At 35.7% G+C, this 288,358-nt stretch overlaps 1 protein-coding gene across 2 annotated transcripts; it reads left to right on the plus strand.

Annotated features, from left to right (window-relative positions):
- The first annotated feature begins 28,639 nt into the window (after nt 1-28,639).
- KLHL1 (kelch like family member 1) lies at nt 28,640-241,911 on the plus strand. 2 transcript variants are annotated; one of them, XM_086741625.1, is made up of 11 exons: nt 28,640-29,172; nt 96,605-96,787; nt 107,882-108,018; nt 118,439-118,635; nt 157,752-157,964; nt 176,736-176,922; nt 202,128-202,352; nt 216,937-217,099; nt 233,561-233,773; nt 239,686-239,857; nt 241,512-241,911. In XM_086741625.1, exons 1-11 carry the CDS (start codon nt 28,640-28,642, stop codon nt 241,569-241,571), a joined length of 2,283 nt encoding a protein of 760 aa, XP_086597751.1. In that variant the 3' UTR covers nt 241,572-241,911. The 2 variants fall into 2 exon arrangements, with proteins under 2 accessions (XP_086597751.1, XP_086597759.1); XM_086741633.1 differs by lacking the exon at nt 96,605-96,787.
- Nucleotides 241,912-288,358: the final 46,447 nt, after the last annotated feature.

Below are 288,358 nucleotides of genomic sequence, written 5' to 3' on the forward strand. Positions count from 1 at the left end.
AGTTTATTTTAAACATATAAAACAGAAAGGATAAAGTGTATAGATTTATACAGTTTCCATGTGTGGTATAGAAGAATGTCAGGAGAATAAGGATGCCCAGCAGGTGCTGATTAAAAAAATAGCAGAAGATAGTGAACTAGATAACAAAAAAGGAAAGTGTTAATATTAATGAGATAAAGTTGCATATTGACAATGCGACTAAGAGAAATACAGTATCTACGTCAACCAGGAAATTGGACATGGTCAGTAGGAAGCATCTAGTGGTGTAAATTCCCTTTTCCATTAGGGGATCAGAAACTGATCACAACCAACAGCTGAGAGCCCAACCACTGCTCAGGCATGGAGAGTCATACTGATGCTCCAATGGCTTCCAGGTAGGTTTCCAGAAAGCCCCACGGAGTTTCCTTGTTTCATTGGCTGTATATAAGCATAACTATGTTGTCTTTGCCTGGATAGAGTAGCCACTGCCTTCTTGGATGTAACCTGAATTATCCAGCCTGTTGCTGATACCAGTGGGTGCTTGTAGCCCTGAATAGCCACAGCAGATACACGGTGTCCTGAGTTTTTCAGTTCTTGCAGATTCCATAGGCCTGCTAGTCTTGGGAGACTTTCACATGTTACCCCTCAGCACATGCTTTTTCTCCCTTCCCTCAGCAGTTTAATGGGACAAATGTACCCATAGGTACCTATACAATATTTTTACAAAAATAAAAAAAAGAAGGCACTTTTATAAAAATGTACATCTTGGATATGTTAGTTTGCTAAACATGTAGCCTGAGCAGTATATTGAATAAAACAGGCACACAGGTAAAGGATCTTAAATTGAATATTATTTTACATCAGAAGAACTGTAGAAATAAAGAGCAAGAGTTCAGAAAAGACAGAAGCATTGACTGATATCTTTCTACATTAATGATGTGATAAATAATAAAGAAACAATAATGTTTAGTAATAGAAAATAAAAAGTCTAATGTTATTAGAAAGAGTAACTTTCCTTAACTTACCCTTAACCTATTTTTAAAATGCTCTCTCTCTCTCTCTCTCCCTCTCTTCCAGTGTTAGGTCTGTTAAACAGCATTCCTAAGCAGCATATGTCTTGCATTCGTTCGTTTTCCTGCTATGTCTGAGAATACAGAGTGATGATCCTTAACCCCTTCCTTCATTACTTTTAAAATTATTACTTAGAGAGGATGAATTGAAAATTCATATCTGAAATAATCTCTGTTCTTATAAATGTAGACTTGGGAGCCTCTGCGGGATAGATTCTGTGTAATCCTTCCTAATGGATTAGATAAATATGAGATTGAGAAAAGAGTCCCTTGAAAGAATAACCCTGCTAGGATAAACAAACCACAATGTGTTTAATGTACACGGTATCTTGATTGTTGCCTTGATATCCACCCCACTTCCCTTCCTTATAGGGCAAAGTTACAGGCCATGATAGAGTGTGGAATATGCAATAACCAAGAGCTGGCAAATAAATTCTGTTCCGCAAGCAGATCGTTTTAGCACATAACTGATAAACAAGAAGCATCCTTATGTGCTGTTATTCAGTCCTAGCGACTATGCTAAAAAATTAGGAAAGGTCAAAACATTAAACTTTGAAAAATGTCTGAGTGGGGATCCATTTTCTACTTCTCATAATTTTTCTGTAATTTTCAAAACCATTTTATGAGTCTTGGTAAATCCATGTCCCCAGCATTTGCTAAAATTCATGTAAAATGTTATGAAAGCTCTGTAACAGGACTTTTCACAGAAATAAAATGAGATTTATGAAGTTTTTAGATTTTATTTTTGTAACTCTTTATAAATCTTTCATCAAATACTCATGTGAGCACAAAATAAATATGAATTCTCTTTAAAAAAAAAAACATTTTTGGTGAAATCTAAGTTGGTAAATTCCTGCTACTATCCTTGAACAAAACTGGCAAAGGGATTTATATTATTTCGAATTTTATAGCATAGAACCAAAGAAGTGGTTCTTCTATAATATGTGACAATCTGATTTTATTGTTTTTCAGAAAGAAGGTAGTAATCATGTTTTAATACATAATTTAAAATTTAGAAAATTAAGAATAATTTAATCATAGAATCATAGAATGGTTAGGGTTGGAAGGGACCTTCAAAGGTCATCTAGTCCAACCCCCCTGCAAGGAGCAGGGACATCCCTGACTAGATCAGGTTGCTCAGATCCTCATCCAGCCTGGCCTTGAACGTTTCCAGGGATGGGGCATCCACCACCTCTCTGGGCAACCTGTTCCAGTGTTCTACAACTTGCATTGTAAAAATTTTTTCCTAATATCTAATCTAAACCTACCTCCCTCTATTTTAAAACCATTACCCCTAGTCCTGTCACAACAGACACTACTGAACAGCCTCTCCCCATCCTTCTTGTAGGCCCCCTTGAGGTACTGGAAGACCGCTATAAGGTCTCCCTTCTAAGAAAAAATATTAGATAACCTACACTGGTTCTAGGTTCTATTCTGTTACCACTGATGTCAAATTAAGGTTCTGTAAAAGATTATGTAACACAAAAGAGCCCATAAAATCAAGTATTTAAGATATATAGGAACAGTAGTAAATTAAAGAAGACATGTAATTTTTCTTTTTTCAGAGGTTACATTGGTGTGCCTTTAGCTACAGACTAATGTCAAGACAAATATAAATCAATTGCCCTGTAATGCCTCATATTAAAATACTGCAGTTGGATGGGATATGTTAATAATTACTTTGCATTTTTTTTAATTCTAAGAATAACTGTGAATGCAACAACTGTGAACCAACAAAATGTAAAGTGTTTGCCTAGCATTGGAGGCCTTCTTCTATAGAGATTTTCTATCAAGTCAATTAAATAGTCAACATATATTCTATACCTGTCACATAGTTTAAGAAACTGTTACTGTTAGATGCAGTGTCACGTGCATTGTATCAAGATGTCTGAGTTCATGTATTAAAAAAAAAACTCAATTGCTCTATGTGAAGCAGTTTTGCACGGTGTCTGTTTCCTTTCTTTCTGAGTCACCCAAGTTTCCTAGAAAGGCTTAAGACACATGAGCACATGGACTTTCCTTCATCTTTTTTTTGTAAAACTTATTTATATCCTGAGCATTTAAGCTGTGCATTGAAGATGTTAACTCTACATAGCCAGAAGCTCATCAACACTAAAGAAAAGAGATTTGACAAATCCTCCCTACAGAATGACTGTGACATTCTAGTTCTGAAGCTTTACTCTAAGTGAAAAAGTCAGCAAGACATCTAATTTCTAATTAGTTGTCCCCATTTGGGAGATCATCTGATTTTACTGGCAGAATTAGCAAGTGAAATCACTTAAGAGCTGCCATGTAAATGTCCCCTACCCCTAGGGCCTCAGTATATTAAATGAGCACAGTGTTAACCTGGAAACATTATTATTGATTTTAAATGAGGACAGCTCTGAAATTTGGGGGAAATCATTAAATTGAAATAATTATTTTAATTCCTTTCTTCATCACTAATAATGGAAATTTGACATGTAAATCTCTTTTATACATTAAAGAGGACAATTTCGGTCTCCTTTCTTCATTTTACTAATTATAATAAATAATTTAAATTAATTCCAGACATATTTTATAATGTTTTCTGACAAAAAAGATTAACACCTTGCAGGATGTATTGGAGAAGAAACAAGGCTGCAAGTCTTTTCTTCAGCAGATTTTTATTTTGTAACTTCTTTTGCTAACTTACACATAGCATGATGTTTTACTGAAACAATTTAGAAAAATATTCTGAGATTGTGTGGCAAATTTTCCAAGTATCATTTAAGTACTAAAATTCAACCATATTTCTGTGGCCAATTTGTGACATTCAATTTGTTTAAAAATAAAGACCATTTCTGTTTTATCAGTATGGAAGATCATTTACTGCAAAATTTACAATGCCTATCTAAATTGTGAATGACTGCACCCTGGAGCCATACAGACAGCTATCACATACTTAAAGCTTGGCCCTCAAAAAGTTATTGAATAAGGGCCTCAGTCTTGACTGGTCCTATAGAACTGTCATTCTTATCACATATCCTTGGAAACAAACATTGCCTCAAAATAAGCAGAGATTTGAGTATCTATCCTTCTCAGGCCCTGTTACATGAATTGTACTGCTAATATGAAAGTCTCACTTAACAAGAATTATGCATTTCCAGTTAAATATTAAGACTGAAAACTAGTTAGTGTGAAAAAAAATCAGCAGTATACCATGCAATTTTAATATGTATGTGTGTATGTGTGTATATATATATACACACAAACGTATGCATATGCATTCATACATAATAGGTTTTAGCAAGAACACTTGATAGAATAATAAAAAATACATTCAGGCATAATACAAAAGTATAGCTTTCCCAATTCTCTTCCATCTTTTACTGCAAAGGAAAAGATGACACTTGACATCTTAAAATAATTGCACACTCTTACATTTTTAAACATAAGTTCCTGGGAAAAAAAACGAGTGAAAAAGAGGTCTTGATTTCACAAATCCATTCAAAATCAATGAGGACTGCACATTTTAAAATCAGAGAAGTGGTATACAAATCTATCTCAATAACAGAGAAGACTAGTTTCAAATGCAATTTAAAACAATCTGAAAGGGTAAATAACATCATAGAAAAAAATAATATTACATTTATTTAAATAAAAGAAAACATAAGAAATATTTCAAATCTTTAGGAAACTCTGCAGGATTTAGAATGAAAGAAAACTAGACACTTTCATGAAGAAGCTAATCCATTTTTGACAGCCTCAGAGATACATTATTTTCTTAGTCATTAATGATTTTTAGAAGTAATGTATAGAATCATAGAATAGGTAGAGTTAGAAGGGACCTTTAAAGGTCGTCTAGTTCAACCTCCTTTGTACAGGAGCAACAAGGTTACAAAAATGAGAATTAAATGAAAAAAAAAAACAAAACAAAAACCAAACTCATGCATTTTTACTTAACATAAAGATTACACTTTAAAAACCCAGATTCAGTTAGAAACTGCATCACTTTCTTAGACAGCTTTACTGGATATAGTCCAACCAAATTTAGGGAACTGTGCCAATTTGCATCGCAATAGATTTTGGCCTTCTATTATTAATACATTATTAACACCATTAATATTAATAAAGCAAAACACTTGGGGCTAAAGAAAACTTTTTTATCATTATTTTCAGTAATAACTGCAGTTGCTTTCAACTATCAAAACCAACACTTGTCAGTATATAAAACATTATATCTAAAAATGGAAATTGGCTTCTAAGAACTGTCAAGAATTATATGAGAATCCATTATGAGTTGAAAGACTTCTGTTAAACAAAAGCAGAGTACTTGAAAAATGCTTAGACATCAGCCTAACTAAATGAAGTCTGGAAAAAATACATTAGTCAAACAGAGATCCAATTCTATAGTGCTCTTGATCATGCAGTCATTTGCAGCTGCAGAATATGGATATAAATCATTATCATTTTGATATTTCTAAGAATGTAAATATGTATGTATACTCAAGAACAAAATCACTGGAATTTGATTTTTTGCTTCTGAGACGTCCTATTCTTTCTATTATTGGAAAAATTGCTATTTGAAAGGCAACTAAATAAAAGCAACTCCTTTATCAGATTGGCAGATAATTTTGATTTGAAAATAGGGCCCAAAACTGCAATATTTGGATGGCCCACACTAAATGTATATTTTCCTGCACATTTCTCTGACAACATAGTCCCTTTTGCTGCTACTGTCAGGTTCTTCATGGTTCTGTCAGATACGGAATGTAAAGAAGGAAAACATTTTGGTAACTACTTTGCCAGTCAGCTTCTGTGAATAATACCTTGGCGAATAATATCTTGGGAAAGATATAAAGAACTGATATCTGCTCGCTCTCTCTTTCTCTCTCTCTCCCCCAAGAATATTCATTTCAGTACTGACAGCCACAATCTGCCTGATTTATAGGACAGGCAATATGGTTATATACAGAGATGGGTGATGATTAAAAGTCAAGATTTTCCTTTTCACTCCATTCATTTCAAACTTTTTTTTTTGTTTTTATTTTCTGTTACAATTTATCACAAAAAACCCCTTATATCACGTGTCCCTAGGAAAGACTAAATAAGAAAGTATTACCTTAACAGAAAGAGACATTCAACTATGACAAGAAAAAAAAAATAATCTCCAAATAGTAGGAACTTATCAAAGTATAATCAAAGAAATATCTTGAACAGAAGCTGTTTCAAACACTTGAAATGTACAGTACAGTTTGTCACTGCACGTCCTCCACCTTGCTACTCCCTGGTTCCTTTGCTCTTTTGGGTTACTAATTTTCATTCAGATATGTCAAGTTCCAACAGAAGTATACTTTATAAACCATGGCTATGTTACAGGACACAAGTTTCTATAAGCAGACATGTTGTACATACTCACTTAATTACAGACTAGCATATTGATAATAACTATGTAGTGAATTTTGCTTTTCAAGTAAATAATCTAAATCATCTAAACTCACTATGTGCCTCTCTAGCTCTGACTTTCCGTAGAAGTACTTTTCTGTGAGCTCCTGGGGAATCTGTTTGTAGATCAGCAGGTAGATCCTACAGACCTTATAAAAAAAAAAAAAAGTATGGTTATTTCCAAGCCACTGGCAAGACTTGTGACTTTTTAAAATTTAAAGAACAAGTGCTGGGAGACAAACTGGAGGCTTGTTTCAATTTTACATTATTTCCTTACAGTCAGTCTAGGCTGTCAAAGACCTTCATTTAATCCAAATTTTACACCAAGAGGGTAAAACAAACATCCTGGACTTCGCAGGAAAAGGCCTTAGGCATTACACTACCAGATGCTGAATTGGAGCAGATAAATTCTCTTGGTTCCTCCTTTTGAAGCAGTGCTGCTATGCAATAATAAAAACAATATTTAATGTGTCAGTAGAGATACTACAAGTGTGAAAGTAACTCCTGTATCTTCTGAAAGCTGAACAACATGAATTTGGTGCCTCTGAAATAAGAGGGATAAATTAATCATAAGTTTTCAGTTCCTCTAAGCTTTTCAAATACTGCACCATTATTGTGGATTAATTAACTAATACTCTACTGACAATATTTTTTGGAGACCATGATTATTATTGCAATTTATGAAGGACAAATATGGTGATAAAGTTCTTTTGTTTTGGTTTGACATTTCTATATGGCCATTCAGAAGACGTTGGCAGAGTCACTAGATTCCATATGCAGCATCAAGGTTCAAAATCTGGGTTACACAAACAGTCAGAATGAGACTCCCTACAAGCATGAACTTAAACAAAGCATAGTGATACTAGTGATTTTTAAAGTCAAACAGGGGTAGGCTTTATGTATTCTTTTGGCATTACACACCAAATCCAAATTTCGGGCTTCGGAAAGCCAAATTTTCCCAAACCCAAATTAAAACTCCAAAGCTATGTATTGGATTTTGCCTGTAATCACATTTCAGGGGTAGCATTTGCTTCAGGTTGGGTCTATCAGTTACTCATGCAGTTAGTTGTTATTGTTTTGAAAAGGCCTCTGTAAAGTGCCAGTACTTTCCAGCCTGGATACATGGATCTGTGTATCAGCTCAGAATAGTCAAATCTGTATACCACCAAGATATCTAAGAGTGCTCACTGTAGTTAATTTGCACAGTAGATTTTGAGAAACATGATTAAATTGTGTTCAGTATCAAAAAAAATATGAATGGGTGAGAATATAATAAGAGTCTTACCTCTGCTGTTGTAATGCAGAGAAAATATATTGACTTAATTAAAATGATCTACTTATAATCTGATGTGGACATTCATTCATCAAGGATTAATTATAATATACAAATGCTGTTTATAGTTGCAAGTGCATTATTAAGCACAACACAGTATAAAATCCAATGAACATATGGCATTTGCAGAACCAGCAGTGCTACCAAAAAACATAACAGTTGTCAAATTTTATTAATCTTACGACAAACTATTGCTGCATTGTAATTACATGAGCAAGATAGTGAGCCAACATCATTATCTGAGCTCCTGTTCTCTTTGAATCCCTTGTAACTTACAAGTTATATTGTTTAAGAATGCTACATTGTTTTACTGAATGTGAATTATTGTAGGGATAGTGAATTGAGTTATGCTCCAGTAATATTCCAATATAGCAATGATTTATGCTAGGTATTAATTTTGTCATGTTTCATATTGTATCTATTTATATATATAGTTCTTGGCAAGAATACCTAGCCCAATATTCCTTAGGTAATGAGCTCTTAAGTTCAACAAGTGAACTTACAGTGCCCTTAGAAATAAAGCATTCACATTTACCTCTCATTCATGTCAGAGTTTAGTAATTTCACAAGTTAATATCTTCCATGTAACACTAGTAATCAATATTATTCTGTTTCAAAATTGGAATGAACATAAAAATTACCTTAGTAACAGATATCAGTAACATCCAAAATAAAAAAAAAATCCCTTTTCAGTAACTGAGAAACAAATAAGTTTGCAAGAATTAAAATACCGCCGAACAAGCAACTAAAAACTTACACATTTTAAAAATACAGCTCTATTTTCATTACATAAATAAAGCCTGGAGATATAATCCAATAGTCAGCAAAATATCTTAAATGGACTTCATGTTGCATGTTATCATGTTTGAATAAATTATGATTAAAATAACAATATCTAATTCCTATATTACTGATTTCTTCTCAGCAATAATAAAAATTCAAGAACCTTAAATGCGTCAGGGTCATGTACACACCTTGACAGTGCTCATCTTGCATCAACGTGCACTAGGTAAAAGACATTTTGCTTCGAAATGTCTTTGTTATTACTATTTAGACACAGCTAAAAAAAAAAATTACCATTTTATTCTTATTTTAAAAGCCAACAATAGGTCAAGTAGACACTCCAATTAGTTCATTCAGTAAAATGAAGCTAGACAGCTAATTTAGTTAAAAAAAAAAAAAAGTGAAAACAAAAAAACCAAACCAAACCAAAACAAAATAGTTTGCATAAAATGTGTTGATTGGTTTAAATAGAAAACTTATAACAGCTGCAAGAACAGTTTACTAGCAATTCCTGGGAGAAGCCAAGAAATTTAAGCTTACAGGACAGTCCTATACGTTCTTCTTGTTCTCTGCTATTATAATGATATAGGCCAAAATGATATTTTATAAACTTCTTCATTCAAAAATTACAGTGTCCAATCTGATTATTAAATATTAAGTATTTTCAAATGATTTAATTTTATTTACTCAAATCTATCCAACTGACACAAAAGATCAGTTCTCACAGCAGAATCCTTTCTAGAAAGGGCTCTGCAGAGGATTTGCCTGAAATTGAAGGGATTGTAGGAGAAGCTATGGCACACGCATACATAAAGAAGAACAAATCTACTCACACAAATGAATCAGAAGAGTTTATATCAAAAGCATGTGATTTTTTTTTTTGGTCTAAAACTGCATTCGTAACTGAATTATAGAGGAATAAATATGGCTAATCCTTAAAGATGTTTTCATGGGTAGGCAGAGAATTATATCTTAATAACTCTTTGTCTTACACTGAACAAATTAAGGCACTGCAAAGTGTCTTAATAGATAGGATTAATAGGTATGTGGATAAATAAGATCATCTTAAGCTGGTAAGTTATTCATGCTTTTCTCTTTCTATCAAGACAAATACTTTAAATCTTACTCTTCAAACTGGAGCTTTACTCCACAACAATCTATAGCCTGGAGGATAGGGCATATGCAAAATATCAGAAAAAAAGCAGGTTTACATCTTCAAGGAGATGAAGTAATTCGAATGTCCATCTACTATATTCTGATAAACTGCTATGTGAAAGGGAAGCAAAACTCTACTTGCTGTGCTCTGTATCTTAAGAAGAAGGACTGTTAATCTTGAGTGGAGAGAACAGCCTCCCTGGAAACTGGTATTGTCTGAGACTAATGGCTCTGAACAGATACTTCTTGCTATTGGCTAACTATTAGCTCATCATTCAGCACTCCAGTCTTCTAGTCAGCCTCGAATATATAACTTTGTTTAGGAAGCTAATAGTCTAAAAAAAAAATGACTGGGATTTCAGTCTACAATGAACATATCTGAAAAACTAGACTACTGCAATAATATGCTGCAATGCCTAAATTCCTTTCCAGATCTAACCCTCTAATAATTTCAGACAACACTTACACTGTCTGTTTGTATATATTAACAGAGTATGTTAATCACACTGGAAACCTGTTTATTACAGCAATACTTTGTGAGTATGATTTTTTATTGCTTCAAAATGAGCTGTTCGTAAACACAGTATATCTAAAGTAATTATGTCAAACAACAAATTTTAAAACAATGAAGAGATTTTGCTTTTAACATAATGGAACTAATTTGTGTCATGAAATTGGATTGACATATTTGGAAGTAGATAGCCTTAATTGCTTCTGTAAAACCAAGAAAAAAAAAACAAACCCAAACAATCAAGCAAAAATAATTCCTACTTCATCCAAGCTGTCTAACAAAAGAGAGAAGAGAAAGACCTAACAAATACAACTTATCTGTATGAGACCATTAAAAGGGATTTGAGTTCTTTGAGAACTCAGAAGGCAGTCCTGAGTTCTTCTTTGGATTACACAACTTCAGATAAATTTTCTTTGATGGTCATAATGAGAAACGTTTGTATGATAGAAAAATAAGTTAATTATATTATAATATATGTTAAATTATTAATTTAAATCTGTATACAGGCAGAGTAAATCTTCAGGTAGCTCAAACAAGAATTTAAAAAAAAAATATAGAGAATTTGGTGTATTTTTATGATTCTGGGTCATCTTATTAAATACCAGGCTAACATATTGCAAACTATTATGCTCTGTTTTTAATTAAAAAGAAATCCCCAAAAATACTTCTGAAACCTTCTGGCTAGATTTTTTTTGTAGGTTAAACCCTACTCATTAAATTAAATTTAAAAAAAAAAAAGAGGAAAGAATAGCGTTCTATAAATCTTCTTTGGTGAACTCATGCCCAACTCTAACAGACAACATATATTCTGGGAAAACATTTATTCTCTCTCTCACATCTTCTGAAACCTTCTTTTCTTCCATTGTGTTGCCAGGGTACCATTCCTAAAAGTGCATGAAGATTAAAAAAAAAACCCACAACATTATAATTACAGAAAGAACAAAACCATTGCCAAATGCCAATCAAGTGTAGGTTTGTTTTATTTGTTGGTTTGTTGTTTTTTTTTTTAAATTTAACTTCTTAACCATTCTCCATCTCATTTACATCACCATTTCTATAACATCACTGGCTTTCAAACTTACAGGGCTTTCACTTCGTAATTTCACTTGGCCAATAGTCCGTACACGATGTTCTGCACGGCACATTACCAAGTTAGATTTCTGTCCACCCAGCTATATTTGTAACAAGGAGAAATGATATGACATGGCAGTCTAATGACATTAGGCTGTGCTTCAACCATTTATGCTGGACATCAACTTTAATGAATTTTAAATTATTTTTTAAAATTACTACTATTCATGGTTTAGGATTTCTCCAATTTGTCCTTCTAATAGCATCAGAACGCTTCTTTCTTTGACTTCCAAACAGATGGAGATGTGAAACAGGCAAGAAGATATCAACAAAGACTGTGCATGCACATGGGATAGATTAAACTACTAGAAAAAATTTGCCTGAGATCCAAGATACTTCACTTCCAGTATCTGAGGAAGAACTTGAATTACTATCTTGAATTTATTGTGCTCAAACTGCACTTATAGCCTCAATGGCAGTCTCCTGTACACTGCTGGAGACAGGCATGAATGCATGAACAGTGGCAGTGACTTTAGAACTCCTAAACAGGCAATGATTCACTAATTAACTCATGGCCTTGCAGAAGTGCATTGCTAAACACTCTAGCTTACACTTGTTGAAAGAATATAAAACACACAGAAAAAAAAAAATTGAATTACGGGAGAAAACCCAGAAATCAATTAAAAAAGACCTGGACTTACATGTAAATAATGGCTTTTTATGTTTTTCAGCATATTCCATCAAATTTTGAGTTTTGCATTTGTGTTCTTATCAACAAAAATATCCTTGATAAATTGTGACCATCTTAAAAGAAAAAAAAGTTAAACCATAAACTATAATCCAAACCATAAACTATAAGCCAAACCATAATTTGGTCAAAACCTCATTACAGGGCTTTCAGTTTTGAAACTGTCTTTCACAAAGACGCATAACTCATGTTTATCTTGATCTACCTCAAGTCCTTCAGATGATACTTTCAATTAAAACCTTTTCGTCTTAGTAGCTATTTTACATTTCCATTGTCTTTAGGTTTTCTGGCCATCAGGTGGGTGGGAGTCCTTATTTACAAGCATGTGATACATTTATATATACTATAAATGTAACTAAGAGGCTAATTTAACCTTAAAAATTAAATAGTGAACCTGGATACCTAACATAAGTACTGCAGTACTAAGACTTGCACTGCCTTGCTTAACAATTGCTTTGAATTGGAAAACATGAGGCAAATAAAATATATTATTACTTCCTCTGCTACTTATGTAAATAAAAATGAATGCTGTATTGGGATGTTTTCCAACAAATCTTTACTGCCAAATGTTAATGAATACTACTTTACATTTAATCAGGACAGTATTTCATATAAATGTCAATTAATAGGAATATATTTTTCTATTGCCAAGAGATAAGTGGTGTTCAACAAAGTTTAAAGTATATCTGAAATTCAAATTTGATTTTGATGCACACTTTACTAAATAAATATTTAAAAGTATATGAGCCAGTTTATTCAAGAGCTAAATACAGCCTACTTAATAAATAGATATAACTTACAATTAAATGCCAAGCGTTTTGTGAGGGCACCTGTAGTTCCTAAATTCCCTGGCGGTCTCTTGTGAATGTCAGCGGGCCGTCACCTTTAAAGCCTCTAAGATAAATGTTCACAAATAAAAAAATTATATTTAACATTGAAGAAGTTATTTTATTTTTTCTGTTTTGGAAAATGAGTTCTTTCTAACCATTAGAAATTATACCTATTTTAACAAATCAAGCTTTCAGAAGTTTGTGAAGACTAATTTAAGATAAATACCTGAACCTGAAATCCACGTTTCATTAGGCTTGAACATGTGTTCTCTAAATGTTCTAACTGCTTTAACTGAAAAGTATTACAATGTTAATACAGTAAAACTGATACTTCCTATGCAAATGTGCACACAACAAATTACAGTACACTAGTGGAACCCTTGACCTATGGGTTCAGCTTTTTGTGATACAAGGCTTAGCTTCCTGCAGCACAGCTATGTGACTTCAGCATCGTTTTTCTGAGAAAATTATTTTAAGTATGAGAAAGCAAATGGTCTAAAGTCATGAAAGATATTAAAAAAAGGGGAGCAGGAGGGCAAGAAGTGTAGATGTTGACACAGTGATAATCGGCAGGTCAGAGATTCAGTATGAAAAATGCTGACATGAAAAGGTATAAAATCCTGAGAAAAATTCAGCAACAGCAACGACCAGCCTGTTAAAAGAATAAGGAGGCTCTTCCCCATCTCACTATTAATTTCAGATTATCTCTACCTCCCTCCCCTCCTACCCTGAGTGGCACCAGGGAGGAACAGGGAATGGAGGTTGTGGTCAGTTCATCACACGTCACTTTCCACTGCTCCTTCCTCCTCAGGAAAAGAACTCCTCACATTCCTCCCCTGCTCCAACGTGGGGTCCTCTCCCATGGGCTACAGTACTTCATGAACTCCTCCCCTTTTGCACAGGGTGCAGTCCCTCCAGAACAGCTGCCCCAGCACAGGCCCTCCACGGACCACAGCCTCCTTCAGGCATCTTCCTGCTCCTCCGTGGACCTCCATGGGCTGCAGGGGAACAGCCTGCTTCACCATGGTTTTCACCACGGGCTGCAGGGGAATCTTGTCAGGAACAATTTTACTCCTCTGCCTCCTTCTTCACTGACCTTGGTGTCTACAGCTGTTCCTCTCACAATAAATTCTTCACAATCCAGCTCAGGCGGACACCTCTCAGGTTCACTTCACATCTCCTCTCTTCATTTCTCTTGGCTGAGCCAGGCTGAGTCAGACCCAAACAGTAGCCCAGCAGGAGGCCAGAGGGTGAGGCTCGCACCTCCCCCCCTCTGCCCCTGCTTCTGCTTCTTCACTTTTTTTTTTTTTTTAATTTTCCCCTTCTTAAGTATGTTTTTACATAGGCGTTATCACTGTTGCCATTGAGCTTTGCCCTGGCCAGCAGCAGGTCTGCTCTAGACCTGGCCAGGTCCACCAGACAAAAGGGAAACTTCCAGCAGCTTCTCACAGAAGCTGCCACTGTAGCCCCCACTGCTAGCACTCCCATATCCCTTTCTGCAAGGCTGCTGTCTAGCCACATCTCTCCCAATTTATACTTGTGCCTGGTGTTACCCTGTCCTAGATGCAGAATCCAGCATTTGGACTTGTTAACGTTCATCCCATTAACCATAGCCCAATGCTCCAATCTATCTAGATCCTTCTGCAAGGCATCTTGTTCCTCAAGAGAGTCAACAGCACCTCCTAGTTTGGTATTTTCAGCAAACTTGCTAATGGTGCATTCAACTCCTGTATCCAGACTGTTGACAAATATATTGAACAGAACCATCCCTGGAATTGAACCCTGAGGAACATTGCTGGTGACTGGTCGCCAACCAGATGTAGCCCCATTCACTACACCCCTTTGAGCTCTGCCCTCCAGTCAGTTCTTCATGCAGCTCACCACAAACCCACTCATTCCACAGTTGGACAACGTGTCCAGAAAGATGCTGTGAGGGACAGTATCAAAAGCTTTACTAAAATCCAGAAAAAAATACATCCACCACCTTCCCTTCATCTACTAAACAGATGACTTTATCATAGAAGGATATCAAACTAGTTAAACAGGACTTTCCCTTTAGTGAACTGTTGACTGTGCCTGATTATTGCATTATTCTTTAAATGCCTTTCAATAGTACCCAGTATAATCTTCTCCATATTTTTTTCAGAAACTGAGGTTAAACTTACAGGTTTGTAGTTCCCTGAGTCTTCCCTCACATTGTTTTTGTAAACTGGAATTACATTGGCTAGCTTGCAGTCAGCACAGACCTCCTCAGACCCCCGAGACCTTTGGTAGATGATCGAGAGGGGTCCGTCCTGCCATAACATCTGCCAGCTCCTTCAGTACTCTGGGATGAATCTCATCAGGCCCCACGGACTTGTGAGCATTCAGATGATACAGCTGGTCCCTTACAATTTCAATGTCCGCAGAAGGAAATTCACTGTTCCCACACTCGTGGTCCTCCAATTCAGGAGACAAGACAGCCCCAGGTCTAGCAGTGTTATTAAACACTGAGGCAAAAAAAAAAAAGCAGTGAATGCCTCCTCTTTTTATTCATCCCTGTTAGTTAGATAACCATCTTCAACACGTATCTAGCTACTATTTTCTTTAGACCTCCTCTTGCTATTAACATACTTAAAAAAAAAAAAATCCATTTTTGTCTGCGTGTCATTCATAAAATTATGACCGTAGGACATCTCTTTCTTTAGAAGACAAAGCCATGGTAAAAATAATATTGAGAAAAAGATAAAAAAAACCCACTCAGACTTCCAGGATAAATAAATGAGTCATGAGCTACCACAATATAGCTTCAAATGCTTTTTCTTCAAATTTACAATTTTATTCAGATTTTTGTACACTGTACACCTTAAACTCAGAATATTACCCAAAATAATACATCCCTTGAATATTATAAAAGACTCAAGTTTAGCATTAAACCTAAATGAGAATAATATGAATAAAATAACTGAGTTGCATTCATATTTAGCAAAACAGTAGAGGAATGTAAATTTAAAAATGTCATTTTCCAGAAAAGTCTAGACCAGACTTAAGAACTGCAGGTCTGAGGAAACAATACCATTATTCACTTGAAAATTATTGCATTGATCTGAAATGACTGCAAAACAAACAAACAAACAAACCAAAACCTACAAATAAAACATAACTGGTTTTATTAAAATCAGCAGTGCAGATATTTATCTGTCCATTTTCAGACTTTTAAGATCAAGTAAAATGGATTAGAACTGAATGTTATTTCTTCTTCATAATTACCTTCTGTGTACAGCTGAATAAAAGCATTTGCTTTCAGTTACATTAAAATAAAAAAAAAAAAAAATCATAAAGTTGAAATTTTGAATACAATTAATTTTCTTTAATTCTGACATCTACATGTTTAAATAACAGCTCCTCATCTTATTATTGCAATTAACAGTGACAATTTCCAGACATCAGTTCATATCACCCCAGATGTCTGACATAGCTACAATGAACCATCATTTGGAGATGCCATCTTCTTCCCACTGATTATGAGGAAAACACATTGTGATCACTTCAGCTACAATCGGAAAATATTGTAACCTGGGTTGCATGGCTGAACAACGGTATCGAAGAAGCACCTTATGGAAAAGTCAGAGGGCTCAATTGCACTCGTGAATGAAAGAGAACAAGGGAAAGATTTCTGCTCCTGAAAGTCTACAATGCTTAACTGCTAATTTACTACTGGCTCTTCTTTGCACATCTGTCGTTATTTATCTTCAAGACTAATCTGTCATTAAAATGGCTAAGTTTAAGAAGTCTTTTGCTGTTTGACCACTGGGCTAGTATTAATTCCCTTGCCTTCAGTAAATTAACAGTAGCCAGGACAGCCAAGGCACAGGAAAAAAACTAAATAGGAAGGGAAAACATCCTGTCGGTTTATCAGAAGCAGAAGGATAGGCAAGAAAGAGTTAAGTCATTACCTAAGGAGCACCAAACACTATTGATGCTAGGAAGGATGAAGTGTTTACACCTTTCCCATTTCAGTTTTCATTAAGGAGGTTATGCATGAATGGACATCACACCAACACAGAATAAGGAAGAAAAGTTACTTATCTAAGTCAGACGAAATTTCATCAAGTTGATGAAATTTTCTGCAGAATACTTAGAAAAATTGCTGAAGAAATCTCATGTAAGCATTATCTTTGATAACACAAAGAGAACAAATGATCTTCCAGAAGATTAGAAAAGGGTAAACATAATTATTTTTTTTTTGAAAAAGAAGGAAAAAGGCCACAGTTATCTAGCGCCAGTTGATGAAAAAAAATATGTTAGTACAAAGATATGGTAAATCAAAAGGAGTTTATTGTCAGCCAATAAATCATGCCATAACAAACAAATTTCTTTTAAAAGTGTACCTAATCTCATCAATATATTAAAAATAATAGGTATTTCAGATAGTGCCTGGTACTATTTTCTTAAAATGACCTAGAAAATCAGTGAAAAAAACCTGCTGCAAGGTGAGTGCATAAATGGTTGGAAACTGTACTCAGCTGTTATTCAAGAAGAAAAAAAAATGTTGAGCGTGTTTACATATGTATTTGTCTTTACTTCAGTACTGTTCATTATTCAGAATTTTATAACAGAAAACAGAGTACACCATTCAATTTGCAGATGAAGTCAGACTGGACTAGGCTTTGGAGACCACATTAAAATTCAAATGATCTTGAGAAACTGAAGTTGCTTATCTTCCAGAAAAAGCCCAAACAGAATGTTTGCTGACAGTAATGCACTTTTAGCTTAAAAGAATATGACAGATTGTTGTTACCTTCACTTAAAAAAGTACAGCCTGATTGCCAAACAGTACCCGTGAATGTTTGGTCAAATAAAAAAATCACTTCAAAGGTTACCAGAATGATACTGTCAATTAGGTTTATTTTCAACCTCCTCCTTTAGATCATTAGTAATAATAAATTTTCTTTTTTCGTAGGTTTCTTCCTATTATAGTTCAAGTATATCTAAAGATATTATTTTATACTGCTCATATAACTCCTATTGGACAGGTAACACATGTTCTGGTCATCACAGCAGCCTAATTACTGACCTTCTTTGTTAATTATGCCTCCAATTATGCCTTTGTTAATTATGCAATCCAATTGCCAAACGCAGGTTATACCAAAATAATGAAAATTATGTCAGTCCTCATTTCATATACTTGCACCTACAAACAACATATCACATCTCAACTTTACATATATATATATATAGTTTATATGCAACCTTATGTAACTGTTAAAAAGTACTGGAATAAATTAGGAAAAATGTGGACTTTCTATTATAAGTGATTTTTAAAAACCAGAAAAATGTCTGTCAGAAATAGTTATAGTTCATTCAACTTGGAGGAGAAAAGATTAAACATTTTAGGTTCATCTCTGTTCTCTAATTCTACAGTGAAATTTATGTCTACACTTTTCTTGACAAAGTGACTATGTCAAAACACAAAGTTAGAACATACTTGCCATGTCAGAAATTACAGTCTCATGACACTGCAATCTACGATATTCTGCCAATATAAAAAACTGTAGCCAAGGGATTAAAAATATGCTGTAGTTCATTAGGTAAAATACGAGAAAAATACAGTAGGAAAACAATTCTGCATACAAGAACAGCTAGAAGTATATGAAACGTCAACTATGTGATACTATAAAATATTTTTTTTAAAAAAAGTTTCCATACTCTTTCTGCTTTTTTGTTATGTAGTAAAAAAGACAAAATTTCAACCAATCTAGGATCTTAAATTGTGATGTTAACACTTATTATTGCAGATGTTATAGCATTTGGATGGAAAACTATCCTCTTAAATTGTTCAAGCAATTACAATAATCTAATCTGAATGACAAAACATTTTTCAAGGGACAAAAAAATGCAGTATATTCTCTGGAACACTCAGTTCAACGGAAAGCGTGAATAAGCAGAATAAAAAAAAATCTCAAATATCTGATTTATTTTTTAATGTGATCTGACACTGCATGTAAACAAATGAAAGACCATATGTACACATAATCATAAATAAAGCCTCATCTTTCCCTTTCAAAATGAATGACAAGACAAGCATACGAGAGCTTATTTTATTGCCTTATGCTAAGAGATGAAGAATTATTTTAAAGAAATAACATATTTCTGCAAGAAACACTGTAACTTCTTGCTAAAGTTTTGAATGAGTTATGTGATTGTGATACACAACACAAAACAATAATATGCATGGCACAAAAAGATTACAGTGTCATTAACATTTAATTTAAAATTAAAATGACATTCAGAGATCCCCACCAGCATTACTATATGTGTATTTCCTTGTTAGGTTTCCCAGAAAGGAAGCTTCCTCTATTTAACCATGAAGGCAGAAGCTGCCCAAACATCCCCCATTACTTGAGAATAACCAAACGAATGTAAAATTTTCAACTAATCTTACTAATGTAATTATAAGGCACTTAGTACAAGCAACAAGTATCTCATTTGCAACTAAAAAGTTTCATTTTTGTGGGGAAAAAAAAAACCCCAAATTTTCTAAACTGGAAGTATACAAATTTTTCAAGGAATCAGTCTACTGACACCAGAAAATATGGGAAGTATAAGGCAGTAGAACTTATGCTAAATAACAACTCAAGTGACAAAATTGAGCATACCTATGACCCTGTGAGGATAGGGGTCTTAGATATCAGGAGACACACCTGAAAATATGAAATGCCGCTCCTGTAAGTCCATATATTCATGAGAAATTAAAACAGTATGGACAGGAAGATATACCCAAAGGGCAATGAGACTCTGAGCTGGAGAAAAAGTGAGGAGACAGCATGATCATCCTATGATGCTCGTCTTAACACTCAGTCTCAGTAACAAGCATTTAAAGAGCAACAAGATTTACTTCTTATGAGATGTAGAGAAATTTTTAGATTATTTGATTTTTATCTTGACGCAGCTTAATGACAGAACTTTTGCTTATACTTTTCAATGGCAAATAAAAAAAATACAAGTTCACTTTTTCACATTAATAGAAGTTAATTGCTGTTCTGTACTTCAAAATATTTTACTTTAATTGTAGGCTGCAGGAGGAAAATATTTATTTAGAAATGTATAGAACAATAACACTTTTAGATGGTGGTATTTTGTTCATCGCTTGATTTCTGAAATAGCAAAACTTTAATTTATAAGATTATTATACTTATTACTACAAGTGTTAATCTGAGCAATTACATGCTATTCATCTATGTATTCCTCAAAACAAAACTGTCTATTTATAATGTAGTATAGTTGATATTATTCTACTTTCTACTTACCTATTTTTTTACGCTGATTACAAAAGGTAAATTTAAAGGGTAAATACCATTATTGGACAAGATTCCTTAAAAGAATCCAATATCCTGTTACTCATATAAAGCATTTTGATTTTTTTTTGAAGCTAAATTCTGTAGGGAAATAAAGTTTACCTATAAAATAAAGCAATTTTAAAAATTATGTCAGATTTATTAAAAAAAAAAAGAAACATCCCTTTTAAAACAATCTGTCCACAGAGGGACATTACAAAATACCTCATATTGGTTGCGAGTGAATACCAAAAAAAAACCCCATGCTTATTGTGCATCTCAACCAGGCAACTACTTTCCTTCATACTCAGCAACTGGCCTGTATTCACTTTACTACATCCCAGCATCTTCTGACATTGATTAAACTTGCTGCTTATTCAGGTGCTGGAGAAAGACATATCAACTTGGAAAGAAAGTTACTCAAAAGATCACTTCTCCAATGATGTGACATTACAAATCTGCTATTATCCCAACTGATCTTTATACTTAAGACAAGTCTATAAGTCTTCTGTTTTCTGTCAAACACTAAAAGGTTTTCAAGGGTGAAAATCCCCTGAAATATATATTTTTTTTAGCTTCAAAATAACCTATAAGCTGAAATATAAGTATCATAAGGTCATGTCTAGAATACTAAACAAAATTGACTAGTGCCTGTTCTCTATTCAGGTTCTGGGACCCAGGCCAAATGGCATGGCACAACTTACCTCCATATGGCTAAATCCTCTTATCCTCTAAAACACTGGCTATATCCAAAGTGCCTATTGAGTATGTTTCCTGACTTATGCTAGCTTCAGAACTAGTATGCGAGATGCTACTTTGTTCAACCTAAAACATTCCAATGATTGTGATAATACCTTATCAGTATCGACCACCTTATGCCAGTTCCATTGTCTCTGTTTAATTTAATTAAATCTAATTTAATTTACTTGTATATATGTAGTGGTAAAATCTTAAATACTTCTTTTTTTTTTTCATATAACCTATTTTGCAAACTATGACTCCTGCCGTTGCTGTGATTTGCTAATATATAATATTTGACAAAAGTTTTTACTTCATATTGTAAAATAAATGTTAAATAAATGATCATCAGGAAACCGCATATTTTCTGAACAGAACAGGAAAGCAAACCAATTCTAAGAAGGTTCTGAGTCACAGAAAAAATGACAGAAACTATTATGGAATCTAGCTAAGAAAAAACATCCTATTTTCTTTGTATCACCAGAATTTCCACAGGGAAGAGAGAGATTGATAAGATATTGTTCGCAGAAGCACTGCTAAAAGAGTTAGATTTAAATCAAAAGAAAACAGCATAGTGATTTTTAATAAGAAATGCTATCACCTAAAATAGATAGGAACAGCTTCCATGTGAATCAGCAAATGGGATAGATGAGCGGCTTACAAATGGTAATGTCTAAGGATGTCATGTGGAGTATGGCATAGAAGCACAAAGGTGTGTGTGTGCTCTGCCAGAGCTCAGCTGTTCCTCTTGACCATAATTTGAGAAAGAAAGCATGGCATGTTTTTCAAATAAAGGTAGTCCACAGCCAGCTTGGGACCTGCAAGTAAAAACCATGTATTTCTCAAAATAATTAACAACTGTTGCAAATAGAGAAACCATGGGAACTGATTTTGGTTTTGAAGAATCTTAATGTTCTTTAATTTATCTGCTTATCTAAATTTAATATTTATTTCTCTGGTTTCATAATTTTATGTTCTCTAGCCTTAGTTTACTTGTCAATCACAACAAATCATGTAGAATTTACTCTTCTTAAGTGAAATTCTCTGACCATTTAAAAACTGCTTTAGGCTGTGTTTATACAACTGCTTGTGATCATCATGACATGGTTTAAGAAGTGACTGTCCCTCAAGCTAATATAAGATAACTGACTGTGCTCTTCTAGGCTCCTGCAATGCAGAATAAAATATATCTGTTCAAATCACCACTGAGGGCAATTAATATATTGTTATTTTATCCAGCATTACTAAGGAGGCAGTAAACAACAAATATGGAGAAGCAATTTTTGTTATTCCCTGAAATAAAAGTAGCTGGTCATGTCACCACACTTACAGAAATTTATCCTGTGCTGTGCTAACTCACTGTTAATTTTGAGAAATAACATCATTTAACCTTTTCACTTATCAGAAAGCAAACTCATCTCAAAAGTTCAATCTCTGTTGAAAACTTTCTACAAAAAAACATACACAAGAGTTGACAAGTGGTTTACTATTTGTCTGTCTTTGTTATTCCTTTCTTGCATCAGAAAACAATCACAGTTAATAAGTGTAGACATATTTATAGTATTTTAAATATGTCTAAATATACTATTGTGAGAGGAAAATCAGGTCAACAACTTGAATCTCCTGTTCCCATTTACGGTAATGCCACAGCATTATATGTATACATTATATACAAAATAAGTTTAGTTTCCCACTGCTACCATCTTTTTCCCAATGTTTCACAGTTTATTTATCTAAATTGATTCAGATTGTATCTACATTTCACAAAGCTTGTGCAAAGGCTTTGTGCATAACAAAAGTTTTAAAAATAAGCCTAATAAACTATTTATTTGTTCATCACTTAGCACACTGACACTTTCTTCAGTAAGTTTTGATTTCTCAGTGGATGTCCAGTCCCATTAATATACTTCTCTACTCTCTTTAGCTTGAGTATTCTACAGATCTGTTTCACAGCATCTTTTTAACACCCTCAGATTCTTGCTTCTGAATGTATAATTAACCACCCACAAAATCAGCATCTTTACAGCTGAAGTACATGTTCATTCATTCATGTGAGAATTCCCACATTCAAGTGAGAATTGTTTCAAAACCATTCATTCTAGTATCGTCCTTATCTAAAGCATAGTGATGTCTCTTGGATTTTTTTCTGCTTCTTTTCATCAAAATTTAGTGTCTCCTGGATTAAAAATACATAACAGGTTAAAATTCAGTAACAAAATTACTCCTTATACTTTTAATTTGTTTAGAGGTACATCCCTTCTCTTTTTAAAAACTGTATTTCCACCATAATGTGTATGCTCACCACCTTCAGACTCACTTGGTGTATATCTTTTGACTTTACATAAATGTAATGAGGAAACTTGTATAGACTTGTTGTAGTTCAGCCCCGATTGGGACCAGACTACGAAGTCTCTCTCTCACTCCCCTCACCCTCCAAGAGAATAGGGAGAGATAATATAAGGAAAACGGCTTGAGGTTTGAGATAAGGACAGGGAGAAAATCCTTAAAGTTACCGTCACAGGTAAAACAGACTCGACTTGGGGAAAACTATTCATTTATTACTACAAACAGCAGGATAATGAGACAGAGAACAAGATAACCTCCCTCCACCCCTCCCTCTTCCCAAGCTTAACATTATCTCTACTACCTTCCCCCGGCCCCGAGTGGCACAGAGGGGAAGAGGGAATGGGAGTCATGGTCAGTTCATCACGCATTATTTCATGCTGCTGCTTCATCGTCAGAGGAAGAACTCCTCTCATTCCTCCCCTGCTCCTTCGTGGGGTCCCTCCCACAGGCCACATGAAACTGCTCCGGCATGGGTCATCTCTTCCACGGGGTGCAGTCTCTTCAGAACGGCTGTCCCAGCGGGCCCTCCACGGGCCACAGCCTCCTTCAGGCATCTGCCTGCCCTGGTGTGGGGTCCTCCACAGGCTGCAGGTGGATGTCTGCTCCTCTGTGGACCTCCATGGGCTGCAGGGGGACAACCTGCTCCACCATGGTTATCACCACAGGCTGCAGGGGAATCTTGGCCAGGAACTGCATTACTCCTCCCCCTCCTTCTTCACTGACCTTGGCATCTGCAGCCGTTCCTCTCACAAGAAAAGTTCTCCACAACAGGCTGGCAGACACCTCTCAGAATCTCTTCACATCATCCAGCTCATCTCCTCTCCACTTCTTGCAGCCAGACCGGGCTGAGTCCGGCCCAGTCGGCTGCCTGGCGAGAGGCCAGAGGATGAGGCCTGCAAGGCCCATGAGGCTCGCGCCTCCCTCTCTGCGCCTCTGCCCCCACTCAGCTTCTTCACATCTTCTCTTCTCTTCTCTTTTTTTCTGTTTTCCCCTTCTTAAATACGTTATCGCAGAGGTGTTATCACGGAACATTCTGCTACCAATTGGCTCGGCCTTGGCCAGCAGCAGGTCCCCCCTAGGCCCGGCCGAGTCCACTGAACAAAGGGGAGTGACTTCCAGCAGTTTCCTACAGAAGCTACCACCTTAGGCTCTCTCTCACTAAACAAAACCACAACAAGGCTAGGAGTATTCATAACCCTAAGTGTACTGTTAGCAAATTACTTTGCATGATGGTTCCTCTGTTGCTTGTTTTAGCATGATAATTGCAGCTACAACTTAACTTTATTCCTGATCCACCAGTTCTCCCTGGGGTACGGGGTACAGCATCTGAAACATCTGAAACCTAAAAAATAAACAACACTCCAAAGCTTTGCAATGGAAAGAAGGAAAAAAGAGTTAATACAATCTGACCAGTTTGGATACCTACTTCGAGATTTTCTTTGGAAGTGTTTTTTGGTACTTGGAGGATTTATTAAAAGGATACATATCCCTAGGCCATTTTTCCTACAAAACGTGAGCATAAGACTTCCTTAGAGACATGACTATGTGAATTTAATTCATTTGAAGAGCATCAGAAAGACAAAAACACAAAGAGGAAGTGTCAGAAGTCTGACTCACAACAGGGACATCGAGATTAACCTCCTTCATCTCTTTGCCTAACTAAGAGAAAAAGAAAAAAGAGGCATGAGCAATTTCAGCCAAAGTCTATAAAGTTATTCGAGATTTGAGTGGTTATGAAGAATCTGGGGAAACTACAACAGGCGAGGAAGTTCAGAAACATGCTGTTTAACAAACAAAAATACAATGTGATACACTATGTTCTAGTGTGCAACCAACAGACACAGGAACTATCCATGTTTATTATTATTATCTTTGCTACACTTCATCGGATCTGTAAGGTATGCATGGAAGGCTGTTAGGCATCGGAATGTTTCCCTTCAACAACTGAAGAGACATGTATATTTTCAGAATTCTCTTAATATGTTTATGTCAACCCCACATGAGTAGATGAAGACATATTTGACCAGTAAACTAATTAGTTTATTGTAATTCTTATGAGCAAGGTCTCTAGAACTCCAGTAGAGTAGCATTTTTTTTCCCCCCTGCACATTTAAACAACCTATAGAGTTAAGTTAAACTTTTTAGGTACCAGAAGTTTAAACTGAAACTCAAAAACGTTCTGTGTATAATCTAAAATATGTTCTTTGCCTCACTGGCATATGTCAAAAGTGTTTGCAGGGAAACATGAAGAGAAGAAACTATGAAAACCTAAGTAAACCAAACTGTTTCATTCTTTTACTTCATGCTCAGGTAACTCATTTGTTCATTAAGTGTACGTACTGACAATGGCTACTTCTTCAGTGTAGCTTTTTTTTTTTTTTGGATATCTCTTGCTTACTGTACATTGACAAAATAATTCTGAATGTGATATGACCTAAGAAAATCAAGACAGTTTTCTAGATTTCATTCTATGATAGAGAAGTGTTCATGCATCTTCATACATGGAAAATCAGGAATACATACCAAATGAATGCACCTCTTACTTGCAAAAAAAAAAAATTTTATGTGCTAAAATATGACAGACTTAAGTAATATTAAAAAGCATATCAAAGCCTATACATGATATATTGAAGAGTTGAGATTTTAACTATTAAAAAACATCCAAGACTATCTCCATTACTGACATAAATATAAAAGTATCAATAACAAATAAAGTAAAATATTTTTTTTCCTTATAATTGCTTGCTAATTTGTACTGGAAAGCTGCTAAAAAAAAAACAAAAAAAAAACTGGCTCACTTTCTTGGGTGATACTGTAATACATTCATTGGGTGACCGCCGACGTATACTTAGAAAAACAAGTTTGTTGGAATATATTGTCATTTAAATTTACCTGTGTAACAGAAGTGAAGCTAGAAAAGCTATCTACTGTTCACATCAAATGATCAACTAAAATATTAATGCAGATTTTTGAATGTCTGATATTTATAATATGGCAAGGAAATTATGTAATTCTCCTCAAATTAGAATATTTCTATATTTTCCTAATCAGTTAATAAGTATCAAATACAGAACAGGTAGCATACTATCTATGTTTTAAATGATTAAAGCTATTTTATATGTACATAGCCACATCTTTTAGAACTTGTAACTAGACATTAAGTAACCAGGATTTACTATAGATGATTTCACATGTATTGTCGTAAGAGATGCATTTCTGAAGTCTCTGAAATGATGAGAGTTTCATCTGTCCTATTCTAGATTAAGATTTTTAGGCTTTTTTTTTCCACTGCACTCCCAAGCAGCACATATTCAGTCAGATCTGTTCCTGGATAAAAATGAACTGTCTCTTCCGTTTGTTTTAGAATGGTTTTTTGTCTTTTTTCATCACTGAATACTGAAAGCAAAATTGAGGCACTAGAGAATTTGCAGTCCAGCTGTTGTGACATAAATCAATATTTAAAATGCACAGCGGCAATTTTTCTTCCCTTAAAAGTAGGACTTTGTGTCCTGAATTTCTTGTTCTGTTAAATCCAGAACTCTATCAGTGTTAAAAAACAAAATCTAATATTGGTTTTTACCCAGAAGCACTACTTCAGTGATAAACTAAATAAAACTGTAATAAAATTGTTAATTAATGTTTGACTTTGGTGTTTCTCTGGAGAAATTTCCAAGCCATAGTGTTTTATGAATGAGGAGTTAAAACATTCCAGCTTAAGGGAAAGAATTCCTTCAACTTTACTTCTTGAATTCACAAAGAGTTAGTATAACAATCTTTTTATAGCTCATGAGTACATGGGTAAAGCAAAGGAGGAGTATACAATCTTTTTTATAATTTTCCTAGGGATAAATCTTCTAAAATACTTCTTTCTAAGATACAGGTGGGTTGCAGGCATTCTGTATATCATCTTATTGCTGGCAACTTTTCATGCATGTGGATTTATGAGCTAGCAGGTGATGATATGCAGTGTAGTTTTGCCCCCGTATCCCTCTCCTACATTTCATCATGAAGCTCTTAATTCTGTAATTATGTCCCAGATGCACAGTGTACTTCGTGACACCACTCCCCAGTGGGCAGATGTTCTTAAGCTGATCTCTCTGTTGTGAAGGAACCTCCCTTGGGTTTAGCACTGTCAGACTGCATTAAGAGCAGATATAAAAAGTAAGAAGCAGATGTGTAGTGCTATTTCTGTTTGACACACTGTCCCTCTATCCAATATTTTGTACTGGTACAGCAACACTGAGCCAACAGGCTAATGAATGGAGCCTGCAGAATAAATCGTTAACCTGTAACCTCATCCAGTCTACTTGCAGTCTATTAAGTTTGCACTCCTATAATTCACGCTCTTGTGTTTACTGCTGCCGCTGCATTTGTTGTTTCGCTTTATTTTGCTCCCAGTATTACATAGTGGTCTCAGAACCAAAATGCCAAGATGAGAAGACCTGCACTGAAGACAGGGAAGGAGAAGGCTATGAGGGACAGTTAGTGACCTGCGACTTACTTGCATAAGGAAGACTGAAGCATCTTTTTCCCTCTCTCTCTTCACACTGATGGCCCCAGAGCACATCTGCGTCACATGCAGGGAAGGGGGCGGCATGGTGAGAGGCACTGAGATAGATAGAAAACTGTACAGTGAGGACCTTGACAGCCTCACGGGAGTGATTTTTTTTTTCTCCTATGTACAGTGTATATAAAGGGGCCTCGCTTTCTCCCCGTGCCAACTCCCAGGCTTTGCCATCCCAGATAACTGCAGGCATGGGACTCCCCTGAGACATGGGATGGGAAGGCAGGAGGTGGAGACAGGATTCCAGGTGACTTTTCCCTCTCTGACTGCCCTCGGTACCGGAGCTCCGGAGGCTGAGGAAGAGCCTCCGCCGTTCTCCTCCGGGCGGCAGCTCTCCTAGCTCCCCCGTTCATCAGATCAGCGCGCCTTCGCAGCCTCCCGCAGCCGCTCTTCCCTCGCAAGCGCCCGTCTCCCCTGAGAGGTGTCTCTCATTTCTGCCTCTCTCTCCTCCCCTTTTCTGCCGATCGCCGTGCGATTCTCGTCAGCTCTGGGCATCTCTCTCCCTCCCTTCTCTGCCGGGTGTCTCTACCTCCTCTCTCGGCTCCGCGCATCACTCCATCCATCCTCCCTCTCTCTGCGCTGGTGTGTGCGCGCATCTCTCTCCTCCCGGCGGCTACCACCTCCCCCCGCCCTGCAGGCGCAGCGCTGCCCGGAGGAGCCGGAGCCGTCGCCGCCGCCACTGCCGTGAGCGGGGCCGCCCCGCGTTGCCGCCGCCTCCGCCGCCCGGCCCTGCCTGGCCGCCCTGAGTCCCGCCTCAGCCCGCGCCCGTCCCCCGCCCGCCGCGGCACCATGTCCGGCTCCGGCAGGAAAGACTTCGACGTGAAGCACATCCTGCGCCTCCGCTGGAAACTGTTCAGCCACCCCTCGCCGGCGGGCGGCCCGGCGGGGGGCGGCTGCTTGCCGCCCGACAGCAGCTTCGAGCACTGGGGGCCCAGCCAGAGCCGCCTGCTGAAGAGCCAGGAGAGAGGCAATAGCGTCTTCTGGAAGAAATCCGCCTCCTCCGCCTCCTCCTCCTCGGCGGCCACCACCACTGCCAGCCCGCCCAACGGGACGCTGCTGCCCGCCGGCTGCCGGCCGGGCGGGGGGCACGGGCTGGGGCACGGGCACGGGCACGGGCCGGGGCCGCCACCGCCGCCGCCCCGCACCGTCTTCTACGTGGAGTCCCTGGAGGAGGAGGAGGAGGAGGAGGCGGAGGCGGTGCCCGGCGGGATGGAGGTAGCCCGGGATCCCGAGAAGCCCCTGGCGCCGCCGGAGCGGGAGGAGGCGCCGGGGGGCTGCGCGGATGGAGGCAGCCGGGCAACAGGTGACGGAGGCGGGCAAAGGTAGGGAAGCGCAGCGCCCGGCGCAACCTGCGCGGCGTCCGCGGGTCGCGGGTGGGGTCCTTGCTCCCCGGCTGTCGGGTCAGCGCCCGGCCGCGGGGGTTAGTGATGGGCGTGGGGCGCAGATGGGCAATGTGCGGGCCTTCTTGAGGGAGGGTGGTGGGGACTGGGGGCGGCAGGGCTCCTCCATTTGAAATGGCAGCGTCTGGGGGCAGAGGGGCGCCCCGCTGCGCTGGAAAGTGGGCGGAGGGGCTGCCCGAGGGTCCCGGGCGAGACCGGCAAGCCTCAGGGTCGGGGTGCCGTGGGCAGGGGACGCTGCCCCTACCCTTCTCCTACCCCTACCCCTACCCCTGCCACTGTCCCTGTCCTTGCCCTTGTCCTACCGCTGCCCCTACCCTTACCCCTGCCCCTACCGGCGGGGCTGCCCCGGGCACAGGCGCCTCTCAAAGCCGGCGCTCTGCGCGGGGGATCGCCGCCACCCAACTTTCTCAGAAGTTCATTAAGATGCTAGCGGGAGGTGATGTTGTTCGGAGCGATGGGATGTCAGGTGAAAGCTCAAAAGTAGAAGCATCCGCTTTCCTGGAACTCGGCGACTAAATCATGTCACAATCTACCTCAGAGAAAAGTAAGAATTTGTTTTATGAGTCATCAGCTGAGTGACACCTGAGAAGATGCAAGAAAAAGCAGGACACATCCAGGTGCTTGTGTTTCAAATGAAACTTCTTTTAATGTTGAGTTGCTTTCCTTTCTCAATCCTTGCTGCCCTCTCCCTCAGGCCAAACAGAAATTAAAATCATTAGAAGAGGGAAATGTAGCTAACTGAGCTTCCAGAAATACTGTGTTACAGATAATCCTGAGGATAAAATGCTTCATTGGTTTAACTCTGCTAACCCTTGCCTCCCTATGGTTAAAATAATTTCATTTCCATTTCCCTTGTGATTTATTAATTTTTCTATGGAAAGAAATGTATAGTCCTATTTCTAAACAGAAAAGGGAAGAATGATTTGTGTTCTTCACATTGAAAGTAAAGCATATGGTATTAAATACTTTATTAGATAAAAAGAAAGTACTGTACGTTTGTTTAGATTAATACAGCTATAGATAAACATACATGTGCAATAACTTTGAGTATGTTAAGTTTTTTCATAGAGACCTAAAGTACATATTCTGTACTTGAAACTCTTTGTTGTTTTGTCAGCTGGTGTAGTTCATTTCATAGGAACTACATTGTTTAAACAAATGTGGAATAGCTGATGAATTACTTAGGGTACATTTTTAAAGGAAAAAAGTCAGTAATGCTGAAGTTTTCATGAACATCGCACGTTATTATTTTGAAGAAGAAGATGCTTATCATAGGATTCAATACAAAATGTTATTAAGTACACTATAAAGACAGGTTTAAAAAAAAAAAAAAGTATCTTCAAATATCCTGAACTGAATAGAAGAGGTTAAAACTCGGTACACATATCTCATTCTGTAGCTTTTTTAGGTGTGTCACTGATCTAAGAATCTTCAGAGATCTGCATACTGACAGAAGCTTACTGAATTTTAATAGCACCACTTAATTTGTCCGTAAGAGTTGACTTGCTAGAATGAACTTCATCACATATGTACTCTGTGATGCTATAGATCTGATTTATTCTTACTACTCTTGGATTTTTATAATCTATTTATTCCATGTTCTTCATTCATTGCTACAGAAACAACATATCTGGTCATCAGTATCTTGTACTCTTGTTGAAAGCATATGCTAAAATTTGTTCAGATTTAAATAAAATTTGAGATACCGTTTTATTATTAATTAAAAGGCTACCTTTTGAGATACGAAAATGTTTAAGATAGTTTTAGAGTCTGAGATTTTCCTTTCTCTTTTTCCATCTAAGAACCTTTCATTTACATTTACGAATTTTGAATGCTATGGCAAGAGGTGGTTAAGTGCTACAAAAAATGGCAGTGCTGTGCTTGAAAGCCCCCTGGTCCAAGAGTCTTCTAATGCCTTGGCAAGTTATGTCTCACTCCTGTAGGAATTTGTCTTTTTATAAAAATGTTGCCAACTTCTTTACTTTATTATGACTATAGGATATGTAAACTACCATTCAATCCTGAACTATATATACTACCAAATACATAAACAGATGAATACATGGAACTTCAACCAAACCTTTGGGCATACACCTGGATGTTTGGTACAGTGAGTGTAAAATTGTTAACTCCTGGCTCTCCTTAATATTTTTTTCTGTACATATTTAGCAGCTAGTTTAATACTTCAGGACTGTTTGGAAAGCACTTTGGATATGTTCCAAAACAGACCATATCCACAATATTTCAAATGTTGTGAACGGGAGGTCTCTGGGCAGTATTAACTAGTAACCCAGAGGTAGGACATAATGTGAGGAACAGGTCAACAAGGGAGCTTTGGTTTTTTGTTTGGGATTAATACCTTTTTTGTTGTTGTTCCTACTATTAATATGTATGTACAAGTGAAACTTACACTTTTTTTTCCTACGTGAGATCCTTGTAGTCCCAAAAGAGTATGTTTTGTTCTGGTTTTTTTTTTTTTATGGTTGCTGCCTCTGGTTGATACATGACTTCTGTACTGGAATTCTTTTTCAGCCCATCTCCTGTGTGGAATTCTTGGGTTTACTATTTATGGATTTGTAGATAGTCTTTCTTCACATCTAAGTTAAACGTTTAGCTGAATTATCTTGAATTCTTAATTTTACTTTTAATATTCTGTTAGATATTATGAAATTTATTAAATGAAAAAACATGATTGGGTAATAACAAGTATACTCTACTTTATTAATTTGACTTTGTATGTTTCTAAGGACCATTCTGTCATGTTAACTGTACAGGTACTTGTACCTGTAAGTAAGTCCTGTTGGCATTAAGAAGAGTGAAGGGTTATACTTCATGCATTCTATAAAGTACTGACATAACTGCTTGTCGTAGTTCAGCCCTGATCAGGACCAGACTACGCAGTCTCTCTCTCACTCCCCCCACCCTCCGAGAGAACAGGGGGAGAATTGATAAACAAAAGAAAACCAGGAAAAAAAAAATCCACGTGGGTTGACATTGAACAAAAAGTAAATTTTAACAGGAATGACAGAAGAAAACAAAACAGTGATGGAATACAAATACAGTATAATGGCTTAAAACAAAGCTCCACACCTAGTTTCTTCCAAGTAGCAGGAAGCTCCCTTTAGTACCTTCCTCACTTATATACTGAGCATGATGTCAGATGGGATGGAATAGCCCTTTGGCTAATTTGGGTAAATTAACCCCAGCTGTTAGCTAATTAGTTAACTATCCCAGCCATAGGGGCTACCAGCTCCAGTTCTCCACCCAGCTCAGGTGAATATTAACTCTATCCTAGCCAGAACCAGGACACTGCTCCACATTCCATATCTGTAAAAACAAAATAATATTTTGTAGTGAACAATTAGTGTTAAAATACCACTTGATTGCTTGAAATTGTTTGCTTGAAAACTTGCATATCAAATTGTTTTAGAGCTTGCATGTCAAATTTGGCAGTACTTGCAGTAGATATTTAAACATAGGTTCTATTTTGATATTAATTATGTAAGAAAAAGCTGTTAGGAAAAAAAATATCTGTATAATGAATTTGCAATTAACATTTATAAATTGATTGCAAAATGCTTGGAAAATACCAGTGCTAGGATTTCACATATAGCCATCAGCTCCTATGAGTTTATAATGGAATTTTTGTGTGACTGTTAGTTTTTGTTCATGTGACATATTAATCAACCCTGAACATGAATGGTACTCACTTAATAAGCAGAATCAGTGTTTTCTTTCCTCCTTCCTCAGTGAATGGTGGCATGCTTTGCTTGCGTTACACTGTCCAAATCGTATGAAGATGTAATTACTCATGAGCCCTCAGCACTGTTCACCACTACATTCAGTACATGCCTCACAAACTACTTATGAGTTCATCTTTATAACAGCCCTATTTTACAATGGAGTCAAAAAGAGAGAGATAAAAGGGAAAAATAGTTGAATTGTTGGTTTCAAAGCATGTACGATCTTTCTTCTACTACTTTTTTTTGTGTGCTCTGTTGCACCTGTAAATGATGAGACCTTCTTCAAACCAGTCCCAGACTCCTCTGGCTGTGTGCAAGAGGAATGAGGAACATGGGATTCAATTAACTTTTTTTTTTTAAGAGGCAACTCCAAGAAGGATGTGTTAGATATGCCTACACCCCATAAAAATCTTTCATAGAATTCTTTTATAAAATTTAAAAATGCTGAAAATATAGCTTCTGCAAGAAGGTGGCAAATCCTACTACTAATATGTACTGTATAATACTGTACTGTAAAGCAAAAAGTGAAAGGGCTGAGTTCTAGGTCCTCGTCCTACAGCAGAGTTTCCCACTTATATCTTAGTTCACTAGAAGAAGTTAGAAGGAAAGAGCATTTTCTATTATCTCTATCAAATTTGTCACTGGTAAGTAAAAAATTCTGAATTACTGAGTTTAGAAGGTTAAAAAGTGAGAGAGTAATTTTGTAATTCAGATATTAACTGAGCAAGTTTACAAGTCTCTGCACTCAAAAATATTTATTTAAATTAAATAAAATCATTACTTGAGAAGAAATAATAGTAATGCTCAAGGTAGAATCAGGAACATTAAAAAAATGTATTTTTAAACTGTAGAATCAAAACTGTTGGATAAGCATTTATTTTGTATTTTTCTGCTTTGACCCCACAAATCTTGCATTTTGATGCTTTTGCCCTTTAGTTTTTTCCCACTTTCAAGTCTTCCTCTTTCTCTCTTGCCAGTCCACCATCTGTGGTTAGCATGCTGCTGTGGAAAGTTATAAGTTTGAAACTTGTCAGGATGAGCAGGAATTTCAATGCAGCTTTCTCATTTAATGAGAAAATATTTTGATCATTTTATAAAATGTAGATAAAATCATCATCCAAATCTACAGCTTAAGTGCTTGATGTACTGTTGTACACATATCTAGTCTCAAGAAAGGATTCGGGGCTCTGGTTTCTAAGTAGATGGTTTCCCACTTACAGCTGTGACCTCTGTACCAAAAGAGAAGAATCAAATCACCTTCCCGTGTCTTTGTCTATCTTGTGAGCTCTCACACTTTAAAGTACTTTCTTAACTGGCCTTTCTGAGGTGCTATCCTCTTGGTATTATTTAGATATTAAAAGATGAATCTTGGATACTACTGTGATAGCCAGATCCTAAAATTAGATACTACAGACATCAACAGTATAGCTGCTAACATTTTGCACTGACTTGGCTATCTCATATAGACTGCTTTGTTAGGAATGTAATTTGATGCTGGAGGTGGAATATAGATCACACAACTCTGCATTTCTAGGTTATGGACTCAGAAGAGAGTAATTAATTTGTCTTTACCATGAGTTGGCTTTTCAACACGATTATGAAACTTTAAAAAATGGTTATTATAACTTTTTTAGTTGTATAGTTATACTTTTGACTTTCACAACAAAAGGGGCAAGGTCCATACACAACATAGACCACAGACCTTTCTCCTCCAAAGTTCTGATTCATTTTCAGAGGATGTATGTTCTGTGGATGGGATGTAAAAGAATCGGGTGATAAAAATAGTGCATGATCGTATAGCTAAAGATTCTATGTGTACATAGATGGAATTAAAGTTACAAGGAAAAGCTAGTTCTAGAATTTCCTAACTGTGAAGTCTTTGGCTTTGCTACTTCTAGAACAGCATTTCTAATGTGGATTGTTTAGCAGTTTTGTTTTTTAACAAAGGAAGCAGAAGAACACGTCACTTCATGTGCTGTCATTTCTTTTGTCCACCACTAGGATGCAGGACTGAAACTTAAGGATTCACTGTGTATCCCACTGCTGCTTGAACTGATAGAATAACTGACAGCAAAATAAAGTTCTTTTTTTTTTTTCCTCTGTGAATAATGATGATGATGATTGCATACTCTCTCTCTCTTTGCAGAAAGATTGGGGAATACAACAGCTGAAGGATAAGCAAGTCTTCAGAATCTTCTGCTGTGTTTGAGATCCCAGTGGCAAGCACAGATTCATGCACTTTTCTTCCTGGTGCTCCCAAACTTACTTCCTTTTTTTTTCATCCTCTTTAAACTTTTTTTTTGGTCTTAATTTTGTTTTCTTCTTCTGGATCTTCTTCTAGTCTTGTTCTCCTTTCCACAGTCTCCTGGCTGCCTTGTTCAAATCCTAGGTTCCTTACTCAGACAGTGTTACTTGATTTTACTGGCTTCTTTTATGATCTGCCTCCTTGCTTTCCACACCAGATTACTTACTCTAATGCAGAACTGTCCATTCTTTCCTGTATCTTGTCCTAGATACTTTCACAAATCAAGTCCAGTTGTCCCATTGTTCCTTAACAGCTTGTCAGACCTCTCATTCTTTTCTTTCTCTGCCACTACTTCCCATCTTCGAATTTCAGTATCCTTTACACCTTGCTCCAGATCCTATGTCAGTTTTAGTGGAATCCTAATAGAATTCCCATTCCTATGTTTTCTCCCCAGCTCCCAGTTTTACTGTATTCCTCTGACCTGTTTCCTCAGCTAGAGCTAAGTTGATGGTACCATTTCCAATGTTTAATGGGTCAATAAGACACCTAAGTTTGAGTAATTAATTGTGTCAATGTGTCCTGGTTTTATTTAGTGAGGGGGGCTACAGTGTCAGCTTCTGTAAGAAGCTGCTGGAAGTTGTTCACTTTTGTTCACTGGATTTGGCTGGGGCTAGGGCAGACCCGCTGCTGGCCAAGGCTGAACCAATTGGTAGCAGAACGTTCCCTGATAACACCTCTGTGAGAATGTATTTAAGGGGAAAAATAAGGAAAAAAAAAAAAAAAAGATGTGAAGAAGCTGAAGCAGGGGCAGAGAGGGGAAGGTGCGAGCCTTGTGGGCCTTACGGCCCTCACCCTCTGGCCTCCTGCCCAGAGGCCATCTGGGCACAACTCAGCCCGGCCTGGCTGCAAGAAGTGGAAAGGAGAAGTGAAGAGAACCTGAGAGGCATCTGCCTGCCAATTGTGAAGGATTTCTTTTGAGAGGAATGACTGCAGATGCCAAGGTCAGTGAAGAAGGAGAGGGAGCAGTAATGTTGCTTCTGGCCAAGATTCCCCTGCAGCCTGTGGTACAGCCCATGTGAGGCAGGTTATCCCCCTGCAGCCCATGGAGGACCCCATGCCAGGGCAGGCGGATGCCTGAAGGAGGCTGTGGCCCTTGGAGGGCCCACTGGGGCAGCTGTTCTGGAGGGACTGCACCCCGTGAGAAAAATAACCCGCGCTGAAGCAGTTCATGAAGGGCTGTGGCCCTCAGGAGGGACCCCATGCTGGAGGAGGGGAGGAATGTGAGGAGTTCTTCCCTCGAGGAGGAAGGAGCAGTGTGATGAACTGGCCATAACCCCCATTCCCTCTTTCCCTCTGTGCCACTCGGGGGGGAAGGTAGTAGAGATAATGTTAAGCCTGGGAAGAGGGAGGGCTGGAGGAAGGTTATCTCATTTTCTTTCTCATTATCCTGCTTTGGTTTTAATAATAAACAAATAGTTTTCCCCAAGTTGAGTCTCTTTTGCCCGTAACGGTAACTTTAAGGATCCCTCTCTGTCCTTATCTCAAACCTCGAGCCTTTCTTTTTCTTACATTATTTCTCCCAATTCCCTTGTGTGGGGGAGTGGGGGGAGGGAGAGTGAGAGAGAGACTGGTCCCAAGTGGGGCTAAGCTATGACACAGTGATGGGTATTTATCTTATCTCTTTCTTAGATACACGTTTTAGAATAAGGTGAATTGTCTTCCAGACATGCCTATTTCTCTTCATTGAGTGTAACAGTAGTTTAAAGTGGCTAGTTCAGATTTAAATGTTCAATTTAAATGTTTCATGTTCAATTAAATTTGAGAAAATGAGCATCATTTGAAGTCTACATTGCAAATTCAAACTGTTCTTAAATATATTGCTAATTAAATCTTGGTAGATTTTCAGAGGATTAATAAAGAGCTTATCTGATATCTCAGTAGTCGTAAGAGTCCTGCTCTGAAACATGAGCCTACTAAACCCACTAGAAAGCCAGATTTGACAGCTATTTTTGTTGTTCTTATCCACATACTTTAAACAGTGGCTAAACCAACATTTTTTTTTTTCTTCTGGACTTATTTTTAGAAATGCTTGCACTGTTTTGCCAGAATATTTCCAACAAAGTTTAACATGAAGAAAAGATTTGGCAATGGAAATATCAGCTGAGCAGAGAGTTGCTAAGTCACCAAAATATCTCTGAAACTATGGTTGTCTTAAGGGTAACATCAAGCAGCATTAGAAAAGGGAAATGTTGTTCAGGCTTTCCATATTAAAAGAGAAAGCATGTACAGAAAACAAACAAACAAACAAAAGAAGCTATCTCTGGGAAAATCTAATTGATGCTGAATCTTGATAGATAAGCCTCTAGAAATACTGTTGGCTTTAATATCTTCTTTTTTTTTCCCCCTGATACAAACAGTTTTGTAATAATAGTATGGACATATAGAGGTCTAAATGTGCACACAGACATCTAAATCTCTATCATTTGCCTTTTGCCTTTCTCTCTTCATATAAACAATATAACACGCACATACATAAAATTTTGTGTGCGTGTGTATATATGCATATTTAAATATTTATGCATATATGCATACTTTTAATCTTTGAATTCCTACACAGTTATTAATATATGAATTATAGTTGGTTCCCCTATGCTATTTTTTTTTGTGAACAGTGAAGTTCACTTCAATAGTATACATGGAAAAAAAAAATTAGAGCATATTTTTGAAATCTGTGCTAAATTCGTAACAATATTACTGTTGCATATAGGTTAACATATTTTTAGCACATGATCAATGCTTTCTGAAAGCTACTTCTTATTCTTGTGACATTTTTTTTAATACTCTGTTAGAAGCGGTGTAAGAGATTGCTCTTTCCTTTTATATCTCAAAGCTGATTTTTTTTAGGTGAAAACTGCTCATTAAGTATTATGCTATTGTGTTTTGATAGAATGTCCTAGTATACAAATTTCCTAGAGTTGTTTGAACAATTTTTAAGAATACAGGATTGATGACCTAAAATAAACTATTTACACTAGGGGAATAGCTTGATGTATACCCTGAAAAGTTTCCAAAAGGAAATGTATTCTGTAAAAAGTTGAGAACTGCTGCAACTTTCACAGAAAGATAAGTAACAATGTAGTCATCCCTAGTAATATTGAAAAACACCCATCCAAATTACCAAAACTTAAACTTTACAAAAAATGTAATTTCAGTAGTGTCTAAAATTTCCAGTTTTTATTTCAAAAAATCATAGCTAACAAATAAATTAAGCCAAACACAGATCTAAAATATTAAAATATTATTAGTTTTTGTGTTTTACTTAAGATTATAATTTTGTTTGGATCTTTTTCTGTTAATCTGTTCAATCGTTTATTCCAAAATATTAAAAAAAAATGTTAATTTTAACTCTGATAACAGATTAGAACATTTTCATCACTGACACTTTAAAAATACTCTTTATAACAAAATAAGAAATGAAAGCATTTAACTTCAGAATAAACAAAACAATGTAGCTTTCTCCAAAATATATATTAAGATTTATCTGAAAATTTCAATCCATATTTTAAATATAATCAAGTTGTTCTTACCTGTGGTTTTCATTTATTTTATCAACTACAAGAAATACCATATTATCTGTAATGTATATAAATCCATACTCCTGTTTCCAAGTTGAGTATTTGTACTGGCAATGCTGAAGATTACCAGCATTACTGAGTTTAGACCAGCGTTACAGCTATATAGTCATAAAGATATATACTCAGAGCATCACAGGTCATTGTCATTCATAGCCTAGTTTTCCAAACCACATTTCTAATCATACTTCATATTTCTTCACTCTTCAGTCCTTCACTGCCGTTTTTTGGCTGTGTCACGTATACGTTTTCTAGTAGTTAGGATCCAGAATCCATCCTTTCACTTACCTAGGCACATCTCATTTCTAGATTTCCATTTTCAGTACTTCATGTGGAATTTGATCTGTTCTACTTGACCCAACTGTGTTGATGTGTCTGGAGGCTTTAAAGTAAGATTTATGATAAGTCCTAATGGTAGCTTACAAAAATCAGAAGACACTCATTCTAGCCCAATATCTATACAGAAGCTGCTTTTACCTCAGACCAAAGACATCAGTTTACAGGAGTTCATGCTAATGATATTTTTCACATGAAAAATATTTAATTAATCAAATAAAATGGAAAATAAAGGATGAGCATGCATATGTAATTCTCACAAACAAACCAACAGAAATGTGCAGAAAGAATTAAGGTTTAGTTCAATGTGGTACGTATTCCACTCTTCGGAATTATTTGCTTCAGCTTGTTATGTCAAAACTGACTATTAGAAACGGAACATTTAAAATTAGATCTGGTCGAAAACAAGAGATTTTTTTTTGTCCTCTTGGTCTTTGGCATTCTTTCAGCATTTACCATTGTCTCAAAATGAGTTTGAAAGATGGAAATGTCTTTTTCAAAAGGTCATTTAAAAATTATTTCTTGACTCTAAAGCAACAATCTGTATCACACGGAACTAATTGAATTTAAGATATTACTTTCTTACTGTCTAATAAAGGCTGGGTTCACTGTATGGAATGCATCACCCGTCATTCATTCTTTTTTTAAACTGCATCAGTCATGTTTTCTGTTTTACTATGTCTTATCAACATTAAAATGTTCAACCTTTTACAATGCTTGGATTTGCCTGTCATCTGTTTTTACCCTTCCTCCCACTCTAACCATATGGAAAAAGCAGCAGTGCTTTGACCCTGTGGCATCTTGTTTGCTGCTACTGTAGTGTTGCATTGTGCAAAGCTTAGATATTAACCCAAAACCAAATCAAATCAGAGATCCTTTGATCTGAACAGGTATAATTGCACACTTATACCCTGTTTGCTGAATATAGTCCTAGGACTGCATCTTATTTTGGCTCCTAATTCTTTCTGGTGATCCTTCAACTGTGTAAATGGTTCATACCTATAAATAGGGTGGAGAAATATGTAAAGACAGAAAATACAGGATGTATACTTAATGCATGTTTGTTGTGCTGTGTGGTTTTTGTTGAAACTGTCTCCTCCAAGAATATCTTATAGTTCAGCAATTAAGAAGTTATTTCAGGGCATAGAAGTTGTCTTATGTTTCTTGGGCAAGAATGAAGAAAACACTGCATATGTATTTGCAAGAATATGTGGCACTTGAACTTCAGATACTCAGCTTTCTGTTCTTAGATAGACTTCTGGCTGCCTATGGAGGTGTAGTTCTTTTTATATTTTAGACAGGTTAGGTGCATCACTAATCCAGGCCTTCAGGCTGATGTGGTTCACCACTTTTTCTCAAATTCCTTGTTATTTCTCTACTTATAAATCAGAATCTGGAATAATATTAGTATATGTCCATTCATTATTAATCTCCTTTTATGTGTGCAATTGAATGACAATCATTTGTGAATGTCTGAAAGATAATTTTTATAAAATCATTTGTCACAGAATTTTACAGTACTACTCATCATGCTAAATGTACACTTTCTGTGTGTACTGTCTGGGAGCTCCATTTATGGAAGTTAATTTTTTTTTTATTTGTCAGTTGTTTGTCTTAATTTTTATTATTAATTTAATCTACTTTTTATATCAATTAATCTGAAGTTCAGAACAAAAATAGCCCCCCCAAAATACCACCCCCCCTCAATTAGCAATAGTAAGCACAACTTCAAAATATGTAAGATTCAAAACAAGGACAGAAAGAGGGGAAAGAAGGGGAAAGAGAGAAGTAAAGAATATGGAATAAACAATTTTTAATATTTTCGGTTAGTGGGAACAATTTAAAAAAAAATCTTTTTAGTCATCTGTTGACAGACATGAGGACTTCAAATTACTGCCACATTTCAGAAGATTTTTTTTTTAATAGAAAAAGCTTCAATAAATAATTCTTCACCAACATATTTGATTATAATTAATCCTCCTGAATTGAGTTTTGCACATCTTGACTTGCTATTTTAATTTACAAGATTAATGACTTTTGCTTGAAAATATAATAGTCTTTGAGAGGATTGAAATTTAGATGAAAGTGAATGCTTCTGCATACTGTTCATCTGAGGTGGAAATGGAATTTATGAAAACTGCTCTAAAAAGGATGCAAGAGGAAAGCCTTGTTCCCATGCAAAATTACAAGCAATAGTTGTATCAGTTGGAACTCTTCATATGTTTCTTCTGGGCCCAGTACTTTCATTGTAGTCACTAATGACTAAATAATGAAATAAAGCATATGCTTCTTAAAAAATAAAGATGAAAAGAGTATTAGAGGATTCATCAATATGTTGCAGGAGAGAACTAGAGTGCAAAATAATCTTGAAAATACAGACACATCCTCTGAAAAAAATGAATATGGAATAGTTCAACTTGCTATCCTGTCACAAGAAGAATCAGCACAGACACCCAGTGGGTTCAGACATCTTGATAGCAGTTCTGCAGAAGTTTTGCCATTAGTAAACAGCAAATAAAATGTGAGTCAACAATGCCATGCTGGTGCTAAAATGTAACCATAGGAATATATAAACAAATAAATAGCCTGCAAAACAACTTAACAATTCCTCTTCTCTGATAAGTTTTGGTAGAGGCTCAGCTCTACTCTGTCATCCAGGACAGTCAAGAAAGGTACAGATTGTTTGGAGAAATTCTAGATAAAAAATCAATAGAATTTTAGGAAACATATTGTACAAAAAAAAAAAAAGATTGCCATAGGAATTTTTTTTTTTTTGAGATTTGATAACAATACTCATCTACTCTTCCTGTGGAAAGAATATTGGAAAAGACTTAAAGGATTTAAACCACATGGGATGATCATTAAGAAATCAGAATTGTGTGATTCTACAGATACTGAGACACAGGAACAGATTTCCTGGAAGTGGTGTGGACTACTTGATATCAGAGATTAGAAAAAAATATGTTTGACAAATATTTATCAAGCATGTGATTTTTTAAGCATGACAGCCCTTTTGCCTTTAAAAAGGAAGTGCATTAAATAATCTTTCACAAACTATCAGTCAGTATCTATCTATTAAAAGGTTGGCTATAGATGCTGACAAAGAGTTAAAAAAAAATAACCTTTTATATGGGGATTTAAAGCTTTTTGTTATAATCCCATTTTTACAACATTCTTTGAATATATCTTTTATAGTTTAAATATGTTATCTCTTTATATTTTATGGCTTCCTCATTTGATTTACTCTTCCACTGGAGTACTGTGGTGTGCCAAATCTCATGACTATGATTAACAAAAATCAGTCTCCATGATGTTAGGCATTTAACATGCACACATACTCATATCGTAAAAGGTTAGAGTTTAAAGAAATTATACTAATTGGAAGTAAATGCCAGTACTATTGTCTATTTTTTTTAAGACAGAATGTTGAAGTAAAAGTAACTGAATTACATGAGGAAACTTATAAAGTGAGACTAGCTGGTTGGAGTCCAAGTCCTTCAAGGCAAGTCTCTATAACTTCCCCAAATAAATGTAGCAAAATAAATTAATCCACAGTATTTATAAAAACAATGTGAAAGTTTATGATCAAAACTTGTGTCTTTAGTTCCTCAAACTCTAAAATTTTCATTATGTGAAATGTAGTGTGTTGCTTGTGTGCCATCTTCATTGATATCCACTCAATGAGCCCATTTAATTTCATATTTCTCATTGTATCATCTTAAAAAGGTTGTGGAAAATATCATTAAGTTTTTTACTTCCAGAAAAAAAATAGTGAATTCGATACAAAATAAAGACTTGGAAGTAGTTTTGTATAGTTTCCTAATAGCACCAAGTATTCTCTAGTACCATCTGTCTCACCACTGTCTAAGTTGTTAGGTTGACGCTGGTTTTTGTGACAGACTTCAAGCATTACTAAAGCTCACAGTTGAAATAAGATCTTCTTAGGTGCTAGGTTTTTAATACTCTCCTAATAAGAGAGTACATAGCATTCAGAGTGTAACTTGCAGAATCAAACATGGTTGTCTAATCAAGGCAATTGCTGTCTGAAGTGTCCTGTTTCCTTTGTAGTGGTGACTGGCTATTATGTAGCAAAAAAAAAAAAAAAAAGGCTGAGACTAGTTAAGAGGGAAATGCATTTGCCTTGCCTTATGGAACCCTCTTCTAAGAGGCTTCCTTCTGAAAGAGGAATTCATTGGAAGGTTTCTTTACAAATTTCAGAAATGAAGAACTGATACAAATGTTTCTTAAATCTTTTGTCTGAAACTGTTGAAATTAATTCACCTGTGCATGACACAATAACATTTTGAAAAGATCAGTGAAAAAGTTCAAGATCTAGAAAACTGAAAACCAGTAAGATGAATTAATCTCAAGAATGAATCTTGGGAAGAACTCTTAATTTTTTTTTTTGTGCAGGCTGTTACAGCAGAGGCGTATCTAAGCATATGTTATTTTGTAAGGTGAAGTCAAATAACTTCAGTCTTCAGGGGCTGTTTTTCTTTCTTGCCTGTTTGTGTTGTCTAAACAGAGCCGCCCATGATTACTGTGCTGTAGGAAAAGCTCATCTATATTTCAAGATTTTTAATTTATTTTGCTTTTTATGTTAGCATGTGAAAAAAAGCAGTTGAAAAAAAACCCACCCAACAGATGGTTTATGCATTCTGTTACAGGCAGATGATAGGTGTTCTGACTAGTAATACACAGATAACATTGTGTGCTAAAAGTTTTGAAGTAAGTATGATTATGGCCTAAATTAAGCAGAAAAATATCAATCTGTCTTTTTTATGTTAAGAGGTGAAGAATCTGTGCATTTCAACATATGCACATTTGTATCTTTCTGTAAGGATAAATACAGATAGACAAGCTGGGAAACCAGAAACTATGCCAATTTCAGAAGTACTACTGCCTCTCTATTCAAACATCATGTTTTGTTTATATGTCCCAAACTTTGCTGTTGGGGCCACAACACTGTACTAAAACTTACCTCTTGGCACATTTGAGAATACTGAAATGTGAAGTAGATGAGTCCCAGTTTCCTCACTAATTTGTATGCCTTCTTTTTCATATATTTCTTCATTACATATTCATTTTTTTCCTGGGAAAAAATACTGCTTTTTTTTCTGGTTTTTTTTTTGTATTTTCATAAAAACACTGCATTGGAGAAGACTCGATTGGAGCTCAGAAAAAATACATTTCCCCTTCGCATGCAGATGGATCTTAATTTATCTAAGATTCTTTACCATTACCATAACAGGCAATCTTTCTGTCAGAGACTGAATTCTAACATCCATTCAGAGTAAGCAGCAGTTAAAATGACTCCTTTTCCACTTTCTTAGAAGTTTTTTTCTCTTCAGGAACAGAAAACTCTCTAAAAAAAATGTAAGTTAAAAAATGAACCAAAAAACCCCACAAACCTCATGTCATGTATAGCAGACAAGTGTTGGAATATCAAAACTCAGTGTAAAGCTAATCTAATGTGAAGATAAGTGATCTCTCAAAATCAGATATTCCCTCTCAAAATCAGATATTCCTAATGACTACTGCAAATTATATTGCATGCCTTATCTTTGCAGTGCGGATTTTCAGGAAATCATGTAAGGTTAGGTGCATTTTTTGGTAAGTTTCTCTGTAACTTATTCCTCTGTAGTATTAGTCTTCATTTTTATACTTCCGGACATAGTTGAAGTCTGGAAAATTTCCACACTGCTCTGTGGAAGTTTAAGAACATTATTAGGAATTGGAAATATGGATGCAGCAAGAGTTTCAGAAATAAATCTTTAACAGCTTCCAGTAGTGGTATTCTGGACAACTGTTTTAAATATTTGATTTTTTTTTTTTTTTTATTGAGACCAACCATGTGTTGTTAAGTTTAAAAGCACATATCCTGTCAAAATTTGAAACTTAAGATTCATGTTATAATAAATGATAACAAAAGATAAAAACCCCCTTTTTTTTCAGTCTCTGATCTCCTTTATCTTTCACATTGCTTCTCACGTTAGTTTGTACAATAATGTCTGATCTTTAAGTGTGCTTTTTAAATGAGTCCTTCTTACAGCAAGTTCCTTTAGGCTTATTTGAGAATTAATGGAGACCACATTATGTTAAAAAGAAATCCCTGTATATACAATGTGATCATTCTATTCTAATTCAGTTCACTGTGGAAGGGTCAGTCAAAAAAAAAAAAAAGTGTTTCTTTTCTATACACAAAAGCAGAGATGAACATGAATTTTCCATTAAAACATATTTTTAGGAAAATACTGTTTTATTTAAAAAATAGAGGGAAGGAGGGATTCCACTGCATGATTTATTGATGTAAAATTAATAATTTAGAAGATTTTCAAAATTACTGAAGCATCCTGTGTAGCATATGAACAAAAATGCTACAGTCTAATTAAAAAAAAAATATTTTTGCTTCGAAGATTGTAATTAGATGGTTTAAAAAAAGCCTGGAGAGTGTTACAAAAACTAATACTAAATGATCCAAATCATCCAAATGATGTGTTGAATTGAGTCAATTAGGACTTCTTATTTACTAATTTTTGAATTCTGGCTTATGAAATCATCAAAGTTCTGACTGTACTATCAGACTCTTGGAAAATTATTGATGTCAAAATCTCATCTCATTGTTCAAGAGATGGTTACAAGGTTAGTGGAAGAAGGAAAATACATTTTGTTATTAATTCTGAGATCACAGATCCTATTTTTGGGAATTTTGACATCACATGAATGTTTTTAAAATGTACGCTTTTTTTTTTGTTAATGTAAGTTCTTCTCTGTGTATAGTTATCTCACTTCAGTAGTATTATTTTTTAGTGTCTCCTATGTTTACACATAGTTGGTATATCATTGAAAATAGCTAAGGATTTAAATAAAAATAATCACTTTAGATGGATAAACTTTACAGTATTCCTTGCCTTTTAACAAATATACTCAATTAGTCTTATATTAAAGTTTATAGTTTACTATCAACATATTTCAACCTTATTTTTCCATTACTGCGAAGTACTCAGTAAGATGTAATGTCAAAGGGGAATGAGCCATAGCAGTCTTATAGCAGAAATACCATTTTTGTTAAAAGCTTAATAGGAGCAAAAAAGCAGTATTATTCTTCTCCTAAGCCTTTCATTATATGCTGTGTATCACCCCTTCTATATGACATTTTAAAATGGCATTTGTTTTTTTTTAAAATCTCTACATAGAAATTAATTTCTGAGAATAAAAGAATAATCCTTAGGTATTATAATCAGAAAAAATAGGATAAATGGCATGCAAGTAAGAGGAAGAGTTCTAAATTTTTAGTAGCTCTCTTCAGACTACCGTAGATTTTCTTAGTATTATTTTTTTTGTGTATTGGATTATCAAGTCAAAACAATTTAACAACTTTGCCAAATTTCCCTTGCTAAAACTGCAGTCATCATTGATTAAGTTATTTTAACCTTGTTTTTGCATTGATATGTTAGTTTACTAATAGAGGCTTGTCCAATTTAATTTTACTCATCTAAAAGGAAGACATCTAGTCCAGTAGTCTTCTAGCCAACCTAATGGAGTCAACAGTTGAATACAGCTTATCTGAACAAAGATGTGGCATATGCTGCACAAAATGAGTTCCCTATGTGTATAATGAAAGTACATGTATTAGTTAAAGAAGTGAAAGTAGAAATTCATTATACAGTTCAAAGATAGCTTCAAGGCCAAGTGCTGTGTCCTGAACTTGGGTCACAACAACCCCATGCAATGCTACAGGCTTGGAGAAGAGTGGCTGGAAAGTGGCCTGGAGGAAAGGGACCAGGGGGTGCTAGTTGACAGCTGGCTGAACATGAGCCAGCAGTGTGCCCAGGTGGCCAAGAAGGCCAGCAGCATTCTGACTTGTATCAGCAACTGTGTGGCAAGCAGGAGTAGGGAAGTGTACTCAGCACTGGTGAGGCTGCACCTCAAATACTGTATTCAGTTTTGGGCCTCTCAGTGCAATAACCACATTAAGTTGCTGCAGCACATCCAGAGAAGGGCAACAAAGCTGGTGAAGGGTCTGGAGAACAAGTCTTATGAGGAGCAGCTGAGGAAACTGGGATTGTTTAGTCTAGAGAAGAGGAGGCTAAGGGGAGACCTCATTGCTCTTTACAACTACTTGAAAGGAGGTTGTAGGGAGGTAGATGTTGGTCTCTTCTCCCAAGTAACTAGTGATAGGACGACACAAAATGGCCTGAAGTTGCATCAGGGGAGGTTTAGATTACAATATTAGGAAAAATTTCTGAGTGGTCAGGCACTGGAACAGGCTGCCCAAGGAAGTGGTGGAGTCACCATCCTGGAGGTGTTTAAAAAACATGTAGACGTGGCACTCCAGCATGTGGTTTAGTGGACATGGTGGTGTTAAGTTGATGGTTGGACTTGGTCATCTTAGAGGTCTTTTCCAACCTTAAAGATTCTATGATTCAATGAAATAATGATGCAAGTGCCAAAAATGTCTGACATTCAACTATTTGGATTAACTTTGGTTACTAGTACTCAGATGTTACTACTGTTAGTCTGGTGTAGATGCACTACAGAAATAAAAGTGGCAAGATATATTTATGAAATAAAAGTATATGAACATAATACTTTAACGACTGAACATTTGTGTGTGTATATGTTTTAAGTTTGATTTCCTTTCAGATCAAATTTGATACCATCTCAGTATAATTTTGTGTTGTACCTCTTGCATCCCAACCTTTTCTGATTATCATGTCAGAAAAAAAATATGTATTTGGATAAGCACCCAAAATAATTATGTTCCTCCAAGTTTTGTAAAACACTATCATTTGAACATGGCATCCTACATACCGCCACTAAAGTGTTTTGTGAAAGGATAGCATGTATCTCTGAAGGGATAGCACAAAAAAAATTTGTTCTAATTCAACCCAAAGAACAAAAATGCATAAGAAATCAAGCCTTACTAGTTCTGATGCTCACAGAATTATTTGTTCTATTTTATTACAGGGTGATTTTTCCTGAATGTAGAAGAGTGTGAAATTTAAATTAAAATGTTAACAACTAAGTCTTGGTTAAAAATCTAACCTGCCACTGGTGATTGTTAGGACTCTAATATTTTAATTTGTAATTCATTGTAAATTACTGTAATAATTTTTTATCTGACAAAAATAGATCTGAGGAAGTATAAAATAAAACAACTGAAAAAAAATAGTTCTAAGGACAATGTGAACTGCTACTGTCATCATGGCAGTTTAAATCATTTTACTTCATAGCTACATCAATTTAGGAGGATTTGCACTAACAATTACTGTATGTCAGCTGAGAAACAATAAATCTTAAGATACGTCAACATGTTTACTTGCTACATCTGCCTGTATCCTAAGATTGAAAATTTTAAATGTTAAGAGTTTCACTTTATTCAATAAAATAGAAGAATGAAATATGTTAGTTGTCTTATATTATCCAGTATTCTTGATTTACTTCTAGGTTAGTATCCACAGACCTGAAAAGTTATCTGAAAGGAACCGGGCTTAGAATGGATGGATGGTTCACTTTGCTCCAAAACTTGTTGTGAAGGGCTCCACATTATTGGCCTAGAATTAAACCAGGATTTTCTACAGATGTTTATCATATTGTTTCTTAGAAGTTTCTCAGGTCTGAAGTGGAATATTCATTTTGACAAGAGAAACTGAAACTTTATACTATCGTACTATGGAGAGGCGTTTTAGGTTCTCGTACTACAAAGGAAGCAGGATCACAATTGTTGAGTGAGAAGATCATCACTGAGGTAGAGTATCTCAATTCAGTTTAGCCATTTACATGTAGACTACTTATTTTGGTGTGTCTTTCTACGCTCTGTAGCCAATGGAGAGAAATATGTACTTTAAGTCATGGTTCAACTGACATTTGTCAGATGTCTACATTAATATGGAATGGATAATGCTTCAGAATTGCTTTTTAAAATTTTTAAAGCTACTCTTGCAATTTAAAGTGATATTTGCCATCCAATGCACATATTTATTTACCTACAGAGAAAGAGTAAAATAAATTTATTTTTTTCTTTTTGCTTTTTAACATAGCTGAAATATCTGCATTCAGTAGATTTGAATTATTTTTAAATGTGCTTAAGTACTACACGTAAGAATTTCATATGGAGATACTGTTTGGAGAATCTGGGTGACCATTTCTGAATTCAAGCAGAATGCATTCAAATGGAGGTCCAGTCTTACAGAGTCTTACAACTATTCACAATTCTGCTATGAATTTTGACTAAAATACATTTGACCTCTAGTGACCAGTAGTGCCTGATCAAATTTTGGGATTGGTTCAGACCAACTAATTGAAAGTTTTGAAAGAAAGCTTGTAACAACTGATCTTATTTGAACTCAAAGAGTATTTCCTCTTATTTTTTCTCTTATGAATTCACCAAAAATAAATTTAGCATGACAAAAAAAAAAGAAAAAAAAAATCAGAAAAGCATATCTGTAAAGCAGCAATGTAATAAAATGTGCATTTCTTTCCTTTTCAGTAGAGCTGCTCTCTTTTAAACAGAACTTATTATAAGCTCAACTCTTGTTTTAATATTTTATAACCTTAAACCTTATAAAACTTTAACTCTGATCTAAAAGTTTCATACACCAGCAGAAGATAGTTGCTGAATAAGAATGTTTTGAAAGGAGTTCTTTAGCACAAAAAAGGAAGCACTGAAGCCATTTGTGAATATTTCATGTTACAGGAACCAGCTTCAATGTCAACCTTCAGGTTTTTTTTTTTACAAAAAAGACCGTCAAAAGGTTACTGATAACCTTTGGAAAAGGTTACTTTAGTAATACCAAGCATAGAAGCATATGAAATGTTTGCAAGCCTTTGTGTTTTTACTATGCAAGTTTCTGATATCAATTTATAATATCATCACTCAGGGATAAGTATATTTTGAAATAAGCATTGGTAAAAGCTTTACTTTACAGGAAGTATTTTAAAGGAAAATGAATAAGGGGGGGAATAATTGGTGTATATTTCAGATTGAAGTCTTTGCAAATCCCATTTTACTGTGGGAGTTAAATAGTATCAGTTGAAGGAGTTTTCAGTTAATTCCAGCTGGCTATACCATTTTGATTTAGTGCAGTGGTCCCACTAAAATGAAAAAGAAAACAAAACCACAAATTATGACAACAACAACAACAACAATAAACTTCTAAGAAAATCCACCTAAAGAATCATCCCTGAGACTGAGAGTCTTTGGTCACAGTTGTATGGTGTAGTCCAGTTATGCAGAGTTCTGCCAGCTGCAGGTGGGCTGCTTAAAGCCATGTTTGGTGGTCCTATATTAATAAAATCTTGCCTAACTAATATGATTGATGGCTCTCTGATATTTTTGTGTCCAATCTTCAACTCACAAATAGCTTAAAGGACTGAAATGAGGGACATATTTTTTGCATTTCTATTTTGCTTCCTTTCCATGGCCAGGTTGCTCTGTAGTTAACAGCAGTGTGAAATACAGGTCACCTTTCCACTGACTATGCAAGTTGTGGCAAGCATTAATGTGAGGGGAAGTTGTATTCAGAACAAAGGAGACAACTTCCCAAATGATCTTTCCTTCTTTCTTCCTTTCTCTCATCCTTTCTCTCTTTTTTCTTCTAATTCTACAGCATTGGGCTGTACTGCTGTCGTTGCCTCATGGGAATACTACTTTATAAACTGCAAACATAATAAATTCGCTAGTCATGACAAATGACCCAAGTCAGTCTTTCCTATTAAGTCCACATAATTGTTGCAGTGTGTACTGTGCTGTACTGAAGAATAAAAACAAGTATAGACTCTACAGGAACTATACTACCATTTTTTTTTCCCCACAAGTAAATCAGACAACCATGGATTGTCTTCCTGTTTCAGAGTATTCATAAAGTCTCTACTGTGAGTTTTCTGTGGAAGCAGAAGTTACCCAGATTGCTGGAACCCTGCACAGATTCTGTGTACTAGTTTTTCTTTTCTAAAGGTCTGGTTCTGGTTTTATCGCATTCAAATTTTCATGGGGACTTTCAGAAGATTTGATTCAATAAAACTGTATACAAATTACTCTTCATCTAAAAGGAGTGGAGTGGAAAGATATTACCAATAAGTGACTTACTAAAGAAATACATAATACAGGAAAGACAGAACGAGGGATAAGATACTCACCAGGGCATCTGCTCTGCATCATCTTAAATCTATGGCATGTGAGTCAAGAGTTGATTATAAGAAATAGTTTTTTTAAATACAGTCAATGCAGTGGTATGTTATGCATTATAGAGCACACATAGACATGTACACAAAAAAAGATTAATTTTCCATTCTCACAGAATAAAAAAAAATACTGAAAAACTCTCAGAAAGAAACTGTGCCTGTATTTTAAGGTTTTAAGAAAAGAATGATCTTTATTAAGAACATAATATGTGAATGCTAAAGCAAACAGGATTAAAATTGAATCACTACCACATCACCGTTTTGAGAACTTGAAGTAAAAAACCTGCTGCCAGATCAAAGCTCCCAGCATCTGATTTAGGAAGTGGCTACTAATGTCTATTAACATATAGAAAGAGTATCAAATACTTTACTGGATTTCTTAAGAAAAATAAAATTATCCACAATGAATCCAGACTTTTCTTCTAAGTCATAATAGCCAATTTAGAGCCTATTGTTTTTCATGTGTAGGAATTATTTTCCAGACTCTCTTGAGTCTGCAGTTATTAACACTGAATTTAATCTACTTTTGTTAACATTCAAATATATTTCTCAGTCATTCAGAAATGTGAGATCTTTCTTATTACTCTATGATCACGTTAGATTTTATTTTCCTTAATAATGTAAATAAGAGATTTTACATTCTCATTTTTCTTGGGTAAATAATTAACACCAAACTCAGCAACAGAGATTATATACAGAGGGATGCTTCTGTAGAGGTCTCTTTATTATGAAAAATGAGCATTTATTCCAATCCTGTTTCTTCATTTTAGCTAGTTATTAACTAAAGATCTCCTCTTCCTTTAAAACAGGATAGGTTCTTCCGGAGGCTTTCATGGATGAACTTAACAAAAGTTTTATTGGAAAAGTTTCCACATACTTGCCTATTCCTTCACGTGACTCAGCTAAAACTTGTAAGGGCAGGATTTCTTCCATGGAAGCCAGTTTGAGACTTCCAAATATATCTTATGTATTCAAGTATATATGAAGGATATTCCTTATTTTATTTTTTGAATAAATTTCTTTATAATAGAAGAATAGAATTCTGAATAGAATTGTCTGAATAGAATTCAGACAATGACTAGAGTTCTTTTTAAAGTTGATGTCACACCAATAGCGTCTGTCCATTATTCTAATACCAAAGCTGATTTAAGTAAAAGCTTATACTACAGAACTAAGAGTTTAGCATTTTGCTGTGTATTTCATAGAAAATTGGTGGTAAATACCAAATTATGCAGACAATTTATTATTTTTTATTTCGTAAATTTATTCCAGAACCTTTTTTTTTTAAGCAATTTCATTTTGTGACTACTTGTCAGATCTTGTTTCCAGTAAAAAGAAGATGTCTGGTCAGAGACCCTACATGTGTTCCACTGTGGCTGAACTCTTTTGTAAATAGGAATTAAGATAAGATACACTTAAAACAAAACAAAACAAAACAAAACAACAAAAAAAAAAACCCAAACAAAACTGAGTGAAACATAGGATTTTTCCATAGTGTAAAAACCTTGATAAATGCATATTTTTTTGTGTGGTTTCTTTTCAGGTATGGTTCATTTTTTCAGTGGGTAGTATTACAATGGTTTTTTTTCCTGTCAGTTTCTTGTACTTTCCTAGAGTTATTGTATTTACCTCAAACGAGTCTCAAAAAAAACTATAACAGGCATTGAAGTTCATAAAACTGAAAGCTTGTTGTTCAGTTTGTACCTTCATTCTGCCAAGATTTTTCAAATGCCTCAAAAAAAAAATCAGTTAATAATAAGAAAAGAAAAATAGAATGAGAAGGAAGAATTTTTTAAAAAACTTCTATGTCATAGTCAGTATACAAGGCAGAGTGGGAGACATGATAAAAAATAAAGATCTGAATTTTAGTAAGTAAATCCAAAGATTCCTTTTTTTTTTTTTAAGAAACATATAATTGTGAAATTAATTGTATTTAATTTCTGTTATCAAATGTTTAGTAATGACTGTTAAAAACTCAGCAAATAACCTTCTGCATTTGTTAGTACAAGGAGACAGTGTGATATCTCACATATAGATCATTTGATGCTCAGTGAAGCTCATTTGAGCTAATGAAGTTTTACCATTTATTTACAAAAGGAAAGGATTAGCTTCATAATGATTTTACATTACTCATACAAAACAAAGCATTTTTTGGAAAGGAAGAGCAGAAGGGAGGAAAACAGGAGTCATTTAAATGCCATTTAAATGTTATCAGCATCTGGTTTTTCTCCGCATGAAAGGGCTACTGAAGTATACTGACTTCTAAGATCAATGCCAAAGTTCAGGAGACAGTCCAAGCCCAGGACATGCAACCGGAACATATGCATGCCTGTTACTGACTAGATTGCGTTTCTGAATGATCTGGTTTTGGAGTTTTTTTGTTTGGCTGTTTTTTATTTACCTAACTTCTAAGTTACTTAACAGAAAGAAATCTATTTTAATGCTAGAATTCTGGTAGATAGTACTGTTTAACAGTATTGGATCTTGAGTCTTCTGGAAGCTTCTAATTTTTCTTTCCTGCATTTCTTACAAATGCAGGAAAATAGTATGAGAAAGAGATTCTCCCTTTTGGAGAGATCACTTCAACTACTTTGATTATTAATATTTCGATGTCTATGTTTGTATAATACAGTAACTGATAAACAACTGCAGAATTGTAAGAACTTGTAATACGGTGGTGAGTTAAGCCACTAATGAATTTTGTGACCAAGGTTTTGCTGTGTTAATTTTAGCCAAATTTAACTTTAAAAAAAAATCTTTAATAAAAAGCAAGCCCCTATATTTTAATTGAATTTCTTATTTTAGAAAAGTTTGAAGGAATTTCTAAATTATTATGCTGACCAAGGGATTGTATATGCCTTCATAAACATAACAGACCAGATTAAAAGCATAACTAGGTGATTATATAATCACACCTAATTTCCTTTTTTTTTAAATGCACCTACTAGGAAAAATTCAGACTAATTTATAGCAGACATCTTACCTGAAGCATATATTCAGGTATAGCAAATCTCATTAATATAAATATTATTTTTTCTAGGTTAGTTTTGTACATATATGTATGTATATCTGTGTACATCCATACATGTGGAAACTCTGGACGGGAAATAGATTTGGATGCTGTTACAGTAACTGATCACTTCTGTCCACTAGTGATCCTCCCTCCACTGAAAGGGAATCAGCTGGAAGGTTGATGAAGAGGAGACTGAATAACCCTGTCTGGTCCTGTGGAGAATATCTGAAAGTTCAAGTACATCCCGTAACCCATAACTTGAAAAAATGAATCCATTGCAGTCAAAACTACTTCTGAAAACTATGCAGTGCAATAATACTGTAAACTCTTTCTATAGTTGATAAAAAGACTATTACATTAAATGCAAAAAGACCCACGAGCATTGTAAAGTTAAGAATTACGAATTCGTCCCTACAAAGACTTACTTACTTCAAAATAGAGTGTATGCACTGTTATTTCAAAATTGATTTAATGTTTTAAATATTTGTGGGTTTTATGTTATTTTTCTTTTTTTGTTGTTGTTGTGCAGTACTTTATATTAGCATGTTTTACTGAATATATGAAAATACTTAAGAATATTTGTATCGTTAATCATATAAATTTACAACATTTTTTTGAGTCTCAGAAAGATATTATCTTATGAATTTATGCTGGCCAAGCAATGCTATTTGAAGTACCAGTTTGACTTCAAGCTGATAAGCATTGTTACTGCTACAATAGTTCTAATTTTTTATTAATTCATTTATTTTTTAATTTTTTTTTTAAACTTAATAATATTTACACTGAATTAATTGGAGAAATCTACTGTATTTTTTTTTATTTAAGAAAACATTGGGAGAATGGAGATGAGCAAATGTACCTAGGAAAGCTGTGACAGTAGATCTGTGGGAAACAATCTGGGTTTGACTGATATCAATCTCCAGTTTCAAGGATATTTTTATTCCTACCCAAATATTCAACGATTTCTCATTCTACCTATTGTTTCTTAGTTTAAAAGCATACGAATTGTTAATAGTTACTTGAACAGTATAAACTTGGATAAGTCTGCACCACAGTGTTCTGCACTGCATAAACATACTTTGGATTGCTGAAGGGGATATAATCTGACTTTGGTTTTAACTTCAAATTGTTTAAAAAAAAAAGAAAATTAATTGCTATAATTGTCTGTAGTCTGTAGATATTCTTGTGTTTTGGACAGACTCAGAAACTGTGAATTCCAGTAAGTAAAACCTACTTACCTTCTCTCTCTCCTGATGAATATTTACTTGGTATTAATATTAACTATATATACCTTTCAAATCCATCACTGAAAATAAATCAGAAAACAGAAAAGTGCTACGTTTGCCCTCTTTCTGAAGTCTGAGGCTTCATTCAGGAAATGTTTTCCTGAAAACTTAATGTTTAAGTCCCATCAATTTAAATAAGAATGCATTTCCTTTCCTTAATAAGAACTTACGTTGATAAATCTTAATTTCAATTGCTCTTCACCAATACACAGGAAAAAAAAATCATCTATTATTCTTTCTTAATGAGATTCTTACAAAACAGCAGTAGTGTTTTTATTTTTGCCACAAAAACAGCAAATAAGCTTTTCCTTGCAACTTCTGACCTGTGAACCAAACAGAAATGAAAAGTCCTCTTCTTTCATGAAAGCTCTACAGAACAGTAATGTTAAAAAGTGAATAGCTGATTGCTCAACTTTTTAAACAGACACTAATATTCAGAGTGCTGTGTAAACAAAAACCAAAAAAAAGAGAGAGCTGATGAATATACAGCTTGAAGTCCTTATGCTAAAAAGATCTAGGAGCTGTTAAAAGTCAGCAGTGTTGTCAATAAGTAAGATAAAATGTGTGCGTTTAAGTTTGAGGGCCAAAAGGAGTGCTGGTGTTCCTCATTCTGATAAATAGAGAAGTGAGGGCAAAAGATGTTTCCATCCTATGTGTCTGCCCACTAGGTTTGCAAAGGAGCCCATAGGCGGCTCTTAGCCTTGACTAAGCACGCTTAGCTTTAGGCATCTAGTTGCCTCTAGTTGAGGCATAAAGATGAGGAACATGAGAACTTGTCATAATGGTAGTAGGAGAAAAAAAGTTTTTCCAGGTAACGTAGCGCATTTTAGGTCCATTACATGCCTCTGAATCAGTGTGATAAGTTGAATCTTTCCTCATTAGCACCTTCACCATTCTGACTCTTTCAAAAGGAGGCAAGAGAAAAATAAGATAGTAGCATATTGTAGTGTTGCAAAAGGTATGTAATCAGCCTCCATTTAGGAAGATCTGGGAAATCACTCCCAGTACTCCCAGCAGACATTACAAATCTGTTCCATTCTAAGCCATTACCCTCAGGTCCACTATTAGACCATGAGATGGGACACTATGTGGAATTCTACTTAAAGGAAGCATACACGCGTACTTCTGTAAAACCAAAACTCTTCTGGAAAATTGGATTTGCTGTGGTAATAAATATCTTGTAGGCTTCTCTTCTCATCTTTCTTCTGTTCTACATCCAGATTAATCAATGACATGAACATTAAAGGAAGGTGCAAGTAGAATTTAATATCAGGCAGATTAAATAGGGTTTGGAAAGTGTTTTATTTTTATTATTGACAAAAATCCAAATAAGGTATAGATTTTTGCCTTACTAATTTGGAAGCATAAATCTTCTGACCTTCAATGCGACTGTTACTCATAGGATTTCAAGTACCTTTTTGAAAAATGTTTGAGGTTTTTGAAATTCAGAACCAATCAGGTATTTTTCTGCTAATTCAACTGAACAAATTTGGTACATCAGCCACATTTAACTGAGGGTGTTCTGCATGCTTATGGGTTCGATGCTGCAAAGCTGTCATCCATTATGATGTTTATTCTTAGCATAATACTAGAATAAAATGAGTCAGTGTGCCTAATGTCAAAGGGAAAGGTAGGTAAAAGCAAACTGATGTCTTTATACATGCATGTACGCAAAGTGTTCCCAAGAGGGGCACTCTAAAAAAAGGCACTCTTTGGAGATGTACTGAAATGTTGCAATGGTTATTTCTTCTATAAACACGGGCTGGCAAACAAATAAGTATTGTTAAACCAGAGAACAAGTTTATATAGACTTAAATATTACTGAATTAATAAATCTAAACCAAGTAAATCTAAACTGCCATCCCTTCATTTCTTAAAATTTCTATTCATAGATTAAGGCAAATGAACTCTACCTTCCCTCCTATTATTTTGTTTTCCTTAAAGATCAGTCAGTCAACAAGTATTGCAGATACCTTCTTACAATAAAATTTGTATCTAAGCTCCTTACACTTGAGCATTGAGAGAGAATTACACGGTGTTTTTCTCTAGCCTGCTACACGTCAACATGATTTGATAGGCAAGCACTGATACATCTAAGTCTCTTCAAACATCTCTACTGGGAGGCTTTAAAAAATAGCATCACTACTATTTCATTCAGCAGAATTAAATACTTAAACATTTATTACTATTCTTTTACTTCATGGGTTTTTTTTTTTTAAGCAAGAGAATCAGCTTTGTGATTCTGATACGGAGGTTATACTTTAAAAACTTAATTTATTTATCACTCCCACAAAGTGATGCATGAGAAATCATAATATTGCCATGTGCCTCTTAAATGAGACAGTTGATGGTTTGTGTGCTACCGTCTACCAACTATATGCAAATAACTGTTGAGGATGACAGTTGTATTACTCCCACTTAGCAGCTTTGGTGGGTCCCTTTCAGCTTCAGCAGAGAAGGCATCTCATGTCTTAAAGAACATTAATGAGATGTGAGCAGTTAAGAGAATATCTATCCATTGATTACCCTGTATATGGCTACTATAAACCTATACTCAGCAGTTTCCTTAGTTGAAAGAATGAAGTGTGGAATTCCTTTGCAGGCTTTACAAAATCCTAAACTCTGAGTTTGTAGTTCATTATTTATAATTCCTGTTGCATAAATGGATGATCTGATGCATGTACTGATCCTCTTCAATGGTGTTCTTGTTTGTTTATTTTATTAAATATATAATAAAGAGTAAGCTGTAGCAATCTAATTATTAAAAGGAATATAAAACCAAACAAATGTTTATTTTCTATTTAATGGTCAAAATAATACCTACTCTAATTCCTTCTTTATGTATTTTTAAATCTTTCTGCAGGCTTTTTAGCAGCAGACTTTAAACTAGGTTTCATTTTGCCTGACTTCAGTGCCTGTAATGTAGCTATTTGAATGTGGTCTAGTAGTTGAAGCACACAGCGTTGTCAGAAGAAAAAAAAATTAAGGCATCCAGAGAGATAGTCATCTCATTGCTATAGTAAATTCCTGTAGATGTCCAGATGAGTAGTTCTCTAGACTCGAGCCACAGCTTAGTTCATTTCCCCATGCATAGAAATCTAGTGTAATTTGAAATGCCTTAGGATGTCTAAGATATGTTCATGGTGTTGACAGATACTGCACTGGATCTAGAGGAGACAATGCTTTATGTGTTGCCATCTGAAGATGAGACAAGATACCTGAGAGCTGCTTAAATTGCTTCAAGATGCCTGTATGTGGGCAGCTGACCTGATACCTTTTAACGTAAAGAAATCCATAAAGTGACATCTTTACATTCAATGCATAAAGACTTGTCAGTAAGGACTAATTTCAAATGTACAGATGTATCTTGTGTTTACTTCATGTACAGAGTTCACAAGCGTACTGTAGCAAAGATAATTTCATAATCCTGAGTGTAACATTACATGTTTTACTAATTTGTCTATTTTAAAATAGCATGCTAATAGGGTAAAATAATTGCCCATGATACAAAATCCTCATTCCTTCGTTAATATACACATACAGCAGCCTCTGCTGCTAAAAAAAAAAAAAAAAAGATGGACCATGTTATATTCTGATTTATGCCCATATAGCGCAACTCTAGTAATGAAAATCCATACGAAATACCAGAATTAGGTACAATGTTTCAGTAGAGAAAGACAAGTTGTTATTAGTGATGGTGAGAAGAAAAAAAGAAATCTTCCTGAAAATATTTAAAATTCAAATATGACATATATTTCTTATGTTTTTGCCTATGTTCTGAAGTATTTTATGAAGTTTCGTGGCCAGAGAGCAAAGACATAAATTATTTTTTACTATGCATTTATTTAAATGTTTTAAGTTCTTCGTCTTAAATTGGTCACTCCAACCTGAATGAAAGAATTTTCTTTCATTTATTTGAGGGAGACTAGATTGTACATTGTTAATGCTATATATATATATATATATATGAACTTAAGATACCTTGAGATCGCAAATCCAAGAAACAAAATTTTGGCAGGATCCTTTCACTTTCAAGAGACGCTGAACTACACAGGTTTTTTTTTTTAATGGGACATTCACAGATTTTGTTGTTTGAAAGGACTGCTGTCCATTACATCAGGAGTTGAAAGTAGTGAAGTGATGGATTTATAACATCACATTTCAGTCACATAGAGCACATACACAGAATTTCACAAGTACCTCTATGCTGAATAAATAAACACCAATCTTATAAGATTAGGATCAAGAGGTAAAAGCTATCCTCATATAAATCAATAGCTGAAGAATAAATCATGTCTAATCAATCTCTTTATTAAATTGACTGTCCTAATGAATTAAAATGTAGGAAATATTTTGGTACTTAAGCACACTTATAAATGAGCTAATGCCATATGGTGGAGGTATAATCAGCCTCTGGTGAGTGCTCAGCTGTTTAAAAATCACTCATAGACTAATTATTAAAAGCTTGTTATTAAACTGGAAGGACATTTAATACAGTTATGTCCTGAAGCCACTTTCATTCACTATTGTATTTGCTTGTATAATATAATAATAATAAAAAAAACAAACATGCATAGAATCTGCAGGTGAAAGACAAAAGTCTTCCAAAAATGTTTGCAAACCTAAGTCTGAGCTGACATTAATCTTGGATCATTTGGGAGGAAAAGAGAAAAAAAGAAATTGAAATCTAGATGTTGAAACAAATGCTCAGACGCACAAGCAAATTACCCATGGGTACTGCTTTAATAATCACAGATGTGTATATCCCACAGCAAATGCAAGGTAGTTTGAATTAACTACTCATCTTGCAACAAAGGATAAGCTATTTCAGATTTGTAGTATCGGTGGCTAAGAATAGAAATTTTGACCAGCTGATGTTTATTGCCTTTTGGGAACATGTTTAGCTAGAGACATAATTAAACACTGAAAAAAGATTACCATTGATATCTGTGAATCTCATTCACTGAAAAGTTTTGAGTTTTGAGAATTAGGCAGACATCTCTCAGTAATTGTCTAGGTGCACTTAATTCTAACTAGGCAGATGGTTAAATAATTATTTTCAAGATCTATGCCATATTAATATATACATCATTGTTTGGTTAGTTCTTCTTACAATTCCCTTGAATTTCCCTTGCAAAATTCCAGAGGAAAAGGAAGCATAAAAAGACCTAGAGAACTGGAGTCTCTCCCTTGTTATTCAGAGATTTTTATCTTTGTGGCTCCAAGCAGGTCATCACATAGAGCTATAGCTGCAGAGATTCTCTTGGACTTTTCCTCAGGGAACAATCTGTTTTTCTGGAACAACTAGTATAGGCTGACTTTACAGAATCACAGAATATTGAGTTTGAAAGGGACTTCTGGAGGTTGTCTGGTCCAATCCCCCTGCTTAAGCACAGACACCTAGAGCAGGCTGCCCAGAACTATGTCCAGATGGCTTTTGAATATCTTGAAGGACAGCAACTCCACAACCTCCCTGGGCAACCTATACCAGTGTTGAGTAAGAAAGTGTTTCTTGATGTTTGGGAGGAACTTCCTGTGTTTCAGTTTTTACCCACTGCCTTCTGGTCCTGACACTGGGTGTGGCTCTGTCCTCTGCACTCTCCCTTCAGTTATATCATCAGCACAGGCTAGCTCCTTCTGGAACAAGATAGCTAAATTCACACTGTAGAAACACTTACTTTATCAGTGTTCATCCTGTAAACCTTAGTGTGGACTCAGTGGGCCACAAGTGTCTTCAGAGATAATACTGAATACATCCCAGTCATTACATGTCTTTTGCATAACACATGTATATCACTACGATATTTCTCATTATGGGCTTTGATGTAAATTACTTTAGCTGGTTATTTGTTTAGCTTTTCATCCACAGGATTATGTTTGAAACCCTCAGCATGCAGCTGTGCTGTCCAGTTCCTGTCAATTGTCAGGTCAGATTTTTTTTTAACAGTCATAAACTGAACTTAGTTTAAGACAAACTATATTATAACACTTTCACAATAGGCTCAGATTAAACATTTAAGTATGTATAGCATTTTCTACTTTTAAGTGCTTAACTCTGCAATTTTGTATGCCTTTAGTACAGAATGCAATCTGATCAGTTAAAATTATTTCCTTTTGGTTTCTCCTCATGGAAGCCCGAAGTCTCCAGAATAATCCAGTCCTGCAGTTCAGTTGTTAGTTAGAAATAATTTAAACATTGCTAAAGCCCATGAGAGAAGGGAGAATCTAGAAAGTTGTCCCAGTCTCACACTTGTAGTAGTCATAATGGTAACTTCTGAGTTTTGCTATTGTTTTGCCACTTAGGGTATCTCAAGAGAGTAGCTGTCACCAAGCTGTACACTCCTCAGGAAGTTGTGACTGCGTTTGTTTCCGTATTTTCAGTCTTGCGCCATTTTTGGTAACTAGCATCTGAATAATTAAAGAACAGGTTGAATGGAAGTGGCAGCAGGAATTACAACAGCTCTTTGTTAATATTCACTTTCGTTGTCAGGAAGATGGCACTGAATGGTTGTAGTTGGCTTCTCTGGCTCAAGATGCTTTTCAGCTTTATTAACATTTGTATATTATGTATTCACATTTTTTAGACACTAATAGGAGGGAATATTCAAGCAATCTTTTAATAAGCATATAGTTTTTTTCCTTGTAATTTACAGTTAGATACAATTGTAGGCAGACTGCCTATACCTTTCAATTGTTAGTGTGGGGATTTGGGAAAATAAGCAGCATAAAGAAAAAAGCTAGTATATCTTCATTAAATCTTATATAAGCAATAATAAATTGAAGAATTTTTCATAGTACAGTTTAGTTCCTCGTCCCCTGTATCAGAATGATGTATCTTCCCACTACAGTTAAGATAATGAGCATATCTCAAGTCCCCGGCTTGGCCAGATGCATCCGAAGGATTAGCACTTAGCCTGTGCTCCACAACCCCTCGACTCGCCCCTGAGAAATACTCCCTCCCACCTTCATGTAGTGTACAGTCACAGAGTGCACCAGGAATGGGAGTGTCACCCCTGTCACCCCTGTTTTGAATTTGTCAGACTATTTAGTGTGCAGTTCAGCTAATCTGCCATGTGTTCATAAATGACATCTGTGTACAATTACTGTCTTGATGTCAGTGTTATTTGAAAGATATAAAGTCCTCCGCTCCCCTCAACAAGCTGATGCCAAATCTCCTAATCAACCTGTTATGACTCGTTTATTCTACCCGTGCCTTTCATTAGCCTTCACGACCCGCTGTCCAAGGACATTGTGAGTGGTGTACTTCTAAAATGGTACCTCCTGGTGCCTATCTAATGTGCGTGTATGTCTCCTTAGTAATTTCAGGTCAGTTTAGAATTATTCTGTTTACTGATAGTATCATTACACAAAGAAATGGGCTGCAGCAATAGCATATGTGAGAAAATAAGGGAATGGGACTGGCAAAACAAATTAGTATCTTACTGCACCTTTTTTTTGAGATCACAATAGCAGCCTTCCTTTGCGCCATGATTTAGCTCCACATCCCAACTAGGATAACACGCTAGTTTGGTTAGTTGGTGCTGTGAACATCTCACAAGAACTGATCCACAGGTGTCAAACTCACACCTGTCATTATTTTTATTAGCCATCTTCCGTTCTGAAAACTCAGCATCTGTCCTGCAGGCTCACCTTGCTCCCTGCCTGACTGTCTGCTTGTCAGGATTGCAAGCTGCTACTCAGTTGTCCTCTTCAGTAACACTGGCTTTCTATGTGCACTTGCCATTAAATGCATGAAAAGGGGGAAAGAGCTCACCTTACTGGGCAAGAGTCTGACACTGGAACCAGCTGGGATGGAAAGAAGTGGTGGAAAAATGTTTAGTATTTTTATTGTCAGGCTAACGTATTTCCACATAGAACCTCAAAAATGAAAAATGCATTCTCCCTCAAAATTCATACAGCCCTAAGATCATCCTTAAAATTTTACCATCTCTCCCAGTTTAATGTGCAGTTGAGCACATAGGCATATATATATATATGTACACAAAAGTTTGATACAGAGATAGACTTGCAGTGTAGCTGTAACTACCTACAAACAATCTTGGCAAAAATTGCTATCTACATCTGTATGAAGTTTGTACTGTTGCAGATTATTTTTAAAGAAGGAAAAAACTTTGAATTAGATTTTTTTTTCTTTAGGAGTTCAGAACAATCTGACTATGTAACCAAGCTATTAACCACAAAGTGAGAAACTTCTGCTGCAATTTTGACAGTATATTTATTCCTGTCTTTGTCTGCTTTCTCATTCCATGAGGTGAGTGATGACAGAATATATTTATAAAGATTATACTGAATTTTTGTAGTTAGCTTTTCTTATTTATTAACATTTCTTTCAACTTTATTAACATCAGAGGGTTTGATTTTTTTTTGGTTTTTTTTTCAACCCACATCTCTAAAATCTTTGCAAGAAACAACCCCTTAATAAGCATATAGGTTTCTCCTTTTTTTTAAGATACAGTTAGATAGCTAAGTAAACAATCAATCTCTGGATCAAGTGTTTTCTCAGTTCAGCATTTTTTCTCAGGAATCAGCATGATTCCTGCCATAACTGTAGTTAATGAACCACTACTTCAAAGTCCTTCTATTTATTGTTATTTTGGCCACTGGTAAGTAGACCATTGCAACTAAAGCTTAACTGTGGCCAGATCTATCAGAACAAAAAAAAAAAAAAAGTCCATGAAGATGTACATAGACAGCAATGAACTTTACAGAAACTTAAAATCTTTTTCTGAAAAAAAAATCAATCGCAGTGGAGTACACCTGTATTTTTGCCATTGCTGCTGTTGTTAGATCTATGCTGAATGTTGGTCACCAGTTAAGAATGCAGATCTTAACCAGAAATTTAGTTTCTTGTAGCATAAATGCAGTTTTGTTTTAAAATAGGTTATCATTTTATAACTAGATCATATTAACAACTGTAATAGTTAAGTCATAAGTAATTTATGCTACTACCTGTCTTCATAAAACTCATTACTTGTGAAGTCTTTCATTGCTGTCCCTAATGAGGAATATGAAAAATTCTCCTGAAAGGTGCTCCTCATATCTACTCCCTTCCCAACCCCCACCACTGAAATTTTCCTACAGAAACGTAATGAGAACAAGTTCACAGGATGTGATGAGAACAAGCACTGGAGAATAAGCTCCAGCTTTGACTTGCTGTTTCATCCAGAGTAGTTACATTCTCATGGTGAAAATGTAATTTAAGTGTATGAAGTTTCCTGTGAAATAGCAACAGAGTGAGCGTAGGGGAGAGTAGAATGGGAAGAAGGGGACAGTAGAATAGGAAGAAGAAAATAAAAATAAACTTTACTGAACATTATTATAGAACTATCAACTCAAACAGAAAATGACCAGTAAGTTATCTTAAAATTCTCACCTTCACAAACAAGCTTATTGTGAAGATATATCTCATACTTTTGGGAGAAGGGAGATCAGGGACTGCTGCCTATGGGAAGGTGAACAGAGAGCCAACAGTGATCACAGCACATTCAGTGCCCTCACTGATGGGGTACAGCCCTACAGTATCTGAGCACAGCAGGCAGAGCCCAGGGCTTGTAACTGGGACTATTGACATTCGCAACATGGCAAGCAATGAGCCAGGATCAGGGTCCTTCCAGGGAATCAGAAGCAAAAGCAGATTAGGTCAGAGACAGGACTGGAGACAAGGCTACAATATGGACAGCAGTGGAGTTTTTGTTTTAAGACAATAAAATTTTCTCTTTAAGTATTGTGAAATATGAACTATATTCCTGCATACCTGCAAAAACAGCAATAACTCAGGAAACTCAAATCAAGCCTATTTGACCACCAGTCTTCATAGCCGTTAGAGGTAAGAATGCTGCCTTCTTGGTTTTCATTCCCCCATGGTCTTGAAAGATGCTTGCAGGTCCTTCAATTTAGATACAGTCAGAGACACTAGAAAACTGCAGTCAGGAACTGCAGGCATATAAAGGAGGTTAAAGATATCCCTGAAAAAAAAAAATCTGAGCAGGATTAAGAATAAAAGCAGGCATACTTGTAAAAAAATAGGAAGAAATTTAGTTGGCTAGCAGTAGAACTCAGGATTGCATACTGAAAACACATCTTATGCCTCATATGGTGCACTTGTATTTTTTAGTTGAAATGTTTTCTGATCTGGTTTTAATTTGTGAGTATGTTAATAATGAACTATTAAAAGTAAATATTTAGAAAGAAAACATGTTAGCAATATACTTGTTTATTAAAAGTACTAGCTGCATGGGAAGTTCCTGGAACAAATCTCTGAGTTAGTCTAATAAAAAAAAAAAATTAGAATGCTGGGAAAGATCCAGTAGTCTAAGGAAAAGTTTATTTCTTTTAATATTTGAAAAGGATGCCACAGGCTAACTAACCTCACATTAATCCTAAGGAAAGAATATAAATTTGGTGTGATAAGCACTATAAATGAATTAATGCAAAACAAAAGAGCTTTATGGAAGCTTATCAAATCAATTAATTTTGTTTGTAAAAGCAGGAGATGGGTACAATCTTATAACACACTAATACATTTTGACACCTGTTAAGGTTTTACATTAGTCTTTCATGAGATTGTAAGCAAAAAGAAAATAGTTTTTAACCACATAAATGAAGCATAAGTTACATTTATTTCATTAATTTTAGCTGCTCTGGACTTTATGCTGTCAATATGCATACATATTTAATTTGTCTTAAAGAAAATATATAAATAATTTCTTGATGTAATCTGCAAAAGATTCAGAAATTATGGAATCTTACGAAATAATTACCCAGTGATAAAGTTAAGTCATCATTACTACTAGTAATGGGATAATGCAAAGGGAGGGAAGAAGGAGAGGACAACTCATATTTATCTCCGATTCTTGTTACTCGTTTACTGAGGGACTCACGGGCTGCAGGGGAATCTCAGCCAGGAGCAACTTTACTCCTGCTCCTCCTTATTCACCGACCTTGGCATCCACAGCTGCTCCTCTTACAAGCAATTCCTTATAACTGGAGTCAGGCAGACACCTCTCACGTTCTCTTCACATCTTCTCTCTCCTTTCCTCTCTTTTCCTCTCCTCTTCAGGCTGGGCCCAGATAGCTGCCTGGCAGAAGGCCAGAGGGTTAGGCCCTCAAGGCCCATGCCTCCCTCTCTCTGCGCACACTTCTGTTTTTCTTCTTCTGTTCTTAGATATGTTATCATGCTGATTGGGGCCCCGGCCAGCGCTGAGTCCACCCTGGAGCTGGCCAGGTCCACTGGACAAAGGGGAAACGTCTAGAAGCTTCTCATGGAAGTTGCCACTGTGTCCCTCACCCCTGCTACACAAGCCCAACACAGCAATTCAAGACCCACCGAAAGGCATTAGAAGGATATTTAGGGAGGAGGGGTAAATTATTTAGGAGGAATAAAGTCATCTGCCTGGACTGAGAGAGAGAGATGCTTGCAAGTGTTTATAAATCCTTTTCTGCATCTAAATTATTGTTTCATTTGTTAAAGCTTTTTTATTTGTTTGTTGAAAAAAAAAACCCTAGAGGTTTGGCTTTTTGTTTGTTTATTTATTTGTTTAAAAAAAAAAACCAACATTTTTTAATTTAAAAAGGAGATGTATGTGTAATGTAGCAGCTGTGCTGAAGACTAAGTACTAAAGCCATGTCTGCTGAAGGGCAGATAGCTTTGAAGAAAAGAAGTTGGGAAAAAAAGTGTACTTGGTTAAAGGGATTAAAATACATTTAAATATGTGCAGTATATTAAACAATAATATGTCTTTCCAACATTTTTAAAAGGAGTTGGATTAATTGTTTCCATCAAAGGTATGTTTGCTATTGACATGATGGTACAGAACAGCTTAAAGAGCTTTCAGAGATTAATTGTGAATACAAGCGTGAATCCTTTAGAATATACAGCTCATCAATATACATCAAATGAATTCCCCAAACAAACATCTGTTAAAAACTTGAGGAAAATTAACCCAGTCAACTGATGGCTAAGTCATTATTTCTACACAGCTTAAAAGCAGTGCCAGCTAAATCCCAACCAAAACCAGGACATGAAGGAGATGGGAGGGGGAGGGGTGAGGAGGCATATAGTTTCAGGTCCTTGGTCTTGAAATGAAGTACCCCAAAAAGTGTTATTGTCATTGGTGGACAAGAAGCTCAACATGAGCCAGCAATGCACCCTTGCAGCCCAGAAGGCCAACTGCATCCTGGGCTGCATCAAGAAGAGTGTGGCCAGCAGGTTGAGGGAGAGGATTCTGCCCCCCTGCTCTCGTGAGACTGCCAGTAATGGAGTACTGCGTCCAGTTCTGGAGCCCCCAACATAAGAAGGACATGGACCAGTTGGAGAGGGACCAGAGGAGGACTACGAAGATGATCAGAGGGCTGGAGCACCTCTGCTATGAGGACAGGCTGGAGGAGAGGAGGCTCCGGGGAGACCTTATAGTAATTTTCCCGTAACTCAAGGAGGCCTACAAGAAAGATGGGGAAAGACTCTTTAGTAGGGCCTGTTGTGATAGGACAAAGGGTAATGATTTCAAAATAGAGGGAGGTAGATTTAGATTAGATATTAGGAAAAAAAAAATTTACGATGAGAGTGGTGGAACACTGGACCAAGTTGCCCAGAGAGGTGGTGGAAGCCCCATCCCAGTAAATGTTCAAGGCCAGGTTGGATGAGGCTCTGTGCAACCTGATCTAGTGGGGGATGACCCTGCTCCTTGCAGGGGGGTTGGACTAGATGACCTTTGAAGGTCCCTTCCAACCCTAACTATTCTATGATTCTATGATTTTTTGTTTGTTCGTGGTCTGACAACACTAAGCTTGGCATTGTATACATGAAAATCTCAAAACATAATGTAAAGGTAGAATATCTGAAAATGCACTGTAATATAGTTTAATTTAAAAACCTTCAACAGTATTTTTAGGAAGGAGAATTTATGTTGACTCAAGACCATCTTTCAAGTCATTATTGTTAGTGAGCAAATGTGGAGTGAAATACACTAAACTGGGCTTTATGTGCTTTGTCCATTTATAAAGCATTGTAATTATGAATAGATAGCAGTATAAGATTATTCCACGGAACAGATGCTGTTGGGTTTTTTTTTTTATTCAAATAAATATGTCACATATGCATAATAATAAATTTTTAATTTAGGAGTGTATCAAGCCAGTAACTGAAATTCTTCCTCCTAACTGGTCTCCTCTAAAGCCATAACTGACACATTTCAGTTACGTGATAAGGCATAGTCAATGATGTGTGGAGAGGGCCTGCAGCTCAGAATGTGTGCAATCAAATAAATAAAAAGCTTTCTTAGGTCACACAGGTATAGACACAGAACCCAGGGTTCTGGGTAGAGGACCCAGATCTCCCATTGTATGAACCAATTCCACTTACTCTGAGCCATTAAGGACTGTTATTCTTCCCAAAGTCAAGTAAGTAGATGGATAACTCCAGAATCGATATGTGTGTCTTCATCCCTGTTTTATCTTTGTGCTAAGCTGCAGTTATGAGGAAGGCTTTTTCAGTCATATAGTTTAAGGAAATTCAGTCTCATTCCTTTAATTGATATTCCCTGCTGGCTCCCAGACTCTGGTACCTTTGCTATTATGAAACAAACAAGGATTTTTATCTTTTACCACTACACCTATAGGGAAATTAATTCCATTTCTGGAATTAATAGGCATTCTGTTAGGCATCTGGTAATATCTGTGATTGTACTGAACTCTAATTTAAGGCTCTTATTCCTTGGATTCTGTCCACCTCAAGGCAGATTTTACCTGGCACTATTTTCTTCCCAGCTATAGCCCTGTTCAACCAATCAAGGATGAACTGATAAAAGGGTAAAATATCTACTGTCTTTGTTCTTAAAATCTGCTAGATCAGTAGCTTTACAGGTGAATTGGATTGCCTTGTTGGGCACATTTGCAAAATTTAAGAGATAAGTCACTGCTGAGACAGTATTTCCAGGAGTAAAGAGAAAGGATAAATTTGTTTGTTTCAGCAATTGCCAGGGCATGGCAACAAACAGTTGTTAAGATCATTAGGGGTCATTTCATAGACCATGTTTTATCTGTGAATTGCTGTCCATTTGGACAGTATAATAGAGCTTGATGACGAGGCTGTATTGCCTCTGTTTCTTTATCTCTTGTGTTTAAAGCTCTAACCTAGAGAGTATTATAATTTGAGGTTAGGAATCTCTCAGAGTGAACTGGAATTGAATTAAGGTGCAAAGCTAATCTTAAAATATAACATAAATGTGCTTTTCTGTTGCATTTGGTTCCAACAGCACAATAGCCAATGGTTTGGTATGTAAGCATAAGTGCTATACCATGATTAATGTGTATATGTCTTCAAAACACTTTTAGGACAACAGCCACCTTTTCATGGTATGCAGGTTTGGGTTGTTTTTTTTTTTTTAATTGGAATAAGAGAGGGATTTCATTTTTGTTGAGTTTTTTTTAAAAGGCTTTTTTTTTTTCCTAAAACAAATAGCTTATATTTCCAGTCATGCTTTTCGTAGTATAAAAGCCACCAGCAATTAAATGCACATCCATTTTGTTTGAGAATAGAATTTTTTGTGTATATTTGTTTTTTTTTCATGCCAAAACCTTTGAAGAGATTAAGTAACTCTATCATCCTTTAAAAATAAAGTCAAATCCTTCTGCAAGTATACAAAGGGAATTAATATTAAAAATAGAATGTACTTCATAGTACTACAAAAATCTATGTACCCCAGAAGTTATCCTATTGGATTTGCAACTCTGATACATTGGAATTTTGTTTGTTTGTTGGTCTTAAAGTTATGCAAAAAAAAAAAAATCTGTTCTGAGTCTGCTCTTTTTTGAATTATTCCACAAATCTACATGTAAAATATATGTGCTAATATATTATAGTATACTATGCTAATGAGTAAGGACTGACAGTGAAAAATGCGTATTAGATTGTAAAGGAAAACCTTACTAGATGGATTAATGTTATGGACATTGAGAACATGGGAGTCCTTCCTTCTCTCTTACTAATAACTGTAGCATTCTCTTTTTCCCTTCCCTTCTTGAAGAGGCTTCCTGGGTGAAGAATTGACAGTGTGCCTGTAAAGAAGTGTGAACACTCAAGTATCAGGCTATTTTTAGCTATGACAGATAAAATAAACTAAAGATCTAAATCTTTAAATGTGATTTAAATGCTTTGATTTTTTTTTAATGTTGTTTTCCATACATTGTTTGTGCTATTATTCTTTAAATTAACTCCTCAGCTTAATGTACTTAAGCTATTGAAAGCTTGCTTGTAAACTGAAGCTGGTTTGTCTGTAACAGAGTACTCTGCCAGTATTTTTGAACACACAGGCTTTCAAGATTACACAACCTGACAGTTCAGACAAACCCTTTTTCTTTCAGTAAAACACCCTCAAAGAACTTTCAAAATACAATTCATCCTGCTGTCAAAAAAACCAAACTCAAGCTGAAACATGAAGAAGTAGTCAATGTTTAACTGTTACAAGGCTTTGAAAGACAAGACAAATATATTGTTCCAAATATAATTAACACATGAAAGTTTAATACTATAATTATTACATCTGTTCATCAAAATTATGGTAAGAAAAAGAGGCTGTCATTAAAAGAAATACCACTCATCTAAATCTTTTTTCCAAAGGCATCACATGCTAATAAGTTAATTGCTTCTGGGATCTTTCATTTAATGTTATTTTAAAAATCATGTTAAAACATAAAGGCCGATTTGGTAGATAGATATCTTTTTTACTTTCTGTGTGATCTGTGACGAATTTAGGATTTAGTGGGGAATAATAGCATCTGCCTAAGTCTGTGCTGTGAACAACATAGACCAAGATACCAGCTCAAGCAGTCTTCTGTCACTTATACCATTTAGTTGCTATCAAATTTCATTATGTGGGTTTGTCCCAGTGTCTGGGCACAATCTAAGAAATAGCACACCCCAGGGATGGCTCCTAATAGGGAAAATCCTTTGAGGTGGGAAGATCTTAGCACAGTGGGTATCTGCTATGCCAGGGACAGATTCTGATATGTTTTGCTTACTAGTATGGATGAAGCTATTATGATTTATTACATTTGGTTACATAAATTAGATTATGTACATAAAAGACAGCATTGTGCTAAATTCCAAACACCAATTGGTTCATTCTGGCATTTATTGCTTTATCTTTTATTGCCAGGTAGTGGATTTTTGGAAATAGCACTTCATATGTTGATGATGCAGTTTCTCCATTACTAAAATGCAGTTAATAATGACAGGATCCACAGAGCAGTGATGCTGAGTGTGCAAAATATGTCTAGATAACAGTTGAATTTAGTAGAAATACTAGATTGATAAATTAGTAAGAATGACCATATAAAATCATTATGTGTTACACTAGTGTTAATCTTTTAATTATTTTAGTTTCAAGTGTAAGAAAATTAAAGCAGTCAGTTGCTTACATATTTACGTCCTTCCTAAATGTATAACATATGAAAATGCATTACATGAAATTATTTTTTTTTATTTTTCACTAATAGGTGAGCAAAAATCTCGAGAATAGCTTGATATAAAATACAATTCAGATAATGCTACCATGAGTTCTTTAGCTGAACTTGACTGAACTGATTTGTTGGTATCTTCTGAGAACTAATGTCCTAACCATACAATCCTTGTGATCTGTAATAGCATCTTGAGCTGTACCAGGAAGTCAATAGGCAGATAATGCAGTTCACAATGCAGTTGGGTACACTTTGCTTTCAGAGTGTCGTTAAGAATAACTAATTACAGCTATCCAATATAGAGGAGGTCACAAAACCACGCTCTAATCTGACAGTTATGATCATGATTATTGGGCAAAATGGATGAGAAATAGGTGAACTTAGCCATGATTCACTTGAAACTTCACAGATGATCACTGACTTTATTGAAATCCTTCTGCATGTGTAACTCGGCAATATTGTTAGCACTAATAACAGTACTTGATAAAATTTTACTTTCATTCCTTCTTTTTAATTGCACTAATCATATTTTGTCTTAAATTTAAATTCCACTGAATAATGTGCAATACCAATGACAATTAGTAAACAAAAATCTGATATGCAAAAAAAACTTTTGCTGAGTGTTTTATATATATGTGCCTCTGTGTGTGTGTGTGTACATGTGTGTACACATATATACAAACATGCACATGTATATATAAATATTAAAACATGCATAAAAATGTATATGTATTATATACACACAAATATATAAACATACATGTTAACAACATATATAAAATTAACAAGAAATGTGTAATGGATTAGAGTCAATGGAAAACACCAGGAGAGAAAGTATTCAGACTCAGCAGATGCACCAAGGTCTGCTCTCTCCAGTCAATAGTTTGGCACAGGTGTCAAAAATTAAAGGTAGGAGGCTAGATTTCTACCTTTCTTTTAAGAAGATGCAACCTTTAGCTTCCATGTCTCAAGACACTACAAAAGGACTATAAGAATGGTGTTAATGCTGTATTGGTAAATCTTTTCCTCTGTTGCATGAGGAACATTAAGTATAATATGAGGAAATCTGGCTTAGCCTGATGGTTAGTTCATTTGCCCCTGAGGGAGAACTCTTGTGTGGTCATTTTTCCACTAACAGCTGTGGATGTATTTTATCAGTAACTTTTTAATGTGTCTCACATTAAGACGCTCTGAACCGAGGAAAAAAATCAAGTTTCTGTTTCATTGTATGTGTCTATGTGTGAGAGAGAGCGGATCTGTACCAGAAACCGAAGTGGGCTGTGGCCTTGGCAGCATGTATGTCCAAATGCCAGCATTTGGGGAGAGTTTGAGCCCAGCTTGCTGGAGGCATCTGCCTTGTACCCATATATATGTGTATATATATATATGCATATGTATGTATTCTCACTAGTCAGCCTCCATCCCGCTCAGCCAGAGAGGGGAGCAGGATGAGGCCGTTGGTGCTGTCTGTTCTTGCTGTCTGTTGGTGCTGTCTGTGTGGCTGGCTATGCATATATATGTGTGTGTGTATATATATATATATATATACACATATGCATATATAAGTGGTATATGTGTGCTCTCTGTGCATGTGGCTGCTGGGAATACACTACTGGTTGCACCTAGGGGTATGGAGTGGCAGCAACCTTACTTCTTTCAGACTGCTGGATCCACCCAGTATTTTTCACTAACAATAACTAAATAATTCCCCAGTGCCTTATAGAAACACAACCACTACTGCATTTTTGAGCGGCTGCTTTTGTAACAGCTGTTGAAAAAAAATAAAATCACTAGGATCAGGCCAAGAATACTGAAGAACACATGAATTCTAAAAGTTGATGGCTCAACTGAGCTGGGTATGGAGAAGTACCTTTGAAAAACAAATAAACAAACAAACAAAAAGAGGTTTAGAGGCCTAACAGTTTCATCATGTACTATGTGTTTGGATGTCTGCTAGTCTGTTGGACTACTCAGCCAACCCCTCCACAAAATGAACAACTGACACACATCTCCATTGTTAGACCGTTTCCCCTAAAATAGTGACCACATGATCCATGTTTTAGTGTTTTGCATTGTCGTGGTTTTGTTAGTGAGGGGGGGCCTAAGGTGGTAGCTTCTGTAGGAAACTGCTAGAAGTCGCTCCCCTTTGTTCAGTGGACTCGGCCGGGCCTAGGGCGGACCCGCTGCTGGCCAAGGCCGAGCCGATTGGTAGCAGAATGTTCCGTGATAACGCCTCTGAGATAACGTATTTAAGAATGGGAAAACAGAAAAAAAAAAAAAGAGAGAAGAGAAGATGTGAAGGAGCTGAGTGGGGGCAGAGGCACAGAGGGGGAGGCGCAGGCCTCATGGGCCTTGCAGGCCTCACCCTCTGGCCTCTCGCCAGGCAGCTGACTGGGCCCGACTTGGTCCAGCCTAGCTGCAAGAAGTGGAAAGGAGATGAGAAGTGAATAAGATGTAAAAAAAGATCCTGAGAGACATCTACCAGCCTGTTGTAAGGAACGGCTGCAGACGCCAAGGTCAGTAAAGAAGGAGGGGGAGGAGTAATGCGGCTCCTAGCCAAGATTCCCCTGCAGCCTGTGGTGATAACCATGGTGGAGGAGGTTGTCCCCCTGCAGTCCATGGAGGTCCACGGAGGAGCAGAGATCCACTTGGAGCCCGTGAAGGACCCCACACCGGGGCAGGTGGATGCCTGAAGGTGGCTGTGGCCCGTGGAGGGCCCGCTGGGACAGCTGTTCTGAAGGGACTGAACTCCATGGAAGAGATGACCCACGCCAGAGCAGTTCCACGAAGGACTGTGGCGTAGGGGTGGGACCCCACGCTGGAGCAGGGGAGGAATGTGAGGAGTTCTTCCCCCGACCATGAAGCAGCGGCGTGAAACAACATGTGATGAACTGACTGCAACCCCCATTCCCTCTTCCCCCCTGTGCCGCTCAGGGAGGGGAAGGTAGTAGAGATAACGTTAAGCTTGGGAAGAGGGAGGGGTGGATGGAGGTTATCTTGTTCTCTGTCTCATTATCCTGCTGTTTGTAGTAATAAATGAATAGTTTTCCCCAAGTCGAGTCTGTTTTGCCCATGACGGTAACTTTAAGGATTTCTCCCTGTCCTTATCTCAAACCTTGAGCCATTTTTCCTTATATTTTCTTTCCCTGTTCTCTCAGAAGGTGGGGGGAGTGAGAGAGAGACTGCGTAGTCTGGTCCTGATCAGGGCTGAACTACGACAGCATTTAGTCCTGTTAATCCCTGTGTGTTTTACATGACCCTAAAATTCATGAGCAGACAGGATACAATTCAATGAATGGACTCGGTGAAGAAAAGAGTACATCTCTGTCTCTGTTAGGCATGCAGCTTCAGGCCTTTCAGGTGTTTATGGCTACAAAGGTCTTCTCATGAAGTGCTTATAAAGTGAGTATCACAGTAGGCTTCCAGTTTTTGGTCAAGGCATTTAGATAGTATAAGATAAGATATTACTATAACTAAAATAAAGTATACATTAAAAGAATAGTCACCTTCATGTTTTTCACATATTTATGTGTTTAAGTATATTTAAAATATATTTAAGATAGAAGAAGAAGGAAAATAGATTCAAATTTCTGTCAAGTTATTTTATAAAAAGACATTTTTGGGCATTCAAGTTTAAGATAGCTAAAAATGTGTTTATTTAAAAGCATTGAGTGAACCCTATATTCCCGTACTTTTTTTTTTTCACAGAATCATAGAAAAGTAGAATCTTTTAGGTTGGAAAAGACCTTTAAGATCATCGAGTCCAATTAACCTAATACTGCGAAGTTCACCACTAAACCATGTCCCTAAGCACTATGTCTGCAAGTGTTTTAAATACCTCCAGGGATGGTGATTCAACCAATTCCCTGGGCATCCTCTTCCAATGCTTGAAAACCCTTTCAGTGAAGAAATTTTTTGTAACATCCAATCTAAACCTGCCCTGACACAACTTCAGGCTATTTCCTCTTGTCCTATTGCTTGCTACTTGGGAGAAGAGACCAGCATCCACCTCCCTACAAGCTCCTTTCAAGTAGTTGTAGAGAGCAATAAGGTCTTCCGTGAGCCTCCTTTTCTCCAGACTAAACAACCCCAGTTCCCTCAACAGCTCCTCACAGGGCTTGTGCTCTAGATCTTCATCAGCTCTGTTGCCCTTCTTTGGATGTGCTCCTCCAGCACCTCAGTGTCTTTCTTGTAGTGAGGGGCTCCAAACTGAATGCAGTATTCAAGATGCGGTCTCACCAGTGCTGAGTACAGGGGCACAATCAGTTCCCTACTCCTGCTGGCCACACTGTTCCTGGTGAAAGCCAGGATGCTATTGGCCTTCTTGGCCACCTGGGCACGCTACTGGCTCATGTTCAGCTGGCTGTCGAACCACCAGGTCCCTTTCCACTGGGCAACTTCCCAGCCACTCTTCCCCAAGCCTGTAGTGTTGCATGGGGTTGTTGTGACCCAAGTGCAGGACCCAGCACGTGGCCTTGTTGAATCTCATACAGTTCACCTCAGCCCATCAGTCCAGCCTGTCCAGATCCCTCAGTAGAGCCTTCCTACCTTCGAGCAGATCGACACTCCCGGTCAGTTTGGTATCATCTGCAAATTTACTGAGGGAGCACTTAATCCCCTCATTCAGATCATTAATGAAGATATTAAACAGAACTAACGCCAGTACCAAGTCCTGCAGAGCACCACTTGTGACTGGCCACCAACTAGAAGTAACTCCTTTCACCATCACTCTTTGGGCCCGGCCATCCAGACAGTTTTTACTCAGTGAAGGGTACACTCAGCCAGGGCATGAGCAGCCAGTTTCTCCAGGAGAATGCTGTACTTCTAAGAAAAGTATGACATAAATTTTTATTTTCCCCAAATAAAAAAAAATTACTATGTATTTCTGGTTTAGTCTGTTTTATAGTTTGCTTTACTCATATTTGTTGTACTAATAATTAGCACTTTAGCAGTAATAGTAAAAATAATCTTACCCAAATTTTGTCTATTTTTTCAATAAATGTTGTAAGTACAGTAGTGTATTGGTTTGAAATCTTCTTAATAAACTCAGTGTATATTGACAGCTTTCCATCAGAATTTTGGGTTTATCTATTTACTAAGACTGCATTACAATGTAATCAAAACATTTTTCCGAATTTGTGAGCAGCAATCTGATCTTCCAAAAAGTTTTGAATGTGATTATCATTATCTTATCTTTAATGAGCTGCCTCTTGTGAGCAAATAACCTTTTGCTGATTTTAATTACTGTCAGGATTTTGTTTCTTTGAAAGCTAAATTTTTCATTCAAATCTTGTTAAACATTGGAATTTCTCCTAACTGTATTTATTTGTTTACAAATTGGTGGTTTCTCAAGTTTCACAGTTAAAATAATGAAATAATAAACTAATCTCCTGTGCAATATCTCACATGAATTTTATGGTTAAAAACTTATGTTTTCCCCTTCCTTCAAAGAAAAATATGCCCATTTGCTTTGTATTTTTATGTTCTATCTGGTAGGAATTATTTTCTTCTTTCAGTCTAAAATTTAAAACATGTTTTAGTATTAGAAGCAAAGTATTTTCAGATACTGCAGTTGTATCCTAAATGTAACAACAGAGCATTAGATCTGAGAAGCACTTAATTGAAAGCATTCAAGTATCAAGGTAAATTTGTGATGTGTGATTTGTAACATAAGAACATGGAATAGTTACACTTTTGAGTTCATGTTTTAGTTAAAATTTAACCTACTTTGCAGTAATATTGCAGTAGGTTTCCCACAGAATTAAGAGTTCTGTCATGTATAGGAGTGAGTTCTTGCTAAATCCATTAGTGGATTAAATGATTTCCCGAATATTTTTATAGTCTGAAATGCTTGTGAAATTACACACTAAATTGATTTTTCTTAATTTCTATTTCAAAAGTTTTCTAAATTGTCAGCAAAAGTATTCTCAAGGAAATAAATGAACAAATAAAAAAAAAAAACCCAGACAAATACCTTTTTAGTCCTTTTTATTGTAAACAGAATGATATTGCACATGAAGTTTTTTGGTTATGTGCTTATGCATAGCCATACACATATATGACATAATAATACATTTACATTAAATTTAGCACGTAATGGTAAAGATATCACTAATTGCTTAAGGAAGGTCATCATACTATTTAAAAAATAAGGAAAGTGCTAATGAAATGTAATTTTAAGAAAAAATAATTTGATAGAGAGACAGCATATAATGGCAAGCATAACCATTTTAAGTCTGGCTTTTTTTTAAAGTTTAGGTGTTCCGATGGCATTTTAGGGATGAGATTGTGCCAGACAAGCACAAGTGAAATGAGCTTGAGTAAGCACACACTTGGAGGGAGCTCAGACTCCCAGACTAGACTAGGGTTTTTGTTTGATTTATTTTTTTTTTTCCCAGCATAACATGTACCTTTGAAATAACCTCTATTGATGTGTTTTCAATGGTGATGTTTTAAATAGGAAAATTCTGTCCAGGAGGAATGAGTAGTATTTTCTGATGTGTTGAAATTAGGTATCATGATTTAGATATTTCATTTCATGGATGATAAATTAATCCCTCTTTTTGCCAGTGACAAAAAAAAAGATTATGTCAAGCACAGTAAAAAAGTTTCAATTAAATATAATTTCTTGGAAATCTGTGTCCCATCAATAGCATAATGCATACTTGACAGATGTCCAAATACAACAGCTGAGAAACCCAGAAATTAGTGTGCATGCACATATTAATATTTTTAATTGAATACTCCACCATAGCAAAGCTTGGCAGAAATAAAAATCGTTAGCAGGTGTAGTTCATTAGGTAGAGTCAGTCTCATGCAGGACTGTACTTAATTTCATGATATATATTAAGTAACAATTGCGATTATCCAACATTTATGAATAACTGCTTTATTATGGTCTACAGAGGGTTCATTGCCCTGTTTACTAGTAGCTCTTGTTGTAGTTTCTGGCTACTAGAATATAATGATAATTAATATTAGGATTGTCAATATAATTTGGAAATAGAGACATTGTACTCCACTGTAACATAAATCAAGAAGTGCAGGTGTACTGCCTTAATCTTTCATGAGAGAAGAATTAAAGATCTTATCAACTAAGAAAAAAAAAGAGTTTCATTTGGAATTTACTAATGTAGGGTAAAGATTCTTCAATTGTCACTGAAAGTGCAAATGTTTTCTTGAGAAGTCATGAAATAAATTCATAATCAAGTAATTATCATTAACATGACTTCTTGTTGAAAAAATATTGCATAGTGTAAAGCAGTAGACAGTTTATTTTCATTTTGGAATAAGAAGATTGGAGGAGACCTTCGTGTTTGTTTTACAGCACTCCTAATGAAACCAGAGGCATGCTCATAGGTATTGATTTATCTGCTAAGTTTGTGTATGTTAAGTTGCTCAGGTGTAAGAAAACAGCTGTCAATAAAATTCTTTTAGTGTACAGACATCTTTGGCCAAGAGACTAAGCTATACCACTGCCTAATTGTCACATTTTGCTCTGAAGCATGTGTAGGATTGTTTGATGTATTCCAGTTACAAAACCTTATTATACAAGTTAGATTTTTAAGTGACAACTAAATTATATTAATTCCACAGTTAAGGTGTCTGTAACTACACATTGTGTAAGCTAATCATCTCAGGCAACAATTTCACTAAAGAAAAATTGTCACATCTATATTATTCTTAGAGGTAGGCTAGTAGTTATGGCATTAATGCGTTCTCTTTGTCTTGTAGCTGCCAAAAATATGGAACTATTCAATCAGGACTGGAAATGGCTTTTAAGCAAGATAATCTCAACCAAATAAAGATATATGACAGCAAACAATACTTGCGATAGCTAATGAATATTAGCAGTTGAATTAAATAAATAATTAACCTATGAAGGCAGTGCACAGGACTAGAAAGGCATCTGTACCACTGATAAAGCTATTTAAACTATTTCAGACTGGAGCAGTTACCTACAGTTTGTGTTGTGGTTTTTTCCTTTTCCTTTTTTTTTCCTTTTTTTTTTTTTTTAAATTAAACCTTAAACTAATGGCAAGAATTCCTGTTACATATAATTTCCTTCTTCCTCTTCTCCCCTACCCCCCCCACAACTTCTGATGTGGAGTAGTACTCTGGTGACAAAAATTGTGTCACACACCAACAAACTCTGAGGAGCTAAACCCACTGTTGCAGGTTTGCTGAAATCAAATTGCCCTAGAAATATTCTAATTTAAATCCAGAAGTGAACAGTCCCAATGACCTTACAGATGACAAGATTTATCAGAGATACTCTATACTAAAACACTCATTTGGGCTCTATATGAAACATGGTGAGATCAGACATGAAATTATGACTGGTTTTGTTGCTCACACATTGCAATGAATGCAGTTTTGTATTACTGCTGTGTCTGTGGCGTGACTGGATTTAAAGTGATTGAACAAAAATTTTAATTGAGCCTCAGTATTGTTGTTCTACAGATTACGATGTTTTATTTATTGAAAATGCAATTTTTTTTTTGTAGTTCTGTTTGTCCTTTATATGTAGAACAACCGTTTTTCATCATCACTTTGACAATTGTGAAAGAAAAAACAGGTGAAGCCAGTATATATGTATAACTTCAATTTAAACTAATGTAGGCCAACCAAAAAAAAAAATCTAAATATGAACCTAAAAGACTGTGATACCTACTTACTTGTATTCTTCCTGATTTTTTTTTTTACCGTTTTAAGCCCAGAAGGCAGTTGGGAGTAGCTTCCTCAAGAAAGTCTGAGGCATAGAAGTCATGCTCATTGCACTATGCAAGGTTTTAACTTCTGATTCATGTAAAGTAAAAGCTGTAATATATTCCTAGAACTTTACTTATCTAAATAAGATTACTTTCATCTAAGTAAGCTTTAAAATGTCATTTTCCATTTAATTCAGATAATGTGTACAATAATTTTTAGGTTGTAAGATTATTTAAATTGCCGTTATACATCTTTTTGTAATGCACTCAGATGTTTGCTGTTGTATTTGCATTTCATCCAAAGAATGTCAAAGAAATTGATAAAAATCTTTCTTTCTTTCTAATCTGGAGGTGCAGATAGAGGCAGTGTTACAGATGTTTTTAAAATAGCTTGATTAGAAGTAGATTTCTATTCTCTATTTTTATATTAATCTTCACCTTTCCAATGAATACTAGACTGATCAAGAAAGACTAATAAGTTAAAATATTCAAATGCGCTGTTATCTTTTATAACATTCTTATAATAGAAAATAATTAATCTAATATATTTTAGTATCTGGTATAATGATGAGAGGAACATTCATGACTAACAATTGTATAAGATGTTATTGCACATTTCCAGATCTTTGTCTTTTAACAAGTTGTATAACTAGAGAAGTAATTAAAGATATATTCTACAATCAGTGGTAATTTTTAAGCATATTTCCACAAATATTGATTCTGATGGATATCACATTAATTATGTTGAATGAATAACCTATGATAAAACTACGTAATTGATTCCTGAACAATCAAAAGAGTTTGAGAAATTATTCAGAATTTGGCTTTCATAATCATATCTTGATTCTATTTGATAGCTTTATAAAGATTGCAGGGGTTTTTGAAGTTATAATCTTTTTAATCCATCTTAAATGACTGATATGAACTTTAAATTTTTGTCTTTTCAAGTCTAGTTGAACTAGAATTTTATTTTTATCCCAAGGTTAAAGAGAAATATAAGTAGGGAAAAAAAATATGCCAAGTCACAAGTCTTAACTACTAGTTGGATAATAATATAATGCACAGCTACAGTATTCTGCATAGGCTGAGTTTGATTCAGATAATCAGGGAATGGAAGGCTCTGCAAATGAATCCGTGTGCATTGAAATTAGCTTGGCATTTGAAGGCCAAAGCAAACACATGTAATAAAATCAATTGGACTTCAGACTTGAGTAAGCAGGCACTTTTTGAGATGCAAGGACTGACAGTATAGATTAGCCTGTTTTATAGCAAACCTGGTTAAAATAAGTCTTATTCTAGTCATTAATTCTTAAATTTTGAAGTTGTGCGGGGTTAACAGAAACTAGTTGGAAGTGCATGCTTACAATTCTCTAGACCTGAAAAATTACGATATCACATATTTTGTTACAGGAGTAGGGATTTAAAAAACTTTTTATAAACTCAGGAGTGTTCCTTATGGGGCAAAGATAAAATATAGCCAAATAAACATTGCTGACATTCTTTAAAGCTGACCTGAGACAGTAAGGGAATTTGTACATCCACAGTCATATAAGATACGAAAAAAAAAAGAAGTGAGTAGTTTTTATCTCTCTCTCTCTCTCTCTCTCCAACCTGCAGTTTGTTTCTCTTGTCTTCTATGTAAATAAAAAGTGATAAAGAAAACAATGAGAATGGCCTAAAAAAATTTGCTGTGATGTGATAGCCTATGAAAAAAAAAAAATCAGAAGCATAAGCAAGAATCATAGAATAGTTTGGGTTGGAAGGGACTGTTAAAGGTCATCTAGTCCACCCGCCCTGCCATGGTGGGACATCTTCAACCAGATCAGGTTGCTCAAAGCCCTGTTGAACCTGACCTTGGATGTTTCAAGGGATGGGGCATCCACCACCTCTCTGGGCAACCAGTTCCAGTGTTCCACTACTCTCATTGTAAAAAATTTTTTCCTTATGTCCAGTCTGAATCTTAGTGTTGTTACAAAATGCTGCTGAAGACCTCTCTCTTCACATACACCAGTATAGCATTCAATTGAATGTAGATACAAATATAGTTCATAAATCTAGGTGGTTGTTTTTTTTTTTTTTTGTCATCCCTGGAGCTCAGCTTCCAAAGGAGACTTTGTTGCTGAAGTATTAAGTACTGGAATGCCTAAATATTGGGTACCTATGATTAAAAAAAGACACCTAGGTTCCTTAAATGTTTAATGCAAAGGCTAGTACAGCAAAATGGAGATACATAGAAACCATCAACTAACTAATGTAGACCAGGTGAGGAAAATAAATGCCTTTATTTCAATCTTGCTTGTCTATTCCTGGAAGTACCTTCATCTGCATGAGAGTCACAAACAAGTGTGTCTTGTCCCTATATCTCTTTAAAGAAGTTAAACATTTGTGTCTGTTTTAATACTTTGCATATGCCCTGTGCAAAATACCTGATTACAAAGGTGTGCCTTCTCTGTCCTTTTTTTTTTTTGTATTTAGCTCTGTGATCAGGGCACCTGTGCTCTGAACTTGATTCCTCATCTGCTTGTGGAGGGGGAGATCTTACCTTGGGGTCTACAGACTAGTCTGTGGACGAGAAAGAGAGTGAAAGTGTCTCAGCTGCTTCATCTTTCAAGAACAGTTAAGCCAAAGGCAGAGGGGTACAAAGAAGTAAGGTTCCTTTAACAGGAAAAAAAAAAAAATCTGAATTCCAGGTTTTGCTTTTAAGTTTGTGTCACACTTAGGATAAATTTTGTAAGAAAAAAAAATTTTTAAATCACAAACAGTACTGTGGAAAAGTTTTGGTTTTTTTTTTTCTATTGTATAACATAAACACTAATTATGCCGCAGGCTGCCCTGTAGCTCTCTGTATCTGTACATTACATTGTGATTTTGGCCAGAGATTCCACACTTACTAGTTTGCAAATTAAGGGCAATATTTAACCTGAATGTGTGTTTGTACCTACCTTTTTAAGTCAGTGGTCTAGCATATCACTCTTATTGCCTGATTTCAGCTTTTGTAGATAATAATTTTACAAATACTGTGGTAGACCAAAAAAAAAAAAGTGGCTAGGTTTTTATACTACCATGCATGTGTGTGAAAAAAATTCATTAGATCTTTTTCATATTGAACATACCTTGAAGAGCATAGCTTGGGTATCTGCAGAGTTAATGAGGGGTAGCTGTTACGGAATATGTAGTCCTTAATTACTTGCCAGTTAAGTTCCCAGGGTCGTAGTGATCCTGTAGTGTTGAAGATGAATCATTTTAGATAGGATTCACCAAATTGTCAATCTTAATTGCTGTTTTTGAGATTAGCAAAAAATGTGTTGACACTTCAAAGTAGTGTGACAAATTACGTATGATTTGTTCCGTTATTTCAGATGTGTCTTTCCCACTGGTTTGCAGACGCAGGCAAGCATGTCAGGACCATGAAATTTGTGAGCATCACTGAAAGATACAAGACACTCAGTAGGTCTGTAGAAAATAGCAGGAAGAGATTGTATGGTGCATGCTACTGATTACTGTGCAAGCTCCCTAAAAGCTTGTCTTATGACAGGACTTGGGTTGAAGCATCATTCATACAGCTTACTGAATGGGGGTGTGGGGATTGTGATCTCCCACCTCACCAAGTGCAATACTTAAATGAACCAGAATTTTGAGCTGGGATTTTTAAAGATTCACCTTCCCATGGTCTTTGATATGATTTGCATTGAAGTCACAGGGTGTTTTAAGCTCTGACATGCTACCTATGCTGTGGAATATCAGTACATAATAAATAACACACTGAAATTTTATTGAAATGTATGCTAAATGCAATAGTAATAAAATACTTGCTTTACCTTTTCTGTATGCCATTACCATCATTCACATATATGTGAATATAGTTTACATAGTAAAGTGCCTATATAATAAATTAAATGCTGGAAGAAAATGTCTCTTAATAAAAGAGAGATCTTCATCCTTGTATATATTTGTGCACACACTCTGAATGAGTAACTGTGTCAGCTAATTTACTTAGTTTATCCGTATGGCCATTTATCATGACAAGGTAGTTAACACATGACACTAGCATCTCTCTTCGGCATAGTGCAAGCCATCCATTCAGAAAATACAGCACTTTTTTTTTTTTTTTTTTCTCTTTCTCTCTCTTAGCCATCCCACTGGTAAATCCAGTGTTACTCTTTTATAATCTGAAGTTGCATTATTCTTACAGTAGTTGTGGCACTAACATAGAAGAAGGCTATTATGTTAGTTGCAATGGCATCAGTTTTATGAAGTTTTATGAAGTTTATGAAGTGGCAATTTTTGGAGAATTACACACCACTAATAGCAGCAGCTAATGGATTTACAGACAGAGCTGCCGGAAAGATACAGGAGCTTCCCCTCTATAGTATATTAGAGGAGTCTTCCATCTGTTGTTTGCTTCAGCAGTTTCTGAATGTACACTCTTCAGTGCCTGTATTTGTAAAATTCTTGTTTTTTTGTGTAAGTATGTATGTGAATGCTGGGTGGTGATAAAACCACAAGTTGTTTTATGTGCATCACTTCTGAATTAAAATACTAGCTGATGTCAGCTCATTGTTTTACTTAAGTCTGAAACCATCCTCTTTAATTGCTTTGCCTAAGTTAAAGGGAGTTCAAAATTCTACTGATTTATGTTTTTATCATGTATCTGTATAGTATAGGGAACTAAAATTTTTAATAGTTATTTTAATTATAAAAATCAGAAAAGCAAGTCAATAAAATACAGTAGCATTTATCATATTTTAATGATTTGAAAGAATAAAACTGTCAGTGAATGTTATTTTGCATGGCCAGTAAATATTGTTAAGGCTCTATTATCAAAGACAGTTAATGTCTTTTAATTTCTAGACTTTTGTGTTGGTATTCTTTATATTCTCTCTATACACTTACTTGACTTAGTCACACTTAATTAAACTTTGAATCTTGTATATGACTATATAGAATCAGTGAATAAAGCCTATGTTTTAAGAATTATTCTGAAATGCTCAGCAGAATTTATCATTTATTAAATGAACCAAAGTTAGACCATCCACATTAATTTCAATACTGCTGTTTTACTGCTGTTTTTCCCTGCAAAAGTTTTTACCAGCCATCAAAATATCAATTCTAAAAAAAAAAAAATCTTTCAGTTGTAACTAGCCTTACCAGAAGCTGGTTTGTTGATTTTTTTTTTTTTTTTTGTGAGAAGCACATCTGGTACCAGGCATATGACCTGAGTTTCTTTGTAGATCTGGAAGGATAGTCTTTCCAGCTGCTTCCATATTTTTTTTCCCCTCTCCAAAGGGTAGAGAGACAGATTGTGCATAACGATGTCCATTCAGACTTACCTTCAGGCTCAAACTCAGCCAATTTTTTTATAGGTGAGTTACAAAGTGCCAACATGTTTGGCATTTGCAACCTGGTAACAGGTGGCATTGGGGGATAAAGGAATGATATAGAAGAACTATTTTAGTATATTATGTTTGGCTACTTTAGTAATTCAGAACGACTCAGTGCAGATCATCATCTGGAATAAGCCATCATAACAACTGAACATCAAGGAAACTATGAAAGTCTGTACTTTGTGAGAGTGCGGAGTTGGTGTCTTTGCTAGCACTGCTCAGCTGTGCAGCAGTACACAATGCAATGCCATAAATTTCTTGAGCTACTAAGTAAGAAAGGAAAAGGAATCACCTCTCTCTCTCATTTCCACTGTAGCATCTTCTGCTTCTTGCTTTTCCTCCTGCACCTGTCTTCTTATTGCTCCTTGTCAGCCAGAGGAATGTGTAGTCATGATGAGCCCTTCACATCTGCAAGAAGACAGGAAAATACATGTCCAGCCTGTCACATTTAACTGCTCAAGCCAGTAACATTAGCCTCCTTTACAGAGGTCTTTACCCTTTGTCTCAGACTTCCCAGCTAATAACTCCCACTGTAAGCGCCACAGCAGACAAAAAGCTTTCTCAACCAACTTAAACTTCACTGGTGGCTTTGTCTGCCATGGGCAGCTACCTCATGAACTTTTTGTTATTATTTGTATACGTTCATTAATGGATAAGATCGAGGAAAGTGGAGAATCTATTACAAAGGGATTATTGTAATTTATTGTTAAGAAATTATATTATATTAATAATTATATTGTATTTTATATACTATAATTATATCTCATTACTAATATTTTATCATATTATATTATTAATAATGTATTACTATTTTAATAACAATATATTATATGGTTAATGAAATATTGTTATGAAACAAAATATAAAATATAAACTACAGAAAATTGTGTTTAAATCACAAACAATGCAGAAAGGGTATAATTTTAGTGTTACATTTTAGAAATCAGAGAAATTCAACTTTTGTAGGGAAGTAGAGCTTAAGTCAAAGCTGCAGTTTTGAATTTCTGAGTCATAATAATATTTTTCATTCAACTTGTGCTTAGTAGAAATGTGGAATCATATATGCTAGAAAATATTTAACCAAAGTATTAAAAAATTTTATGTTGACAACATATCTTGATAATGGAGAGAGTGTTTCCCTATTGCATTACCAATTGGGTAATTAAAGTATGAATGTACTGTGAATGCATTATGAATGCTTGATGTCTCTTACAAATGCAGGATGCTTTCCTGTTTTATGTTTTTATCTGCCATAAGAGGCTTGGAAGATCATAATTAAACTTTTATTAGTCTATTTATTTATTTATTTATTTATTTCTAAATAATGGAAGCAAGCAATCTCACAAATATGAGGTATTTAATTTGTGCGGTGGCACAGATTTATTTGCTCTTCCTACTTGGAGTCAAAATCTTCATTAACTGAAAATTAACTGGAGAAGAGGAGGCTCTGGGGAGACCTGATAGCGGTCTTCCAGTACCTCAAGGAGGCCTATAAGAAAGATGGGGATAGGCTGTTCAGTAGGGCCTGTTGCGATAGGACAAGGAGTAATGGTTTTAAAATAGTGGGAGGTAGATTTAGATTGGAAATTAGGAAAAAATTTTTTACAATGCGAGTTATAAAACACTGGAACAGGTTGCCCAGAGAGGTGGTGGATTCCTCATCCCTGGAAGCATTCAAGGCCAGACTGGATGAGGCTCTGAGCAACCTGATCTAGTTGGGGATGTCCCTGCTCCTTGCAGGGGGGTTGGACTAGATGACCTTTGAAGGTCCCTTCCAACCCTAACCATTCTATGATTCTATGATTCTAAAATGCATGCTGAATGAGGGCAATGATTTTGGTGGACTTGGGGAGAGAGAGAGGAGTAAAGAATACCTATCTAAACCAGTACTAACCTTACTTCTGGTTTGAGGCTAAGCTGATTCCTTGCAGTAGGAATTTTATCTCCTTCTACAATAGTAAAAGAAAAGAGGGAAGGAAAGGAGAGCAGCTGGATCATATTTTAATGAACAAGGGTCCCTTGAGTCTTTAGCTAGAAATAGGGCAGAACTACTGACAGTAATGTAAGGAAAGGTGGTTTTCCTTCTCGTTTTTTCTCCAATGGCATATGTATTTAAAAATTGAAGTCTCCTGGGACATCTTTCCTGCTTTCAGTTTTCAAGAAGCATGGCTTGCCTCCTTTCAGAAAGGTGATTCACTGTGTAGGTTTACATGCACCTAATATCTACTTGCAGGGCTTTATACTTGTAAGCTCTCTGTTTCCTGTGTCCTCCAAAATGCAAAAATTAATTCAGAGAGCAAGATCCAGTATGACGAAAAGCTCTGTGAGCACTGTGAATGTGGAAGATATACCAGCAAGTGTCCAAGTCATTAAAATATATTTATATGTAGCTAGGAGAACTGTGTGTTCATTTAAGTGTCAGGCGCCTGGTGTGACTGGGATGATGAACCTTAGAAAGTCAGACCACCTTCAAAAGTTTGCTCTGGATTTGAAGAAATGATAGGAACTTGAAATAGAGTTTTTTAAAAAAATCATCTATATGTTGAAATGAGTTTCAGAAGGGATAATGGGACTGATTTTAGGTAGGAAAGAATTTTCCACTGTGTTACACTGCACAAAATTGTTATATTTTGATATGATGAGAAGAAACAGGAAGAAGTCTTAGTTAAATTTCAAAGAGACCTTAAAAAGCAATGTGTAGAATTTGAAAATAAATGCATGCCTCTTTTTTTTTTTAACCTATGAAAATGAATAAAGTAGAAAAAAATTTTAAAAAAAGGAAAAGGTAATATCTTGCTCTGCTTGATGGAGGTCGTGCAGGACATAAATCCTGTGAGGCAACTCAACTGTCAAGAAATTTTTAAAAAAAGTTTTATTTTTTGGTTATCTATTATTTATTAATCATGATTTGGAGATTTTGGATTTGCTAGGGAAAGTAGAAACAATTCAAAATGGTTTAGTGTTGTATCATGCAGGGTGTGTGGTCTCCTTCTGCCTTTTGCCACTGCAACAGCACTCAGGCCACCAGACTTTTCTTTCATTACTCTTATACTGTCCCAATCAGACCTCTTGGAATGGACTGAGGAATCAGGCTTTCTAGTCTGTGCTGAACTGAGTGATTTGACTTTCTTTTTGCATATATTAACTAATAAATTTTCATTGTAATAGCACCACTGTTTCCTTTCAATAGTTTTATTATTACACTGTCTAAATTTGTATTTTTTTTTTCTCTGAATGGCATCTCATTTGAAGCAAAAACATTAACCTTCTAACTGACATTATGTGGACATTACTGAAAGTGTTTGAATATCAAGGTCACTTGATACATTTACAATAATTATAAAATTATATTTACAATTGTTAAAATAAAAATGCTTTTCTTATTTGCAGACAGAGAGGATTTGAAGAAAGATAACTTTTAAACTGCCATCTGTCAATTATTAAAATCTGAAAGATTACATGAACTAGTCATCTTATAAAAAATAAAATCAAGTGTCTAAAGAGCTGTTAAAATGATATGTGACATTCATTTAAAAAAAAACAACAGTGTGACTAAATTAACATATGCAAAACTAAGTGAGATCAGTTCTGCAAACTTGCTGTTTAATAAAAGCATACTTGCTTGGGAATTTTCTATAAGTTGAGCAGAAACAATCACTAACAAGTTTTTTGACTCAAAAGGGTATGTAAAATGGGTATTTTGTCAGTAACGGCACCATTTCTTTCTGGCCTACCTTTCATTTTACTTCTCAGAATAGCTATTTGGGAAAGTAAATGTACCCAGTAGTAGAACAAATCTGACATTTTTCACTGGGGAGCTTCTGTTTCAGAACACTTTTATGTATTACATCTTCACAAAAATGTAATATCTAAAGTTTTTCATGAGTGAATATAACTGAAACAAAGCTTTCCTTAAGAAATAAGTATTTTTATATGCCTTTTAAGAGAGTTTATAGGTATAAGGTAGAACAATGATGTCAAAATGAAACTTTCTAACCTTGCCAAACGGAAGTATTACATTCCTGTATTTTTTTCTGTCTGTAGGGGAAAAAGCCTCACAATCTCACCCCCCACTCCCTTTTCTTAATTAAAAAAAAAAAACAAAAAATCCAAACATATATTTTGTGCATTCTATATTATATTAATATTTTTTCCAAACTTTAATAACAAGTCTATTCATATTTGTGGCAGCTCAATTTCATACTTTATTTGGAAATTCCATTTTTTGACTATCAGTCAGGGCTGTGTTGGACTGCTGAGCTCGTTTAGTTGCTCATCCATCGAAGAACATCTAAATTGCTAGGAGCTGTAAGAATTGGAGGGAAAAGTTGAAAGTAAAATTGAGAGAAGGTAGGACACAATACTGGTAAGCAGGTACTGGAAGTACTACTGAAGAGTAAGCAAAACCTTAGGTAATTTTTAAGACTGGATATAAATGACTGTGGAGAAAGAAGAGAAGAAATAGTAGAAGTCTGAAGTAATTGTTTAGAAGACTGTAGAGGATAGAAAGGGAAGAAAGTGAGAGGATATAAAGGATCAATTGAACAGAATACTTAAAAAAAAACAAATAAACTTCACAAGCATTTAAGTGGTTCTAAGGGCATAGGACAAAGTCATGTCATTAATAATAGTAATAAATTCTGGAAAAATGAAGGAGGTCTGAAAGGAAGATAAAGCATTTGTCGACAATTTAACTGAATTCAGTAAATAGTTTCTTGCAAAATCATGAGATTTTTCACTAACTGTTCATTAATTGAATTAGTTTTCTTTAATTTTTTATTTTTACAAAAAAAAAGTGCAAAAATTAGAAATTTTAAAAAGGACTGAATAACTAAAAAAGAAGCATTTCACGAGCCTACAGAATCCTTAAATATGTTGGTTTCTCACCATTGACATTAGAGAGGCCTATGCTTGTATCTTAGGTTCGATAATTAACTGGTAAAGGGCAATAGATAAGAAAAATTACAACTGAGAGTATTTTGAACTAAACCAAAACAAAAGTCTTGCTTGTATTTTTTTTTTATTAGTAGCCTAGAAAAATCAGGCACTTCTATCTAACTTTCTCTTTTATAAAAGAAATTTATAACAACCTTCTAAAACTCTGGGTAGAGCCTTTAGTTGCAGATATAATTGTTGGCAGCAGCGTGAAAAGCATACCTTTTGATCACAAACAGAACTTCAGCCCTGCTGTTGCTGTGAGAAAGTAGTGTAAAGTCTTTGTAAAACTTTCTTTCTCTTGCATTTTTGCAAGTGATCACTAATGAGAGCCATGACTTTTTGACAGTCCATCTTTATAAGTGCAATTGTACAAGTTATTGATTTCTAAGCATTTAATGAGACACTATTAGAGAGCAAATTGTGTGAAGACTTTTTTCAGTCTTATGTACAGAATATTTCTTATATGCTTTTTTTTTTACCTTATACATAGAAAAACAATAGTTTTTCACTGAAGAACTGGATGTATTTTGTTTCTTGACTATGTACTTTAGATATGTATCCAGCAATATACACTAAATTATGTTGAACTGGTTTTGGATAAGTTTGCATGATCAATCCTACATAAGTGAAAAGTGGAAAAAAAAAGTTAAATACAGCAGTATTTGCTATTCCAGTAACAATGAAATTATCACTTCTGATTATCATTTCGAGACTGGAAACCATTTCTAAATCTAAAACTCTATTTAAGAAGAGAAATGCAGTATAGTTTCAAGTCGCGTGAATTCTCTCACCTCTATTTCAAAGTACCCTTTTTTTTTTTTTTCTTTTGTTACTTTTTCAGGGTATAGTTTTAACTACTGATGTTTGCTATTGCTGTTTTCAAACCTTTGTAGCTCAGGAGTGGCAGTTTTACTAATTACTTTCCCGTTTCCTGAGAAGAAATATACAGGTAGCTAAACCTGCATGTGAGGCTCCTTTTTTCCTATCATTTTCTCTTTAACTCCTGATAGCATTACTGTAAGTTAAGGGTTTTCATTTCTCTATTCTTTATGTTATAGCTTATTTGTGTGTAAAGTCAGTGAGCAAAAATCAAGTCTGAGTAGTACAGTCTTACACTGAACAACTGTACAAGGTATAGAAATGGCAGATTAGAGATCTACGTAACTGTGGGGTGCTAGGTGGTCTGTCAAAAAATATCTTCTGAGGATTAATCTGTATTTGTCTTGCCACACAAACTCAATACATACTTGAATAAATCTAATCTTGGACAAAAAGGCCAAAGGTCGTAAATGTGTCCATTGGAGACCTTTTCAGGAGTGTCTTTTCCTTCTTACACTGGGCTACTGCAAGTACTTACTTAAAAGTTTGTTAAATTGAAGGAAGAATCAGTACACTTAGCTTTACTGGGATTTTACTGCTGTTTCACCCATTTTTCCAAAGAAGTTAGGAGCAGGTAAAAGGTGATTTGAGAATAGCACCCTTGTTCAAATCAAAGTGCTTTTTTTTTTTCTGGGAAAAGAGGAGCACTGTGGTGTCAGATGTTGTAGAATTGTAGAGGTTCAAAGGCTCAATTTTCTCATCAGTGCTTTTGGTCTCATCTTAAAGCATTTCTCTTTTGAGAACAGCATGGTATTCTTGACACTGAAAATTAGTCTGTACAAAGTTTCCAGGATGTTTTTGTTTTGGTTTTTTTTCTTTTTTTTTTTTAATACAATATGCATTCTGGTTTGCCATTTCACAAAGAAACATTTAAGAGTATTAGTTTTTTTAGAATGTTGGTAACCTTTGTGAGCCTTTTTTTGTTTTCTCGTCCTGTAGTGTCACCATTTAGTATCATTGCTGTAATCTTGTGAAAGATTTGGTTTCCTTGTTTCTGTTTTATTAACTAAGTCGTTTAAAGATAAAAAAGTGTTCTAGACTGAATAACCCCTGAATGTTTGAAATTCCCACACTAAGTTCAGGTTTTGGACTTGCCAACTGAGAAAGATTATGGAAAAAGCCCACCTGGAGTCTCTCCTGTTCACTGATTACAGGGTTTTGAGGTACATGAGTGCTAAAAAGGGTTTTGAAAGACTCAGGGAATCTTCCAAGTGAATGTGTGCTGCAGTTCCTGCAGAATGTACTCAACAAGCATCTCACTGCCTATGTGGTTCAAGTTGCCTGCATCTAAACAAAAACAATATATACCAGCAGAAAGTGTTATTTTCATTTTGCTAATTGGTCAAAAGTATCTATACATGCCTTTCATGAACTGGTAGAGAGTAATTGGCATTTGCTGGCTGAGGCTCTTTTAACTAATTTCTGTTTTAACAAGCTGCTGACTGAATTTAAAGCATTGATTGTGAAGAGAATTTGTAATGAAAACAAGGTAGCTCCTAAATAGAATAATTAGCAGACATTTTATCTGGACTTTCTTAGAAAATAAATGAAAGATTAACTTACTGTCTTCTAAGTTTGTTACTTGCGAGTTTTCAGAATAATAATTTAAAATGTGCTGGGCCTTCAGGACTTGCGTTTGAGGAGCCATTTAGTGACTTGCTGAGTGACAGATATACTGGTGAGTTTGAGGGCGGAAAGCATTGTTTATAAATAGCAAGCAGGAAAGAGGGCAAAATTTATTGCAAGCGTTGTCTAGTCATTCAAAAACAAAATAGACTAAGCTCTTTTCAGCGCAGTCTAACTTCATGGGACTAGCACAAATTCAGTCAGGGTACTTCTCTTTTTCTGACCTGGAAAGTGCAGCATGTTTTGAACAGCCGAGAAGAGGCAGGATTCATACCTTATCTGTTCAAGTGTAAACTGACTTAGACCTAAGTCAGGAATTAACAAACAATATGAACCTATTCAGAACTGCCGTTGTTGTCACTTCTGAATTCCCCAGAGGAAGGGAAGAAATGGTTCTGTTTAACCCTAGCAACCTTATTTATTAGGCACTGATTTACTTCTTGTAAATTACTTGTCATTCTAATTCTTCAGCAATAAAACTGAAGAAGTCTCTGTAGGGCTAAATCAAACAGGGGTGAGGGGCGCAGGAAGAAAGAAGCTGAATAATCTACCCACCACCCATACAAATGAGCTTGGCTCCATCATTACAATTTTATGTGAAAGTATTTGTTAATCATCCAAAGACAGGAAAAATAAAGTTAGATTTCTGATCAACGTGGTTGGCAGTCCAGGTTGGATACGAACAGACAACCCAATTATGTCATTCACAGAATAAATATGAGGTTTTTTACCCTTTAGGAGAAATTTGCAAGAGGTAGCTAGCGTAAACTACTTGACTGTATCACAAGATTGAATATAACAGAAGTAAGAAAATGTTCCTTTCTAAATTACCAATTCATAACTGTTTCTATTGAGGAATTATGGTTAATGAAATTTTACCAGTTCAGTTTCCTATGGATAGGCTTGTATATATTTGTAACCTTACCAGCATAGAGATTGCAATAGTGATTAATTTAAGACAGTTGATCGTCTCTCAGGATCCAATTTAATGCTGCACAAGTGAAGCTACTGTGGGTAATAATTTTAAAAGGTAGCTTGTTCTAGTAAGTTAGTACCTGTATATAGCGCACAGTATAGATAGGGGAGTGACATACAAAGATAACCGAGTTAGTTTTCTGTAAAATTATCTACAGGCCACCTTCAATTATGCAGGCTTCCAGCTACTTTAAAGGAACACTCTGAAGCCTAGCAATTACCGTGACAGAAAGATGGACCAGCCTCTCCTCCTTTCACCTGTGGAGTCTTGTACAATGACTGTAGGAGAGTATGTGGAACACTTTCGGACAAAAACTGATTCAAAAGTACATCAGTACTATATTTCAAAAGTAAATACTATTTTTCTGAGCCATATCATAGTCTACCAAGAGTCAATAAAATTACTAGGGTTTTTTTTTGTTGTTTGTTTGTCTTTTTAAAAATAACTATATTTCATTGTAATAGGTGCAGGGGTTTTTTATTATTATATTTATGCAATTTTCCATTTTTTTTTCTATCACCAAGATTGCAGCTTATGTTATCTTACATGTCTATTAATATCATTCTTAGAATATAGTACCTATTGAATTCAAACCTTGTATAATAAAACTGTTGTATTATTACTGTAAATTATCAAAAATACTCATGTGCTCCTTAATATTTATATTTCAATAGAATGAAATTGGTTTGAATTAGTTGCTACTATAATTTCATATGCTGGACTAAAATTTGTCCTCTGATGCTCTTCTATTGATAACGTAAGCTGTTTTGTATATATCTGGTTGAAGTTAAAACATAATCAGCTTCATCTGTGAAATCCTTCATTTTCAGCACCAGACGATATAAAAAATCTTACAGCTTTCATTAGAAACAATCTCATTACATATTTGTAAGACAAGAGGGTGTTGTCTGTGTTATGAGTTATTTGGAAGCATTAGCATTAGTTTCCTCAAGGACTAGTACTTGCTGACATATTTTCTTATTTTCAGTAAAGGTCTGAACCAGAAATACTGAACAGAGTAAATCTGAACTAAGAATATACAAATATATGTATATATATATATATATATATAAAACAAGTATTTGCATTTTTTTCCTGTTTCTATATTTTTAAATTGTAGGCATCATTATCTTTGTAGGCTAAATTCACTTGGTGTTAATGAGCCTTTCGATTAAAAAGTAGATCTGCAATTTATCATTGGGAAATATTCCCAATTCATTACAAATCAAGTCAATTGGGGTTTTATTTTTTTCTTTCCCAGGTGGTGTAAAATGAATATGAATTTGAAGAAGTGAACTAGAGTAGGCATTCTTAGAATCAATAGAAAAAAAAAAAAGGATTTTTTTCAATTATTTCTTTATTTTATGTGTTCATATTAATATTTAAGAAAAATAAATAGTTTAATTCTGTAAAACAAATTTGCTCTAAAATGCTAAAAAAGTTAGGGAGTCTACTTATAGTTTAATAATAAAGACATAGCTGTACTATTGACCTTAACATCAATATTCTGTATTTGTTTGTTGTTTGCATTTATGTTTGTAATAACTTTATCAAAGAAGAAGGAAATGGATTACTTCTGTGTCTGTACTACAAAAAAAAAAAATCATTTCAGTGTGAAAAGACTTATGACTTTAGTTGTCCCTCCCCATACAGTAAGATTTTTCCATCTTGTACTTCTAGTGATGAGAACTGTGAAGGATGTGAAGGATTGCATTGATGCTCTGAGCAACCTGACCTAGTCAGGGATGTCCCTGCTCCTTGCAGGGGGGTTGGACTAGATGACCTTTGAAGGTCCCTTCCAACCCTAACCATTCTATGATTCTATGATTCTATGATTACTTTTATCAGATTCTGGAAGCTTGTGATGAAGTCTGAACAAGTGGTCACATCTTATCAACACGGAGTTTCTCTTATGATTTGCAGACTGTCAGGAGCCAGCCACCCCTTGCCACCCCACTGCGACATGGATTCCTGTAGCTCTGAGGAATTCTACCAGGCTGTTCATCATGCAGAGCAAACCTTCAGAAAGATGGAGAGCTACCTAAAGCAACAGCAACTCTGTGACGTTATCCTGATTGCTGGGAATCGCAAGATACCTGCACATAGGTAGGACATAAGCATAAGATATTGAACGAAAAAAGTAAATATTTTGGATATTCTTCTTAGAACAGTGTTTTCTGTGGCCCCTTATGTCTGCTTCCCTCTTGCTTTAAACATCACAAATGTTTACAGCAGAGGGTGGTATTTCAGGATTGAATCTTTGAAGGGTTTTTTTTTTTGTTTATTTATTTTTGGGGTTTTTTTGGGTGTGTGCAGATTTCAAAAGTTCAAGTAGCACTCAACTAGCAAAATTTTATCATGAGTGTGCCAAACATTTCTCCCTGCTGTGGTACTGTTCATATGTGAGGAGAATGGAAATTTCTGAAATGAGATGCTGTGCAGCTGCACTGAACACATTTTTAGCTTAAGATCGTGATACTCTGATATGTCACTTACAGTGGAATAATACTGAACACTGACTTCCCATGAACTGTTCCTTTGAATGAAATGAAAAAAAAATCTTAATTACTTTTAATGATAATTATGAGTATAAAAGTGGCCAGCAGGTCAAGGGAGGTGATTCTCCCCCTCTACTCTGCCCTGGTGAGACCCCACCTGGAGTACTGTGTCCAGTTCTGGAGCACCCAACATAAGAAGGACATGGGCCAGTTGGAGAGGGACCAGAGGAGGGCCACGAAGATGATAAGAAGGGTGGAGCACCTTTCCTATGAGGACAGGCTGAGAGAGTTGGGGCTGTTCAGCCTGGAGAAAAGGAGGTTCCAGGGAGACCTTCTAGTACCTCAAGATACCCCTTGGTACCTCCAAAAAAGATGGGGAGAGGGTGTTCAGTAGGGCCTGTTGTGATAGGACGAGGGGTAATGGTTTTAAAATAGAGGGAGGTAGATTTTGATTAGATATCAGGAAAAAAATTTTTACAATGAGAGTTGTAGAGCACTGGAGCAGGTTGCCCAGAGAGGTGGTGGATGCCCCATCCCTGGAAACGTTCAAGGCCAGGTTGGATGAGGCTCTGAGCAACCTGATCTAGTTGGGGATGTCCCTGCTCCTTGCACGGGGGTTGGACTAGATGACCTTTGAAGGTCCCTTCCAACCCTAACTATTCTATGATTCTATGATTAAAACAGCTACTATGTGTGTGAAACTATGTGTGATTTTAGAATTTACCAATTTCTGCTTGGCAACTGACACAACTCCTGTGTTCCAGGCTTTTTGCCACTGTTAAATGTATTATGCATCTGGCACTTTATGCACCCCTGGTCTTTCTGGTGTGATGCCATTTTTATTTAAATTACTAAGATCTTCCCTTTATGAGTATAAGTACAGAGGGAATAATTTTAAACTTCAGTCCTTCTGTCCATCAGCATTTACAGTGCTCCAGAGCCACAAGAGTTGCCTTAAGCTGCCTTCCATTAAAAAGAAAATTGGAGGGGTAATGACCTAAGGCCTTCTAATTTGTGTCCAATTTTACATCCCTATACATTATTGAAATCAAATAAAAAGATTTAAAAAAAAAAAAATGAGATTTTTTTTTCTTTCTTGACAGTTACTTGGCCTATTTTTTTTCTTTTCACATTTCTCAACACAGATGAGGTTAAAAAAAAAAAAAAGCAATGACTGAGTCTACATTCTTAAACTGGCAGAAAAAATTCTTACTAGATACATAGAAATATTCCACAATTGGTATAATTTTCCCTGTTTAATATGGATGATACAAAATATACCACTACACTTTTAACCAGTAGATTTTTTTTTTGCCTATTTTGAATAAATAGGCAATAATATGCAGGTTGGTAACCTGCATAATTTATAGACAAGGAGACAAAGGAAACTCTAAGTTTTTTTTTTATTAGTTTAGTTAATTTTCCTCACTATTTTAAAGACAACTGTTCATGTTGTATGCCCACCTTTCAGTAGTAAATTTAATATCACATTTGTCATTTCAATTCTACAGCATATTTAAATCCTTCTGGAGCTTGAAAAAATACCTTAATAAGGAGACTGACTATGAAATAATAGCCAAAGTCTTATTTAGATTCTCTAATATATCTTCAGACAACTTTACATTTGATTTTGCACTTCTCTGTGGTTTGCAGTCAAAGGACTAAATCTCAAAGAACTGGCAAAATCAGCTGATAAATTATGCAGAATTGAAAAGATTATGTTCTGAATAAACTAGAATTTTGTGCAACTAGATAAAATGAAGGGTTTTCTGAACTTTATGGCGTTCTTTTTTTTTTTTAGTAGTATTTGCTCTGTGTTGTTTCAGACAGGTGTGGCTGGACAAGCACAGAAAGAGACTGTTTATTTTCAACATAATCATTACAATCCTAGAATATAATTTAATTTGAAGAGACTTTCTAGAGTCTGATTCAACTCCCACTGCTCAAAGCAGAGTCAAGTTCAAGGTTAGATTAGGCCATTGAGGCTCATACCGAGTTAGTTTTTAAATATTGTCATTTGTTGAGATTCCTCTCTCGGCAGCCTGTTCCAGGTTTTTATTAATCTCACAGTCTTTAGTGATCCAGAATGTGGCTTCTAGGAAAATTTACTCCAGGATCTCCTTGGTGAGGCAAACCAATCTATAGTTACCCACATATTTTGATTATGTCCTTTGAGGATCTGTTTAAATAACTTTTTATCCAGCTGAGATGTTATTGTTATGCCATAAGATGTCTAAAACCTCATACATTTATAGGAAGAATGTCATGTGAGCTCCGATCATAGCCTGAATGCTGCCAAATTAATTTTTGTCATTGGTGATTTTTTGGGGGGGTTTTGGTTTTATTTATTTAATTTTTTTACATTTTTTGTTCCTCACAAAAAAAAATAGGAGAAATTCAAATCAGAAGGGAGATCATAAAATGTAATCCCTGAGCTCTAGTTCCCCACTTGAAGACACCATGCCAAACTCTCAGTCTTATTATAGATGCTTTTCACTGTTCAGATGACTCAAACAGCCTTCAAGTTATAATGTGGTTAAGCTTTTTGTTGGCTTCTGAACATCAAGTATATGTAATCTAATCTTCCACTAAACAGATTACAGGAGTAATCTTTCAAATGAAGGAATAGCAAAAGGAAGTACAAACCAGACAATTGTTGTAATGATGAAAAAGCAACCAAATAGGGCATTGAGAAAGTAGGAGGACCTCTGTAGCAGGCCTTTCAGAGGGGTAAAGTAGATGACATTTAAATAAATGTGAAAAATTAAGTAAACCTCTTATATATATATATAAATATATATATATATACACACATATATATACACATATATATATATTGCTGTAACATATATAGATAACAATTAAATGCAAAAAAAAAAAGTGAAATACCTTAAAGAGAGAAAAATGCTAAAATAATGATTTCTTTTCCCTTCAGTTAAGCTGTTGCGCTATTAACAGTCCATCCTAATTTTAAAATATTATAAACACAGATTTTGTAGTTTCTCCAGTCACTCTGGAGATGCAAGCTGTATATGTTTTTCTCATTTCTGTAGCTCTCATTTTTCTGTACCTCTTTAAGACAAGGAATGTGTTGTAACTTTAAAGTACCTGGAATAGAAGGAACTCAGGCATTGCTGTTACAAAACAAACAAATGGATAAAGCCAACACTGTATTTGACACTTACTTCTTCTATCCAGGTTACAATCAACCAAATGCAACTGTATTGGAAATCTAACTAGACTGCAGTTAGTAAATGTCATCTGAAATACAAAAACACTGGGAAGTAAATGTTATTCAGAACTATAGTGACGTCATCAAAGCACCAATTATTTCCAAGGTAAAAGAAAATTCTTAGTCAAGCAATAATCCCATGGGTCCACATGAAATTAAATATATAAATATATATATATATATATGTATTTTCCACAAATAATTTGGTTGTTTTGAGTGAAAGTAACTCACTGGAATTGCACTGTTTTTAAATACTGTACTTGAAATACTATATTCTACAGCTGCTGCATAAACATCAAAAATGCTGCAAAGAAAACAGCCAAAGTCAGTGCAAATGATAGCAAGACCTTTAAGATATGCACTGGAGAATTCATTAAAACTTCCAGCCAGGACTGTGTAAATGTTGCAGGCTACTCTAAACTCAGACTAAGGTTTAAGCTGTAAATTAGATTTTGACTAGGAGTGGTGCACAAGGCAATACAAGAACTCAATGCTGGAGGAAAAAAAAAGGAAGGAAAGTGATATAAGCATAGAATTTACCTATCTCTATTCATTTAAAACAAAACACTGCCATATAATAAAGACTGAATTACAATAAAATAGAAAATTCAATAAAAACATAAAATAAAAAAAAATATAGGAGGAGGATTATATCCTTAACTTGCAATTCTGACTTTCATTGGACTTGGTGAGAACCCAAGACTGTGAATTAAAAGAAACCAAGAAATCTACCTTTGTTGTTGCCGTTTTAATATTGTCAAGCATAGTTGAGTTTATAATGAGAAATCTGACTTTTTTTTTTTGTTGGCTATTTTCACTTAACATCAAAGGAGTGTAGGCATTTATGTTTTTTTCCGATACTCAAGATGATGATATGTGCATTGCTTGCAGTCTCTGTAAAAAAAGTAAAGGTATAATAGACATTGTACATTTGGTGGAAATTACGATGTCAGATTTATGTAACATTCCTAAAAACATTGTGGCAACTTAAGATATGTAATGAGAGGTAAAAGTGTGTTTCAGTTTATACTGTAGAAAAGATAAAGAGCCACTTACTGTATTTACACTTAAATGTCTGGGAGGCAGTGAAAGAATTAAAAGAAGATTAAACAAAGAAATAAGAGAATGTAACTCAAAAGGCATGGTCCTGAGGGCAAAGAGGGAACATCAGTTAGTGTGGATTACTGGTGTCACTTGTACTTCTAGCTATGTGTTTTTTAAGAGATTAAAATGGAAGAAAAGTATGTTTGAATAACGACAGCAAGGAAACTTTCTTGTTTTAGGCTTAATCTCTTCAACATTCCATCTGCCTCTCTATGGGTTTGGGGAAGTTTTATGGTTGTTCATTTGGCATTTTTTTATTATTATTATTCTGTAGTTGTTCGAGACAAAGTTCCCTTTAAAAAAAGGTTAGTTTATAAATATTAATCAGATGGTCAGGGAAAAAAAATTGTCACGTAGTTCTGTTCCATTTTTCTCCAAAATTAAATAAGCACACAGGACAGACTGACAATATTAACAACTCTGATGGGAAGTATGAGACAATTCTCATTAATTTTAACTGTTACATACTCACTAACCACTTCTTTACCCAATAAATGTGAATTTCTGATATGTTAATAAGCTAATCTGATGCTGCTGAATTTTTAGTGAATTTATTGCACTATGATAATGATTCTAAGTGGATAGTGAATTCCAAATTAACTGTCAGATTATGTCCTGTTTTTTAACTGCACAGGAACAGCTTTCATTTAGAAAGACTGTGGAAAAAAATAAATATTTATAATTTTGCCACATGACTTTTGGCAGATTTTTTTAATGTCCCTTTTCTCTGTAAAATATGTATTTTTTCAATTTTATAGATATAAATGTCAAAGTGTGCCTATATGTATGCACACTGATATATATCCATTCATAAACATGAATTTTTTTTTAAACCTGCAATTTTGAGCTCTGAATTCTGAAATAAATAAAAATTTATTTTCAATGAACACTGGAATGATTCACATAAAGCATGTTTTTGAGAAGTCAGTTGAATGTATCTTACTATTGAGGCTCAGTTGTTTTTATTGTACCGTTTGAACAACTGATCTGTACTCTGAGCTTTTTTGTCCCTACTAATTGGGATCTATTAGTCACTTAGAGCCTACAGATACATCATTTCATCAACTGAAGTCGTTCTACAAAGTTAGAACTGACAGTTCATCAGTTTTGCTTTCTAACTGTTGTTCCATCTTCAGTACTCTCAAAGTTTGCAATGGGATAGCGTATATTAGGTATACCATGCTTTCTTTCTTGCCCTGAGATGGCATAAATTTCCTTTGCCAATTGACTCTGAAAAAGTAAATGATTTCTGCTTTGAAGAAACAAGTAATGAAAAAGTAGAAAATCAAAGTAGCTGATGGTTTGTTGACAAGTAAGTCTGAGATGAGGAAAACTCAGATTCAAGAAGGAAAGGAGTTGTTCATGAGCAAACCAGAAGTGATGGATAGAATAAACAATAATTGGCTGTAACACTCTTCACAGGCAATAGAAAAGAGTAGCACATGTTTTAGTAGCTCCCAATATTCTTTTACCAAAAGTAGTTTTTGAGTTCCACATTTTGAAACATAGCCAGCATAAATATTTCAACACCCACTGGTGACTTGTATCTCAGGGTCTTCCAAACTGGAGGTGATATCTCCCTAGTATTGAATATAATGTACCTCCTCTGAATATATATTTATTCCATAGAGACTGAGTACAATTTTGTGTTTTGAGAGGAGGATAAACAAAATATGAACCCCATAGAAACTGCAAAAAAAGGAACATAGATACTATTTTGACCTAATTGTTATTGTTTGTCTCTTTGGAAATTTCTGAAAATGTCTCTGACAATAAATTTAGTCAACAGAATGAAAAGTGGCTGCTCTAATCCACAACAGAAGGAGGGCAAACAGTCTAGGAACAATGTCTGCTGGAACAAATTAAAGGAAAAGCTTGCAATATATAAGCAGTCAATGGAATTGTTTTTGTTCTCTTCCTAGAGACAAAATACAGAATGTCGTTAGAGAATCTTGTTAGAATTTTATGGGCAAGAATAATTTATGATATATGTATTGGCTTTCTTTACGTACTTACAGATTCAGAAGATGGAGGCAGTTATAGCAGTAGCAAGCCCAAATTAACATTTCAATGTCCTGCAAAAGAAGAAATGTAGATGGCAAAGAATTCCAGATTTGAAATGCTGACTAGATAACAGGTGAAGGTAGAAGGAACATATAGTGGCAAGTTCTTCAATAAAGAAGGAATATTATACATTTAATATTGATTTTAAGTAAACTGAAATAGAATCTAAGGAACATAATTAACAGATTAAGAAAAATAATTTACCATTGATAAAACATAGAATGGAGGTTTTCACAAGCAAAATTCCTTAATGTAACAACAGCTTTTACAGCAAACACCCTTTACTTAATTCTGCATAGTCCATTAAGGAGTACAGAGCAAGAATATTTGCGTTTGTGCTGTATTGTTTAAGCTGAATTAAAAATGACACTATTTTCTACTTCATGTGTATTAAAGCCAATTCTAATAGCGTGCAGGGGAAAGACTGAGTGAAAAAAAAAAAGGAAAGGCACAACATTTCTTGTTCCAAATTATGGACTATATTTTTTTCAAGGCTCTCATAGCTTTTTCTGTATTTAGTAAGCCAGTGAGGGCATCATGAAAGGTAATCACTACCTGATGTAATCCAGAACTGTTTATCTGTTCCAAAGCTTGCTCTTTTGTTGTGTTTTACTCAGAAAAGATGGCAGTCATGATTATATTGACAAAATTTTTCTGGAATTGACAGCCAGTGTCTGCTTTTTTGTTTTTCCTATTTTTTTTTCAAGTGCATGCATTGATATACTGTAGTATATGTTTCACAAGCCTGAAAATTTAGGAAATCATGAAGCCTTGTCTGTATATACAGTAATTGTTTGCCTGTTGTAAGAACTGTAGAGCATCACTATCAGTAAAGACATCCAGTGTCAACGGGCATCTTCTACAAAGCAACAAATCACATTTAAAAGCAATGAATGTTCAGCTCCTATATGAACTAGTTTAATATATATGGAAAAAAAAGTTCAATCATGTTTATGAGTTTTCAGTCCAAGTAACATCTGAGATTTTGCTCAGTTGGCAGTAAAATAGCATTAGAGCTTGCTTAAAGAACATAAGCGATCAAGCTTTGGGGTTTTTGTTTGTTTACTTCTTTTAGTTAATAAATGAACCAACTAAGTTGAGGGAATTCTGTATCAAAGGTGTATGTGAAAACAATTGTGAAAATTGCAAGGAAATGTTCTGTAATAAAAGAAAATAAAATCTGATGCCATAGGACTAAAAAGTCACAAAAATAATCCGGTATTTTCTGTATTACAAAAGAAACTGGAAATATATCAGTCTGAACTTAGTTGTAGTAAAGGTAAAGAAGTACCTTAATCTGGAGAAAAATCTTTGAGTCAACAGACTCGTTTTTAGCCATAAGCTACCTCCTATGATTCTCAAGGATTAAAGAGTTTATTAAATATTCTCATTGCCAGATCAGTAGTTAAAAAGGAGACACCTGACCTTTCTTGATGAATAGGTCTACATGCTTTTAAAACAAGATTTAGAGCTGTTTGGAGCCTTCAGAACAACAAAAAAAAAAAAAAAAAAAAAAAGGCAGATAATTACAAATTAATTGATCCTTTTGATTTCTCTTTTTTTTCATTTTCTATCTCAACACTGGAACATGATTAAGATTTATAAAACATGTCACTTTTCAGAATTAAGTATAATTAGCAAGTTCCTTTCACTTCAATTCAGCCTGTGAAATACTTCCCAAGAAAAAAAGTTCGTGTCTTGGAATCAGTCAACTTTTTGGTTATATTCAGTTAGTGATAAAACTGATTTATTATTTATATTAACTGTTGGTTAACATAAGTGACTTAAAAAAATTATCTTTCCTTATCACTCTCTTCAAAAACTTGTCTTGCTTGTTTAGGAGAGCTGCTACTACACAAAACCTTTCTGCTCATTTAAACTATATCTTTAACACTTGGTGTAAACCAATAGGGATAAAGCTGTAAGTCAAATGGGTAATGCTGAGGGCCTAACATCTGTATTATATATTTTTAAAAATTTTTCAATTTAGACTGGGTCTTGTCTGGTCCTGTAGACTGAATGCTCATTTACAGCTGGAATCCATTAGATAGCTTCTTTGAATTTCCTCACCCCAGAATAATCCATTAGACAAACTGTGGAAAATCACAGATTTTTTTTTTTAGAAGTTTATGAAAGAGATGTAATCGTTATGTTATTTATTTTCTGTCCTCCCTCTGTTTTGTTGGTTTTGAGTTGAGAATACATATAAAAGAAGATTATACAATAAATAATGTCTGAACATAAATGATATAAATTACAAATATAAGAAACTCTTGTTTAAAAATATTTCAGTTGATCAACTGGTGTATTAAAATTTCTGTTCATTAATTTGTCTGTTGGTTTCAATGCAGCAAAGGGTTTTGGCTTTGCTTTTAGCAAGTGATCAAGTTGAAGACTCAGCTGAATTTAAATGGTGGTTAATAAATCTGAACTAACAGCTGATGCTAAATTCTCTCAAATGGAAGACACAATCACAGTCTTAAATTACATCTCTGCTAGCTGTGAGAGATAGTATCTCATAGAAAATAAGCAATTTGTCATTTTTTTCCCCTTTGATTTTTTTTTTTTTTAAATCAAGCATAAGATAACAGTGAACCAAAACACTTATAAATAAGTGGTCAGGAAAAATATTAGAAGAGGGTAATAAATTCCCCTATGCTTTAAAAAAAAAAAAAAAAAAAGTAGTGCACTAGGATTCTCTGAAAGTAGCAACAAAGTCTATTTCTCATTTAATATTTTTGTGGCCATCTATTGCTTTCATTAATGACATGAACATAAATGTGAGCTGTTTGTGACTTAGGATCTTTACTTCTAAAGTTCATGATAGCTAGAGTTGAACACATCACTAGAAGTGATAAAACTACTACACCTAGTTAGTCATTGCTCATCGTTTGAGTGAGAGTAAAGATCATATATACGTGTGTGTATATATATATATATATGTGTGTGTATATATATATGTGTGTGTATATGTGTGTGTGTGTGTGTGTGTGTGTGTATGTTCTCCAGCTGCTGTACTTGCAGGTAAAATCTAGTAGCTTAAAGCACTATAAAATTATGAAGTCAATTCAAACTGTCATATTTTATTTTGCTATTGGGATGAGCTAAGAGAGCAAAAGCATTCCATTACCACACTGGCTGATGAGCGGTGACTTGTTATTCTTCAGTTTGTTCATTTTTTTGTTTTGTTTTGGTTTGTTTTTTTTTCTTGGACACAATTGTTAATTATATACAAATGGCTAAATATTTTTCTCTTGGTTTCCAAGTTCTCCAGTTGTGATTCTTGTGTCTTTTATCAATGTATTTATGTATTATGTTTTCAAATCCATCCAGAAATGTGACCATTTTTTAATGGAAGCATGTGGTACACTATTTGTAGCTGTACTGCATTTATAATTCAAGATCATCTGTGAATATTCACTCCTTAAAAACCCCAGAATATCACTACAGATAGTATTTAGAAGAATGCCTTATCTTAACACCCCAGTAATGACAATCATATTTGGTATTTACTGTGGTTTTGATTTATATAAATCAAATCCCCAAACAAATGATGCACCTTTTGTAAGCATTTTGAATTTATTTTCCTTTGGAAATGTTTCTGTTGTGGTTTTGTTTAGTGAGGGGGGGCCTAAGGTGGTAGGAATTGGTACCTGTTGTTCCTCAGTCTTCAGTAATCCCTGCGTAGTCTGGTCCTGATCGGGGCTGAACTATGACAGTTTCTTACAAAAAACATTGGATTACACAAGGTGAGGGTTTTTTTCATTTGTTTTTTTTTCTTTGTTTGGGTTCTTTTTGTTTTTTTTTTGTTTTTTGGGGTTTTTTTTAGTGAATAGTATGTTAAGCTACTATCAGTTTTACTGAAGGTTGAAGGACTGTGTAAAGTGACATGCTGTTACTAAAGTTTATTAAAAAAAATAGACCTTTTAAGAACAATGAAGAGTACTTCTGGAATATGAAATGTGTTTCATTAATAAGTTATCTTTGATACTGAGAGGTTATCCTGTTAACAATTGGGATACCTGCATGATTGGAAAATTATGAGAAAGACTGAGTGCTAATTTCTATGTCTGTTTTATAGTCATATGCTAATGTGCCACTTGATTCATATCACAGGAAGCAAAAACAAATTAGAATTAAATGCTGCATTTTTCTGCCTACAAGCATTAATAATTTTTTGCTTCTGATAAGTTATAATTGCTATGAAAATATGTTCTTTAATAAGTTGTTAATTTTTTTAATATATGATATTTCTAATACAGATATGAATGTAAATTACACCACTTTTGAACTTTTTTACAGACTTGTCCTCAGTTCTGTCTCTGACTATTTTGCTGCCATGTTTACAAGTGATGTTTGTGAAGCCAAGCAAGAGGAGATCAAAATGGAAGGCATAGACCCAAATGCACTGTGGGATCTTGTTCAGTTTGCATATACAGGTATTGTACTGCATACATTATGCTTCCTGTAGAGAAAGGTGTTGGTAATTTTGTTTGCTACATGCTAATAAATTAAATTTATTTTTCTGAACATTTTATTGGTTTTAATTTCAGTCAATCAAAACAATTATTTACCATTTCCAGGGATTAATTCAGATTGTTATCTCTAATCTCCAAACTGTTAAATATGTCAAGCTTTGTAAGTACAAGAGGACAGTCTAGAAAATTGTATTTTTTCATGGTTTTCAAATAACTAAGACTGCCTCATATGTACATGATTCAGGCTACATGAGATCATTGAAGGAACAGCTGTATTTTTTTTTTTAAGAATAGCCCTGTATTATTGTCCTAGTCAAATTTCAGTTTAAACAATTACATAAATCTTTTAAAATTTGAAATAATTTAACATTTTTAAAAAGTTTTATTATGAGCTGGATGCTGTCAATTTCATTTCCTGTTATAGGCTGATACTCTGTTATGTAATGCAAAATTATGAATCACTCATAACTCAGAGTTAATAACTCAGAACTTCCTTCTGAATAGTTATTACATTTTAATGCATAATAGAGTTGAGTTTTATCCTTCTTGACGGCTCTCTTGCCAGCTAACCTACCCGGCACGCACCAGAGCCCCGCTCCGGGGAAAGCAGGGCATCACACGGATACCGTCAAGCCAAGCCTTCAATTTAATGCTGCACAACACAGGGTTAAATACCCGTACACCCGCTATGCACGCGAACGCACCCGCCCCCTGCGCCCATGAATCTATCCGTGCCCGCCACGCACCTGCCCCTGCACCCATGGACTTATCCGTGCCCACCACGTACGTGGACGCACCTGCCCCCTGCGCCCATGGACCTATCCGCGCCTAGCGCGTGAATCACTGCAGACTGCCCCTCCTGCATACATGCAGCCCTGCTAACGTTACCCCACACCTCTTAAACAAGCTGTATGCACAATGTATCTGAAGTGCATTAATATGAAAGAATACTAAAGTTACAAAATAATTAAAAGAGGAAATGCCAGTAGTAAGATCTGTAGTTTGAATTTGTCTTTCCTTACCTATGAATCATGTAAATACAAAATATAAACTGTTTCCTATTTCTGCTTCCTAAAAGACATCCTCATATTATTTAAATTAACAGTATTTTATCATACTTTATGTATTCAATATTTGATTTTAGCTTAAATTTTAAATGGATAGCCCATATCCTGTGGTTTTAATCCTCTCTAAATGCACATGTATTAGTTTAATCATAAACTTCTGTTTACTTTGATATATTTAATCAGGATATGTTCTGTTTATTTTATGACATAATAACTTCACTATCTTAATAAAAAAAAAAGACAGAAACTGACAATAAACATAATTTAAGTTACAAATGCTCTTTTTGAGAATCACGTTTGAGAAATTCACGTTCTAGGAATGTCAGACCATCTTCATTTATGTAATACTCCAAACTATATAATGTTCAAAGGGTAGTGCCTACTCTCTTCAGTTGTGGTTTTGCTGTTTAGGTATGTACATTATCCAGAGGGTTTCAAGCTAGGGATCGATGAAATGAAGAATGTTTAAGTAGTTCTCATTAAGCATGAGAAGGATACAATCTGATTACTCAGTATGAGGGTGAAATGAATGGCACAGGAATACTAGGACAAAATCAAGAATACTTTGGTGCAGAATAGATAAGACCTTACTGGTAATGTTAAATCATTCTGTAAGAGGAAGATAAGAGGAGGAGGAGGTAAGATGAAGATGAGGGACAATGTTCCCCTTGGAACAAAGCTGTGGAAATACTGAAGTACTGGATGGCTCTGTTTTTGCCTCAGTTTTCACTAAAAGATCACATGCAAACTACAGTTATGCTAGTAAATGAGACAGTACTAGGGAACATTTGCAGGTATTGGAATATAATTATTTATGTTGGTCCTGGCAATTTTAGCCAAATTCAACTAGTAGTCTCTGTAACATACCTTGGATATAGCCTGGATATGCAGACTTGTCATGAATATGGCTATCCTTGTACAGAGGGCAAGAGCATTCGAAAGTGCTATGAACAGTTTAGTGGTAACTCACAGGTGATCAGGGAATTCCTAGAACATGGTCCCAAATTTCCTCAGTTTATTGAAATGAAAGATTGTCTTTGCTCCTTGGTTAATCGTTCTGTTTTCTCATGTTCTTTGCCAGATCAAAACCTGTCCCCTCAAACATTTTTTTTTTCCCTTCTCTTTAATTTCTACCACCTCTCATGATTTACTTAGCTTCATAATTTATCTCTTTTCTTACCCTCGGATTCTTTATTTACCATCAGTCCAGTTCATGTCCCCTTTTTCTTCGAGTCAGTTCACTTTCTTCTTTTTTGCAGTGTGGATGTGAGCAAGGGTTACACTGAAAAGTAAAGGAAATAGCCGCTGTTCTGATACCCAGCAGTGTAGTAGCCAACAGAAATTCCCATTCAGCCTTTTAAACTATAATCTTGAGCATACATAGGCTAGACAGACTATCTGGAGAATTAATCTGCCACATTCTGATTACTGACTGGCCAGTATGTGAAAAAGTTTTCAGCATCTCCTGTCTGTGGCCAATTTAGCTCTTTATTCTTTTACCCTAGGAACAGCAAATAATTTTGACAAATGGGCAGTTATTCACTCTTCTTCTATTTTCTTTTTCCTGTCACTTTCTTCTTAGCTCAAGAAGATGTCGTAGTTCAGCCCCGATCGGGACCAGACTACACAGTCTCTCTCTCTCGCTCCCCCCACCCTCTGAGAGAATAGGGGGAGATGATATAAGGAAAAACGGCTCGAGGTTTGAGATAAGGATGGGGAGAAACCCTTAAAGTTACTGTCACGGGCAAAACATACTTGACTTGGGGAAAAACACTCATTTATTTCTAAAACTAGCAGGAGAATGAGACAGGGAACAAGATAAGCTTCCCCCATCCCTCCCTCTTCCCAAGCTTAACATTATCTCTACTACCTTCTCCCTGCCCTGAGTGGCACAGAGGGAAAGAGGAAATGGGAGTCACGGTCAGTTCATCACGCGTTGTTTCACGCTGCTGTGTCATCACTGGGGGAAGAACTCCTCACATTCCTCCCCTGCTCCGTTGTGGGGTCCCTTCCACGGGCCACAGTCCTTCATGAAACTGCTCTGGCATGGGTCATCTCTTCCACAGGGTGCAGTCCCTCTAGAACAGCTGCCCCAGCAGGCCCTCCTTCAGGCCTCCACCTGCTCTGGCATGGGGTCCTCCATGGGCGGCAGGTGAATCTCTGCCTCTCTGTGGACCTCCATGTGCTGCAGGGGGACAACCTGCTCCACCATGGTCTTCACCACAGGCTGCAGGGGAATCTTGGCCAGGAGCCATATTACTCCTCCCCCTCCTTCTGAACTGACCTTGGCTTCTGCAGCTGTTCCTCACAACAGGCTGGCAGACGCCTCTCAGGATCCTTTTTACATCTTATTCACTTCTCATCTCCTCTCCACTTCTTGCGGTCAGGCTGGGCCAAGTTGGGCCCAGTCGGCTGCCCGGTGGGAGGCCAGAGGGTGAGGCCTGCAAAGTCCACAAGGCTCATGCCTCCCCCTCTCTGCCCCCGCTCAGCTGCTTCACACCTTCTCCCTCCTTTTTCCTTCTTAAATATGTTATTGCAGAGGTGTTATCATGGAACATCCTGCTATCAATTGGCCCGGCCTTGGCCAGCAGCGGGTCCGCCCTAGGCCCGGCCGAGTCCACTGAAGAAAGGGGAACGACTTCTAGCAGTTTCCTACAGAAGATACTACCTTAGGCCTCCCCTCACTCAACAAAACCAGAACAGGAGATTAAAAAAAAAAAATAATTTCACATAGAGTTGCTGCATTAGAGAGGTTCCCCCTGATGAGAACTGAACATTTCAGGCAAATACAGCTGAACATGGAATTGTATGCAAAAACTTAGAAACTAAGAGTATTGCATTGCAAATATTTTCAGATATGGTTTAAAAAAAAAAAAAGGGAACCATGTCCACATTATATTAACTGTAATTCAGTCAGGTTTATATTTTTTAGAATCAAGTGAAATAATTTCATTTTTATTGTGAATTATACATAAGTAATAGTAGTGCAAGAAGGGTAAAATATGCATATCTATGAAAACTATTACTATAGATAAAAGTATCTTTTACCGATAGCAAACAAACAAACAAACAAAAAAAACCCAACAACAACAAAAAGGTGTATTGTCTCTTTGCCACTTGTGTAAAGACAGGATAGTACTTACTTTGCAAAGAAAAATGGACATTTTAAACTCTAATCAACTTCTGAAAGAGCTTGCCATCTATGAGAAATCAGTATATTAAATAAATCCAGTCATGTTTTTTTTTTGAGGCTATACATATGAGTAAAGGTGGACAAATGCTTAAGAAGATACTTTTTTTTTTTAAAATTCACTTTTTAAAAAAACCCTGTTTTTTTCTTCATTTAAAATAGGCAGCACTTTTGGACTTTTTTCTTTTCTTTTTCTTCTTAAAAAAAATACTACTCTGTTAAATAAAGGAAATATAGTTCTTAATTATATTATGAAAGGCTTTATACAATGATAAATTGTCCTCCCTGTATCTCCTACACAGGTAGATGACAGAGTCATGACACACTGTGAAGCTGGACTGTGTTCACTCATATATAAACAAATAGAGTTCAAAATAATTAGCAAGGTAGGATTGCGTGGTGACCAGCAGAGCATGAAGTTCTGTACAGCCTTGATAAGAGCTGCTCCTAAGTGAAGGCAGCTGTCCATCTAAGAGTAGGAACAGGAAGACAGAAAATTAAACTGCCTAAAATACCAATTTAAAGATAGTAAAAAGTGTTAAAGTTTCTGTGAAGATTCAATGTGACTAATTTTAGAGTTAATGTGATAGATGTGCCTATAAAACATAATTTGACTAAAGGTGAAAAAAAAGGAGATATGCTAAAATATGTATTATAAACTCTATGTTAGACGGGCTTTGGAGTTCTTTTTGAAGTGTTTTTGGTTTGTTTATATATATAAGGATTGTGCCCGAAGAACTCAATTTTGTAAATAAACTAACAAGGTAGTGGCTGCATGTTGTTTTATCTGAAATAGGTACAAATTTTTCTAATTATATAAGCCAAATTGTAATGTAATTACAAGTTGTATAATTGAAATTGTACATATTGATTTGTACATGTTGATTTATTAGCAAAATGCTGCAGCAAAAATTATATGCTTATTGTAGTTTGCATAGATTGACAAGGGTAACCCCAAAGGTTTTCCCACAGGTTTTAGGATATATTTGACCAGTAAAAAATAATTGAGTTCAATATAAAGTACAGGTTTAACCTATCCACACTTTGCTGCATTTGATTGTTTTATTCAAATAAACAAAGTATGTTTCATCTGTGATGTAGCAGAACTATAACTTAAGAGGAGACAAAAATTCCTCTTTTGCATATTTCTTCAATGTTTCATGTGAACCAGCTGAGGAACTCTGAAGCCAACACTTAGGTGCAATGGCTATGCAGAAAGTATGTTTCATTTTTCAAGCAGCAAGATGATTTATAGCAGAAAAATAGAGCATTGAGATCCTAGTGCCCTGGGATACATGAGTGTGTATTCTTTGGTCTTTTTAGAATTCAAGATACACAGTAATACAGAAGAGTATTTCTTCACCTCATTTTCTTAGGTACTACTTCTTTCTTGATCTTAAAATTTGAATTTTTCATTATTTGCAATTATGCTTAAATGTTTTGGATAGGACTGGAACTAGAGATTGAGCTTCTGGTATTTTGCTGCCATTGGTGACTCTGGGAGCCTTCCTTTGAAGTTACAACAGAGCTGTGAAGTTACTGTAGATTTCCTCATTCTGCATCAGGCTATCTAATTAGTATGCATTCCCAACAGGGATCAGAAGAATAGGCTGATGCTTTCATACCATTAATGAAACTGAAAAAAAGCCCAAATCAGTTAACTAATAGAAAACAAACAAAAAAAAATCCTTGATTTATTTATGCACATTAAAAAAAAAATAGAGTGTGGATCATACATTGAAGAGGTTCAAGCCCTACCGCATAGTTTTTAATCAGATTTTATTTGGGAGAGTCTTTAATTATAGTACTGTCAAGTGTCTTCTCTGTCAGTGTTTTATCTAATAACACACACAGGGCAGACAGCAGGGATGTAGCAGGAAAGAAAGAAAGTGTCTTTAAGCAGAAGGTCCCTTAAGGTTCCCCCAGAACAGAAGCTTTATTAATTAAATATCCCAGGGAGGTTTGTTTTTTTTTGTTTCGGGATTTGTTTGGGGTTTGGTTTTGGTTTTGTTTTGTGTGTGTTGTTGTTGGTTTTTTTTTTATTTCTGAAACTCAGTTGTCTATACAAATAAGCAGTGAGAATGATTCTTAGCACAGTTTTGGCCTGTGCCAATTTATAGCGTTCATACAGTCCAGGGTCGCAGCCACAGGATCATTTGTGAACATGCAGTTTGGATGCGACTACCATGGTTTGGAGAATGACAGAGTTTTGTGTATAACTGAGGACATTTCATTCAGTTAGCCTCAATGCTAGACAGAAGTCCTAGATAAGCTTAACTTAATAGATACAATGTAAGACTTTATGTGTATTATTAAAGGCATCTACTCAGAAAAACAATCCCTGGTTCTTAGGTGATTGTAGCCTGTTTGTGGTGTTTCAGGCTACTCCTCTTTAGGAGATACTGATCACATTTAAGAACTGGAGTGCCCCATGATGCTGAAGCAGTGAGCGTGGAGGTAGGGGAACCATTAGACTGCAAGGTGCGTTTTTGAAGATGTCCCTTGCTATGTTCAACGTTCTCCATCTCTGGAGAGAAAAATAAACCAAGCACTAAACATCCATACAGGAAATGCCTGAAAAGTGAGAAGGTTCCTTTGAGTGGAGTGCCACCCTGCCGTGTTGTCATCTGGTGCATGCCATGCTGTTGCCTAAGCAGCATCAGACAGGCTGCTGTAGCATGGGCTCTCTCTTTAATGTGGTTCTTTCTGGAGTTCCTGCAGTGGAGATGTGTACCCATACCCACTCTTCTGAGCTCAGCTGCCCAGCTGTGTATCCGCAGTTCCAAAAAAAGAAGCAAAAAATTCAGGAAAACCACAATGGTGGTTTATGAAAGAGGTCCTCCTTAAAAAACAAACAAACAAGCAAACAAACAAACAAAAACAAGCACAGAAAAAACATCTCCGAACTGTCACTTAATTTGGAAAAGGATCTAGCAAAAGTGTAAAGATATCAGGGAATTTTTTAATATATTATCTCTGCTTTACATTTGGTAATGAGGTAATAAAATTTATATATTCATTATAAGGATGCATTCTAACGATAGGAGTTTTAATTTCTGCATAAGAAATACACAAATAGAACTATAAATTAGAATAACAATTAGAATCCATTAAAGTTCTTTTGATTATTTTTTTTTCTCATCTGTTTTTTCATCCTAATTAATGTAATACAAAATGAGATTTTTAAACTTTGGTTAATTTGTTTTGCTAAGACTGAAGTACTTGTGCAAGCTCCTTATTGCATAAAAATGTGAGGGAGAGGTTAATTAAAGAAGCAGTAATGTTAATGCCCCCTTGAATATCCTATTAAACATTTTTAAGTAGATGCTTGGATCTTCTAATTGTCAATATGAAACTGTCTGAAGAGTTGACATTGTATATACTGAGCCTCTTAATAGCTTTTTTTTTTTCAAACTCTGACCATGCTAAACACTTGATATCCCAGAGGAATTTTCATAAAAATGTTATAGCACCCTTCTGAAAAGTGAATACAGCCCTTGTGAACAAGTTTACCAAGTCTCTTGATGTTTTAAAATGAAGATAAGCAAGACTTGGAAAACAGATGGATTAGATACTTACCTACCATTGATGCTAATACTTTGTAAAAGCAGAATCCTGGAGAGATCTCTCTTACTTCTTATCATGCTTGTGCAGGAAAAAAAAAAAAAAGGAAAAAAAAAAAAGTAGGCAAGATAAGACAGTATTGAAAGAAAGAAGCACATTAAACTCCTCTTTAACTCAGGCTGAGTGTAATTTTTCTAGCTCCTATCTTAGATGTATTAGGTAGTAAATTAGTATTTCTGAATTTAGTTAAAAATAAGTCAAGCTATAATATATTCATATCCCCAGATATCCCAGAAGCCATTGTATGTTTGTTCCCTCAATTAATATGTAAGGTGGAAACTTGTTCACACTCTTCCATAAAAAAAATGTGAAGGATCTCCTTCAAAATGGTGATATTGGTTACATAAAGAAATATATAATTTATAAATAAAATAATATTTTCATTGACTTAAACATATTTTAATCCTACTAGTTCCCAACTAGTACCCTACTAGTACTAGTTTTCCTTAAAGTTAACAGAAAATATCTTCAAATTGAAAATAAAATATCTTGATGTGGCTTTAACTGTTTCCTTTGGGTTCTTCTTCTAAGCTACATGTAGTGACAAAAAGGCAAACAGTAACAACATTACCTTTCTTCATAAAGGGTGGTGATTCTTTCAATCCTTATGTCATTCTGCAAATGTTACCTGAATCAGCTTTGTAGGATGAGAGACTTCTTTGAGCTTGTTGTTGAAAAATAAATAGCATGTCAGAAAAGGAGATTTAAAACTCAGTTTTTCTGATTTTGTTCCCATCAGCACATTTCTCAGTCCATCTACTTTTCACAGCTGTTTTGCACATTTCTATTTTTCTTCCTTCTGGTGCTGGGATGATCAGTTTTAACCTGAAAACAACTATCTTTTGACAGTTTCCACATGACATAGTGAAATTATATTCTAGATAATAAATGATACATTGAGACAGTCGTTACCTGCAAGCATGCAGCATAATGTGGGAGTGCAAGCTGCAAGCGTAATGGGGGAGTGTCATTGATAAATATATGGGTCAGCTGCTGAGTGTGCCTTCTGACCACATTGCATAAACATGTGGTGGGTGGAAATGATGATAAAAAGTCAGATAACATAAAAAAGAAACTCTATGTGATATTAATAGAAACATAAAAATAAGCAGAGGAAAACCACTGAAATTATGCTATGTACTTGATCTGATGGTCTAACCATTGCAAAAGGATGTATTATAACTAAATCTAACAAAGTATAAATTCCCAGTTTCCATCTTACATTAAAAGCTCCAGATACAGTGAAAGAAGGAGAAAAAGTCAGATCTTCAATGTTATGGTTATTGTATTTCAGGTTTAGTATTGCAATATAAAGCAGCTTTTCTTTTCAACAGCATTGAGGATTTTATAACTGCTCAGTGCCACGATATAGAACTGTTAAGATTTGTAGATTTCTCTTCATAAAACAACAAATATAAAAAAAAAATTGTGAGGGGAAAAAAAGTGAGTTTATCTAACTGTTGAACTATGTTACTTTGAACAGAAAGATCAATATACACTTAATCCTCTTATAGTTTGAAATTATTTTTCCAAGCACAGCAAAATAAACTCAGAAGTGTAGTTTCTTACAATTTATGTTATATTTGCACGTTTCAATTTTGAATTCTTTTTTTCCCAGTTCTCCAAGACATCTTTATAATCTCTAATTTATAGTTTCTTAAGTTATTAATGTAAGAGATTTATAAGAGATACTAATGTAAAAAAAAATATATATATAGTTGGGAGGAAGCATGACGACAAGAATGACACTCATTCCTCACTAAAAGACTTTTTTTTTTTACATTAATTTTATTTTATTTTACCTTTAATTTTTTAAAAAAGTGTATCAGTCTGCAAGATAAAGATAATGACTTGTGAAATTACAAAATTAAGTGCACTATTAATTAAAGGAAGATAAATATTATGCATCCATATATGTTACTTTAGCTAATATCAAGTCTTTCAGAAGTACTATATGCTCTGAGAGGCCTGCCATGTGTTATTCAGATAAAATTAGTTCCAAAGTCAAGTTATAAATAAGCAACATGAAGTTTGAAGAGTTTAAGCCTGATTTTGAAAATATTTTTATGGTTTTAGTCATACTATGTTAGGTAGTAAATGACTGTGAATTTTGCTCTGTACTACTGAAGATAATGCAAGTTTTATCACCAATTTCAAGGCAAAAAAAAAAAAATCGCAGCCTGGTTGATAGCCAGATATTTACTTAGATTTTAGTTTCATTATAGAGACAAAACTAGTATTCCTAAGTCTTGTCTTCCTTTCCATACTTCACAGTCTCTCTTTCTATCCCTATTAGATAGTTGAATTAATAGTAGTTTAGAAAATAAATTTTTCTAATACTGGAATGTTCAGGTCACTGAGGTGTCCTCCTCCTTCTCTTCACCTTTTCTCTAGAGTTATTTATATAGAGCTAGGATTATTTATAAAAGATCTTTTGATACTGCATGTTTGTAAATACCAAGTAAATAAGTTTACATGTGTTATCAATCTTTTTTTTTAGGCTGTCTGGAATTGAAAGAAGACACCATTGAAAATCTTCTAGCAGCTGCCTGCCTCCTCCAGCTCCCACAAGTAGTAGAGGTTTGCTGCCATTTTCTAATGAAGCTTTTGCACCCATCCAACTGTTTGGGAATACGAGCATTTGCTGATGCACAAGGATGCACAGAGCTTATGAAGGTAGCTCACAACTACACCATGGTACGGCATTTTTAGAATATCTAAATTATGATACAGAATCCTCTATGTCTTCTGTAAATAAAAATGTCTTGTTAGTTTTTTGGCTTGAAATCATTCTGTACTTGTACGGAACTTTATTTTATAAGTGGTCCTTTGGAAATCATAGGAGCTGTGATTCCTCTCATCTTGAGTGAAGTTATAAGAATTGACCTGCTATCATGAATGCACTGGCTGCTATGTCAGAACAGTGGATGCCTTAATTAGATGCATGTTCACATACAGGTGATAATAGTAAAAAAGTATATGTAAGTCCTTAGAATACTTTTTTATCACTGATCCTTTCTGTTTAGCTTTAGGAAAGCTTTGTAGTTGTCATTGTTCTGCATGGGGGGGGGAAAAAAAAAAACAAACCTCAGAGAACCAATGATTCTATACTGGTTGTGGGAATGGGGAGCAAGACAAAGTTTTTCAAATAATCTTGCAAAAATAGATTTATAGACATGGCATATGCTATAAATGTGTAATAATTTTGAGATATTATTCAAGTTAAATCTCATCTTGGAATAATTCTGCCTCTTAGTTAATTACATAGGTGAAATTAAATATTAATTGATTCCTAAAAAAAGAAAAAGATAACTCTCTGACTGCATTGTACCTGGCAAATGTCTTACAGCTTTCCTGTACCAATTAGTTTTAATTAGAAAGTCATTCACAGTTATCTTCACAAGAGCATTTTAATGAAAATCAATTTATTTTCATGAATTTTTTTTCTTCATTGAATCTGCATAAATGTTTTAATTTTTCAAAAGAAATTTCCTGGACTAGTGTCAGACTTGGTATTTTAGAAGTTCCAAATTACACTGTTCATTTAAAATAAATAAATGAGAGAGAGAGAGAGAATGAGAGACAGAGAAAATCGGCTTGATTTCTGCTTTCACATAATGTGTTATGAGGGCAAGACATTTGAGTTTGGAAATTTCTTTATCTTGAAGAAGAATTAAGTGCAAAAAAGCAGACCACTGAATTTAAGAGTCCCATTGACTTCAGGAGATACGTAACTTCCAACACATATGTTCTGTCATGTCGGATAACTTCAGTTTCCCTCAACTAGGAAATTTGTGGAAGCCATCAATACAAATTTATATTTGCATAGTTGAGACAGGTATGTCTAGACTTAATTCCAATGTGACAATTTTTTTTTTAAATGGAGAGTCATTGCTAAGCATGGAGAAAGCTCATAATGGAAGTAAAATTCATTAATTGTACAATTACGTATATCTTTCCATAAACAGAGTTATAATATCCCTGGTATTTACTGAGATATTTAGTCTTCAGTGTCAAATATCAAGTTGTTCTTTCAAAATGCAAAATCTAAGCATGGAAAAGAAAATGTGTACATGGAGGAGGGGAGGCAGTGAGGAAATGAAGATAAGAAAAGCAGTGAAGGAAAACTAGAGAACATTTGAAAAAATCTTTAGAAAATGTACTTAATAAAGTTATGAGATTGGTGGGGAAAGTTATGAACAAGTTATAAAGTTGGTGGGGAAAAAGAGGAAAGTAGACTTCATAGAAAGTTAGTGAACAATGAAAGCTGGAAATTTCTATGGTTGCATTTCATCTACTTTTTATAAATAGAACTTGGATAGCAACATTTTGAATTAAAGCATTAGAAGTAAGAAGATAAAAATAAGAGAAAAAATGCTAAGTTTTGTTTTTTTCTTTCTTAAGGAACATAAAATTTATTATGGGTTGTTTTATTTCTGAGATATGACATTACCCTGCCACTTTTTTTTTCTTTGGGGAGGAGATGTTTTTTCTTTTTAAATGAATCTGCTAATTTAAATGATGGCACAAATATCCATGTCTCTCTTGATTTAAGACTTCTGTACTTCTTAATTACAATTGGATTTTTTACTAGCTTGTAAATTTTTAAATCTGCAAAGCCATATGTCTCATTACTTTAAATTCCTAATTTATTGTCAGTTATAGCACAGTGAAATGCCTGTGTGATGTCTTTAAAAAAAAAAAAACCAAAAGCAGCAAAATGGAAAATATCAATAAACTAAAGCAAATATATTCTAACAAGCATTTTTTTTTTAGTGACAGTTCTTTATTCTTCTAGTCATCAGGATTTCATATGTAGGGAAGCTAACCTCTAAAGTCAGCAATTTGTCAGCTTGTCATACTTGTCAGAAATTAGAGTCATAGTTTATGGTCTTATCTTGAAATTGTGATGGCAACCTTGTTGAGATTCTTCTTAGAATATAGGACTTTTTATTATGTATTTTATTTTGAACCATTATATGTTTATTGCTGAGAGTTTGTAATAGACCATGCTAGTTTAGTGAACTTTGTGACCTTGACATACCATTAGTCTTTCTCATTAGAACTACTTTTCTACGTTAGTAAATATTGAGTTAGGACAAGTACGTCTTATTTTTCCTTAAAAAAGATAATTGCAGTTTGATTTTTTTTTTTAAAGCATGGGAAATTCTTTAAAAATATTATTCATACTTGGTAAGGTTTTGAATACAACTGTAGTTTGCTTCCTCTCTCTCCCAGTAAAGAACATGGTTCTGCTTGTGTTATGACATATAGATAATGCATAGAAATTTAGAGTGTGACATTCCAAGCTATGATACCAGTTTCTTTATCTAAATATCATGCCATTTGACTGAAGACTGATTATTTCAAATGGAAAATTTAAATACCTCATAGATATTAAGTGTTTAATCTGTCTGTGCTTTACCTCTCAGGAGACTTTGCTTAAAGCAAAAAAAAGTAATCACTTTACATCTCAAAACTGCAGTTTGACTATTGAGATGGTAGAGCTTGTTCCACATTTTTATTTCACCATACTCCAAAAATAATTGCTAAACATAAACTTGGAAAATCTTCAAAATACTTTGATGCACTGAGTAGGAGGATGACCATAAGTAAAATTTCCATGACTAGAAGAACATGCATGAATAAAGTGATTGATGTGTCTGTAATCCAGTCAAAATGTTAGCAGTTTAAAGGACTCTAACATATGTTACAGTTCCAAGCCTGGGAGATGCAGAATGTTTGCAAGTGCCTTTGAATAAAGTGGTAAAAGGTGTTTCATCTCTCATAGAGAGAGTCTCTCATGGCAGTTCTGTGCTTCGCACTGCAAGGGTCATTAGTCTCAGCAGAGCAAAACATTATTCAGACTTAATTGTAAGCACGTAAGTAATCCCAATAACATGTGCTGACTCTATATAGACCCTTTAACTTACTGAAAATTCTGATTATACTGCAGATGGAGCAACCATTTCATTTACGTGAAGTGTGTGCCTTAAGCAATTTTTTAAATGATCTTTTATGGTGAAGAGCTTCAGTGATCATGTTATTAGTTAGGTTTATTATCTAAGCCACAACATTTCACAGCTGAAACTTGGTGGGGTGGAATGAGGAAGGAATGATATGTAAAACCTTTCCTATCCAGTTCCATTTACAACAGCTCATCCTGAAGCATATTGAAATGTTGTAACAATACTCCATATTCAAATTAAGAAAAAAATAGTATTGAGATATGGGTAGACAGTGATGACGGTTCTTAATGAGTTGTTGTTGTATATTCAGACATCAGTGGTTTATTTCAGTGTTAATATGGCTTTAAATACAGTCAGATAATGAGTGAGGTAAGCAAACTGTTAAGTACTGAAATTTAACAGTTCTTTAACATAAACTGTTTAACATTTATACACACACACACACACACACACACACACACACACAGGTCCATCAGTTTGCTTTCTAGTTTTTAAAATAGCTGACCAGGAACTGGTTATTAAATACTGACCAGATGACAGCTTTGTTAACTTTATATTGTACATTATTTTGACCACTTTGACCTCATTATCACCACATTGGGGACATATGGATAAAGAGAAAATAAGATGGGTGGAAAGCTAACTGGACAGGCAGGCTCAAGGGTTGTGATCTGTAGTAAAAAGTCCAGCTGGTGACCAGAAATAGTGATGTTCCTCAGGGATCACTTCTAGGTCCAATAATGTTTAACAACTTTATTACTGATCTAGATGGTAGGATGGAGTTCTCTTTCAGTAAGTTTGCGAATGTCACGAAACTGGCAGGGGGAGGTGATCAATATGTTTGATGACAGAGCTGCTATTTAGAGGGCAGATTGGAGAAATGTGCTGACAGAATCATAATGAATTTCAGCAAAGGAAAATGCAAACTCCTGCAGTCTGGAGACAGATAACCCCATGCACCAGCACAGGCTGGGGAGCAACTGTCTAGGAAGCAGCTCTGCAGAAAAGGATCTGGGGGTCCTGATGGATAGCAAGTTGAATGTAAGCCAGCAATATACCCTGGCAGCAGAGAAGGCCAACAACATCCTGGGGTGTATCAGTGAGAGTGAGCAGGTTGAAGAAGGTGATCCTTCCCTGTTTGGCACCCATAAGACCACATATGAAGTAGTATGTCTACTTTTGGATTCCTAAGTAGAAGAGAGACATGGATGTACTGGAGTGGGTCCAGTTGAGGTCACCAAGCTGGCTGGATGCTGGAGCATGTGGTGGAAGAAAGTCTGGCGGAGCTGGGCCTGTTGAGCCTGAGTAAGAGAGGGCTGAGGGAGACCTTACTGGTCTCTACATCTACCTGATTGGAGGATACAGAGAAGAAGGTGCCAGACTGTTGTACGTGAAGAGTGGTAGACAACAGACACAAACTGGAACATAGGAAATCTCGACTGGATATTAGGATTTTTTTTTTTTTTTTTTTTTTTTTTAAACCATGGGGCTAATCAAATACCAGAAAGGAGTTTTGGGGATCTTCTTTTTGGAGGTATCCAAGACTTGACTGAAAATGTTGCTGAGTAACCTGACCTACTTAGAAGTGCACTGAGCAGGAAGTCAGACTTGATGACCTCCAGAGGTCACTTGGAAGCAAAATTATTTTATGAGGCTATTAAATGTATCTCCCATACATTTTCAATGGTCTTAGTATGAACTTTGTATCCAGGAAGAATATGAAGCAAAAGTTCAGAATTTTTTTTTATTTTATTTTTCAAGCAACATGCAACAGATGGGATTATCAGAGCTAACATTTAATTGGCTTTTATTAGCAACAAGCTATTGGTAACATGTTAGCAACAAGTTAGCAATAACACACTGAAATTTTAAAGCATGCTGTGATATTCTGTTTCTTACGTTCTGTCAGGCATATATTTCCAAAATATATTATTGTACAAAATGTCCTATTTGCACTGTAATAGCAAATATAAATCTGCAAGACCTGTGCAGACTGTGTTCAGACTTTATGGCATCCTACACTTAATGGATGATCTGTAAGATGTTTTTTCTTAGGATAGCTAGTGTTCATAGAAATCAAGAGTGACTCCAGGGAGCAACAGGACTTTTTTCATTTGTTTTATTTTGTGTTTTATTGTTACTTCTTTAAAAAGCCCTATTTAAGCATGTGTCTAGCCACCAAACAGGATATTATGACAGATTGCAGTACTTCAGTGACTGTGGAAGACTCTATCACACACTGGAAGGTGACATTGTTACCCATATTGCTGAAAATTTGTTTGTCTAAAACTACAATATATTGTGTTATTAACACTTGGAGAAAAAAAAAAAAGAATAATTTTGAGGGAAAATCTTTAAGAAAAATCTTTACTTCCATATCAGTATTTATTTGGTTTTTAACTTGGAACATTTTATTGCTTAGTCAACTGAAAATGTTGCAGCTTCTGTAGCATAACAAGAACATTAGTTTTAGTGCATATTGCATGTACTTTTGAAAATTAATTGGTGTTGTAAGAATTATTTAAGTTTTTGAGATTTTTTGACTCAAGTTTAATATAAAATAAGTATGTGCAAGAAATCATCCTGGGACATTCTGGAAAAAAAAAAAAAAGTGTAATTTAATTGGAACATAAAATGACTTCATATACCTATGACTAAAATGGACATACTAATCCATTGAATGTATTTTTTTTCAAGGGGAGGGAAGATCGAAAGGAAACTATAGAAAACTGTAATTGTTTGGGGTTTTTTTTATGCTTTTTTACCCTGTGGATTCTAATCACGAATTTGGAATATTCAGTAGTAAAAAGATCATGTACTGTAAAAAGTTACAAATATTCTTTAAAAATTACACATACTCAGCTTACTATTTATTCTTGCACCACTGACAACAGAAGTTCGAATATGCTGTGTCAAAACCTTGCTGAAGCGTCACCCATCATCAAGTCTTTGGGACTCTTTCTAAATTAGTAATTCTCATTCTGCTCTTACACATGGCAGAGTGTCCCTGGAAAAATGTTATACATCTTGTACATTTTGACATATGGACACAGGAAAGTGTGGCTTCCTGTATTCAAATTGCTTATATATTTTCCTTTCAAAGGTATTAATTTTAAATCTACTAGCTTGGAGTAAAAAGTTTAATTATGTCTCTCCTTCTTAGGTCTACATACAATGCTACTTAAAAAAAATCAGATCACTTCTCTAGTTGAATTCTGATAGTTAAAGTTGTTATTTTGACACTCCAGTGTCCTTTCTTCCTCTAACATCCTTTGAACTAGTAAAATTAAGCTGAAAATTTTCCAAAGAAACCAGAATAATTGAAATAAACAATAAAACCAGAGATGCAGAGATGAAAAATAAAAACATTTTGGAGCTCACTGTATCATTTACGCTTACATGGAAGTATATTTTTTGAGGTTTAGCATTTTCTCAGTTTTACCACTTTAAAGCCATACTGGCAATATACAAAAGTGCAAAACATAAACAAGAGTCTCAAAATGCTTGAGATTATCTTACTTTCAACCAAAAACCAAAAATTGTTCTTTATGTGCAAAACCAAGCTGAGACTCACTTATTTCTCTTGATAGCATGACTTTCTTAAAATTTTACAGTATCTTTTTTTTTTTAACTCATGACATTAAACTTCTATTATGACTATTTTTGTGACTCTTACTTCCAATTTCCTGTTTCCTTCTTTTCTTCTTTAAGAAGAAATTGTACTTCATAGATTACTTTTCACACTTCTAGTATTTTTAAGATGCTTGTTTGAAAGCAATAATCAGCACTTAGCACAGTGTGTTGCTTTTTTATAAGTTCTTCTTAATACAGCTGTGACATGACACGTTACAGTACTGCCCCATCAAGACACAGTAGGAGAAGAAGAAAGTAAGAGCATTTCAAGAACTAGCATATGGACAACAAGATAATTAATAAGAAATAGAGAAGACAACTGCTGTTAGTAAAATGCTGTGAAATCTACAGGAACATAGTTAAGCAAATAGTCTATAGTGCATTAATCACAATTTCATGGCTTCTTTATCATCAGGAACTTCCATTTTATTGCCTAAGTGCCACATTAAAAAGGTTAGTACGGCAGAATGCTGTATTATTCCTACAGAGTCCTGGTATGAAAAGTAGGACTGTCTGAATGATCTTTTTGCTTTATACACATGACTCAACAATTCCTATGGTTTTAATTTGTCTTTCAAGTTTATTCTAGTTCTAGAAACCTGAATATTCAGCAGTGTTAGTATCCCATTGAACTGATACTTAACTATGCTTCAGAGTCCTAGCAGAAATATCATTTAATGTTAAGGGTTGTCTGATAGGTCTCTTCTTTCTTCAGTGGGTCTAGTGATGGTTTAGCTGTCAGGTCAGCAGTTCTACATCTCAATCTGTTGAGTGAAGAATATATAAATTTATAGATCCTGCTTCATCTCACTGAACTGTAGGCATAAATAAGTTACTGTCCATAGAGAGGTAGCTCAGAGCAAGCAGACTCTAAACTTAAAAAGCATTAGTGGGTGCCTAAAATCAGTTTGGCACAAACCTGTGTCAGCATATACCAAATGCAAATATCACACTACAAAAGCAGTCCAAAGTCAATGAATTTTAGGGGATTTTCTTGACATTCATGGAAAACAGCAAAGATGAGACTCAAAACTGCTGAATTTTGTAGCTCTAAATTCAAAGCCTTTGAATCTACAAACCAGTGTAAAATCAAATACTTGACATTTGTAACATGTCTTTGACATGATTAAAGTGCATACCCAGTACTGAGGAATAAACATTCTTTCTTTCTTTTCAAGAAAGGATATTCAAGACTGGCTAAATACAGAAAACCTCTAGAATTCTTAGATTGTGTGTGTAGTAGGAAATTAAAAGTAGAGGGCTAAATTATCTGAAAATGTTGTATGTGTTTAAGTTCCAGTTCAGGGGTACCAAGAAAGAATGATATAATCTGTAAATGCATTTCTTGTCTGCTATTCCCAATACTTGAAGAGGTCCTTTAAGGTGGAAAGAAGACCCACTAGCGCTCTCTGTCGTCTTCTCAGATAACAGGGAAGAGGAGATAGCCTAGCTGGAATACATAGCTGGTGGCAGAGGACAAGGAAATAACACTGAACAGGATCCTTGAACTGAAATTAACAATGGGAGCTCCAGTAGGAAAAACAGAGGAAGGGAAAATACAGGAGTGGGACACAATAGAAAAGTAAATCTTCGACATTAGGCTATGATTGAGAAAGTAAACACAAGAGTATATGACCAGTGGAAATCCTATGTTGTAGAAACTCAGTCACCAAGATTCTTGTGTATAGTCATTGCTCTGCTTTCTGCAATCATGAGTGACTCTCATTCTTAAAATGGTGCATCCTGGGAGCTTACAAATTATTTTTAATATGATTTTCATTAAGCTTTGATATACTACACATACCATTTACAAGATTATCTCTTAAGCTCTGTATGGTATGCTAAGGAGTATTTATTGTCAGTCAGGCTGAGACTGTGTAATTTTTATTTCAAAAGCAAAAAAAAAGACATTTTGAGTTACTGATTCAGACATGGTGCTCCTCATTTCCAAGGGTAAGACATACCTGATGGTTAATTTTTGGTGATAACAGCACAGACTTGAGAGTGATAAGATTGATGTATAAATTCTGATCTTGTGTGGCAATGTTTTCAGTATAATGCAGGGCAGATAGCTCGATTTTCTGTTGACTAAGTCGGGAAGAACTTGCAGTCATACATACATTGCATAAATGCATACATACATTGCATAAATGCAATAAATCTCAGAAATTATATCTCTTTTGATACTTTCATTACTGGGGAAAAAAAGAGAACAGTTTAGAGTAAAGGTTAGCCTTGTTCTTCCCTTAAGCAATACCAGAAACTGAAGCTTTACAGTGTTCTGTCAGTGTACCGGTGCCCTTCATTACAATAGTAACAGATGTTAGAGAATCATAACACAGAGATACTGGGAAAAACCTGCAAGTATTTCTTCCTATCTGGACCCAAAGGAACAGAAAAGCGCATGTTCTCACTTACTCAATCTATATTTAAAAAAAAATATTAATTATTAATAGACAAGACTTGGGGATTTCCGTCTCATTGGCATGTTACTCCAGCCTGAGCCTTGAAATTGTGGTGAATGCTGGTTCATAAAACATTTTGTTTTATTCACATGTAGGACATTTGTTATGATATTGCAAACTTTCAGAGAGTTTTAACTTTTGTCATAGGAGCATTGCAACCTTGCCTTAATAGGGAGCTGAGTGACTGAATATAATAAGCCATAGCTGACAATACAATGCAAACAAAGACACAGTGTGACAAGTCTTGGTACAGGCTGTGGGTCAGCAAGCGAGAGGAGAAAAAAAAACTTGAAAGTGCTGAAAAGATGGTTTATGATGTCATCATGGATTGATTTTATCGGTGATCTGTGTAATAGACTGGGACCAGAAGGGCAGGCGATGGGGGATATTGTGCACGTAACCAGCACTGAGCTGGAGCAAGCGTTACATTTCCCCAGGCTCCGCTGTGCCAACTCACATTTAGGGCCAGCTTTGGTAACTGGAATTGTATGTGGGTTGTATGTGTGGGAGTGTGAAGTTTTTCCTGACGCAGCTTATCCGCTGCTTTGGTTCAGTTATTAAACTGAACTTTGCAACATCACACTGTCTGGTGCTCTTTCTCCCCGTCCCCTCCTCCTTGACAACTGTCATCTTGCTTTTTTTTTTTTTTATTGGCACTAAGAAATGCCATATTTTCTTATTTTGACTGGAAATGTTCCTTACCAGAAATAAATCTTTTTTTTTTTTTTTTCTTTCGGTCTTTCTTTTTTTTCCTTTACAGAAATACAGCATGTAAAAACTGTTACATTTTTATAACTCTTTTAGACTTAAAGATGTTAAAGATGTTGTGATAGATTATAAGTTTGACAAAGAGGACTGTGTAAAAAAAGGGATTTTGAAATATTCAGAACCGTGTACTTTTATTTAAAAGTTGGAAAGGTGAATTACATCTTTATTAAAAAGCTTACTAACTTCACTGGATCTGCTTTCATCATGTATCCTGTTCTGAAAAGGAAACAATGAATGTATGCAGCACCAATAAGATCAACATATAAAATACATTAAAAGGGTGTGATGGTTTAGCCCGAATTACCACATGGTTTCTCACTCACCCTCTCCCTCCCCAGTGGGATGGGGAGAGAATTGGGAAGGAATGAGAACTCGTGGGTTGAGATTAAGACAATTTACTAAAATAAAAAGGGAAAACTACAATAATAACAGAATATAAGGATATTAAAATATACAAAGTGAACAATATATGTTTTCTCACCAACCAATGTCCCAATGACTGATACAGCCCATCTCGAGCAGCGATCACAGAAACAAAACTGAACAGCAAGCAAAGGAGCAAAAGGGAGCCAGGAAGGTAGAGGGAATGATGCCAGCAAAATGAGGGAGAAAGATGGATGCCAGGAAGGCAGATACCCACCCTGGCCAGCCCCCACTTATATACTGAGCATGACGTTTATGGCATGGAATGCTCTCTTTGGCCAGTTTGGGTCAATTATTCTGTCCATCTTTCTCCCAGTTTCCTGCATCTGCAAATATGTGAGACTTGGACAGCAGGACCATGTCCTTGGTCTCATTCACAACAACTTGTATCATCAGGATGTTTATCAACATTCTTCACAGATTAAATCCAAAACACACCAGCTACTGAGAGGAAAAATTAACTCCATCCCTGCCAAAACCAGGACAAAGGGTAGACCAAGAATTGTAGCTATATCTAATGAATTACATTTTTTTTTTGCCTCTCCCTGTCTTTTACAATATCATGAACTTGTTTTGCTTTTACCCATCCTTCCTCCCTCCTCCCTTCCTCTGTCCCTTCTTCTCCCTATCCTTCCCTTTCCCCTTCCCTCTGTCCCTTTTCCCTCTCTCCCCGGCTTCCTACCTACCTCCCTGTTTCCCTCCCTGCTTTCCTGCCTTTCTGCCCTCCCTTCTTCCTGCCTGCCTTCCTTCCTTCCTTTCTTTTTTTTTGGTTCCCACTCTTTACTGTCTTTCCATTCATCCTGTATGATTTTTTTTTCACCCCTTGATCACTCAAAGTAGTAAGATATTGTAATAATTGTGTGTTACACAAAGAATATGCAACTGAAACCTTAAAAATCAAGCTGGAAAGGCAGAAAATACAGAGAAATCAATAAGGATTACTGCAAATATCAAAGTATGTTAGCTTCACTGTTCAGGTATGCTGTTGTATTGGGTCGGGGTGACAGTTTTCCCCATGGCAGCCCTTATAGTGCAGTGCTTTGTATTGGTAGCTAGAAAGGTGTTGATAACACACCAGGGTTTTGGATATTGCTGATCAGGCCTCACACAGTATCAAGGCTGTCTCCCCAACGTTCCCTCTCACCAGTAGGCTGGTTGTGGGTGAAATCCTGGGAGGGGACATAGCTAGGACAGCTGACCCAAACTGTAGTTTGGAAATGAATTTTGGAAGCCTCAGATTACTGCTTCTGAACTTCTTCAGAAATTCAGTTGCTTCTTAGAAGGAAATAGCCTGAACTGATTTTGAGATTATTATGACACTGACTAGTAAAAAGTAATTAGAGTAGCAAAAAATAATCTAATTTAAACTGACGTAATTTCATTAAAGTCATTAGAGCTATTGTGGTTTATACCAGCTGGCAATCAAACGTGTATTTCTAGAATCACTCTGTTGTTTAGATTGTTTCAACTTCTTTTTGTGTATTGTATATTCCTTTATTTCTGCATATATTTTATCTTCATTTGTAACCCCTAGAATTATTTGTTCAAAATTATGCTATATTAACATTATACTTAGTATTAACCTGGTTAGGCGAAGTTTTACAATGTTGAATGTATTGGTATAATCTGAGTGTATTCCATAAGGGAAAACATTACTAAAAGCAAGATGTAGAGAATTGTGGGGATATTTCTTGGGGCTTTTCTGTGGGATGAAAATGTTTGGGGAATCTCTCACTTAGCACTGATGGTGCTAAAACCAGCACTTCTGAGGATATTCTGTACCACTGCAGCGCCCATGATAAAAGATTGTCAGTTGAATCTTATGGGTAAACTTAGTTTACTTCAGGGATTACTCAAAAATACTCATGCCACCGAAGATTAGAGTCAGTATCACATAGCTGAATTTCATTCTTCCCTATACCAGTGTACTGGAACACTGCAAATTTGAACTTTGATTTTTTTAAATCTGAAAGCTGAATCCATAATTACCAAACTCCCATTTTCTTGACGTAAGTGTGACTGAAAATTTTAGTGCTCAATAAAAAAGTGTAATTTATTGTAATTACATATTTAAACTCATATTCCAAGCTTCATGTTTGTTATCAATTTTTCTATTTTATTCATAGAACTCCCTCTGGTGGATTATTTAAAATATGAATATACCTAGTTTACTGTTTATCCAAAAAAAACCCCACCTGTAACGAAGATGACTCCAGAGGCTAATTTTATGACTTTAAGTGCTAAAAAGATTTCAGTTAGCATTTTATATATGCATTATGGAAGAGAGGGAACATAACCCCCATTTTTAAAAAGGGGAACAAGGAGGACCTGGGCAACTACAGGCCGGTCAGCCTCACCTCTGTGCCTGGCAAGGTCATGGAGCAGATTCTCCTGGAAACCATGCTAAGGCACATGGAGAGCAAGGAGGTGATTGGTGACAGCCAACATGGCTTCACCAAGGGCAGATTGTGCCTGACGATTTGGTGGCCTTCCATGACGGGGTGACAGCATCGGTGGAAAAGAGACAAGCAATGGATATCATCTACCTGGATTTGTGCAAAGCTTTTGACACTGTCCTGCACAACATCTTTCTCTCTAAACTGGAGAGGCATGGGTTTGATGGACAGACCACTCGGTGGATAAGGAGTTGGCTGTATGGCCACACTCAGAGAATGATGGTCAACATCTTGATGTCCAAGTGGAGACCAGTCACGAGTGGGGTCCCTCAGGGGTCCATGCTGGGCCTGACCCTGTTCAACATCTTTGTCGGCGACATGGACAGTGGGATAGAGTGCACCCTCAGCAAGTTCGCTGATGACACCAAGCTGTGTGGTGCCGTCGACACGCTGAAAGGGAGGGATGCCATCCAGAGGGACCTTGACAGGCTGGAGAGGTGGGCCCGTGCCAACCTCATGAAGTTCAACCAGGCCAAGTGCAAGGTCCTGCACCTGGGTCGTGGCAATCCCAGGCACAAATACAGGCTGGGCGGGGAATGGATTGAGACCAGCCCTGAGGAGAAGGACTTGGGAGTGCTGGTGGATGAGAAGCTCAACATGAGCCGGCAATGCGTCCTTGTGGCCGAGAAAGCCAACCGCATCCTGGGCTGCATCAAGAGGAGCGTGGCCAGCAGGTCGAGGGAGGTGATTCTCCCCCTCTGCTCTGCCCTGGTGAGAACCCACCTGGAGTACTGTGTCCAGTTCTAGAGCCCCCAACATAAGAAGGACATGGACCAGCTGGAGAATGTCCAGAGGAGGGCCACGAAGGTGATAAGAGGGCTGGAGCACCTTTCCTATGACGACAGGCTGAGAGAGTTGGGGCTGTTCAGCCTGGAGAAGAGGAGGCTCCGGGGAGACCTGATAGCGGTCTTCCAGTACCTCAAGGGGGCCTACAGGCAAGATGGGGAGAGGCTGTTCAGTAGGGTCTATTGTGATAGGATGAGGGGTAATGGTTTTAAAATAGGGGGAGGTAGATTTAGATTGGATATCAGGAAAAAAATTTTTACAATGAGTGTTGTAGAACACAGGAACAGGTTGCCCAGACAGATGTTGGAAGCCCCATCCCTGGAAACATTCAAGGCCAGGCTGGATGAGACTCTGAGCAACCTGACCTAGTTGGAGATGTCCCTGCTGCTTGCAGGGGAGTTGGACTAGATGACCTTTGAAGGTCCCTTCCAACTCTAACCATTCTATGATTCTATGTTTCTATGATTATTTATCTTGATAGTGGTTTTCCTTAATAGTAATTCTCAGAGTACATCTGGATATTTTTTCTATATGTGTAGTGCTGATGTCCTAGGGGAGTTTATTTAAAAAAAAAAAACAAACAAAACACAACCAAAAGTAAACAAAACCCAGTTCTCATAAATTGCATAGTCTAATTATAGTAACCTGAAAGTAAACTGAAGTACTCTTGACTATGTTTAATGCTTGATTAAGGTTGATTTCACATTGATATTAGGAATTTGTTCTAGTTAAGTGAAACAAATGCTATGCTTATCCTTTATGCCAAATTACTATTTCTTTTCACATTATACAAGTTTCATCTCCATTCTCACCTGATTTGACAGATAACAGAGCATTGACAGAAACATGATTTCCCTCCATGACATTTTTTTAAGTGATTCTAAGATCAATAGAGATCTAAATTCCTGAAGAGAAAGTCCGTCTAATTATTCTATGGTATCGTGATATTATTATATTAGTTTTGGTTTTAGTCAATGTTTTCATCATCTGTAATTTGGAAGGAAATTAAAATCACTGCTGATAAAGACTATAAGGATTGGCAGGACAGTAAATAATCATGAGAAACAGCAGCCCTGGAGAAATGCCTGGATTGATTACTTAACAGTTACAAACTTTTTATTTTTTTTTTTTTTAATGTGCTCACAAGTTAGTTCTATACCATAGAGCAGGCAGATGAAGAATGAAGGGTCTGAATTTGAGATGAAACTGTAGGTAGGAAGAACCAAGAGAACAATGCTAGAACACAGGGAACTGTAATGGGCAAGAAATTCAAATTGTAGTGCTATGTAATTGTTTATGTACTAATGTTAAGACAGAATAGCAATTTAGAAAACCTTTTATTAGTTCATGTGTGAAACTAGATGTTTACACAGATAACAATAACTTTGATTATTGTGCATGTCTTACACAGGTGTGAGATGATACGGATTATTCATTAAAGAAAGGAAAAGAGAATTAAAAGTGGTAAATGGAATGACAGGCAGGGAAGTAACAAGGGATAGCACATATAAAACAGGTTCTGTTAAACTGAAAAGAGAAGAATATTAAAATAGAGAAAAATATCTGTTGAAGACCACCAGAACTAAATTGTAAATGAATGCTGTTGTCTCTTAATATGTAAAAGTGAGTGAGATTATTAGGGATTGTCATTATGGAAGATACGAACTTTGCTAGTACACAAAAGGTAGGAAATTAGTATTTGTAATAAGCATAGGGGCTAGTCATTTCTGGATGTAGTAGCTACTAGGTTTCTTTACCAAATAGTTACTAAGCCAAAGTAAATTCATGACCTCATGATATGAGAGCATCATTAAAACACTGGTTGTTGAAGATAAAGTTGATTCATGTGACGATGAACAAACTTTACTTAAAATGAAGGGGGTGTGGGGGGTGGGGTTTAATATAATAACCTAGTCAACTGGATCCAGCAGATTAATGACTAAGATCTTGAGGAGATTTGCATCTTTAAACCAAAAGTATAAATTAAACTTCGATATCAAAGTATCAATAGTTGTATTCTCAGAAGGAGGAAAATAGCTTTAGAGAGGGTTCTAACAACAACAACAAAAAAAGGAATAATTACTTCAAAAACAAACCCACAAAAATAGGTTAGAAATGAGCTGAGAAAATACAAGTAATAGGAAAAAAAATCAGTGCAGAAAAAGTAAAAATCAGTAAATATAGACATAAAGTGGGAAGTGCCAAGAGCAGATTTAAATTATTTCTTTTTCTCATGGATTAAAAAAAAAAAAAAAGAGGACTTTAATTGCTAAATCAAGAAGATAAGTGTTATTTGCAGTGAGTTAGTGAGGGAGACTAGCAATAATTAAATAAATGTCATGAAACTTAACAGAAACCTGAGCTTTTAGTAATTACACTGATTTCAAATACGTAGCTCAAACTGAAGTTCTTGGAAGGTATCACAATGAAGATGAAGGTAAAACTCAGAATTAAAAATATATGCTAGTGATACATGTGTATGTATATGTCTTCATATGTATATATACATATATTGATATCAGTGTGTATACCTGTGTACATGTCTACATTTATGTAGCAATTACATTTACAAACACATGGAGTTTACTCAAGTGACATCATATCAGATTTATCCGAAATCTTTCTTTAATAAAAGGATTCAGATTTCTTAGAAAAAAAAGGACAAAGATTGGAGCTAATACATTTGCATTTCAGTAAGATGTGATGTGGGCTATCTGGACATTTTAGCTGCAGAAGATCAATACAGGAATAGATAAAGAATCCCCTTCTGCCCCAGTGGCGTGCTGTGGGGAAAAAGATAAAGGGGGGGGCTTATTTCTAGATGTGTACGGTGGATTTCAGAACACTTTGTGTAGTTCTCATGTCACCATTTTTAAGTAGCACATGACACTTGGCAGATGCAAAGAAAAGAGAGACATAGGATTACAGGACAAGAGAAAATGCCTTGTAATGTATGTCTTAGAGTACTTGGGCTATTTCAGCTTATTAAAAAGAAGAGAAGATGATGTACTTGATTACAGTGTATATCCACAGGGAGAAACTACTGTGAACTAAAGAGCTCTTTAATCTAGTTGAAAGATCTTAGCAAAAACCAACTCAGTTTAGACAGATTGGAAATAAGGTACGCTTTTCCATCAAGAAGAATGCTTAAACACTGGAATAAATTGGAATAGCTGCAGTGAAAAGTGTTGAATTCTCCATCTCTGGATATTGTCGTCTCAAAATTGAATGCATTTGACTAAAATCCAAGCAAAGCAGAAATTATGCTTACTCCCTGGGTACTTGGTGCACTGTATGTGTAGAATATATTTGATATACAAGAAATTACAGTAATGATCTAAGCACTCTTCTTGGCTGTAATTCTCAATATCTATGACATGCTGATCTATTTGTTTCCTTGTTAGTACATGATATATCTTATACTCTGTTAACAAAGTGCAACAGAAAAGCAGGCTGCCTTTTTATTAGTCATATATCCTGAAAACTAAGTGGAATTGTGTGGGAAGAAGGCTGAATTCTCCTTGATGGGTAACTCAGCAGAGGGAATATTTTGGAGTTTAGAGAGTCATTAGAGAGATGGGTGGAAGCCCCATCCCTGGAAATGTTCAAGGCCAGGCTGGATGAGGTTCTGAGCAACCTGATCTAGTTGGGGATGTCCCTGCTCCTTGCAGGGGGGGTTGGACTAGATGACCTTTGAAGGTCCCTTCCAACCCTGACCATTCTATGATTCTATGATTTGACAAAACAAGGAATCCACAGTATCAGACAGGATAGGAAGGTCCTTAGCCGAGTAGAAAGCAGATAGTCAAACAAAACTTAGAGGCAATGGATAGAAGACTTTTTTTTTTTTTTTCCTCACAGGAGATATGTAGAATTTGTGGCAGCACAGGAGTATGTTGCAGTTCAGTCAATAGAAGGATACTTCATTTTTGTATATTCAGTGAGGGAAAGATGCAAGGAATTTAACTCAATGCTCAATGCATTAACTCAGTGCAGGTGATTCTCTAGCCTTTCTTATTGTATAACCATTCTTTTGAAGCTCTAATTGTCAAGCTTTCAGTACCATGAAAGTATGACCCTCACATGTATCTTATAGAGTCTTAAATAAACTGAATATCTTGTTTAGTTTAAAGAATAATTTGATATATGGGATTAAAAAATACTTCTGTAAAGAAGTATGTACATTCAAATAAATCCACATAAGGATACTAGCTCTCTAGAAAACAAAGGATTGAAGTATATAAATAGAGCATCAGTATTTCTAATACTGGAGAAGAAAACTTCTTAGATGTTACATCTTAAGAATTATCCAAGTTTAAATTCAGATAGTAGTTTACTTGTGATGCAATACTTGTAACTGTTTCCCTTATAACACAGTGATAATAAAGAACAGTTTCCTTTTTACTAAAGAAAGAGTTGTAAGGTTCATTTACAGCTAAAATGTTGCTAAGGTATTTTTGTAAAAGAAAGGGCTACTGGGTGGTTTGCTCTAAGAATGACAAAGCCTGAAACTTCCTTTTTTTCATGCATATTTGGGAATTTATATTTCCATCCATGAATACAAAGCCATGTAAAATGTGTACAGTCTGCAGCATCATTGAAACAGAATCTCAATCCTGTTGCAAAATTCACATGGTGAATTTAGCTTATTATTATGCTACCAGAAACAGTGATTATTCTTTTTTTTGTGTGTGTGTGTTCTACTTCTATTAATGGATTTAGAATAGTGTAGCTGCAGCTGAAAAACCACTGTAGAAAATAATATAACTTTAGACCAGCACAATTTTCTACTATTTCCGATATATTTAAGTAAATGGCTTAGCATTAAAAATATCATACAGCTTCCAACTAATTTTCAGTTTTCATTGCAAACACAACTGTCGGTAATTAATATCTTTCTCCAAATAAAATACTAGATCATCCATGAATTCATACTTACACCAGTTCCATTCATAATATAAATAATGAGAGCTTGCATGACTTTGTCATATGTTAGTTCTCTACTCTAAGCTTGGTGTCCAGGCCTCATCTGTCATCAGTGGAGAAATAGAAGCTTCTCCAAAGGACATTTAAATGCCATCTCCAGCTTCAATCTCAGGACAACAACAGCTACTGAGAGATTAAATATGAAACATTTCTTTTTAATATTTGAGAAATAAAGTGCAATTTCTCACTTATTGATTCACGTTTTTAATTAACATTACCACAAATTCATCTAGCTGTTTCTGTTTTCACATAGTAAAGTTTTTGAGCATTCTGCTAGTCATAGTGTCTTCCAACCTAGGTGTCTGTCTCATGCATATTTTTTTTTTCCCCCTGGAAGCAGGTCAACAAAAAAATAGTTCAGGTATTTCTAAGAATAAATATAGGGAATATCTTCTTGCTGAATTTTTTTGAAAATATAATTATATGTAAAAATAATATGTTCAAAAATATAACATTATAGAATCAAGTATTCAGATGCTAGAATCCAAGCTGCATGAACAGCCATAATTTGGAATATTTGCACATAGATATTATGAAGCAATCTTCAATTACAGATTAATACATAATATTATCCATGAAATTTCTTATTTTTCTTTCAACACACAATATAAATAGAAGCAATTTTGTGTTGCAAAGGACTCTAATCCCATTCTCAACAACCAATTTGTAGTATGCAGTGCTTATGGAAAATGAATATTGCCTTTATTTAGATACACAACATTTTAATCACATTTCTTTCTATGTAATATTAAATAATTTAAACTACACTTTTTTTTCTATGGAAGTTCGCTAAAATAATATTTCTCACTTTATAGTTACCTTGCTTAAGACATTGGATGAGAAATCATTACATGGGAAATGTAAGAGCATTTATTTTGGGATACTTGAAGTATTAGTAGTGCTTTAAGCAATGTAGTCCCAAAATTTTCCAACTGGATTTTTTTGAAAGTTGTAGCCTTTCTTCCCCACTGTAAATTCTCAGTGTTTCATTTTCAAATTTATACAGTGGAGATAAGAAAACTGCTTAATCTCTGAGAGAACATGTGAAGATAAATAAATGTTGGTGAAATAAACATACGTGGGTGGATGCTATATTGCAGCACAGAAAAGTCAGTTAAGATTAATTTTGATTCTAGTACTTCAGCAGCTTTCTATAATGGAGTGACTACCTCAGTGGACAAGGGAAGAGCTACGGATGTCATCTACCTGGACTTCTGTAAGGCCTTTGACACAGTACCCCAGAACATCTTTCTGAATTGGAGAGATATAGATTTCATGGATGGATTAATCATCTTGGGGCAGGACTCATCATCCACTCCTCGGTGGATGAGGAATTGGTTGGATGGTTGCATCCAGAGGGTAGTGGTCAATCACTCAGTGTCCAGATGGAGATTGGTGACGAGTGGTGTCCCTCGGGGATCTCTCGTATTGAGACTAGTGCTGTTTAATATCTCCATCAATGACATAGACTGTAGGATAGAGTGAACCCTCACCAAGTTTACAGGAGACACTAAGGTGAGTGGAGCAACTGACACACCTGAGGGAGAAGATGTCATCCAGAGGGACCTGGACAAGCTCAAGAAGTGGGCTCATATGAGCATCATGATGTTCAACAAGGCCAAGTGCAAGGTCCTACACATGGGTCAGGACAAACCCTGATATCAATACAGACTGGAGAATGAAGGGATTGAGAACAGCCCTGCTGAGAAGGACTTAAGAATACTGATGAATAAGAAGCTGGACATGAGCCGACAGTGTGCGCTCACAGCGCAGAAAGCCACCTGTATCCTGGGCTGCGTCTGAAGAAGCATGGCCAGCAGGCTGAGGGAGGTGATTCTCCCTCTCTGCTCTCGTACACCTGGTGTACTGCATCCAGCTCTGGAGCCCCCAGCATAAGGAAATGGGCCTGTTGGAGTGAGTCCAGAGGAGAGATGATCAATGGACTGGAGCACCGCTCCTACTGAGACAGTTGGGGTTGTTCAGCCCGGAGAAGAGAAGCCTCCGGGGAGACCTTATAATGGTCTTCCACTACCTAAAGGTAGCTTATAAGAAAGATGGGGACACAAACTTTTTAGTAGGACCTGTTGTGATAGGACAAGGGGAATGTTTTTAAACTAAAAGAGGGCAGATTAAGCTAGTTATAAGAAAGACTTTTTTTTTTTTTTTTTTTTTTTTGCAATGATAGTGGTAAAACACTGGAACAGGTTGCTCAGAGAAGTGGTAGATGCCCCATCCCTGGAAACATTCAAAGTCAGATTAGATGGGTCTTTGAGCAACTCCGCTCACTGCAGGGTGAGTTGGACTACGTGACCTTAAAGGTCCCTTCCAGCCCCAACTCTCTTATTTTTCTATGATTCTGTGAACACCACTGGTGACCAGTTGCTATCCAAATGTAGCCCCATTCCCTACAACTGTTTGGATTTCACTATTTAGATTGCTTCCTATATGGAGAAATCCTATCACCAAACATAGGCTGCTGGACTGTGATTCAGGACCCAGGTATTTAAGAATTTGCCAAAGTATTTAAGTTCTTTGCAGTGTTTCAGATTTCAGTGGAAAAGGTCTTTGAAACAAAGACATTACATTTTCATGGTGCATACAATTCTACATAAACAAGGGCAGTTATTCCATTTTCATTAGTTGAGTAAGCAACGATTTCTTATTTGCTATTGTGATTTAATATTTATTCAGCACATGTATTTGTTTTGTAAAGGAGCAAGTTATAATTTCACTGATTCATTTATTTTATAATAGAAAAGTTCATGTGGTTTGTTTTAAGAAAAGTGAGATGTAAACACTGTCATGCATAATACATTTTCCGTTGTCATCAGCTTTGTGTAAAGACTGCACACTGATTTAACTTAGAATGAAAAATATTGTTTTCATTTCTGTTATATGTCTCTACACAATACACTCTAAATAAACACAACTGTTAACCAATACCTAGAATATAGTAAACCTGAAAAATATTAAAAAGTCTTTTGTCAGTATGACAATGTTATATGCCTTATAATTATGCAAATTTTATCTAATAGGTTTCTAACATGCTGAGATCAGAGATGCCTAGGATGAGAAAGCTTTAAGAAGTAGGCTTATGGATTTGTTTAACTAATGAATGCAAGAAACAAAACAATCTTCATTACTTCATGTTAATGTAAACTTAATAGATAAATGTAAACAAGAACTTATTTCCTAATTCATTTTCATAACTTATTTTCTGGTAGACTGTCATCTGTTCTTAATGGCGCTGCTTCAATGTGATTGCACTAACAAAATCTTTCATTTTTTACATTGTCCAGTGTTTATTGAATTCCAATTTCTGAATTGTCATTAAATATAATTTTAATTTAATCAGATTTGTGGCATATTCTGCACAAGATTAAGGGTGTTAATTTGTAAACAGAGGAATTCTGTTCAAAAATTTTCTTTTAATTAATTTTTTTGTTGTGTATCCAATCTGCAGTCCTGCTACAGAGCTTAAGCTTTTATGTCCACTGGAATAGTTCCTCATCTTTAGAGTAAATAGGGAAAAAGGACTCTAGATTCTACTGCCTTTTTCTGTGAGTACCTCTTCACTAATTTTTTTTGACAACTCACTTTTTTGAAATCACAATTTTTTAAAATCTTTTTATTTCATTTCAACAATGATTTACTTAAGTCTATATATTTTATTTGCAATGCTAATAATGAAAATGTGAATCAAACTTAACTCATCTTTCTGAACCTTCTCAGAGCAGTGTGTTTCCATCAGTATCCGTTGCACATTCGCAGTAGAATTCCGTAGTCTGCCTACAATGAGTTGCCAAGACAAGGTTGCTCAAGAAGTTAAACTGACATGGTTTATAAAATAGATCCTTCTGAGAAGACATATATATTAAAAGTAAAAAAAAAAAAAAAGAAAAAAGAAAAAATTAATTATATTAATTTGAAGTCCCATTAATTCTGACATCTTATTTTATACTTCTGATAATTTAAATGGATCTTCCTAAATGCAGGAGGTATCACTTTCTATTGCAGTTAAGGAATTGAGGTGTGATTTCTGTTTATTTTAGTTAACTTACCAAAAAAAAAATTAAGTGATGTAAATTAGAATATATGTGTTTAGATCTGCAGTTTCAGAAAAACAAATCATGTCAGTGGCAGTGATGGATTAGTATAGTAGAGTGCAAAGTCTTCAATAGGTCTAGATCTGTCAGATATTTTTGTTGTTGTAAGAACAATGTTTTGTGCTTGACAACAATATAATTGTTCAGAAGGTAAAGTGTTGTGCACTGCTAACATTAATAAAAGAAGTAACCCACCCTTCAACCCCTTTCGGCAGTTATGTCTAGTCACTGTAGCTGCTCTTTGCAGTGGGGTTAAACAAAGCAGAGCAAAGCCTTATGATGCTGCTATCACAGCCAGATGGGTAAGGAAATTGCTTTTCCCAAAAATACAAAGGTTAAAGAGAATTAATAGCTTCAATTGTGTTTCATTAAAGATTTCCCTACAGGTAGTACAGCCCAATCCCCTTCTGTATCCTACCCAGAATTAGGTTTTTAAGACTTTTACTTAAAAGTTCAAAATATCAGAATCCATTGCTGTAGGGCACATTCAGTTGCTTACGTAACTATATTTAATATTTTAATAGCAATAATCTAAAATACAAGTAATACACATATGTATTTAAATTAGATTACCTTCTGTACAGAAAAGATTGGGGACTGCTTCCCATGTTGTGTATAACATTCCCAAAAGAGCCATGCGTTAAATGCCGATATGGATATTTTCACAAGCATACCTTTCTGAAAGTATTCTAAGTCCACTGAAATACTACAAATAGTAGTAAGTGTTTGGAAAATATATTAACTTATCAGGATAAGCTCTCTTTACCAGGCACATCAGAATTTCCTTAAAAGGAGTGAGAAAATAATGAAAAACAAAATGGAAAAAAAGGAAATTGTAAAGGTGTTTTCAATGGCAAGACCATCTGTGAAGCAGTCTTAGGCATGCTTTAGGTTAAGGTAGCTCTGAGATCACTCTAACAGCCCAATGTTAATTTGGTATCCGAGACCTGCCAGGCACAGTTTCTTTAACTTTCTTCATTTTAAGAGAAAGTTAGAATAAAGAAAAGATTGATAAATTTTATTTAAAATTTCTTTCCAATGATTTTTTTTTTTTTTTAGTAGTATTGAAAGTTGACTCCTATTTTAGATTGACATGAACTGCTCCACTTGGAATAAACATATAGGTAGAGAATTTGTCTCTATACTACACTTGGAATAATGAGGGGCTTCTTTTTTGGCTCATATCCATTTTTCAACCATAAAGGTTGGTTATTTTGTTCTCTGTTTTGCAGCATTAATAGTTTTGGTGGTGTTTTACCTCCAAAGAGTTCTACTGAAAATTTTGTTGTCTTAAAAAAATAAAAGAAAAAGTGTTCAAAATAGAACAAAAACATTAAATAAGTGGGAAAAAATCACAAGAAACTTTTCCTGACAATTTTTTGCTTCTTTATCTGAATTTTACCATTTTAGGTTTTGTTTTAAAGATACTTATTTTCATGTGGATAGCAGAAAAGACAAAAGGTAATTTAGTGATATTATTCGCATTACTGAAATAGAATTAAAGGGAAAAATAAGACAGAAAAATACTGTAACGGATATGGATTAAGTAAATTAAATTAATAATTGCAATGCCTTAATCTTGGTTTGGATTAATTAATTTGCACATACACAGATATTTATTTTTATGAATATGCAAGTTATGTATACTATTTCCTGTTATTTAGACAATTACATCCTTTTTATTTTAGCATCTCTTAAACTTTCAGTACATGCCGAGAAGGTGGTGATACATCATCCCATCCATACATTTAATTTACACGGCAGGGCTGTTAATTGACATGTAGTAATGTTGTAGTTTGCTATGAATAAATTCAAGCTGTGTCAAAGCTGGTTTTCTTTCATTATATCTCAGGTATTTTATGTTGGGTTTTTTTTTTGTTAGTTTTGGTTTGGGGTTTATTGTTTGATTGTTTGTTTGATTTTTTTTTTTTTAATTTTACCTAGGATGCTCTGCATTTTCTGGAATGCTTCTAAAGGTTAGTCAGTGTTCACATTTCTCATGCTGGTAAAACAGAATTGTTTAGGTCTATCTTAATCTATTCTTACATGAACTATATTGCTGTAAGTTTTGATTTAACAAAAATATATACAGATCTTTATGTTGCCAAATGGAGAGAACACAAATTGCAGACCATCTGAATAACATGCAGCTCCAGTCAACATTATTAGTTTTTACCTGTATAGACTCACTACTGAAAGTATTCAGAATTTTTCTTCTGATTAAATTTTGTGCTGCATCTGTATGAAGACTAGCCATATACTCAGTTACATTAGCCAGCAGATTGAAAGAAATAATTATTCCACTCTACCCAGGACTCATGATGTCTTAACTGGAATGGATTTTCCAGTTGGTGACATTTCAATTTAAGAGCAAAGTGAATCAACTATGGAACTGAAGCAGGAAGCACGTAATATATGAAGAGAATCTGACGAGACATTCATGAAGAAAAGAAAGATAAGGGGGACTCAGTACTTTCAGCTACTTGTCAGGGCTGATAGGAAAGATAAGATCATTGTCTTCTTGAAGTTGCACAATGAGGGGATGTTGAGCAACAGTCCCAGCTTGCAATTTCAAAGTGAAAAATATTTATTCACAATGATAGTAGTAGTTGCTCTAGCAGTTTTCTCAAAGAGGCTATGGAAGGTCTGTGCTTGGAAGTATTCAAAGCTAGACTCAACAAGGCCATGAGCATTCTGACCTGTTTGAAATTAACCTTCATTTGAGCAAAGGTTGGACTAGATGATATCCAGAGATTTCTTTCTACATAAACTATTTTATTTATTTAGTGACTGACTTTGCTTATGCACTATGTAGGGAGCCTGAGCAACCAGTTTGGCTTTTGGATTCTATTATTCTCAAAAAGATTAAAATGAAAAATTTTGACAGAGAACCTATAAGGCTGAGATAAAACAGCTTTAATATGAATGTTCAAGGCAGTTAAGGCAAGAGACAGAAATTTAAATCGGTTGTTTATGTTCATATTTGCTATCAATTATCTTAGACCATAAATTAACTTTTTTTTTTTTAAAGTAGGTAAGTCAGAATAGTTATCTCAAAATTAAATTAATGCTGACAGATTACTAAGACCATGTGGCATTGACCTAAGTATTCTGAAGGAAGTGTTAGCTGTGATAACATCTAAGTTGTCCTTGCTAAGAGAAAAAGAGAAGCTGATAAATGTGACAGCGGTGAGAGCAAAGAGCAGAAAAAAAGAAATAAATGTCCCACAAAGAGCGGGATAGCAGTTAGCCTGATTTCTATATAAATTGGTTAAACCATAGTAAAGGAGAATAGGCAGAAAAATGGATTTTAAAAAAATGTAAAAGAGTGAAAGAAATTTTGGTAAGGCAAACCCCATTTCACACATCTATAGGAATCTGTGGACAAATTTTCTGTTGTGAACTTGAGTTTCCAAAAGTCCTTTGATAAGTCTGTTATTGGCAACACTTAAAGAAACATAGCCTTAAAGGCACAAGAGAAAAGGTGCTCCTGTAGATTAATATCTGGTTAACAATTAGGAAACAAAGGATCAGAAAGAAAGTACAGGTATCACTGTGTAAAAAGTTACCAGTAAGAACCACAAGGGAAGTATGTTGTGAATTACTCAATTGAATTTCTCATAAATTGTGTGGAAGAAGAGTAAATAATGCAATAAAATGGCTTTCTGGACAGTATAAAATTACTGACTGGACAGTATAAAATTAGTGAGGATGGTAAAAGCCACTAACTGTCTCTAAGACATTGCAAAATGATCTTGTGATGCTAAGCATATAAAACGCCAAATAAAATCAAATATTGATAAGGTGAAGGTAATGCAGGTACAGGAATAATCTGTATATATTTAATGATTGTATCTTAACTAGCTATCTCTTATCTGGGAGGGAAAAAAAAAACCAAACAACTTTTATTTATTGAAATCAATTATCCGCTTATGAGAATGTTTCCTGAGCAAAGTGCTGGGGAGTTTTAGGAAAGCAACAGAGGACAAAACAGGACACACCAAATCCTACTCCACTCAATGGATTGTTTGCACCTTTAATACTGCTTGTGGCTCTAGTTACCTAATCTCACTAAGGGTATATAAAAACTAAAAAACCACTAAAATGGGAATCAATTGTAATTGCATCTAAGTGGACCTGTGAGTATGTGCTACAGAGTTATCTGAAGTCTGAATCTTCTACCATTCAAATCAAATATAAATCCTGCAGTTTAGGTTTCTTTTTCATTGGAAGAAGCATGCAAAGTGAGGCTGGTTGGTGTTCTCCTTGTCCTTGGATCACCGGGAGTAAAAATCACCTTGGAATGGCACTCACTGGGCACTCTGTTCAGCTGTAGCTAAGGATAATGATGGAATAATAATTGAAAAATATGAAAAGCCCTCCGTCTCCATAAGAAGAGAGGTGTGGTGGTGGTTTGGGGTTTTGAGGTTTTTTTTTTGCAATGAGGAAGATATGACTGCTGGAGAGACAGTAATAGACACGTAAGACATAAATGGCATGGAACTGGGATATTATTTCCCTCAATTCAAGAACTAAGCTTCATCAAAAATATTTAAGCAATAAATTTAGAAGCAAAAAACAGGAAGTTGTTGCCTTTTACAGGTATGTCCTTAAGATGTGTAGTTGACTGCAAGAGATTCTGTGGAGACAAAACTAAATAGATTCAAAGTGCTATTAAATAATCTGAAGTCCACAAAAGTCTTCTAAACACGTAATACAGGAATATCCTAAAATTAAAAATTTCCAAAATCTATGATACACAGAGAAGATATTACATTTACCTTTTAAACTTTCTTCCTATCATTCTCAAAATTACATATAGTTACTGATTGCAAATGGACATTTGCTTACTCTAAACCAGAACAGCTCTTTTTATGTTCTATGAGCACTTAAACACTAAGTAACATCTAGGTACCTAAACTGTGAAAGACTGTCAGACACAATTCTGTGTGCAGCTATCAGTAAGCTTATCTGAATAAATATCATATTTTTTTAAATGTAATGAGTACTTTCTAAAGCATTAGGGTATCAGGAGATCCAGTCCTAAAAATTTAGCAACCCTCATGTTGGTTTAGATTCTTTATCTTAAAGAGTGTTTATAACTTCATTCTACTTTAAAGTCAGCTGTGTAAGGCAGCATAATTTCAGATGTAAATCTAATCTAGTAGTGTTCTGTTTATTTCCAGAAGAAATTATCAGGGTTTTTTTTTGTGTTGATAAATAAAAAAGCCAAGAAAAAAATGAGGAGATTTTTAGGTGAGTGATAAGAAGTTTAAAAATCTTTTTTTTTTTTTTTTTGTATTTTGTAGGGAATGTCTAATTATGTATGGAACCACTGGCTTTGTAGTAAATAGATTGAGAAGTTGAGTTTAGGTGCAGTTTGCTCAGATCATTCTTTTAAAAAATACATATGATTTTTTTAAGTGATGTATTTAAAAAAAAAAGCCTAGAATGATAAAGAATTATGGAAGAACTTGAATAGAAGCTAATGAAAAAAGAAAAAAACCAAAACGGCTAACAGCGAGACAGAGCTATAAAGTTCTCTTCACCTTCTGCCCCTTCCTCATAAAGAACCGATGCTAACAAATTGCTACATATTATAATTAGTTGACAGCATAAGATTGTTTGATGGTATCATGGAGAAAGTGAAATGTAATGTCTGTTCCTTCAAAATTTGTAATTTCCAAAGCACCAATAAAACAAGAGTAACTGTCAGTTTAATCAATATGTGCAGGATGACAAATGTTTTACAGTTCCACTTCAGTCTGAAATTTGTCGTTTGGGATTCACACAGTAGGTTAATATATTTTCAGCATTCATTTAACAGATTTTTTAAAGTGTTCTTTCAAAGACGACAACTTATTGTGACAAGTTTTCACCAACTTTATATCTTGATAAACCACTTAAGGTCTAAATACAGTGGTTATTTTACATTATAATATGTACCATTATTTTGTTGAAAAGAGTATGGAAATCACCATTGTTAATGATCAGGCATCTTTGTGTGAATTATTCTATTTTCTGAAATACTGCGGAGTACAGAAAGTTTCTGTTATCTAAGGGAGGGGTTATGTGTGGCTATTTTAATTAACTTTGTAGCATAACACTATGTCTTTACAATTAATCAGGATTTAATAATGTGCTTGAAGGCTGTAAGTGCTGTCAGAAAGTAATTACCATATGACTTTCTTTAAACCTGCTTAGGAAGTGGAAGTCTTTGGCATTCCCCTTTACATAGAGAGCTGGTTCTTTCTCAGAATACTTTTTATATTCCAATATTTTTCTGATTTGGAATATATTCTCTTCTTTCATACTAATTAAGACTCTCAGGAATGCTTCAAATTATGCTGGATGTTAGCTGAAAGGTAGATTAGAGTTCAGCAATGAAAAACAAAGTCTGTGAGACAATCATTCAGGCACATGATTCAAGCATTTCCTGAACTTTTTATTTTCTGTATGATGACCTATTTGTTTTCTAGAATACTCTTGGAAGGCATGTACTTTTTAAACACACTGATTTGCTATAAATTAATTGGAAATGCTAAAATTTTCATATGTCTCTGCTGTGATTCTTTAAATATTTGTTTTCAGGTAAAGTGACTACTGAATCTGAAATATTAACATCAACTACCATTTTTAAACATTTCAATCATCAAACAAAACTGTAACTAGAACATTCTCCAGCAACAGCTTATATCATATGTGACACAGAACACATATGCTTTGAGATAGCTAATGAAGACAGAAGAAACACTGTTGTTGCAAATCTTTGTGGTGTGGTGTCGTAGTTCAGCCCTGATCAGGACCAGACTACGCAGTCTCTCTCCCGCTCCCCCCACCCTCCGAGAGAACAGGGGGAGATGATATAAGAAAAACGGCTCAAGGTTTGAGATAAGGACGGGGAGAAATCCTTAAAGTTACCGTCACGGGCAAAACAGACTCGACTTGGGGAAAACTATTCATTTATTTTCTAAAATTAGCAGGAGAATGGGACAGGGAACAAGATAACCTCCCCCCACCCCTCCCTCTTCCCGGGCTTAACATTATCTCTACTACCTTCCCCTCCCGAGCGGCACGGGGGGGGAAAAGGGAATGGGGGTCGCGGTCAGTTCATCACGCGTTGTTTTACGCCGCTGTATCATCGTCAGGGGAAGAACTCCTCGCATTCCTCCTCTGCTCCAGCGTGGGGTCCCTCCCACGGGCCACAGTCCTCCGTGAAACTGCTCCGGCGTGGGTCATCTCTTCCACGGGGTGCAGTCCCTCTAGAACAGCTGTCCCAGCGGGCCCTCCACGGGCCACAGCCTCCTTCAGGCCTCCACCTGCTCTGGCGTGGGGTCCTCCACGAGCTGCAGGTGGATCTCTGCCCCTCCGTGGACCTCCATGGGCTGCAGGGGGACAACCCGCTCCACCATGGTCTTCACCACGAGTTGCAGAGGAATCTTGGCCAGGAGCCATATTACTCCTCCCCCTCCTTCTGAACTGACCTTGGCGTCTGCAGCCGTTCCTCACAACAGGCTGGCAGACGCCTCTCAGGATCCTTTTTACATCTTATTCACTTCTCATCTCCTCTCCACTTCTTGCAGCCGGGCCGGGCCGAGTTGGGCCCAGTCAGCTGCCCGGCGGGAGGCCAGAGGGTGAGGCCTGCAAGGCCCATGAGGCTCGCGCCTCCCCCTCTCTGCCCCCCGCTCAGCTGCTTCACATCTTCTCCCCCTCTTTTTCCTGTTTTCCCCTACTTAAATACGTTATCGCAGAGGCGTTATCACGGGACATTCTGCTACCAATTGGCTCGGCCTTGGCCAGCAGCAGGTCCGCCCTAGGCCCGGCCGAGTCCACTGAACAAAGGGGAGTGACTTCTAGCAGTTTCCTACAGAAGCTACCACCTTAGGCCCCCCCTCACTAACAAAACCAGAACATGTGGAAAGGAGAGTAATAGAGCAAGGCAGTTTTCCTCTACAATCATGCAATCCCCCATGGTTCATTAGATGCATTTTCATTTTAATGGCTACTTATTTTTAATTCAAGTTTGGAGTACAGGAATATGAGAAAATATTTTACTCTAATGCTACTGAGTTTTCAGTTGCCTTTTGGAATATTATCTTAATTACAGTATTTATTAATCATTTATGAAAGTAGAAGCTTTTTTTTTTTATAGACATGATATTGCTTATGCCTTCAGCCTTTGATTTGTGGTGCATTCCATCAAATTTCACAGGCTAAGTAGAGTCAGCATAGATCAGTGAATTATTATGAAATTATCAGTGAATTTATAGGTGCTACCACAAGAAGCAGTGTTAATGATTAAGTATCTTGTTTTCACTCCTGAACATTACAACATGGTGTTATAGGACACAGTACTGTGAATGAATTGTAAAAGGAAGGCCATAACCACTCAACTCCTTTGAGTTATTAAAGACCCAAGGGATTATTTTGAGGGGTTTTTTTTAAGTTTTGGTGATAATGGGCTCATTAATCAGAGTGAGAAATTTCTAATAAGTGTGGTATGTATGAGTGGAAGATAGATGAGTTGAAATGGGAAATCAGACACACACTTTAATGTTGAGGATGATTACTTCTGAAAGCTTCTGATAAAGTGGCAAATTATCCATCTCCAGATGTCTTTGAGATGATGCCTTTATAAGATGCAAGCTTCAGTTGATCAGATGTTATTAGGTACAACAGAGGGCTAACTAGGTTAAAACAAAACTGAAAATGATTCCAAGGCAGTTCCCTGCTGTCTGGGGAAACTACCTCATGTAATCCCTTTCATAAATTGCATTTTAAGTTATTACGCTGGTTCTAATAGACATGTTCCCTGACCACCCACTGGAAGTCTCTTCTAGACCTTGATGTTTAACAGTAATAATTTTTATTTTCTGTTTTCCAGCTTTCTTTTAATCAGAATTTATTTAGGTGAGGTTCCTTTTAGGCTCGTTACCCTCCATTTTCCTTGTTCTCCTTTTCTATGCCTGTAATCAGAGTAAACAAGACAGGGGCTCTGTTAGGACATAAAAAATATGTGCTTACCCAGACATAAGTTTTAAAAGGTTACACTTGTGCTTTTCTGCATCCAGACTTGGTTTGTGATATGTTTCTAAGGCCAGATTACACAGATTGCTACACACCTCTCTAACTGAATACCAGCACCCTCCTTTAGTTATGCATAGTGAGTGAAGTAAACTGGCAAAGTGGCTGAAATAATTACTTACTGGTTTTATTAATCCTCAGGCCTCTGTCTAGCATACAGCACAGTCATGCACAGTAAGTTACATTAAATCTTGACACACATTTGTAACCTTTGCTGAGCAAGCCAATGCATAACAGTGCTGCTTCTGAGACTTCTCTAACACTAATTTTGTCTTCAGTCATCTTGCTTAAGATTCTGTAAGCTGCAGTTCCAACTTTTGGCTGCAGTCATGAGTGCTCTAATATGGTGTGCTACAGGGCTGAACTTATCAATACGATAGTTAGGTTTACGGTTGGACTTGATAAACTTGGAGGTCTTCTCCAACCTGAAAGATTCTATGATTCTATGAACTAGTACTTGCTGTACCTGCTACAGAATGTGTATGCATGCATGTTCCGATCGTGAGTGAGTTTTAATCTATCCATGGACAGAGTATTCCAGCAATGGCCCGAAGCTGTGGGGAGTGTTCATGGAGCTCTTAGTGGAAGACATTCTTCTTCCCTAAGCTCATTATTTTACCCTGATATTTTCCTGCCCTGCATGACATCCTTCTATCCTACAAAATGGTTATGTTCCTCCTCCCATGGAGGTACCAGTTTTGGAGTGGTTTATCTCCAGTGGTTGCTGCAACGATGCTTGAGTGTTTTTCATATAAGGAGAGGCTGAGAGAGTTGGGACTTCTCATCCTGGAGAAGAGAAAGCACAGGGGGGGATCTTGTCTGATGGAAGAGAATGAAGATGAGGAGGGCAGAGTCTTCTCAGTAGTGCCTGGTGACAGGACAAGAGAGAATGGACACAAATTAAAAACCATAAAATTCCATCAGAATGTAAGAAAATACATTTTTACTGTGAGGGTGGTCAAACACTGGAATGCATTGGGAAGAGAGATTGTGGAGTGACCTTCTACAGAGATGTTTAAAACTCGACTAGAGACAGTCTTGGACAACCTGCTCTATCTGATCCTCCTCAAACAAGGGCATTGGACTAGATGATCTCAAGAACTCCCTTCCAAGCTAAATGATTCCATGATTCTGTGGTGTGCAGTCTAGGGAAGCCACTGTGGCCAGACTGTAAATCAGATGACAGTGCAGACTGGAGCAGGAAACTTATACCAAAGCATCATTACAGGAGCAAAGTAGGAAAGAAAGAAGACTTATGCTAAGAGAATAAGAAAGTGAGCGTGTCATGATGTCTACTTCCCTGCAGTGTTATAATTTAAACACAGAAAATTTTGTTTCTGTTATCTAGGTGAGAAAGATTGCATTCCTTCTATGCAAACAACACAATTTTTAAAGTATGGGCAGCTCATATTTTCCGTATTTGAGGAGTGCTAAGGGTACATCTTATAAAAGTAAAAGCAAAAGCGTACAGTCACCAGAGTCAGTACAAGTGTGTATCTACACTTTAGCATACTGCATCAGTGTGACAATTTGCACTGTGAGCTATTTTTGCCACTTTTAGCCTTTTCAATCCAAAATATCACCTCTGTATGATTCACAGTGCTGAGTTTTGCTATTTTCTTGAAATTCTGCTGAGAAACCTTCCAATGACAAATATATCAATCCAGGCCAATCCAAGTCATGGAACACAAACATTCCAGGTTTTTTTAGGTCTTCAAATTATGGTCACTGGTTCTATTAACTGTATTTTGGGAGGGTAAACTAACACTTTAAAAGATCTAAGACTGGGTGGAACAGTGGGAAGAAAGAAAAAAATAAAGGTGGTGTAATGAATAACAAGAGAACACATTTGCAAGCTACTAGGGTTCTGTTTTTCCTAGATATGATGCTAGGAAGAACATGTTGTGCATAGACTGGGGCTTAGCACCCAGAAGTTCCAGGGATACAAGACCTTCCAGAACAGTGTGGAAGACTGTGGCAGTCAGGGGGAGCAAGATGTGTAGATGTCCTCCTTCATTTAGCAAGTTGTGTCCGTTTTGTGTACATTCTGACAGAGTTAAGAAAACATGCAAGATAAAGGCCTTCTAGTTTGAAAGTTTTAGCTAGTTTATTGTGATTAACTGGCTTATCAGCAAAGGTCTATGACCAATTGATTGTGAAATACATTTAGATTGTGAAATTTCAGAATGACGCATGATATTGATGATGAATTAGACTATAATCTGGCTAATTCTGCAGAGTCATAACCTAAATTCCCAAAATTTTGAAAAAAAAAAAATTAAAAGCTGCAAGTAAAAAAGGAAAATATTTAGACTGTAGTAGTCTAATTTTGTCATCTAGAAATCTCTTTTAAGGTTTCAGTATGCTATGTGAGCTGGTATCCATAGTCACAATCTATCCTTTACTTGCTGTCTGCTCTCTCCAGAAAACAGAAGCTGCTGATCTCTCTTCCCACTGACAAAGTTCAGAGGAGCATACACCTACACCACCTCTTTCCACTAGTTGCCTATCCTTTGAATGCCCCAGCCTTTATATCCCTTTCATAATGATGACATCAGGCTGGCATCTTCTACTGAAAGAAGCCTGTAGCTTTTTGGATTAGATAGGGCAGATGGAGCTTACTCTCAGATAAAATCTGGGATTTGGCTAGAGAGCCAGACCATAGGCATATTAATAAGTATTGGTCCTTTGTCTAATGAGAGTTCAGGAACTTGAAAAGCCCATTCTCCTTAGGGAAGAAAATACACAATAGGACAGTTTTTGCAAAGGGGATGTAGTCTTGTGCGATACATAGCTGACAGGGAACACTAGGAGTAGAAAACAAGAGGGCTGAACTCAATGTAGCACAGCAGCAATAATTGCAGACTGAAACAGTTTGGGGCTTGACTAAAATAAAAATTGGCTTTCGGGTCTTTAGCACTTCAGAAAGTATACTATAAGGTTTAATATGGAAATCAGATGCACTGTTTGTGCATTTATTTAAATACTCTCATGAAAACTTAGGTTCTAAACTAAAAGCAGTGTGGGATTAAAATATTCATTAGCACTAGTCATGTACTATTTAAGTGAAAGGCTAGTGTACAAATACCTTTTTTCAGCATTATTTTTATGTGTTTGTCTTTTTTTTTTTTTTTTTTTTTTTTACTGGAAAGACTACACCATCAAAATCAATAAGATGTAAAACTTCTTAAATAAAACCCATACGTCTAAAACCAAAAAACCTGCTAAGCATTTTATTACCACGGCAACTCTGATGTAACAGGTTTAAACATCAATGAGAAATAACTTTTGCAAGATAATTTGATTCTGTGTGAAAAAATAATCATTACAAATCTTGATTAAAAAAAATCTAATTCATTTATATTGATATCGTTAAAAGGATATATGTAGTAGGATTTATTTTTTATTAAATTCCATTTGGTAATAGTTTAATTTCATTAGAGTCTGTATGTCCCTGTGATGCACGATCTGTTTGTCTTGGGTACTCAGGTGCTTACTTATCTACCTTTAAATACAGATATATTTTGTTTACTCTATACTCTACTGTGCTAGTATTTTATGGTTGTTTAATTCTAATCCTGTGTGCTGCTGAAAAGGTTTAAAAGTGAAACAGCTCTCCCATGGAAATGCTATGACCCCAGAGCAATGGTTATTGCATGATCATTTTGAGAAAATGGAAGGGCAACCAAATGAGACATAGCTTTCTCCCAGGTCAGTTCAGAGACTTTCATACTTTCTACTCTAAGTTACCTTTTCTAATTTAAAAGCAGAAACACACTACTGTACTTAATTAAAGCATTACAATTTTTGCTGAAGAGAAAGGCTAAGTGAATGACCCTTGCAGGAGAGGAATTAGTCATAGCCCAGTTGATCTTGTGACACTTATGAGACAGTGAAGACTATATCTACAAAGTTTCTTAAGTAGCAGAGTCAAAAGTTATAGGTCCTGAAAACTCATACAACTCTGTCACATAACCCTGGACATGTGAGTATTATTCTCAAAGGTTTCTCATCACATCAGGATCTAAGCAATTCTGAAGGAACTTCACTAGAGCAGGACTGAGTAGCTCAATTAGTAGCTGAATTAGTAGCTCAATTCCTTAATTTCAGGATAATTTAAAATGTATATAATTTATCCTGAACATTTTAACCAGTAGCTTGCAGACGTCTTTTGTACCCTGTTTCCTAAAGTGCAAAAAAGGAAGACAAATCATATTTTGAAAGAAAGGCAGATTTTTTTTCCACAAGAAAATATTTTTCCACAGGTTATTTCTGTGTACAAATACCTTTTTTCAACATTATTTTATGTGTTTCTTTTTTTTTTTGTACTGTTATGATAAAACAGCAAGCCATTGAAATATGCTTTATTTCTCCAAATGAAATGAATCTCAGTAAATTAAAATGTGATCTAGGATGTCCTAAATGTTCAATAGTCAATTTAGGAAATGCGAAATACCTGAACTAGAGAGGTTTTAACTCTGAAGATCAAGAACTTGGATTTTTATGGCTGATTTATAGGTATAAAATTTATATATAAATAGATCATATATATATATATAATTTATATATAAATATATCATATAAATGTGTGTATGTGTATATATATATATGTTACACTTACATAAAGAATTTTAATTGAATAGCATTTTCTACAATACTGTCCATTTACTGACGTAAAACTGGTGTAAGTCCAGATATTTAGAAGAACAGATTTGAGCTCATATGTTTTGCCTGAAAACTGTTAGATTCTACTTTCAGTCAATGGTATATCAGTACAGAGGCTACAATAAGTTCTCCTTAAGAATATATTCCAATGAAAAGACAATTAAAAATGATAAAAAATCCTAATCAAACCTAAAATTATTCTGAGTTTAGAGTCTCTGCTCTGCGTGTTATTCAAAATTAATTAAGTTCTATGAGTTCATAAAATGTGTTCCACCATTGCAATGTGTTTAAATAATATTAGGTCTTTGGATTAATATGCTATTGCAAAGTTTGATGTTTGTTCTTATTAAGAAGTAGAGTTATTTCTTTTTTTCATAATGAGATTTAATGTCAGTTTAACCAGCCTTAATTAAACTTTGGCTTATAAATAATTTTATTGAGAAGTGCAATGAAATTTTCTGAGTTTTATGGCTTTTTAATTAAAATAAATTAAGCCAAATTGTGGTTAAGTGCCTGCAAATTAGCTCCAAGCTAATGTACAATGTTCTAGTCACACAATATCAGGAGCCAATGGATTAAAACTTTAGGCCATAAAAATCTAGGGGTTTAGGTATCTATTGATGTTTAATCAAGTAGTTAAAAAAAAAAAAGAAAAATAACTAGGTCATGTTTTGATCTAATGATCATTTATGTAAAGATAGCTTAACAGTAGGGTAAATACAGACAGTGACCTCTTTGACTGTTGTGTCAGCATCCTGTTTGGGGTGTATATGCAGAAATTAGATGTTCCTCATTGAAAGTTGTTTCACATGTGAAAGCATTCACATTCATAATAATAAGCATCACTTTCAACTTTAGCTAATTTATTCTATTTGCATGTATGTATTTGATGTGTAATTGCATTACACATTTCAGTTAACTTGTCTGTCATGATTTTGTCATGTTTATGTCTGTATTATTCATCTCTGATACCTTATATAAAATAATAGGCAGTTAATTTTTAATAGATTATTTTAAGCAGTAACATTAAAAAAAATAATGTTGGAGAATTAAAATAATCATTTCTTTGTATTTCATGGGGCAGGGGGAGGACAGCATTTGACTTACTAGGGCCAGAGTATAATTCTGGTGTTTTAAGTATTGCATCTTTTTTTTTTTTTTCTGTATTTGTTATATTGTGTTAGTAATACTGTGTTACTTCTATTTAATTTCCTTATGACCAGTCAGTCTTTCCCCTGGCCGAGACCCAAATGAGCAATTATAGAGAGCATTAATTTGACTTTTTTATTTTATATGTTAAGAACTGAATTAAATGGGTGTAGCAGCGGAATTATCCACTTCCTTCAATGTTGATGTTTTTACACTTAAGTCCTTGACAGATGTTTTGTCATTCCTCACCTGCTTCTCATCTTACTCTCACAAAATCTATCCAAAATATCATTACGAAATTCATAATTGTCTTTTATCTATCCAATATTGTAACTTACTTCTCCCTCCAACACTTTTTAGATTTTTTTTTATTTTACATAAAAAAATAAGATTTTTTTTTCTAGGAGGAAGGTCTTGTGCCTCCAGTCTATACCTACTTCACTTTTTTCTTACAATTGTCTATGAAGCAAGAATATGAGAATACATTTGCAATTTCTCCACAGAGATCAAGCACCCTAAAAGAAATATTTGGAGAAAGATACGCTGCAGAACTGTGCTTCTGTTGTGTCCTGTTAAGGTAGGGTAGGTAGTTCAGAGAGCAGTCCTTAGGACTGAGTCAACTAAATGAAACATTTTTGTTTCATTTGTATAGTTTATATGTATATGTTTTTATATAGTATATATATAGTATATATAGTTTCTGTTTAGATTTTTATAATGATTCCTTTATATATTATAAATTTTAATGCTGTGAGATTTTAATTTCTATATATATTTTGCCTGTTAGCTGTATGTTAACAATCTGTTCTAAACAAGTTCAAGAAAAAAAATGCTGAGTTCATGGTGTTGATCTTCCTCTCAGCCTTGTCATATGTAACGGACAGTCAGCATCTGTATATTGACAATATAACTGTTTACAACTGACAAGTTATTTAAGAAATACATCAGATGGTGAAAAAAAATACAAACAATATGGTATGTACATGTAAAGATTTACAATGTATTGAATGTGCTCAATTACAAATGAGTTTTTAAAAATTTCAAACAATATGCAGATCTGCCCTAGCTTTTACTAATTCTGACAATTTAAAATTAAAATATTACCATATAATCTTCATATTGTTTTCTGAATATATTAATATATGAATTACAACTATAGCTGTTTCATTCTTATCATCTTTGGTTTGTTTTTCTCATGAGCTGTAAGAGGGCTGGGTATGGCAGATATTGACTAGTCCTATGGGTTTATTGGCTTTAACAGCTGCTTTTTTTGCAGTATTACTTGCAGTATTACTGAATCTGAAATATTTTTTTTGTTCTCAGGAGAATATAATGGAAGTTATAAGAAATCAAGAATTTTTGCTTTTACCAGCTGAGGAGCTCCATAAACTTCTTGCTAGTGATGATGTGAATGTTCCTGATGAAGAGACCATTTTCCATGCCTTAATGATGTGGGTGAAGTATGATATGCAGAGGCGATGCAATGACCTGAGTATGCTACTTGCTTATATCAGATTACCACTGCTTCCACCTCAGGTATTTTAAAATTATTATTATTATTATATCAGTTATTATGAAGGCTCTGGTCAGTTTGTAATCTGCAACTGCTGAATACTCTGGGTGTTTAAAAGCAAAACTGTTTACAACTAGAAAAAAAAATGAATGGCAGCCCTTCATCCAGAGTGACCTCAGTAAACTTGAGGATTGGGCCAACAGATACCCAAGAATTGGAGAGTTGTGAAACTGAAGAAGAGTAACTGCAGATATCATAACATGCTAAGAAGGACAGGAAGAATAGTAAATATTCTCAGGAAAAAAAAACCCTTGGGATTATAACAGATACCAGGCTGAGTATGACCTAACAGCATGAACAAGGAAAACTGCATATTGGTCTACATGAGGAAAAATTATTTCAGCAGGCCATATGAAGTTATTATTCCAAAAATGCCTAGTGCTGCTAAGGCTACACCTGGAATATTGTTTCCAATTTTGCGCTCCACAATTCAGAAGGCATAGGAAGAAACTGGAGAAGGTTCAGTGATGGGCTACTAAGATAGTACATCAGCTACAAGAGGAGAGGCTGAGGAAGAGGACTTGTTTAGACTGGTGAAGAGGAGGCTAAGCAATGAGCTAATATCAACTTAAGACTTATTGAAAGGAAGATCATGGTACTAAATTCTTCTCGGCAGCACTCCAAAATATAAGAAAGGGCAAATACTCAAAGTTGTAGCATGGACAGTTCAGGCTGGACATTGATTGAGGGGGGAGGGAATCACTAGGAAAGCAATGAACCACTGCAGCAAGTTTTTCAGAGGCTAAGCAATCCTTCATTAAAGGTTTTCCTGAAGTAGCTAGACCAGGTGACCACCAAATCCAGCGTTGGCATTAGCCCTGATTTGAGTGAGAAGTTGAACTAGTTGATTGCTGGAGGTCCTTTGGAGCTCTGTTCCTATTAATGCTTCTGTGACTCTGTGATGCAGACTTCAGTCCCCCCCTCCCCATTTTTTTTTTCTTTTTTTTTTTTTTTTTTTTCCCCCAGAGAAGTACATAGTAATTTTCTTCTGCTTAGTACCTCCAGATAACCATTCTCCTTTCAGTTAGTGTACTCAGTCTGGCTGGGGTGGAGTTAAGAGTTAACTTACAAGCCTGTATGATGCAGTGCTTTGCGCTTGTGGCTAAAACAGTGTTGTTAACGCACCAATGTTTTGGCTATTGCTGAGCAGTGCTTACACAGTATCAAGGCTTTCTCTTCTCTCCTCTCTACCACACTATGCCTCCAAAAGTGAATAGGTTGGTAGTGGGCAAGGGGTTAGGAGGAGACACAGCTGAGACAGCTGACTCCATCTGACCAAAGGGATCTTCTATACTGATGACATTGTGCTTGGCAAGAAAAAGCTCAGGGAAAGGAGAAGGAGAAGAACAATTGTGGTTATGATGTTTGTCTTCCCAAGCAACTGTTACATATACTGAGACCCTATTTACCAGGATGTGGCTGGACAGCTGTCTGCCAATGGGAAGTAGTGAATTAATTGGTTTTTTTTTTTTGCATTGTTGTGTGTGCAGTTCTTTTTTTAAAATGTCTTCAGCTTGATCCATTAGTTTTCTGACTTTCCTTTTATCTTCTCCCCATCCCACAGGAGAGGTGAATGAGTGAGAGGCAGAGTGGGTGTTTGGCTGCTGGCCAGGGTCTACCCATCACAGCCTTTTTTGCCACCCCATGTTGGGCATCAAAAAAGGACTGTTTATGGGGAAGGACACAACACAACACTGACAGTTGGGCAGTGATGAGTAAGATCTAAATCAGCTGCCACTTCAGTCTTGTTTTTTGATGGTGACTTTTGGATAATTCCCTAATTGTACTACTACTAATAATAGCAGATCATATAAATGTCTACAGGAGTTATTTCTACATAGGAAGTCAGAGACAATGTTCTCACATATCTAAATCTCTTAATGTTCATTTGAGCATACTTACTGTTCCTTAGAGATCAAATCCTAAGCTGAGAGTCCAATGAATGAACAAAGGAGTCACTGACACAGCAAAAGATGTCATTGAGCTATTTCTTTTCTGTCTGACTCTGCAAAATTTATTTCCATAAGACCATGGAGGAAAAAAAACCTACCAAAAAATATGACAATGGCAAATAATTTTCGTTGTGAATTCTAGTTGCTATTCTGGATATTAACCTTCCAGAACGACTTGCTTGTTTGAAAGAAAGAAATCCAAGTTCAAATCTGCTTTAAAATGGAGTAAATAGTAATACTGGAATCCTCAAATGACACCGGGACGTTCCTTCCTATTGGGTATATGACACTGCAAAATACAAACTGGGAGAGACGTTGAACACCAGTTCTTGGTCACCATTACTGCTCAGTTACCTCAATCCCTGGTTCTTGTTTGAACCACTCCAGTTAGCTCTCTTCCAGACAAGTATCCTGTAGGGGATTGTAGCCCTAACCCAGTCGGTGCTACTCAGTCATTTCTTGCCATTTTTCCTTTACCAGTATAAGCATAGCATATGATTCTCAGGACCCGTAGATGCATCTCATCAGGTCCCATGGACTTGTGCACCTTCAGGCTCCTTAGATGGTCTAGAACCAGCTCTTCTGCTACAGTGGGCAGTTTTTCATTCTCCCAGATCCTGCTTTTGCCTTCTACAACTTGGGCAATGAGTCTACAGTCCTTGCTGTTGAAGACTGAGGCAAAAAAAGTCATTGAGTACCTCAGCCTTCTCAATGTCCCGGGTAACAAATCTCCCATTTTCTGCCAGAGAGGCCTACATTCTCCCTGGTCTTCCTTCTATCTGTAACGTACGTAAATGTCGTAGTTCAGCCCTGATCAGGACCAGACTACACAGTCTCTCTCTCGCTTCCCCCACCCTCTGAGAGAATAGGGGGAGATGATACAAGGAAAAACGGCTCGAGGTTTGAGATAAGGACAGGGAGAAATCCTTAAAGTTACCGTCACAGGCAAAACATACTCGACTTGGGGAAAAATACTCATTTATTTCTAAAACTAGCAGGAGAATGAGACAGGGAACAAGATAACCTCCCCTCACCCTTACCTCTTGCCAGGCTTAATATTATCTCTACTACCTTCCCCCGCCCCGAGCGGCATAGGGGGGAAGAGGGAATGGGGGTCACGGTTAGCTCATCACATGTTGTTTCATGCCACTGCTTCATCGTCAGGGGAGAAACTCCTCACGTTCCTCCCCTGCTCCTTTGTGGGGTCATCTCTTCCACGGGGTGCAGTCCCTCCAAAACAGCTGCCCCAGCGGGCACTCCACGGGCCACAGCCTCTTTCAGGCCTCCACCTGCTCTGGCGTGGGGTCCTCCACATGTTGCAGGGGAATCTTGGCCAGGAGCTGCATTACTCCTCCCCCTCCTTCTGAACTGACGTTCTGCCAGCCTGTTGTGAGGAACAGCTGCAGACGCCTCTCAGGATCCTTTTTACATCTTATTCACTTTTCATCTCCTCTCCACTTCTTGCAGCTAGGCCAGGCTGAGTTGGGTCCAGTTGGCTGCCTGGCGGGAGGCCAGAGGGTGAGGCCTGCAAGGCCCACAAGGCTTGTGCCTCTCCCTCTCTGCCCCTGCTCAGCTGCTTCACATCTTCTTTTTTTTTCTGTTTTCCTCTTCTTAAATATGTTATCACATATATGTCCCATTATCATGGGACATTCTGCTACCAATTGGCTTGGCCTTGGCCAGCAGTGGGTCCACCCTAGGCCCAGCCGAGTCCACTGAAGAAAGGGGAATGACTTCTAGCATTTTCCTACAGAAGCTACCATGTTAGCCCCCCCCCCCTTTACTAAACAAAACTAGTACAGTAAAGAAGTTTTTATTGTTGCCGTTGATGCCCCTGTCCAGATTTAATTCTGTTAGAGCTTTAGCCTTCCTAACCTGATCCCTGCCTGCTCCAACAATCTCTCTGTATTCCTTGAGTTAGGAGTTAACACATGATACTGAGTGTCTAGAATAGCATGACTATTAAAGAATGAGGATGTTATGCTTTAATGTTTCTCAGCAAAGATGTGCATGATAAAAAGAGCACAAATATTTACTTTCAGAAATGGTTGAGTTAAAGATAACTTTTGCTGCAAGAGTGTGCTGTGCTCATAATGGATGCAACTGCTTGTAATAGTAGATTACTGATTAACTATGAAAGCTAAAAAAAAATAGCATAGGGTAAAGTGTAGATATTATTGCCTTTCTCTCTGCAACACTTTTAATAATATCACATTCAGAAGCTTGCAAATCACATTAGTAGGATAGTCTTTGAGTATTAAATAGTCTGTGGCTCAGATCCACTGAAACTAATATAAGCATCTAAATTAGATTTCTTGCCCAGGGGCAGAAACAGTCAAGCCCTTATTAAGTGAAGTACTTAAATACCCTGTAAGTCGGTGGAGAGAAAGTGAACTGATCCACCTGCATTCTGTTCTTATTTATACCGAGATGTTGTAAGGAACCTGTAGAAAATGCTAAGCCTCTAAATTCCTTCAGAATGCACATATTACATCTAGCCATATGCAATTTTAAAAGTGTATATGAATTTGCATATAATAATGGAGTAGAAACCCTGAGTTTTAGAGTGGTTCTCACCTACTGCCTAGGGTAAATGCTACATAATTTTTTGAATTTTTTTTTCAATCATTTCTAAATGAATTGGATGCCAGGAGATTATAACTTGCATCTAAAAGGACTGATGGTATGATTCAGTTTCTTGTTCATCTATGTAAGCGAGCTTCTCCGCATCAGCTAGACTCCTGACCTCCCACTGTAGGCAATGAAGATCTGTGCAGTTCGCAGCACACAGGAACAAACCTGTGTGCTGTTTTGAGAGTTGCCATGGACTATCATGCTGCCTGGCTCCCAGCAGATTTTCTGGAAATGTTCCCTCATAAATACAGTGCCATATTACCCTGTGTGGATTCTTAGACACCATGTGGCATCTCACATGGTGCTAAATGCTTGGTTTTATGCAAATGAATTAAGCAATCACTTGATTTGAATGTCAGCCTGAATAAAAATAATATAAATTTGTGAATGCGAGGAAGTTTGACAATATTTTTAATGTAATTTTATATTAACTTCAAGTAACTAAAAATAAATTAATTACATTAAGAATTAATAACTTTTCAGTCCATAAAAAAGGAGGTTTCATGGGAGATTCTAGAATGATCTCTGTATTCCTCTTTTATCAATGTAGGAGAAATTTGGGCCTGAAATTTCACTTGCCTCTGAAATAGCAATTAGTTGATTATAGTCCGTACAGACAGAATATGCTGTCATTTCTCTACTTTTCTTATATAGATCATGCAGTGAAGCTCACTTTTTTCTTTTTTTATAGCAACTTATCTGACAGTGGAGGTATCTTGTCAGCTGATATTTTATCTGAAGAAAGATGTAATAGTTCAGTGCAGTGTTTGTATACAATCTGAAAGTATCATTTTTGTGTTTTTGTTAATTCTAAAATTGTCCAAAAGTCCTGTCAGTCTTGCATTTCTTGTGTAGATAAATGACAGTGTGAAAATTTTTAAACAGTGAAAAATGATAACCATTCAACACAGTTATGTATGACACTCATTTACAAATACACTTTTCTATCAGTAAAGCTTAGTTTACTACCAAATACTTTGGGTAAGTTAATTCAGTGGAAGAGTGTTTCACTAGGTAAATCACTTTTGCACATGGTCATAAAATTATTGGACAATGACAATGATGAACAGAAAATACAAACCTAGTCTTTCTTTATATTAATTATGCATTTCCAAAGGTTCAGAGCAATGTATTGATAAACATATTCTATTTCTATTGCTCATTCTATGCAGTTCATGCTATGTGACTGTTGTAGTTTAGCCCAGCTCGGGACCAAGCTACGCAGTCTCTCACTCATTCCCCCCACCCTCCGAGGAACAGGGGAGAGGTAATATAAGAAAAACGCTTGAGGTTTGAGATAAGGACAAGGAGACATCACTGAAGTTAGTGCTGCTGGCAAAACAGACTTGACTTGGGGAAAACCATTTATTATTATTAATAAAATCAAAGCAGGATAATGAGGAAAAGAACAAAAGCAACTTCCCACCACCTCTCCTTCTTCCCAAGGCTTAACTTAATTCCAATTATCTCTACCTCTTTCCCTGCACTGAGTGGCACAGGGAGGGAGTAGGAAATTAGGGTTATGGTCACTTCATCACTTGTCGCTTTACGCCACTCCTTCCTCCTTGGGGGAAGAACTCTTCACATTCATCTCCTGCTCCAATGTGGAGTCCTTCCCATGGGCTGCACTCCTTCATGAACTGCTCCAGTGCAGATAATTTTTCCATGGGGTGCAGTCACTCAGGAAACAGCTGCCTCAGTGTGGGCCTTCCATGGGCCACAGCCTCCTTCAGGCATCCACCTGTCCTGGCATGGGGTGCTCCATGGGCTGCAGGTGGATCTCTTGGTCCTCCTTGGACCTCCGTGGACTGCAGGGGGACAACCTGCTCCACCATGGTCTACACCATGGGCTGCAGGGGAATCTCTGCCAGGAGCAGCATTACTTCTCCCCCTCCTTCTTCACTGACATTGGCGTCTGCAGCTGTTCCTCTCACAAAAAAAGTCTTCACAATCGGCAGGCAGACACCTCTCAGGTTCTCTCTCCATTTCCTGTGGCCAGGCTGGGCTGAGTCAGGCTCAGACAGTCACACAGCAGGAGGCCAGAGGGTGAGGGCCACAAGGCCCACAATGCTCACGCCTCCCCTTCTCTGCCCCTGCTTCTGCTTCTTGACCTCTTCTTATGTTTTTCTTTTTTATTTTTCCCTTTCTTAAATACATTATCACACAGGTGTTATCACTGAACACTCTATACATTCTAATTCTTATTCTAATTCCAATTCTGTCACCAATTGGCTCGGCCCTTGCCAGCAGCAGATCTGCCCTAGACCTGTTCGAGTCCACTGGATAAAAAGAAAACTGCTAGCAGCTTCTTGAAGAAGCTGCCGCCGTAGCACTCCTCAACTCCTCACTAAACAAAACCAACACAGTGAAACATTTATTCTCATAAATGTCCCCATTAGAATGTGTAGAGTGTGTCCATGTTAAAACACATATTTATTGATGTATTAGATTATATTAACTGTCCAAATCAATTATAAGATCTGGTCATCTTTCCTTGACCTTCAAAACAGCCCCATTTTCAGTGCATACTTAAATGCGTAATACAGTTTTGTTTGCATAAAATATTTTTTAATTACACAAATAAACTGCGTCATAATAGCTTGCTTGGATCTCAACAATGAAAATTACCATAACTTTCAGCAAAGCTCCACTGTCATTTAGGCATCTACTTGATATACTGAGACTTGCCAACATGCTTAACGCCCAGCTGTTCATAGCAATTCTAATGAAAATGGATAGTGCTAAGCACTTTTAATAGTCTACCAGTGTAGTTTATGTTCGTAAACAGAGCTGCAAGTTACTGACCACTTTTAGAAATCTTGTTTTGAATACTTTTTCACCTATCCATTTCCCTTAAACCTATCCTGGTTGTGTTTTTATCTACGAGCATACAACGTAACAATTACTATCAGAGTCAAACTGCATTGTATATAATGAACACTATAGTTTCACTCTCTAATAATGTATTTTGCTCATGAGTGGAAATAATAGCAAAAATCCAATGCTACTGGATTTTTAAATTATTTTCTGGAGTTTATCATATAGTAGTGGGCTCTGTTTTGGTTAATGAAGGCAACAAAGAAGTTGGAGAGAGAAGTTTTATCATAGGAGAAAAGCAAGCTTTCTGCAGACTTCACAGTTCTATTGGGATCTAAACAAGGTAGCAAGACCTTTCAATGTGGGCCACAAATACCCCCAAACCAGAAAGACATCTGTCAGTGGAGTAGATTCAGCCTGACTACTCAGGAGCTATGTTGTAGCTACAGGAAGAACAGCATGCTGTACAGTCCCTGGAAGGCACAGCTTAAATTTCACACTTAATTACCTTGAAATCTTGACTGTCTGAGTCGAACTCAGATGTCTAAGCTTACCTTGTTGTAACGCATAACACTTCCATACCTATGTAATGCAAGGTGTACTTATATTCTACTTAAAATCACAGAATCACCGAGTGGTTGAGGTAGGAGTGGACCTTGCATTGGGCCTTGTTGATTTATGTAATTTCATGTAGAGGTTTCTAAGCTAATTATAGAGTAACTATATTATCAGGGTAGTAACAGAGTAAGAGTTAACCCTAGTAAAGATTAAGTTATCCTTCTCTATGGCAAGTTTTGCTGCTAGTTAGTGGTGTTCCATGGATCATGCTTCCAGAGGTCGTGCAAACATAACTCATTGAAAGTAGTGAAGGCAAAGATCAATCACTGTTCTGAGTGTCCTGGTTAACAACAGGTAGTTTTAAAAGCAGAAACGTTTATTACTCTTGACATCATTTGAAATCTGTCACTTTTATCTAAAGAAAGAAAGAGAAAGGGATTGCAAATGTTGGGGCTGGTACAATGGATTATCTTCAATGATTTACCTGGAAAAAGGGTAATGAGAGGTCTAAGAGGTGGATTGGAGTTCCCTTCCCCAATATTAAGTCTTTGGTTTTGCGGTGTAGTGCTGTTTTCTGCATCCTTCCTTCTCCCTTAAAATGATTATGCATAATAGAGAAACACATAATGAGAAACATTTTTTTTCTCTAGTTCTAGTTCAGCCATCAACATTCGGAGATTTTGTATATACTAGAAGAATTCTTCATATTAGACATTTGTAACATTTATCCCTGAAATATACTATATGGAAAAGGTTTAAATAGACAGTTCCCTTTCTATGTGAGGTTTTTTTATCCATCTTTTTTTGCCTGTTTCTAAGACCTGAAGACTGTAATTGAAACAGGAGAACATTATTTAGGGAAAAGATGCTTCTTCTCTATTCCATTTCTTTGTACTTTTTCTCTTACAGGAGTTTTATGAAAATTACATCAATTCCGGTAGACTACACTTACCTACCGTTAACAGATAACTACAGTTAAAAATAAAAAAAAAAACCTAATATTTTTTTCAAATGTAGGCTATTATCTGTTATTGACTGAATAGCATTTATGTTCCATTGGTTGGCATCTGTCATGCTTTTTGCCTAATCTTCTGTTCAGTTTATAGTCATAGAATCATAGAATTGTTTGGGTTCTAAAGGACCTTTAAAGGTCACCTGGTCCAATCCCCCTGCAAGGAGTAGGGACATCTACAATGACATCAGTGTGCAAGGAGTGCCATCCAACCTGGCCTTGAATTTTTCCAGGGATGGGGCATCTGCCTCTGGGCAACCTGTTCCAGTGTTCCACCACCCTTATTGTAAAAAATTTCTTCCTTATGTCCAGTGTGAATCTACCTCCCTATATTTTAAAACCATTGTCCCTCGTCCTATCACAACAGGCCCTACTGAAGAGTTTCTCCTGTCTTTCCTGTAGGCCCTCTTTAGGTACTGGAAGACTGCTATAAGGTGGTTCTGGAGCCTTTTCTTCTCCAAATTACAGCTCCAACTCTCTCACCCTGTCTTCATAGGAGATGTGCTCCTGCCCTCTTTGTGGCCCTCCTCTGGACTCTCTCCAACTGGTCTATGTCCTTATGCTAAGAGCCCTCAGAACTGGACACAGTACTCCATGTGGGGTCTCACCAGAGCAGAGTAGAGGGGCAGAATCATCTCCCTTGACCTGCTGGCCATGCTTCTTTTGATGCAGCCCAGGATGCAGTTGGCTTTCTAGGCTGCAAGCGCACATTGCCAGCTCATGTTGAGCTTCTTGTCCACCAGTACCCCCAAGTCCTTCTCCTTAGGGCTGCTCTCAATCCATTCTCTGCCTAGCCTGTATTTGTGTCTGGGATTGCCCCAAACCATGTGCAGGACCTTGCATTTGGCCTTGTTGAACTTCATAAGGTTTGCATAGGCCCACCTCTCCTGTCTGTTAAGGTCCCTCTTCATGGCATCCCTGCCCTCCAGCATGTCAACTGTACCACACAGCTTGGTGTCATTGGCGAACTTGCGGAGGGTGCACTCTACTGGACTGTCCATGTCGCTGACAAAGATGTTGAACAGGGCCGATCCCTATATGAACTCCTGTGGAATGTCACTCATCACCAGTGTCCACTTGGACATCAAGTAGTCAACCAGAACTGTTTGAGTGCAGCCACCCAGCCAATTCCTTATTCACTGAGTGATCTGTCTGGCAAATCCATGTCTCTCCAGTTTAGCATCAAGGATGTCATGCAGGACAGTGTCAAATGCTTTGCACAAGTCCAGGTAGATCTTCTATCATTTCAGAATAAAATAATAGAATTTGATTCAGAAGAGCTTCAAATAAAAACATCTGCCTTTGAAGCAAAGGAGATCATACAATAAGAATATTTTATAATAGCCCAACCTTTTTGTTACTTTTAGTGTTGGGGTATTTTTTTAAATTTTTTTCTTTTTTTGAATGTAATTTTTTTATTTTGTTCATCTTCCTTATGAATGCAAGTTGACCTCTAGAACTTTTCTTATTTCTTATGTAGTATTTTGCTACTACTGCAAAATATGCGTGGGTTTCAGAATTATGATATTACTATTTTTTTTCAAGGATTGGAGAAGAAAAAATACTCTGAGGAGATTCATCTCAGCTAACTGTAGATATCTAGAAAGTAAATATCTAATATATGACATAGATATTTACTTTAAGAAGGGATTTGTCTTGGAATAAGTTTTTTTTCTCCCGTTACTGGAGAGAGAGCCTAGCATCATGAGGTTAAATGTAGTTCTCTCCATCAGTATATATAAGTGTGTGGAAAGTTTGCACCTCAGATTTTGCACTCCTTGTTTCGGCCACTATGTAAAATACATAGATTGATGAAATCGTTGTGAAAAGACATCACTAGAAGCAGAAGCTGGAGGGGAGTAAAACAATTACTGTTTTCCTAAACTGAACAGCATTTGAATCAGTAACACATTGGAGTGATAAGTAAATTGGTCAAATTAGTACCAGTTTCAAAGACAGACCCAGTAGTACTAGTAGTTCAACAAAAGTCAGTATGTATGCCAAAAAAAAAAGCATAACATATTTGCAAATGAAGTTAAAATTAAAGTTTGAACAGTGTGATATAAGATAACAAGGGATCATTTATAGAAAATAATATTGAAGATTTTAATAAATGGGCTCATTAAATCATAAGCTTTGAGGAAGTGTTAATGTTGTGAAAGTGGTTCAAACATCACAGTTTACTTACCACAGATGCTACCAACAAATATTCCAGTCCATTACTTAGTTTATTCAGGACAGTGGGGGAAAAAAAAAATAAAACCAACACTTTCTTCATTTTTATATCAAATGTGAAGCCTCTGAGAATGTGTGTGTGTGTGATTGTTTGATTATCTAATATATTCATTTTGGTAACCAAGTGATAGATCAAGGAAAACAAACTTCAACAATGGTATATTATTTTTTTGTTTTGGTTTGGTTTTTGTACCCTGATACGCGGGACGGATAAGGAGGACTCACAATTATAACTGAAGGGAAGAGAGCCAGTTTAAAATGTTTTCTGAATATGAAATTGTTTTTAATGTGTGAGGAGAAAGTTGGAGTTACAAGTCAATTAAACATTGAAGACATTTCCTCTGCCAGTGACTGTGATCACTAAAAATACCAGCTTAGTAGATGTCAGAGTTCACTTGTTAGACAGAAAACACAATTAGATTTCTTTCCAAAATTCCAATCTAGGACCATTCAGTGTTATTGGTGTGTGATTGATCTCTTTGCAATACACCTGCTGGCGTATACAGATAACAGATTTACAGACAGACTAATGAGTCTGTTGTGTCTGAGCTGTAAATCTTAATGTAGATTATTTGTCATAGAAATTATTGGCTGTATGTTTCAAGAAAGAACTGACCTAGAGTTTCTTAAAGATCCTTAAGTCTGCTGCATCTTATTGCTGAGGAGAAAAATAACCTTTCTCTGAGTATACAGACATCTGAGGGATTTAGTATAGAGTACAGACTATATTAGTATATAATATATGCTAATATTAGTATAGAGTATAGACTATATTAGTATAGATTCTTTCTTTGTGAGTTGGTTGAGCAGTTGCCTTGACAAACTCACATGTTATGAATAATTTAGTCCATGTGCAACACAAATATTGAATTTCATGTACTGAATATTTGTGTTACTACAGAAAAAAATGCCTGGAAATCATCTCTGAGCTAGAACAGGTTTACTGAAATAATTAATTAAATGTGAATAAGAAAGAAAGATTTCCAAATGAATCCAGAATATTCAATTTGCTGAAAGAGAATGGTAGGAAACAAAATAAAATATTGAAACAAACCAATATATTGAAATAGTTGTTCTAAAAATAAGTAAAAATGAAAAAAAAAAGGTATAAGCTTTTTTTTTTTTTAAAAAAAAATCCATTTAAGGCCCCTAATTATGGAACAGTCAAGTGAGTAGACCAGATGATTATGTTGAATTTAGCTCAATTCATTCAATTTCTAGCAAACTAAGAAGGTTTTTAACTGCTTTATTACCTAGATCATGAAAAGCAGATCATACTTTTCTAGCTAATTTAAAAAAGATTGATAATAATATAAAATCACAATTTAAATGAAACACTATTATGCCTGATTTAAACCTTCTTAGTGAGATTAACATTTAAATTACCTGCCATCAATTTTATTTAAGTTTTTAATAATGGCTGATGTCTATTCAATACCTGTAGACAAAATCAAAGATCTTGTTCATATTAAGCATCATTTTAATTCCAGAGAAGACAAGGATATATTAATTCAGGCAGAATTCAGAGTTAATTTATGCATGATCAAATGTATTGATACAGAAGTAGATCTATTTGGTATGCTATTAATGACATTAGCTTAGTATATTGTTGTTTCTACCTATAAGCTCTAGCTTAAGTGGAAAAAAAAGTAAGTTTGACATCAGGCTGTTCTTGGAAAAAGAAATAGCAAAACTATTTACAATCATTGTAGAATTGTCCTGAAAAACTATACTGTCTCCAAGATCAATTTACCTATGAAAAATGTAAATGACAATTGCTGATCAGTTGCCATTTGTAGAACCTATGTTCAGCTCCCTGCATAAAGTTTTTGAAAAGGGAGCATTTCAACAACAACAACAAAAAAAGTTATTAACTCAGTAGTTTGTTTATTGCATAAGTTACAAAGCTTGAAAGTAAGTTCAGAAGTTTAAACATTATTAAACAATTAATCTTTATAACAAGGTTTGTATCCAACTGAAGTAGTTCTGAGATTATTTGTTCTGTAAAAGAGAAGTAGCACTTTGTAGGGGACTATTTTTTTGTGCCTTCATGTTTGCAGTGGAGCATAAATAGCCTGATTTTTTCTAGGTGGGTATATACACACAGTTTTAATCAGAATAACAGTGAATTATATTGAAATCTGCAGTTATGATAGTATTTATTCCAGTTATCTTATAGACAGAAAATACAAAGTGTCAAACAATTTATTCCTTTTACCACGTTAGGCAACTGAAATACTTCCATTCATATACCAATACAATGATCTAGGAATAATGACTTCTTCTTATAACAGCTTTAGACAGGTAAAGAATTCTTCTAATTGGAGTTTGTCCAAAGATGCATAGTGTTTCCTAACAGCTAGAGCAGCATAAGTGTGGTAAGACTTTGAAAGTAGACTGAGAACTTCTTTTAAAGAAAGTTTTTAAACAGTATTTTCATACTTTTCAGGAATTTATACAAACCCTTTATTTGCTGTTCATTTTAATCTGTACAAAGAACAATCATGACCTTACGTTTCAGAAGCCTTTATTATTTCCTAGGAGCTGCATTACTATGATCATCAACAATAACCAGCCATAACAAATCTATACATTGAAGAAGATACATAAAAGGACAGTGATGGCTAATCAAATATCTCTCATGAAAACCATTCACTATGCAAACTTTTGGTCATTCCTTCTTCAGATTTTTGTTTCATATAGTAATGTGTTTCTCTGAGTCAAGGTTGTCAAGTGACTTCAGATACATTTTGGATCAAGAAAGAGGCTCATGGGCTTTATTAAACAAAATGTACCATAAAACATCCACATTTCATTTCTTTACAGATAATTTAAAGGATTTTAAGCTTTTTGTTCTTCTGTTATGATTATAAATACTATTAAGACAAGGCAAATCTTATGTTCCACATAGCAGTGGCATGTAAGTTTCTGACGGAACAGGACTCCAGGCTTTTTACGGGGAGAATGAATCTAGATATTGAGATAATTTTTAGAGAACTGGAATTTGCTTTCTGTCTATGATAAAATTAACATGTTCGGGTATGAAATTTAATACTATTCATGGTATAGAATTATTATCTGCTAAGTACTATTTAATAGATACTGCTAGTCTGAGAAGTTCTATCAATAGTAGAGGTGACTAGGCTGAAGTAGCACTGATATGGGTCTTCTGAGAAGCAACAGCTCTGTCAGTTTCTACATGTTACAAAATCAAAAAATCTTCATTTAATGTTAGATTTTTGAACAGAGAAAACTCTATTCATGAAGTATGTCATAGTCATAGAAGAACAAGCTGAACATAATATAGTTTCCAGGGAAACGTCTTTGCTAACTGAATTTCCTGATCAAGTGCATCCTGATTTAATAATAATTAAAAAAAATATTATTTTGATGTAATAAGGAAAGATAACTATGGAGTAGAAAAAAAACATTTAAGCAGATTATTGAGATTTAGACAACATGAAGTCAGCCCCCGTGCTAAAATAAGTGGATAGGAGGGAGAACTGAATATTTTTCTCAAAATTAGTAACATTAATCGCTTAATAACCAACACCAGAACATACACATACATACACACATATACTTATCATAGCTAGAATACAAATTGCTTGCTTTTAATTTCTTGATAATCTGAAGTTTCTGAGCCCTTACGTTGTTATCGTGAGTGCTAAGATTATAAGGATATAATCTCTGGAAAGTTATTAAAAATAATAACTTAAATACCTTCCTGAGAATTGTATTTTCCTCTACACACTAGGGAAGGTGAATAAATTTGAAAATAAATTGGACTCTAACCATAGATTCAGTTTTCCTGGTGCTCAACTTCGATTAAGAATTACAGTAAAAAAAATCCAGTGATTATTTTGCTATTCTTGTACTGACTCTAGCTTATAAATATTAATTGTAAAAAACATATAGAAATGCTGTATTTTACATACTATCATTATAGTCAGTGTGAAAACACTCACCAGCTATGACGGAAGAGAATAGAATCCTGATATATAAATTAATGGGGTTAGACCTGAAGGTAGTATATGTTGGATCATAATACAGTTCAACAAATATGTCAGAGTAATATAGCTTTTAATGCACTTCCTGATAAAATTTTAAGGAGCTGCCATTTTGGTTGGAAATAGCAGACTCTGGGAGCTGGCAATTTTCCTGTAAAAAAAAAAAAAAAAAGGCAGTCAATAGCAAAGTTTAAGAATGTTTTCAAGTATAACTTGTTTCATGTGCAATTTATTTGAAAACAGTTTTATCAAACTATTAACCTCAACCATGCATAGTGACTCCTTTTAAAAATTCTGCCATCAAGGAACACAAACATCTCTGCTGTTTTCTCACATGCATTTATTTATGTTCTGCCTGTGCCTCACACTATTTTAATAAGACTCTTGACAGCCCAGCATCTTGAGCCTTCAGCCACAAAGCACTTAAATGTCAGTATGCATTGTTTTAAGCTGTTCGTAGTATTCATGCCTGTTTAGTGAACTCTTTTTTTTTTTTTCCAAAAGATGCTTTTTCTTGTTAAAATTATCTGAAATCTAGACACAGGCATGTGTATTTCTGAGGAGTAAACCTTCAATATAAGATAATTATGTACGCAATATTGGCTCCCCCTTACTGAATTTCTGTGGTCAAAGGAATATGGCCTTGGAGTACATAGATCAGTAGAAACTAACTAGTTAAAAGATACAGCTATGCTAGGAAGATGCCAGAATGGGAGTTTGTGACAAATTTAAAAGAGTAGCAGATTTAATTTCAAATCTTTTCTGTGACATTTCTTTGAGACTGAATTTATATTAGCCAATATCAATATTATTCTTATTTTTACAGTCATTTATTATTCTGCTGCTGTTTCACAGATGTTTTAGTAGTTTCCTAATACAATAATAATCCATATTTATAAAAATGAATATGTTAGACACTGTTGTTTTCTTAGAATAATAATAGCAAATATAGTTTTGAAAAATAAATATATGGAGGGTCTTTGTACCTGATTTTCCATGTAAGATGAGAAAAATGTTTGTCCCACCAGGCATAGAATGTTGACATGACAATTTCGAAAACGTAATCTGCCTAAATGAAAGAAAGCATATCAGCTATTCATTATTGTTTGGGAGGAAAAAACTTCAACTTCAACCCTTCATTTGTTGTTGCATTAATCCAGATTTGGCACATTGACAGCAAGTTATTTAGAGATCCTGAAAGATATTTGAGGTCCCTGAAATATATCAATATATACATTTTTCAGCCCCTTTGTATCTTATCTATCTTTTCCTTTCATACATTTATTTTAACTTTCATGATTATGGGATCATTTGTGGTTGATGCATAATCTATTTGCAAATATTAACATAAAACTATTAACCTGGATATGGTACTAGATATCCAGGAAGTCGGGCAGAATGAAACATGATGTGTAATGTCATCTGAAATGTGCCAGAGATTTTCAATGCACAATAGGGAGCTTAAAACTATGAATTTTGCTAACTAGATGCTAATGCTTTAATGATGTAAACTGAGTTTCATCCATTTTTGCTTAGGAGTTCATTGAATATCAGTGTGACTTGAACTATCCATAAGTTTTCTCACTCATGATTACTCCATGGAGGACACTTCAGAGTCTTGCTAATTCAGGTAGCTAGTTTAATTTCTTCAGTTACAATATGCAGAATTTGTGTTAGAACAGAAAATAATGATATACTCAGTCTTCCTCTGCAATGCATAGTCTCCTCAACTTAGGCAGTTTGCTCTGCAGTTTAGTAATAAAATCAAACTTTCAAGATAAAAGAGGTTTTACCAAATTCCACATAGACTACAAGTACCCAAATTAGAGGCTGATGACAAATGAGCCTAAAAAGTCCACTACTGTTAATAGCACAAATCTACTTCTCTTATAGTAAACTTTCTGCATTGCCACATAGTTTTTCTGCATATATTAAAGGTGATCTTGTGCAATGCAGAAGATATGAGTAGCATTTAACCCACTCATTCCTAGTAACTGTGTGTTTACAGTATTAATGTAGACAAATTTAATATAATGCACCTGGAGGACAAACAACAATAATAATAAATATATGTCATATATTTATGACATATATTTATGGTCCCAATCAGGACCAGACTGCGCAGCGTCTCTCTAACTCCCCCCACCCTCTGAGAGGATGGGGAGAGGTAATATAAGAAAAAAAAAAAAGGCTGGAGGTTTGAGAAAAGGCCAGGGAGCAATCCTTAAAAGTTACCGTTTCGGGCAAAACAGACTCAACTTGGGGAAAACTATTTATTTATTACTAAAACCAAAGCAGGATAATGAGAAAGAGAACACGATAACTCCCCTCCAACCCCTCCCTCTTCCCAGGCTTAACATTATCTCTATCACCTTCCCCATTGAGAGCACAGCAGGGAAGACGGAATGGGGGTTACGGTCAGTTCATCACACATCACACTGCTGCTTCCTTGTCAGGGGAAGAACTCACATTCCTCCCCTGCTCCATTGTGAGGTCCCACCCACAGGCCACAGTCCTTTATGAAACTGCTCTGGTGTGGGTCATTACTTCCATGGGGTGCAGTCCCTCCAGAACAGCTGCCCCAGTGGGCCCTCCATGGACCTTCAGGCATCCACCTGCCCTGACGTGTGGTCCTCCACAGGCTGCAGGTGGATCTCTGTTCCTCTATGGACCTCCATGGGCTGCAGGCGGACAGCCTGCCTCACCATGGTTGTCACCACAGGCTGCAGGGGAATCTTGGCCAGGAGCTGCATTACTCCTCCACCTCCTTCTTCACTGACCTTGTCGTCTGTAGCCATTTCTCTCACAAGAAATTCTTGTAGCCTTCTTCCTTTGAAAACTAGTAGAATATTCTTTCTTCTGTATGCACTGAGCATCTGTTTTGGTAACTACTGATTATAGTTTTTATGTCATTTGTAAAGATAGTTACATTGCCTGGATTATTCATCCTTAATTTTACCAATAACATAGCAAAACAATAGATTCAAAACTTCGACAAGCAAGTTCTTTTATTTGATTTATTTTTGTTGTTGTTTGCGAGGGGTGGCGGGGGGAGGGGTGTTGAGTTTTTTGTTGTTGTTGGGTGTTTTTTTTGTGTGTGTGTGGTTTGATTTTTAGAAATAAGGGATGTTCCTGGAAAGTATTACATAAAATACTGTAGAATGTTGTTATGTTATATGACTATACATTCAAAAGACATGCCTTCTGAACTCTAAGTCAGGCCGTAGCCTACAAGAGGATACTTATTTTTTTTCAGTGTCTTCAGTAAGAGAGTACTAAGATTGTAGTCTTACAGGATGGTGAAAACAATGATCTAAAAGTTGCCTAGAGTCTTTTTAAAATCAACTAAATATTTACTTTCCTATCTCCTCTCCAAGAAAAATAGCCCTGCAAACCCTTGTGTTCTACAATGAAGTTATTTACTTATGACATTAGTTCTGTGATCTTCTCTTGTTGCATGGTATTGTTTTTCTAGGAATTTCTAGCATTTTTGATTCATTATCATGTCATTCACAGATATTGGCTGACCTAGAAAACAATGCACTTTTTAAGGATGACCTAGAATGCCAGAAGCTTATTCTGGAAGCCATGAAATACCATCTTTTACCAGAGAGAAGAACTCTCATGCAAAGTCCAAGAACTAAACCTAGAAAATCTACAGTTGGGACACTTTACGCTGTTGGAGGAATGGATAACAACAAAGGTATTAGAGAATATTTGTTACTTTATAAAATTTATATTTTGCATTTTCTGTATTAGAAAATAGTGAAGTAGCTTTCTATTCCAAGACTGGAATGGGGCAGTCTAAATCAGTCAAGAAATGGTACCAAGACTTTTGGTCTGATGAAAATCTACTAGTATTTAAGGAAAAAATATATTCCTGTTAGAGAAAAGAAACTGAGTTTTGAGTTCATTTTTTGTTCAAAACTTATAATTTCCCAAAAGAATTTCAACAAAAAATCTAGAGTGACATTCATTTACCTTAGTTTTAGCTTTCTAGAAATGAGGTTTCATTTGTAAGTCAGTCAAATATGTACACATCTTTTCTGATCAATGGAAAAAAATGCAGTTTGATATGCAGTGTATTCCATCTGTAAGTAGTTGTCTGAAATATTATGGATGATTCACAGTCTTCTGATGCAGAAATTTATCAATCTTCTAGGCAGAAAACCTAGACAACTAGCTTAAACTAGTTTACGACTTTGTCAGCCACTAAAGGATGGTGAAATTATCCCTGTCTTACTGTGAAGAAAAGTAGGAAGCTGTGGAAATTTTATTAAAGTATTTCGTTGTTTTTTGTTGTTAATAGGAATGATGATGATGTGCTTTTATTTCTGGTAAGAAGTCTAATCTACTGATTTCTTGAATGGAATGAAAGAAAATATTTGAACTAAAAGCTAGCTATGTTAAAAGCCTGAAAGGCTTTTTTTTTTTTTTTTTTTTTTTTTTTTCCTGAAATTCACCAACAGTTCCATGGTATCTTACATTTTCATGTCCATATTTAGACTGAAGAACATTAGTTCTAATAGAAACTGTACTAAAAAAAAAAAAGGTATAATGTAAAATTAGATGTTCAGTATTTCACAACTCTGTTTCCAGATGTTGTTATTGCAGTTGTTTCACTAAATAGCTGCAATGTCATCTGCAAAAGGTCATAGCATGTTTTTCCCATAAAGTTGCACCAATGAGAAAGATATATGACCTCTGTGCTTGAGTGGAAAAGAAATATTGAGAGAATAGGAAAGTGTTGAGGAAAGAACCAATATGTATATTTTCTTATTATCACTATGGATTATTTTTGTTCTTTTAACATATACAAATGTTCTGCAGCTATATGTTAAACATGGATTTGCACAGAATATTACCTTTGGATCATAAAGTACCTGGAATACAAATTTCCTCTTACTTAGGACAAACGATGATGAACACTTTAAATATTCAGGTAGTGGAAATGACCATAAACCCAAGTTAGTTGCAGTTGTATTTGTTCTAGCTTACTATACAGATCTGTTCATCATTGGTATAGCAAATCAAAATATAGAAATATTTAGGAAGACAGCACAGACTGTAGCACCATTGCAGCATCAACTAGCAGCCTATTTTGCAGATTCAGGTCAGGCAGAAGTAGTTTATTTCTGTAGCAGCAGGAGAGAATGCAGCACAACAGAGGTTCAGCCCTCTGTTGAAGCAAACTCTGAAAAAAAAGTACCAGAGTTTATATACATTTACAGCAGATGAAAACTATTTTGAGGGGGGGCTCGGTATGGCAGAGCAGCATCTGTGAAATAGGAGCCTTTGTTACAACATATATTCCTGATAACTCAGAATCTGGAGATGTGCAGCCTCAACTTACCTTTACTCAGTTCATCCCTCTTGTGACCCTGTTGTGTCCTTGACTACCTTTTATGCCCAGCAAGTCTTGCTGCTACATGTCAGTTCAGGAAACCTGAGTGCTGGTTGCATGTTTTGAAGAGTTACTGAGTTCATAAAGCACTCATCAACATTTGGGCTGTGAGATGATGCTGATACTGTATTATCTCTCCTAAATAATTAATAATTTATTTTGTTTCCACAACTTTCTCCACTGAAATGCTGACATGGATGATTGCGATTCACAATGATGTATTTTTAATGCCTCCTGGCTTTTGCTACTGAGTAAGAAACAGTTACACGTAAGAACTAGATGAGCTAAGCAAATAAGCACTCTACTAGCTAGCATATAAAACAGTGGGTAAGTGCTAGTATTATTAAAGTATTTGAAGGTTATGTGGCCCATCACATAAAAAGTGGCCTAGCATGCCAAATCAAATTTGGTTTGAAATCTGTTCTAAAGTGTCGTAGTTCAGCCCCGATCGGACCAGACTACGCAGTCTCTCTCACTCCCCCCACCTTCCGAGAAAACAGGGAGAGAAAAATATAAGAAAAACGGCTCGAGGTTTGAGATAAGGACAGGGAGAAATCCTTAAAGTTACCGTCACGGGCAAAACAGACTCGACTTGGGGAAAACTATTCATTTATTACTACAAATAGCAGGATAATGAGACAGAGAACAAGATAACCTCCATCCACCCCTCCCTCTTCCCAAGCTTAACATTATCTCTACTACCTTCCCCTCCCGAGCGGCACAGGGGGGAAGAGGGAATGGGGGTTGTGGTCAGTTCATCACATGTTGTTTCACGCCGCTGCTTCATGGTCAGGGGAAGAACTCCTCATATTCCTCCCTTGCTCCATTGTGGGGTCCCACCCCTACGCCACAGTCCTTCATGGAACTGCTCCGGCGTGGGTCATCTCTTCCACGGGGGCAGTCCCTTCAGAATAGCTGTCCCAGTGGGCCCTCCACAGGCCACAGCTGCCTTCAGGCATCCACCTCCACCGGTACAGGGTCCTTCATGGGCTCCAAGTGGATCTCTGCTCCTCCGTGGACCTCCATGGGCTGCAGGGGGACAACCTGCTCCACCATGGTCGTCACCACAGGCTGCAGGGGAATCTTGGCCAGGAGCCGCATTACTCCTCCCCCTCCTTCAGAACTGACCTTGGCGTCTGCAGCCGTTCCTTACAACAGGCTGGTAGATGTCTCTCAGATCTTTTTTTACATCTTATTCACTTCTCATCTCCTCTCCACTTCTTGCAGCCGGGCTGGACCGAGTCAGGCCCAGTCGGCTGCCTGGCGAGAGGCCAGAGGGTGAGGCCTGCAAGGCCCATGAGGCCTGCGCCTCCCCCTCTGCGCCTCTGCCCCCGCTCAGCTTCTTCACATCTTCTCTCCTCTCTTTTTTTTCTGTTTTCCCCTTCTTAAATACATTATCGCAGAGGCGTTATCACGGAACATTCTGCTACCAATCGGCTCGGCCTTGGCCAGCAGCAGGTCCGCCCTAGGCCCGGCCGAGTCCCCTGAACAAAGGGGAGCGACTTCTAGCAGTTTCCTACAGAAGCTACCACCTTAGGCCCCCCCCTCACTAAACAAAAGCACGACATAAAGTTATCTTCCTTTCCATAAAAAAAAAAAAAAGAGGTGATAAATAAACTCCAGCAGCCAGTGACTGGAATTATGCCTGATGTGAAAATTTAAGGCAGCATAACTAACTGGAAAAATTAAAACAAAGTTAGATCACTTTAGAATTTTCATTTTCTTGATTCCTCCAACGTGGATAAGAGAAGTCTCCAGGGAATCCTTATAGCAGTCTTGCAGTACCTAAAGAGGGCTTACAGGAAAGACGGAAGAAACTCTTTAGTAGGGCCTGTTGAGATAGGACAAGGGGTGCCATCCAGAGGGATGTTGACAGGCTAGAGAGGTGGGCCCATGCAAACCTCATCAAGTTCAACAAGGCCAAGTGGAAGGTCCTGCACATGGGTCGGGGCAATCCCAAGCACAAATACAGGCTGGGCAGAGAATAGATCGAGAGCAGCCCAGAGGAGAAGGACTTGGGAGTGAGGGTGGACAAGAAGCTCAACATGAGCCGGCAATGCACACTTGCAACCTAGAAAGCCAACTGCATCCTGGGCTGCATCAAAAGAAGCTTGGCCAGCAGGTCAAGGGACGTGATTCTCCCCCTCTACTCTGCTCTGGTGAGACCCCACCTGGAGTACTGTGTGCAGCTCTGCAGCCCCCAACAGAAGAGGGACGTGGACCTGTTGGAGTGAGTCCAGAGAAGGGCCATGAAGATGATCAGAGGGCTGGAGCACCTCTCCTATGAGGACAGGCTGAGAGAGTTGGGGCTGTTCAGCCTGGAGAAGAGAAAGCTCCAGGGAGACCTTATAGCGGTCTTCCTGTACCTAAAGGGGCTTATAAGAAAGATGAGGAGAAACTCTTGAGCAAGGCCTGTTGTAATAAGACAAAGGGTAATGTTTTTAAAATATAAGGAGGCAGATTCAGACTGAATATAAGGAAAATATTTTTTACAATGAGAGTGATGGAATACTGGAACAAGTTTATCACGTTCCGATTTCAGACGAGTGGAAGGCCCCCTTGCGTTCTAGCCGACCTCAGACGAGTCTGGGAGGCTAGGGGCGGCTGGACCGACCTCTCACACACCGGAGCGTGGTTTTGTTTGTATTCTCGGCAACAGAATTAAGACTCAAAATGGAGTAAAGTGCCAGGTAGCTTTGTTAACCCGACAAGAAGTTTGTAAATGGAAGAGAAAGGAGAGAAAGGAAGGAAAGAGGGAAAATAGTTTCGGTTGTAATAGCTACCACCACGGAGCTGCAGCGTCCCGACAGTTCAGTTCGCTCGATGGGGGAACGATCCGTCTGGTGTTGGTCGTCTCAATGATGGTTCCGTGGATGTGTATTCCAGTGAATGTGTATTCCGTTGAATGAATGAAGTGAAGAGTAGTCAAGTGTAGAAGTCTTGAAGTGTAGAAGTGTCGAAGAAGTGTCTCTGTCTCAGTCCAGAAATGTCCCTTTTTATGTTGGTTGTTTTCATTGTATTTTGAGATCTGGTTTTCCTAGCCGCACCCCTCACCTGGTGGCAATATGCATGCCCATTACCGGGTGATCTATTACCGGGCGATATGCATGCCCATAAGCGGGTGATCCATTACCGGGCGATATGCATGCCCATTACCGGGGGCTAGGGCTAGATTTCTCGGAACCAGCTCTGCATTCAGGTTTGCAAGACAACTGGAAGCCATTGCTCGGGTGGTGGCCCGCTGTTTCCACAATGTTGAGACAAATTTTTGACACAGTCTTTTACAAGGTTGCCCAGAGAGGTGGTTGATGCCCCATCCCTGGAAACATTCAAGGCCAGGTTGGATGAGGCTCTGAGCAACTTGATCTGGTTGGAGATGTTCCTGCTCCTTTCAGAGGAGTTGGACTAGATGTCCTTTAAAGGTCCATTCCAACCCAAACCAGTATATGATTCTATGGTTTTATGAAATATTTTAAACCTACTTTAAGTCTCTGTTTCCACAAACCTTAGTTTATTTATTCATTTAATTTGAAAGACACATGTAAGAAACATTTTCTCTGTATGTTTACATTAATAGAATGAGGTGTATTAATAGAGGAGGGATATATGCTTCTGACAATGTTCCGTTGACTTTACCAATTCATACAGTCACACTGACTTCTGTAATTTAGATTAGCAGGATTTAATCATCTAGTATTTTACAAAAGCTATCTAAGTGCACATATAAATGAGGATGCTAGACTGAAATAAATGAGTAAATGCAAGAAGTAGACATACACCAATTTGTAAGAACAGTTAAACACTGACTTCTTGCAGCCATCTTAGAATCTGACATGGAGAACATGATAGAACATGATGTATATAGTCTGTTTGTGCTATGGAAAATTACGATGAGGAAATGTCACGATAAGACACGATATTGTGTTGACAGAGGACAGAGAGGGGAGTCACCTTGAACCCTTTCAATTTGACCAGCCTGCCGGTTTCCCAAGAAAGACAAGACCCTTGTATCCATCCAGCCTGCTACACTCCGTTTAAGGAGAAGGCAGGTTTCCTCAAATCCTTTGCAATTTGGCCAGCTTGTCAGGCCTATGTTGACAGCATCACTGTGACAAATCCCTCTGGACAGTCTGCAAGGTCGGAGGGCGGTCGTCTAACCTATGCAGGGACTCTCACGGGCAGTGACACTAAGATAAATCCCTTATATCCCATATATCAATTCTTAAAGTTTCCAGAAACTTGTATTTATAGATAGACACATTTTATTATATATGTTTATGACAGGATAAATGTTCAAAGATAGCCAGTGATAAGATACTGACAGTGAAAACAAGTTTGAAAAAAAAAATATATATATCTTATCAATATTATATATATATATATCTTATCAATATTATATATTATAAATATATGTATGTAACTTAACAATAGGAAGTTTTAATAGCTAGCAACATGTTAGTATTATAATTATTATATACAGTTAGTCTGTATAACACAGGGCTTTTACCCAATAGGTGTTCCTTATGGGGAGGGAAGAAAGATCCAGCCCGTGGACTGATCCCAGATATTCCAACAGAGGTCTTCCCCAAGTATTCCCCTTCTCTTGAGCCATTGTTTATACTGTTTTTTTACTTTTGGGTGGAGCTTGAGTGACTTTAGTCATACATAACTTTGTTAAGATTGGTGTAAATTTTTCTCTCTTTGCTTTTAAAGGTGTAGACTAGATGAAATTCAGGATGCATGCTCAGTGAGGGTTGGCTGCACTTCAGAGGTGGGTAGCTTTTGGGATGGAGGTGTGTTTTTGGTATTTTAATGACATTACACTAGGCAAAGGTCAGCTATGGGGTGCAATCTCACTAGTATTATTTAGACAGCAGTTGAGTTTCATCCTCGATAGCAGCTGTGCAGTTGTCTTTGCCAGTTTTGATAACCAGGATGAGCCATGATACCTTCGCACCACTCTGTTCCCCATTTCAAGGATGTTGTACATTCCATTAGGCAAATAAATTAATGGCTACAGCTTTCTGCATTTAATCACCTTCATAATATATTTTTCTTAAGTTTCTTTTTTTTAAAAAAAAAAATAAGGACTTGATACGTTTTCTTACTCACATTCAGCTATTAGAATACAAATAAACAGTTCCATACTTAGAAACTGTTAAGGAAAGTTGGAACAACCACTGACTCCAGCTGCCCCAGCCCAGGACCCTCCTGCCCAGCCACTGGAGCCCAGCATGGTGCTCCCAGTGGTCTCTGCTCAAGCTGAGGGATGCATTTGCCATTTTCCCATTATCGGATTCAACAAGTAGCAAAGTTAAGCATATGTCCCAGAGTCAGGCACAGACTTACACAGATGCACACAGGACACAGATATGGCCATCACAGATGAGGCTCTGCCCCAGCAGCATCCACATTCAGGACTCACACCAGACACAGGCACAGGTGACCATGTCTCCTTCTCCTCTTGGACTAGCAGAGGCAGAAGGTCACTGGTGCAGCACACACTCCACACTCCCTGGGTTCACAAGCACCCACACATTTGCAGATCCCCTACACACTGGCACAGCCTTTCTGCACTCCTCACTTGAGCTGGTGTCCATTCCCCCACCCCAAGCTTGTTTTTGGGGAGCAGCCCCAGTGCCCGGAGATTAAAGACCCGCCCTGGTTCCAGTAGCTGACAGCACAGACTTGGGACATCCACAGCCCCAGTTTGACTCCAGGAGCAGCCCTCATGAAGCAGGAACATAAATATGCTGTTATTACTTATGAAATAAGTAGATGTTCACAAAAGATGAACTGAGAAGTGAGAAATGGACTGTCCCTTTTGCAATCCTGCTCATTCTATTGATAGCATTATATATCTGTCCTCATCTGTCTTCTGTATGAGTTTCTTCTGCCTTTAGTACCAGTTTGTTTTCACATTTGTTTTCCATGAGGACATTGTTATGAGGACATTGTTAAATTAAAGAATCATGTAGTCATAGCCTTAAATTACCTCAGGAGGATGATAAGACAAAATAAATTGTTCCTCTGACATTCCAAGCAGCTGTCTGCCTACTGTTTTTATTCAGATATGTACAGCTGTGCTCTGAAATCTTGCCTGCTCTGTTGAAATAACAGATCTGTCTCAGCCACACAATTCCAGTGTTTTCGGATATGATAATGCAGTGATTTTACTGAGATAGATGATTGTAATGTGATGCTTACTCAGTTTACTAAAATATATTTTGATATTCTCTCTTATACTTTCTGGAGTCTATATTTTCCAAAAAAAATTAACACATTTAGTTAAAAAAAATATATATATATAAAAATATGTGTGGCTATAATCCAGTGTTTTCCCAGCCATTCTCTAGCTAGCAATGGGAAATAATTATAGCATATTTTACCTTAATTGTAAAATGCATTAATAAACAAGTAATATTACATTAGCTTTGGGTCAACACTGGGTAACAATGACCATCTTTTTTCCTTTTTTTTTTACCATTTTTTTGGAAGATTCAACAGGAAAAGAATAATACAATATATAGACAGGAACAACAAGAACAAAAAGAAGTATCTTTCATCAGAGTCATCAACCTAGCATAGTAATGAGGTTGTCATCATGGTGGATTTTCTTGAGAGACTTAGAATAACAAAGTAAGAGTCAGGTAGGCTATGGAGACTGAACAAAGGAATTTTTCAGTGTCTGCATTGCAAGTGCAGACCAAAACATATTTTTCATTTTAGATTGCTGAAATGGAACAGACAGAAGTTAGTTGTCCATAAAAAAAAAAAAAAATCCGCTATTTTTTAAAATAGAAAACAAGACAACTGATTTTAGAAGCCTTAGTTTATCTATTGCAGAAATTCATATTTTAAGTCATTTTAATATATTCCAAGAGTTCTTTATTGGATGTAAGTTCAATAAACTGGAAAGAGAGTATGATTTTTAGTTTGATTCACACAGTAATAAACTGAAACTGAAATGAAATGTTTCAGTTCCTAAGAAATATATGTATGTTATGTTAGGAATGCAACATTCTGGAGAGAAAAATCATAATTAATTAAATAACATTAAGTAACTTCATTAAGTTTAACATGGGGAAGTGCAAAGTACTGCACCTGGAGAGGAACAACCCCAGGCACCAGTATATGCTGAGGGCCACCCAGCTGGGAAGCAGCTTGGCAGAAAAGGACCCAGGGTCCTTTTGTCCCCTGTACCAAAGGTCTGCATAACAAGTGTTCAGATATAAGGAAATGCCAAAACTGCACCTGCAGATGTGATTCCTGGTAGCAGACATAAGGAGCAGAGGAAGCCTCACAGAGCAACTACCATCTCTGTCTCACTGTCTGCTATATGGCAGACCTTGCCTGGTGAATTTTAAAGCATCTGCTACCTTCAGAGAGGGAGACATGAGGGAATTGTTCTTCCTCATTTTTGTTTTATTTTGCTTTCTCTTGAAGGCACCAGAAAGACTTGCCTCAATACTCTCTGTAGAGGTGTTCCCAGTGGATTTCTGCCATGGCACATGGCAGCGTGTGAGGTGACTTAACATACCTCATTATTAGCACCATGCAGTGCATCTCTTTGCTGGCTGGAGCTTAATCAAGAATAAGTGAACAGTCTTTTCCTGTGTAGCTATCAGAAAAAGTGGTGGGCAAAATACCTCTGTTTGCAGAAGCACTGGGTGATGCTTGGCCTATTCTGCTAAGTGAGGGATATAAAGGACATGTATTCACATATTCTAGGAATTACTGACTTAAATTCTGCTATCAGAGAGTCAAAATAATAATCAAAATAGTCCATTCTGGCTTGAAACACAACACCCAGGACCCATAGCTTGTGGACATTAGAGGTGTAAGCTCACAGTATATTCTCTGTGCATGGCTCTAATTAAGATCATTCTTTATCAGATTTTCTTTGTGCAGTTTTTAATCTTTATTCCAATTGAGGTTGAAATAATCCCTCTAACCCTTCTCTTTTCAGTCACAAAAAAAAAAAACAAACCCAAACAAACAAAAAAAAACCAACCCAAACAACTTGCATCTTCTCCAGTCTGGTCAGATCTTTCTGGAAATACTTGTCAGTCCTTTGACAGATCTGAAACCCCCAAAGATGGTCATGGCCTTAAGCACTCTCGCATGCGTTTCATTACATCTCCTATTATGGAGAGGTTTGCAAGGATTTTTAGATACTTTTATGATGAGCATCAGTACTGATTCAGGCATATAATTCTCATGGGATATTTAGGTATTTATGGATATTAGAGGTAATTAACTGCATCTTTGGAGAGCTGTTCATTTGTATCCCACATACGCCCAGCCACAGCAAGTTTCACCAACTCCAGCCAACCTTTTTGCCTCTGAGTTGTGTTCACGTGCCAAGAGCCGCAAGCCACCCAGCATGTCAGATAGTTCAAGAGAATGGTAACTGCTGTGGTGATTCAGCTGCTGGAGATGGAAGAATCAAGACCTTCCCAAGAATCCCTGTGCACTGGTAAATTAAGGGCATGGGCTTGAGCACTGGCAAGTAGGTGACTCGTCTTGAGCAGGGAGGTTGGACAAGATTACCTCCAAGGGTCCCTTCCAACCTCAACCATTCTGTAATTTCTGTGAGTCCTGGTGGACACCAAGCTGAACATGAGCCAGCAGTGTGTTCTTGCCTCAAAGAAGGCGACTATTATCCTGGGCTGCATTAGGCAAAGTATTGCCAGCAGGTCGAGGGAAGTGATCCTTCCCCTCTACTCAGCACTGGTGAGGCTACTCCTGGTGTGCTGTGTGTGTGGTCCTGGGCTCCCCAGTGTAAGAGAGATAAGGAGCTGCTAGAGACTCCAATGAAGGGCTGCAAAGGTGATGAATGGACTGGAGTGTCTCTCCTGTGAAGAAAGGCTGAGAGATCTGGGACTGTTTGGCCCAGAGAAGAGAAGGCTCGGGGCAGGGCGGGGGGAGGAAATCTCATCAATGTATATAAATACCTGAAGGGAGACTGCATAGAGGATACAAACAGGTTCTTCTCAGTGGTGACTCGTGACAGGACCAAAAGCAATGGGCACAAACTGAAAGACAAGAGTTTCCCTCTGAACATCAGGAAACCCTTTTTTACTGTGACAGTGACTGAGCCTGTGACCCTGCCCAGAGAGACTGTGGAATCTCTGTCCTTGGAGATATTAAAAAACTCTCCAGACAAGATCCTGGATAGCTGACTGTAGGTGGCCCTCTTTGAGCACGGCAGTTGGACCGGATTACCTGCAGAGGTCTCCTCCAACCTCAACTGTTCTTTGACTCTGTAACATGTTAGCATAATTGCAGAGTAAAGGTGGAGCTTAGTTAATTAGTTCACCAGAGGAATATGAAATACACTGGCTAATGACTAATAAGATAATTAAATGTATAAATCACGCTAAAATTCTCTTCTCACTTGGTACTTATAAGTATTAATATTATTAGCTTCTTCTTTTCAGTCCTGTGATTTTCAATATATTCCAGAACATTCAGCCTCATAGGCCAATTTGCAATTACAGTACTTTGATTTGCCTGTGCATTTCTGAGTAGGAAAAAATCCAGATTGTAACACCATCTGGTAGTTTTTCAGTACTCATTTTACATCACTTAATTTCTGGCATTTTTTTTTTCAGTGTACTTAACTTCTGAAATTGCTGGTTCAGTTATGGTTTGAAATAAAGAGAAGAACCTGAAGTGATCTATTCTGAAGTCTCCATGGCTTCAAATGTAAGGGAAGAGCCAAAATCAGCACACAGAAGACAAATTTCATCATCCCACAAACTCCCCATCTTGCCATCCTGTTGCCCTGGTATTCATACCTGTTGGTACAACCTATGAGGTCAAGCAGACAGCTAAGAGACTGCTTCCTTCATGTGAATATTTGGGAGATTATTCTTCCATGAACACCTCTGTGTCCCTCCTCATTACTTCCCTGCTGCTTACTCTATTTTCTGGTATTTCCAGTGCAGATATTTTATCACTGATTAAAGCACACAGGAAAAAAAAAAAAAAAAAAAAAAAGGAAACCTTGTATATGATCTACGGAAGACACCTGCATGGCAGCTGAGGGATTTAGAGAACCTCTGTACTTTCAGAAATCTTAGCTTTTTCCATATGCTAACCAATTTGTTTTCCCTGATCACCCAAGTTTAATTAATGTTTGTCACTACTAGGACTGGCTTTGGAGTAAACCAAATAGTTACTTCCAGCACAAATCCTGGATGTTGTTCTGAAGACAGTTCACTGCTGGAACCACCTGCAATAGCAGTGTGAATAAGACTTAAAAAATTTTGGCACATCCTGCCCTGTGGAGTCCTCCAGCTCTATCTTGCACCTTCAGCCACCTCATAAATCTTCATGCCAAATTCTAGGAAATGCTCCAAAAGGCTGTAGTTTCAGGCATAAGAACATCCAAGTAAGCTTCAGTACAGCTCTCACCTTATTTTTAACACTCTGAACTGGAAAACCAAATAAACACACACATTTATCTCTTTGGACTACAGAAGGCACTATATACAACCCAGTGGATACTAGGCATTAGACAGCTCCTATCCATGCAACTTAGGGATAGCACCCTTTACAACAGGTTTACCTTAGAGGAAAGTAATTGCAGCAAAAAAAAAGAATCTCCCAGGAACTGAGCCAACAGCTAAGCAGTGTGGCTGAGCATCTGTACAGCTATAATAATAAATAATGAAAGAAGGCTGGGGGGTAATGTGAAACTGGTACCGTTGCAGTGCCAAACTGCTCAGTTCACATCGTTAAACCAAATCACGATCAAAGAAGCTTATTGATTTACTTATGATACATAATTAACTGGCAATCAAATGAACTATGTATTTATGATCAATATTAGTCATACAGTAGATAAACTGCAATACGAGACACTCACAAATTATTCTTGAGCAAATCCCCAAAAGTTCTAGTCACAGGCACACACGTGCACACACGCACACAGATACATGCACCTTCTCTCTCACATTTGGTGCAGGTCACTGTCACTCCCTCACGAGAGTTGGGAGCTCCACTGGGTGTAAATTCAGCATTTGCTGCTGTTCATGTATAGAACTTTTCTTTTGATTGTTAACACCTTACTTGCACAAGTTCCCGTGGGAGCAGAACTGCTTTTAAATAAAAGCATGTGTATTGCTGATGGGCAAAGGAAGAATATCATACTGCATTATATAAATAATTAATAAAAGGGACTTTCATAAGTTTTAGAGTAGACAAAAACATAAAATAAAACATGATTTTTTTCTGTTATAAAAACTAACACTGTAATATAAAACAAAACACGCAAAGCTAAAGACATTACCTAAAATCACTGTCGAAAAGCTGAGTCTTTAAAATATAAATACTAGTGGAAAAACCTTGTATTAGTTTTAGAAAATTCTTATCATATTGAATAACTGAATATTCCCAAAGGTTTTCTGCTATTTGTTCAAGTCATTTTCTGGCAACTTCTTATGACATTTTATTTATTTATTTATTTTTTCACTCAAAAAAAGGGTGAGAATTATTGTCTACAAGTTATAGATTTTTGGGGTGCTTAAAGTAAATTTGTTACAGTCTAACTAAAGAGAAGAGTAGTTAACTACTGCCCTGTTTTCTGTATAGCTCTTTCTTTACCAAGAGATTCTACTTGATATCTGCGTCACTAAACTATTTAGGTCACATTCGTTCCACTTGAGTAACCTTCTTCACAGTTCAAAACGTAATGTTGCAGATCACTAGATCAAGGTCATAATTTTGCACCTACTCACAGCAGCATCTCTAAATCTTGAACAAAATGGTCAGAGTACACATCAGCAACAGCTTTAGTAATAGAGAATTCAGCAGAAAGTCTTACAGGGAAAAAAAAAAGTAGAAATTTTATGATGATAATGTAGAACTCCTAGACTTCTTCATGAGTTTAAATACTGAAACAGTCTAGCTATGAGAAAAAAAAAAATCCCTTTATGGTGGAAATGTCTACATTGAATAAAAAGGTGGTGTCTGGGGCAAGGGGGAGATGTTTAGGCATTTCTATCAACTTCTGAAACAATTTTCACTTTGTTTATATCAAAATTCACGCAGCTATACTTAACTGAAATGAATACATTGCTCTTACAGTCTCAGACAATCTTCATGAAGTTTATCTGACTTCATGCAGCCTACATCAGGTTGTTAAAAAATACTTAATAGCATCTTTGAAAGACAGACTTTAGATAGTTCTGTATTTGACTTAAAACATTGAGTTACAAATAATATCGCAATGCATTTATTCTTTTTCATGCAATGACCTTGCTATATGATTTGTCTTCAGTCATCAACTCTGCAAAAAAATATGAGCATTACAATCAACTTTATACAAAATTTGTGATTTACAAATCATTAGCAAGGAAATTTAATATACTTCAACTCAGAAAAAAAGAGTAAATGGAATACAAAGATAACTAAAAGATCACCTGAAAAGGTTTCACCAAAACAATTTCACAATCTCACAAGCTTACAAATGACAACTAAAACAAAATATTAAAAATTTGTATTGTGCAATGGTGTACTGATTTGTAGATGACGGTAAAATTGTGAGATCTAGTATTTTATTGTTTCATCAGAAACACTGGATGGGAGAATCACATACACTCCTGCTGCATAGATGCAAGAATTGTCAGCAGCAGCTGGACCTTCATGCAAAACTACCCTGATCATCTACAATACTTCCATTTCTGAAGTTTTCTTTCTCTGTAGATCTCTCATTACTTCATAAACCTTGATTAATCAAGGCTCAAATTGCCCATGAAAGTATGCACAACACAAAGAGCTAATCTCATCTAATACCCAGTTGAATCACAAGTAGAATTAAAGGGTTTTTTTTAGAAAAAAAAAAAACACAAAACTTAAAATGTATCCAGAACATCGAGAAAAATCCTTAACTTCTTATCAGAGATAATTTGTGCTGCCGCTGTCATGGTATAGGTTTTAAATTTACCATACACTCTAGTTTATCATGCAAATAGCTACTAAATGAATTTTGTTTCACCTGTCTATGCCTTTTTCATGTACTCTGTCTTCAATACTACTCACAGAAATAATTCAGGCTTTTTTAGAGATCTGTCCATCTGAAAAATAGAAGTTTGAGCATGTGTGTGTATAAAGGAATTGCCTGAGTGCGTAGTATGCTTATTAAAAGATCCTCAATATTCTATGTATTTGTTTTCCTTTCATCTTTGTAGTTTCATATCCAACATTTTAAAGACAATCTAATAAGAAATATTTTTCCTTTTTACCATGAGACAACTTAAAAAAAAACCCTATTAGTAGTAACATGAGTGAAAGAAACTATAGTAGAATACATTTTAATGTAATTTCATGTAATTTTTTAAATATAGTTAGCAGTATTTTAATTTGTGCCTATGTGTGTTTCACTTATGCTGTGGTATTCCATCTGATTTGTTTTATAAGAAAATATATCTATCTCTGCGTAATCAGCACATAAGCTGCAGCCAAAAAAGAATGTTTTTTTACTTTATTTGGTTTCTTCATATCTTCACATTAAACCTGTATCTCCCATTTCCCTAAGAAAATATACCATGGTATCTTCCCAACTGCTTCCTTTAATCTTCCTATTCTTTGGAAATTGGATTTTCCAGTTTTCTGAAATAGTTAATCAGAATTACTTTGGTTTGTCCATGAGGATTAGAAAAAAAAGTAGTAGTTTACAGATTTCTAACACTGGTAAGACATCCTATCACAACTTATATAGTCTAGGGTAGACAATATTAACCAACATTGCTCATTTCTTTCAGTTTGCACACTTGGGAAGTTGCTTCTGTTAGAAGCTGGCTCTGCTAACTGCCATCTACTAGTAATGGTAGAGAGGAGAAGACTTTCTGATCTCAGCTGGCAGGTGATGCTGTCAACTTTTGCTTGTTACTGGAAACAGCATCTGGCCAAGTGACTGTTCCTCCACTGTGCAATGGAGGTTTAAAACAAGTTTTTGACTCTAGATGCTGATCTCACCTTAGAAGTGGCGAAGGTGAATGGGGAGAGGGTTCCTTCTCTCTTTCTTCTAGATGCATATGTCCAGGGGATAGTTTAGAGTCCCTCCATATCTGGTGACAAAGAGTGACTTGTGGTCCTGCAATGTAATTATTTTTTTATGCATCCACTTGTTAAGAGTCAATGAAATAGTATGAAGCTTGTGTCATAAACAACTAGAATGGTGGTTTTATATCAGCGTTTGTATGCTTAAAATTGTGTAGAGGTGCTTGAGCTTAGAAAGCTGGCTAAGATCCTTTTAAAAGTAACTACCACACGGAAGAAATGAAACATGCTGTGTTCTCATCTAGTCTGCCAGTGAGGAGTGGACTCTGAAGTGAACGCTGCACCGAGGTATTTCTTCCATTTTTGTTTTGCTGCTCCCACTACAACCTAGTAAGGAATAAATATGTACGAAATATAATAATTCAGGACCAAGGAGTGAACTGGGGGCCATGCTGTTTGGCAGTATAGATGCATCCTGTTAATTTGGTTACTCTTAGCTCCTAACTGAAAACTGACTGGATGTAAACACAAGGGCAGTGCAATAGTCTTATCAGCCTAAAGTACAGGTCAAGGACACAACTTTAAACAAGTCTTTTATACTGTAAAAGGCAGTAATAAATTGCCTGTCACAATGCTCCCAAATTCCTCAGTCTTTAACACCTTAGCTTTTTGTTTTGAAATTATTGTTGCCGCTTTTTATTTATAGAAAAACTCAAGCACAGAGAGGAGAAAAATAATCCCCCTATTTTATTAAAGTGGGAATGTACCGTATCAGTAAGCGGCTACTTCCTGGAATGGATTCCTATGTGAAGTGCCTTGCTTCCATTTACAGAACACAGCGGGAGTAAGCTCAGTGAGTCGGAACTGTGAACATAAGGGCATGTATCAAGATGCTGCCTAGAGCTAGTCGAAAGGGAAACGCAAAAGTCAGAGGTGTCCTAAATCATATGCACTCTGCAACTTTTGGACTTTGCTTGTGGTTCCTATCCCTCACCTTCTCCTCAATCTGCTAAAACTGAAAATAAAATACACAGCTGTTCTGTAGAAAAGATTGTAAAAAGCATTCATATGGGGATCGTAGGATAAACATTCTCATCAAAAGGATGATGTTTCTCCTTGATCCAGAAGATCTTAAATTCCTTTGTTAAATAAATAAATAAATAAATTGATTAAACATATGAAAGTGACATTTCTAGAATAAATCCTGTAAGGTCAAGTCTTCATAGACTTGATGGGATTCAAACCTTTCCAGCTCAAGAGCTGTCAGAAAAAAAAAAAAAGTCACTTTAGGATAAGGATAAGAACACTGCTAGTTGTGTCTTGTTCTATTACCTGCAACATCTTGTCTTCATATCAGCACAAAATTTCTTATTACCTCCTTATATTATGTGCATCTTAAACTTTACATTAAAATATGTTATTTTCATGGACTACCTACAATCTTTCCTCTCAGACCTGTGTCTCTTAATCTCCTATATATTATCCCAAATCTTTTGTCTTTCAATTACATCCTTGGCTCCATTTCTTTGTATGTTTCTCTCCTCTAACTTCTATTTCCCTCTTCAAATTGGGCTAAAAAATTACAAGTAATGTATGAGTAGTGTGAGGTGGTGTTGTTATTTTAGAGAGTGTAGATAGAAAACATCGGAGGAGGAAATAATTGTCTGTAAAGTTATTTTTTTTTCTTTTTCTTCTCCCCGACCCCTCCACCCCCAATATCTGGGGCAATTTCAAAGGCTGCTGTAAAAAGCAAAATATGTAGGGCAGAGCATGTAAAGAAACAGATGGGAAAAGAGGTGAAATAGCCATCTACAATGTATGGTTATGTAGTTTTGGGGACACTAATTGTTCAAACCACAGAGATTTGCATAATTTAAAAATTAGCATATAGCTGAGGGTCAGTAACTTATAAAAATTCTTTATATGCAGGCTGTGATAATTTTAATGGAGTATAATTTTAAGTAATGTTTAAACCAATGTTAAATTCAAGGCCATATTTACTTCATAGCAGGTGTAGAACCACCAATAAGTTGAAAGTAAAATAATTGTGAAATATTAACAAGTATATTTTAAAATATGTTGTGACTCACACTTTGCAAATTGTATACTTACTTTAAAATTTGATGGTTATTTTAGTTGCCGCTCAGAGGGCAGTGTTACTTTTTCAAGAATAGCAGCTTTTCAGGACAGAAAGTTCTTCAAGGTCTTTTTAAAGCACCTTCCAAATACTCTACGAAGTACTGGGAATAAACCGTCCTTTGACCCCTGGATACCTTGGTGAATGAATCTGGAGAGGATACTACAATCCATATATATTAAATATAGTCTGGGACTTTTCAGTTTTCTAAATTGAATAAGTATCCCACCTTTAAAATTATGTATGTTGAGGATATATTTTTTATATCTTATTAATTTTTCAAGGGAAGTGCTGAATTGTAGTAGCACAGGAAGAGGGAGTAGGGTAAAATAGCAAGCAGTAAAGGAGCTTGAGAAAGAAACATTTTATTGTCACTGTATCTGTTTCAAAAAAGAAAATGAAAATCTGCAAGAAGTACTAGTAATAAAATTATGATGAGTTATAATTACTGAAATAAAATGTTAAGTTAGTTACTTTAGGGAACATAGAGCAGCAGTACTGCATAAAAAATATCTAATTATCTGTGAGCATTTAATCTGATTCTTCACATTAACTGAAATGAATCAGAATTCCAGAGAAAACAAAAGCATTTGGACTACAGTTACTGAAATATGTTATGTATGTGAACCAGATTATGCCTGAAAGATGATGACTAAAAGTAGTTTTTGCCTTCTAAAACTTTTGTTTTCAAGGTATCTATGACTATTTTCTATTATAGTATCTATTATTTTATGTCAATGCTGTTTTATCTAAATTATAATAGAAAACAAATGCAACAGAAAACTTGCCTAGGATCCATTCCCCTGTCTTAAACTGCCATAGCCTGCATTACTGACACTAGAAACAGAATATGATTCACCTAAACTTTAGTATTTACATTATATATGTCTATCTGTAAACTATACATTTAGTGACAACTGTAGTCAATACAGATGGCTGGTCTAGCTGAGACCAACATTTACTAGACAGGATAGCTGTACAGAATCCATTGGCAGCACTGACCAGGACTGCCCTGGGACCTTATACGGTACCTCAAATTGCAGATACCTACATTTTCATGTTTGAAACCATATTCCTCCCCACTCCTGATAGGATGAACTTAATCCACCTTAGTTATCAAAAACAGCCAGGAAATTGAACAAAAAAAAAAAAAGAAACTGTTTGTTCAGAGAATATTATAGCACTGTGGCTGTAATAGAATATCACCACTCTGTTCTTATTGTTTAAATTCATCTTCTGCCTATCACTGTGTGTCTTCACTCCTGCTCTACAAAAGTAGTTGACTGTTTCTACCATTATCTTCTTCCCACTGTCTCACCTTCATCTTACTATCTGCTTTTATCCTTTTCCTTTATTTTTTTTTCTTAAGTAATTTACTTCTACCTAGTTAAATCTAGTGAATAAACATATGGCTGTAGAATAGATCAATATTTGCTGCTATAACATTATTTATTTTTGTATACCTTACTTCTTTTGCCTATGTCTGGTTTTTAGTCTGTAATATATATATATAGTTGATTTTTACACTGATTTTTGCAGTGCCTAGCAGTAGCACAATAGAATATGTTTTCATACGTTTATACGTTCTTTACATACTATGACAGTAAACATTATTAATAATGTAGATTTTTCTGGCCCTGAAATCTACAGTCTGTATACATTCTACATTTATTTGTTTTTATTTACTTAAATAAGAAATAATACATTTAAAACTATTCACAGTTCTAAGCACACCATTGTTATTAGCACAGTAAAATCACATCAACATTACAGTAAATTCAACAATAAGCTCTTCGTTGATAATTTTGTTTTCCCGTAACTTCAACACAGTTTAGGATCTCTCTTTTTTTTTATATGTAGTGTTGAATTTATTTATTTCTGCTTCTTCTCCTTTCTGGTAATTTTTTTTTTTTTTGCTGTACTTCCTGGAGTTTTCTGTGGCATCTGAGAAAATCATAACTTCCTGAACTTGTGGAACAGATGCTTAATCAAACACCACGGGGTGTCCAACAGGAGGTTACTCTTTCAAGGATATCACCACAACATATCACTGTTATGTGTGCCTAAGTTATTTAGCCTCTGCCATAAAAAGACTCCTATGAGACCATACATATACACACATATATATCTATGTATGCATGTAACTGTGAAAAAAAAAAAAGTTATACAGTTGGTTAGACAATTCTAGCCCCTTTATGAGCTGCATACAAGTTAGAACAATTATAGTCTCTATTTCAGTAATGTTTCCACTTTCCTGCTTTCTTTCTGATATTATACTAGTTTAATAACGGACTTAATTATTTCTTCTTTTTCCAGTCATGTAAATATTTTATCAGTTTGTAGAGAACAAGTATGGTAGTTGATATGACAACTGAGTAAAGGACATGATTTCTACTGGAAACAAAAAAAAAGAAAAAAAAAAAGCAACATATTTATTGATGAATAAGGGACTAAAATTACATCAACTTCTACTGCCAAGTAGAGAAATGGAACATCAATAAAAAAATTGAAGTACATATAAAGGTTAAATTTAATGTGACTCATAATTTACTCTTAATTACTTTCTGATTGCTTTCTTTAAAGACGGACGTCCATCATAATAGCTTTGACCTGCATCATCCTGTAATACTTATAATACCACTGCCTCCCTAAAGTCAGTGGGTGTCCCTTATTGAGAATATCTACGGAAAAATGTCCCTCACAGTAAAATGATGCAATACCTGCTGTATTCGTATTTGTCTAAGTTCTTACATTGTTTTTACGCACATAACTACACTTGCAATCTATGGGTACTGCCCCACTACTCTTTTAAGGCAAAAACTAGTCTTTTACAAAGATCCATTAGTTTATTAATATCCAAATGGGGTTTTTTTGGGGAAAAATGAGTCACTTTTTCACCAATGCTGACAAAGACTATGGCTTGGTATCTTATTATATGTTCAAGGATGTATTTATAACTAGTATACTTTCCTAGAGCTCTGTGCAGTGGGCTTTTGTTGCAGTTTTCTACTGGATTTTGACAGTCAATTGTATTGATGAGTCACTCATTTTCTGTCTGTTCATCTTGTTTTGATAGCTCTAGTTACTCCAGTATCTCAGTGACTAGACATCAACACCCACTATCCATTTTGGAAGATAAAAATAGCAATCAGGAATTGCTCTTAAGACATTCTGGTTTTTTTGGTTGTTTTTTTTTTTTTTTTTAGAAACTCTTATACTCCCTGTTATTATATTATTTAATTTATCACTAAACTAGAGACTTAAAGATAGACAAATACTCTCTTATACTTTCCATTTTATTTACAGATTAAAAATTGGCATGTATGTTTAAAAATATATGCATCTATCTCTATAGAAGTTGTATGCATTATATATATGTATATTACGTATATATATAAAATATTAACTTGAACTCATGCTCACATGCAAGTTCAAGTTCTCACCTGCCTGCCTGTCTACATTTGCTAAGAAAATGTAGTGATGCAAGCCAGTGATGCTAACTAGTGGATTGAAATTGTATACCTATATTTTGGTGTTGCATTTCACCTCACTGTCATTTTCCTCTCAGGCTCTACCCTGACTAAGTCTTTAAAGTGTGTCTTTAAAGTTTTTGAAGGGAGATTTTCATAGACAGATCATGCCTATTGTCTTGGCTGTTCCATTGTCATTCATATAGCAGTCAAGATCTAAAAGTTCTTAATAGAATAGAATAGAATAGAATAGAATAGAATAGAATAGAATAGAATAGAATAGAATAGAATATTATATTTCTGTTGGAAGTGACCTACAATGATCATCTAGTCCAACTGCCTGACCACTTTAGGGGCAGCCAAAAGTTGAAGTGTGTTGTTAAGGGCATTGTCCAAGTACCTCTTAAACACTGACAGGCATGGGGCATTGACCACCTCTCTAGGAAGCCTGTTCTGGTGTTTGACCACCCTCTCGGTAAGGAAATGCTTCCTAAGATCTAATCCAAATGTCCTCTGATGCAGCTTTGAATGGTTCCCACAAGTCCTTTCACTAGGTACCAGGGAGAAGAGATTAGCACCTCCCTCTCCACTTCACCTCCTCAGGAAGCTGTAGAGAGCAATGATGTCACCCCTCCACCTCTTTTTCTCCAAACTAGACAAGCCCAAAGTCCTTAGCCTCTCCTCACAGGACATGCCTTCCAGCCTTTTCACCAGCTTTGCTGTCCTCCTCTGTACCCATTCAAGGACCTTTGCGTCCTTCTTAAATGGTGGGGCCCAGAACTGCCCACAGTAGTGAGGCTGAGGCCTCACAAGCATTGAATACAGTGGGATAATCACCTCTTTTGACTGGCAGGTTATGCTGTGTTTGATGCAGCCCAGGATACTTTAGAGTTTCTGCTTTTATTATTTTTCAGAGTAAGTAAATTAGTTCTCAGCATTTTTATGATGTCAACTTTTGTCAATGTAAAAATACTTTCTTTCTGAAGTATATGTAAACTGTAAAATATATGATGGATGAATAATCAATATTCCAATATGTTATTGATTTTATATACCCCGAGAACCGGACACTTCAGTAGCTAAACTGATTTGTCTAGTAAAGTCCTGTTAGACTTAATCAAGATTTTGCCTCTTCTCCTCTCCTAGGTGCAGAAAATCCTTTTTTGTTTCAAAATCAAATCAGTTGAACTAAAGAAAAATAATCTATTACTTTGTCAGAAATAATCAACCAGTTTCCTTCCTAGGAAAGGCAGAAGGTTATTTTCTTTTTTTTTTTTTTTTTAATCTAAGGTCTTCCACTACTTCTCTGTTTGTATGGGAATGAAGAACAGTTTAAACATGATAAAAAAAAGTAGCCTTAAAAAGCAAACAACTGTAGTATAATTCTCATTGTCTCCATCTAAATTTAAGAAATCCTGGGCTGTAGAGCTGTAAGATAAATCTGATTTCATGTATTCAGATCCCCTAGCTTGTAGGATTAAGTTTAGTATGATTGAAATATGTTTGTTCTCAATAATCTCCAATTGAAGATATCCGAAAATCTCTGTTGATGATAGCTTTTGGTGATTCCACCAACTTTTTGTTGAAAGATTTTTCCAGTTTAAATATTACTTCTGTAGAGCTATTGCAATCCAAACAGTTTATAACAGAACAACACTAGGGCAAGACGTGTTTGTTTCTTTAATTACAGGTTTTTTATTTTTTTTTTCCGATGACAAGTACCTAATTAGAAACAATAATCCGTATGTCGTTAACCAAATTTAATGCTGTGACTTGAATTAGGAATGTCTTAATACTCATTAAAACTATTTTGTTCGTGTTCTTATAACCTATTGAATTTGCAAAGGCACATTCAAAACAGTACTAATGTCTGATCTGTGGGGTAAATTTTCCTCTCCTCAAGTTAAACAGAGGACTTCATGTACTTCTGTCATCCAAGGAGTACAGCAACTTAAGAGGTATTCTGATCTTGTTTGCATTGCAGTTTGGAATGTATTATATTCATGTTCCCAATACTAAAAACCATTTTATAGGACTGGTACCTATTGCACTTTGTATTATTATTATTATTATTATTATTATTATTATTATTATTATTATTATTATTATTATTATTATAGATTAGCAAGGCACCTTACTGGATAAACAGAATTCAGACACTCTGGGAACTGCTGGATTAGATGCTCAATATGCAATTTAACAAAATGTGTGGCAAACTCTGATTTAACCAATATAAGAAAATATATAGCTGAGCATAATTCAAAGACTGTATTTGTTATGTTAGTAAGATTTTCTGAAATCAGAATAACAAAGCTTTTAAACTATACCCTTTACCATTGAAGTAGATAGCATTATAGAAACCGTATGCTACAGTTCTAGCTTTTAACATTAATAGATTCCACATATAAAAAAAATTCAAGCATTATAACATAACTTTATTAATATGCATCATTATAATATGCCCTGAAGCACCACCAAACAACTGTATCTGATAATCTGTGTTTTTATTCTTTTGAATCTAAAGATTAATGCATTTACACAGTTCTCAATTTTAAATTATGGGCAAAAAAGATAAATTATAGAATAGTCTTTCTTAATAGCATGCAAAAATTGCTTCATATATCTTATTGCTTCATAAAACTATCAGGAGATTTAATACATCCAGTTGAATCGTACTTTATTGCTGCCCTGCTACATTTAGATACAAATTGAATTTAAATTTTATGTATTTTAGTTCAATTAACAAAAATATTCCTTTCATTATGTTTGTTTCCACTTGGTTCATTGCTCTTCTGTTCCAAATAATGAATGAATCCTAAAATAACTATTTCCCATGGAATTCTAACCTTGTACTATAATCCAAATCATCAGTTAGTAAAGCTTGACAAGTATGTTGATTCTTTCTGTAGAGATATTTAAACTTTGGAAATGAAACACTGTTATGTGTATGTAAAAATAAAGAGTTACATTTCAGATACATTATCAAGTCTCTCTCTTAAGGATTAATTTAAACTCCTCTGTCATTTAAATATTTGTGCTCTTGGTTTAAATTAACTTCTCCTGCGCTCATATTACAATTAATGGAATGCATAACTCTTTCACTTTCTGGAATCTAGTTAATTATGCTTTCTTTATCCTTCTATATTTGTTAATAAACTCTTCATTTTGTATCTCATCTTTGTATATTACATACAAGTTACTTTTAACAGCAGAGGCTTCTTAATTACTTTTTTCATTACTAACTACTAAGTTATTTTATACATAATGTTCTTTATAGCTTTTGAGGTAATCTGTGAAAGTAAATCAAAGGACTAAATTCAGAAGGAAATTTTCTGACAGTATATGGAAACATTCTTCAATTATTTTGCTTAAGATTATAAATACAACATTTTGTACTTCCAGCATGCATTTGTGTGAAAAAAAAAAAAAAGAAAGTACATGAGTATGTAAAATAAGAAGGAAATCATGAACTCAAATTAAAATGCAACTTCTAAACTTTGATAAAAATATCATGTAATTTCTCAGACTTTTTTTTTACACTGTACAGAAAATTGTTGTAAACTGTAACAGGATTAGTTATTTAGATAGTTAAGCTACTGAACTGTAAAAAAAAAAAAGATTGTAAAGTTAGAGTATAATGTTATTCAGATTTGCAGTACTTTAATTCTATATGGGCCATACACACACACACAGCGGCACACATGCATGTATATTTCAGGAACTACTTTATCTAAAGAAACAAAAATATTTCTCAAGATGTTGGAAGTAATCAGAAAATAAAATTAAAGTTTTGACTGTTTTATAAGAAAATTTTTTAAAAAGACAGACAATGCCAATTTTGTATACATATTTTTATACATTATCCTATTATTATTATGTCTCATCAGGTGCTACAACTATTGAAAAGTATGATCTTAGAACAAATATATGGATTCAGGCTGGAGTGATGAATGGCAGGAGGCTTCAGTTTGGTGTTGCTGTCATTGATGACAAGCTGTTTGTCATTGGAGGCCGGGATGGTTTAAAGACATTAAACACTGTTGAATGTTACAATCCAAAGACCAAGGCTTGGACTGTATTACCACCAATGTCAACACATAGGCATGGCTTAGGTAAGGAAATAAAATGTTTTTAAAAGATATCACATTTTTCAGATATGTTATTTGTAATGGAAAACTCAGTACTTTTATGCTATTGTAACACTCCGAACAGCAGCAATTGTTACATTGTTCTTGTTAGATCATTAAGAATATGTAGAAGGTTAAAGTGCATTTTTATTATTTACCAAAGTAATACTGGAAAAAAAAAAAGGAAGAGGAACAGGGAAAGAAATCCTGAAACTTACACAAGTCTGCACATGACAGATGTGTTATGAAATCACCATCAGTGGAATGATAGTGGAAAAATCTTAAGATCGTTTGATTATTTATGTGATTTGAAATTCTCAATATCAAAACCTATTGTTAATAGAAAAAAAAGTCAATTACTTAGTACTAGATAATTCTACTGAATCTTTCATGTCCATTAAGATAATGCTTATTATATATATTAATTCGAGTCTATGTTAACTGTTACAACATTCTCACTTTTTCTATATTTATTTTAATTGCTGTCCATAGCTATCCCAGAGAAAGTGTGTTAAATCAACATGCCATGGGATCATAGTGTAATAATTTCTTTCTTTGTCAGAAACTGCTTAAAAAGCTCATTCACCAGGAGAAATGTATGATCCTTATTGCCAATGAGTCATGACCCTTACTTACGAATCAACAGAAGTTTCTGACTATTAATAACGAAAATCAGGGCTGAAATGAAAATTGATGTAAATTTAACTTTATGTTTTCATCAGTGCAAAAATTTATCTCCTCCATAATGAATTTATTTTGGTTTTATTACATGGTAAATCTCAAAAGGAAAATACTTGTATAAATATAGAGCCATTAATCAATCTAAGCTTATACATTTTAAAAAATATTAAATGATAATTTATAAAATATTTTAATGACTTTTAAAAATATTTCATCTTTGTTTGTTTCAATGATTTTAAATTAATGAGATGCTTTCCAAAGAATTTTTAGATTTTTCAAAAAATAATTATTGTTTGTCAACTATTTTTAATGTATGTAATAGCTTTAGGCATATTTACAAACTCCACATTTTTAGAGAACTACAAATTTAGGATAGGATTCATCCCTCTAAGAAGGAACATGTAATAGAACAACTGAGGTGACCAATTCCCATTTCCATGGAAAAGAAAAAAAAAAAAAAAGCATGTTTAGGATTAAACAGTTTGTTGCCTGGGAGCAGTTCCTGCCTGTCAAGGTACAACAAAGATTAGTTAGAAGATTGCAAAGTGGAAATCTGCTTCCTGAATCTCTCTCTCTTTTTTTTTTTTTTTTTTTTTTTTTGTAACAGAAATGCAACATCAGTTTTATTCCTATTGGAAGCTGATTGTAAATCTATTACTATGGTTTTTTTACTACGGAAAGGAAAAAAATATTAAAAGTTAACTTTATTTTTTTATATTCTATTATATATATATATATATAACTGAATTAATATATATTAAAAAAAAAACAACAACCTTCTACATTGGAAAGTACTTCTTGTGTAATAAAAAAAGAACATCTTGGCTGGGTTCCACAGTTCATTCTTATAGTCATCTCAATAATGCTCTGTCATGTTTGCCATGTAAGTGTGATTACACTGCTACTGTCTAATTGAAAGATCTTTTTGCAATTTACAATGTATTCATGAACTCCCTGTTAGGTTGGAGTGAATCTGTTGCTGTTTGTTCACTAGATTTTGGTGGAATATTAGATAATATTATTGCTAGCAACCAGAATTCAATCACTTCACAAAATTACAAGAATACAACTCATAATAAAGAGGAATGAAATGTTAAGAAAATTAACTTAGAAATGTGATGTTTTCCAGGACTTAATAAAAGTATTTAACTTCTAATTTTATTTTTTTTTAAATCTCAAAGTCACTTCTGAAAATTAATTTCTTTTGTAAAAGTGATAAATAATCTAGAAGTTAATTACATCCTAAATCTGAAAAAGCAATTTTGATGGTATTACTTTAAACAAATGTTAACCTGGTTAAACTCTCTTTATGGTAACAGAGAAGAATAAATGACTCAAAAATGGATATCCTCTCAATTTATATAGGCTAGCGTAAAAGTTAAAAAATTAAAGGACAACCATAAAGAAGGACCCAGACAAGTCATATGTACACTTCAAATGCAGATAAGCTTTGCACAACAGTGGACAGCCCACTTACAAAGTTGCTTAAAATTCAAAAATATAGCTATAAATCTTTTGGTATAGAATTTTTATGAAGTTGAATACTACTGCCAATATAAATTTTCTAATCTACAAAGGGATTCCCACAATCAAATTATCATAAAAGTGACCATAGTTGGACAGTCTTCTTCCATTACATAGACAGAAAAGTCTAAATCCTTTCTTTATAATGATATTTCAATCTTGAGCGTTAGAGATATGATTTGGGTACAACAGCTTACATTATTTTTTGTCAGCTGTACTTGGCAATAGATGGCTCTTTTTTCCATTTTGTTGAAAAATTAAAACTAATAGCTTGACCTAGCTTTATTCAGTTATACAGAAACCAAGAATCTGAATTTGTACAGCAACAAACTCAATGCAATGAGCTGAGATTTGGCCATAAAGACCATTGACTTTCCAATGTCATTTTAGACCCCTTGCTTTAGAGGTGATTTTTTTTTTTTCCTGTACCAGTGTGGATTAAGGGAGCAAATGCACCAAGTGTAGTTGCAGAATCTTGACTGAATGTTTTAATTTTTCTTTAAAATGTAGAAGAAAGCATTCATATATAACTCCTTTTTAGCCAAATGAGACAAAATATTCTCAGCCAGTCCAGTATAGTCCTACATAGTTGCAATTGTTTAGATATTCCCTAAGGAAAAAAAAAAAAGAAAAGATTTTGCAAAACAATTACCAGGTGTTGATTTCCAGTAAGTAATCTACTTTTAAGAAACAAGACTGAGAATTTTTTTTCTAAATAAATTTAGAATTTGGCAATTACATTTATTATTATTACAGTTACAGCTACAGGACATATAGAATCAGCCTATTGTGGCTCTTTATTCAGCATTTAGTATTAATTTGGACATAACACTGTATAGCAAAAAATATTACAGAGAAATCATTGCATTTAGTCTTGGATGAAAAATCTTGTCTAGGTAAGGCTTCATTGGTAGATTCAGCCATACATTGGTGCTGCAGTGAGGATCTGGGCTCTCTGTGTAAAATTTTTCTTAATATCAACATATTAAAATTCAGCTTCAGATGGATACAATAATTTTCTATCAAATAAAAGCATCAGTGTTGGCCTATGAAAAAAAAAATGAAAAATTGAACTATAATAATTAAGCATGAATAAAAATTGTTTTTAGTGTAGGTAGATTAAGTATATTATATTTAGGACTTCTTAACTTCACAAGTGAATTAACCTAGAAATCTCTATGAAAAATAATAATAAAAAAAGCCAGTTGTAACTCTGGTAAAGAAAAAAGAACTTAGATTCCACTGAAAAGTTGTACTAAAACTTTTAAAAAGAAATCCAAAAGTATTGTATTGGGTATTTATGCATGTGTGTGTGTGTGTGTATTTATGATTTGAGAGATGACAAAAATATATATTCTTGAAAAACTGTTTCAGATACAAACTAAAACAAAAATATAGTAAATTTGTATGAAAATGTCTATTTTAAATAAAACTAGCAAAATAATGAAGTACCTAATATCTTAAAGCTAGAGATAACACAGTAGGTGGTATTAATGGAACTGCTTACTAGTTTCATACTTTCTGGTATAATTATTCCTCCGTAAAGTAAAAAAAAAAAAAAATTAAAAAGAAGAAAATAAATTTGTTACTAAAGTCAATTTATTCTACATAATAAAATTTCTTAAAATAAAAGTGTCATGAAGCAAATATTTTAAATTCCTTTGCTTTTACTTGATGAAATAAAGAAAAAAGTCATATTTTTAACAATACTTTTTTAAAATTACAGTCGATTTTTGAAATATAACTTCAGTGCAAATATCAGAAAAAGTTTCAGATACTAGAGACCTTGATAGATCCATAATAGTGAAACAATACATGATCACATTGAAAGAGGTGAAGGAGAAACCAAAGATAACACATAGGTTGATACCACAAATTTATAATTAAAAGGTCATTACTATAAAAATTATGCAGATTAAAGATGCAGTTTGTGGGGTGAATATGGAGAGTGATCACCTTACTTCATTTTATGCCAAATAAACTTTGTTTGGAAACAAAGCCTTTAAAGAATGTGTTGCTAACACTTTGACCAGGAAACACAGGCTAGAGGATGCATGAGCAGAGTAGATCAGATACACAGCAATGTAGCAGAAACAGTTAGTTTCCAGACCGAGTTTTACCTTTTTTTCATAAAACACTATGAAACATAGTTTATTACTTGTTCAACACTGAAAAATCTAATGATGAATGATACCACTTTTTGGACTTGATTGAAGGATAATTTTCAGGTCAGTGAGAGTTTAACTTTCATCTTCCATTTTAAAAACTTGTGCTATGGCAGTTAAGCAACGATGTTATTTTAGATAGTGCTTAAGCCTCAATAAATACATTTGTCTATGGCATTATAATCTATCAAGCATTCAAGGCATAATACAAACAATTAGACTAGGAATGTAAATAAAAGCTTGATACAGCCTTTATAGTTACAGTCATGCTAACTGTAAAATAAACTATAAAAATGTGGAGAATAAAGGGGACCTTTTTTCTTCTTTCTCCACTAGCTTGCAGGATACCATATTCTTTTATGTACCACCATTGCTGGGCTATAGAGGAGGCAAAAAAAAAAGGCAAATTTGCATCTTCCAGTAAGGAACAACAACCAAAAAAGAAGCAGAAGATTGTTCTGTGTTTGTTTGTTTGTTTAAAAAGGCTTACAGCAAAATATTTCCAAATTTTATGTATGTGGTGTATATGTAAAAGAAACCACTATATGAAGAGTAAAGAGTATGGAGGTAGATAGACAGATGCATGAGAATCTGAGATTCCAGATTGGACATCAGGGCAGATATGAACCTGTAGTGTTCTTACAGACAGGAGGCCAGAGATGAAAGGCAGGAAGAAATGTCAGTAAGAGCATTGTATTAGCATTGAAACCAATAGACTGGTCTTATAGTAGCTGATACTGTATTGGTGTGATAAAATTGCAAGTATTTATGATTAATTAATTTTCTCAAAAGTGATGTAAGCACACCAACTATTTATAATGAAAAGAAATCTCAAAACTATAACAATATTCCATATTTCCAGATGTATGCAGCTTAATTGTTTGCTATTTAGATACTCTAAGCAGATGACTATAATGTCAGATATGTCTATCCGTAATGTCTAATCTCTGTCCATAATCAAACCAAGCTTAAATCAACAGAGCTGTGAGTTTCATGCAGTCTATCCATGTCAAATCTGCAATACATTCTGGTCATGCAGGAAATCTGAGATGCTTTTGGAGTGTGACATTTTGGCAGTCATAAACAATACTTTCAGTCTTGAACATCACGTTCGTGTATCGCATATGTGCTTTGTAAGTACAAAGAAAAATGTCCACCGCTTTGTTATTCACGTAACATGAAGAAATAGTTTGTACCTTTAATCTGTCCTTTCTTTGTTTACATTCATGTACAAAATGTTATTCACTAGCATTAATTTAACAGTCTGACTGGAATGGAAAAAAAAACAGCTCAAGGAGAAAGACTCATGTCCCCAAAAGGTTCTCTGAGTCAAGATCCTGTTGGAAATACCTTGCTTTTCTGCAATGGTAAATCTTTTTGGGCACATCAGCATCTGACAAGGCAGTGCTATGCTGGAGATCTGTGCGCTCCCTGTCCATGTGATGATTTCTGTGCACAGCCACAGATATGCAATACCTCCCCCCCGCCAAAAAAAAAGAACCTAAAAAAAACCCAAACAAACCAACCCCAAAACTCAAACAAAACCCCACAAACCTATGACCACCTATGCTTTAAGTAGAGTGGAATAGTTCTTCAACAAACTAGCTTACTGGAGCACTGTGAAGCTCTGGCATAGCTGTATTGTTTACCCTTTCAGAAGCAGCTGTTTAGAAATTAGTTTCAGAATCTTTCTTTTATGCTATAGTGACTAGAACCATGTACCTCTATGCAGTTAAATTATTAATATTATTTTTTTTTTATGTTGAAATCTCAGGGGAAATATGTCATTCTAGCTTCCACTGTTTGTTGACAGAAGACCTGAGCCTTTTAAAATATTTTCTCTTCAATATTGATTTGCATGTATATTAGATTTTTGCTTTGGATTTTTTTTGTCCTAATCACCGGGAGTGTTACAGGGATATTTTTTTTCTGAATTGTTAAGTACCTTGCCATTGTACTTTGCACCCTTACTAAGTAGTAGATCACGACCCAATTCACCAAAGAGCTACAAATCATAATGACAACACTTAAAGTAATTTCTGAGTCATGTTCTCAGGATAATAGTCTAGCAGAGTTGAGAATCTGATGTCTCATCTACAAAACTGAATGTAAATAAAGAGACGACAGGCAAATCTTTAGTTCTATAAATTTGCATTATATTAACATGTCGGTATAGTATCTTCTGGCCCAAGAGGGCAGGAGTATTTTTATAATTCTTTTAATCAGCCTACTTACCTGCCTGTGAATAAACATAGGAAGAGATATTTTCAACAATGTGTCACTGAATATTCACTGAGGAGGGTAGGTCAGGTCTAATTCTCCAGTTTATCACACAGCAAATTCCCAGCTTGGTCTGTGGCAGTCCTATATGCAACATCCAAAGAACAATACTTGTATTTCACATCCAGTTAAGATAGTGGTTGTGAAAATTAAATATCATATTTAGTCAACTGATGCATAATTTAAAACAAATTGAAATTTACTATCAATACTTTTCCTTATGTTGACACCAGGAGTATTGAAATAAAAGTGGTTTAAGACTTCAAGAGGGCAAGAACAGACTAAGGAAAAGCAGCAATGTTACTTAAAATTAATATAGAATTGTTGAAGTATACTTCTGTGAATATGAGTGAAAATTATAATGTTAGAAATATACACCTACTTGGAATCTAGATAAATGCAGAGTTTTGGTGGAGTAAAGTTTGGGTATTACTCAATCAAATTTAATACATGGATAACAAGTCACTGATTTATTTGTCTCCACACCTTCAATTTCATGAAACAGCATTTCTGCTCTCTTCTTAAAAGGTAATTTCCTTATTTAAAAAAAAATTACTTATTGAATACAAGTCTATCCTTCCCAGTTAAAATGTTGTGTCTCTAAAAATATCAAAATGTAGACACTACAGTAAAGCTAACATCATAGATAATTTTTTTTCTTTGACATTTCATATCCAAAAGTGTCAGTATGAAACTGTCCCGTTTTTTTTTTTCAGTAAAGGGGGGGGCCTAAGGCGGTAGCTTCTGTAGGAAACTGCTAGAAGTCGCTCCCCTTTGTTCAGTGGATTTGGCCAGGCCTAGGGCGGACCTGCTGCTGGCCAAGGCTGAGCCAATTGGTAGCAGAATGTCCCGTGATAATGCCTCTGCGATAATGTATTTAAGAAGGGGAAAACAGAAAAAAAAAAGAAGAGAAGATGTGAAGAAGCTGAGTGTGGGCAGAGAGGGGGAGGCGCAAGCCTTGTGGGCCTTGCAGGCCTCACCCTCTGGCCTCCCGCCGGGCAGCCGACTGGGCCCAACTCAGCTCAGCCTGGCTGCAAGAAGTGGAGACGAGATGAGAAGTGAATAAGATGTAAAAAGGATCCTGAGAGGCGTCTGCCAGCCTCTTGTGAGGAATGGCTGCAGACGCCAAGGTCAGTTCAGAAGGAGGGGGAGGAGTAACGCGGCTCCTGGCCAAGATTCCCCTGCAGCCTGTGGTGACGACCATGGTGGAGCAGCCCATGGAGGTCCACGGAGGGGCAGAGATCCACCTGCAGCCCGTGGAGGACCCCACGCTGGAGCAGGTGGAGGCCTGAAGGAGGCTGTGGCACCTGGAGGGCCCGCTGGGGCAGCTGTTTTGGAGAGACTGCACTCCGTGGAAGAGATGACCCATGCCGGAGCAGTTTCATGAAGGACTGTGGCCCATGGGAGGGACCCAATGCTGGAGCAGAGGAGGAATGTGAGGAGTTCTTCCCCCGATGATGACGCAGGGGCATGAAACAACATGTGATGAACTGACCGCAACCCCCATTCCCTCTTCCCCCTGTGCCGCTCAGGGTGGGGAGAAGGTAGTAGAGATAATGTTAAGCCCGGGAAGAGGGAGGGGTCGGGGAAGGTTATCTTGTTCCCTGTCTCATTCTCCTGCTAGTTTTAGAAATAAATGAATACTTTTCCCCAAGTCGAGTCTGTTTTGCCCGTAACAGTAACTTTAAGGATTTCTCCCTGTCCTTATCTCAAACCTCGAGCCCTTTTTCTTATATCATCTCCCCCTATTCTCTTGGAGGGTGGGGGAGTGAGCGAGAGACTGCATAGTTTGGTCCCGATTGGGGCTGAACTATGACAGAAACTAAATTTTCTGTTATTTTATAAAAACTGACACTTTTTAAAATTTCATTGTGTAAAATTAGTTCTATCATGCAGATAAGGAATGGCAGAGTTAAAAATATGATAGGCAGTGTGCTATTATTTTCTAACATCACAGAAAAGCAATTTAAAAATCCCATTCCAATCTCCAAGTATAAATAATTGAAACTGTACAGATCTCAGCACCTAATTAGATATAATAGGGGGTTTTTTTGCTACATAGCTTTGTGAAGGCAATCAAAAAGAAAATGCCTGCCATTGCACATTGAACAGTACTCATTTTTAGATCTCATTTAGCTAAAAATAATAACACTATTTGTATTCATAAATCCCTAAGTCTAAATGCTTAGGAGATTGTTTTCCAGGTAGAAAAAAAATTGTTCTTCCCACTATATAGTAACATAGTACTGCAACTTATTATCCTTCTTTCTTGTACTTTTTCTTTTTTTTCTTTTTTTTTTTCAGTCTATATGTCAAATTTGTATAGAAAATTTATTTTAGTGTTTTCAAAATTTTTTTTTTATTTCAGGAATCTGCCAGTTTCAGATTGTACTCAGGAACAGCAACATGTTAAGACACAATTTAGCTAGGACAATTTTTTAATCAAGACCATGCATATTTCCCGCTCCCCAAAAGAAAAATTATTACAGAAAATAAAGTTTAATAGGTACTGCCTTCTGCATGAAAATAAATAACAAACATTGAGTTATTAATTTTTTTCATAATTTTCAGGGAATCATTAAGATTTCTGTGTACTGTATTTACATTATTGAAAAATATGGGTCCTTTTAAGAAAAAAAAATTGGTCCTTTTCATAAAAGAAGTCCTCATAATTTGTTTTGTAGTCTCAGCTGTCCAGTAACTGTATGAGAACTAGCAAAGCCAGACTGTTAAAAATCTCATGAAAATGAAAGTAATTCAGCAGGAGATGGATAGGATCAATTAGTTTTTCAATGCCAGAATTATTATTTTTTACAAGTTTAAAAAAAGGTAAGAACCGCTTCCACCAATTTCCAGTTTCTTTACTCAGATAAATAATAACCTTGATTATTTTAAACGTAATTCTCTTACAATAAAAGTCTCCATTTCTGGATATATGATTTTTTTTTCCTCAGCAAACAACAACAAAGCACTAGTGTCATGTAGAACTTTTTTTTTTTTAAATGTCTTAAACTATTTTTGTCAAATTGTTGAAGATTAGGTGCAGGAAGAAAAACTGTGAGGGCTTTGTGTCCTTCCCCTTCTCTTAGCAAACAGTTCTGAAACAGATGACTGTGGGATGCACAGTCATGCAGTTTGCTTGCATGCTAAGCAAAATCACTTATTGTTACAGCTTTTGTGCTTATTTACCCTCAGATCCTCTAACCACCACCAGGTGTCCTTTATCTTGTTTTCCCACCATCAGGTGTCCTTGGTCTTGTTTTTCTTCTCTTGGGAAGTCTCTTGTTTCTCATTCCCATGGCTTCTGGTACTCATCGTCCCCAACAGATGACAATATTCTTCTTGTGTACATTTTACTTAATGCTAATAATACTTCAAGTGTCAGCTGGAAATAGTTATTTTCTAATTTAGGAACAGAAAAAGCCCATTCTATATAATATATTTTAATAAAAACAATCTCTACATTCTCAGTGTAAATCTAGGTAGATGTTTGTTATCTAGTGGGCATAAAACACAGAAAACAACAAAATTTTGTGCTCTGATATCACTTTAAGTGTAGGACACTTAGAGTCAACATGAAAACCTGTTTCATTAAGTCAAGATGAACTCTGACCTCCTAACACATTGTTCAGTAGCTTGACTACAAAAAGATGAAAAATCGTATCTCAAGAGACCATGCAGAAATAGGCTGCAGCACTTAGAAAAAATAAAATGAATATAGAGTTCAGTACCTTTGCTCTTTAAGGAGGAAGAATTCTGCAGTGTGCTAATAGGATTGGAACTCTGACATTTCAACACAGACTACTTAAAATGAATTTAGTATTTTTTTCTGTTAAAACAAATGACCTGGAACATTCAGAAAAGATAATAGTCTTGTTTCATCAATTGTACTGGAAAATATTTTGCTTTGTGATCTTGGTAGAATGTATCCTTTAAGATTTTGATTGCAGTATTGCCATTTGTGGTTATCATGGACTGTTCAGTAACTTCAGTACAGGTTTTGATACAGAGGTGAGATGTAGTGCACTCTGTTCTGTGTGATGAGGAGCAACACCTTTGGGACTACTCTTTAATCCATAGGTGTGATATAAAAATCACATAGAAGTTCTGACATCTAAGCTCTGAGAGCAAACCATAGGAACCAGTAATTCTTAAATATTGAGTTCCTCATATATTACATAATCTGCTCTGGAATTCTTCATATATGACACAGTCTGCTGTAATGTAAAGGGTGTATTTATTTATTTGCTTAGGGTGGTTATTACTTTATCGCTACTACTCATGATAATTTTTTTAAACACAAGGTTCAAGCACTGCCTAATAGTGAAAGTAAATACTCCTGCATTGCTTAGAACTTTTCCAGCCTGTCTTCTTAGAAAACATAATGCAAGAACCAAACTGTGGAGTTTCATGGATAGGTGCTCTGTGCACAGGTAATAGATACAACCAACAGAGGCAACAGTTTGTGCAGCAGCTTCCACAAAATGAGGGCAGAAACTCTTCTAAGGACAGTAAATGTGGGCTCTGCAATGGTGGCTCTAGGTGGAATGTGGCCCTGGAGTGAAGAGGGCCCCAGGAGAGCAGGTAGATTTTTCAAGGATCACTTCCTTTAAGCTAAAAAAAAATTTCCATTTTTGATGCACAGGAGATCCAGCAAAGGCAACAGGAGGCCTGCATGGATGGATTGAAAAATCCTGATTAAACTCAAACTGAAAAAAAAGGAAGCATATAAAAAATGGAAAATGGACAAGTGACCCAGGAGAAATAGGGAGGCACTGTCTGAACTTGTAGGGATCAGGTTAGGAAAATCAAAGCTCATTTGGAGATGAATCTGATGAGTGACTTGAAGGGCAACAAGAAATGCATCCTCAGGTCTTTCAAAAACAAACAAACAACAACAACAAAAAAACAACCCTAGGGAAAATGTGGACTCACTGCTAACTGGGACAGGAGACCTGGTGAGAAAGACCACAAAAAAAAAAGGTGAGGTACTCAATGCCTTCTTTGCCCCAGTCTTTAAGACCGGCCTCAGGAGTCTCAGGTCTCTGACCAGAAGGGGAAGTCTGGAACAAGGAAGACTTATCCTCAATGTGGGGGGGGGGATCAAGTCAAGGAACAGTTAGGCAAGCTGAGTATGTACAAGTCCATGGAACCTGACAACATGCACCCACGAGTGCTGAAGGAACTGACTGATATCATTGTGAGGACACTCTCAATTATCTTTAAAAGGTCGTGGTGATCAGGAGAGGTTCCTGAGGACTGGAAGAAAGCAAATGCCACCTGTATCTTCAAAAAGGGCAAGAAGGGTCTCAAAAGACACAGACCAGTCAGCCTCACCATGAGCCCTGAGAAGGTGATGGAGCAAATAACACTAGAACAGTTTCGGTCCATATTAAGGATAAGAAGTTGACTGGGAATAGTCAACATGAATTTATGAAAGAAAAATAATTTCTGACCAACCTGGGTAGCTGAACTTCCAGCGTTGAAGACCTGTAATCAACAGCACAAAGTCCAGCTGAAAGCCACTAGTGATATTTCCCAGGGGCTGGTGTGTTGATCACCTTCATTAACGACCTAGATGGCGAGACAAGGCGCTTCTCTATGATGACTTTTTTTTTTTACAAAAAAAGTGTCTAAAATAATTAGGATGGCTTAATTTAGAGCAGGAAAAAAAGACAAGAATATAACTCAAATATGAAAGGACATGACAGAGTGTATGAAATAGTGAATGAGATAAAAAGAGTAAATTGAGGACAACCATATATGTCCTAATGAAACAGCAAATAAGCTATTTGAGGAAGTAAAAGGTGGAGATTTCAAAACTGATGAGATGTGGTTTGGCATAGTTCATCATAGTTTCACTGTGAAATTCACTGCATAATAATACAACTCTGCTTACATGTGAAGGTGACAGAGGATTTGTAGACACTGACTATATATGCATGTCTGTGTGTATATAAACATTCACACACCTGAACTTTCTTTGAATATGATTAATTTTTTCATACCAACAAGGATTTTATATTGTATTTATCTTTGCATTAAGTGAAGACTGTGTGTGTGTATATATATATGAAAAGCTAGAGTACAATGTTGTTATAACAAATAATAGAAAATACCTTTGTGACAATGTGAACCTATTTGTTCAGGATTTAAGACTATTTATAGCTATTAGATATTAAGGTAAAAAACCCAAACAAACAAACCAAAACAAAACCCCAACAAATCAAAAATACCCACCCAAAACAAACAAAAAAAAACCAAACAAAACCCACACAACTACAGCATAAGATCTCCTGATTTTTTTTTTCTGTGCAAACACTGACACTTCTTCCCACATGATTGCTACTGGTTGCATTCTGAGAGCAGATATTGAGCTATACAAGTAATTAGTTCAATTTCATATCCATTTTAATATTCTGGAAAAATTATAGCTGAAACATGTAATTGAATAAAAAGCATTTAGAAGCAAGAGTCTTCATACCAGAAGAAACTGGAAATGAGTTCACAGAAGGTTCTACAGAAAAAAAAAAACAAAACAAACAAAGGTCAGACTTTATAAGAAGGAAAATTTCAGCAAGGATCAGTAAGGGTTTTTTTTAATTCTTTTTTTTTTTTTAAAAAAAAAGCAAACAACCAAAACCAACATCCAAAGTTCAGGAACACTTTCTGTGAACACAGAGATGAAACTAGTTCAAACTCATTTATAAATATAGTTTTTAATGTCACCTTAAGCATTGAATTAATGACTTTCTGAAATAGAACAAAACACAGTTCTACACAGAAAGTGGAAACTACATTGTTTTAAATGAAAAATACACTTTTCTACTAGAAAATAATAAAGTCATTCTCTGCAACTTTAATGATCTACTGTTTTCTGTCATTTTGATGAATTTGAATCATGTGAAATGGAGCGGAAAAAGAAACACTTACTTAGGAATAGGATTTGATTTAGCCTGAGATTTTCAGAAAGATTCTCATTTGAGATCACAGATTCATAGAATGGAATTACTGAGCTCACTATATTGTATCAAATGGTGCTTAGCTATAACTTACCTTCCAGAGCCTTCTAAACTTAACTAAAGATACTATGAGATAGAGAATTCATCAGTTCCTTTGAATAGGTGATTAAAAACCCTCATAGTTAAAAATTTGTTTCCTATTTCTGTTTTTCCATGCTTTATATTTTGCTTTACTTTTACTTCACTAGATAAAAGAATCCTTCTATATCCAGCATTATTTTTCCTATTTTACCCATTCTCTTATTATTTCTTTTTTTTTTAATAAGATAAATTGATAAAGCAACTTAAATTTCTCATTGTAAGTGACTTGCCTGAGCCTTTCAATATGTTTTTTTTTAATTCTGTGGCAGTCCACCAAACTTCCCACTAGTGAAAAATTGTATATTTTATTCTACATAATTGACAAAAATGCTGAAAACATCAGATGTCTTTCCCTTCCCTGTGGAATCCTGGTAGAAGCAATTCCATTCAGTGAAATCTCCCTTAGGTTTACCATAATTTGAGATTCATCAGGTATCGAGTCCATAATTTGTTTATCACGTGCTTTACTGATATTCTAAAGACCTAATTCATGATCAGAATGTTATGAGATACTAAGTTAAACAGTATACAGAAATCTAAGACTATCACATAATTGTCAGGTTTTCTTATGAAGCAAACAATCTTTGCAGGTAATGAAACTAAGTTTGTTTGACAAGGCCTATTTTTCATAAAGCCATATGTAGTGGCATTAACTTTAGTCCTGTTTGTTAATCCTTAATTAATCAAATCTCAAATTGGTGTTTCGTTTTGAATATGCAAGTTCATTTGTTAGCTATGTTTTGGAAAAAATATTTTTTTTTACTATTGCTAGAGAAAGCATACTTTTATCTTCTCTCACTCTCTCCTCCATTTTAGGAGTTACAGTGCTTGAAGGGCCTATTTATGCAGTGGGAGGACATGATGGTTGGAGTTATTTGAATACAGTTGAGAGGTGGGACCCTCAAAGTCAGCAGTGGACATTTGTGGCAAGTATGTCAATTGCCAGGAGTACTGTTGGAGTAGCAGCATTAAATGGCAAGTGAGTAGGGTATTCTTATATGGTTGAAACACATTTCTTAGAGACATGAATAACTGTGACACACAGTAGTAAATAACTGTTAGTATATTGTAATGGAACATGTCTTTTAAAACAAATGTAGACACAGTTGTGCACACCCTCCTATATCTCATGGCTCTTAAATTTATTTGAAATAAGTAATTTAAATAAGCAATCTGTATATATTTTCTGTATTTTTTTTTGTTTAATATTTATATCGATTGCTTAAGAATACAGACCTGAAATTTCAGTGTGTATGGTGTAAGTCAATTCAGGACAAATTGTCAGTTGACTCATCTGACATTTTATATTGTATATGTCAATTCTAGTTGAGCAACTGAGTTTATCCATCTAATATAGTCATAAGCTTTTTTTATACATGCAATTTTGTACCTTCTTTCAGCCAAACCTTCTTTGTCTGAAGGCAACTACATTAACATAGGAAATAAACAGAAATTTTATTCTCATCAAACCAGTCAGATTGCATTAAACCTACAATTCTAATTGTGTTCTGATTCCCAGTTTCTCTTTTATAACTTTCACTTTTTAATATGGCAGTTATTAAAACTACTGTTATAGTAATGTGATACTATGTATTACTTGTTGCTTTTACTTGTAAAGTACTTGCTTTTAGCTATGATGTGGCTAAAAAAAAAGAAGATAGTGTGATGTGTAACGATTTAGAGGTAGGAGAGGAATTCATCACACCTAACTTCAAATATTTTTATAGACATCTACAACGGAGCCACTCATCCTAAGCTTGTCTTTCAGTCAATGGGAAAAAAAAATAAAATGTGATTTTAGGATATCATTTGTCTTACTTATTTTAGACATTTACGTTAGAACAGCATGAACTGTGCTCTGAAAGTGCCTATTTTTCTCTACTAACTATATAGGAAACCTGAGGACTCTGTCTCAGATTCTGAGTTCTATGTTTTTGATATCTTAAGGAGGGTGAGATAAATCCCAGTGTAGACAACTGAACATAAATAAAGGGCAGTCAGTAAAGAATCTCTTGGGAACGGTTGGAACAATGGACTAAGGCAAATTTCTGGAATATTCTTTTCCGCATACTTTATTGCTATTGAACAGCAAGGAAGAAAGGATGAGGAACAGCTGCACATGTGGGATGCAATGAGAGATTAAATATTGAGGACATTAAAAAAATAGTTAACAAAAGCTAGGATTAAAAGTATATATATATATTTATATAAAAGGACTTATAAAGGCTATTGGGTTTCATGGTAGACTATGCTATTGCATAATTCAACAACCCACTAAATTTTGCTCACTCAGTTTCTTATAGTTGCAAATCATCCAATTTTGATTATACAATTGGATAAAATATAAAAAATTATTTGTATTAGTTGTACTTGTCACACCTAAGATACAGGCTTGAAAAAAGTAGGCTGGGGTTGTCAAACTATTTCCACTGACTGTAAGAGTCACTGAAAATAAAAGTCAAACAAAGACCTTAATTTAGCCCACAAACAACTATATTACAAGACCTATAGGAGATTGCATATCTTTCTGTAGTAGCAGCATAAGGCCTGACAAAGTACCCATAATCCCATCATTATGAAAATAGACAAATATTTTTTTTTTAAATTGAATCTCAAATTCATTAAAACTACAAACTTTAGAAGTGTTAATGAATTTTATTACAGTTGTACCCTATTTGCAGAGTAACTCTGGATTAAACAGGCTTTATTGGATGCATTCATTATTAATATTATATTATTTGATTCATGGTATCATATACTCAGATGATTTACTTCTGTTCTGGTTTTGTTAGTGAGGGGGGGCCTAAGGTGGTAGCTTCTGTAGGAAACTGCTAGAAGTCGCTCCCCTTTGTTTAGTGGACTCTGCCGGGCCTAGGGCGGACCCACTGCTGGCCAAGGCCGAGCCAATTGGTAGCAGAACGTCCCGTGATAACGCCTCTGCGATAACGTATTTAAGTAGGGGAAAACAGGAGAAAAAAGGGGAGATGTGAAGCAGCTGAGTGGGGGGCAGAGAGGGGGAGGCACGACCCTTGTGGGCCTTGCAGGCCTCACCCTCTGGCCTCCTGCCAGGCAGCCAACTGGGCCCAACTTGGCCCAGCCTGGCTGCAAGAAGTGGAGAGGAGATGAGAAGTGAACAAGATGTAAAAAGGATCCTGAGAGGCGTCTGCCAGCCTGTTGTAAGGAACGGCTGCAGACGCCAAGGTCAGTTCAGAAGGAGGGGGAGGAGTAACGCGGCTCCTGGCCAAGATTCCCCTGCAGCCTGAGGTGAAGACCATGGTGGAGCAGGTTGTCCCCCTGCAGCCCATGGAGGTCCACAGAGGGGCAGAGATTCACCTGCAGCCTGTGGAGGACCCCACACCAGGGTAGGTGGAGGCCTGAAGGAGGCTGTGGCCTGTGGAAGGCCTGCTGGGACAGCTGTTCTAGAGGGACTGCACCCCATGGAAGAGATGACCCATGCTGGAGCAGTTTCATGAAGGACTGTGGTCCGTGGGAGGGACCCCACGCTGGAGCAGAGGAGGAATGCGAGGAGTTCTTCCCCCGACGATGATACAGCAGCGTAAAACAATGCGTGATGAACTGACCACGACCCCCGTTCCCTCCCCTGCCACCCCGGTGCCGCTTGGGAGGGGAAGGTAGTAGAGATAATGTTAAGCTTGGGAAGAGGGAGGGGTGGGGGGAGGTTATCTTGTCCCCTGTCTCATTCTCCTGCTAATTTTAGAAATAAATGAGTGTTTTTCCCCAAGTCGAGTCTGTTTTGCCCATAACGGTAACTTTAGGGATTTCTCCCTGTCCTTATCTCAAACCTTGAGCCGTTTTTTCCAATATCATCTCCTCCTATTCTCTCGGAGGGTGGGAGGAGTGAGAGAGAGACTGCGTAGTCTAGTCCCGATCGGGGCTGAACTACGACAACTTCTCGTCTATGACATTAGGAGTTAGTTTTATGTTGTGAAATCATCTGCAAAACCACTGAAGCTTGATTGTTATTTCTTTCTCTTACTAAGTCACAGTGGCATTTATATGTTCCAGAGTAGATCAAATGGACAAAGCTGCTTTAATAACACTGTTACTCTAAAAGAATCTGGTTTCAATAGTGTATGAGCCATACACTAAACTAACAGAGACAAGATCTAGACAAATAACCCTGCAAATATACATTTAAAATTATGAAGACCTGCATATGATTATGTGTATACATTCCAGTTATGTTTCTTTTGCACAATGGAGCATTTTTTTAATGATTCTCAGTTAATAAATGCTCAATTGAATTTTGCATTACTTATATAGAACACTTTTAAATGTAAAAAGATATTATCTATGTCTCAGAAAGGTGGGATGGACACTACTGAAAACTGAAAAGCAGTGGTCTCACTGAAGCAAATAGCAATTACACTACTGATTTTTTTTTTAATTTGAATAATCATATTTGAAAAAACATCTCATATGCCAAGAGCTGAAACTTTAAAACATATGAAAGGACCAAACCTTTCGACTTTGTGGTGCTACTCTTTCCACACTGCTGTTCCACAACTGACATATGCTGCATTGCTCATCTGAGTTTTTAGTTTTGATATAGGCAAACAGTTATGGATTTTAAAAAAAAAAAAATAAATTCTAGGAATATTAAAAATGGATGTCTCAATGAGAAACAAGATGTTGGCTTTAACATTCAGCAAAGGAGAAACTGTTTTAGTCTGGAAGTTCTGAGCAGTCTTTTCCTGATTATTCCTTATGTTTCTTTTCTTCTGCATTGAATTAATAAATAAAGTTCAGCGGGGTTAGACTATCTTTGAACATGAGGGAGTTAGAAACTATTTTATGTGTATGTCTCTCACACTGCTTTGGACACTTTACATAAAAGGGATACTGTATGCTAAATATCTCAAATGTGAACTTCTTAAATACTTGAAAAAAATATAATCTCTTCTTTTGTGTTTTAATGCTGGAAACTATTCCATTTGTGGTCTTCCATATCTCTCAGGTCTGCCTCATTGATTTTCCAGGTAAAGACATTTTAAGCAGAAAAAAATTGATAAATTTCAGCATAAAATTGGGTGAAAATTGTATTTTTCTATAAGCTTATGGTGGAAATAAGAAATAAAACCTTTTAGATTCTGATCTCCTCTGAGATGATTATTTGTAACTTCTTATTAGTTCTTAATTTATTGAATCTTGCTTATGTTTTTGAAGCTCATTTGTATAGTTTGTGCAAATAAATAATAAATTATTTTGCTACTCAAACAAATGGAAAGCAGTACTATCTGAATTTGGCAGAACAGGACAAAGAAATGTATGTTACTTCATGGAAATACATTTTAAAATTTAAACTGGAAATACTACAGTAGATCAAAATTTTTCCTAAAACCTGGAAAGGATTGTGTCAATATGCGCATCTGTCATAGTTTAGCGCCACTTGAGACCAAGCTACGCAGCTTTTCAGTCACTCTCTCCACCTTCCAAGAGAACAGAGGAGAGAAAGTATAACAAAAAGGCTCAAGGGTCGAGATAAGGACAGGGAGAGATCATTAAAGTTACCATTATGGGCAAAACAGTCTCAACTTGGGGAAAACTATTTATTTCTTATTAAAACCAAAGCGGGACAATGAGGAAGAGAAAAAAAAACAAACAAACAAACAAAAAAATAAACCCCAAAAAAACCAAAAACTAAAAACTTCTTCCCCTTCCTCCCACCGCTCTGTTTTACCAGGCTTAACTTTATGTTCAATTATCTCTACCTCCTTCCCCCAAATGGCACAGACGGGAAGAGGGAATGGGGGTTATGGTCAGTTCATCACATGTTGCTTTCTACCGCTCCTTCCTCCTTGCCGGAAGAACTCCTCACATTGCTCTTCTGCTCCAGCGTGGGGTCCCACCCATGGGCTATAGTCCTTTGAGAACTGCTCTAGCGTGGGTGGTCCTTTTCCACAGGGTGCAGTCCCTTGGGAACAGGCTGCCCCAGCATGGCTCCTCCACAGGCCACGGCCTCCTTCAGGCATCCATAGGCTGCAGGTGGATCTCTGGTCCTCCTTGGACCTCCATGGGCTGCAGAGGGACAGCCTGCTTCACCATGGGCTGCAGGGGAATCTTGCCAGCAGCAACTTTATTCCTTCTCCTTCACTAGCCGTGAAGCCGTTCCTCTCACAATAAATTCTTCACAATTAGCTCAAGCAGACACCTCTGAGGTTCTCTTCACATCTGCTCTCTTCACTTCTTGCAGCTGGGCTGGGCCGAGTTGGCCCCAGACAACTACCTGGTGGGAGTCCAGAGGGTGAGGGCTGCAAGGCCAACAAGGCTCATGCCTCCTCTTCTCTGTCCCCACTTCTGCTTCTTCACGTCTTCCTTTTTTTTTAAAAAAAAAAAAAAAAAAACTTACCCCTTCTTAAATACATTATCACAGAGGCTTTGTCACTGAAAATTCTGTCACCAATTGGCTCAGCTGTGGGTCCAGTCTAGACCTGGCTGAGTCCACCAGACAAAGGGGAAACTCCTAGGAGCTGTAGCAGTGGCTACTGTAGCCATCTCCACTAAATAAAACCAACACAGCATCACAATCCAGTCTTGAAAAAAATTTAATTATAGAATTTATATAATCTTGATTTATTTGTCAGAAATTCAGAAAAATAAATATCTGAAGTACTTTTTTTTTTCTTTAAATTTAGTCCAATTGACAGGGTTCTTCTGTTTAATCATGTTGCATTTTTACATTTTGAGGTTGCACTACTGTTTAATTAATGAGGGCTTAACAGAACATCTTTCTCTCCAAGCACGAACATCACCTGCTTGTTACATTGAGATTTCCCACATTAATAGGATATAGTAGTTGCTATCCTTCAATCAGGAACACAAACAATATTCCTTATCTTAAGCAGCTTCCCCAAGCTAAGATGCAGCTAGAACAAGCAGTAAAAGGATAGGCGTTTTGCTACATAAAAGTAAGACATACAGCAGATTTATTCTACCAGAATTTCAATAAAGCAGTTGAGCTGGTGTTACACAGGAAAAAAAAAGAGTTAAGATGGAAAAAAGATTAAAAAGTACAGGGATTTTTTAAGAAGAAAAGAATTGCATGTGACAACTAGGACATCACAAAGTTACTGTTGGAATTCTTTAAAGATCATCCTTGGGATAAAGGAGTGTAAGAGCAGGAGCATGCTAGTTAAATTATCATACTGTTCAAATTGACACCAAAAGGAACAGTATCATATTGGATATGTTAGACTATTCTACAGAAGTATTTGAATGTCTCTAAGAAGCAACACAAATGGGATATTTAGTAGTATAAGTGTGAATGAACAAGCCTTGTGTTTGAAGAAAACTAATGGTAGAAAGTGGCAGAAAAGGGGAAAAAAAAAGCTCTGTACCTTGTTCATATGGAAAAATTAATAGAAGAAATCTGTGAAAAATGAAATACACATGAAGAATAAATAAAGTTTTCTTCATTGTGGAAATACTTATGCTATGTGGATTACTGTGTTCAATTCTGGTTGTGCATATTGAAGTTTATTATTGAAGTTTTTTTTAATAGCAGTTTTGAAAAAAGCTAGGTTGAAAACTTTTCACTTTTTAAACATTTGAACTTCCAGGATGCGGATGTCAAAGCTCTGTGGTTCTTTAAGTTTGGTACCAAATGCTCAAACACTCTTAAGAACATGTCACAATTTATAATCTCAAAAAAAAATGTCAGAATTATGACTGGTGATTTTTTTTAAAGCAGGAAAATGCAATACAAATACTAAGGGAAAGATGCTTAAACTGACCCAGAGATATTTTCTTTTATAGGAATAAAGCCCTAAGCACGGTTCCTCTTAATCAAATCCAACATCTTTAACACTGGAGTTTTTTGGAAAGCCTAATATTTCTCCATCAATTATGTTTCCTTCCTTTTCCTGTTTGTCTTAGACACTGATATTTGAATATATTCCCTTGTCATATTTTTATTGACATAAAAATGTGATTTTGTAGTTGTGTCCTTTATGAAATTATTTATTATAAATTGACAATGTCAGATTTTATCTGTTGCTTGATAGTAGTAAATAGAATTTAGAATGGCTTCTACATTCTATTAATTCTACTTAATCATTCATAGAACTAGAGCATGCTAATGATTTTTTATATATATATATATATAATTATTAACTATTTCATCCCCTCACACCCATGCAAATTGATATTTTCAGTTTTGTTTGCTAGGTGGAAAGACTTTAATAACCGCTAGCTTTATTTTTAAAAAATTGTTTTATTTATTTATATTAAGATACATTCATTTAGTTCTACCAGTTTTGCAATAGTTGGATTAATTTAGTAATAGATTTCCATAAATTGGGTTATTGTCTTAGCAGTACTTTTCCAGCTATTCTCTTTTTCATTTTGAAGGGGAAGCACAGAGAGCTGGCCAATACAGATGCTGGCGTATGTGCAAGGGAATGTTTTGTTTTCAGGTCATTTAACTGAGACAAAGCTGGAATGAAACTTGTGTTATTTACATCAATATTGTGCCTGTGGTAAATAGCAATTGCTCTGGTTTAATATGTCCCTTAAGACTATTATGCATTATTACAAAGGGAACATCAGAAAATTTACCTTGCTGAAACTTGATTTTCAAGAAAATAGCAAAATTCAAGCCAAATTAGTGCATGAACAACAAAGGTTCTCAAAATTGTCTTGTAGTTAGTCACTCACAGGAATATATTCGCTCTGTACTGGCCTCGGAGAGGCATAGGTTAATAATTCCACAAAGTCCTTAATAGCAGTTTGGTGTTTGGCACAAGAGAATTAGCAGTATATTACATTCATATAACCACCTATAAAACTTGATTGCATGGCTGATTACAGCCTCCTCCAGGAGTTCTGCTTCTTTGCCTTTCATGCATCATATAATAAACTATCTGTGGCATTTTCTTTTAGCAGAATTATTAAGACTTATTACTAATTCAGTACTCTGGTCTGATCTTTTGTACTTTTGCACATAAATTCATATTTCCTATGTGGGGGTCCCATGCAGCTCAGTGAATGTGCAATTCACTTCAATATTCATCATATTCTCTCTTTTTTTCAAGCAAGATTTAACTTAGTGTTTTACATCCAGCCTGTAAAATAGGAGTCTCCGCACAGACTTACTTCTTCGTACGTGGTTAGGCTAGCCTTAAAAAGAGCTAGAATAGGTACAAGTTAGGTAAATATATGTGACTCAGAAGAGGAAATGAAAAGTCATGAAACTTTACAGTGAAACTAATATTCTTCCTACAGTTTAAGGCAGACATGCACGCAGCTGGAATGCACTCAAGTGATTGCTAGGAAACATGGCAGATGATAAAGACATGTCTTCATTGCAGAGTGGAATCTTGGTGAGCCTATTTTCTCTTGATATGCTAAGGTCAGTCTCCTGGACACTTAGGCCACATTTCTATTTTGCATGTTTACTGCACATCTACATCTTTTTAATGTGTACACCCTACCATGCACTTCTCTTCGTCCATCACCCACACAAACAAGATTTTTGGACTACGTGACTACTATACAGCTAGCATGTCTGTCATTTGCTGTAAGGTCTGCCATTCAGTTTTTGTAGTAAGAAACATTTTGTCTTTAATAGTTCTTTTTTTTTTTTCTGTAAATTTTGTGATGAACAACAAATTCTCCATGGTTAATGAACATAACGTAGTATGGTACGCATCAGTTTGGGCATGTAAGGGTACTTTGGGCCAAGCAGACATGATGAGTTAACTTAGCCCTAATACCTGATAGGAAAAAGTGGTCGGGTCACTCCATCTAACTTAAGCTTTTAAATGTAACATATGTACCAATCTAGACAGTGGGAGGCAGTGTGGATAATGCCTAGAAAAATTAACAGCAAATTTTTCAATTGTGCAGCTTCCACAATTAAGCACAGACTTTTAAAAAGCATTCAACAATCACTGTCTTTTCTCTCATGGTCAAAAGTGCAGAGGATACTAGCATCTCACATTCTGGATTGTTTGGAAAGTCTGGCTTTTGGTTATTATCTTTAGTGGGAGATTAAATATGATAATCCCAGCCTGTCTCAAAGAATACTTAGTGCCTGTATGCTGGGACCTGAAGGAAACCCTTGTTCAGTGCAGTTGGAGAAGTCTAGAGATACTCCACTGGCATTTACTTGAATTATATACACATGTATACACACATGTATTCATGTGTGTGAATATACATGTGTATACACATACTTTCTCATTTCCACATATATGTAAATCTGGAAGGATATTTAAACATCTAAATCTTACTGAAATTGAAGAAAACTATATATCTAAGTTGATACACAACTAAATATCTTTATGGGCAACAGTCATTAGAGCAGCTAGCAAATATCTGCTATACTCAGCAGAACAGAATACCATGCCACTTCCACTGTTAGCTGATATTTCTAATTTGAAACTTGATTAGCTTCTTAATAACTAATATTGGAGGAAAATGAAATGTCTTTTGACTCCATAGACCAACTTCAACTGAATCTTTCATTATTGGTTGAATTCAATGAATTGAGAAGGATTTGTTCATTGTGAAGGTCACAGACTAAATGATCTAAGACTTTTTTCCAAGTCATACATATAATTGCAATGCATTGATAATTTTCATGCTTCAGTAAAACCTAGGGAACTGGCTCAATATTGTTAAATAAATGAAGTATTAATATGCTGTAATTGTGATTTTTAAAGCTGAAGTAACACTTCAAAATTTCATGCCAAGCTAACAAGATAAGAAAGTATGACTGAAACAATTATATTTCTCATCAGAGCAGTATTTTCATGGTTTTTTTTTACTTGAGGGTTTCTTTGCTCGTGCCTTATTGATGATTCAGTTATTCTTTTACTAACCCACTTGAAATAAGAAAAATACTGTACTTGGCATACAAAATTACAGTCATGTAAAGAGAGAAAATACGTTTCATACTGCATGCTTTCTGCCCACAATATTCTCACTGACTACAAACAAATACTTTAAAATCAATATGTTATGAATTACAAGAATATTTTGCCCAATAATGAAATACAGCAGTGTTTCTTCTTGTAAAAAAATTCATACTTTCACATGTCTGTTTCCATAACAGATCTTACATTATCTACCCAACTAGACAGTCAAACAAAATTTTACTTAGGATTACATTAATTATTTTTTTAGAAGTACATTTATAAATGCAACTAATTTTGTAAAAGCCTTTTGCAATGGAAAGAATGACAAACATATTTCAAAGACTCACAAGTTATCAGCCTTAGTATTTTTTTCATAGAAACTTTAAAAATCTTGTGTCTGTTCTTACTGTATTTTAATCTAAATATACTTTGACTTATAAATTAATTTATACCTTAATTTAAATGCTGTAGAAGTTATTTCAGGGTTTTTTTTATGACAGTTTTGACACTGCTATATTTTATAAATGTGCTGTTTATTAACTGCTGCTTTTGCTCAAACTCTTTTCTCAAGAAGGCAATCATTCTGCCTCCTGCTATAGAGAAAAAAGGAACACGTGGAAAATATTCTTCCCTAACAGTAGAAACTACAAAAAAAAAAAAAGGTGTAGATATTTTTTACTATTTTAGGAAAAATTACACAAGAAATGGATACTGAGACAGAAAAAAAAATGGAAGAGCTGTATGGTCTAAAATTAAACTCACAAAGTAATACTGTGACTTCAATAGCAATTTCTTCTTTAATGACAGATTCACTATGTTTTTTTTTTAATAAATAAGAGAACAAATAAAGGGCCTTAAGCTCATGCTGTAGTGAATTATTAATTTACAAATACTATTTTTCCTTAGCTGTCTTATAGCCTGATATAGTCAAGAATATTTTTAACTTGTAGAGTCTGCATTCAATCACTGATCTTGCAGATATAAAGTAGCCCATATAACTTTGATTATTTACTTGAAACAGGTTCTTTATATTAGGAAACTATACTTTCTAGTGTAGGAAGTAGAAGTTTGCTGTAACGATATTATCCATGCGAATAGTATTTTTCTCTCAATATTTTCTATCAGCAGCTACTATTTCTTTAATTGCAGGCGCTTTATGACTTTTTTTTTCTTCACTTTTTTTTTTTTTTTTTGGTCAGACTGTGTGTATTTTTAATTTACTTCATACTGCATTACTGCATTAAATACATGACATACCATTCCAAGTTTACACACAGATATAATACTTCACTAATTCTTTCCATTCAAAAGTATTATAATTCTTTTTCAAATCTTGCAAGCGACCCACTGTTCATTGGCATAACCAAGGCAGCATGGATAGATATCTTTCCTCTCCTACAGTCTGATTCCTAGATCACATATGGACTGATTAAGCAATACTGAAGCCCAGCACCGATGAAAATTATTACCTTGCCCTCACTTCTACCAGACAGATATCCTTTGTGCCAGAGTAGTTCTCTGTTGCTCTTTCAGGCATACTGAAAAGGCAGAAAAGGGTACAAAGGGGCCTAAGCAAAAAAAACTGGATAAGGTCTTTGATATTCACAGTGAAAGAATTTTGAAAGGCAAAACCTTGTTAAGAAATGCAGCAAAGGCATGATTCAACTGTTTTCACACACTATACTACCTCACATCAAAGGCAGTCTGGTCTTTTGAGGTTGCCTTGTCAAACTGAATTTAAAAATGGCTTTTCTGATTACTTATCAAAGGTTTGTAATGATAGCACTGAGATAAATGCTTTTGATCCAGCTGGTCATGATTTCTCCTAATGTCTCCTACTTTGAGATCTCTGCTGCATTTTCTAGCAATTTTATGCAGAAATATATATATATACACAAATGTTGAGGACTCTCTATCCATCTTAATACAAAAAAAAAGAAGTGACCAAACCATGAAAAGACAAATTTCTAGCTCAGAGGAGACTGAGTTTGTTCTAAATTCATATCTACACACAGTGTCTGAATAGGCTGAAATATAGACCGTTGGGGAATAGAAATCTATAACATCTCCACAGGCAAAACTTTCACTGTGATCATTGGAGATAAAAGTACTCAGTACTGGATGCTTTGCTTTCCTTGTCAATCTTCCACTCTGAACAGTGATAATTATAATAGAAATCCCAACAGTTTTGATGGGATAAGCAAGGAGGTGCAATTCAGTTAACAGAGTATTCCCAACTAAAAAAAAAATAAATTACTATTAGGTGATTGTGATTATGCTTATTTCTCAAATTTTCTTTTTTAATTGCACAACGTGGAAAATAACAGTCTTACAATACTATAGGTACTCAAAGCCATTAAGAGATATGACATCTACAAGAAGTCTACAGACACAAGTAATATGGGTGAAATAGAAAAAATCGAGCTGTGTCTGATGATTGTTGAAGTAGTACGTAAGATAAGGTAAAATTACAAAGATAATATTGTAAATTAGCAATGGGAAATTAACAAATAAAGCAAAATTTGAGGAACTTAAATTTGCTAAACTCAGACTTACTGGATTATCTTTCATCTCTGAATTCTGAAAGTACTTGCACATTAAAATGACAGTCTACTTACAAGTATTTTCAACAAATCATCCAGAGCAGAGGTGGTACCTGGTAACTGAAATAATAGAGCTGAATACAGTTAAAAGGCATAAGAGTAGCCCTTGCAATTGCCAGACTGATTTCTTATCTCAGTAATGCCAGGTTTTCTGACTTTTATAGAGAAATAAATTATTCTTTTCCCTATAGAAAATTTTGCTATAAACTGTACCTGAGAAAGACAAAGCTGCAAAAATGGATTCATTCAAAGTCATCTAATAAAATAGGGTCCTGAGCACTAAGAAGGGAGTAAGACTACTAACTGTCTTTGGATAGAAGTGTTGCAAAAATTTCAGTTAGCTGTACAATATCCTGAATATTCAGCACTGGTTGCAGAGTTCTGTAGTAATTTTTGGCCTTTGTGACTATGGATTAGGAAACTTGACTGAAGAGTGGAAGCAATTCCTGACTGAGGTGTTCAGGCTCAGACACAACCAGAGCTTTAAAAGAATTACTCGATTTCCAACTTTTATTTGTGTGAACGAAACCTTTGTGAAATAAAGTTTTATTGTTAGTTTTATGAACTATTCCTTGCTGAGATATAAACACAATCAAATTCTAAAATGATAGGTCCAAAATCTGATTTTAGAAATGAATTTTGTTTCATTCTGAATAGCATAGAACATTTAAGAAAAAAAAAACAAAACAAACCTCAGTGGTCCCAATAATTTGCTGCAAACTTTTATAATTTATTTATGAATAGCATTTGCTGTCACTTTACCAGCAACTCAAGAATGCCGTTAACTGTATTTCAATAGCTGTCTTAATTGAAATAGAGGAATTAAAAAGTGTTCTTAACTTTCAATGTAAAAATATCAGCTTATAGATTAATTTCACTTGAGAGACAAAGGAATAAATGAGAACTTTTCATGCCAGAAGAAATTTTAAAAGTGCCAGGTATTTAGAGTAATGTAACACAAGATTATTCACACTGAACTCTGCAGAAGTGTTGGTACTTTACATTTTTTTTTAAATTGTGTGAAGTGTTTAGGTGTCCAAATGTTTATTTAGAAATTTATCTGGAAATCTCAGCCTTGATAACCATGCATTTTTAGGGATCAATTCACTTATCTACATGTAATTGTCTACTGTCATTTGAATTGCCTCAGAGTAGCCTACTTGACCTACAGCAATCATGCATGTTTCTCTTGTGCAGTCTTTGTCGTATCTGCCGGCAGGGAGTGTCACCGTACCCTACATGTCACAAGTAACGTTTGATTACTTTCTACGGGGAGCTGAACCAAGTCCCAGCTTTGAAAGTAAAGATAACATCCTTGCAGACACCTACATGTAAATGATTTTATTTACATTTATATTAATGTAAATATATACATATGGGTCACATGTTTAAATTTTTTAGTTCTGCGGTTCGTATTGTCTGCTGAAGAAAAAAACCTATGGTTGTGATTGGTGAACCAAGTTGTTCTTTAGGCTCAGCTGACTACTCTGAGCATAACAGCAATTTAGACACTGTAGACACCCACAGATTAATTAATGTAGGTCTCTTAATCATGAATTGGATCCCACCTGTAGATATCTGATAATCATACAGAAAGGTAAATGTCTTAGGGGCGGATCAACAGAAATAGTTGCAAAAGAATAAGTTTATTTGCTTTAGTATCTCTCATAAAGTAGTACAGATTCTCCAGGCTACTTTAGTCAGAGCACAAGTATGTCTGTCAGGCAGTACCAAAATGTACTATGGCTTCAGTGATGTATTTAGTGGTAGTACAGTACTTTCTTATTCATCAGCATCCATGCCAACAAAACATAATGGTAAGTGCACATTTAAATAGTTCTGAATTCATGGAGCACTTAGGACAGTAAAAGCTTCCAAACGAATAATTGCTTCACACAGACAGCTTTTACATCCTAAACCGCTCGGAAGTTGGACTTTAAAATAGCCTGTATTTCTATTAGTTAATCTCTGGAATTGTAGAAAAGGCAACAGACTGAAAAAAAAAATAATATAAGAAATGAATGCCCCATGATAGTAATGGGAAAGAGCAATCAGAACTCTTTCCTCCTGGGAACCATTGTAAAGGGAGGAAGAAAAAAAGTTCCTTGCCTGCAGACACTTAACACAACATTTTTTTTTTTTTTTTGTTAAATCACAGTTTTGCCATTTCAAATTTAAAATATTTTTCAGAAGTTTTCCATGACTTTCCTACAGATCTCAATCCTCATAATATATTTTGATGAAGAAAATCAACCTAGAGTGCCTGGGGGTATAATTTTCTTACTGGCTGAGTAGACATGCTAATATTACTGTGAGCAAGAATTTCGTTCAATATAACCAAGATCCTTGAAAACAAGGTACTACTTTTTAAAAATCCATGTTTGAAACATAATGTGATATTCTTTTCTGCAATGCAGTGCATATTTGATCTCTACTATATTGTAAGTGTGAAATTAATTCTGGACATGAGCATCTCATTGACAGTCTTGTGTGTGGAATAGGCTGAATACTAGATGAAAGCCTGACTACAACTTTACATATGATTTGTATTTTAGCATAGAGAGCTTATGCAGTACTTTTTTTTCCCTTCCTTTTTTTTTTTACTTTTTTTTTTTTTTTCAAGAAGGGAGAATTGCACCTGGGTCATGGCAATCCCAGGCACAAATACAGGCTGGGCAGGGAATGGATTGAGAGCAGCCCTGAGGAGAAGGACTTGGGAGTGCTGGTGGATGAGAAGCTCAACATGAGCAGGCAATGCGCCCTTGCGGCCCAGAAGGCCAACCGCATCCTGGGCTGCATCAAGAGAAGCGTGGCCAGCAGGTCGAGGGAGGTGATTCTCCCCCTCTACTCTGCCCTGGTGAGACCCCACCTGGAGTACTGTGTCCAGTTCTGGAGCCCCCAACACAAGAAGGACATGGACCAGTTGGAGAAGGTCCAGAGGAGGGCCATGAAGATGATAAAAGGGCTGGAGCACCTCTCTTATGAGGACAGGCTGAGAGAGTTGGGGCTGTTCAGCCTGGAGAAGAGGAGGCTCCGGGGAGACCTGATAGGGGTCTTCCAGTACCTCAAGGGGGCCTACAAGAAAGATGGGGAAAGGCTGTTTAGTAGGGCCTGTTGCGATAGGACGAGAGGTAATGGTTTTAAAATAGAGGGAGGTAGATTTAGATTAGAAATTAGGAAAAATTTTTTTACGATGCGAGTTATACAACAGTGGAACAGGTTGCCCAGAAAGGTGGTGGAGGCCCCATCTCTGGAAACATTCAAGGCCAGGCTGGATGAGGCTCTGAGCAACCTGACCTAGTCAGGGATGTCCCTGCTCCTTGCAGGGGGGTTGGACTAGATGACCTTTGAAGGTCCCTTCCAACCCTAACCATTCTATGATTCTATGAATTAGAAGCTTGTGAATGAAGTCAGTATGAAAGAATTATAGATAGTATATTATAATAAAGGACAGTAGTTGTCAGGCTAATTCCCACTGCTTTGATGCGCTGTAAAAACACAGAGAAACTATAATAAATGGATTGCATATTTCTTGTTTGTCTGGATTACCAATTTTAAACTGGCTTTTTCACTTCCACCTCACAGATGATGAGCAATTAGGCAGCAACCCTGCTTACATTATTTATATATGTATAGAGACAAATCTACATGTCACGTATGGCATTCTTGTCAGTATATGCTGTAATAGAAGAATGAAATCCAGTACCAGAAAGAAAATATCTTCCTTTCTATTCAAGTGAGCAAAGCACTAAGTAGTATGTGAATTTGGTAATAATATTTAACTCATCTATGTTTGCTGATCGTATGAAATTTGTATGATTTTTGAAAGATTGTATTTTTTTTTCTTTTTCCTGTTTGCTCATGTCAGGTAAAACCCCAGATGCTCCTTGCTTTTATTTCTACAGTTCTGATATCTTGTTTTATTATTTTTTTGTGTGTGTGTATGGACTTTCTTAGGTTATATTCAGTTGGAGGTCGGGATGGAAGTTCGTGTTTGAGTTCCATGGAATATTACGATCCTCACACAAATAAATGGAATATGTGTGCTCCTATGTGTAAGAGAAGAGGAGGTGTAGGAGTGGCTACATGTGATGGCTTTCTTTATGCAGTTGGAGGTCATGATGCTCCTGCTTCTAACCATTGTTCCCGACTGCTGGACTATGTAGAAAGGTATCCAAATATACATGCTTTTTTTTTTTTTTAATACAAAATAATGTCCAGTATCATCATTTTCTTAGCTAAGTGATGGCATAATTAAACAGATATTTTTACCCCAAGAAATGCCAAATTATTTTATACTTTAAAAATTCCATAGAGGTTTATAGATGATAATTTCTTTGAAGGTTATTTTTTTTCCCACTTCTATTATATATTATCGTGGACACAAAAAATTCACTCTTTCCACATCTAATTTAAGAAATCTTTGTTTTTAAGGCACAATGTATGGTAGAATCATAAACTAGACTTTGCAGAGATAAAATTTCAGCCTTGAAATAATTTTATCACACCAAATTGTGTTTAGAAGTATTTTGTAACTCTAAAAACATAGTCCAGCAAGGAAGAAATATAGAACTGCTTAATTGACAGATATTTACACTACATTACATTGCTTTCTTTAGCAACACTGACACTTCCTGATGTGTTAATATAAGCCTTATACACTGTACTTACAGTACCAATAATTTTGCAAGTGAATATTCTGCAAATTCAAGAATATCTAGTAGGGCAGTAGGGCACAGTTGGAGTGATTATAACATTCAATTTGCACGTACTCTTCAAGTGTTTCATAAAGGTCTGACTTTGTTCTGTTTCTGTATGCTTTAAAAATAGAATAAGGAAAATACATTCTCCGAATACATGCAGATTGGAAAGGTTAAAGTAGATATGTTTGAGTGAGTAGCTGGTTTATCTTAACAAAAAAGTAAAGATAGGTGCTGGAAGAGATTTGTCTTTTTTTTTTTTTCTGAAGGAGTTAAAATTTAATTAGTTGTCAGTTATTGTTTCTGCTGAATCTGGCTTGACATTTACAATTTACCCAATATGTAATAAAAAAAAAAATTATAATTTTAAACTTACTCCTTATGTTACCCTTACAATTTTGCTCAGTCTTAGACTCATTCCCATCTCTACTGCATGTAAGCAAAGATCACAGACTGCCAAATACTTTACTTCTTGTCTCCAACAGATGGAAATTTCATCAGAGAAATTCGATCGTGCCTGTACTTACAGGGCCTATCCGTGTGGGCTTCTATTTATGAGGAACAACAGGCAGAATTTTCAATTAAATAAATTCATATTAAGAGTAGTAGTGATAATATTAATAAGTGTAAAATCTTTGCAATTATTCTATTTATTGGTACTTGTAAGGAAGATTTTTCTGTAGTTTTTCAGCCTCTGAGAAGAGAACCCTTCTGATGTTGGAACGCAAATCACATCCCATCACATTTGTCTTTCTCAAAGAGGATTATAACAATGAACTAAATTATATATCCTTAAGCTGTTTTTGTGTACTAGTATCTGAATGACACTGTACAGTGTTTCTCATCTAGGTATTTTTTCCACTGATAGCAAAATTGCGGATAATGTACTTCATGGGCAGTTAGTTTCCAGACTAAAAGTTGGGACTAACAAATCAGAACTTGTAAGGCTATTAGCTTGCATAAAGTGGATGTGAATTAACTGGAGGGCTACACTAAAATATGAAAAAAAAAAACCTCTCCCAGTGATTGCTAAGTTCATAAGGTGGCTGGGATGTGATTTAGTGTGTCTATTTTTACATTAAAAAAAAATAATGCCTCATTTTAAAAAAAAATAAAAAAAAAATCTCAAAAACTTAGGAAACTAAAGGCTAGTAAGTGATAATTAGGTCTATTATAGTAAGTTATTTTGTATCTCTCTGGAAGTTTTGCTTTCTGTAAATATCTAGGGTATCTTTTTTTTTAACTAGGTCTCTTTTCTTCTTTAGGAATAAGTCTCTGCTTCAGTCATTTTGTCATTCTGATACAGCCTGATAGGATGTGCTATATTCAACTACTAATTTGCTCCTGGAAGACTGTAAAACCAGACATAATGTTTTAAAATTTATTTTTGAGATCATGTAAATCCAGTGAGAGCAGATACGTGTTTTTTAAATGCTACTGCTAAAATCCTGCTCAATAGTAATTAGGACTCCTAGTGTGAACTCTTCTAAGTTTGATGCAATTGTAAATTATTTCTTATGGATTCAAGCTTTCTAAAATAAAATAATAGTTATGTTTGTCTGCTCTTCTAAAGCCTGGAAAAATGCAATGTTGTATTCCTTTTTAAAGTTAAAATAACTACTTCCTTTTTAAGAATTATAAATTTTTGGGGACATTTTGGAAGATTTTTATAAAGTAGCTTTTTTTTGCAAATGTCGGTCAAAAGTTGACAGCTATTAAAAACATAAGCAAGTGCTCTATAGTTTTTCCCCTTCATCTCACCTTGATTTCAAATTGATTTCTTTCCACATTCAGGAACTTTTATCATAACCCTTCTCACCCTAGGGCACACATGGTTGTTACAAAGATGAAATGTATAGTTGTTTTTAGCAGAAGAAAGGGTATAAGAAATCTCAGACATTTTCCTGGCTGTTGAAAGAAACAAGTTCTTGTGCAGTTCGATTTTGTTGACAGAACTGAGTTATAAGAATTCTGTTTAGCCTTGCATACCTGTGTATAAAAAAAAAAAAAAAAGAAGTCCAACATTGTCAGTTGCATTTAGTTTCCCTGCTTTTTTTCACTTCCTCACTTCCTCAGCTTGGCCTTTGTAATTCAAGAGCAGTGTATCAAAGCGTCTATTAAAATTTATTGCCTTCAGGCAGGTGAAGATAAAATGCACGCTGGTGCATTTCACTGGTTAGGAAACTTAGCTAGAGGCATACGATGCTGTTGTTAAAGTCAGATGGTCTTGAAAAAAAACATTCAATATTAATTTGGGGGGGGGGGGGGGCTGTTACACATGCATGTTCCCATGTTCAAACATAGAATCATAGAATGGCTTGGGTTGGAAGGGACCTTCAAAGGTCATCTAGTCCAACCCCCCTGCAAGGAGCAGGGACATCCCCGAATAGATCAGGTTGCTCAGAGCCTCGTCCAGCCTGGCCTTGAACGTTTCCAGGGATGGGGCCTCCACCACCTTTCTGGGCAACCTGTTCCAGTGTTCTATAACTCGCGTTGTAAAAATTTTTTTCCTAATTTCCAATCTAAATCTACCCCCCACTATTTTAAAACCATTACTCCTTGTCCTATTGCAACAGGCCCTACTAAACAGCCTCTATTGTTTTAAAGTCTTTTCCTCTCAAGTTTTAAAATACATTTATTACCTATCTAGATATTTAACTCAAAGCTTCTTACAAAAAGGTGGCAAAATGAAAGAATGTGAATAAATAAAATGAAGATTTTTTTAAAAAAAAGAATGTAAAATTAACAACACAATCCATTTAATGGTATTTAGATATAAAAAGTTGAACAGAACATTTTAACATCTTATTTTTTGAGAAGTCTGCATAAAGCCAGTAGATAATTAGAATTTTTTTTTTCCCCCAGAATAAATCCAGCTTTCAAGAATGATTTAATCAAGGTGAAATACAATTCTGTTATTGTCCAATTTGAAGGTCATATTTATGAATCAAAAGGCAGTTACAAAGAACTGTAACGTTGTTGCAATATTTACATTTTAGAAGTTTAAAAATTTCAATTGTTCAAATATAATCTGAGACTTCAAACAGTATTCCCACTAGTTGCTTACTGAAAATATGAATGAGTGAAATAGTTACAGGTGCTCTTATAGTCAACCTTTGTAATAAAAGCCTAGAATCTTCCTTTTTTTTTTTTTAAAGCATATGTATATACAGCTTGCTTTAGGATTGTCAACTTCTGGTTAATGAAGTTTAGACTACAAGAAAATAGAAATTAGCTTCTCCTTGGAAAGAGAACTTAAAGCTAATACTCTGTCTTAAAGGTGTAGGAAAAAAAAAAGTTGTTTGATGCCTATTTTTATATAACTAAAGTAGTTAGAGGATTTGTAAAAAAAAAAAAAAAATAGATTTTTAGCCATTCTAGAGTTCCTTTGTAATTATTTTAGAGAAATTATCATACCCAAAGTGTGTTCTACCTTACATTTAAGGACATGACTAAAGTTAGGCAAAGGATTTCTATCCTTAAACTGTTTTTTTTTCTGCACTGATTATCAAATGATTCTACTACATAGTGGAGATGCTTAAGGACAGATGAAATTAAATCTATCATACATCTTAATGTCCAGATGGAGATTGGTGACAAGTAATGTCCCTCAAGGGTCAGTACTGGGACAAGTACTGTTTAACATCTTCCTCAATGACATAGACAGTGGGATTGAGAGCACCCTCAGCAAGTTTGCAGACGATGCCAAGCTGAGTGGTGCAGTCAACATGCCTGTGGGATGGGATGCCATCCAGAGGGACCTGGACAAGCTCAAGAAGTGGGGCCATGCAAATCTCATAAGGTTCAATAAGATCAAGTGCAAGGCCCTGCACCTGGGTCAGGGCAACTACCACTATCAATACAGGCTGGGCGGATGAAGGGATTGAGTGTAACTTTACTGAGAAAGATTTGGGGGTACTGGTGGAAGAAAAGCTGGACATGAGCCATCAATGTGCACTCACAGCCCAGAAGGGCAATCGCATGCTGGCTGCCTCAAAAGAAGTGTGGCCAGCAAGTTGAGAGAGGTCATTCTGCCCCTCTACGCTGCTCTGGTAAGGCCCCACCTGGAGCACTGTGTCTGGCTCTGGAGACAGAGTAAGGTCTCTCCAGCTTATTCTCAGAATAAGAAGGACATGGACCAGCTGGAGTCCAGGGGAGGACCACAAAAATGACCAGAGGGCTGGAGCACCTCTGCTACAAGGACAGGCTGAGACAGTTGGGGTTATTCAGCCTGGAGAAGAGAAGGCTCTGGGGAGACCTTATTGCTGCCTTTCAATACTTAAAAGGGGCCTATAAGAAAGACGGGGACAATTTTTTTTTTTTTTTTTAGCAGGGCCTGTTGTGATAGAACAGGGCGTAATGGTTTTAAAATAAAAGAGGGTAAATTCAGAGTAAATATAAGGAAGATTTTTTTTTTTTTTTTTTTTTTTTTTCACCATGAGACTAGTGGAACACTGGAACAGGTTGCCCAGAGAGGTGGTAGGTGCCCCATCCCTGGAGACATTCAAGGTCTGGTTGGATGGGGCTCTGAGCAACCTGATCCAGTTGGAGATGTCCCTGCTCCTGGGGAGGGTCGGAGGGGGGTTGGACTAGATGACCTTTGAAGGTCCCTTCCAACCCAAGCCATTCTATGATTCTATGATACTGCGATACAGTTTTCTGTTTTAGCAATATTTGTTATCTAAAAACGAAGTATCTCATTTAACCTAATACTCCAGACATCCTTAGTAACTAACTGAGAGGCACTATCAAAAGGTGATTAATTTCTATTTTACAGATGTCTGAAACAGATATAATGGAATGGCTTCTAAAATTACCCAATTTTTACGTTGTTAATGAATATCTAAATTAGTGGCATAGGCTAAATGTTTAATTTTAAAATGATTATCGTTATAAAAAAAATTACCTTCTGTTTTAAAAATTCTATGTGATTATGTCTTAGAAAGAGTACTACTATCTTCACTTGAGAAAATATCAGGAGGAGAGTCTAACTCTAATGAAGTTAAGCACATCCTCTGAATTCTTAACGAGACCTTCTGGCTGTGAACACTGTATAGTATAATTATAGGAATTAAAATACAGCATAATATAATTTCAGAAGGGGTATTTTTAATATGCTACAAGAAATATCTTATTTAAAATATATAAATAAAACTATACATACATCCAGATATTGCTTTTGTAACCTTCTCAAAACTCTTTTTTATGACACCTTGTCCCATAGATACTTTAGTTTATTCCAAAAGGTTAACTGAGCAAAAGTTCCTAATCAACATTTAGAATTTTGGATTGGGAACGTAATAAATCTATATGTATACTTTTTTTTTGTTTTAAGAATAATGTTTTTGGATAGAATGTTCAATTTCCTTTCTCTTTCCTCAGGTATGATCCAAAAACTGATACATGGACAATGGTGGCTCCACTAAGTATGCCTCGAGATGCTGTTGGAGTCTGTCTGCTTGGTGATAAGTTATATGCAGTAGGTGGCTATGATGGTCAAACATACCTGAACACTATGGAAGCTTATGACCCTCAGACTAATGAATGGACACAGGTAAAAATAAAGTCTTAATTTTTTTCATATGTAACATATTTTGATAGTTGTGCATAAAAACTTTTCTTTTCTGAAAAAAAGAAAGTATAGTATCTGAGATTGCCATAGTTGTAAAATTAATTCTAGTATTTTACCAAGTATTATGTTAGTAATTTCCTCTAAAGACAGAAAAAAGATAATTAGATTCTAAGAGGGTGATAAAAGACAAAATAAAGAGTCATTAGAAATATTATCCTGTTACCTTTCAGATAAAATTATTGTTCTGGTCAATTTCTATAGTAAGTTATTTTTTTTTATCTTTCTTCGTGCAGAAGAAATGTCATAAAAACTATCAAAATTAATCTGGACTTTTAACTGATAACCAGCATGTCCTGAATATCCTTCATATGAAAATTTGCTTATTTTATCCCTTATGTAGAGGGACAAGTTTTCATTTAATTCTTCAATTCCATTTTCTTCTGTTTGATGAATATTTTGAAATGTTGATCTGTATGTATGTTCCTAATGCTAAACCATATAAGAATTATAATAGAAAAAGTGATATAATGCAAGAAGCTGGGATCTAGTTATTTGGTTGTAGAAGGAATGTATTTTATTATGTCACAGTAGTTCTTGGAAAGATTTGGATTCGTAGCAAAGACTTAAAAAAGTATTATTTCAACAGTTCCTGTTATTAATTCTGTTTTAAGACTTTCTGAAAAAGTAGGTTTTTGTTCCATGATTGTAAATGTTTATATCTGAATTAATTGCTTTAAGTTCCCTTTAGTGTTAGTGAAGAAAAGTGCATCATTTGAAAGCATGATCTTATCCTAATATAAGCATTCCAATTAGCCCAGATGTATTATACAAAAAATGCATATTTCCTTTTATGATTGTAAAGGGAGGCTTCTGCTGTCAAGCTTAAATGTAGACATACATGGTGTAAAGTTAATACAGAAGCCCATCTTCTTTATCTACTGTTAACTAAATGACAAGAGAGCATTTTTAATGACATTCTGTAGGAAATAAGAAATCAATTCTTATCCCAAATCCACCAGTCCATAGAAAAAAGAACATGAATAACAACATTTGGACAGATAGTTAGGAAACATGTAACATCTCTGCTTTTATATGTACAGTACCATTAATTACAGTCTGTTATCATTACATACCATATAAGCTGACTCTACTGTGTTAGTTTCAGCAAGATCCATTCTCCAAAAGTTATCAATGCTTGTGTTGTCTTGAAAAGCATCTAAAGCTGCCAAACTTATTGTAAAGGCCCCTTGAACCTGTTTAGAAATACTGGAACCACACAATTTTGGTGTTGGTAGACTTGATCTCACCAGAGGGACTAAAGTGGAAGCATCGGCTACAGTTTACACATTATAGAAACCCCTTTCATGTCAACAGTTCACTACATTGATGACAGTTCTAAAATAACTTCTTTTTTTTTTTTTTTCTGTTCTCACACATTCAAGTGAAAGATGTCAGATGTGAGTAAGTAACTTTAAAACTATAGTAGTAGGATTTTGTGGGTTATATTTATTTTTAACTGTTTATACTCCCATTAGTTTTGACCATTTCAGAATATTAACACAGCACTTTGAAAATCTTTTGCATGGCTTGTTCCTGTTCACTGAACTTGTATCTTTTTTTTTTTTTTTTTCTGCAGATGGCTTCCCTAAATATTGGAAGAGCTGGTGCCTGTGTTGTAGTCATCAAACAACCATGACTTTGTCAGCACTGCTTAGGATTTTACTGACTGTGAAATTATTATTTTTCTATCAGACAAGGAGAATGATAACTTCCTGAGAATGGCAATTTACACAGTGAATACTCTGTTGATCACAAACTTGAAGAAGTTTGGAAGTGAGAAACATTAAGTATTTATGCCCTATAAAATCATAAAAACTGTTTGCAGTCAGTAAACAAGAAGAAAAATCAGGCTGTTGTAGGCGTAAATATGTGTACATGGAGTAGTAAGTTCAGGTACTATTCTCATGAACGTGTTCTGGAGAACTGGATAACCAAGGGACAGCTCTATACAAGGAGCAGGAGAGAATATGAGAACAGTTTTCATGGCCGCAAGAGTTTTAACTGCAGAAACATTAAACTACATTTAATCACTTTTAAACTGTGGGGTTTTTTTAGGTGAAAAATAGATAGTAATATAAAATTTTTATGTTCAGGTCTTGTCTTTAAATGGGTTATGGCCTTCTCATTTAATCAGGCAGCTTGGTTCTTACTGAAGGGAAGAGGTAGAAAAGTCTGACTATTCAAGTTTCTCTCATAATGACTGAGCTCTACGGTAGGAAGAAAAACAAAACTAAAAGTAAATCTCCAAGATGGCTTTTAGTATAACTTCAGATTGTACCTCCATGCCAGCGTATAATGCATCTTATAAGTGAGTCTACTGAAAGGGAAGCCTGTGTGTTTAATCTAATTACATACAAAGCAGTTCTTTGGCTGCACTGGGGCTTTGTTGCAAACATAGGAGTCAAAAGAACAGTTTCCTAATTCTTTATTAATCTTATATTCAATTTAAGCATGTGGACTCTGAACTCATTGTTTAATGCATCTTCCGCATGTTGGAGGCTCATGAAAAGCTGGAAAATTGGTACTCTTCCTTCACTGCATCACACAACAGATGAATCATGACCAGAACAGTCTATAGAGCCTCTTCTAACCTTTCAAGAGGGAGGAAAATACTACATTTTATTTCTTTCTGATGCTCGTACACACACAACTTTGCTTGATTAAAGTCGCCAATGTATGAATTTCCACTTATGAATAACTGCAAGTAGGGAATTCAGAATAAATGCAAGTGGAATAACGAATATTAATTAAACCATTTGATCTAATAAAGTTCATATGGTAAATATACTAGTGTCATCTGTGCTTCCCTTTAGGATTGATCATTTCTGGCAGTAATGATACTTTGAGCTTTTGCCTTGGCAGTAGATTTGACATTGATACTTTCCATCTGCTCAGCTGAATCTGTTAGAATCCTAAGGCCACTAATGGAATATGAAATTCTACTATTCAGGGAGGCACAGACTCTGGGAACAGGACTAGCAAGTGTACCTCTTCTTTAAAGCCTTGCTGATCCTTTAAGAAACATTTCAGGGTCCAAAGGCAGAAACCTCAGAGTCCTCTGTCACTAGCAATTTTGGGAAGGAATTCTGGTTGTAGTTAAAAGAGTTTTTCTAGAGGAAGCTTTTGAAACCACTTGAGATGAAAAAATGCATACAGCCCCCTACTTGGGACATTTGATTTGAAGATGTGTCTTTCCTTCTAACTGCATCAGCATGCATGAAGATCTTTGTTTCCTGACACAAACTGAACTTCAGTTCTGAAGCCTAAGTATACTGGTTTAAATATTTTTATATGCTTCTCTGAACTAATTATAAATCATCTGCAAAATCTTCAAAATTAGTTTTCAACTATCAATTGGCTTTTGAGTTGCAATTAGTCTTTCTTCCACAGACAAACGTGACCATCTTTCCACAACTAAAATACCTTGTTGAATAAAAGATGTTATGTCTCTACAAATTTTGCTTCATAGACGCATAAACTTCTGAGACCAAACCAAGAAGATTCTAGAATTATAATTGCAATTAAATATAGACATTAGCATTCAGTTCTTCTGCATAGATGCCTAATGAATGTAGAAATTTAATTTTAATTCTATTCCCAGAACTTCCTTTTGATTACACTGTATTCATACACAATAGAACTGACCTTCAAAAAAAAGGATTACTTCTATTATTTGCAATCCATGGCAGATCTGTTTTCTGTGCCTTGATAATTTTTATTTTTATTCTCAATTTTCTTTTACACATTTTCAATTTGCCTTTATTTATCCAAAAAGAAACATTATTCTCATGTGAAATTTTTCAGACTACTCCTCTTCTCTTATACTGAAATAATAAAATTATTAATTTGTTTTATTTGTATTATGTAAAATCTATCCACAGTAAGAGCAAAATTTGTCTTTCAGATTCTTTTTATACATCTACATTAATATATTCTGGAGTTTCCTCTAAAGAGAATTTAGAGATAATTTTTTTTTTTATTTCATTTTAAGGTTTTTGTAATCATTGTGTTTACTCTCCTTTTATTAAAAACAGTAATAGCATTACCTTTGATTTCAAAGGAAGTGGATTTAAAGCAATATGGTATATGGTTTAATCTTGATTTCTATGATCCACTAAGATCCCTTTTTTATGTATAAGAGTTAAAACAGCTTCTGATAGACTGAGTTGTGCTAAACAATATTACATTTACAGAAAAAGCAGCTATCTTTTCAAAAGACAGATTATATCATCATTGTTAATCTAGCATGGTACATTATTTCTCAAATAATCCCTTTGATTTCACAGTATGAAAATCACAGTGGAAAAATATTAATTTCAAAAATATTAATATTACTGAAATCAATAATTAAATTACTCAAAATGCTGCTTGTAAATTTTGTAGTTTAATATTCTAAGTATTTTCTGAAATCTTAGCATTTCCAATTCTGTTTTATTCATTGTTGCATGTTTTTCTTCACTGAATGTCAACCAGTTTTACTAGAAACTCTTTGTTTCACATTAGGCTGTGTTTATACATGAGAGTGATACCCATTTTTTTTTTCCTGTTTTTACTAATTCTTATATATGAACATCTTTTGTGTTAATCAAACATAAGGAAAAGTAATTAAAATTAAAGTCCTCTGGGATAATTAAAATTAAGATCCTCTGGGACTACTGAGAAGCCTTGCATTTCTCTTTTCTATGTGTCAAAAAAATCCCTTTCTTTTGTTTTTATTGTTTATTAGAGATTTTACTAATTTCTTTCTTGATGCTACCGGTTTTGAGATAGGAGGAAGATCAAGGACATGAATGCTAGAAAAGTGTTTTGTAAATTGGTGAGTCTACGTAGATTTTTATATGAAGACAGAGAAAACAATATTGGCAGAAAGTTATAATTCTTGTGCCTGACAATTTATATTCAAAAGCTTGGATGGATATAAAGAAATCAAGTCTATCCTCTTTCTTCTGTTTCTCTACCCAACCCTTTTCAAAACCATTGGGGCATTAAGGATCATTGACCGCAAATTGTGGTGCAGAATTTTCTTTTCTATTTTTCCATTTATTGATTATTTCTTTAGTGAGGATAAAACATTTGCAGCTCCAAAAAAAAAAAAAAAAAAAAAAAAAAAAAGAAGGAAAAAGCACAAAAAGCAAAAGGAAATTAATCTTGTGATCCTCTATTGTTTATGGAACAGTTGATTGCCTTGCAGTTTTGGATCTTTCCTTTAAGTTATCTTTTTTTTACATTTATAGTTCTTTCGTTATTGAAAATGAAGGATGCTAGAAACATTAGTGAAGATTTACGCAGGAAAAAAAAATGTTGTTTAATCATCATTATTTTGTAAAGCACTTTATTATTGACATTTTTTATGGTCCAAGTTTATTGAAAATTTGTGTAGTGAAATCAAAGCCACAAAAAAGGGTAATAAAAAGATCTGAAGGTAAGAATGTTGTTACTTTGGTTTTTAATTATGATTGTTCAATACATATTTGTATATGTGTTCTTGTAATCAAAATACTCATATTGTTTCAAAGAAAAAGTAATTTTTAAAAAAATTCTTTTGCATATAGGACAGACTGTTTATCATACAAAACTGATAAAATTATTAAGGCAATTTAAGGATACTTTCAGGGAGTTGCCTGTTGCATAATGTTACTATTTTAAGCTAGCCTTAGTTGACATAAGGGAACCATTCTGACATTTCCTTGAGTATCTTTCTCTTCTACAGAAAACTGCCACTAATTGACCATTACTTAAAAAAAAAGTACTCATGTTAAAATGTATCTAGAAAGCTCTATATGTTATTCAGATTGCTTTATATGTTTAGAAGGCCCAAATAAATTCCCTTGAATATATTTGTCAATGACATAAAAACTTTTCAATTACTTCAATAAAAATAACTCACAAATCAGTTTGAAGTTATGAAAGTTTTAATGGTACAGACCTTGATGTCCATGAGCAAACACCAGAAACACTGTGCATTGTGATTATGAATGAAATACAGGTTTTCCCCAACAGAATTCACACTCTCAAGTCTTTCCTTATTCCTGTGTTCACAATGAACTGGGCAGAATCTATGCTGTTACCTACGACTTTACATTAGTTATATCATTAGGAATAAATACAGTAGGCATTTCTAGAAAGCCTTAAAAAAAGCTCTCATAAGTTTTATCAAATAATCTTAACAAATTACATTAATAATTCTGTAATATTTTGGGAAATGTTGACGTTTGACTATGTGCATATATGGAATTTGATGGTACAAACCCAAGTTTAAAACTATTTACCTATGTCACATTCACAGTGTGGAACAGGACATGACACACTTTTTTTTTTTTTTTGCCATTAGCATCTCCCATACATACCCCTGTGTTTGGTTTTGTATACTCACAATCCCACTCCACATTGGCTTTTTGTACAATACTGCCTTCTCACTTTTCTCCTTTCCCCACCTCCAGTTTCTATTTATGTTCCAGATTTTTTTCTAATCCAAAGGACTTCTCCAGTTGAGTGAATAAAATATCTAATGCAATATTTACAAGTCACATTTGAAGCTTCTGTGTGGTACACACAAATCAGAAATCAGGATCCCAGATTGCTCACAGAGCATGGTTCCGAATTTGGTAGAACTCTGTTTCAGAGTTAGGTTTCCTAACAAATATAGCATGCAGTGTAATCAGTATAATATTTATCAAAATATCAGAATACAAAATAGTGTGTGAAGGATAATAGAGTAGAATAACAGTATGTCTAAAATGTAAAAAAAAAAAAAAAATAAAAATTAGGGGAAACAATTTTTTGTGACTTGCAAGAAGATATTCCCCAAAGCACTGTATTTCATTCACAACAAAAGCAATTTTATTTTAGGAAAATACCTTTACAACCAATCTATTAGCTCATGAATTTAAATACTGTTTGAAAGCAGTCATTTCTTATGTTCCTTGTTGTAAAATAGGGACTTGACTTTGTACATAAAAGAAGAAAAATTATTATTTATCCCAAAGTAAAACCTAAAATCTCAATATTGAAAAATAGTAGCTTAACTATATCTTAGAAGCCAGTAATTAGTTACATAGTTTAAATTCTGAAAATATCAGGTCCATGGACATTTTTGCATCTAATGTACCAAGCAGATGTACATATACTAGGTCATACGGTTACAGTGCCAACTCAGAAGAGAGTCTCGATGTGTAAAAGTAAATTCAGAAATATTTCTGTTTAAAAATAGATTATCCATGCTCTTCTAACTTAAATGAGAATGTATAAAATATTCGGTAAAATAATTATTCTTCAGCCTTATTCTAAATCCAGTGTAAAGCTGCTCAAATTGGCATAACCTTACACTTCATTGCAAATTCCCTCATTATAGTTCTGCTTCATAGTACATGGGGATTAGGGACACTTAGGGGCAGAGACGCTGCTCAAAAATCCTTAAATCAGCAAAACTTTGATTTCCACATGCAGGACTGCAACTGTTGGAAATTAATCCATAGAGAAAATTACTAGCAAAGGTAAAAAATGTAGTGATAGGGAACAATACAGCCTGTAATCACTGGCTATCCATAACTTCCCCCTTGGGGATCAACAGAGCTACCAAATAGTCACACATTTGAAAAGCAGTCAAAGTTGAGGTATAAGCAACTTACACTTCTGTCACCCCATATTTTCCCAGATTTTCCATGATTACATGCTGTGTAATAAATAAAAAAATAAATAGATAGATAGATGAAGAAAAAAAAAATCTACTCCTGCAGCTATCTAGTACTCTTCAGAATTAGGTCTGTGAACCAGCATCATATTTAGTTTTCTTCACTTAGATGGCTAGGTTATGTGTAAAGTCTGGTATTCTTAGTGAACTATTTCTAGTGTAGAGGCTGCCCCCAGCAAATGTCACTGGAGACAACTGTCCTAGAAGGCCTCCAGGAAGAAATAGTGTTCCAAAGGTGAGATACTTAAGTAGATGAGCACTTAGTTTAGTTACACACCCCCCCATAAGTGTCTAATATCATCTGAGATGCTTGTTATGGTTTAACTGCAGCTGGCAACTAAGTGCCACAAAGTTGCTTGCTCACCCTCTCCCTTCCCAGTGGGAATAAGGAGAGAATAGAAAGGGTAAAAGTATGAAAACTCGTGAGTTAAGAACAGTTTAATTATTAAAATAAACAACAACAACAACAATAATAATTGTTGTTTTTATTAAGGAAAAAAAAAGAAAAAGAAAACAAAGAGAGAGAGAAAAACAAAACCCAAGAAAAACAAGTGATGCAACTGCTCACCACCCACCAACCAACACCTAGCCAATTCCCAAGCAATGATTGCTGGCTCCTGAGTTTATATGCTGAGCACGACATCACATGATATGGAATATCCCTTTGGCAAGTTTGGGTCAACTGTGCTGGGTGTGCCCCCTCCTGGCTTCTTGTACATCTCCAGCCTTCTCACTGGCAAGACATGAGAAGCTGAAAAGTCCTTGACTTAGTGTAAGCACTACTTTGCAACAACTAAAACATCAGTGAGTTACCAACATTATTCTTATACTAAATCAAAAACACAGCATTATACTAGCTACTAGGCAGAAAATTAACTCTATCCCAGCCAAAACCAGGACAATGTCCAAAGTTATCTAAGACATCCACGTTGGGCTGGTAGGTATGGCACAGATTAGGCTTTGGAGTGACAGCAAAAATTCAAGTGGGAAGCTCCAAAGTATTCCAGATGCGTGCGTGCGTGTGTGTGTGTGTGTACACACACACACACACACGCATACAGTGTTATTAGATACTTGAAGGTGACAACTTGGAACCCTCATGTGTGATAAGAAAGACTGAATTTAAGAAATGTTTTACTTCTGTCGTAGATCGGGAATAGACTACGCAGTCTCTCTCTCTCTCGCTCCCCCATCATCTGAGAGAATAGTGGGAGATGATATAAGGAAAACAGCTCGAGGTTTGAGATAAGGACAGGGAGAAAGTTACCGTTACGGGCAAAACAGACTCGACTTGGGGAAAAATACTCATTTATTTCTAAAACTAGCAGAAGAATGAGACAGGGAACAAGATAACCTCCCCCCACCCCTCCCTCTTCCCAGCTTAACATTATCTCTACTACCTTCTCCCCAAGACGAGCAGCACAGGGGGGAAGAGGGAATGTGGGTCGCGGTCAGTTCATCACGTGTTGTTTTACACCGCTGTATCATCGTCGGGGGAAGACCTCCTCACATTCCTCCTCTGCTCCAGTGTGGGGTCCCTCCCACGGGCCACAGCCCTTCATGAAACTGCTCCGGCGTGGGTCATTTCTTCCACGGGGTGCAGTCCCTCCAGAATAGCTGTCCCAGCGGGCCCTCCATGGGCCACAGCCTCCTTCAGGCCTCCACCTGCTCCAGCATGGGGTCCTCCACGGGCTGCAGGTGGATCTCTGCCCCTCCATGGACCTCCATGGGCTGCAGGGGGACAACCTGCTCCACCATGGTCATCACCACAGGCTGCAGAGGAATTTTGGCCAGGAGCTGCATTCCTCATTCTTCACTGACCTTGGCATCTGCAGCTGTTCCTCACAACAGGCTGGCAGACACCTCTCAGGATCCTTTTTACATCTCATTCACTTCTTATCTCCTCTCCACTTCTTGCAGCTGAGCTGGGCCAGGCCAAGTTGGGCCCAGTTGGCTTCTCAGCAGGAGGCCAGAGGGTGAGGCCTGCAAGGCCCATGAGGCCTGTGCCTCCCCCTCTCTGCCCCCGCGCAGCTTCTTCACATCTTCTCTTCTCTCTTTTTTTTTTTTCCTGTTTTCCCCTTCTTAAATACGTTATCGCAGAGGCATTATCACGGAACATTCTGCTACCAATTGGCTGGACCTTGGCCAGCAGCAGGTCCGTCCTAGGCCTGGCTGAGTCCACTAAACAAAGGGGAGCAATTTCTAGCAGTCTCCTACAGAAGCTACCACCTTAGCCCCCTCCTCCGCCCCCCACTAAACAAAACCAGGACAACTTCAGATGCTTAAGCTTGAAAATATTAACCTTTATTGCCCCATGAGTTACATGTATAGTGAACATAGGTGTGAGAATACAGTCAATTACTACTCATTAATACTGGCATGATATTGTTAAGTGTGGGAAATGCTGACTTAAAGAGATTGTCTTTGTCATGAAAATTAGCTTTTGTGCATCACTTTATTCAGCAATTTGTTTTGTAAGAAAGTAATTAATAAATCACCCTTATTCAGCAGAATTATAAAAAAAAAATTACCAAACAAAAAAAAAACAACAGTAGTTGCTGTTGCCTAATGTAGAGTTCTTGGTTCTGTTTTTCTGTTTAATGGTAAAATGTTTCCAAGTGCAATTCTGTTAAGATTTGGATGGCATATTTCAGTCACATAGTGGAAAATCACACATGTAGGCATAGTGTGGAAATGGAGTGTATTTTGAGTGTATTGGGGTTTAGTTTTTTTTTTTCTTGTTTCTAAATCTATATAGTTTCCAGAATATCAATGTATTGGAAAAGGTAATTTGTCCTGTATGAAAGGAAAAGAGAAAGAAGACTTGCAACAGCAGGCTGAATGAATAAATAACCAGTTCTTTATTTCATTAATATAAAGTGTTCTCAAATATAAATATATGTGTAAATGTCCACATCAGAATTATGCATTCTAAGATTTTTTTTATAGCTAGAGTAGCAAAATCAGTATTTCTAGGACATGATTCACCTAATTCTAAACGTGAAATTAATCAAACTTGAAGTGTATGTCTCTCCATTGACTGTAAAAGATACCTAAAATGACTAGTTCAGATGTAGACATTCACATTGTGGACACCTACGTTTCTTAAGATAAATATTTAAGTTAGGTGAGATGACTCTCTAAAATCTGATAAATGTCTAGAAGGAATTGGCCACAGAAGCATTTATTTCAAATAACTATGACAGGAGTTTCATTTAGAACATAACTGTAAGACTCAACTATGTACTGAACAAAAACAATTTCCCAAGCAAACACTGTTATGATCTTCAGAGAGGGGATAATTTTGAGCTGCCAAATGACATGCAAAAGAAGTAAAATGTATCTCTTCATTAACCTAGAAGGAGAAAAAGTCTTCAGAAAATTGTAGCTGCAGCTCCTGGTTACCTAAGATTTAGATATCCAGCTAGATTTAGGGGATAAGGGAGCAATTTAATAGCATAAGCTGCAAAACATGTATGAATAATTAAACTTTAGAAGCCTTTAGAAGATAAAATAGGATTATTTTAAAATATTACATTCGTTAGAATGCTGTAATCAATATATATTAGTTATTCCAGGCCCTTGTGTAGGAACAAAAAAACTGGAAAAAAACAAGCGCATCCTATCCAAATATGGGCATACAAATAAATCATATGCTTGAGATGCATTGTTTTCTTCTTTGATTTACAGAGGTGCCAATGTGACTAATGTAGATTTAGGCACCTAAGTTAGTAGAAATCCCAACAATGAAGTACAGGAAAATACCAAATAATGTGCTTTATCTGAAATTGTAAATCTGCATGACTTTTTTTTTTATAGATTTACCCATGTTATCATTTACCTTGTGAATAGTTTATACCATACTACATGTACTTTATCAACTCTTTGTATATAGGCATAATTTAAGATTATTTTTTTTTTGTGATTAAAGGCAACTTTTGAAATAACGGATCCATAGTGCAGCCATTGAAGGTAAATTTCTTTGGTGTCTTTATGCGAATTCATGATCTTTGTGCAGTTCTGAACAACAAATGGATTGACTGTTCATTTCATTATAAATTGTGAATGTTTAGTACTTCTTAAAAATCACAGACCATTTTCTTTGCTCTTTTAATTGGAGTGCCTATTTTTTTAATTCCTTTTTTTTTTTTCAAAATTATGGCTATATTTTATTTAAAATGTTTATGTAACAAATGTTTATGTGTGTGTGGAACCTTGCAGAAAAAATACATGGCAGTATTCTGCTGAAATAAGATGACACAACACATAATCTTTTAAAAATATATTTTCTATGGCATGAAACTAAAGTATCTTTGATTATATTTAGTGGACATTAGAATAATTTAAAAAAAATGATGAGATCTTCAATGAACTTTGCTTACTTGACTGCTATCTTTCCCTTTGTCCCTCCTAAAAAGGAATCACAAAAACAAACAACCAAAAAACCTCTCCAAAAAATAAGCAGATAAGATCTATGTCCTTTTTAATTGCAGTCTATGTTCACTAATTTATATTGTCATAGTTTATAATCAATTGTAAAATTAGAATTAGACAGAGTAAGAGTTGTAACTAAAATGATACAGAAGTAACTGTTATGCACAGAATGGAGGACTTCATAAACTGAAAAAAAAAAAAAAAGAATCAAAACCAAAAAACCCAAATGAGTATTAATTTTTCTAGAATGTCCAAATCAACATACTATGTCAGGGGATTTATGGTAATGGCTGACTTATTCTTTAACTGAAAAACTTTTGCCTTCACCTTGCATACCAAAAGAGCTTCTGTCGTGTTAGGGCTGCTTGTTCTGTGTAAAAGACTGGAAACTGAGGGCTGAGTCTTCCCTGAAAGTGAGACATAGTTGAAGTAGGATTGGTGTGGTTAGCAGTATGTCATAAATATGAACTTTCTCGTGCTGTCATATGAGAGTACAACTGTTTGCAGATGTATTACACAACTTTTACATCAAACTGATCCAGTTAGACGTTTTGAAATTGTAGTTGAAAACAAAACTAGTATTTAAGAAGTATCTTGGGATGTTGAGGTATGAGTATATTTAGTATGGTAAGGAACAACAGAGCAAATAAGTGTACAATTGTTTGGAATGTAAAAGAACAAATACATTATGAAAATGTACAAATATGGTTGTAAATACGTTCAATTAAGCTGTCCTAAGTTTTGCAATATTTGCAGAGCAGTTTCCTGAATGCTATGCTTTTACAGTCATTCCCTTATATCTTGGACATGTGTGTATAGAATGCAAGTGAAGACATAGAGCACAATGTTAAATTTGTAACCTGGCTTTGTTTGACACGACTTGTTTTTAAGGAATTTGAAACCTGAAAATGTCACTGTGCAAAAATAAACATGCCTGCTTTTATGTGTTGCGGAGGTGATTCTTTTAAGTGGATATGTTAACACAATTAGACTTTTAGCTTGTGTGTTTTAAACTTGCCTATACTCAGTTTCTTTTATGTAAATTCAAAGGGCAAGAATCTTAAGACTCTAATAAACATTAATATTTAAGTCATATATCCTTTCCCTTAGTCAAACTATCAGGACTATAATGGAATGACACATTACGTCATCAACAATTCAGACTTTCAACTTTTTTTTACCTCCTTTCAAGGAAATGTAATGAAAGAACTCCTCTCCCTCAAAAAGAAAAAAAAAGTCTACATGCATAGCTTTATGGTTCAAGATTTAATTCCATTAAGAAACATAAACAGCAAGTGAGCCTGGATGCTGTTTAATATGATGATCAATAAGAAAGTAAATTCTCAGTGGCAAAATAATATACATGTTCAGGCAAAATAGCTGGCTTGAATCACACACAGTTGGAATGGTTTAGTGTCTAAAATGTTAGCCTGGGACATAAAACAAATCTGTGTTACAGAATGTAGGAGTACTTTGTATTTCTTGGGTCCATCTGTACATTCCAGATCTATTCTGACTTCAGATCCACCTGCACTCTTTGCTGTATGAGTGGACAGCTCAGATGGGTGGGTAGTTCAGATTGACCAAGATTCAATCTATTTTTCCACAGGAGTTATGTATAAGAGTTATGTATAAGAATCATACATTCTCTGTTCTTAAAAAATCCCCTCCCCTGTGAAACATGGATCATACTATATATTTAACATACATAAGACTTGTGAGAAGATATGCTAAAATATATTGATGAAGATATGAGAGGGTTGCATGACAGATAGATTAAAAGTTCTGCCAAAGTCAAATTTGAATAGAGACTCCAGAAGCATGAAGAATGCATTTGCTAGAATTTGCATTAAGTGATTTCATACTCCTTGGAGAGACAAATACTTTAGACATGACTGCATTGATAAGCACAAATTTTGAATAACTGGAATCGATCTTTCTAAGGTGGACAGTGTAAAAGCAGAAACTTTGCTGAGAACATACTTCTCTAACATTTATCTTAATCTAACTTAGATGAGGGCTGAAGTGTCAAAATTCTTTTTTTTTTTTATAAAAGATGTTATAAAATATTTAAGCAAGAAATTCTCATTGTGTTCAGCTGAGTTTAACTTTTGATACAATGAACCTTTGCCATAGAAATAGCTTTCCTCCTGGTCTCAAGATTTCTCTTGAGTAATATACAGTCAAACAATGGGTAATTGTTTATAATTCAAAGTAATGAAAAGAAGGCTTTCAAAAGGCATTCTACATCCTGTTAATTCATGTAATTTTAGATCTGCCAAAAAACTACAGGTAGGTCAAATCTGTCTGGCATGCTAACATAACTTTACAAAAGTAATATTATAGGTTTTGAGCCCTCATCACTCTATTACAGATCACGGAACACTTTGGGTTAGAAGGGACTTTTAGAGGTCATCTAGTCCAATCCCCCTGCAAGAAACAGGGACATCTCCAACTAGATCAGGTATGATCATGCACCAAGGGTCTTAGAAACAAACAAACAAACAAATCATGTTGTTCTAGGAGGAGAGGTTTTATTTATTAAAGGGAGATATGAAATTATTTAATACTTTGTGGTTCAAGATTCAGTTTTGAATCCTCACATGGAAATGTAAGACCTGGAAAGAAAATACATTTATGCTATCTTAATACTTAGTCTTTTATGCATCTTTCCTCCTTTTGTTTATCCATGTTTCATCCTACTCTTACTTCTAGTTTTCTGTCCCATTCCGATGATAATTTTCTTCCTTCTAATAAGTTATACTGGTTTCTATTTCCCTCCTTTCTCCAATTTTCTTCTTATTGTTGCATTCTACCTAGCCTCCGAGAACCTGATTTTTCTCACTGCTTCTTTTCATGGTGGGTTGAAATGTTTCCTTCTTGCCACATTTACCTGGCGCTCACAGTTTTCTTGTTCCTCTCAGTACTTTTCTTTCAACTTCCTCTTGTTTGTGTACATATACTTCATCAAGAAGTCCTGCTTACACTAGAAATGGGTATACTACAGCTATCTATCCTTTAAAAGCCTTTCCTTTTGTCCTATTATAAGCATTGGAGAATTATATTTATTTTTCATGGAAATGAATTATTAGTAGTCATTACATTAAAAAAAAAGGAAAAGAATTGCTAATTATACCATCATAAAGTCTTTTTTTTTTTTTGTCATACTGTCAAGAGGTCAAGGAGCCATACTGCACAACACATTGTGTAATTTCCCTGACAAAAAAAGATTTTATATATGTAAAGAAAAAATAGTTATGACTGTATCTGTGTATTTCTGTCTGATCATTCATGTTTAATTAAGTATTATTTCATGCTGGATCAGTTGCAAGTGGATAGACAGGAAGATTCTGCATCTACTGTTCCATGGGGTCATTTTTGAGCACAGTGGAATTAAGGACACAGACTATGACCACTGACTGCAAAGCGAATTTAGGAAAAATTTATGAATAGCAAAGATTAAATAATTATTTACAGGATCATATTGGGCAGAGAAAAAAATATGTTTAAGGTAGTTAAGAATAAACTGTAGACAGAAGCTAAAATAAGATGTTTATGTAGGCGAAGACTAAAGATACAAACTATTTTCTAAAAATAATACTTAAAAGCTAACTGAAAAATTGATTCATAAATTCCAAAGCATATAAAACATACATTATTCCTATCTCAGTTCTCCTTACTCCTGGTACCACTAAGCCCATTTCTTACTACATTTTGGTAAGGCACTCAATTGTCCTGAGAGGATTCTTAGCACTTTGCAACTTTAAAAAAAAATCATGAGAATGGGAAGTACCTAAAGCTGATATAATTCTTTACAAATTGTAAAATTAAATCAAGATTCTTAAATTAATATAACAGCAGCTTTCCTAGTAATTTCCACAAAATTCTCTGTTGTTTTTTTCTTTTCACAGCAACGTATTAATTCTGCTTGAAAAAAAAAGCAGAAACAAATCACATTGATATTTTGATCTACAATTCCCTTTGGCCTAAGGACTGAAGAATGTGTTACTTTGTGAATTCATTATGTTGTACTCTCTGTAACTTCATGTTTAACTTTCACATTTGCTATACCCATCAACCTTGCAGTTGATGCCCAATCCGTGATTAAGGAATTTTGTGGAACACAATCTCCACATCACTGCAAATGTATCATTAGACAGCAAAGAATGAAAGATTCATTGGGCCAGAGAAAGAGAGCATAAGCACAAGTGTAAGAAGAAAAATGACTTTCTAATCTATTAATCTGGGCATTCATCGTAAAAAATTTCTGGCTTTTGGCTCTGCATAAGATGTTTTATAGATTACATTTTGTAGTTTATGATCCTTTAACATTAAAAAGATAAGAGGCAAAATAGCCATCAGTGAAATGAAGTCCTGGACCTTCCTATTTCAGCATTTCATCTCAGCTAATTTAGGTCATTCTCACCTACATGCTGACTGGTTTTGTGCACTGCATTTGTAGCTTAGATTCCTGTTCCGGAGCAGTTGCAGGTGCATGAGCTTATGTTTACACCTATCTGGACAGGTATGTTCTTGCTGTACCTTCTCTGAAAATTACTTAAAGCAAAGTGATGAACCTAAACTCAAATATTTTACTTGAAGGAGATTTATTAGTAGAAGATCTAAGGCATTCTAACACAATCCCACAGACCTGCAATCAGAGGAAGTTCATATATACACAATACATATTATATAAATCTATTCTTAGCAATTGACATTAAAAAAAAAAAATCTGTGTCTTTCACTGTGGATGTGAAATTTAAGGTTGGTATGGTGTTAAGCAGCCTGACAATTTCATAAATGGATGAGCACAGGGTAAAAATGGCAGCTTCTCAGCAAGTAGTCCTGTTACAACTGTAAATAAATTTCCAAGAATTTTAAAGGCTTAGGGAAAGAAAAGTGTGGGTAGGTTTCTGAAAAAAAAAAAAAAAAAAGGTGCTAGCTTTGAAGTAAAGGAAATAAATTTCCTTGACTTTATCCAAACTAGATGAAGGTAAAAATATATTTTGTGCTGAGTAAGTTTTCATGCATTTTCTAGCCTACATTACTAGGACCAGGAAACTGGTAATTGTCTGAAGCAAAGAAAGGTTGTTTGAACTATAAAATCTGGGTAGCAGGTGAAAAAAAAAAAGTTACAGAAATGGAAGTTATTAGTTTCTTTTTATCAAAAGCTACAATGTCTCTCATCTATAATGGCAGTATGTGACCCTCAGTGAATTAGAGGGCTAAATGGCCGTAGGGGTTATTTTTTTTTTTGTGCTGTGTTCTATATAGCCTAATTACCTATATTCCTCACTCATGCAGGTGTTATTGGTATTGGTTTTAAAACATACTCAATTCTTCTAATTCAGAGCATTAAAGAGCAGAAAATTAATGTGGGCTGCTTCTCAATTTTTGTAGGTTTTTTTTTTTGTTGTTGTTACTATATTGCAAGTCAAGAACATTCAGCAAATAGACAGGCATGAGAGAGAGGCTGTCTGGCCATAGGCAAAGGAGTACTCTAGAGCCTGCCAGATGCCTTAATCTGATGCCTGCTGCCATTGCACCCAAATACATTTGCGGGATAAATTACAAACAGTCAAAGTTCAGGCTCCCTTAAACTACTTTTGAAGGGTTTGAAGAATCCCATGGTAGTATAACGTAAACACAATAGTGATCACTAAAATATATCAGAATCGCTCAGTATGAAGGTAGGAATGTGACTGGATTTTTACTAAATAACACAGGCCTGTGTTGAATAAAACATTTTACAACAAACATCAGAGGGCATCTGCTGCTGATACATCTGTATTACTGGTAAGTACAATAACAATAAAATTTCCTTTACAAAGGCTCCAGTGTATAAGGGAGAATGAAATGAAGAGCTTCCTGTTGTTTCAGAAAGAAAAATATATGTCACATGATGGAAACTAGTTGGAAACACACCATCACAGACCTTGAATGATTTTGAATGTTTCAAAAAGAGAACAATAAAAGCCGTCTGTAAAACATAGAAATGGCTGCACCAGTTCTGAAAGGTCCATTTACCCTCAAATTTTATCTTTGACTAGTGACCACTAGCAGTAACTTCAGAAAAAAAAAATGTATAGGGTTATATTGTCACCTACTCCTACTTAATTTCTGCCACTGCTCTATAACTTCAGTGGGCAACATAAATTCTTGTGTTGTCGTAAAGAAAGAATTCCTGTGTTGTAATAAAGGAAGAATGAAAGATCTTTCCTTGTCCTCTCAATCTCTTTTCATTTCACAGCACTCATTATTTTACATAATTCTCAATCTTTCATCTTTTGTATCTTTTTCCTAGCTAAGGAGACAAAATTTCTTCGCACTATACAGTAGCTATTCTGTAACTTCAGTTATCTTAGTCAGCATTTTACTACTTTTTCTAAGTAGTAAAATGTAGTTTTGCTACATCATGTTAGATATCATAATTCCTGAACTGTCCTTAGTATTCAAAATTTAAGTTTGTCCTGGAGGTTGAAAGTAGCATCAGAATGATTACTATTTTCTTGTTTATTTTAGTAGGAAGCTGTAACATGTTTACCTCTTGCCTATAGCTGCACATTATGATGATGCTAGTACAGAGTTATTCACAAACAGTACAATATCTCCTCCCTAAGAATAGCTAATTTGGAAACTTTTGTTGGTTTTGTGTAATTAAGGCCATTTTCTGCACATGCATTTTATGTATTGACCTTTAATTTTATCTGGAATTTTAACAATTTATTAGCAGTCTAAACAGTTAGGATTTGGTTTTACTGGCCAGAATAATTTTATTTTTTTTTTATCAGTTGCAAATATCATCATTCACCCATTTTCTGTTTATCCCTGCCAGGATCTTGTATTTTATCCCATGATATATTCATTTCTTTAATAAGTCTTACAAGATCATCTTAAAGGGTTTTGGAAATCTAGGTACAATTTATTAAATAAATCTTTCAAAGATTTTTAATTTATTTGTCTGGTGTGATTGCCTTTAAAAAAAAAAACATGTTCACTGTTCCTCATTTTTTTGTTAATCTAATAATTATATTCTTTAGCACAATTTTTAACAACCACAATTAAGTAAAACTCAGACCTAATGATGTGCAGATACTCATATCACCCCAAATGTTTTTATTAACTCATGTTTTATTTTCCACACAACATTCCCCAAGGTCATTTTAACTCACACTTAATATTTCAACTATTTTGTATCTGGCTTCCTTTAACAGTCTTGAGTGAATACCACTTGCTTCTGAAAATCTGTGTATTTTATTCTATTGATTAGCACTTAGTCTATTCTGATGCCACTTGTTTTTAATGACAGTTCCCTCCCAGTAAAGGAGGAATTCAATGTGGCAAATTTCCAGAACTCTTCCATAACACATGTAAAACACTGAAGTAGTTCTATTTTCTAAAGTTTGGGTTTTTTTCCACACTTCTTGTACGTTATTTCATACCATGATCATCTGTGCACCCGGTAAATTATTTATGGCACTTTTTTCATTGTTCTTGATTCTGAGATGTTTGAATTTGTTTCTATTAATAGTTTAAATTTTTAGCAAGTACTTGCTCAAAATTTCTTTTGATCACTTTCATTAGGACTTTAGATTGAATTATCTCTTCTATTTTCTTTCTTCCATTGTATCTTCTACCAATTGAAGATTTATTTTGCTTCACACACACGCATTATTCTTTTGTTTCACCAGTTCAGATTTTTTGAATTGGTTTTGGTGAACGATAAACATGTCAATTGAGATGTCAGTGTAGTGTCTCTAATAATATTTTTCACTTGCCAGTATTTTATCCTTTTGGTTGCTCCATTGTATTTCCTTTTATCAAGCTTCATTCTTTTTTTTTTTTTTCCTTTATGTTTGGTTTGGGGTTTTTTTTTCAGCAGATTATTTTTTTTTTCCTTTCGAGGATGTTGACTTTGAGTTCAAAGTGGTTATACTTACATAGCTATTTCTCACTAATAATATGTTATTAGGTCATTGCAAAGTCATTCATAAAAATATTTTTTCCTCATTCTGCCACAAAGGGCTGATGAATGCCAAAACTAGTGGATGATCCTTCATATGACCTATGAGATACCCATGAAATGTGAACAGAAATTAGATTAAAAGATGATTTGTATATTCATTTCTTGAGATGTACTCAGTATGATGTAAATTGTGAAGTCATATAACAGTGTATTTATGTCCATTTTAGTGCTTCTTTGCAATTATGTGAAATTCTCCAGTAGCCCTGAGAAGATACTGCTTGCTCCAAATTGGTATGAAATGCATTTGCAAATCTTATATAATTTCAATTATGTAATTTTTTGCACTTCAATTATGTAATCTTTTACACTTCTATTTTGTGGTAAAACCTGTGTACCAATTCAACTTTAATGCTAGCAATAACTTCAAGGGACAGAATGCTGCAATGGTCGCAATGGTTTCATAAACCATTGAATGAAAAAGCAGAAAGCATTGCATTTCATTTAAGCAGAAATTATTAAAACATGCCAACAATGTAAGATAAGTGACTGAAGGCTTTTAAACCCTAATACAAGACAATAGTTATGATAACCTTGCTATCAAAGTTAATAATGAAAGTTGACAAGGCTTCTGATGCATGAAATAAATATATTTTTATATATATATATATGGAAAAAAAATTTTATATATATGGAAATTTCATTAAATTTCAGTCAGTTGACTCAACCAACAAAATAAAAATATAATTTGAGTAAGACAAGCTTACTACTTATCCTCTACGTGAATACAAGCTGGTATGATAAGTTTGATCAGAATAATTTCAATAAATAAGCTTACATAAAAACTCGTAAGACCATAAAGATCGGCTTGTATTTTCAAAATTTCAAGACTGGTTTCCTAAAATGAATAGTAAGCTATCAGATAAGGGTATGTCTGGCACTTCCACCGTAGAGAAAGGGTCAAATGGCTCATATTTTTGATCAACAGAAGTCTTGGCATTAGACCAGTTACTAGATACTTTTGTGGAAACTATAGCAGATGTCAGAAAAACAACATTCTTTCTGCATAGCTTTTTTTCTTAAGACTTTCTGAGGCTTCCTAAAACATTGTATTGAGTAGAGACAGTAAAGAAAATATTGTAGGAGATACAGTGGACTATCAGGAAGTGATATTATTTTAAATAGTTTTCTATTTAACAAACAAATTCTTTTTTTTTTAGATGTTTTAGACATATTGGCCATGAATTTCTGTTTCTTTTAAATGAAAAAAAAAGGGAAAAGGAATTCATATAATAAATTAAGCATTTTAAGATGTAAATGAAATGTTACATTGCTATGTGTGTTTGCCATTTTAAAATTCTATTATGAGAGTCCTATTGAAGCAAAACAAGAAAAAGAAATGCAAAGAAATTAGCTGAAATTATTTTATTAAATGACTCTCTTTCTACTCCCTATACAATCCTCAGTAGATCACTCCTTTTCACAATCCTTCTCAGTCTCATATTTATTATTTCTGTCCTTCCCTCCCTTAGGTCTTCATTATTCCATTCCTTTAGTCCCTCTTTACCACTAAAAGTAAAGTTCCTGTGTCCAAATTCCCGCTACTTGTACTCTCCCCTGACGGTCCATATTTCACAATGACTCTCCCCTCTTTTCCTGTTCCTTTCTCTAGTGTTTCACTTTAACTCTCTTCAGCCATATTTTAATTCATTAATGTTAAGGCATGAAGGGAAACGATATTCCTCAAAAGAAACTACTATTTTAGGCTGAAAAGGAAGAAGCAATAAGACTATCTGACAGTATCTAGTCATATCTGAAGGCTATCTGAGGGTGGTTTGTTGCATTAAGTGAATTAATTTAGATAATTAGGGAAAGAGGAATAATATTAGAATTTTTTCTTCTTCTACTGCTCATAAAGGGAGCTTAATTAAATAGCTCAGACACACACAGTTTTCCTGTAGACAACTAAACTTAAGTGAGATGAAATGTCAACTTTTAAATTAAGGCTCAAATTTAAAAACAATATAGTGGCTATCTTTAATAATTAACTCCGTTAAATTTGATAGCGAATCTCTTGACTCAGAGTAGCTTCTGATTTCAGAGTCATTTACACTAATGAAAACTGACAGTCATAAAATTAATCTCCAGAAATCTTCATACAGTAAGATAACAACAACTAGAAATTTCCGTGCAATTATTTGTAAACACGTTTCTATGAGCAATACCCACTGTTGCTCTATCTGATGTTACTCCCTCTTCCAAGCAATACCATAGCAACAGAGTTTATTACATAAAAATGGAGTATATACATATGGACATATATATAGACATATACCTTAAAAATAAACTAGAATGTAGTATTATTACATTTCCATAACAGGGACATTGCCTTGTATCCTTTTGTTAGAGAAGGGATCAAAACAGTTCTTTGTTCTTGTTGTAGGAGAGACAGAAAAAGTCAGAGTCATTAATGGAGAAACTCTACATTGACAGAGACAGTCATGCAAGGAACAAAAATTAATCCCATTGGGGAAAGAGGAAAGAAATTACTATGTTTAGGATTTGCAAGTGAAAACCTAGAAGATGCAAAGGTGTGAGACCCACGTAGCTTCTGAAGAGTCAGGATATTATTATTTTACTCAAGAAAGGAGACACTGTTTGGAAACTAAAAGTTTTCCTTATAAAATCTTTGGTCCTCTTTGGAGTTTCAGTTTAGACTGTCGTTACCACTGATTAAGTTTTCATTTAGAGGATTAAGAAGACAACAAGCAGGGGAAAATTTAAAGCATGGCTACTCATCCGTAGTAGAAAGATGAGAAAGTTGTTACGTGAAGCTGACTGAAAAGCAGACATATAACTTCTGTACTGCTCCTGTAACAGTCTCAGGTGTTCTCCCCGCTGCTGTAATACTATGGAGCCTCACAAGACCAGAACTCTGAAAAACTTGTGCAACGTAAAACAGGAGCCTCTCTTTGCTATACCTTCAGTAGGACCTTGAAGTATTCGTCAGATGAACACTCTCTGAAAAGGCTAAAAGGTCAAAACTTGTGTTAATTCAGACACTGATCTGGAATTATTTGGTGTTTGCTAATATCCCTGCAACTCAGCATAATAGCAAAATGTCATTTAAAAAAAATTAGTAAAAAAAAAAATTTGTTTGCAAAATTCAAATGTAGATTGTAGAAATATTTGTTTCTAAGGTAGATGCAAGAGTACAGAAGAAAAAACATACTTATATTTGCCTATACTTCAGATCTATGCCAAATATTTCAGATTTCATAAATATTTTTTCCTAATTAAATTTTTGGTGAGATGAGTCCCAATTTTATTATATAGATTTACAAAATATTTAAATGCAACTTTTACAGATGTGTGTTAGTTTTGTATACAACTACTCTTTATACACATATGTAAGCAAGAACATGGATGATACTCATTCCAAGTTGGTGGCTGAAACTTGAATCGCTGCGGATGTAGTTTCAAGGTATTCTCACATGACTGCTTATGTCAACTTTGAGGGATCCCGTGTGCTAAGATACACTCCATGATGAGTAGGGCTACAAAACTGTCCTGATTAATTTATCATTACTCCTAATAAGCATCCTTATAAGACCTATCACAGAAAATTGTAAGTATCTAAAGATGGATGCACTGTGTCTAACTCTTACATGAATTTCTTACATAAATTCTGTCAAGTAACAGCCAATGCTTATGTCATAAGAATTTTTTAAAGTAAATCTTCAATTTCCTTGTCTTTATTCACAGAAACTGAACATAATTATTTGGAAGATATTCTGAGACCACCCACGAACACCAACTCCTGCTTATCTGAGAAAATCACTGATTTCAACTCTATGATACTAGGTTTCATATAAAGATGGATTTTTTTATTTTTCTTCTTAGCCTTTTGGTTGATAGAAAAACTGACAGACTAGCATCTACTATGAAAAAAATACATTCACATTAGTTCTGTATTAATTTGAAGTGTCTTGGAAGCCTGCTAACAAGGATATATAATATAACTAAAATACCTTATTCAGTAGATACTTAATAACTGCTTAGTAATCATAGAATCATAGAATAGTTTGCACTCGAAGGGACCTTTAAAGGTCATCTAGTCCAACCCCCCCTGCAAGGAGCAGGGCCATCTTCAACTAGATCAGGTTGCTAAGAGCCTCATCCTACCTGACCTTCGATGTTTCCAGGGATGGACATCCACCACCTCTCTGGATTCCAGTGTTTCACCACGCTCATAGTAAAGAATTTATTTCGTTATATCAAGTCTGAATCTGACTCCCTCTATTTTAAAACCATTACTCCTTGTGCTATCACAACAGCTCCTGCTAAAGGGTTTCTCCATACCACCTTTAGGTACTGGAAGGCTGCTGTAAGGTCTCCTTGGAGCCTTCTCTGCTCCAGACTGAACAGCCCCAACTCTCTCAGCCTGTCTTCATAAGAGAAGTGCTCCAGCCCTCTGATCATCTTTGTGGCCCTCCTCTGCACTCACTCCAACAGGTCCACATCCTTCTTATGTTTGGGGCTCCAAAGCTGGATGCAGTACTGCAGGTGGAGTCTCATGAGAGCGGAATCACCTCCCTGACCTACTGGCCATGCTTCTTTTGATGCAGCCTGGATGTGGTTGGAACACATAATGCTGCATTCAATCTTCTGGATTCACCTACACAGAACATACAATACTTTGATTAATTTGGCAACAGCTGTGCAAATTCTAGACCCTCTGAACGCATAATTAGGAAGGTGAATAAAAGCTATAAATATTTTTGAGGCTTTGGTTTTTGTTTTTTTTTTTTTTGCATTTGTTTCTTCTCTGAGGGCCTAAGATAAGATGTGGTATCTATATCACATAATATCTAAAGATTAATGAACTCAGGAACAGTACACAAAAAAAAAAAATTAAAAACTTGGCAATGTCTGATAGGAATACTGTAACTCTGAGGGACTCAGAGAAAATAAAATTGTGATAATGACACTGAATAGTGTCTACATGCCATTCAAAAGTTGTACTATAGTAAGCAAGGCAACTGCTAAAGTAATATAGTTCTCAACAAGAATACTTGATCTTCAGTTACGATGTTGTTTATTTTATGGATTTCCCTCTCCCTTCTATATTTATTATGCTTAGGTAAGTGCTCAGAAACAACTGGACTACATAGGAGAATAGCTCACAAATAGATCAACTTTTCAAAGTCAAAAATAGCGAAACCAGTGCAACTGCAGTGGAAGAGATCCCTGTAGCTCTGTCCTCATCTCCCTTCATTTGCTGCCACATAAATTTTCTTAATTTTACCTTTGTCCTTCAGCTCCTTCATCTCTGTAGAGAAGTGTATTCTCATTTAATAAGGAGTAAAAATTGAATAGAGTCCCTGTGAGTTCCTGATCATGCTGAGTATAGCCCTACATAAAAATGTGGATTTAATGCTGCTGCAGTTCACTGAACATCTGAAAAGAAAAGATAAATGTTCCCTGCATAGACTACTGTGGTGACTTTGACATTGCTGGACATACATTTCCCCAATAGTGACATTCACTGAGGAGACAAAAGGAGGATTAAACATTGTAATTGTCCTTTGACAAGAACATATGACTTCTGGGATGGATTAATAATCCTGTAGACGATTTTACTACTATGTTTGACAATACTTCCTCACGAACTTTTATTCTGGGTGCTCCTTTTCTTTAGCAGTGTAATGACACATGGAGTGTCTGAACAGACAGTTATCTCTGTTCCAAGGAAAATACATTGTAAGTTCATAAAAGGTTATCCAGACTTTTCCACTGCTCAGCAGAATTTAGTCATCTCACCTGACCTTACAGCATGTCGTAGATTTTTACTTTTTATCCTGGGTGACGTCTTCTGACTACAATCAAGGATAACTTTTTAGCTTTTATTTCCTGCTACATAGATATGAGTTGCAGAAATCCATGATAGGGTCCATTTAGATGGTTGACCAATCTACAAGTAAGCCAAGTATTTCTAGGCTTAATAACCATATTTCTTCTGAACCTTTCCAGAAGCCCAGATTCATATCTTCCAGAGTAGAAGTCTGTTTCCAGACTAGCTTTGGTGTTAGGGTTAGTCTCTCAGTGCGTTTCTCAATGGAAGCTAACTTTACACAGTCCCACTTGGTTCTGCTGAAATTGTCTTCTGTTTGTGATCTATTCTCCAAAGCCCCGCTGTCTGCTTTCTACCGCCTCACCAATGTCTCAATCTGCGCACAATGGGCAAAGTCTTTGTTCCATGCAAAAATCTTTCCATTTCTTCTCTGACTGCCCTAGGAAACACCTTTTCCCCAAGCATGCTAAAATATCTATAGCAGGACATCAGGTTTCCTTGGACGCCCAGGAAGCTTTTGACACTGTCCCACATGACATCCTTCTTTCTAAACTACAGAGGCATGGGTTTGATGGACGGACCACTCGGTGGATAAGGAGTTGGCTGGATGGCCGCACTCAGAGAGTGGTGGTCAACGGCTCAGTGTCCATGTGGAGACCGGTCACGAGTGGCGTCCCTCAGGGGTCCGTGCTGGGCCCGGCCCTGTTCAACATCTTTGTCGGCGACATGGACAGTCCAGTAGAGTGCACCCTCAGCAAGTTCGCCAACGACACCAAGTTGTGTGGTGCTGTCGACACGCTGGAAGGGAGGGATGCCATCCAGAGGGACCTTGACAGGCTGGAGAGGTGGGCCCGTGCCAACCTCATGAAGTTCAACCAGGCCAAGTGCAAGGTCCTGCACCTGGGTCATGGCAATCCCAGGCACAAATACAGGCTGGGCAGGGAATGGATTGAGAGCAGCCCAGAGGAGAAGGACTTGGGAGTGTTGGTGGATGAGAAGATAAACATGAGCAGGCAATGCGCCCTTGCAGCCCAGAAGGCCAACCGCATCAAGAGGAGCGTGGCCAGCAGGTTGAGGGAGGTGATTCTCCCCCTCTACTCTGCCCTGGTGAGACCCCACCTGGAGTACTGTGTCCAGTTCTGGAGCCCCCAACACAAGAAGGACATGGACCAGTTGGAGAAGGTCCAGAGGAGGGCCACAGAGATGATAAAAGGGCTGGAGCACCTCTCTTATGAGGACAGGCTAAGAGAGTTGGGGCTGTTCATCCTGGAGAAGAGGAGGCTCCGGGGAGACCTGATAGTGGTCTTCCAATACCTCAAGGGGGCCTACAAGAAAGATGGGGAAAGGCTGTTTAGTAGGGCCTGTTGCAATAGGACGAGAGGTAATGGTTTTAAAATAGAGGGGGGTAGATTTAGATTAGAAATTAGGAAAAAATTTTTTACGATGCGAGTTATAGAACACTGGAACAGGTTGCCCATAGAGGTGGTGGATGCCCCATCCCTGGAAACATTCAAGGCCAGGCTGGATGAGGCTCTGAGCAACCTGACCTAGTCAGGGATGTCCCTGCTCCTTGCAGGGGGGTTGGACTAGATGACCTTTGAAGGTCCCTTCCAACCCTTACCATTCTATGATTCTAAGTCCACCTCACCTTCTCATTCTTTCCTTAAGGAAACACAACACAACACAAGGAGAGCAAGTAAAGAAATAATCTGTCATATTGATACTGGAACAGAGCTGGTCTCTCAAAAAAAAAAAAGCTGCGTATAGGAACAGCACTAAGAAATCTGATTGATACTTATTTATCTTATGGAAGCAGCTAATGCATGCTGTATATCAGTAAAAGTAAACATCATCAGCAGTTTGTGTATCTTTGTTTATTAAATGGTACCTACTGGTAATATGAATTGCAATCAAAGTGCAGTTCTTGAAAGATGTATCAGTGTCCAACTAACTCCAGTTTGACCTGGCTTACTTTGCATAAAGGAGAGTTTTTTCACATTTCCGTCTTGCTTTGAATTTCAATAGAATTTGTGGGAAGACTAGGGGACCTGGCTGTATTATTTAAGTACTTGATTTAATTGGGATGAATTTGAGGCTTATTTTATCTATTCAGCTCCAATCTCATGCATTGCTTGTGCAACCACACAACCATGCCTCATTGGAGAGGCCATACTGTGGCATTTCATAGATTTTGTTTTAGCTCCAGTGATCTGCTGGGAAGAAAAAATTACAGTTTTCCAGTGAGTCTAATACACTGGTAAAATTGCTAGAAATCAACTCTTATAAGTAACAAATTTGCCAGTAAAGCACGTTACAGTGTTCACTGATCAGCTTATTACACGGTTTTTGCCTCCTCATTTGTATGCAGTATTACTTTAAAGCTGCCACTTCAATAATTTCTCCTTATAGCCATAGAAGGGTTTCAAACTATCATAAGATGAGGCAATTTTTTAAAACACCAACACTCACCTGATATCTCCTAATAAAAAAACACTGACTCTCAGCAGTTCTAAGTAATAAAACCTTGGATAAAGCTTACCATCCACTCAGAAACACTATACAAATAAATGGTCTTACTAAATGATGCACTAAATGTATACAGTCAATATTGACCTTCTGCTTCCAGAAGCTTCCAAAAATCTTAGTGTCCTGACTCACTCTCAAATTAATTATAAAATGTTAAAACTATTCATTTTTATATTCTTTCAGTATTACCCCTTAATCTCATCTCCTTTTTACAGTAAACATACTACTCACATATGAATCCGTTTTTAAAAATTAATCATTATCTAAGTAAGTTTATAAGCTTTTAAAATACTGCTTTATGTGTATATTTATGTGTTTATTATTTGAATTGAAATTTATTCTGTGATACTAATGGACACACTTTCAATTCACTGTGAAGAATAATATAATTTTAATTCCATGTGAATATGGCACCAGGTTTCTCAACTGTTTTTATGGAGTTGTCAATGAACTGAACTGGTGCATTTTCCTCTTTCTTGAAGGTTGTCCTTGCAAAATAAAGGAGGTTGTTGTCCATGGGATTCTGATGTTACCATTTATGAGGGCTTGTAGTGACAGAACAAGGGAGAATGGCTTTAAACTAGATTTAGATTGAATATAAGGATGAAATTCCTTAGAATGAGGATGGTGAGACACAGGAACATGTTACTCAGAGAAGCTGTGGATACCTTATCTCTGAAAGTGGTCAAGGTCAGGTTAGATGGGGCTTAGAGCAACTTGATCTAGTGAAAGATATACTTGTTCATTGCAGGGAGGTTGTCCCAGATGATCTTGAAGGTCCCTACCAACCCAAATCATGCTATGAATCTGATTGCATGATTCTATGATCACTTGTCTTTGAGTTATGCTGCAAATGAACCATTGATGCTTATATACAAATGGAATTGTAGGTAACAGTTTACATATAATTTTCTCATTTTATATTTCTGTGGTTTTGTAGCTATTATTAAGAAAAATATTTTTGTTGGATTTTCAGATGTTTAGATTTTTTGCTCTTCTCCATAATTGTGTAAGTGTTAAAAAATCATTTTAAAGAATGTTGAAAATTTTTACAAGGTTAATTTGCTAAGAAATTTCTTAATTAATTATATTTCTGAAATTATCACTTTTCTATCATTATTCAAGTTATTCAAGCTCCCATTAAACAAACACAAGAAAAGAAGTCAACATTCCAGACTCCAGTTTGATTAGTCTGAGGATTTCCCAATAGATGCTGTATCAAAGCTTTCAGATATAGCAACTAGAAAAGACGAGGAATACACCCACACTCATGCCTCAGGTCTTTTTTTTAGGAGGTACTTTAAGAGTCATACACTAAAAGAAAATAAATAGTTTCAGCTGTACAACTTCAAAGTTTCTCTAGTATAAGTCAGATTTTCGCAAATACTGAAGTCCCAAAAGACAGAAAAATACCCATTTAAAATGTAAACTTTATCTCCACCTTGACAGAATCAACTAAAAATAATGATTTTTTATTTTTTTTAAGCAGCAATATTACAGTAGTGCCCTCTCCATGTAAAGACTGTTACAATATTAAAAATAAATAATTCATTTAGAATAAAGCTGTATTAATGGCAGATTAGTCTTCTGTTTGGGGTTTTGTTTTGGCATCTGAAAATTTGACTGAATGGTAGATATAGATATATATGTGTAAACATCATATACGTCACTCAGAGAACCATTAGCACTTAGGAGCTAGGTATGTCATTTTGTGATTACGTACATGGATGATACTCATTGTTATCTATCAATCCTGTAACTTCTTTTTCTGCAGTATTGTTGCAGATTAAGATTCAAGAAAATTTCTAGCATGTTCAAAGTCCACTTAAAACATTGAAAAGTTGCTGCATAGTTCAATCTGTTATGGACCATTCGTATTTAAACACCCTTTTTTTCTGTCCTCGGGGACTGAAGGAAATGGGAAAGACAGCAAGATACTAAACCTTTTTTGAAGCAAAGATAAATGAGGTTAAGAATAAAATACCCATGTTTTGCCCATGCTACAAAGGGAGCAACTCAACTGAAAATAAGTTAGATATTTTCTTAAGGTAATATAAAGATGTCAGTAACATGCAGCTGTAGGGCTGTGGAGCACTTCCTAGCACCTGGGATTCAAAAACTCACTTTGAGATCACACAGTGAATGAAATCTGCATGGCTACTATTCACTGTGATTTTCACTGCTAGGAAATGGGCAGTTAGACAGAAAGATCAGCACTGTCTTCCAGCAGTACAAGATTTTCTTGGTTTGGATAATCAGAGGATCAAAGTAGAAAGGAGACTCACCAGAGAATTAGAGTTTGGAATAGGCAGTGTCACAATCCCAAACTAAAAAATCAATGAGTCGCTTGTCAACATAACAGCCCAGACAACCAACAGCTCTTTTAGATTGTAGAAAACAAATTTACACATTATATACAGCTGCTCCGTTATAAGCACAAGTGTTTTCAACCCAGGTTTTGCTTACTCTTTGTGTTCCACATGAAATGTTTCAAAATCAGTTTCTTTCAAATATTTCAGTTGCTAGTGATGCTAGTTGTAAGAAATAGTAATTTCTTTTTTTTTTTTTAGTAGAACTTCTTGAAAATTCAAAGCTGAGTTCTGTAAATGCAAATATTAAAAGATACAATCTTTAACCGGGATGATAAGCAACATCTCCTTATGCTTAAAAACCCTATAACTTACTTGGGAAAGAAGGTGATTACACAAGAAAAGGGCACCATGTTTCTCAACTATTTTTTTGGAGTCATCAGTAGACCAGACTGGTGGTTTGGCTTTGTTTTCCTTTTCTTTTCTTTTCTTTTCTTTTTCTTTTCTTTTTTTTTTCTTCTTTCTCAAATGCTATCCTTGCAGAATAAAGGATGTTATTATCCACGGGATCCTGATGCTGCTTGTTGATGCTCGAAGTGCTACGATCATGATATAAATCTTCAGCAATGCCCATGCGACACACAAGACCAACAGCATCCTGAGCTGTATAAGGAAGAGCGTTACTAGCAAGATGAGGGAAGTGATCCTTCTACTTTGCTCAGCCCCAGTGAGACACATCTGGAGTGGTAGATCCAGGCCTGGGCTCCCAATTGCAAGAAAGACACGGCCATACTGGAGCAGGTCTGACAATGAAACATGAAGATCATTAGGGACTGGACTATTTGTTACATGAGGGGAATCTGAGAGAGCTGAGACAGTTCATCTTGGAAGAGAGAAGGCTCAGTGGAATCTTATCAATGTGTATAAACAGTTGATGGGAGGGACTAAAGAAGACAGACCCAAACTCTTCTCAGTGGTGCTCACTGACAGGACAAAACACAAGCAGCATATATTGAAATATAAGAGGTTCCAGTGAAACATAAAAAAAAAAAAATATTTTTCCTGGAAAGATGGTCAAACATTGGAACATGTTGCCCAGAGAGGTTGTGTATGTCCATTAGTAGCCATTGGTAATATTTTGCTACTTTAATGATTTGTATTCTCTCTTCCTTTGCCCACATATGAAGGAAGTCACTCCAGACTTTCGTTAATCAATTGTTTCTACTGTGGTGTTCTTTCTTTTCTGGAAGAGTCTTTCAGGTTTGAATCCTGACCATTCATTGCTAAAATTGCTGAAAACTGCAGCATTAATGCATTTGCTACTAAAGAATCACAAATATGCTGAAAAAATAAAGTCATGTTTGTATCAAATCTCACCCAAAGTGAGTGGAAACTCAGTAATGTAATCTTTCTGCACCTCAGTTTCCACTCTGTAAAACGAGAGTAATACTACTTCAAGAGCATGCATGAGTGTTGTTAAGATATGCTAATAGATTCTAATCATATGGTGACAAAAGCCATAGAAAAACTCAGAATAAAATTTGCAATTTATTTTTTGAATAATTTCTATCGGAAATTGGGACTGTAAAAAAACTCTATGAAATTACACTAAACATTAATCAATGTGACAAAAGGAAAATAGTGAATTGTTAATTTTTAAGTTAGTACTACACTTCCTTCTGCTCTGAATGTGTTGGGATTTGTCTAAATAAATATAGTTAATTAGGTAAGCAAAGACTGTATTTTAATGCAAAACCACAAATATAGTAAAACTGTGACTTACATTTTCATAAGCTTTCACATTTAACATTAATCTTGGCGTTGAATGTCTGTTAAGTACTTGACTGTACTAAATATTTTCATGTTCATTTAATGTACTTCTAAAACCTTGTTTGAAATCTGCAACAAACCTACTTCATTATGTTACTTCTGGTATTTTGTAATGTCATAATTTCAAACCTATTTGTAGAGTGTTCCTATTTCTTGCTTTAATGTATTTTTTTAACTCTCTTATTTCTTTAGATTTTTTTTTTTGATAGACAGCTTTGTTTATTTGTTTGGGGTTTTTTTTTGCTGAAATATATGCCATGTGTATATCTCAGGATAGTTCTTGGCTAATCTATAAATGTTTACATCTGCAGTAAGTTGGAAATGCACTTAAGCAGGCTATCACATATAAAAATAAGATTTTATTTTCTTGAATATTTCAAATTTTATAAATAGCTTGGAAAACAAATACTAATACTTTTAAGATTTCTTCCTAGCTTTGGAAATATTTTTGCTATTGATAGAATTAATTTCTATGGCTGTCAGCATTTTATCTTCATTTTATAATGGAGGTCTTACTTTTTGAAATAATAGTAATAATAGATGTTATTATCACTGTTCTTAAAATGCAAAGACTAACCACAGATATTTTATGTATATCATTTATATATGTATAAAAAACATAGATATATATAAATCACACATATATCACATTTTTAGAAATGCTCAGCAAACTGTATAGCTCCAATTTTTTTTCCTTCATTGTTTGTGTGGAAATCAACATTCTTTCAGGGAAAGCCAGTGATGTATGCAGCAAGAAAGACTAAGGATAGAAGAGTCTTGCTGTAGTAGCCCATTTTGAAGTTTCATACCTCTGTGCAGTGGCTTACAAACTTGGGATTGTGGACTATCAGGGGTTTATCAACGACTTCTAAAGGACCTGTGAATGTTATTGGGAAAGGCAAGTCTATCACAGGCAGGCTTAAACTCTGTAAGATCTGAATTGCTAATGATTTTCTGTGCATTTGTAAAATCAGCTTATGCTGAAGTGAAGACTTTGGCATATTTTCAGTATACTTGGTCTTTCTGGATATTTTTTTTTTTTCATCTCGTTGCTATATACTTATTGGTAGAATATTAATTAAACAATCACTAAGATAGTGAAGCCCCTAAAAGCTCAGCGGTTTTTACTGTTGTAATGACAAGTTTTCTCTCTCATCTTCTCATCAAAATTTATCTGTAGAAGCTGTGGGTGAACAACCTTAACAAGATATATTGCAATTCAAGTCTCAGAAGGCTAGGCTTTCATTTCTTATATCACTTAATCTTACTGTTTCTATGCAAACATTCTATAAAATATTGCCACTAAATATAATAATGTACATTTCACAGTATCTTTTTATATTATATTGATTTTAAATATAGTATTTCATAAGGTATTATCCTGCAAAGCTACTATCTTTTCTCCTTAGCACTTTAAACTAAACAGAAAAAAAAATACCATTATATCCTGCATATTCTATAACATTATTTTTAATTCACCAGTTGAATCACATTGTTTCAGTATATTCATGGTTCAGTTTACATGATGCAAGTGACCTGCGGTGAGGCTGATAAACCACACACACATTAGTAAGGCAAAAGGTGCTGAGAAATTCATTTTTATTTCCTACAGTAATGATTAGAAAAAGCTGTTACAAAAGTAGTGGTGAAGATACCAAATTAAAAAATCTGCCATATGAAGAATTTTCTGACATATGTTAAACAAAGTCATGGTATGAACAACATGGAGAGAAAGGGTGATAAGCAGGCACAATTTGGGCAGTCAAGAAGAGCAGTACCTCCTGACAAACATGCTTACTGTAACAGCTCAGGCTTATATGCAGAAGTCTCTCTTCTCCTATGAAAACAGAAAGATGCTGTATGAAGTCCCAATTATAGGAAAATCTGAAGGCTGGACATACAATCTTCTAGCCTCTGTGGCATGAATTTGAACTTTCTATTCTTTGAACTTCAAGAAGACTGAAATTCCCATCTACTAGGTTAAAGACCATCACAAGCAACAGAAGAATTGTTACTATATTTGCACTCCTGTCTATGTCACAGTCACTGCAGAGCATTTTGATATGATCATTCGCTTGCAAGCCCAATGCAACATTAGACTTATGTTTCATAGTACATCCCTTTGTAGTACAAATACACACCTTGGAGCATTACCTCAAAAAGAAGGCATAGTTTGGAAAATCTTTCCATCAAAAAGCCTTGCTTTTTTGCACACCTCAAGAAATAGGAAAAAGTACTTATCATCTCCTCACTACCTGTTCTCCTATGAAAGAAAGTCTCAACATTTTGTTATTGCTTTTTATTGTTTGGTTTTGGTTTTGTTTTTTTTTAATCCCAGGCTCTAATTTTGCAAATTCTTTTTTCCTTATCATGTTGCTTCTGATTTTTAAAAAGCAGAATGAGGAAAAATTTGAAAATGATCTTGAATAATCTGGGAACAAATATGATTTCCAGAATGTTTCAAACTACTATGAGTTGCATGGAAGTAGCTGACAGAATGAGAAGAATGTTGTCCTGCAGAGTCCAAGCTAAATAACTCTGCCAGACCTCTAGACGTCATCTTATCCAACCCTCTACTCAAGCAGGGCCACCAAGATCCGGTTGCACAGGACCGTGTCCAGATGGCTTTTGAATATCTCCAAGGAGGGAGACTCTACAACATCCTTGGGCAAACTATATTAGTTCTTGTTCACCTTCAGAGTAAAATAAAAACAAAAACATTTCCTGGTGTTCAGACAGCACCCCGTGTGTTTTAATTTGTACTCATTGCCTCTAGTCCTCACTGGGCACCACTTAAAAGAACCTGGCTCCATTCTCTTTCCACTCTCCCTTGAGGTATTTTATATATATATATATATATACACACACATACATTGATGAGATCCCCCTGAGCCTTTTCTCCAGGCTGAATCGTCCCAGAGCTCTCAGTCTTTCCTCATAGGAGAAATGCTCCTGTCCCTTCATCATCTTTGTCACAGTTCATTGGTCTCTCTTCAATATGTCCATGTCTCTCCTGTACTGGAGAGCCCAGACCTGGACACAGCAGTCCAGGTGTGGCCTCACCAGTGCTGAGTAGAGGTGAACCATCACCTCCCTCGACCTACTGGCAAAACTTTGTCTAAGGTAGCCCAGGACACCATTAGTCTCCTTTGCAGCAAAGGTGCATCACTAGCTTGTGTTCAACCTGGTGTCCACCAGGACTCATAGGGCTTTTTCTGCCAAGTTGCTTTACAGTTGAGTGGCCTTCAGTGGTTGCCTGGGGTTGTTCCTCCTCAGGTGGAGGACTTTTCACTTGTCTTTATAGTGCTGTCATAAATTGCCATCACTAATTCTCACTATTAATATATAAGTAGAAATTCACATTGGACAGTATGTGAAGTGGAAATAAAAACTAATTCACAAATAAATTAAAACATGAAATGCTACTTGGCACAGCATGGAATAACTATACTGAAATATAGGTTGAGAAAAAATACAGAATATGAAAGATATAGTTGGGATAAGACATGTTTACTTTGTGTAATATTAGTGAATTGCAAACTGCTGAATCCCTGCAAGTGGATTTATGTTGCTTTTGAGATAGGCACAAACTTGACAAAAAGCTATCTTCAGTTTCTAACATTATACGTTATGAATTAATGTATTTCTTTAGTATGTATTTTTTTGTCATAAACCAAATATTTCTGGTTTAGACATAATTTACAATGACAAAGATTGCAATTTAAGTATCCATAGCTATATATAAATACATATATATATATATATATATACGCACACATGTGTATATATATCTATATATGCAGCATTTTGGTGATGCAAAGAAAAGCCTTAAACAGGACATGCCTCCAGAAAGTCCTCTTTTCCTTAAATAATTTTCCCTTTCTTTGTTTTTTTTTTATAAAATCAAACACCCTCCCATGGCTCTTTGCCTTGCAAAACAATCCTCCAAAACAAAGCAAAAAAAAACCCCTCCTTGTGCCAACGTTCTAGGTCTTCAGTAGCATCAGTTAATTAAAACTTTATTCCTAGCTCAACTTGCATTGGAAATGAAGCTGAAAATACAGCCAGATTAAGTCCTTTAAAAAGATATCTTGCATTCCATACAAGGGTGAGGATTTACTATAGATTTAAAATATTTCGTGTAAAGTTTGGTGCACAGAAACTTAAGCCCTAGACAGATAAAAATAAACTGTCAATCTTTCTTTCCTTTCTGTGCCAAAGAGAAAAATTTCAGACTGTATAATGACATGATAATTGATACAGAAGATCAGATTTTTTTTTTCCTGCTACTTAAGTAGAATTATTAGAGTCTAAATGTTAAGAGAGAGAAGGCAAAATAAATTATTTCTATGTTTGAATTGACTCTTTTTATTTGAAGCACATCCTCATTATTTCTTCCAAGAACATGCCGTTTTGTGAATTCACACTATCATTTTGCTGAAAGAATTTGTTCAGAGGGGATCACTACAGAAGGTGACAGTTACACTACAGAAGGGAACCTGGGCTTATTTTGAAGAGTTATCAAATCCAAATAGAAGACAATATAAGCTGTAAAAAGAGTGGAGTTGTGTTCATAAGCTTGCCTTAGGCAAGCCAAATGTTCAGTTCACATGTACTCCTTATCTGCCACAGAAAGGAGCTATAAAAGTTAGAAAAAAAAATAAAAATCTTTGATCATACTTTATTCCTATGGGAGTTCTGTATCCAAATCCACTGTATCCAAAATAATATGATCTAAGCTTACTATTTGTGATAGGAAGAGTGATTTCTGGAAAGCATCAAATCCATTCAAACCTCCTGAACTCAAATTTCAGAATACAATGTTTTGAAAATACAGATCCATTGGAAATACCAATCTTCTAGGTTACAGCTAAGATTTAGCTATCATTTTTTTTAATGTAACTGGCTTTAAAATACTTCAGCTGTTGCTGATGGGGCACAAAACATGTTTTTATTAACATTGTGTCTTCAGAAGTGCTCTCCCTGATTCCTTGGAGGAGCTACAACCAGCTAACCCTTTAGACAGGATCTGTTATGTTGACTGAAGTCCAGAGTAGTTGGGTAAAAAAAGGGAAAAAAAAAATCTCTTCTTTTACAAGCTCACTCAAAAGCAAGTCACAAAATAACAAAGTTGCATGATTTGAAATACACAAGAAATGGACCTGGATTATTTGTGCAGTCAACATTACTACGATTTTCCCTATTCTGTTTGCTGTGCAGGTAGATGGAGAAGGAGCCCAAGTGCATGATCTTCATTTAACCTCTTCTGCTATCCATTCTGCTAGTGAGACAGCTTACTATAACAGGCAGCAAGCGAAATGGAAAAGGGCGGGAAAAGGATACAGCAGGTGAAAACTATCTTGTGAGAGTGAGTATGACTGCATAGCTACTACATGAAAGCATGCCCTATAAGTGAGAAAAGATTTGAAAGAATGAAACATGATAAAATTGCATATTGCCACAGACAAGGACTCCTACAGCCCTAGACCCTCTAGTAACTTTGCATAAGAGCCAGCTCAGAGAATATGCCCAAAGTTCACCATTTGGAGTGAGGCTGACAGAAGTGTGTATAATAACCAAGTCTGAATAGCCAATAGGGCAGCCAAGTTAACTTCTAGTGAGATATGTGTATCTATAATGAGATCACTCTAGTAGCTGATGGGCCTGGCTGATTTATGTGGTGGTGATAAATAGCAGAGAATTACTAGAATTGGGAGTCATTTGAGGAAATTTTCTGAGATATAATTATTCTTCCTATTTTTGAACTTGGTGCATCTCTAATGTTGAAAAATGAGCAACTTCCTCAGGTGCTGCAACCCACTGGATTTTGTCAGACCGTAAGGATTTACACAAACATTTCTCTTTGTATCTGCATAATTAGGCCAATGAGTCAGAAGTGATGCCAGACTAGATAACAATAGCTACTTCAATCCACAGAGACAAGTGGGGCACATAGATAGTACGACAGTATTTGGAAAGTATTTTAGTAGACTGAAAGAGCCATACATTGAAAATAAAAATGTTTTTGGAGTTACTAATGTATTTCCTGCAACAGATACAGACTCTTATATCCCTAACTATAAGAGTGCAAATTAAATCTTGTGACAAAACACTTTCATCTGATTAATACACAATGCAGTAAATATAAATGTTACCACTTACACTGAGCGTTCATTTTTTCATTTACAGCAATAAAACATAGAAGCATATTATATAGAAGTATAATCTGGAAAACCAAATTTTCCTGTGAAAAATAGTGTGTTCAATTGCTATCATAGCCTTTATATTTTCAATGTTTTAATAGGATCCTATGTCAAGATTTTCTACAATTATTCTTCCAGTTTTCAAGTGTAGAATTTATTTTAGTCTAGGCGCACTAGTAATAAATCCTAAGACAAACATATGAAATGTTTTGCTTTGCTACTAAGGAAGGCAATATTAGCCTCATTTACTAGATAAATTTGGAAACAAAATGTATTACTATTGGTTGTTCCTGTCAAGCATGATTAATTCTCTCAAACAAATAATTTGTTATTTCTATTTCTGTAGAGATGTCACATGGAGAATGCACTCAGCTTGTTTTAATTCAGTATTGTCTATATTTCAAGAAGTCTCTCAAATGAAGATAACAGAATATTTCAGCAGACAAAATCCTCTGTGCTAAAATGTATTTCAAAGTAGTGTATTTTAACATTGCAGTATTTCTTCTAGAGTACAAAAGAGCTATCACTGCTGGTGGCATCTGATTTTTTTTTTTACTTTTTTTTACTGTACTAAAGATTATGAGGTAAAATGGCAGATCCATAGGGACCAATGTCAAAAATATAGGTGCAAATTTGCATTATTTACGGTAAAAGATATTTTTTATATCCAAAGAATAGAATGCCATAACAAAGGTAATAGTTTTAAAACACAACATTAAGTATTGATATTAAATAGTATGTTAGAAAAATAAAGATATTTTCTTTAAAATCAGATGCTCAAAAACTTCTCAACTGAATCAGACATTTTTTAGTTCTTAGGCAATGCCTACTAAAACTCTGTAAATACACTTTTTTTCATCATTAGCATCAGCTAGCTTATATTGAGAGTCTTTAGTATAAGATTTATTTTGCTTGCTGGTTGGTTGGTTGCTTGCTTCTAACAGTATATTTCAATAGTGTACTTCAGGATTTAGAGTGACAGGTGTCATCAGATAAGGCTTGCTCAGTAAATGAAGAAAAATCTTGCATTTCAGTTTCATTCAAATTCACTTCCTTTATACTTTGAGTGGACAAATGACAACCTTGGAGCAATTTGAGGATTTTGGATATACATCTTGTAATACCATAAACTTGTAAAATATGAGTATTTGACTGCAATTCAGATACCAGCTTTTTCACTGCTCAGTTTTTAATGACCCGAGGTTATACACTAAAATTCCAAAGCAATCCAGGGGGATTTATTGGTATTATTACTGGATTTGAAGGCAAGTCAGAGGCTTAATCCCTATGCACTTCTCTGTTAAAAAAAAGGAAAAAAAAAAAAACAAAAAAAAATCACTCTAGAATTCTGAACAAAGAACAAGATGCCCGTGTAACAAAATTTAACCTTGAAAGAAAATAGAACAGTCCTGTCATCTTGTATGTGTGTTATTTTAACAACATATCTTGTTTCATCTCTTCACTGGAATGTGAACTGAACAGAGCTGGCAGCTCAATAGGGACATTATTCCTGGAGCACAACAGCTCTTGATTCCTATGGATGAGAAGGAAATGCACAGGGACATGTATTCTGGGAAGAATATAGGGACACTGACCAAATTTGTAGGTATGGTATTAGGAAAGCTAAGGTGTAGTTGGAGCTAAATTTGGCAAGCTATGCAAAGGAAAAATAAGAAGGGCTTCTACAGGTCAATAGGACAGAAAAGGAAGATTAAAGAAAATGTTCTCCCCCATGTTAAATAAGACAGGAGAACAAGTGACAACCAACATAGAGAAGGCTGAGGTACTCAGTAATGTTTTTTTGCCTCAGTTTTCAATTATAATCTCTCTTCCCATATCTCTCAAGACTCTGAACCTCAAGGCAAGGATTGTGGGAATGAAGTCTCTCCCATCATAAGTGAAGACCAGGTTTGACATCATCTGGGGGATCTGAACTTACAAAGTCTGTGGGACCTGACGAGATTAATCCCAAGATCCTGAGGGAATTGGCTAATGCAGTTTCTAAGCCACTCTCCATCGTGTTTGAAAAGTCATGGCAGTCAAGCAAAGTCCTCAGTAACTGAAAAAAGGGAAACATCACATGCTTTTTTTTAAAAAAAAAAAAAAGTAAAAAAATGAGGACCCTGGGAACTACCAACCAGTCAGCCTCAATTCTGTGCTCTGTAAGATCACGGAACTGATCCTTCTGGAAGACATGTCAAAACATATACAAGACAGGGAGGTGGTTAGAGACAGCCAACGTTGGCTTCACTAAATAGGATTCACTCCTGACTAAACTAGTGCCCTTCTACAATGGAGTGATTGCATCAGTGGACAAGGGAAGAAATACAAATGTCATCTACCTGGACTTCTGTAAGACCTGTGATACGATCTTGCAGAGTATTCTTGCCACTAAGTAGAGGAGATATGATTTTGATAGATGGACTGTTAGATGGATAAGAAACTGGATAGGTGTCCATGTCCAAGACATAGGCCTGTTAGAGTAGGTTCAGAGGAGGGCCACAAAAATGATCAGAGGGCTGAAAAGCCTTTCTCCTGGAAAGGGCTGAGAGAGTTGGGGTTGTTCTGTCTGGAGAAGAGAAGACTCCAGGGAGACCTGAGTGTGGCCTTTCAATTTATAAAAGGGGCTTATAAGAAAGATGGAGAGATGCTTTTTACCAAGGCCTGAAAAAAAAATAGCTGCAGCTGGCATGTTTATGAAGAGTGTGACTGATTTATTCAGGATTTTTTTAAAAAAACAAACTAAACAAACAAAAAAAAACCCAGCATCTTTTCCTCCCACTAAACCATCTTTACGGGAAAGTACTTTGCTCCAGTAATAAATGTTAAACTTGGTACAAATTAATAGCATTGTGCAGAAATTTAATGAACAGTCATATCTGAACTGATCTTGGTCAATGTGGCTTCATCTTATTCAAAGTTTAAGTGAACTTTGTTTCCTTTAAAGGCAAAGTCATACGTATTAATTAAGAGCTATATCTTACATATGTTTACTGACTATGTACATGATCATACTTTCAAAGGCAAAGTCAAGTAAAGCCCATATCAGTACTGAAGTAAGTTTAAACTAACCTTGCTCTGAAAGAGGATACTCAAATAGTTGTCTGCTACTTCTAGGCAATTTAAACAGTAGTTCCTTTCTGTTTTCAGCTGCTTAGATACAATATGTGAGAATTAATGTTGTTTCTGGCACTTCATCTCCCTGACCAAACTACATAAGGAAGTTACACAGGAATATTTACCTAGCAACTTGCAGCAATACCTAGCTCACTTGGAGTGAACAACAACTTGGAGTGGTCCGCAAACTAGCAAAGATCAACCTATTCAGAAGATACTCTCCACCTCATAAAACTTATCAATCCCAGCCCAAAAGAGTGCATATAAGAATCATAGAATGATTTGGGTTGGAAGGGACCTTTAAAGGTCATCTAGTCCAACCCCAACTGCAAGGAGCAGGGACACCTTCAACTACATCAGGTTGCTCAGAGCCCTATCCAACCTGACCTTTAATGTCTCCAGGGATGGGGCAGAGCCTCATCCACCACCTCTTAAGCAACTTGTTCCATTGTTTCATCACCCTCACTGTAAAAAATTTCTTCCTTACATATAGTCTAAATCTACCCTCTTTTAGTTTAAAACTATTACCCTTTGTCCTATTGCTACAGGCCTTACATATGGTCTACATCTACCCACTTTTAGTTTAAAACTATTACCCCTTGACACTTGACTGTGGAGGACCTCCAAGAGTTCCTAGCACCACGTTCTTATGGCTGGAGCTGGCTGGAGCTGCCTGATCTCATGTTTGACTTCCTGCTTCTCCCGGCCTCCGACATGCACTGCCCCTGCCAGTGAAAGGGGAAGTAGAGAGAGCCACTTTTCTGTAACTTTGCAGTATTCTTTGCATTATTAATCAATGCCACTGTGCCAATAAATATCCAAACTGCTTCGCACAGATCTGATTATGGCATACTAGTTAAGGTGTATTTATTTGGTTCTGACCTAAACCATAACACAAAGGTATACCATATGTTGTAAATTATCACTGAAAGATAATCATATGATGAATATATGTCCATACCTTCTAACAGTTACAGTTGTGTATATATATGGCCTCCATATTTTACTTTTGTTCTTAAAAAAACACATTATACGTGACAAAAGCAAAGTAAATATTTATTTATTCCTCAGGGAAAAAAAAAGTTTATTTGGGTAAATTTTTGATACTGATACTGTAAAAAATGATGAAAAATAACATCAAGATTGTTGGTTGTGACTATAATATCTAATACTTGAACTTCAACATTTATACAATTTTAAACTGATTTGCATATAACTTATGTAAATTTACTCTTTTTGTCTGATTTATAAGATTTTGTCTTAAATAATATGAAATTAGGGCAGTGCTACTTATCAACTATCTAATCAAGTATGAATATTCTAATTACACTTTTGAGTGGATGAAATGATTATTCACAATACGTTGGCAATTTTAATCAAAGACAGGTTTTCACCACACAAGGGAAAGGTCTTGGTAGTGTTTAGTGCCTATTCAAACAGAAATAATGCTGCATCAAATATATTATACTTCATGGACACTTGATTCTTCACCTTTAGAAGATAACAGAGTGCTGGAGAGCACTCAGAATATATTAACTTTGATTTTTTTCAACATTCAAGAAAAACTGGAAAATGCAGTGAATGGGGAAAAGGGAGTATAATGATAAATACACAAGGTCTGACAAGGCAATCCCCTTGCACATCCACCCTAAAGCCCCCGGTATATCGGGCTTGAAGAATGCAACATAAGTAAATCACATTAAGGTAAGAACAAAATAATTTTCAGTTTTTCTCCCTGGTAAAGACAAATCACACTGTTACTAGAAAAATTTCCTTGTTTTTCCATTCAGTGTGCCACAGATCCACCTTCACAAAGAATGTCTGCTGGGAAGCAACTTTTCCATGTTGTCACGCTCCCATTTTGGATGAGAGGAAGGCCCCCTTGCGTTCTAGCCAACCTCAGATGAGTCTGGGAGGCTAGGGGAGGCTAGACCAACCTCTCACACACCGGAGAGTGGTTTTGCTCATATTCTCAGGAACAGAATTAAGACTCAAAAAGGAGTCAAGCGCTAGGTAACTTTATTAACCCGACAAGAAGTTCGCAGATGCAAGAGAAAGGAGAGAAAGAAAGGAAAGAGGGAAAAGAGTTTCAGTTGCAATAGCTACCACCACGGAGCTGCGGCGTCCCAACAGTCCAGTTGACTCGGTGGGGGAAACGTTCCGTCCGATGTTGGTCGTTTCTGTCCTTTTATCGTTCATCTTATTCACGTCACATATTCCAAGAGTGGGTTTGCTTGGCTGCACCCCTCACCTGGCGGTGATACGCATGCCCAATACCGTCTCTGGGCCCCTCTGTTTTTCTGGCCTGGGTCTGGGTGCATACATAAGGGTAAGGCTAAATTTCTCAGAATCAGTTCTGCATTCAGGTTCGTGGGAAAATAGGAGGAAAAACCAGGAAGCTTCCAGTCCTGTGGCTTGACTGGCTTGTAAGATAAGGGAATCATCTTGCAGGAAAACAGGAAGACTCCAGTCCTATGGTTTGACTAATGTACCATTGTTTAGTTGATGGTTTGACGCTTCGACAATGTTGAGACAAATATTCGACACAGTCTTTCACACATGTGCACACGTATTTTGCAGTCAGAAAAGTAGAAATGGAAGATGAGATTGTACAAAGTGGAAAATGGTTGTGAAATATTGAGAAAACAAAATACTAAGTATACAGAATATATTGTGAAAACAACTTAAGGTTTAAGCCCACAAGGCATATACAAGAAGTTGGGAAGGATCAGAGACATGATATAAACCATTTTTAAATAAAATAGAACAAAACCACAAGGGACAAACTGAGGAAAAGAGATTGCTCCTTTATATCTAATTCTTTCTTTTTTAGCTGATATTCAATGAGACAAAAATTGACTCTTGTGAGACATACCTCTTCCTCTTTAATCACAAAAAAAAATGTTAGTGTATTTACCTAATAGAAAGCAAAACAAAGTAACATAACTTTCATGTAGTAAAGGGTGAATACAATTTTTGTAATTAAATTCAATTTAATTTCAAGGAGAAAATAAATATTTTGAAAACTCCTTCATTAAGTTTGTTGTACTATGGCCATTTCATCATTTAACTTATCTCCTTCCTTTCCCAGTCAATAGTAAAAATTTTAGTGCTGAAAGTTAAGCAAATATTTAAGAATTTCATGTGATTATTCCCTGATCACACAGTACTTTGGATGAGCGTGTTCTAAAATTCATGATGGAACTCTGCTTCTATGCAAAGTTCACTGCAAGTAAGATGACTTATTATTTTGTCCCTCTATCTGTTTATCTATCTACATGACAGGTGAATGATATATAGGTCTTTAATCTAACCTAGACCATCCGGTAAATTTTTCTTCATCACTTAAAAACCTGTTGATTTTCATGACCATTCAACATATTCTATGAAAATAAAGTCTTTCTGCAGTTCAGCGAACATTTAGGGCCAAATTACCTCAACATTTCTTATTAGTGAGGAGATCAATGATCCTATAGAACAGAACAAAACCTTTAAAAAAGCTACCTGATAGAAGCTGCAGTTGTTCCCTTTTTAAGCACAAAATAAATAGAGTTTTGACTTTTTTCCTTTTTTTTTTCTTTAATTTTTCATTGATACACTTTTCTAATTTGTCAACTTCTTTGTTAATTGTAGCTCTTTCTAGATGCGTTTCAATGTGCATTTTTCCAGTAACTCTGAAGGTGTTATGCCTCCAGATCTTTAAGAAGGCTACAGTACATACAGGCTGCAGCTTAAAATAACTTTAGATAGACAATAGTTTCATTGTTAGGGTCTTTATATTCCAAAATGTGTTAAATTACTGTTTTCTTCGTGGTTTGAAGAATTCCCTAGAGTGCTTATTTCACTGAAAAGTTTTTAATTACCTTTTTATAAGTAATGTTAGCCTTCTCTTATAAAAAAAAAAAAAGTGCAGAGGAGCTATCCTTTCAACATGATTTGCCACAGTTCATGGATTTTTAAAAATAAGTTTAGTCACTTCTTTCACCCATATCTTTTTTAATATTATCACCTTTTTAAAAAAAGATTTTTAAAAAGCAGTGACAAACAGTGTCAAAAATGCAGATATATCTTTAGTAGATTCAAATCTACATAGGTTTTCATTAAAAACAAATAGAACAAATTATGTCCATTTTTAACCTTGATGAATTATAAGTACAAAAAATTGAATAGAAGATATTGCATGTCCATAGTCCATACCAACCTAATTTTGTCCCGCCAGGACAAAACTAGCACTTTACTAAACCGTTTCCAGTATGACATCTCACAAATGTTTGAACTGGAGCATTTAAAACTTGATCCAGCATCCCATATAGTTAAAAGTTTGTAGTCCAATTAATTCCATTTCTATTCTAAAAATCCATTTCACTTGACAGTAACTGTCTCTAAAACCTATGATTCAAAATGAAAATAGTTACAAAGTAAATAAGAAGGCAAGTTATTCCATTAAATGCCATCAAAGACACTTGCCTCTTTCCTTTGACTATATAGGAAAGTTAGGCATTTTTTTTTTAACAGGCTAAAGGTCTGTACTTAAATTAGTCACCCTGTATTTCATCCTATTTTTGGAGGAACTTTCATGGCTTTTTCTAATCTTTTTCTGTATTCCTGTTGTGAATTACTGTCAGATAAGTATGAAAAAACCCAATTCTGTGGGACTAGGGAAGCTCTCTGTCTACAGTTGAAGTTGAAAATGTTAAATGAACAGAAAGTATTAACATTTCCCAGTTTCTGTAAACAAACTTGACAATTATCTGAATGCTATGCATGACTCCAACAGAATGTTTTCAGATCATATTAATAGCTGATAGATAAACAAGCAATGGGCTGAATGCCCAAATAAAACTCTATGTCTCTGCAAATCATGTCAAAACTCTCATTGCCATTGACAGAGTCATGAATTCAACCCCAACTAAGGATAAGAATGTTCATGACATCTTTATCTGAACTATATGTGCTACAGTGTAAAGATATATTAGAAAAAGAGTCAGTGCCTTGTCATGTAAACTTCAGCAATCTTGTGCCGTACAAAATTAAATAGTCTGACTAAAACACTCCTTTTCAAATTTAATATATTATTTTATATTAAAATTAAAATATTAAAGTTTTAACTTTCGAGAAGTGTTAGAGACAAGTGAATAGAAGCTTGTTGTGGCTTAGCCCTAGTCACCACAGAGTTTGTCACTCCCCTTCCCCAGTGGGATGGGGAGAGAATTGGGAAGAAAGGAAAACTCATGGATTAAGATGAAAACAGTTTACTAAAATAGCAAAGGAGAACTACAATAACAACAGAATATAAGGATATTAAAATATACTAAATGAACAATGTACGTTTTCTCACCACCTGATGTCCCAATGACTGATACAGCCCATCCCAAGCAGCAATCACAGAAACAAAACCGAGCAGCAAGCAAAGGAAGGAGAGGAAGTCAGCAAGATAGAGGGAACAATGGCAGCGAGTGAAAGAGAGGGATGGATGACAAGAAGGCAGATACCCACCCTGGACAACCCCCACTTATATACTGAGCATGATGTTTGTGGCATGGATGATGTTTGGCCACTTTTGGTCAATTATTCTGTCTGTCTTTCTCCCAGCTTCCTGTATTTGCACATCAGTGAGACCTGGAAAGCTGGACAGTGTCCTTTGTCTCATTAGCAACAACTCGTATCACTGGTGCATTTATCAACCTTCTGCACATATGAAATCCAAAACACACCGGCTACTGAGAGGAAAATTAACTCCATCTCTGTTGAAACCAGGATAAAGCTTGATCTGCCTACTTAAATAATCTTTGGGCTTTGAATCTGAAATATGAAACAGCTGACTTTTCAGTGTTCCTCTTCACATGTAAATAAAACATTGCTACACTATAATGTCTGTAGATATAAACTGAAATAATTAGTACAGAGAAAATTATTCATGCATCCATATGTCTGTAAGAAAGGAAATAATAAAACATTACATAGAAGTTCATAGTGGTATTGGTAAATAAAATAGCATGTACACATCAGCTTTCTTCAGAAGATGGTGATGCTAATCTATGTCAAGAGAGAATAAAGCCCATAGAATAAATGTGTTGATACTGGTTCTAAAGAGACATTCTGAAATGTAAAACAAAAAATAAATGTATAAGGTTGAGACCTTCCTGACCAAAAACTGAATACAAGCTTACAGTTTTGGTCTTTATCTAACAAGCATCTTGATGTAAAACTTCACTTGTAGAAATTTATAGTGACTATAAGTTGGCTAAATAAAGGTAAGTAGTTTTTATGAAAGAACATGAATGTCATTATGAAATCTACATGATAGCAAAATAAAAAAGAATACTTGTAAACTTTAACTATAATTTCCTCTATAGTGAACATTTTCTACACAGAAGAGGCTCAGTTTTTCAGAGAACTACAGCTACTGTGTGTGACAGTCCTATAAAGTCTGCATATCTGCATCCCACATGGATAATAGATTCAACGACAAAGTAGTTCCTTTTTATATTCTTCAC

Source organism: Chlamydotis macqueenii, chromosome 1, assembly GCF_036417535.1.
Source record: "Chlamydotis macqueenii isolate bChlMac1 chromosome 1, bChlMac1.mat, whole genome shotgun sequence".
NCBI classification, from domain to species: Eukaryota; Metazoa; Chordata; class Aves; order Otidiformes; family Otididae; genus Chlamydotis; species Chlamydotis macqueenii.

Coding starts and splice junctions, on each gene's coding strand:
- KLHL1 (XM_086741625.1), top strand. CDS start 28,640: ATGTCCGGCTCCGGCAGGAAAGACTTCGACGTGAAGCACATCCTGCGC. Junction 29,173..96,604: donor GGTGACGGAGGCGGGCAAAG/GTAGGGAAGCGC, acceptor TATGATTTGCAG/ACTGTCAGGAGCCAGCCACC. Junction 239,858..241,511: donor AGACTAATGAATGGACACAG/GTAAAAATAAAG, acceptor TTTTTTCTGCAG/ATGGCTTCCCTAAATATTGG.